The sequence below is a fragment of the Syngnathoides biaculeatus genome, chromosome 18, assembly GCF_019802595.1.
Source record: "Syngnathoides biaculeatus isolate LvHL_M chromosome 18, ASM1980259v1, whole genome shotgun sequence".
NCBI classification, from domain to species: Eukaryota; Metazoa; Chordata; class Actinopteri; order Syngnathiformes; family Syngnathidae; genus Syngnathoides; species Syngnathoides biaculeatus.
Window position 1 is genome coordinate 6,296,318 of NC_084657.1, and position 229,249 is coordinate 6,525,566.

Sequence of the window (229,249 nt, forward strand, 5' to 3'; positions counted from 1 at the left end):
CAGTTGCACGCAGTTTTGCGAAATCAGACCTCTCATTTTTCAGAAACTCTTATTTCCTCCTGCAATTCATAAACACGGGCCAGTAAGTTACCACGGGACGAAATCCGTATGAAACAATAAAGCTTTATGTTTAGCACCCATTTCCTCACATAAAGATACAAATGTGCAAGTTTTCACAGGGTGTGATTTTACAAAGTTCACCGTGCGCACAGCATCATCTAGTCGTGTGTTACGCCACAGTGGTTGAAAAACTCTGCTGTAGAGTGTACAATGCAGTTACAATGTTGTGGGTCCCTCGTCTGATATGGGAATTACTTTGAAAGTCACAAGTTTGTCTAATGTCTTTACCGTCAAGACTCAAATCAAGTCACAAGTCCTCTTTCAAAGTCTAGAACTGTCAACATCAATGTGACTTGAAGTCCAGAAAGGCAAATCCCGAGTCAAGTTGAAAGTTAATTTCAAAGTCTAGGACTTCTGACTTACTTTGATTTTCAAAGTCTAGGACTTGTAATATGACTCAGGACTTGATTGTCTCAACTTGGGACTTGACTCGAGCCTTGAAGGCAAAGAATGGAGATTGACTTGTGACTTTCAAAGCAATGACTTGTTCCCACCTCTGCCTGAGAGACTTCATGCATGCCTCATGGGTTAATTTCTTGGTAATAGTGTGAATGTGAGTGAGTCTGTTTCTCTAGATTGTGTGCACTGTGGTTAGTTGGCAGGGTGAAATCATGAACAAGACTTCAGAAACTGGTTCAAATAAGGTAACTTGTCTTATTTTGCTTGCCTCCAGGTCTGTGACCTTCATCTGTGGATGCGATGAGGTCAGTGTCAAAGAGAGGTCGACATTTTTAAAAACAACATTTGAGAACTTTCTTCGTTGTTTAGCTTTTAACTAACGGTGATTAATATCGCACCTTGTTTTTAGACTTAAAATGTAATTGTTTGTTTTGTGCGGTGGAGCAACTGGTGAGAGCATTGGCCTCACAGTTCTGAGGACCTTGATTCAAATCCCAGCCGTGCCTGTGTAGAGTTTTGATGTTCTTCCTGTGCCTGCACGAGTTTTCTCCTGGTTTCTTCACACATCCCAAAAGCATGCGTTAACTGGAGACTCTAAATTGGCCCCAGGTGTGATTGTGAGTGGGACCGTTGTCTGTCTCCATATGCCCTGCAATTGGCTGGCAACCAGTTCAGAGTGTAGCCCGCCTCCTATCTGTTGATAGCTGGGATAGGCTCCAGGACTCCCGCAACCCTTGTGAGGATAGGCGACTCAGAAAATGGATAGATGGAAGGAATGTTTTGTGCGGTCAAGAAAAATGCTAATTGTCATTACCTAGGAAGCATGCTAGCATTAATGCTATCTTTTTATTTTTGTGCCTTTCTTATGCAATGTATAGATGTTTAAATTAACTTTAAAAGCTAATAGCTTTAAAAATTAGATTTAAAAGCTAATTTCAACTGCTACTTCAGTGAGTTACTTCAGTGACTCGACCTCTCAAGCTATTATGCATAAACGAGCTGGGGTTGCACAAGGCCATGGCAGAAGTCATTGCGGGAGAATCGAGGCACATTGGGGGCATGTGGGCCAGCCACATAAAAAAGAGACGCAGGAATGGGAGAACATGGCCCTAAATCAATCACAGTGATGCATTTTCTTTCTCACTCTGGCAATTTAAAAAAGATGAGTGAACAAATGAATGTAAAAAAACATTACACATACCCTGACATATTCTCTTCATAAAACATTTAAGACGAGATGTTTACACAAGTTTAAGAACTGGGTTTCACTCACCATCCCGCCTAAAAAAAGAAAAAAGAACAACAATATTAATTAATGCATTTCCTTTTTTATGGGAATTTGAATCATTGTGAGAATTGATTGCACATTCTTTGTTTACTTTGTATTTTTCTTTTATCTGACTTACATTCCTATCACAATTCGGTGTGCTGACTGCTAATCGTCTTGTAGCTCGAATATCGATTTGAACCTAAAAACACATTTTCACAAGGATTAGCTAAGTAATGACATCTCAACTTTGAATGCCCTGTTTGAGACTTATGCATCACTGAGCTGTGTCTGGAACACCCTTTTCAGTTTCTACTTCAATTACAGCTTTTTAGCTTTCAACATTGGGCCACTAAAACCTTGAGAGTGAGTGGCAGGGAGGATGATTAACGCAGCTATGAGATCCTGGAGGAGACTTACACTGAATACACACAGGCACCCTGTGATGGATCAAGACTGTCTTTGCTCAAACATTCTTAAGGAATTACATCCTATAATTTAAAATTGCTGCAATGAGTTGCTTGGATACATGACAGAAGCATCTGTAGATTCTCAAAAAAAAATAAAAATATATAAAGCAGATGTGTTCATCACCTGTATGACTGATTCAGTTTTACAATAAAATAAGCCACCTGGTCTTCATTAGTGTGGGGTGTTGATATCGGCGGCCATGATACTAATATACCTACATCTTTGGCGCCCCTTTTCCCACATTTAGTCATATTTAAGCTTTTAGTTATTTAGGTTTATTTTGGCAGCTCTAAAAATTAAAACTTCAACTTGAAGATCATTTATTAAGACTGTCAGAGACAGCACATTCATGTGTTGTTTATTCACATAGACACTGTTTGAGCTTCTCAACAGTATATATTGCAAATTAAAAGTAATTTGTAAAGCATTTCAAACTAAGAATAATTTGACCTTAAAGAAAAATAAATGTAATATGTGTTACTTGCTGTCGTATTGAGGAAAATGGTCATTTCATCATCTTAGGTTTGAGAAGTGCGTGTACAAACTTGACTATAAATGAAAAATGCCAGTGTCCCTATCGTCTTGAAAGACAAGGGCACAAAAAATGGCTTGTAAATTTGACACACCACAGAGTTTGCTAACATGCCAAATTTAAATGAATAAAAAAAAAAAAAAATGGCCAAAATTTTTAGCATTCTGTGAAATAAGGATCCAGTAGCAGTGCAATTCGTAGTGGAGTTGTTTTTGCTATCAGTTGCGCTGCGTACCACACGTGGGAGACATGTTCAGGGAAGAAAGATTCATTGTTTTGGGTTGTTAGCATAGTAAATGGCTACATGTACACGTAGTCGTAGATATGGGCCAAGGTTTTATTACTAAATTCGTAATTGCCACGGATAACCTCAGATGAAATCTGAAATCCTGGGGGTCCAGTTGCATCGGCTGCGTGGTCCGTTTAGACCACTCTCCAAATCCCACCCGCCCTAGCGTCCGTCCCTATCTCGCCATCCGACCGCTTCCCTAGTCCCCTCCCACTGACCTGGCCCTGGTGCTTCTCCCTCCCCCTTGGTAGGTCCCCTCTACTCTTCCCCTTCACACCCACATCATATGACACGTTGTTATCACAATCTGTGCGTTGCCATCTTTTTGGAGCCCCACATCCATCCCCGCCTCTGGACCCTCCCGCAGTTCCTTTCTGCTGTGTGTTTCGACTCACTCCATAGCCCCTCGTTTAGCACACGTTTACCGTCCTGCGCTCCGCCTGTCCTACCCACGCTCGGGAACATTGTGTCCCCCCCCCTTTCCCACTTCGCTTTCTCCTGCCCGGTTCGCACCCACTCCCTCTCTACATCGCATGGGTTCTGTCTTACTTGCACACACGTTACCACCGTCCTGAAGTACCCAGTCCTCACCCCTGTCGCCTCCCCTGAGTGTGTCGTCTGGTGTGCTCATGAACTTCCCTGTCCTCTTTGGCCTGGGCCCGTTCGCCACGCCCCGGGTGCTACCCCGGTTGTCCTTCAGTGCAGCCCCGCAGGAGTGTGTCCTGGGCGTGAGCTTGCCCTAGGGCGACCAATCCCTGCACCACGGCTCCGTTGTCCCACCTACACCCACCCCCACCCACCCTCCCCCCCCGCATCCGTTGGGTGATAGCGTCCTGGGTTACACAATGCTGTCCTTTCCCTTCGCTCGCCTCCCTTGTCGCTCGTGACATCGGATTGCACACACACGGGACCATATCCCCCCCCGTCTTTGATCCCTTGCTTGTGTAGAGTATGGTCGTGACGATGAGTCGCCTCACCCGACGTGGGGGGGGGGGGGGGGGGCGCCTAGGAAAGGAGGAAGGGATGTGGATGAGCAGGTCCTTGTGGACCGGGCTGTGTCCCCGCCCCCTACGTGCTCCCACTCCGGCGCACCGGCTTGGAGCGCTGTCTACTGTGCCACCCGCGCTTGCACCCCCAGCCTAGCCGAGTTGTTGACGTCCCTCAGTAAGCCGGAGTCTCAGGCCACGAGAACGCCGCTTGCTCATTGTCTCTGATTTGTTGCCCTCACCTATCATACCTACGTTGGGTTATCCCCCCTATTAGGAGCATTCCGTTCCCTTTGGACACGTCCTCCCCCCTCCCCGAGCTACCGACACCAGATGGTTACTTTGCCACACCTTTTGCCATCCAAACCAACACCTATGCCCTTGACTACACCAGCCATGTGCGCTTTTTCCACTGTTCCGGCCGCCTTTCGACGACCGCCGTTGTGTCTCTTCTCGTATAAGTTCATCAGACGACTGTATTGCCACCTGTGTCCTGGCCCTGCCTGTTTCTCAATTCTGCTCCTATGGGTGGCGCAAGCCATGCATACGTTTTTTGTAGCCTTTGTCGATTTTCGAGCTGCACTGGGTTGCAAGGAGTTGTGGCGCCCTCCCCCGGGTCCCGCGTGGCCTGTCTGCCTGACCGCGTGCCATGGAGGACCGCACGAATTAGAGGTTGGTGGGCACCCAAATCTGGTTCCGTATTTCCGACATTAAGGATATCCCTACCTATGCATTTTGTGCCCCGACACTCCTCTCAGAGAGTTTTTATCTTTTCTATCCAAAGTCAGATTTGAAACATTCATAAGGGATCAGCCGAGTTGATTCGTGAGTTGATTTGAGGCAGTATGTGTATTCTGTTAATGCGTGCCGTCCAACATCAACAATCTGGAACGCGGCTGGTGTTTTTGGCTGATTTGTCTGTGTATACGTTATTTGTTAGTAATGCACGGTGGATCTGGAGTTTCCAGGACGTCGTCTCGAGGTGCATGGGACTGATCGCAAACTGACTTATGGGCACAAACCGACAATCGTCTTACCATACAGAGTATCATCGAGCATCCATGGAGTGCGCGAGTGAAACTCGCGGGGTCTTCCCCCCCCCAAACTGGCCCACCAATACTCTGTGATCTGTGAAAGCCAAAGTGCCTGCTAATGAATATTGTTATTAACCCCGTCATTTTGTATCTCATATTTTATTTGTAAATGAAATGTACCTGCAAATGTCATCTATACTGATGACTAAACACATGAATTACTGTTCAAAAAGCTATTCCGGCCTATGTATGTTGAAAATATATTTAGATTTCCGGTTTGATGAGTTCTGTAATCCTGTTAGGGGTTTGTTCCAATCCATAGAGATTCACACTTTCAATTCTCTAACATGCATAAACTGTGTTGTTGAAAGAGTCAAGTTTGAAGTCAGGTATGAGCCACCAGCATTCTAAGTGGAAATTTTCCTTCCCAGACCATGTAATTTATATGTAATGGACATGTGTGTGGCGGCACAATGACACATTGTTTGTAGCGAGTCTGCTTCAATGTTCTGGGACCAGAGTTCAAATCCTGGCCCCGCCTGTGTGGGTTTTCTGCAGGCACTCCGGTTTCCTCCCACATCCCAAAAACACACAATAATTGGAGACTCAAAAATTTCCTCAGGTGTGATTGTGAGTATGAATTGTTGTTTCTATGTGACCCGCAATTGGTCATGGAAATAACTGTTTAGGCAGTACAGTGGAGCAGCTATAGAGCATTGCCCTCACAGTTCAGAGGACTGGGATTCAAATCCCGGCTCCCCGTCAGTTTGTATGTTTTCCCCATACCTGCGTGGGTTTTCTCCGGGCATTTCAGTGTCCTCCTTCATCCCAAAAAGATGCAACATTTAATTGGACTCTCTAAATTGCTCCTAGGTCTGAATGTGATTGGGAATGTGGTCTTCTCAATGTGTCCGTGTGATTGAATGGCAACAGTTTAGGTACCCCAACCTCCTCCCCGATGGACAGTTGTAATTGCGTCCATCAATCCCGCAACTCTTGTGGGATAAGAGCCTAAGAAAATGGATGACCAGATAAATTGATTGACAATACAACACCATTTAACTTTGCAATTTTCACTCTTGGAACGGTGCAATGTGCATTGAACTGTGTGTGTCTAACATTCATATTTTTTTCCATGGGGTACACAAACATATTCAATTTTTTTTAATAATTGCAACATACTTGCTAAAATGCTACTTCACCATGTTTGCTTGGACTGTGCACTCTATTATTAGACCTGAGTCATTCAATCTCAGAGCCCTGCGGTTTGTATACCATTTGCATTTCTCTCATGTTTTCAGGACCTAAACCATTTCGTGATTTATGGACCAGGAGCACAACTTTAAAATATTTCTAAACTGACTGGAAGATAGAGTAAAGACCTCTCAAATTGAAGTTACAGTAAATAGCCTATTTTGAGTTCAAAATTGCACATTTTGGAGAACCACGACTGATTTGTGTACACGTATAGAGGTTGAGCCGAGGTCAGGGCGGGTCCTCGAGTGTGCGTCTTCGTTTTTGTGCCGATACACACAATAGCACTCCAAAAATTTACATGTCCCTTTAAACATTGCATCTGAAAAGTTAACAGTCATCACGTCGGTCTGCCAGAGAGAAATAGTGGGCGGGGCCAAGCAACGATCCAGTCATAAACACAACTCTATTAGAACACAGAAGAAACATCAACAAGACGAAAATGTAAAGTCCAACCGTGCAAGTGCTCCAATGTGACATGGGACCTGTGGCCCATCTTGCTCAGGAGACAGTGTCGTTGGGCCCCCACGGATACGTCGGGTTCCCACCCCCTCACAAGGGTCTTCGGGGGCAACACCGGTGAACCCGCTTGGCGTGGATGGCGCACAGTTTGGCGTCAGACAGCGCAAGAATGTAAAGAAGGCCTCGGCGCCTGGAAGGAGCACAAGATTACGTGAACACGCCGCCGCCTGAGGGCTGCCATTCAAACACAAGCTGCTCTGTCGCCGCCCGCCACCAATGTGAAATCACACAAGTTTCTCTCTTGCAGGCTTTGTTACGAGTCATACAGTACCAAAGCGATGCGGAAGCGCACACCGAGCGAGTAGCGAGTGCTGTGACCGGGGAGGCACCGCTCCCTGCTCATTTCACGAGTTGACCAAACCCAGCTGCGGGTTGGGAATATTACAGAATCTCCCTCAATAGCCGACGTGTGCCCCCCTCCCCCTTTCCTCAATTTGAATGGCTGGTCAACGTGGTCGTGACATCGTAGGTCGAGCAGCCAATGAAAAAGGCCATTTTGAGACCACATAATCTTAATCATAATTAGCTGACCTTGGGCCGCATCGTTCGGTGTGAGGCGGACTCTCATTTGCCCTTTTGAGCATTGTAGCTGTGAGCTTACCTCCTGAATCGCCATTAGAGCCAAGTCCTGCCACCTGTAGGAGCCTTTGCCGAACCCCTGGCACACTTGAAGGACCTGAGGGGAGGGAGGTTGGCGGAGGCGCTCATTTTATCGCGAGCGGATAACGGGCGAGTCGAGCACCGCCTCACCAAGTGAACGAATGGCGGCTTCCTGAGGAGAAGCTCGGTGCTCTTCTCGTCCTTGCGGATCTCCATCAGGGCCCTGGACCCTGGGCGGAACCTTTGCCTTGTGGACGAGGGCAACGGAGGTTGCGGCGGCTGCCCTGGGGGTCGCAACAATGTTTACAAAGCGTCAAGACTGTGTCGGTGCTCGCGTCGTGGGCAGCGCGGGACGGTGCCCTTCCTCCGGCTGGCTGAGCTGTTGTGGCGCATGACTTGCCACCTAAATGTGGACCACACAAAGGACGTCGCAGTCACACCTACTCTACTGCCCCCCCCCCCAAAACACATCTGTGACTGCACCACCAAAGCACCTTTAAAACGGCTTAAAAATCTACTCCGTGTTTTCCATGTTACTTTTACATTTGCTCATTTTTGTCGTTGTCGTGATTTAAGACTCAAACAGCTGTCTAAAAATACGCTTTATAAGTATGATTATTAAGTGACACTTGTCATTTACATCATACACACACACTAATTTGTATGAACGCATACAATATTTCTAAAGGTCCTTCCGCATCGCATGTGTGTCCATGTGATTTTGCGGCCTCGATTTGACTTTTTTTCCATAGTATTAGAGATGAAAGTGGAGTTTCGTGAAAATTCCTGAAAATACAAATGTGAGTGCGAGGGGGTCCGGGGGCATGCACCCCCAGGAAATTTTTGAAAAAATGGAAGGCTGTGGTGCATTCCGGCAATATCTGTGAACAAAATTCAGACAAAAATTGAGACAAATTTCTAAATCCTTTCCAAAAAAAAAAAAAAAAATTGGGCAGATGTTCCCCAAGGGCCAAGCCCAGATTTTTTTGCCTCCCATGCCTCTATCACTGGATGGCACAAAATCACATTTGTCATTAAAATATGCTTAAAATATGCCATCTTATCTCAAGACAAATGAATTAAGTGAACTATTCAGGAAAAAGACATCTAAACTTGTCGTTTTCCCCACATTATACACATTTTAGTATAGAGATAGAATATACACGAAAATGTCTGAGAATTTCTACACCATACAGCAAAACATGTTAAAGAAGTTGATCTTAATTACTATTAACGTTTAAGTCTCAAACTTCTTACGTTACACTCGACTACATTGCTCACTGTCTGAGATATAGATCTAGTAATACTAATAGTATAATCAGTTCCCTTTAATATATATGTATATATATGCTATAATATATAATTTATATATATATATATATATATAATATATATATATATATATATATATATATATATATATATATATATATATATATATATATATATATATATATATATATAAATAGGAGGCCGGCTTGCTAGAACGCGCCTTTATGTGCATGCGCTCGAGGTATTGGCCACACCGGAATCAAGCGACGAGGTGGATGATAGTCTAATGTGGTTGTTGTTATTTTTTTACGCTGTCACACTGCCTCACGATCGACACAATGAGCACCCCTGGTATAACTGAATTTCCTTTGACATGGCTCATGATATTGATGACTTTCGACATTACGTGAAGCAGTTCTGAACGTGCGCTTTCGTACACGCTCAATACGGTTAACTTGCATTACCTGTTTCCGGATGAATACCGGTTGGAGCAGGCTTGTTAGGTTAACAACTTTTATGAAATAAATACGTAAATGAATGTCAAGACCACACAAAATAAGCGACGTCTTGAGAGAATGCGAGGGGAGGGGCGTTACTCTTACTCGTGTTAGTGCCTCAACATGCGCTCGTGAAAGCAAAAAAACGAACTCAAACGCATGTTCGTCCAATGTTGTCAACTAATATTCGGATTCATTTTAGGCAATTTTCCGGAGCTATTTTCATGAAAATTAAAAGGACTTTAATCACTGAAATTGTATGTACAAAATGCGATATATAAAAAAAATAATAATAATAAACGAGCATGACTTGACAACAACAAGTTTGGCGTGACCAGTGTTGGAAATTGTGGAAATGCAATTGGCTGTTTCCCTGTTGAGAATGTAATCTTAGTGAAACTATTCCACTAACTTTCTCAAGGTTATGTCGGTGATGACGTTTGATTGCATTCGGATGACTTCTAATTTGAAATGAAACCATAAATGGCGGATTGTATGACACCCCCCCCCAAAAAAAAAAAAAAAAGTTCCACCAAAATGCCGGCACGGCTGTTCAACAGGCAACTTTTGCTTGTGAATTAGGCTCCCCCGTCAATTTACCAGGATGTGAGAAAAGGTTCCGAATTCGGCTCAATTTGCTTCAAGCAACGAAGAAGAGTTCATAATCCTCCAATCAGAAGGGAAGAGCAAAAGATCAAATTCAAATCGGGCCTCGCTTGGGACTTCGACGAATCGACGGGAAGAGAGGGGGCGGGGTTGAAAGTCTGGGCGTGGTCGTCATCCGCGCTCAAATGCACCCTGACGTCAACACACCACAAAAAAAAAAAAAGACGAGAAAACTATCGGATTAAGAATGATGTAGTATTTAAAATTCGACCTATTTATACTTTACGTACAGTATGTGCAAAAAAGTACAGTGAACAATAATGGCTAATATGTGAACTACAGAGTTTGTGGTACTTTGGATAACTCGTTGCTGCAAAAACGTGAAGTGTTGCTTTGAGAAACAAATATCAAATGTGAATTTGAATAACCCCCCGCACAAATATTTAGTTGAGCTCATGTCACAACTCCAGTACTACGGACCATCTCTGTGGCGCCAACAGGTGTCGCTCAAATATTAGATCAACAAGAAACAGAAAAAGACACCAGCGAGATTGTGACGTATTACACGGCCGACGTTGATGCTCTGCTCAGGCAAAACGTGAAAACTACTGACACTTTTTTTTCTTTCAAATTGCAATAATCACTGCGCAAAACCTTTCTTTCTTTTGACGCAAAACATAAAAAAATATTTACATGCCACCATATACAAACATATAAAAAAATATTTCCGTGAGTTCTGCCTCGTGACTGTCATTTTTTTTGTTGACGTCAGGAAGTTGGTATGGAGAAAATCCAGCCGTCGCTCCTCTTGTTCAGATGGCCGCCGATGAGAAAGTCGGGGCGGGCGTGCGAGGCCAACGACGCCTGGTGTTGGGGACGCCCGCGCACTGCCGTGAGGTTGGCGTGTTGGTGAGCAGCGCCGTGCGGCGGGGACGTCGGACGACTTCATGAGGAAAGTGCGCGTGTTCACCACCTCGCGGTCCACTTGCATCATCAACTCGTAACCGTGCAACGCGTTGGTCACGCTCTCTGAAAGGAAGGGGAGGGGGGCGGGGGGACAATACGGAGAAGACAAAGAAGAAAAAGCCATTATATGAGGAAATTAAAGGATATTTTGAACGAATACAAATATTTGTCAGAAACCAAAACGTTAAGTTGGATGGTTCCACATGAATACGTGCTCTTGCGATCTTGCAACAAGCTGCAGCCTCTTGTGCTGTCAATGCGCTCGTGTTTAAAACGAAATCTGAAAGAAAAAGAAATACATATATCCCTGCGCGCACACATTCAAATGATGATTTTGTGCATCATTATTGGCTTGAGCTTTTTTTTCACAACAGATCCATTTTGAACAAAATCTTTCAAATGTGTTCAACTCGAGTAAACTTACAAGCACCATTTTTGAAAGAAATATCAGAAGTTGGAGGGATGTAAACAATAAATGTACATGTAGTTCAGTATTAAAAGATGTATAGATTATCAAGCAGATTATTGATCTTCCAATACGTATTTAGGAAAAGTTGCATTTCATTTTAGATGTGAAAATAAATGAAATGATGAGAATGCCAAATTTTACGTTCTATAGATGTAATGTGGTGGCACGGTGGCTCAGCTGCCTCGCCTGCTGCTCGACAGCTGGGATCGGCTCCAACACTCCCTGCGACCCTCGTGAGGATAAGTGGCAAAAGAAAGAAAAAATTGTCATTACATTAATTGGACACTCGAAATTGCCCTGTGCCCTGCGATTAGCTGGCAAGCAGTTCCGGGTGTACCCCCCTCCTGCCCGTTGACAGCTGGGATATGCTCCAGCACTCCCCGTGACCCTCGTGAGGATAAGCGTAAAAAAATGGATGGATAAATTTACATAAAAATGAAAACTGTCTAGGCTTTAAGTGATAAGATGACATCAGTCAGGACCGTGATGCACTTCTGGGGTATGTCAGCGCACTCAACATGCCCCCGACCAGGTTGTGACGCCTCTGAGTCGGTGAGCCATCTCTTCTGGGACTGCAGTTCTGCCGTAGACCTGCGGGCGACAGCCGGCCACCTGCAATTCCTGGACACACCGGCAAGGGGTCGCCTAAACGAGCAATTTGTGCTCTCTGGGGTGAGCCAGTCGAGGTTTGTAAAGGAGGAGATGGAGATAAGAACAGATTTTCTTTCTTTTATACACTTTTATTGTCTTAACAAGACTTTACATGACAATCATCTAAAAATAGAAAACACTTTTTACATTTCATTCAAGATTTACATAAACATGAAAACTGTCTAGGCTTCAAAAGAACCAATAAGGCAATAAATATGGCACGAAAAAGGCTCAATTTTCTTCCACTGTGCAGACGGAATGATCCCAAACGGAGTGAAACTCACCCCACACTCCCAAACAGCACGCTCAGGGAACCTGTCACGTATCCCAGCGACGGTCGCCAACGTTTTTCTCCTCTTTTACTCCTTCCTCTCCCATATCTCCAAACCGCTGCGCCGAGACCGTCAACGTGAAGCTCCGGTTCCCTCCTCCGGGTGAGACATGGATGACCCTCCTCTGTGCCTGTGCTTTGGGCAGGGGATGTAGCTCAGTGGTAGAGCGCATGCTTCGCAGCATCTCCATTCAGTCCTCTGAGATATATATATATATTTTTAATGCATCACTATTTTTCTTCTTCTTTCCTTGCATTTCTGGACTGCCTTCTCATGCACCATTCCTGGAGATACTGCAATACCAGGTTAATTCTTGTAGTGGCTGGAGCAAGACCCACATCCATCTCCCAGTTCAAAAATCAATATAACATATGGTTCCCAGATAAGGAGCGCGTGAGATCTTAACTACACTTGATCTTAGCCAAAAGACCGAGAAGCAATATCAACTTGCCGCCGGCATATACGACCCGCTTGTCCAGCCGACAAGCCAAAGCTTTGGTGCCACACAAATCGGCTCATGACAATCACTTGTGACTCACATATGACACGTCTTGCAAACATCAATCGATCAACGGTTTACAATAACTGGCAGCTGTGTTGTTTTCAACATATGAAGTAATGGACGGATTGGTACTTTGTCAAGACGAAACAAAAGTCCTTATGGTTGCTTTCTCAGAGTTCTCATTGACATCATTAGTGGGGGTGCACTGTTCCTGGAGGTACTGCAATACCAGGCCGATGCGTAGAGTGGACGGAGCAAACGCCTATTCCATCTCCCTGTTCCAAAAATCCATTTAATATATGGTCCCCGGATAGGGGACGGATCAGATATTCAACTGATAAGAACATAGTTTTTTCTTTTCTCCACTTTTATTGTCTTAACAAGACTTTACATTACAAACATTTAAAAATAGAAAAAACCTTTTACATTTCATTCATAATTTACATAAACGTGAAAACTGTCCAGGCTTTATAAGAATAAACAAGACAGTAAATATGGTACGAAAAAGCCTACATTTTTTCCACTGTGCATGTCACGATGCGGGGCTCAAGGTTGGACCCAAATGCACGACTCCAGAGACAGCAGACAGTACAGAGGAAACCTTTATTTGGTCCGAGGTCTGAGATCAGGTAGACAGTCCAAACAATTCGTAGTACCAGTACGAATGGGCTTACGAGGGTGGTCAATGAACAGGCGTGGGTCGGTGCACGGAGGTCAGAAGTCAAGAAAGCAGGAGTGCGGGAACGAGGCATGAAGAGCAACGATCTAGCGGAGTATCTGTCGTCCCCCGGGTCCTATATGTACTGGGTCCAATCAAAGGTCATGAGGCGGAGGTGTGCACCTTCAGATTAGCTGGCCACGCCCAGCCCTGGCTGGAATCCAGGAGCATGACAGTACCCCCCCCCCCCAACGGCCGGCTCTGGACGGCCCAAGAGCATCAGGCTGAGCCGCGTGAAAGTCCCTGATGAGGGAGCGGTCCACGACGAAGCGGGAGGGGATCCAAGAGCGCTCCTCCGGGCCATATCCCTCCCAGTCCACCAGGTACTGGACCCCCCTTCCTCTGCGACGGGAAGACAGCAACCGGTGCACAGTGTACACCAACCCACCGTCGACCATGCAGGGGGGCGGGGGGGATTTGAGCGGAGGAGCCAGCGACGATGTGCGATTCGGGCGAAGTCTGCTGACGTGGAACGTAGGGTGCACCCTCATCGACCTGGGCAGTTTCAACGAGACGGCGACCGGGTTAATAACTTTGGAAACCGGGAACGGGCCAACGAACCTGGGAGCAAGTTTGCGGGATTCCGTCCGCAGCGGGAGATCTTTGGTGGAGAGCCACACTCGCTGTCCCACTCTGAGCTCTGGTGCGGCCCTTCTCTTGCGGTCTGCTGCGGCCTTGTAGGCGCTGCTCATGCGCAGCAGTGTCCTCCGAGCTGCTTCCCAGGTCCGTTTGCAGCGTCGCACCACGGCCAGGGCTGACGGAACTGCGGAGTCTGTGACCAGTGGAGGAAACAGGGACGGAGGGTAGCCATGCACGACATGGAGTGGAGCCATACCTGTTGAAGCGGAGGGTAGAGAATTGTGGGCATACTTCACCCACTTGATGTGCTGGCTCCACGTGCTCTGGTCCCTGGATGCCAGACATCGAAGACCGGTCTCTAATTCCTGGTTAATCCTCTCAGTCTGGCCATTAGACTCGGGGTGATGACCCGATGTCCGACTTGCAGAAGCGTCGATGAGGTTGCAGAACTCCTTCCAGAAAAGGGCGCTGAATTGCGGAAATGATGTCCTGGGGTAGGCCGTGGTAACGGACGACCTCGTCTAATACCAACTGGGCTGTCTGCTTGGCCGACGGGATCTTCGGAAGCGGCACGAAGTGGACCATCTTGGAAAAACGGTCCACTACGGACAGCACCACTGTGTTCCCTTGTGAAGGCGGCAGGCCGGTGACGAAGTCCAGCGCGATGTGTGACCACGGACGGAAGGGGATGGACAGGGGTTGCAACTCACCAACAGGCCGTAGGCGGGAAGTCTTATTGGCAGCACACACCGGGCAGGCGTTGACGAACTCCCTTACGTCCTTGCTGAGGTTAGGCCACCAGAACCTTTGTTCGACCACCGAACGTGTCTTCGCCATACCCGGGTGGCAGACCGTCTTGTTGGTATGGGCCCAGTTGATAACGTCTCCCCGCAGAGATGGGATGACGAAAAGGCGGCCCGACGGACAATCCGCGGGTGGCGGTGTCTCTCCCAGGGCCTCCTTTCCCCGCGACTCGATCGCCCAGGTGAAACCGGCCAGGAAGCAACCCGCCGGCAGGATAGTAGCAGCGTCTGAATCCGTGCGCCCTCCCTCGTGGATCCGTGAGAGTGCATCCGGCTTGCCGTTTTTGGAGCCTGGGCGGAAAAACACCTTAAAGTGGAAGCGGGTGAAAAATAGGGTCCACCTGGCCTGACGGGCGTTCAACCTCTTCGCAGACTTCAAGTATTCAAGGTTCTTATGGTCCGTGAAGACAACGAACGGTACTTGCGAGCCCTCCAGCCAGTGCCGCCACTCCTCCAACGCGCTCTTGACCGCCAGCAGTTCTCTATCTCCCACGTCGTAGTTCCTCTCTGCCGGGGTCAACTTTCTAGACAGGAACGTGCACGGGTGGATCCTTCCATCCCTGGGACTCCTCTGCGACAAGACTGCTCCGATTCCTGAATTCGATGCATCCACCTCCACCACAAACTGGTTATCTGGGTCCGGAATAATGACAACGGGAGCAGTAGTGAAACTTGCCTTGAGCCTGCTGAAGGCCTCCTGGCAGGTCCCGGACCAGTCGAAGGGGGTATGTGGCGAGGTGAGCGAATGCAGAGGAGCGGCCACGGAACTGAAGTTCCTTATGAATTTCCTATAGAAATTGGCAAATCCCAAAAACCTCTGCATGTCCCTCCTGTTGGTGGGGGTAGGCCACCGCAGCACCGCGTCGACCTTCCCGGGATCCATCCGTATCTCTCCCTCAGCCAGGACGAAGCCCAGGAAGGACACGGATGCCCGATGGAACTCACACTTATCCATATTCACGTATAATTGGTGCTGCTGCAGACGCCGGAGCACCTCTCTGACTTGTTGAATGTGCGAGGTTAGGTCTGCTGAAAAGATGAGAATGTCATCCAGATAAACAAAGACAGATCTGTTCAGGAACTCCCGAAGCACGTCGTTAATGAAGTTCTGAAAGACGGCCGGAGCGTTTGTCAGTCCAAAGGGCATCACAAGATACTCATAGTGCCCTGTGGGGGTGTTGAACGACGTCTTCCACTCACCCCCTTCCCGAATCCGCACCAGATGGTAAGCGCTGCGCAAGTCGAGCTTGGTGAAGATCCGGGCTCCCTGGAGGAGTTCGAATGCTGTAGAGATAAGCGGCAAAGGGTACCTGTTCTTGACTGTGATGTCGTTCAGTCCTCGGTAGTCGATGCAGGGTCGCAGCGTGGAGTCCTTCTTCTTGACAAAAAAAACCCCGCACCGGCTGGTGAGGATGAGGGGCGAATGAGTCCGGCTGCCAGCGAGTCCTCGATGTAGTCCCTCATGGCTTGATGCTCTGGTCCTGTTAAAGAGAACAGTTTCCCTCTGGGAGGAGAGGTGCCTGGCAGGAGTTCAATTGCCCACTCGTATGACCGATGTGGCGGCAGAGACTTTGCTTTAGATTCAGAGAAGACCTGCCGTAGGTCATGGTAGCAGGAAGGCACTGCGGTCAGGTCCAGGATGGTACTAGGTTCTGTTAGCCGAACCGGCGCAACTTGAATACCCCTGTCTCTCCGGACAGCGAAACAGCGACTGAGACAGTCCTCTCCCCAAGACTTGACCTGACCCGTGGTCCAATCTATGTGCGGATTATGTTCTTTGAGCCACGGGCTGCCCAAGATGATGTCGCTACTACGTGCGTCGAAGACATGAAAGCTAATACGCTCCGAGTGAGCGTCCGGGAAGCTCATACGTAGCGTCTGAGTGCGATGTGTAACCCGACAAAGGAACGTGCCGTTGGCGGCATAGGCGTGACGAAACCGTTGCGTGGGGAAGGTTGCCGCCCCCAGCTCCTCGACCATGCGGGGATTCATCAGGTTAGCTTCCGACCCAGAATCTATGAAGGCCGTCACAGTGCATGAACGGGAGTCCGTTCCCAAGGTGAGGTGAAGAAGGGACCTCCCTGACCCCGCCGCGGTGTTCCGCACACTCACCGGAGCAGAGATCCTGATGTCAGAGTGCCCTGGTCGAGTCGGGCAGCGGGCGATCAAGTGTCCCAAACGGCCGCAGTAAAAACAGCGTCCATCTCGTCGCCGACGTTAGCGCTCCTCCGCTGAGCCGTCAAGGACCTCCACTTGCATGGGTTCCGATGAAGCTGACAACACGGGTGGCCGGGAAGCGGAAGCAACCGGACTGCGACTCTCCCTCTCCTCCTCCCCCAGGTCCTCCATCTGCCTCTGCACGGTGAGGCGCTGGTCCACCTTGAGGGCCAATGCGATGAGGGAGTTAAGCGAAGGCGGAAGATCCATGGCAACAAGGTGGCCACGGATCTGTGGGGACAGTCCCTCGTAAAATACGTCATGGAGGGCTTCCTCATTCCAGCGGCTCTCGGCAGCCCGAATCCGGAACTCAATGGCGTAGTCGGACACGCGGCGACGTCCCTGGTGAATTGTCATGAGCGAGGACGTCGCCTGGCAATCCGGAGCCGCGTACTGGAACACCTGGGTGAGCGCGCAGACGAAGCTCGTCCATGAGCGGCATGAGCGTCCATGAGCGGCAGTTACGGCTCCACTCGGCGATGGCCCATGCCTCCGCCCTCCCTGTCATGTGGGAAATGACGAAGGCAATCCGGGAGCGGTCCGTGGGAAAAGCGGACGCTTGCAGCTCAAAGTGGAGATCGCACTGCGCCAGGAAGGGCTTGACGTTACCGGAGTCGCCTGAGAACCGCTCTGGTCGTGAGAGCGGAGTGATGGTGGCACGGAGAGGCACAGGAGCGGCCGCGCTAGCTTGGGAGGCTAGCCACGGTTCCAGCTGGGTGCAGAGCTCCTGGATCTGTTGAGTCATAACCTGGAGAGCAGCCTCTTGCTCACCCAGGCGTTTGCCCTGCACTTGCAGCGCACGGCGAATGGCTTCAGAGTCGGCTGGGTCCATGTTCTGGCTAGATCGTTCTGTCACGATGCGGGGCTCAAGGTTGGACCCAAATGCACGACTCCAGAGACAGCAGACAGTACAGAGGAAACGTTTATTCGGTCCGAGGTCTGAGATCAGGTAGACAGTCCAAACAATTCGTAGTACCAGTACGAATGGGCTTACGAGGGTGGTCAATGAACAGGCGTGGGTCGGTGCACGGAGGTCAGAAGTCGAGAAAGCAGGAGTGCGGGAACGAGGCATGAAGAGCAACGATCTAGCGGAGTATCTGTCGTCCCCCGGGTCCTATATGTACTAATCAAAGTTCATGAGGCGCAGGTGTGCACCTTCAGATTAGCTGGCCACGCCCAGCCCTGGCTGGAATCCAGGAGCATGACAGTGCAGACACGGAATGATCCCTTACTAAGTGAAACTCATCCCACACTCCCAAACAGCACGCTCAGGGAACCTGCCAAGTTGCCCAGTGACGGTCGTCGACGTTCTTGTCTTCTTTCACTCCATCATCTCCCATAACGTCAGGCTGCCGCGCCGACACCTTCACCGTGAAGCTCCGGAGGGAGGCTTTTGGCACCAATGTAGGATTGAGAGAGCATGGTGATGGAAACTAAAGCCGCTTTAATTTTTTTTTTTTTTTTAGGTTTCACAGGACTCATTGGATTACATTTTTTTTGTCTTCTTCTTCTTTTCCTTTCGGCTTGTCCCGTTGGGGGTCGCCACAGGGTGTCACCTTTTGCCATCTTAGCCTATCTCCTGCATCTTCCAATCTAACCCCAGCTGCCCTCAAGTCTTCCCTCACCACATCCATAAACCTTCTCTTTGGTCTTCCTCTCGCCCTTTTGCCTGGGAGCTCCATCCTCAGCATCCTTCTACCAATATACTCACTCTCTCGCCTCTGAACATGTCCAAACCATCGAAGTTTGCTCTCTCGAATCTTGTCTCCAAAACATCCAACCTTGCCGCTGACTCTAATTAGCTCATTCCTAATCCTATCCAATGTGCTCACTCTGAGCGAGAACCTCAACATCTTCATTTCTGCTTCCTCGAGTTCTGCTTCGTGTTGTTTCTTCAGTGCCACCGTCTTTAATCCGTACATTATGGCGGGCCTCACCACTATATTGTAAACTTTACCCTTCATCCTAGCAGAGATTCTTCTGTCACATAACACACCAGACACCTTCCGCCAGCTGTTCCAACCTGCTTGGAGCTGTTTCTTCACTTCCTTACCACACTCACCGTTGCTCTGGATTGTTGACCCTAAATATTTGAAGTCCTCCACCCTCGCTATCTCTTCTCCCTGTAGCCTCACTCTTCCCCCTCCTCTTTTCTCATTCACGCACATATATTCTGTTTTACTTCGGCTAATCTTCATTCCTCTCCTTTCCAGTGCATGCCTCCATCTTTCTAATCGTTCCTCTGCATGCTCCCTGCTTTCACTGCATATCACAATATCATCTGCGAACATCATGGTCCAAGGGGATTCCAGTCTAACCTCATCTGTCAGCCTATCCATTACCACTGCAAACAGGAAGGGGCTCAGAGCTGATCCCTGATGCAGTCCCACCTCCACCTTAAATTCCTCTGTCACACCTAAGGCACACCTCACCATTGTTCTGCTGCCATCATACATGTCCTGTACTATTTTAACATACTTCTCTGCCACACCAGACTTACGCATGCAGTACCACAGTTCCTCTCTTGGTACTCTGTCATAGGCTTTCTCTAGATCCACAAAGACACAATGTAGCTCCTTCTGACCTTCTCTGTACTTTTCCACGAGCATCCTCAAGGCAAATAATGCATCTGTGGTACTCTTTCTAGGCATGAAACCATACTGTTGCTCGCAGATACTTACTTCTGTCCTGAGTCTAGCCTCCACTACTCTTTCCCATAACTTCATTGTGTGGCTCATCAACTTTATTCCTCTATAGTTCCCACAGCTCTGAACATCCCCTTTGTTCTTAAAAATGGGAACTAGAACACTTTTCCTCCATTCTTCAGGCATCTTTTCGCCCGCTAGTATTCTGTTGAATAAGTTGGTCAAAAACTCCACAGCCATCTCTCCAAATTGCTTCCATACCTCTACCGGTATGTCATCAGGACCAACTGCCTTTCCATTTTTCATCCTTTGTAGTGCCTTTCTGACTTCCCCCTTAGTAATCATTTACACTTCCTGGTCCTTCACTCTTGCCTCTTCAACTCTTCCTTCTCTCTCATTTTCTTCATTCATCAACTTCTCAAAGTATTCTTTCCATCTATTTAGCACACTACCGGCACCAGTCAACACATTTCCATCTCTATCCTTAATCACCCTTACCTGCTGCACATCCTTCCCATCTCTATCCCTCTGTCTGGCCAACCTGTAGAGATCCTTTTGTCCTTCTTTCGTGTCCAACCTGGTGTACATGTCTTCATATGCCTCTTGTTTAGCCTTTACCACCTCTACCTTTGCCCTACGTCGCATCTCGATGTACTCCTCAGTCCTCTCAGTATCACACTTCTTCTTCGCTAATCTCTTTCCTTGTATGACTCCCTGTATTTTGGGGTTCCACCACCAAGTCTCCTTCTCCCCTTTCCTACCAGAAGACACACCAAGTACTCTCCTGCCTGTCTCTCTGATTGCCTTGGCTGTCATACTCCAGTCTTCCGGGAGCTTCTGGTGTCCATCGAGAGCCTGTCTCATCTCTTTCCGTAAGGCCCCACAACATTCTTCCTTTCTCAGCTTCCACCACATGGTTCGCTGCTCTACCTTTGTCTTCTTAATCTTCCTACGCACCACCAGAGTCATCCTACACACCCCCCATCCTATGCTGTCGAGCTCCACTCTCCCTACCACTACTTTACAGTCAGTAATCTCCTTCAGATTACATCGTCTGCACAAAATATAATCTACCTGCGTGCTTCTACCTCCGCTCTTGTAGGTCACTATATGTTCCTCCCGCTTCTGGAAATAAGTGTTCACTACAGCCATCTCCATCCTTTTTGCAAAGTCCACCACCATCTGTCCCTCTATGTTCCTTTCCTGGATGCCGTACTTACCCATCACTTCTTCATCGCCCCTGTTTCCTTTACCAATATGTCCATTACAATCTGTACCAATCACAACTCTCTCGCTCTCTGGGATGCTCAGAACTACTTCATCTAGTTCCTTCCAGAATTTCTCTTTCAACTCTAGGTCACATCCTACCTGTGGGGCATTGCCGCTAACCACATTATACATAACACCCTCAATTTCAAATTTTAGTCTCATCACTCATTCTGATACTCTTTCCACCTCCAAGACATTCTTAGCCAGGTCTTCCTTTAAAATAACCCCTACTCCATTTCTCTTCCCATCTACTCCGTGGTAGAATAATTTAAACCAGTAGGGATTCTTTAGATGAACGCTCTTATTTGTTTGGCACAGTTTTTCCGCCGGATGCCCTTCCTGACACAACCCTCTGCATTTATCCGGGCTTGGGACCGGCTTCCAGATTGCACTGGTTTCTGCCCCCATAGGGCTGATAACACAGCATTTATGGCATCAAGGAAGTGTTACACAAAATGTATGGAAATTAATGTTCAGCAAACATTTGTTTTATACAAATGAATTGATTCCTGTGAAGCATAAAAAAAAATAAAAGTGGCCTTAGTTTCCATCTTCATGTTCACTAAATCCGACATTGGTGAGAAAAACCTCCCTTGAATCTTATGAACAGGACATAAAGGAAGTTGGACACGCACATGTTGGCCAAAAAAATCCAGAGCACCATTTCACAAATTGTCTTGTACGCTGTGTACAGTTTCCATCTGAAAGCAAAAAGTAATGTGTAGTCGCATATAATGTCAATTTTGGACAAAATAAATGTGCGTTTCATTGAACCTTTGTTCAGCTGAAATAAACTTTGTACAGATGAGATAGATATATTTTCAACTTTTCCATTGAAATGGTGGCACAGTGGCTCAGCTGGTAAAGCGTTGGCCTCACAGTTCTGATTCAATAGAGCAGTCAAGAAAGAGGAGAGTTTCTGCAGAATATTGTCATTTGACAATGCCCAAGCAGGTCAATGATTCCCTTTTCCATTTTTTCTTATCTTTCATTCAAGTTTACATTATGTAAAACTCATAGAAATAATTTTTTACATTCATTAACTGTCATGATCCTGCCGCTTCAGCACGAGCTGTGCAGGTGCCCGCGCGGCTGCTCTAATTGGGAGGCACACACCTGCTCCTCATGCGGGCTGATCATCCCCTGTATATATAGGACCCGGTGACGACTGGTCCTCCGCCAGTTCGTTGAGCTTTATGTCCCGTTCCAGCACTCTCGTATCCCTGATTGAACCTGTGTGTACCGACCTTCGTTCGTTCTCCGACCAACCCCGTAAGCCTGACTCCTTGATACTTCTGCCTGCGTTGATTGTTTCCCGTGTACCGACTCCCGCCTGTCCGCTCATCTGTTCTCTTCGCCCGACGTCACAACTACCGCTGCTGCACCGGACTGCCTGCTCGATCCCCGATCTCTGCATACAATAAACGTGTCTCTTCTTGAACTACCTTGCGTCTTCCGAGTTCCTGCATTTGGGTCCTACTCTCGTTTCCGATGGGATGTGACAATTAACTATCTATTTGCAGGTGAAATGTTGGCTCTGCTCCCAATAGCTGTCATAAGCAAATACAAGTATTCCCTTGCTGCAACTATTACATTTTTGTTATTGTTGGTGTTGTGCATTTTTTTTTTTTTTTTTTTTTTTTTACAGTGAAGCAATGTATGAATGTGCATTGTTTTCTATTTGCCGATTCACTTAGGAAAAACCACGTATCTTGTGCTGTATCCCGATTGGTTTACCGACCGCAGAAAAAAAACAACAAAAAAAGAGAGGGTGCATTCAAGTGCTCAGTTTGTTGAGATTAAAAGAAAATTGCAACGGTGGACATCCACATGAAGCACATGATGATCTCCAAGCCAAGCAGAGTTTGTGAACGGGCAGGGTTCCTTTATCATTTTCTGATCGCCTCCGAATAAAAAGGGGGTCCCAGGAAGCCCCTCAGAAAAAATTACAAGATGTTTTTTTTTTTTTCCATTCACAGGATTTGTTTTCATTTCCAGTTGTTTTTGTCATTCACAGTATTTTTTTCTCATTTTTTTTTCATTTACATTTATTTTTTGTTGACAGTATTTTTTTCCCATTTTTTATAAATGTTTTAAGGCCCTGAAACATACGATCTGCTTTTCTCAGACAGGCATGAACATTTTCTCAGATTTCTCTCATTTAAACACTCCATCCATCCATTATCTTCACTGCTTATCCTCACGAGGGTCGTGCTAGAAACTATTCCAGCTGTCAACTGGGAGGAGGCGGTGTACACCCTGAACTGGTTGCCAGCCAATCGCAGGGCACATCAAGACAAACAGTCACACTCACACACCTCGGGGCAATTTTGAGTCTCCAATTAATGTTGCATGTTTAGGGGATGTGGGAGGAAACCGTAGAAAACCTATTCAGGCACAGGGAGAACATGCAAACTCCACACAGGCGGGTCCAGGACTGAACCAGGGACCTCAAAACTATTGAGGCCAACATTTTACCAGGTGGTCCACTGTGCTTTGTTTAAAAAAAAAAAAAAAAAAAAAAAAAGTCTACAACCTTTCTAGAAAGAAGCCAAAGCTCAAAATGTGTTTGAGGTAAAAATGTTTATTTGAGAAATAAAAATATAAACCTTGTTTCTTTTTTCTTTCTCTTTACAAGTGTTTTCCTATAAAAAGAGAAATATTTGTTTTTTTTCAATTACAAATCAAATTTTAATGATCAAATCTCTGAAATTATTCATAGTGAAGGGATGGATAATTTTACGGGAGCATCTTTACTGGAGGTGTCTTATGATGTAAAAGAGCGATGGGTTGTTGTTTGTGCTTTTTTTTTCCTTCTGGGTGAGAATATTCTTACAAACAGACCACCTTACGATTATGTTTGAGAAGTGAAGCCGCAACAAAACGCAACAGGTCCGCTGGCAGCCCCGGGTGATCGTGCCGCCCGGTCGTTTTCAAAAGTCTGCAGGCGTTGTCAACGTTCAATGGCTACATTGATTACAATAGTAAGTAAAGGTATACTTTATGTAATGTGATCACACTTGCATCATATACTGTAGGCTGTCACTTTTGTATCTGCATCGTTGCATTTGACTTATCGGCTGATTGGTGTGAGCAGGATGGCTGCGTTCATCAGGCTTCAATCTTAAATGTTCCATCATCGTGCTGGCATGAGGCTTTCAAACTTACTGAATAATTGCCACTTTTTAAAGTCTTTCTCATAGTGATAATAATTGTGCAATTAAGGCTTGTGTTTTCATTCCCTCAATTCACTTACGGTTGGGAAAAAAAATCCTCTTTTCAATGATCTGTCCATTTCAAATCACTGTGTAAGTACCCAGAAAGGTGCCACCACTGATCAGCACTTTTGATTTGACCGGATAAACACCAATGATCATAAAAGTTGACCAAATACCAAATGTGTCTTGGAGTTTGATGCAGGCGTGAAACAGCTGCCAAATTCTTTTCGGATGGGTACGAAAGTACACACAACGACATGGTCTGTACAGCAGAGTGGAGCAGCGGGAGTGTGCTGGGGCCATAACCCAGAGGTCGATGAATCGAAACCATCCTCTGCTAACAGAATGTGAGGTTCTGTTCTTCTTCAGTCAGAAACAAAAGCTTGTCTTCTCATTGACTGTGGGCTACTTCCTCAATGCACTTTTCACTGGAGATATGGACACATGTACTGTGGCTTTCTGCCAGAATTTTCAGTCTGCACAGGGTCACTGGTTTGCTCCGTCTGCATGTCATCATGTCGAGCATGCATATCTCTCAGCATATTCCACAACGGCAGTCTGTGTCTGCCGCGTAACCACCAAACCTACAAGCAGTTCTTCATGTTTGACCGATTTAAAGAAAAAGAAAAAATACAATTAAATATTGAACATGTTATACATCTGCTAAACACTCCGTGAAACAGTATTTGGTTGTAAAAAATAAAATTGATCCCAAAGTGAAGAACGTTGATGATTTTTGGTATTCATCATGAAACACGATCATTTTCACTTTCTAAATGTTGATCTCCTCACGATCCTATTTTGAACCACTGGGATGCAAATAATTTTCAGTCCTGTTCAAAATAATTGCAGACAAATGTCACTAACCAGATTAATTTTATTGCTACTATTCAAACAACATGGTGCAGCTGTCGAGAATTGGCCTCATAGTTCTGAGGAATGGGATTCAAATCCCCTCCCCTGCCTGTGTGGAAATCCCCAAAACATTCAAGTATTCATTGGAGACTCTAAATTGCTCTGAGGTGTGATTGTGAGTGCGACTGTTGTCTGTCTCCATGTGCCCTGCGATTGGCTGGCAACCAGTTCAGGGTGAACCCCGCCTCCTGCCTGAAGATAGCTCTGATAGGCTTCAACAGTCCTGCGACACTTGTGAGAATAAGCGGCTAAAAATGGATATATGGATGGATGGATGGATAGATACAACAATGTCCTCTTGGGGTCACCATGCTCACGTTCCACACCATAATTTCTTTGCCTTTCAATCTGTCTTTAAAATGTTGGGCATGGTCTGGTGATTGACGTGGGAGTGAGCAAATGAGAATGTCGAGCTGGCTGACTCTTAACTTTAGCCATTCTCAATTGAACTGGGATATTTATTGGTCTAAACATGAATCAAACACCTGTCAGGAATTTTTCTATTCATTTCCTTGTTCAAGAAAAAAGGAAATTAATTGTAACATGGAAGATTTGAATTGTTGTTAATTTGATGGTTTTGAGAGGGTGAATTTAATTTCCACTTGCACAGTTGTTTGGCTGTTTTAAAAAAACAACATATAATTCTGTTTTGTTTTGTTTAACAGAAAATTTGGAGTAGCATGAAAAGTGTTGAAGGCAGCATTTTTTTTTTTTTTGGGATGATTTTGACATTTTCCAAACTGCTGCTTATTGTGAATTGAGTTTGCACGCATCATATAAATATTGGATAAAGTTTACACCAGTCAGTCAAAGTAAAAACAAATCATCTAAATGATCGCTCGTACCTTAAAAAACTTGTGCAGGATCACTTTAGGAAGTGCCAATCGTCGAGGTGTGGACTATGGCCCGCAAGCACACGTTTCACGGAGCTCAACTACGTACAGGACACACGTTGCCCTTTTCCATGTTTTAGAGATGAATTTGTCTGCTCGATAGGGACGAGTTTTCTCAAGGTTTGGTTCTGCCGCAGTCGCCCAGATGCACAAATTCACTCATTCCTCATGAATGTCTTTACTTCCTTCGGCTTCTCGTCAACCCTCAGTCTCAGTCTCTTACCTTTTGGTTAAAATCTGACCACTTCATGTCTTGATTTTTCGCTAATGAGATGTGCATGGGTACTGTGGTTGGGTCATTGGGGCGTAGATTCATGATGGTGTCTGGTAAGATTACTGTCACAAACATCCAATCGTTTTCTTGTGACCAGTACACGTTTTTCACTCTGCCCTTACTTGGTTTCACTTTCCTCCACTCTTTTAGGAAATGTGTGTCTGCTGGGTGTTGGCAGAATTTAACTGTGGCATGGAGGTCGTATTCATTTTGAGGTTCCCATTCACTGGAGGCTAATAGTTCTTCTGGTAGGTTCTTTAAGGCTCTGACTATTCAACCTGGGCCATGGGAAGTGGGATCCAAGCTGTAGAATGTTCTCGATTCTCCTGTTCCTTGAAGAACCAACATTGGCTTTAGATATCTTTCTTTTGGACCACCATTTTGTGACCTTCTACCGTTAATGTGAAACCCATTTGTTTAATTAGGTCTCTTCCCAACAAATTTTCTGGGCAATTTGAGACGTAAACGAAGGTTACCTTTTTATGTTCTGTACCGTCTTCGTCATACACTGTGATCGGCTCAGTATATTTTCTGCATGAGGGGGTTCCACCTACTCCTACAACTAACAGAGTTCTTTTTGACAATTTGATCCCAGGTGGCAGCACCTTGAGGACTGACGACTGCGCACCTGAGTCTACAATGAACGTCAATTGGGTCTTGGCTGGGCCTACATCTAATTTTCTCTTTGGGGGTGTGACTGATGAGGTGTTGCTAAATAAAACTGGTAAGTCTAACACTTGTTGGGGAGGGGAGTCTGTGTCTTCTTCTTTTTGACTTTCAGGTTCCTCCTCAAACAATTGTTCTCTAGTCAGTCTTCATATTGTTCTTCTTCAATAGGTTTTGGTTTCTTTTGTTTTGGTTTGGATCTGCATTCCCTTTCTTTCCACAGTTGTAGCAGGCGTCGTCGTAGGAGGCAGACCTTCCTCTGCCTCTTCCTCGGCCTCTCCCCTTGACTGGTCTGTCTTGATAGTACACCGGAGCTGATGCAGTCTGTGCTTGTTTTTTCTTTTTCAGAGTTTCAGCATGGATGATCCAACCCATCAGATCGGTGACTGAGGCAGTTTTCCAGTTTGGGAAATGTTTTTTGGTGAAGTTTGCTGTCCCCTCCATTATGCCATCCATCAGGGTGGATCTCAGGAGGGTTTGGAAGGGGCTGTTAACATCCTGTGAGTCTTCAAATCCACTGGACAGTCTCATTGTATCAATCAGACGATCAAGGAATTGTTGGGCACTTTCAGTGGATTCTTGTTTGCACTGTCTCACTCTATCCAGGTCTGGTGGTTTCTTGTACATATTGACTGCTCTTTGTAACATTGTGTCTAACTCTTGGAGGAGTTCAGCATTAGGGTTTTTAGGAATGCCAGGGGCTTGGTCTGGGTTGAAGGTGCCCTGGTATCTTCCCAGTCTGTGTCCAGATGTTATTTTCAAAACACTCAGTAGTTCACGCCCATTAAGATGATATGATCTTTGCACATCCATAATAGCATCAGCCCACTTTTGAGCATTCTCTTCTATGAGGGGGACACCAGCACACACTGCTTTTTTCTCTTCTTCGGTCCATGGCCTATACACTAAGATAGTAGGTTGATGTGGTTGGCCTGTGGTATCATCAATGTTTCCAAATGCTGGGTTAGCTACGGCTACCATGGGATACGTTGGTATAGGCTCCAGCTCAGGCAATGGAGGATATAGAGCTCCTTGGTATGCAACTACATCAGACTGAGGGCCTCGTTTGTTTTTCTTTGGTTTGTTGCCAGGGGGCGCTTTACTTTTCCCTCTAGTGGTGACTCCTTCAGTGGGTGGGCCTGTGCTCTGTTGGCCCGCCTCTTCTAGTGGGGCTTCAAACACCTCCTCTTCGTCCTCAGACGTGCGTGGAGCTGCTCTCTGCTCATTTCCTGGTGCTCTCTGTCTGACCCTGACTCCTGTTTCCTCTGTCTCAACGATTCTCATACGCAAAACTTCCTTTCTAAGCTTTTTCTGGTCTACTTCTCCTTGTCTTTTCTTTCCCTGAGCAATCCATGCATCAATGGCGCGGAGTTGGGCTTCAACTCCCGCTGTTTCTTTCCCTTTACTGGCTTTTTCCTTTCTTTTCTTCACTAACTTTCTTTTCACTTCCTCCTTATTAGGGACATCGACCAAATCGGGAGAAAATTCTAATTTTCTCACCCAACCCATCACATACTTTACATATTCCTCGCTCACTGTTCCCATATACTTCACATCTTTATGTTCCAACAAAGCTTTTCTCTGGGTTTGCCCCATCTTTAATTCGGCAAACCAAACCAATTGGCCAACGCCCTAAACCATCAATCACAGCGCTGATCTGACACACACACACACACACACACACACACCACACACACACACACACACACACACACACACACACACACACACACACACAGACGTACAGACGCGCGCATGCGCACTCACGCACACGCACAGACAGACGTACAGACGGGCGCATGCGCACTCACGCACACGCACACACAGTGCACTTTATTTTATTTATGTATAACAAAACTCCGATTTTACTTGTAATCACTCACAATGTGTTTTGTTCCGGCCAGACAATTCACGATGTTAATAAAAAATGATAGTACAAATAATGATAACAAGAACTACCAAAGTCATGATTAAACACCCTTCCTTACAGCACTCAATCATTGTTTTATACTCTTTTAAAACTTTGTAGGTGGGGTTGGTCTTTCCTTTTGTGTCACTGTTACGTAGACACCGACGTTTAATTTCCACTACCCAGATACCCGATCCCGTTAAGTGCTATTACCACCAACTAATGTTAGTCGTTATTTTACACTTAATTATAAACCAACTCTAATTCCTTTTTATGGTTTCTTGGGTTATCCGGATTTTAAAATTGCCAGCTGGGCTTTTTCAACGAGGGCCACTGCCCTTTCGCGCGCTTGCCAACTCCCACCTCATTTTATAATTCAACCTAAAACTGTGCTTTTTTTTTTTTTTTTTTTTTTTTTTCCAATTTCAAAAACGTGTAGTAGATTGCACTACCTGATTATCTGATGCCGGCCTGGTTCGTGGGACCCAGTGTCTGGGCGCACTGCCATGAAAGCTGGAGGAGGAGACCCGCTTCAAACAAAGGGAAGCGCTGTCGACAGATTCTCGGTGTCCTTCAATCCAGCGTCGGCAGATCGTCCAGATGTGGGTCCCGGGTTTCGGCACCAATTAATGTGGGGTCCATTTAAAGGCAGACCCCGTGTGGTCGGTCATCAGATGTAAAAAGAAATTCAGGCAGAGACAATGTACAATTTCATACTGCTGCAGCGGGGAGAGGGGAGGGAGGAACACACTGGATGTGTGTTCTCGACTCCATTGTTTCTTCCTCTCTCTCCCCTACCCCCCAGCGCAGCCAACTTTTATTAGGTAGAAGAATGTGTCATAGGTGGGAGGGCATTAGACAGACAAAGAAAGATATATGTAGACAGTGAATAATGAAGAATGTTTCTGAGAAATACACAAACTATGTATAGAACATTCTAAAGTAACTTCACATTTCCTTCACCAACATGTCCATTGCAACCTGAACCAATCACGACTCTGTCTCTCTATCTGAGATGCTCAGAACTACTTTGAGTCACTCCTTCCAGGAGTTCTCTTTCACCTCGAGGTCACTTCCTTCATGTGGGGCATACTCAATGACGTCGGATAAAAACTGGACTCCGAACTCTGCATCCATCTTTGGTTCTGCCCATGGTCAACAAGCTCTGACTTCTGGTCAGGGCAAAAAGTATGGTAAACATACACACATTGTTATGGAAAACAATGCAATAAATATATAATAATTAATTATGAAGGTTAAGCTGAAACACACTTACCCGTGAAAAGTTACTTCTTTGCGACCGCCTTCACCGTTTTGACAGCCACCGGCATACAATTGTAAGGATGTCAAAGGATGTCATGTTTCACGTGAAATAGTACCGAAAGCAATGTTTTGCCCTGACTGGGGGTTGACCACGTGAAAGGGGCCTGTGCGCAATCCAGTTTTTATTCTACATCATTGGTCATAACCATTAAAGACATGAGACATAACAACCTAATTTCAAATTTCAGCCTCATCACTCGATTTGTGATTCTGTTCACCTCCAAGACATTCTTTGCCAGCTCTTCCTTTAAAATAACTGCCACTCCATTTCTCTTCCTATCTACACAAAGATAAAATAATCAAAACCCAGATTCTACACACAGTAGCTGAAGCTCCAACAGCGTCCTGCAGGTTAACAGTGCCAGGTGCGGACGGGATTAGGACGGGACACCCTGCGTTATGGAATTGATAAGATGAAAATGTATATTTCTTTGGCAAAGTTTTAAACTGGACACCCACCACTCCATTCTCCATTCTGACGATTAGACCACTTTCCACTGACACTGGGATTTAATATGTACACGATGTAAGGTGCCACCAACAAACCAATCAGAGAACATTGCGTAATGTGTACATTATGTACTCTTACCTCTGCCGCACCTCTGGTAGGTATGCTTCCAGTATGGTGCAAAACAACATTTATGACCCAATGTTGCAGAGGCGTTTCAACCAGGTCAGCCCAAAAACATCCAAAGTCTTGTTGAGCTTGAAGGGTTCAAGACAACAGTGAACAAAAGCAAGGTCATAACAGATGTTACCTTGGAATTCCTGAACAGGGAGCTGAGCCAAATCATCAACCAAAGTCAAGAATTTGAACACTGCACCCTCAAATTAAAAGTCTGACACTACTGACGCTACTGAGATATGCAGGGTCTACATTTTCATCTCAATGTTGCAGAGGTGGCGGTAAAGTGGTTCAGCTGGTAAAAGTGTCGGCCTTACAGTTATGAGCACCCGGGTTCGATCCCGGCCCTGCCTGTGTGGAGTTTGCATGTTCTCCCCGTGCCTGCCGTTTCCTCCCATATCCCAAAAACATTAATTGGACATTCTAAACTGCCCCTCGGTGTGATTGTGAGTGTGACTGTTGTCTGTCTTCATGTGCCCTGCAATTGGCTGGCAACCAGTTCAGGGTGTACTCCGCCTCCTGCCCGTTGAAAGCTGGAATAGGCTCCAGCACTCCTGCGACCCTCGTGAGGATAAGCGGCAGAGGAAATGGATGGATGAATATTGCAGAGGTGTGCGAACAAAATCTGGCAGATTTTTGAAAATGTCAAATTGTTCCAAAAACACAAAATTGGAACACCTGAACAAGGACTTGAAAACTAGACAATCAGGTCAAGAGTCTGATGTGTTCTCAACTGAGTTACTCAGATGTGTATTTTTACCATGACCCATAACCAGGTAATGTGTATGAAACTGGCAATGAGCCATTGTGAGAAAAGCAATGTGAAGTTCCAGTTGGGAATTTCACTTTTGCAACAAGAACCTGAGGTAAATGATTGATGTGAAGAAAGAACAGGACATGATAGTTCAGGACAAGGACAGGGGAAAAAGCATGCAAGACAAAGATCATGAACTCAACATGACAACAGGAATGTGATGGGACTGACTCTGTGAATTATCGAAGTGTATAAAACAAGAATATTAGTGGGTTGATATAAAAGCTCATCATGTATACATGAGTTGTTAGAATAAATGAGTAGCCCCACACCCAGTAAAAGAATCCCAAGTGTGTGCCTACAGACACAAGGAAGTAAATTCACACCATTGTGCACGCAGAAAGACTGAAGAGAATATTTAAAAACTGCTGTCTGCAACATGGAGGTGAAGGACCTGACACAATATATTGAGGATGGAAACCAGGAACAGGGGTAAACCTGAGAGCAACCCTGTGGACAGGAGACATCCCATGACGAGGGAGCCAGGGTGGTCCCCCCCCTTGCCACCACGAGTCACCCCACCAAATGGCCACTGACAGTGGATGGACCCCACCCCCAGAAGAACAGAAACCCGCCTACAACCTGCAGGGCCCGAAATTGAGTCAGTCTTGGCCCAGCCCGAGGACAGGATAAAATAACTCATTTGTTGGAAAGGTGGAGGAGGGGCAGACAGAGGCACCTGACAATAGAACGATGAGGGACCCAGGGAGCACGCATGGGCCATGAGAGGGGAGGCCTCAGGAGTACCGCCATGTAGCTAAGTATGAAACCTACCACCCCCTGTTACAATGACTGCCTGGTCCCCGGTTGGCAGTCATTGGTCCTACCCCATGAATCAGTGCCCCATCATCCCCACACACAGAACCTGGTCCGACTGCAGCAGCCTCCCAACCCACCAACCCATAGTGTAAAGTATACCTAGCTACCGACGCCTAGAAGAAATCTTTGTGTTGGCGATGTGGTGCTTGTTATAGTTGATACATCACCCAGAAATTCTTGGCCACTTGCAAGAATTGTGGCAACTTACCCTAACAAGAACGGGTTTGATTGTCAAGTGAAACTCAACACTGATGACTTTGTCAGCCAGTAACGAAGATGTCTTCTTCAAGAGACTGAAAATAATTGTATGTAGTTTAAAGCCTGTTTTTTGTCTTTTTCTTGTGCACAGGGCTCAGAGAATATTTGAACATCTGAACTCTGAAGTAAATCTACTGTATATAAAATTTGTCCAGGGATCCTTGACTCAAGCATAAACAGTACATAGTCAAATGCTTAATGAGTGGAATATTTATTTTGAAACTGGGAGAGGTGTTCTTCAAAAAGTGGAAGAAACTTCAACAGACAGTTGAAAGTCAAAAGGAGATTGCAGGAACAAATCCCACTCCATCTCATGTGCTCAGCAAGCAGATTTCCCTGTTTTGCCAAGAATACAACAGGAAAAGAACATTACCAAATTAATTCAAAATGAATTCAACAGAGGGAAATGGAGAATGTGGGCATTGACCTCACCACCTCATGCGAAGTGAGCGCTCCACTACCTGAGCGAATTCCCCCATTTCCCCCCAAAACAACAACAAAAGAACTGAACTGACTCAAAAAGGAAACTCCAGCACACAACTCGAAGTCAAATGGAGAATGTGGGTATCAAACCTACTCCCACTCACCTGCTAAGCGAGGGCTCTTCCTCTTGAGCTGGTTCCCTTGTTTTCCTGAAAACAACATCTATCCATCGATCCATTTCCTTAGCTGCTTATCCTCACGATGGTCACGGGAGGGCTGGTGCCTATCCCAGCTGTCAACGGGCAGGAGGCAGGGTACACCCTGAACTGGTTGCCAGCCAGTCGCAGGGTACATTGAGACAAACAGCCACACTCACAATAACACTTTGGAGCAATTTAGAGTGTCCAAATAATATTGCATGTTTAGGGGATGTGGGAGGAAACCGGAGAAAACCTATTCAGGCACAGGGAGAACATGCAAACTCCAAACAGGCAGAGTCAGGACCGAACCCAGGACCTCAGAACGTTTTACAGCTGCTATTCTGTATCACCCCTTAAAAGAACAACAACAATAAAAAAAAAGCATGGGAAAAAAAGAATTTTCAATTTGGACTTTGTACATTCACACATGAAGCTGGCATCACCTCTGTTAGCAACTTATTCCATTTGCGTGCAGCATCATAGCGAAAAGCTTCTTCATCATGTTTGCCTTGAGTTCTACACTCCACTATTTGACCCGAGTCTGACGATGCAGAGCTCTTCTGGGTTTTTATTTCATAAGCATTTCTTTCTTGTATTCAGGACCTAAACAGTGGATTGATTTTTAGACCAGCTCTGGTACCAGTCCTCTTGAGAGGGGTTGGACTCTCTTCCACTCTGGACTTGCCAACGGTGAGAGGCACCGAGCAGGTGTGGTTTCCCTGTTCTCTGCCTGTACGTTTGGGTTCACCCGGTGGTCGAAATGGTACCCTCCCACCGCCTTCGGGTTGTGGGGACAGGTCCTAACTGTTGTTTGCGCCTATGCACCAAACAGCACTTCAGACTACCCATCCGTTTTGGAGTCCTTCGAGGGAGTGGAAGAAAATGCTCCTGCTGGGGACTCCGTCATTCTGCAGGGGGACTTCAACGGTCACATGAGATCTGGAAAGGTGTGATTGAAAGGAACGAACCCCTTGATCAGAACGCGAGTGGTTTTCTGTTTTTGGACTTCTGTACTCATCATGGCTTTTCCATCACAAACACCATGTTCAAGTATAAGGCTGTCCATACGTGCAGTTGGTGCACCCGAGGTCGCTGTTCAATTTCTTTGACTTTGCGGTTGTTTCATCCGCCAGAAGATTTGGATGAGAAGAAAGAAGTCCTGGCGTCCCTGCTAAAGAACATGCCCCGACTTCAGGAGACAACCAAAAGTCAAATGTAGAGTGCAGGCATTGATCCCGCGACATCCCACATACAAAAGGAGTGCTCTAACACTTGGGCGAATTCCCATTTTCTCAAACAGCAACAAAAATAAGCAGCCAAATTATGTAAACCAGCAGAACAGAGAGCCAAATGGAGAATGAGGGAACATGCAGAGCGAGTAAACAAAACTGACATAGAGCACAAATAGAGTTGAATCAGGAAGGGATCACATATGTAACGAGTAGGCCACAGTGAGAATTGAACTCACGACCCATTGTTTACAAGACCAATGCTTTTGGCATTGTTTCATCACTTTAATCATCCAGCAAATGTAAACAGACCAATGTAACAGGTGAATTTAAAATGCTGTTTTTAAATGGTGATTTTATTTATTCTGCAAAAATGTATCTTTGCCCTGTGTGTAAAGTAAATGAAGGAACTGACATCGACAAGTTTGGAAAGAGTTTCAAAGGCCATTTCAAAATCTTTAGGATTCCAGCGAACCAAAGCAAGAGCAACTATCCTCAAATGGAAAAATCATGGAACAGTGGTAAACCTTCCCAAAAGTGGCCGGCCGACAAAGATTACAAAAAAACAACAACAATGGCGATCCAGGATGCCACAAAGTAACTCTAGACAACTTCAAAAGAACTGCAACCCTCCCTTTCCTCAGTTAATAGTCTTAGATAGTGCACGTGGATGAGGTGGTGTCCTCCAGCCTCACCTTGCCCGTGAGGAAGTTGTAGATCCACTGGGAAATGGCAGTCGAGACGCTGAGCTGGAGAAGTTTGGAGGAGATAAGCTCAGGGATTACTGTTAAACGCAGAACCATGAATTCTGCTCTTTACAAGAAAAGGCTGGTGGTGAATATTCACCCATCATTTTGTGATCTCCAACTGAAGCCCACTTGGGTTCTGCAGCAGGACAATGATCCAAAACACACAAGCAAATTACAGTAACTTCTCAACAACTTTAAAAAAAAATTGAGTGGTTTAGTCAGTCAGTCTTGATTTCAATTAAATGTTTTGACATGATCTGGCTGTTCATGTTGAATTAAGACAACTCTATAAGAAAGAAGAAAAATATCTCCAGAGACACGTAAGGACTAATTTCCAGTTATAGAAAATGAGTTCAGTTGTTACTCCCGAGGGTGGCCCAACTAGTTATTACATTTAGGGGGTATTACTTTGTCACACATCCAAGTAACTTTGAATATTCTTTTCTTCTAATAACTGAAATTATCATTAAAAATAGCTATTTCACTTCACTTTGAGGTGGCACGGTGATGCATCTGAAAAGCGATGGTCTCACAATTCTGAGGTTCAATCCCAGCCCCGTCTGTGTGCATCTTCTCCCCGTGCCTGCATGAGTTTCCTCCCACATACCAATAACATGCGACATTAATTGGAATAATAAGTTAACTCCATTGCTAAGAGGTGTGATTGTGAGTGTGACTGGCAGCTAGTCCAGAGTGTACTCTGCCTTCTGCAGGTTGACTGGTTAATTTTTTAACATTGGTTTTGACATGAGATCAGGGGAGAGGGCGAACGCAGTCCCCCACCACTAGAAATTATGCAATCGAGATTCCCACATGTGGGGAATTCACAGGGGTCAGCACAAACCAGGTGCAATGGTTGAGCCTCACCCTGGGAGAACCACCTTCTTGATCATGATATCTCCCCTGCCAGGTAAGTATGTGATAAACTGGCACGAGCACGCAAGTCACACCCGGTCACGCTCAATCAAGCGACGGTGTCATCACGATCACGAGAACAACCACACACACATCGGGCAAACCTAAACGCAAGACATGAAAAATGATGATGATTTTAATTTTGAGTTTTAATTGAGGTAGTAAATTGAAACCAAGAACGCAGTGGAACATCGGGAGACAACAAACATCTTCACCTTAAATCGAATCTCGATGTTCCACTGGAACTGACAAGACTTCCTTTTCCAACAGTTGGATGTGCTTTTCAATACAATACTGCCACCTAGTGAGGCTTATTGCGCATGACAGCTTTGGCGATGTTTGGCATGAAGTCAATGAAGCATTCTCCAGTTGTTCTCAAATGATCACCCGCAACGTGCAATGTCCCGACCCGGTTTCTCAAAACTTGAGAACAACCAATCCATCTATTTTTTTGAGCAGCGTATCCTCACAAGGGTGGCGGGGAGTGCTGGAGCCTATCCCAGCTGTCAATGAGCAGGAGGCAGGGTACAGCCTGTGCAAATGTCCCAAAATGTGTTCCTCAGCAAGCGACACATCTGCTTTTGTGCCGGAGGAGGAGAATTCAGTTGTTGTGTGCAATTTTTCGATCCATATTTTCACTTTGTGTCTGTTTGTAGATTCAATAGAGCAGTCAAGAGAGAGGAGAATTTCTGCAGAGTATTTTCATTTGACTCCTATTTTTCATTCAAACGCATGACATGATGTAAAAGTCATTGAAATCATTTTTACATGTATTAACTCTCTATTTGCAGGTGAGATGTCGGCTCCAATAGCTGTCATAAGAAAATAAAATTATTCCCTTGCTGCAACGCGATTCACGTTACACGGCCTCACTATTACACTTTTTTTGTTGTTTTTCATGTGCATTTTTTTTTTTTTTTTTTTTTTTTTTTACAGTGAAGCAATGTTTGAATGTGCATTGTTTTCTGTATGCTGATTCACTCCGCGCATCTTGTGCTGTATCTCGATCGGCTTCGGGACTGTAGATCATTGTCGACCTCATCCTAAAAACCACAGCAGCAGGGCTGTGGGTCCTGTGGCATTTAGGCATACCCCGCATTGTGCCTTGGTGTGGTCCCGGAACTGAGGGCGGGCTATCGCAGCAAAAAAAAAAAAAAAAAGAAAAGAGGGTGCATTCAAGTGCTCAGTTATTTGAGATAAAAAAGAAAAATTGCAACGGTGGACATCCACATGAAGCACATGATGATCTCGCAGAGTTAGTGAACGGGCAGGGAGCCTTTGTCTGATTTTCTGATTGGCTCCGAATTTAAAGGGGGTCCCAGGAGGTCCATGAGAAAAAAAATTACAAGATGTTTTTCTTTTCATTCACAGGATTTGTTTTCATTACCAGTTGATGTTTTTGTTTACAGGTTGTGTTTTTCTCATTCAAAGTATTTTTCTAATTTTTTCATTTACATTTATTTTTTTTGTTGACAGTATTTTTTTTTATGTTTTAAGGCCCTGAAACATACGATCCACTTTTCTCAGACAGGCATGAACATTTTCTCAGATTTCCTTCATTTAAACACTCTCAAAGTTCAAATCTTTGTAAATTAAAAAAAAAAAAATACACAACTGCATTCAACAATGAAACCAAAGATCAAAACCTGTTTGAGGCCAATACGTTGATTTGAGAAATAAAACTATAAACCTTAATGTATCTGTTTTCCTTCTCCCTACTACCCGTGTTTTGTAATAAAAAGGGAAATATTTGTGTTTTTTGAAATTACAAATCAAATTTTAATGATCAATCTATGAAATTATTCATAGCGACTCAGGCGTATTTTACGGGAGCATCTGACTGCAGGTGTCTTACGATGAAAAACAGCGATGTGTCGTTGTTGGTGCTTTTTTTTTTTCTTCTGTATGAGAATATTCTGATAAACAGACATGCCACCTTCAATTATGTTTGAGAACTGAACCCACGAAGAAACGCAGCAGGCCCGCTGGCAGCCCCCGGTGATCGTGCTGCCCGGTAGTTTTACAAGTCTGCAGGTGTTGTCAGCATGTTCAATGGCTACATCGATTACAATTCTAAGTAAAGATATTCTTTATATAATGTGAGCACACGTGCATCATATACTGTACGCTGTCACTTTTGTATCTGCATTGTTGCATTTGACTTATCGGATGATTGGCATGAGCAGGATGGCTTGCGTTCATCAGGCTTCAATCCAAAATGTCCCATCATCGTGGTGGCATTAGGCTTTCAAACGTATTCAATAATTGCCACTTTTTAAAGTCTTTCTCATCGTGATAATTATTGTGCAATTCAGACTTGTGTTTTCATTCCCTTAATTTAGTTCCAGTTGGGAAAAAAATCCTCTTTTTAATGATCTGTCAATTTAAAATCACTGTGTAAGTCTTCAGAAAGGCGCCAGTACAGATCAGCACTTTGATTTGACCAAGGAAAGACCAATGATCATAAAAGTTAACCAAATACCAAACGTGTCTTGGAATCTGATGAAGGCATAAAACAGCTCAGCCAAATTCTTTTAAGACTGGTATGAAAGTACATACGACAAGTTGATGTATACAGCAGAGTGGCGCAGTGGAAGTGGGTGAAACTGTTTTTGAGATGTGAATGTGAAAGTGAGCGAGAGAATATTACTTCACATTGGAGGGTTTATTGTACATATACATTTTGGGGAGAGTCTTCCTTTAAGGAGATGGATTTCTTGATCAAGTGGATTCTTCCAAATTGTAGATGCTAATTTCTTTTTTGGGGCTAATACTGGGTTGTTACCCCCAACGAGGTGTCACTCATTGCTTCTATGTTTCTAATGAAGTTTTTGGGAACTCATGAAAAGGGGTTATGTAGACATGACATTTACTTTGTTGGTTCAGAAACAAGAATTTAAATAAACGTTTCATTGGAGAGGGAAAATCTGATCAAGAGGTGTAACAAATTATAGGCTCTTCAGCTAAAATGATCTCTCATGCCTTAAAACAGAGAAAAACCAGTGACACATTCCAGAAAATGGAAGACAACCATCATAATTGGTCACAGAATAACCAGAATGACAAAGGCTCAGCCAATTATGATCAGTTCCTGGATGTAAAGTGAAGACGGTGAAGCATGGTGGTGCAAGCATCATGATATGGGCACGTTTCTCCGACTATGGTCTTGGGCCTAGTTATTGCCGAGCAGGGATCATGGATCAGTTTGCATATGTCAAAATACTTGAAGAGGTCTTACAAGTAAAGGTTTCCCACTTTGAGAAAATGTCCATCTTGTTCTAAGTGACACGTCATCTCAACTTTTTACTTTTTATCATCTTGGTCAGTGTGAGAAGTTTGACGTCGTGTTGGATCCCCTAAACATTTTGATTTTGTTTCTCTCGTTGTACTTTACCATGACAATATAAATGGCTTATGGATGATTTTATCTGGAGAGAATTGCAGCAGAAGTGTCAGGATGCTGATGAGTTTTACTTTTCTACTCGCCAACAAAACTACATCCACATGAGTCATCAAGAAATGGACCATTACTTGTATCAATGGCTGAACTGTTACAATGCTTAATGAAGCTTCATGACACCATCTTTACTAGTATTCGCAATGTCCGGACTAAGATTCAATTCCTGTGTGAATGAAGTTTTTTTCTCAATGTCAAATTTTGGTGATGTTTTTCATGGCAGATTTAAATACAACAAACAATATTCATTTTAAAAGTGCTTGCTCAGACTCAATTTTGAAACAAGGAACAGTCACATGTGTGGTACGCATCTCCATCGCTTAACTATGACGACTTCCACTGAACTCAAAATTTACGATGTGACCACCAAACCAAACAGCTCCCCGAGAAGCAAGCGACAAAACAAAGCCTGTTTCCACCCGGTCTCTAACCAGGGACCTTTCGCGTGTTAGGCAAACGTGATAACCACTACACTATGGAAACTGCTGTCATCCAAATTCTCTCACACTTTTTTTGCCAACTCTCTTGCTCTCACCTATACAGACAAACTCACATTCACACTATCTCTCGCTCACTTTCACATTCACATCTCAAAAACAGTTTCACCCACTTTCATGTTCACACACAAAGACAAACTACCTCCTCTCTCACACAGAGACACTCACAAACAAATATCTTCTAAATGAGAGCGTAAAATCGTTTGCGAGATTTCACGAGATGTTGGACTTCTGGTGGCCAACAAAACTGGATGAGAGCACCGACAAAAAAATAAAATGTTTTTAACATTGGTGAACGGATACATGTTTGGCATCAGTCCAGTTGCCTCAATTCAACTTTCGCATAATACCGAGAGGTGGATGGCTGAGAAGCTCAATCAAAGACATTCCCAGTGGCTCGATTTGGATATTCGGTGAATCATTTGATAAATGTCATCTAATCCAAAAGCCTGCCACCCCTCAAGGGGCTCGAACCCACAATCCTGAGATTAAGAGTGTCATGCTCTACCGACTGAGATAGCCGGGCATGGAATCTGTGACACACATACATCTTGTGGTACCTTCGCTGTTTGATGCTACTTCAACTTCATTTGACAGCATCCCTATTACCACGGAGATGGAATGTATAAATGCACACACACATCATCCTCTTTTAACTTACACACATACAGACACACAGACACACACCACACACACACACACACACTAAAGCAAAAAAGCATGCAAACACAGACAGACACAAATGCACACACACAGGCACACAACATGTGAAAATATTGACCCTACAATGAACATTTTTACCACACAATAAATAAATAAATGACAGAGAAAGTGCTGCCTTTCAAAATAAAAGTGCACTTCTACATCCTGTTCCAATTATAGCGCAACAACATCACACCATTACAAAAACTCAATAGTAGGGTATATAATTGGCAACCAAGACAAGTCTCTGACAGGCCCGACCAGTGAATCAGTGTCAAAAAGCTTGCACTGTATTTGTCATTGAAGTCAGGACTGGGCAATTTTCTCCCATCTTTTAGGGGAGGCTTTTTTTTGCTCATGAGATGACCGAAACACCAAACTCATGCAGTCTTTGAACAGAACAAGAGGAAGGGGGTATCGAGATTTGAACTCGAGACCACTTGATCTGCAGTCAAATGTTCCACCACTGAGCTACACTCCCATGTCTTCCTGCTACCTCTTCGTTCTTTAGACAATTCAATATTCATCATTCGTTCCAGTTGTGAAATGTGTATGCTTGAGAACTATTCGGATCAAAGGACTTGTGCCTACCCGCTGCACTCGATCATTTTAGTTTAATTCCTGATTGTGAGTAATGTTTTACTTCTGACACTCACGTCTCCTGTAGCACTGCTTGAGGAACCTTCCACTGTTCTTGGTCCCTGGACAAAGCTATTGAAAAGTTACCTCTGTGGTGCATGTCGGACCCTCATGTTTTTGGGGTCGTTTCCGTTACAGACGAACATTGGTGAAAGTCAAAATGATGTCAGTTGTGACCATAGTAAACACACTCAAAGTGGTGACGACTGAGCAATGGTAAAATTTCTCGGCTATTTTCAGCAGCTCCTTCACGAATACAAACATCAATTGCGAATTTTTTTTATGACGACAAACTTGGAACAAGTGGACATTTGGATTTTCACCCAATAAATTCAAGTTTACACGTCAGTGACAAATGAAACATTCCTGACAAAAGCAGAAGTCAGTCAATTATACGAGCAGTCAGCTCCTGCCACATAATATGTCTTTTCCATAGGAATGGCATGTGAATTTAAAGCAGATCCTTTTACATCCATCAGAATGCTAAAGAAATGACCCTGACGTTATTTGAACACACAACCTTCTGATCTGGAGTCAGATGCGCTGCCGTTGCGCCACAGAGTCAATGACAACAAGCTTCTTTAGAGGTGTAAGCTCAAAACGAGGGTATATCGGCAACCAACATAAGTCACTGACATGCCCGACTGGTGAATCCGTGTCAACAAAGCTTGAACAGTTATTTGTCTTACAAGTCAGGAGTGGGCAATTTTGTCCCATTTTTGAGGGTTTTTTTTTTTGCCCATGAGATGATCAAAACCCTGAATTCATGCAGTTTCTGAACAAAACTTTGGAGGTTCTGCAGCTCTGTGCTTCGTGGAGACTTAGCTTTGTGGATGAGTGTCTGACGCCGCCATGATGCTCCCTGTCTTCAACCTCCATTGCGCGGACTGTGTCGCTGAGCTAACACGGAAAACGAAAGGTGCTGGAATATGCTTTTATAGCAACGAGAAATGGTGCATGGATGTGATACAGCTCAGCACTCACTGCAGCCTGCTTTTAGAGTTGCTGGTTTTGAACTGTAAACCGTTTTATTCACCACATGAGTTCCCCATAAGTTTGTCATGCATGTTTGCAAATGTGCAGAAGTCAGAAAATGAAAAAAAGCAACCACAGAAGTGCTTGTTGTGGCCGAGTGGTTAAGGCGATGGGCTTGAAATCCATTGGCGTCTCCCTGTGTAGGTTTGAATTGTTCCAACAATGCAATCATAAGACTGGTTTGGGGTCAGGTCAGTCCTGCGGCCTGGGAGAAGATTTGCCTGTTATAATGCAGTATCAACAAATACATTTTAGCATTATTGTATATTTGCATGATAAAATCCAGGAAATATAAATAAAAATACACCAGCATCAAGGCGATACAACACAATTCAGCGACGGTACGACAATCAAACATGAGAAGAAAACGCACCAACAAGAATATGCAAGACACTAAAAACTTTACAAGACAATCTGACAAAACAATCCAATCTAGAACAATACACACCACTATCAAGACCACGATCGAGACAAGGTGATCAGGATCTGACAATCTAGCCTTATAAAAAACAAAACAAAACAATACACAACACAGGATGATGCATAAACAGATACTAGAAAACAATATGTGATACAAGTCTATACTGTATGTGAGTGTATGTGGGCTACACACCCCGTGTTGTGTTTATCAGAACTATACGGAGGAGAGAATCTGACCACAAACTGAGCAGGGAAAAGGTTTCTCTTCAGTGAGTCTTCTCATTTCATTTGCTTTTTCTTAAGTTTTCCCTCACAGAGAAAATTTCCATCGTTGACGTTAGTGTGACATTTTATATCACGTTTGGACTTTTTTCATGTCGTCATCAGTGAGGAGAGTGTGACATCATGTCATCACTATCTGACATTGGAGCTGCTCGTGATCCCTCAGCTTTGCAGTTTTTCACTTTGGTCATTTTGCTTGGGCCACATTTGCTTGAAGTTGAGAGCATTTTGTTCATAGAAGGTTCTCAATGGTTGAAAGACATTCATTTCTTTTTGATTGGGAAAATGGATTTGATATAATATACAAGCAAATTGAGTCATACTCACTCTTTTAACAAGTGTTATTTATCAAAGATTGGTGGAACGGTGGCTCAGTTGGTAAAGTATTGTTGGTAAAGCACAGTTCTGAGGTCCCGGGTTCATAACTACAAACTATAATTACAAACACCGCCCACCCACACGGTCTGGGCAGCGTAGAGCAAAGTTAGACATGCTGCTCGAGAATAATGGTAAAAAGTAAATTAAAAAAAAAGTGCTGTTGCTTTCATGAATGCCGGGTTATGTAAATAATAGAAGAAAAAATGCTGCAATTGGACAAGATTTTCTTTTTTTTTTTGAGTAAAAGAGGTCAGGTCTGAAGCCAAAGTAGAAAGTACAGGATGAGATGGTGTATAATGTTAAAATTCCCCCTTGGCACAGTCTGATCGAGCATGAAAGCACAGACAATACAGTGCATATATAGCTAATTCTGTATTTTAAATACAGGCAACATAACATTAACGTAAGATGAAAATATGTTCAACATGTAATTGTAGTTGATATTTTTAATAACCATAAATTTCACAGTCATTATGATGCGCCTACTCCATTTATAAGCTTTGGCACTTATTATTTAAGTGAAAACACACAATCATATTGCTGAAATATTGCTGTCTACCACAATCAGTCAATAAGATATGACTCATGGAATTTTGTATTTAATACTTGGAAAGTCATGGAAAATTAATGGAATTTTGATTCTCTGGTAAAATGAACAAGTGTGACATACTGCAAGACAAATGCATCGAACGATAAGCGGCTAAGAAAATGGATGGATGGATCAATGGATGAATATTGGCGTCATTGTAATTTTTATACACTGACCTCATTTGAGATTTGATATGTTGTGTTTACTTTGCATGTTTATACGCTGAAAAGAAAGAGCATCGAGGAGAAAATGGCAAGCCGAGCACGTGCGGGATCACGAGGCAGAGCGCGTGTCCAGGAGACTGCTTCACCTGGGGTAAGCAACTTGAAATGTGGTATTATCAAAGTTCAAAGGTCCAATCGCTAAAACTTCAAATGTGGATTAGCCAGAATCTAGATGCTGAATAGTCATTTTACATGTGGAGTTGTCTTGACTTCAAATGTGGCAGAACCAAATGGTGGAATTTGGAAGAGCGAGTGTAGGCCAACAAATCTGCTTGATACTTCTCAGTCTGCTGAATGTGCAGCCCCATAGAAAATATTTGAAAATAATTAAAATAATTAAAATGAGAAAACCATCACATGTATCAGGGTACGTGCAACTTGTAATCCTCATACTCTTGCAAGATTCAGGCTCGAGAGCCAGAACCAAAGGTTTCAGAAGAAGCAGAGGTCGGGCTGGTTGGCCGAGGGCGGCAGAAAACTGCCCTAGTAGCTTATTCTGAAGAAGGTATGTGGTCATATTTTTGTAATAGAAATATTGCTGGCTTCCAATTGTTCAAGCCATGTCTGCGTGTCAAATGCAAACAAATCCTCAAATATGCTCAGTGCTGTGGTGTACCTGTACTTTGAACTTCGTCAACTGCTGGTCCATGTATCTGACTGCTATTCTAGCGGTTCTTGAGATCTCTGCTGGATTTCAACAAGTGAGTATAGGAGAAAGAGGCGGACCCAGAAGAGACCTCAATGATGCCGGCGTTAACACCCGACAGACGATGGAGCATGTCAAAGCTTCAAAGTCTGGTATGCTTCTCTAAACGCTCACAAACATTCTGTTCCAGTCTTCATTTAAAAAAAAAAAAATAGATACAATGGCTGTAACTAGTGGTTGGGTAAATAATTAATCCTCTGCTGATATGTTTTCAGGAACAAGTGTCTCTCCTATTCAGTTGTCTGCCAACTTCTTTCGTATCCTGTCCCGCCCTCAACGGGTTCTATACCAATACCACGTGGACTTCAAGCCACCAATGGAGTCCCGTCATCTTCGATCGCCCCTCCTGTTCCAGCACGAGCGAACTCTGGGCAATGTTCACTCCTTCGATGGAGGCATACTCTTTATGCCGCAAAGACTTCCTAACAAGGTGCCGTCACACATTGACAACATTGACAATTTGGGCTCGGATAGAGCACATGAAAATGAACGGGCACAATGTGTGCCATGTGTTCAGGTGACTGTGCTGCAAAGTTTGACAGGTAATGGTGAGAAAGTGGAGATCATTGTGACCCTGACGAATGAACTGGCTCCAACGTCATCAGTTTGCCTGCAGTTGTACAACATTATATTCAGAAGGTCAGCATTGGCGTTCCCATGTGCTATGTGGTTCGCTATGATTGAACATTTTTTCACTCAACGCTTTTTCTCACATTTGTCACAAAATGTGCTGGTCCAGGAATGTCCAATTATGACATTGTTTTTGATGTTTTCTGAAGGAATTTGCGACTCCTCGGCATGCAACAGATTGGACGCAATTATTACGATGCCAAAGATCCACTCAGCATCCTGCATCACAGGTCAAATTTTTATTCATTTATTTATTGCTCTGAAACTAAGAATACAATTCGCAAAGGATCTTAAATGTAGATTTACATGTTTTGCAAGAACTGAGTTCTTGTATGAACTTTTTTTTCTGAGTTACAAGAACACAACAACCCAAGTTCAGTAGTGGATTATATTTGAGCTCTTCCCAAATGTTTAATATGTGCATGATTCAGAATTATTTCCCTCCCAGATTGACCATATGGCCAGGCTACACGACAGGCATCTTAGAGTACGAGTCAGCCATCATGCTGTGTATCGATGTGAGCCACAAAGTGCTGTGTAGTGAGACTGTTCTGGACATTATGTCACGTCCCATCGGAAACGAGAGTAGGACCCAAATGCAGGAACTCGGAAGACGGAAGGGAGTTCAAGAAGAACATCCATCCACTCTCCATCCAGATGTAGAAACCAAAATCCTGTGGTAGTAATCACCGGTAATACTTGATACTTACATATCGTTTTAACAGTAGACACATTGGACTGAGTCCAATACCCCGCACAATATGTACTGTTGCATTTTGTTCGCTCCGAGTGTAACTGTAACCAAAGTTTGCTACTAATATTCCAAATCCGTCTCTATTTGTGATAATTTCCCGTTGTCATTATTCTCTGGAATCGCGCTTTTTGAGCTTCCGCATGTATCATTTGCAATGCACAGGTTGTCCAATTACCTATATGTGATAGATTCTTTAACGCATCATACGTTTCATTCCATGATTTTAACTCCCATGTAAATGCCTTTTTCCAAACACCTGTGTTTTCCAATTGCCCTATCATAGCTTTTGGAAGCCATACCCCTACCTGATGTATAGCCTCTGATGCATGTTGCCCTGTGTTAGATAACATTGTTCTGGTTACTTCGTTATCTGCAGCATTAGCTACACCATACAGTGTTCCCATTCCTCCTAAGAGAGTATCATACCAAGCTCTACGTCTTCGTGTACAGTGTGGTATATCGGGGAATTTTATTTCCCAGTACACTCGGATTTTAACCCTGGCTTGTGCCATGTGTGTACAGGTATCTAATACTGGTGCTATGTGTGTTCTTGTAGCATTAGGTTTCCCAGGTAACACCCATATTATATACAAAAATGTGTTCCGTCACGAGATTTCAGTGCTGTTAAAAAAAAAAAAAAAACAGAGTTTATTTTACGGTAATTGTCCACCTCGTCCAGTTGTGCTCATTGCAGGTCTCGGTCGTCCTGTTGTAGTGGCACATGGGGATCACTGAAGTGACGGTTAAGTTGCATCCTTGTTCCATCACCGGGATGTCCTTTCCTCCAAGGCACCTTTTGCACTTCCACATCTGACAATTGCTGGTGATGTTTACCACGCCGCAAGCTCGGTAAGCTGGACAGGTGTAGTCTCCTTGAGTACGGTCCTGGGTACTGCTTTTCCATTTTATGTGGAGCCGCTGGACCTGCTTCAATTTGTCACCCTCCGTCATTGCGCAGCAGAGTTGGACCATGGCACCAAGGACAAGGATACACGTGACCCAGCAGACGACACTGCCACCTCTTGGGCCCTCGGTCTTCCCTGGTCCGGCCATGGCGCCTCTCCGATGATGGTCTTCCAATCAGCAAATACCACCACGGCATCTGTATTACGACAAATAGTGCATACTACAAACATGTGATTAGTTCTCTCTTGTATAACATTTTGACACCGGTACATTTACCCATTTTTCCTCTCCAGGATATAAGACGCTCACAGTAGCATCTTGCCCTTGAGCTATAATTTATGCTGCTCGGGGAGGACCGTCTGGCTGTTTTACTAAAAGTTTTGCCCCTGCCAAATCAGTGGAGCCAAATCCTCCCTCCCCTCTGGTAGTTATCACCACAGGTTTAGGTATTTCTTTTACCTTGGTTACAAGGCAAGGCTTCACTATCAATTGAGCAATTTTGTCCCCTCTTTCCAATGTAACGGGCTGTTCTGCTAATAATTTGCATACCGCTCCAATTTCTCCTTGATAGTCCGCATCAATTACTCCGGCTTGTTTTGTTTCGAGATAGCTTTTTCAATGTTTCCTTAAGAATTCCATTCATTCGCTCTATTAACCCAGCAGCCTGCGGATAATAGTGAATGTGATAGATCCATTCTACATGGTGAGTCTTTGCCCACTCTTTAGACTCCTTTTCCCCCTAATTTAATTCGCTCAGACACATACCATTTCCATTTGATAATACTAGCTTCCTGTGCGGTTCCTATTCTATGTGTTGTCGGGTTACCTTTAACCCATGTCAAAATCGGTATATGTGTTCTCATTAACACCTCGTGGCCCACCGTTTGAGCCTCAGTTTCAACCAATGCCTAATAGCATGCTAATAGCTGCTTTTCAAAAGGTGTGTACCTTAGGCCTGCTTCTGGGAGCTTTCTCGACCAGAATCCCAAGGGTTTACGAATCCTATCTTGCTTTTGCCACAAACTCCAGTTAGCGTATTCATTTGACGCCAACACCTGCAATTCTACCGGTCCCGATTTCATTTTTCCCAGTGACACTGCTTGCTGTATCGCTTCCTTCGCCATATCAAATGATCGCTGTTGTTCTTCTCCCCAACTAAAGTATCATTAGTTCCTTAGGAACTTTTAGCTTTTCCAGGTGCTCTGCTACCACCCGGTGGCAGATTGTGGGACTATGTAAATAACCCAGTGGTAGTCTGGTAAACGTGTAGTAGCGCCCTTTCCAGGTAAACGCAAATTGATTCATCCTATCCTCAGGAATAGTAATAGTGAAAAATGCGTTAGCCAAATCTATGACCCCATACCACGTTCCGGGATGATGTTGCACTCGTTCTATAATTGTCACTGCGTCGGGCACTGCGGAAGTCAATGCAGGTGTGTGTTTATTCAATCCTCTGTAGTCTACTGTCATCATCCAAGAGTTATCTGATTTCCTGACTGGCCACAGCGGATTGTTCCAGTTTGTCGTCACTGTTTTCAATACACCAGCTTCTAAATATTTAATGGTCGCCAAAATTTCTTCCTGTCCTCCAGGTATCCGGTATTGCTTTTGACTAACTACCTGTGTAGCTTGTGGTATCGGAAAAGGTGGCATTTTTACTTTACCCACCAATATTGCATGTATTTTCAGTGGATTTGCTCCGAATTCAAATCTCCCGGCTGTCAAATAAAGTGTCATTCCGGCTAATATCTCCATGCCCACTATCCACCCTGGGATAGGGGTTATAATCACCATATATGTTTTTATAGGCATATTTCCTATTTTCAAAGGTAAGTTTACATGTTTTCCATAAATCACTTTTCCTCCTAGTCCTGTTAATGGTGCTAGGGGTCCTTTCATTTTCTCTGGATTTCCATAAATTATTGAGGCCTCCGCCCCGGTATCTACTAACGCTATTACTGTTTGAACTGATTTATCCCAATAAATTTCCATATCATATACTTCAAAAGATACAGTCGTAGTTAACAAAAAGGAACCGGTGCATCCTTTGTAAAACTGTACATGCAAACATAGTGCACATTCTTCAGAAGATATGACAAGCATACAATATAGTATTTGAATAGCTTTTTCGGTAAACAAAGATCTTTGTAACGTTAAGTCTATTGAAACACTTGTAGAAAGGCAACACCCGCGCGCGCACACACGCGTACAAACGCGTACACGCACGATAGAAAGGCAACACCCGCGTGCACACACGCATACAAACACCTACACCCACGATAGAAAGGCAACACCCGCGCGCGCACACACGCGTACAAACACGTACACGCATGATAGAAAGGCAACACCCCCACGCGCACACATGCGTACAAACACATACACACAAACGATAAGAGTATGGTTGTAAGCAGTATTATGTGCAAAAGTGAACGTTCATTCATTTCCTATACTGCGTTATTCTCACTGTTTAATGCACTGATTTAAACAAAAACAAACAAACAAAAAAAAGACTGGATGGCTCATCGGCCACCAAAACTGCAGTCGCCATCCGCCATCTTGATACTCCCAAAACAACCATGCCGACCTGTGTATAATCTTCTCTAATCATGAACAATTCTGGCTCTGGCTGCGCTTGTGGGACCGGCCCTCGCACTCGCTCGCCATTTTCGTCCAGAATTGCTTGACTGTCCGCCCCCATCAGATCTTGGATTCGATCTGGTATCACGCGTCGCTGCTCTTTTCGTCGCTTGAAAGGGTGTATCTGCAACCCCTTTAACGAGGGATACAACCCAGTCTGTGGTGGCGGGTCCGGTCTTATCCCCCCACATATCCCCGTTTCACTCATCCGGATTCCACTGCACTGACAGCCCAGTGGTGAATGAACGGATTTGCGCTTGTTCTATTTTACGAGGTTTCTTCTTTCGCCCTCTTCGCGCCACTCGGGAGATATGCATTACACCTCTTTCCGTTATACTCTGCATTTTTGCCAAATGCTCCTTTAATTCTTTCACTATAACCTCTAGCTGGATAACCTCTTGCGCCTTTTGATTTTCTGTGCTTCTAACCCTATCCAACTCCAACACGCAATTTTTCCAAGCTTCCGCACACATCCACAACATCTGCTGCGTGCCTCCCAGCGGAGCAAGAGCATTCACATCCACCCACTTCAACAAATCACATAATGCCAGCGGCGTGGCAGCGGAATTCACTCCTGTCCACGGTCCGGGGCGTCCCCCACGCTCCCGTAGGACAGCTTCTATCTCTCGGAAAGTGATGCCTTCCCACCCGGGCACCACCTCCTCCTCTGGTGCCTCTTGCGCACCCTTAGTTTTCCTTCTAAAACAACGCATCCTGTTTTTATCTCCTGCGCGTAGCCTGCACAATCCTGCCGACAACGCCAAAAATGTTTTATTGAAATGATCGGTGCTGGTCGGCACTCAGGAGACAAAGACGACACTCAACAAAAGACCAACGTTCCCAAATGCTATTTAGCCTCAATAACTGGCATATTTATTTCGACCAAATGCAAGTTCTCAAAACACAGTTGACATTGCGTGAAATCAATCATATGAGCCCCTTACCTATGCGAGAAGGTTGAGAGCCGTCACCCAGGTAGAGTTCCGCTTTGTCAACCAGCTGGGCGTCCGTACGAAACCCGCAGCAGACTCTACCTGTTTGTACTCTGCATCTCTCTATTATACTTTTCAGTTGCGTGTGAGAGAAAGGACGGGTGGCCTACCCGTCCCACCTGGCGCCGCAACAATTGTAGCCGATTTACTATTGACACCTAAGTGTGTCCTTCAGGCTCTGAGAAACATCTTACGCAGCCATAACTGTCAAGACATCCCACAACAATGTTCGTCTTTGGTATGCATGTGAACAAGATAGTGAAAAACAACTTACATGCGAAAAACAAGTGACTGTATGCATGCGAACACGATAGTGAAACGGTCAAGATGTCTTGACCAGAAAAACAAGTGAGTGAAAAACAGGTGAGTGAAAAACAACTTATATAACCATGGTTGCACAATACATTCGGGTATTCCATGGTTATGGGAAGCATCACTAATTAACACTACTTTCAGTGGGTTTTCTCCGGGCACTCCGGTTTCCTCCCACATCCCAAAATCTTGCAACATTAATTGGACCCTTTAAATTGCCCCTAGGTGTGATTGTGAGTGCGGCTTTTTGTCTCTATGTGGCCTGTGATTGACTGGTAACCAGTTCAGGGTGTAGCCGCCTCCTGACCGATGACAGCCTGGAAAATCTCTAGCACCCTTGTGAGGATAAGCGGCTATGAAAATGGATGGATACTCATCGTCAGGTTTGTGGGGATTCTGACATCCATGATTGACATGTTATGAATTTAAAAAAGACTCCAGACACAATATTCCATAAAACGGGATGGAGAAAGGCCCCAAAGCTTCAGTGCTTCCTTTGGCAACCACTATGTCGTTTTCACCAACATGGATGCACCTAAAAGTTGCTCCCCAAATTCTAACATGAATGTAAACACAACTTTTATGATGAAAGAGCGACTCCAGTGTGACTGCCTTTGGGTCCTCCACCATGTTGCTTGCTCGTGACAAATAACTGTGAATTTGAAATGAGAAAGGTATACAACCATGTCGAATCTTTTTTTTCTCAATGCAAAAACAGGCGATGAACTGAAAAGTTGAATGAATCCTAATACACAACGATGACAACTGTCATGAGCATGCATAAGGAACGGGACCCAAATGCAGGGACATGATTTTCGAGGGTAGTTTAATTCTGTCAGAGGTCATACACGGGTCAGCGGTCCAAAAAGGAAGCACAAAAAACACGAGGCTAACAGGCAAAATCCCAAAACCGAGAAACGAAGTCCGATATCCATGAGGTAAAACGTGAAACAAGAACAAGACTTGACGGAAGTGGCACAGGAAAGTTGAAACAAGGAAGATTCACTCACAAAACGCAAAGCACAACAAACACAACTGACAATATGACACACAAGACTTCAATGCATTTCCTAATCAGTGTCAATGAGGTGCAGGTAAGGAGCTCCTGGCCATGCCCCTGACGGCCTACATGGAAAGTCAAAGTCACGTATAACCTGCACCATGAAAAAAGTTAGGAAAATATGCCCTGAAATAAAAATGTAATAAATAAATAAAGACATACAGAAAAAAATGAAGGAATAAAGAGTTCCATAAAGATTTGCATCTTCTTTGTACTTGAGCTTGTGTCCTTATGATGAGTACGACAGGGTGGGTTGGGATCAACAAGAGCCTTGAGCCAAAGGTCAAAGGTGAGTCAAATTCCTCGATTGTCGAATAACAACCCACCTCTACATGACAAATTCAAACAAGGGCCAGCAGCAGCTCCTCACCTGGCAGGCAAATAAATACAATATGTTTCATTGTCAGGTGACAGTTTGTTGTGATTGACACTGCATCATTTTGACAAATATGAATAAAAAAATAGTGTTTCCAGGATAGTAACCAGATAACACATATTTCATAAAATCAGTAATTGTTGTGATTGAGTCAACAGTGATTCTTCATTTGAGGCAAATGCCTTGAAGATGGAGCTGTCCAATCGTATTTCACCAATGAGGCAGTCTGCTTCCATTCTAAAGAAAAAGTCAGTGTAGTCAATAGTTTCCGATGGATTCATTCACGTTTGACGTTATTTCTTTGGTCGCCTACTGGTGTTTGAAGTGTTCAGTGTGGAAGCAGAGTAGTTCATTAACATCCGATTCATGTCCTTGCTTGGAGGCTGCAAACATCAAGGGAGAGCGCTGGAATACACTAATCTGGAAATACCTCTAGTTTTTGTCAAAAACTCTTATCCCAACAGACAGATCTCTTGGAAAGTGGTGGAAATTGACCCCAAAATCCAAATAATAACAGATGAGAAAAACAAAATAACATTTGACAGATTAAAACATACCTTGACAGATTTGGGTGTTTGTTGACTTTCAAGAAGTATTTCTGGTACAGACGGGAGCATTTCAGTCCACTTTAGCGGCTATTTCACACCACAAAAGGGTACCTGTACCTCTCCACCGTGACTATAAATATTATCATTTGTCGATAAAATTATTATAAGTAAAGCTCTGCATGACATTGTATCCTTATTAACATTAAAGAAAACAAAAAATGAATGGAAACATGGTTCAATTTACAACAGAGAACAACATTACGAACATCGGCACTCTGTAACAGAAAATATTTTCAGCACATCAATTTGCTGAAATAAACATTTTTGACCGACTTATTGCACCATTTGATTGTGAAAAATAAAATCAATAAATAATAATAACTTCAAGTTCTGTTCAGCAACATTAACTCAGGAGCACAAAATATAAAACACTTTAAAACAATAATATATCTGCTATGATGTGGAGTTTTTTTTTGCACTGAGCAATTTGGTACGCCACCTTATATGATGCTAACAGTCCTCCCTCATTTACTGAAGTAGCTTTCACAAGGCAGGATGATTGTTAGCAATATTCGAGACGTTTCGCTGAAAATAATCCATCGTTTTATCAGCATGACTGGGGTGGAACCTGTTTGAATTGCGCATGAATTTATTTGGCTTCATGCTGTCCGCTGCCAACATTTTTTTTCTCACTCCTCGTGTCCCACTGTCGTCACAGTGAAGCCAAACAAAAAAATGCATTGCGAACCAAACCAAGCCAACTATCCATCCATCCATCTTCTTCGCCACTTATCCTCACAAGGGTCGCGGGGAGTGCTGGAGCCTATCCAAGCTGTCAACGGGCAGTAGGCAGTTTACGCCTTGAACTGATTTCCAGCTAATCGCAGGGCACCCAAGCAAACTATGAACTACAAATTTGAAAGGTTGCTTCCATTTTTTTTCATTTTTTTAAACCCACAATGATATCCCTGTCTGTTTTTCTTGACATAAAACTGAATTTTTGATTGCAGAATATCTTTTAGTGAGACATGTTGAAAGCTGAATGATGCTCCCAAACAGTTTTAAGGTTAATGTTATGTTGCCTCTGATATTTAAAATGCAGGATTTGCTTTTTGTGCACTGTATTGTCTTTGCTTTCATCCCGGATTAGGCTGGTTGATTACACACCATCTCATCCTGCACTTTCTACTTTGGCTGGCTTCAGACCAGACCTTTCCCACTCGAAAAGAGAAAATCTCATCCAGTTTAACCACTTTTTCTTCGATTATTCACGTACTCTGACAGCCATTGCATCTTCAAATATCATTTTCTTTATTAAGTTTCTCCATTAATATCGAAAGTAAATACAAACAGCATGTCTAGCTCGTCTTTGCGTGACGTTGCCCAGACTGTGTTTTAAGTAAAGCGGCGGTGGTGGTGGACGCTCTCATTATAAAACACATTGATGGGCTGCGTAAGTACTGTAACATTTGTAATTATGTTAGTGTAGAGAACATTGGCTGTTTTTTTTTGGCACGCCATCCTGCGATCGACCAAAAATGCCTCACCATCGATCGACGGATTAAGCACGCCTGCTCGACCCTTTTGTCATATATATTCATTGTCAGGTTTGTGGTGACTCTGACATCCATGATTATTATTGTTGTTATGAACTTAAAAGACTCCAGACACAAGTATTCCAGAAACAGACAGATAAAGGCCAGCAAGTTTGAGTGCTTCCTTTGGCCAGCGAAAGAGAGAGTCTGGCTGGACTTGAACCCACAACCTTTGGATTAGTGCTTTAGTAATCCAATGCGCTGTCCATTGCGCCACAGAGCCACATATGTCAAGGGAAATAGAGATTGGAAATTCCCAATTAAGGGGAACAAATGTGAGCATTTCACTACATTTTAGGGTCTTTCACACCACAAAAAGGTACCTCTAATCCATATTATTTGCTTTAGCAGAAATAATGTAATATTAGGGAGTACCAGTACATTTGTAGTTTTATTTAAGGAGTATTTTGGCATTGATTTCACCCTTCAACAGCTGAGCCTCAAAATGTCAGCCTGGATTTGTGTTTGTCATTTTACTGCATGTACACTTACAGTACAATTGAATGAATAAAACATAAAAACAGAATGAGATTTGAGCGTTTTAGTTCAGAATTTTTTATTTTTTTTACCTGAATAACTGAATTTGGAATGTGAAAGAAATAAAACCATGGACAGTAACTTTCTAATGACAATGTAAAAACTATGAACTGAAAACTTGAATTAATCCTCATAAACAATGAAACCTCCTGTCACGAGCATGCAGCAAGGGGTAACGCAGGGACATGATTTTTGAGGGTAGTTTGATTCTTTCAGAGGTCGTACACAGGGAAGCAGTCCAAAAAGGCAGAAGCTCAAAAAACACGTGGCAAAAAGGCAAAGTCCCAAAATCCAGAAACGAGGTCCGATAACTGAGGCAAAACGTGGAACATGAACAAAACAAGAAATGACAAAAGTGGCACACGAACACTGTAACGAGGGAGATACACTAACCAAACGCTTGCATCATGACACACAATGGTGTGTGTGTGCTCCTCTGCAGAAGAAACAAAGTCATGAGAATTGAATTCACTGGCGATGTCTCTCTCTTTTGGACACAAAGTGCGCTGAGAAGAGGACACTGCGCACGTTCTGTCAAGGACCGACACAGCACCAATCGATTATCAAGCCATCAGTCACACCAGTCGACTTCCAATTTGCTGATTAAAGAGAAATGATTTTCTTTTCCACTTCTTTGGCATAACAGAAAATAATAAAGATGATCAAAAACAAAAATGTACTTTTCAATACTTTAGCTTCACAGAAAAGATGAAGAGAAAAAAAATGAACACAAACAAACATTGTAATTTGACTTCAGAAACAGTCTCAAGCACAACTGACAAGGCAAACCACAAAGCTTATATGTCTTTCCTAATACTTTTCACTGACGTCACGCTGACTGCTTCCTTACTGTAAGTAAGTAAGAAAGAAAGAAAGAAAGAAAGAAAGAAACGCAATATTTTCAGTCTCCTAAGATTCAACTGGCTGCAATTCGCCGTCTGAAATTCATCGTCTAACACTCAGCCAATCCAGTTACGCTTTCTTAGTCACTTGACGTCACATCCTAAGAAACCGTAACTGGATTGGTTGGTTTAAGAAGGCAGGGTTACTTCAGGTCAGAACCCAACACCCAGCCAAATATGTCAGAACAATAACCAGCACAACGGTTCTGTGCTTGGGTAGGTCCTCCTGTTTTGGTTAGCAGAAGAGTTCAAATGGATTCAGCAGTTGTCTTTCTAATGTCGATATTGCGATGACGATCACAGCATGACAATAGCGACCCGTTTCCTGAGTGAATGAAGTGTTCAGATTTCACTTGTTTCGTTTTGGGTTTTTTTTGGGGGGTGTGGGGCAAGTTGATACCAGGTTGCTGAGTTCTCATGAATTCATCCGCTCCACTTTGCTCGGTTGTCTTGCTGGCTGCACTGGGTCAACAACTTCCAGGTGTACGACACCAAATGTATCTTATTCGTTGAGTCCATGACTCCAGTCAATTTAGGGAAGTGCTTCAGTATTTTCAGTGAAACTGCAAGTGTTTGTTGGCTTTCAAGAAGTCCGTGTCAGGATGGCCAAGTGGTCTAAGGCACCAGACTCAAGAACTGAACTCCTTCTTGGTTAATGGGTAGTCTGGTCTCCGAATGGAGGCGTGGGTTTGAATCCCACTTCTCACACAGCAGTTATATAGGCTTCATAGCTCAGTGTGAGAGCATTGGTTTGGTAAACCAGGGGATGTGAGTTTGATTCTCACCAGGGCCCCCACTCCCCAAGTGGGGTTGTGTCAGAAAGGGCATCCGGTATAAAAACTGTGCCAAACAAGTGTGAGGGTTCATCTGAGATGACACACTGACAAAATTTTTTGACTTTCAAGAAGTATTTCTGGTACATATGCAAGCATTTCAGTACATTTTAGCGTCTTTCACACCACAAATCTTCAATTCATGTTATTTGCTTTAGCAGTAATAATGTAACATTAGGGCGTACCAGTAGATTTGTAGCTTTATTTAGGGAGTATCTTGGCATTGAATTAACCCTTTAACAGCTGAGACTCAAAATATCAATTTATTGCATGTTTAATTGAATGAATAAAGCACAAAAAGAGAATGAGATTTGAGCCTTTTATTCAGATTTTTTTTACCTGAATAACTGTGATAATAAAATATGAACGGAATAAAACTATGCACAATAACTTTCTAATAACAATGAAATAACTATGAACTGAAAACTTGAATTAATCCTCATACACAACAACGATGCCTCCTGTCACAAGGATGCAGCAAGGGGTAGGACCCAAATGCAGGGACATGATTTTCGAGGGTAGTTTAATTCTTTGAGAGGTTGTCTCCAGATAAGCAGTCTAAAAAGGGAGAAGCACAAAAAACACGTGGCAAAAAGGCAAAGTCCAAAAATCCTGAAAAGAGGTCTGATAACTACGAGGCAAAACATGGAATATGAACAAAACAAGACTTGACTAAAGTGGCACACGAACGCTGTAACGAGGGAGAAACACTAACCAAAACGCTTGCGTAAATTCACACAATGATGTGGTGCACTCCTCTGCAGAAGGAGCAAAGTAATGAGAATTGAATTTACTCCGTGATGTCTCTCTCTTCCAGACAAAGTGCGATGAGGAGAGGACACCCGCAAAAATTACAAAATTACAAAGCGCTGTAATGATCCAAACTAAAAATGACACAAGACTGCTCCTATTTTCTCCATCCAAAGGACACGCATATGTTGCCATTTTTCAGTTTTTTTTTTCTTTTTTAGCTCACTGTTGTGTGTAGTCTTCCTCAAGGCTTTTAGATGTACGTAACGTAGATGTGTCATAAGTGTAAACAATTGTTTTTATTTTGCACGACCCCATTAAAAATCTCTTGTTTAAAACAATGATCATTCTGTGCAAGTACTGTAAAGCACAGGGGTCGAGAACCTATGGCTCGCGAGCCGTACCTGGCTCTTTTGGTGGTTGCATATGGCTCGTGGAGCCCTCATAAAGACATACTGTACATGTGATTTCTGTCGTGCAGTGAACGTTTGGGTTAGGGTTAGGTGTGGGAGGCAACGCAAATGACGTAGAGACAATTTGGCCTAGCGGGTTGCCGTAGTTTTTGCGTGGTAGTATATGTCCAGAGGTGCATAAGGTTCTAATGCTGATCACGTCGGAACAACTAATTATGGAAACGCTTTGACAGAGGTCGCTTAAAGAAAAATGAAATATGAGGATTACCAAAGTTTTCAAGAAGAACGGACAGCCTTTGTGGAGAGGTTGGGTTCTGCTGTGTGTTTAAATTCACAGATGGGGAGTATGCCAAAGCATTCATACTCGACGTTGCCAATAAACATTTTGCCAACTTCGCATAAAGGCAAGATAATCAAACGAATAAAGTACATGCGTGGCAAGAACTGTTCACTATCATACCGGCGTGATGGCAAATCAAATTGAATTACGATCACGATGAACGGATGGAAATCTCAACGCCTGCGTGAAGCTTAATCTAACAATGGATGAACTCCGAACCCATCAGTGAAACCGTGCAGCACTAGCTGTCGCATTAACGGTAAGAAGTACTTTTGTCATCATTTGTGGGCAACAGTGTAACAATGTTATTTAAAATAATTCAGAGATTTATTGTACTCTTGTGGTGTTTACATAATTCATCCGCGGGACCTCGAGTTGGGGTGCGGGGATTCCACACGGACTGTTTTTGTTGTTGCGCTTCCGGAGTCAAGGTTAACAGAGTTCCCGCCGTTATGCGAGTCGTGTTTTGATGTCGAACAATAAAACAAGTTTTGTTCCTGTGTCCGACACTCCGCCTCCGACTCCTTTTCTCCGGCGGTACGCTCTAAAAGTGTTGGTCTTACGGAAATGCGCAAATACACCTGCACTTAGTTTTTAAAATACTCCATGGCTCTTTTGAAATTACATTTTTAAATATTTGGCCTTTATGGCCCTCTCAGTCGAAAAGGTTCCCGACCCCTGATCTAGATGCTGCTTGTCTCCAGTCTCCCATGCAGAGTGTATACCCCTGTAAAGTTTCCACAAAACTAGACAGCCATGAAAATCAACATCTTTAAGATCAAACGACTTGTATATTGGACCCGCCGGAGCCTCTATCATAGGCACCATTGTAAATCAAAGTAAAGCAGATTCATTTATATAGCGCATTTTATACATGGGCTAACTCAATGTGCTTTACATGATTAAAGGCATTTGAAAACATAGAGATAATACATTTAAAATGGGATAAAAACATTAAAAATGTCAAACACAATAAAAAAAGACAATTAAAACCGCATCCAGTCCAAGTAATACCGTCAAAAGTGGATATATTCTAAAAAGCAAGAGAAAAAAAGAAGAGTTTTCAACCTTGTCGCGTTTTGTTTGGTTGTTATATAATAAAATAATATCATATAATATTCATTCATTTTCTTTGACGCTTGTCCTAACGAGGGTCGCAGAGAGTGCTGGAGCCATTCCCAGCTGTCAACGCTATATTGGCTTACTTTGCAGTCGGCACAGTGGTTATGCTCTTTTCTGTTTCCTTCACTTTTGGCTTTCAAAGAAGCTCCAGCTGTTGTAAACACCTTCTTTGATTTGTTCATACCTGCACATTGTGATTTTAACTTCTGTTATAGTGATTCTTAGATTTTTTGCGAGGACAGAAATGCAGTGTTGTCAAATTATTTCACATTGGCATCTGTAAAGTGGGACACTTAATACATTTGTAGAAGAACAGAGTCAGTTCTATTGTTATATTAAAAAGACCACCAACCTCTTGTTTAACAGCCGAACGCGCAAACCAATAGCACCACAAAGACATAGTGACCCATTATCTCTGGGATTTTTGACCTTTTAACATTCTACAAAACCCAGGGTAATTCAACAGGCTTTTTAATGACCGATGTTCTGCAAAAGGTAGGAGGTTGCGTTGATTTTTTGGGGGGACAGAAATGCATTTTTGTAAAAACAATGCCACAAACTTAGCATACAGTCTAACCAGTAAAGTAGACCAATTAATAAATTTTTATCATCGCAAAGTAAGTCCTATTGTTATTTTGAGGACACAGCCATGTGTGGGCTCAAATCACTAACCTTTCAGTTCACAGCAGAACACACCAACCAATTGCACCACAGAGACGTACTTCACCATGTTCTTTGGGTTTTTTGATCAACCAACATCCTACAAAAGCCAGGTAAATGCTGACAGGCTTGTCAACGACTGATGTTCTGCAAAAGGTAGGAGGTTGTGTTGATTTTTTGGGAAGACAGAAATGCAGTTTTGTAAAAACAATGCCACAAACTCAGCATACAACGTAATCAATAAAGTAGACCAATTCCTGAATTACTATAAGTACAGAGTAATTTCTATTGTTATATTGAGGAGACTGCCCTGTGTGGGCTCAAATCACCAACCTTTCAGTTTACAGCTGAATGAGCTAACCAATTTCGCCACAGAGACATACAGAAACTTCATCTTCCGAGTTTTTGATCCACCAACATTCTTCAAAAGCCAATTTAATCCAACAGGCTTGTCAACGACTGACGTTCTGCAAAATGTAGGTGGTTGTGTTGATTTTTTTGGGAGGACAGAAATGCAGTATTGTCAAAATAAATTGACAACATTGGCATTAAGTGTAACGATAAAGTTGGCCAATTCATGAACTTGTAGAAGACAGAACAAGTTGCGTTGAGAACTTCTGGACATGCCCCGGATGGGTTCAAACCACAAGCCTCTCTGTTAACACCCAAACACGTTCACCACAGAAACATGTTCCATCCTCCCTTTTGGGGTTTTTGAGCTGCAAACATCCTACAAAAGTCATGAAAAGGCCGCCAGGTTTGTGAACAACCAATGGTCTGTAAAAGGTGGGAGGTTGTGTTGATTTTTTTTGGAAGGAAAGAAATGCAGTATTGTCAAAATGATATGACAAAATTTTCATACAGTATAAACTGTAAAGTCAGACAATGCATGAATGTGAAGAAGTACAGAGTAAGCCCTGATGTTCAACTATGGAGACACCCCTGGATGGGCGAGAACACCAGACTTACATTTTACAGCTGAACACGCCAAACATCTACACCACGTAGACATGTTTCATCCTCTCCTTTGTAGTTTTTGAGCTATTAACATTCTACAAAAGCCAGGTTAATCCGACAGGCTTGTCAATGACTGATGTTCTGCAACAGGGTTGAGTTGATTTTTTTGGGGGGGAGGACAGCAATGCAGTATTGTCAAAATGATACAACAACATTGGCAGAAAGTGTGAGTTGTGGGGCAATATATATATTACTAATACTAATACTGACCGGACCAGCACAATGTGAGTGAGTGTCCGAACATGGCACAATGCAGAAAAATAATAGTTTCAATTAAGAATTTAATGACTTAATTGCCAAAGAGAAAAAACTGTTTGAACAACTTTTACTTTTGACTTCACTTTACGCAGCTGCTTTACATTGGACATTAATTAGACCAGGCATTTAAGTTATCTACATTTGTTGCGTTTGCATTACTGAATTTTTGGATACTCCGCTACTTTGCGTAAGTTCACAAGTTTTGTGTAGAGCATTGCTTTGTCACAGCGAGCCTGTGCCTCATTAGTTTTATTATGTCCATGTTCTAAGTTTGCCTCGTAGTCATCGGACCCTGTGCACGTTTTTGGATCTCGCCTGTAGCCTAGCGCTTTTGTGCTTCCACTTGTTTTGGACTGCCTATTTGTATTCGGCCTTCTTCTGGAATAAAACCACTCTTAATATCGTGTCCTCACCTCGGAGTCCTGCATTTGGGTCCAGCCCCAAGCCACTTGCTTATGACACAACGAACTGGCCAGAAGAAGAACCAGCAGGGGAAACGCAGCTGGGCACGATTCCCGGCACTCCCAGCCTGAGGACCGAGCATCCCTTATCCTAGCGCAGTGGTTCCCAAAGTCAACATGGACCCGGACCCCAAGTGAGTCGTTCAAAAAGCTCACGGGCCCCCAACCTCAAATTTCGCCAATAATGTGGTGCTGGACACAGCAATTCCATTCTGGTACAAAGAAATACACAATTTTAGTGGCTCAGGTCCTCTTGCTTTTTATTTTTGCACAATAAATCTAAACGTGGTTCAACACTGGAAAGGGCAATTCTCACATCATGATTAGCTTCCAGACAATTTTGTTTTTTCGTCTTCACATCTAATAGAGTTGAAAACCCCGCCTCACACTTGCACGTAGTAACGAAGGGAACATAGTATTGTATGGCTGATTTGGCAAGTTTTGGGAACAGTTCCAACCCCTCGCACCTAAAGGTGCTGTTTGACTTGTTCTCAAATTGTTGACGGATGGCTTCTGAATGACGGAGTTCGATGAGTTCTTCCTTTCTGTCGTCGTCGTCGTGCATCGTGTCAAGATTGAAGCCAAAAGGATCTTGAACCCATGATTCTTCTTTTCCAGACAATTCATCAGGTGTAAAATAGTGGTCAAAACTTCCCCGCAGTGTTTTCAAATGCTGCTGGATTTCTTCTTTGAAATCAGCTTCTTTCAGATCGAGGCTGTCAAGTGCTGGGAAATTAGCAAAGTTATCATTTCCCACTCGCTTCTCCAATAAAGCCAACTTCTCCAGAAAAGCTGAAAGTTTCTACTTCCCCCGCATCATGTTGCCACGGTTGACAAGGTTGAGCTGATTCAATAATTCGAACATGTCAGCGAGATATGCGATCGTCTGGGGCGTTTGTGAGCTATCCAGTTCATCAGCCAGGGGGTTGTTTTGATGTCGAAGGAACTGAACAACCTCGTCATACACTTCAAAGACTCGCCTCAATACCCGCCCTCTGGAGCACCATCGAACTTGTGTGTGGTACAAAAGCACCGTGAACTCAGAGCCAACTTCAGTTCGCTTGGAACAAATCCGTGACTCGGCAGCTTGGCACCAGCATCGAACCTCATTCTCTTTGCTGCATAGTCTTTTGGAGTCGAGGTTTCCCCGTTTCCCCCATGAACTGTTCCGAAGTGCTCTCGCAATTTGGACGTTTTCAGGCTTGACTTGCATAGCACCTTGTTGCATTTGATGCATTGCACTTTCTCAATTCCATCTTGACCAGTTTGCACAGGAAAGGCAATCTGCTGATAGGCATTATTCCACTTGCACCTCTTCTCAGACATACTGGAAAAAAGCAAGGGCTTTGTATGCAGCAGTAGGCATGAACGACAGTGTAGTGTCGTATTATTAATTACACTTATTTTATTAACTTCAATGACCACTCTTCTCTTCTACTTCACCTCTTCATTCACGTTCAAGTTGACACTTCAAAACGATACGTTCAGTGCAAACCATAATCAAAGTCAAGTCCACGCCCGCCTCTTGTGCCACGCGTCTTCTCTCTCCATTCTCTCTCTCTCTCTCTCTCTCTACTAAGGCTACCGGCACTGTAGGGCTGGGGCGTGGCGCTGCCTGAATCACCCACCTGGGCTGGCCACAAAATAGGATGGATAGGATGTGAGACATAGCGAGACAGAAGAAAAAAACGTTTTTTGTTCTTTTCTTCAGAAAAATATTTTATTATTACTCTGTCTCAGACATCATGTCGCAGACCCCCTGGAGGTCCGTGGACCCCACTTTGGGAACCAATGTCCTATTGGGTTCCGCCTTGTTGTCATCTCCTACCTTGGCATCTGCACCACCCTGGTGTCATGATTATTTCCCGACAACGACCCTGGACTCAGAATCTTTAGATTATGAGGAAGACCTGAATTTATATGACCGGCTGCCTGATTCTGACTCGGAGATGGACTTTGTTTGTTTCTCCTGGTGATCAGTCCCAGTCAGTTTTTTGCTAAGTAGGTGTGAAATTCTAAAAGGTATCCAATACTTACCAAGAACAAAATGCTCTGAGTATACTGGGAAATAAGGGAATGACTTGGCTGCTAGATCGGCTCTGCTCATACGAGACAGCCACAGTTGTCGCCATTTGGTTGATAACTGCTCCGTCTTCTTGCATTGGTTTTTGATCACAACTGGCAGTTGAAAGAAAGACGCTTTACAACGCCCACTTTCGGTTGAGTAACTGATAACATAGCAGTGCGCCCCCATTCATACGCCTTTCTGAAATGACTCCTGCTTGGTTACGGTTTGTTTACTCAAATTCACCAAACCAAAATGGCGACTCCGTTCTAAATCCGAAGGTGTGTGACGTCAGTCGAAAACAGTCTATTGCAGGGCTCATTGAGACAAACAGCCGCACTCACAATCACACCTACGGGCAATTTAGAGTGTCCAATTAATGTTGCATGATTTTGGAATGTGGGAAGAAACCTGAGTGCCGGGAGAAAACCCACACAGGCACGGGGAGAACACGGAAACTCCACAGAGGCGGGTCCGGGATTGAAGCCAGGACCTCAGAACTGCGAGGCCAAAGCTGTACCAGCTGATGCACTGTGCCGCCGCGGTTTTCATGTTCCTGGAAATTTTATTAGGTCTTATGAGAATGTTTTTGTTGTAAAGGATAGAGCATGCTCCCTATTTTAAATGTTTTTAATTTAAAATAAACTTCAAACTTCAAAGGTCAAGTTTACTCTGTAAATCAGTATAGTGTTGAATTTGTGATGTTATGGCAAGCAATATGACTCACGCAACATTAATGTCAACCCTGTACATGGGCCCAGTATCAGGTCTAAAATCCTGGTGGCAGATTTTGGCATAAGAAGAAGATTATCCAAGGTGCTGGGTTTTGGCTCCAGTCACTCAGAAGGTGTGGGTTCAAATCCCACCATTACCATATACTTGTCAATCCAGATAATGTGCTGATATTTTGTCATTTGCTCCAACACGGCGCTGGGGACAAAGCATGACTTGGCCACAAAAAAAATTGAGCTCTTTCTTTCTCTTTCTCATTTAATTTGTTTGCATGTGCATGTAAATTATTAGCTCCCCAGAAAGTGTTTCCCAAAATGTCATTATCTTTGTTCTTAATGCTGAACTACTGTGGAAACTTTTTGTGTACTTTTACAGTGATTTTAATTTTACAGAACATTGAAAGCAGGATTTTTTTTCCAGTTGGAAGTAAATCTTGGCTTGAAGAAATGGTCACAGTGGTTGGCCAAGCGGAATGCAGCTTTGGTGGCGTCGAGGAAATTCCGATTCACCATATGGCATCTCAGGTGAGGGAAGCACTGCACTGTCAACCTTGTTTAGAGTGATGATGGGGCGCTGCAAACCTCGACTCGGGACATTGTGAATCATTGGGGAGAATACTTTGAAGACGTACTCAATTCCTCTGTCATGCTTTCCCATGAGGAAACAGTCGGGGTTCTCTGAGGCGGGGTCGCCTATCTCTGTGTTTGAGCTAACCGAGGCGGTCAAAAAGATTCCCGGTAGCAAGGCTCCATGAGATTTGCTCAGAATTGTTATTTGCTCTGGAAGTTGTGGGGGTGTCTTGGTTGACACCCCTCTGCAACATTGCACAGACATCAAGAAAAGTGCTTCTGGATTGTCAGACTGGGGTGGCGGTCCAACTTTTACAGAAAGGAAGCCATAGGCTGTGTTCCAGCTATAGGGAGATAACGCTCCTCAGCCTCCCTGATAAGTTCAATTCAGGTGTGCTAGAGACGAGTAACAGTGAACCACCTCTGAGTTTACATCCAATTAAATTGATCCTCACCAAGAAACCATGGCATCTGGGGCATACTTTTGGGTTGTTGCTGTAAATAAAAGTAGTAATGGACTGCAAAAAAAAATGTTATGTTACCTGAGTAGCTCAGTTGGTAGGACATCAGATTTTAAATCTTAGGATTTAGGGTTCAAATTAACATTACGTGGAAATCTCTGACAATGTCACGTCCCATCGGTACGGAGGAGGGCCCAAATGCAGGACTCCGGAAACGCAAAGGCAATTTGGGAAAAGTGTTTATTCGTTTCATAGTCGAGGATCAGCCAGACAGTCAAGTGGAGCAGCGGTAGTTAGGACGTCGGGCGTAGAGAGCAGGTCCGCGGGCAGGCAGTTCTGAACTTCTACAACTTCATTAATTGTTCCACTTTACAGATGCCATTGTGACATTTGATAAAACTGCATTTCTGTCCTCCCAAAAATTAACACAACCTCCTACCTTTTGCAGAACATCGGTCGTTGACAAGCCTGGCGGATTAAACTGGCTTCTGTAGAATGTTGATGGATCGAAAACCTTGAAACGTAAGTTGTCTCTGTGGCACAATTGGTTTGTGTGTTCGGCTGTTAATTGAATGGTTGGTGGTTTGAGTCCACCCAGGGATCCCTTTTTCAATATCACAATCAGACTTACTCTGTACTTCTACAAATGTATTAAGTGTCCCACTTTACAGATGCCGATGTTCTGACATAATTTGACAACACTGTGTTTCTGTCCTCCCAAAAAATCACTTCAACAGAAGTTAAAGTTCCAATGTGCAGATAGGAACAAATCAAAGAAGGTGTTTCCAACAGGTGCAGCTATTTTGAAAGCTAAAAGTGAAGGAAACGGAAAAGAGAGTCACCAGTGTGCCGACTGCAAAGTAAGCCAGCATGGTCTCCCAACTTGCAAAAAACTCAAAGACAAACCTCATTATGAAAAAAATGGAATTTTTGAGAATCAATGGTCCATGTTTAGTCTAAAACATGGTCATTTGAGTAAAGACTCTAAAGAAAAGGCACAGTGTCAAGAATGTTTTTGCCTACATCTTGTTCAAATGTCAGAAACTGTTGTTGCCATTGGAGCCAGTAAAAGAGAGACTGCGCTCTTTCAATAATTCCAGTATGTGTCAAATCTCAAAAGGGCACAAGGCTTGTGATTACATTCGTATTTTTGGACCCAGGTGGTACGGCTACTTTTGTTCCTGAGTCACTGATGCATCAGCTAGGCTTGAATGGACACAATGCGAGCATCTTAATACGAACGATGGGAATGGAATCAGTTGTGCACACTGGCATTGTGACAGAGCTGGAAATTAATAGCCTTGATGAGGATCAGTTTATCCAGTTACCTGAAGTATTTTCACAAAGAAACATTCCCGTTTCCAAAGACAATATTCCTTGTCAAAGGGATGTTGGTTGATGGCCTCACCTAAAGGATGTGAAGCTTCATTCATTTCAAGCAGACATTGGACTACTCGTTGGAGCAAATACTCCCAAAACAATGGAACCTCTACCGGTTATAAGTAGTGTGGATGATGGACCTGATGCAGTGAGGACGATACTCGGCTGGACAATAAATGGACCACTAAAACCTAAAAGGTGGGGTCAACCCAACAGGATAAAGTTGTGGCTGTCACAGTTGAGGCTCGTTTATCAGTCAGGGAAATTTGCATGCATTAGCCATTACTGGTTATTAGCTGCCTCGCTATCGCCTCTCGTGCCGGTATTGTATAAGCAACAACATACTTTATGAGATGGCACGGTGGTGAAGCTGATATGCGTGGGCCTCACAGTGTGCCAGTGTATCCAACATGATATTTTGTAAGGAATGCACGCTGGCACGTTGGCCTCACGGTTAGGAGGACCCGGGTTCAATCCCGGACCTACCAGTGTGGAGTTTGCATGTCTTCCTGTGTCTGTATGGGTGTACCCTACCTCCTGCCCATTGACAGCTGGGATATGTTCTTGCACTCCCGCGGCCCTTGTGTGGATAAGTGGCTAAGAAAACGGATGGATGGATCTATACGTGTCATCACTTTAGAGAATTCCCCATGTTTTTTTTTTGCATTTTATATTCCATATATAAGTAAACCATTAATTAGTCCTATGAAACAGAAAATAAGATCCCTTTTTTTTTTATTTGGACATAGCCCTTACCATTCATATAGGTCACATAGCATTCACATAACATTCCAAGACCATTAAAAATGTGTACTCACCGATTTTCCACTGGATGTACAAATGGTCCTTTCATTAAACTGTCATGGATCATAAGTACAGTGAAGAAAATAAGTATTTGATCACTCTGCCATATTGCAAGATCTCCCACTTAGAAATCATGGAGGGGTCTGAAATTTTCATCGTCGGTCCATGTCCACTGTGAGAAACATAATCTAAGATTCAGGATAATACATGGATTCGAAGTGGACTTTTAAAGGTGGACTAACAGGTCTTTGAAGGTCAGAATTGTAGCTGATAGACAGGTGTTCAAATACTTATTTGCAGCTGTATCACCAAATAAATCGTTAAAAAAAATTATGCATTGTAATTTCTGGATTTTTCTTTTTAGATTATCTCTCTCACAGTGGACATGCACCTACGATGAAAATTTATGACCCCTCCATGATTTCTAAGTGGGAGAACTCGCAATATAGCAGGGTGTTCAAATACTTATTTTCTTCACTGTCTATATATATACTGAGGTCCCAGTTCTCCGTGCCTGCGTGGGTTTTCTCTGGGCACTCTGGTTTCTTCCCATATTACAGAAGCATGCCATATTGATTGGACACTCTAAATTGCCACTAGATGTGATTAGGAGTGCGGCTGTTTGTCTCAATGTGCCCTGCGATGAGCTGGCTACCAGTTTAGGGTGTGCCCCGCCTCCTGCCCGTTGACAGCTAGGATAGGCTCCAGCACTCCCCACGACCCTCGTGAGGATAAGCGGCATATAAAATGGACACATATATATATATGTATACACACACACACACACACACACACACACATATATATATATATATATATATGAAGACTATTTTACTTTTATTGCACTTTGATTATTTGCTTAAATATGACCTTATACATTTAACAGATAACGTGTTGTCCATTTGCTAATCAGACAAGGATGTGTTGTGGAGGGCCGTGGCTGTCCTTGATCTTTGTACACAGAAAACCGGCTGGTGCCATCCTCCTCGCCCAGGCGTTGCCGTGGAGACAAACGACACCAGATAAGAAGCGGAAAGTTACCATCCGGCCCAGGACCAGACTGCGAGGGGCAGCCACTTTTACCATGGACCCGTACATATAAAAACCTTGTGTCACCGGGCAGCTCTTTTCTTCTCTGGCTATCCTGCCAGAAGACACGCGTCTCGTGTGCAGCAGATACCTAGATGAGACCCGGACGTCTGTATTGCACATTCCTTTGTAATAAATCCATTTGCTGTTAACTTTTTCTAATCATTGGTCATATCTTCCTCGATTATCAAACACAAGTAGGGTCCAAACTCGCAAATCCCTACAATATATATATTGTGTTGAGTTTGTTTGTTCTCCCCGTGCCTGCATAGGTTTTCGCTGGGCATTGTGGTTTAATCCCACCTCCCAAAAACATGCATTCATTGGAAATTGTGCGTGTGACTGTTGCCTGTCTTCATGTACACTGCGATTGGTGGCAACCAGTTCAGGGTGTACCTTACCTCCTGTCCCGTGACAGCTGGGATTGACTCCAACACTTGTGAGGATAAGTGGCTTCGAAAATGGATGGATGGATCCATATGTATATGTAAACCCGAGCCAATGAATTTAAACCCAAACCACTTGTTTTGGTCTTTGGCGCCACATAGTGGTCTAAAATTTAAGTGTTCATTGTAAAGTCAAGGATGGGCTTTTGTTGTCTTTTTAATGTTTCATCAGATTTTATCCAACCTGTCTCTGGGGGACGCCGGCCAAGTGCAGAGTTTCAATTCGCATAAATTAATTAAATAAGAGTTCACATTTCTTGTCTTGATTTAAATTGTTCAGATGGTTATTTGGTAAAGATTAGTTCTTGTTGTTTTGTTATCCTTTTCTGAATGACGAATTGGGGGGTGTAAAATAGACTTAATTTAGGTATAAGTTTTAAGCTGTGTGTAAAGAATCACTCCACAACAATACACCCCAAGAAACTACCATTTACTATATTCTGAATATAATTGTTGTCATTTTACCCTATTGCATGATCCCGCCTTATTATGTCACGTGACTCCACACAAGCTGGACTCCATACGTCACAGTTGTGTGAGGAAGAAATCGCGGGTTTCTTGTCGGCATTAATATTAACGATACAAAAAAAACCAACAACGACAACAGCAACATGGAACAACCACACGCAGTTAAATGTGACTTTTGTGGGAATGCCTACACGACTGCAGGTATTTTGTTTGATTTGTTAAAATATTTTTATCATAAAGTTTCTCCAAGTAGTGGCGTTAGCAAACTCCCACAGCAACCGAGGCTAGCTGCAAGCTAACACGGGCCAGGTGCCGAAATATTATTGAAAGTAACGTGTTGGTCGTAATCAATCGAAGCTTTAAGATGGCCAGACAACGGATTATTTATATATAATTTTATTACGTGTGTTTTGCATAAACTGCTCGAACTCAGAAAGAGGATGGAGGAGGAGGGGTTGGTTATTACAGAATCAGTTGCATTCCATTTTAACATATTTTTCTACTCAGAGGAAGAAGCTGAACCCAATCTGCCCCGCATGCTCGTATGTGGTCACATTTTCTGCACTTTCTGCCTGCAGTCCATTGAATGTGACAATGTGGTCATGTGTCCCGACTGTAAGGTGAAATTTCATTGAAGTGGCCATAAATTATGACGAACATGTACTGTCTTGTGTGTGGTGGGGTTTAATGACGGTCCCCTTGTGTAGGTGAAGTCGATCCGACCAGAAGAGGGAGTCTTTGGACTGCAGGAGGAAGACCGCATCATCGGCCTCATCTATACCGGCAAGATGAACAGAATGAGAAGGTCATACTATGCAGTTTTATCAATGAATTTGAGTGTATTGTTGAGAATTTTTTTGGGCGTGAAAGAAAGAAAGTGTGCATGCATCTGTGTATAAATCTAAATGTCACTCGATACTTTTTTTGTCCCACAATTATTGTGGATCAACTATTTTGACTTCCGCAATCAGGGTTTGTGAGTTCGTTTCTCACTGGGGCCTCCACTCCCCAAGAGGGGTTGCGTCAGGAAGGGCATCCGGCGTTAAAACTGCCAAACAAATATGAGCGTTCATCTGATATGACATGCTGTGGCAACCCCTAACGGGACAAGCCAAAAGAAAGTGTTGTGGATGTTTAGATTGTTTTTTGTAAAATATCTTTTCCCGAGTTATTTCTGTCACGCAGCTGCTGGTCATTTGGCTGTAATTAGACCAGGCATTTAAGTTTGAGTTTTGTCATCGGCATTTGCCAGTTCGTTCCTTTGTGTTAGTGCATATACTTCACCGCATCCTGGTTTACTCTGCTAATGTGCGTAAGTTGCAAGTTTAGTGGAGAGCAACCCTGTGTCACAGCGAGCCTGTGCTTGCTTAAGTCGCGTTTTTGTTCATGTTTCCAAGTTTTGGCTCGTAGCCATCGGACTTCGTTTCATGTTTTTGGACTTTGCCTCTAGCTTAGTGTTTTTGTGCCTCTGCCTTGACCTTAGTTGGGAATAAAACCATTCTGAACATTACCGTATTTTCCGGACTATACGCCGCTCTGGAGAACAAGTCGCACCAGCCATAAAATCCACAAAAATGAAGAAAAAAAACCCATTGAAGTCGCACTGGAGTTTAAGTGAAATCTCCCTGTGCCTGCGTGGGTTTTCTCCAGGCACTCTGGTGTCCTCCCAAATCCCCAAAACATGCAACATTCATTCGAGAATCTAAATTGCCCCGAGGTGTGATTGTGAGTGACTGTTGTCTGTCTCCACGTACCCTGCGATTGGCTGGCAACCGGTTCAGGGTGTACCCCACCTCTTGCCCGTTGACAGCTGGGATAGGCTCCAGCACTCCAGTGACCCTTGTGAGGTTAAGTGTCCAAGAAAATGGATGGATGAATGGTAAAGAACATTTGTCTCTGTCAGGTCCAAGTCAAGAAGTCACAGGAGGATCACAGCAAAATCCTTTGACACCAGTGGCAACCCCGAGGGTGTGGAGCAGGTAATTTTGTTTCTGTTAAATTACGCCATGGCTTGCGTCACATAAACTCTATAGTACGTCCACATAGAACCTCTTGAGACTTTTATACAGTTTCACCAGAAAAATTTCACAACACTTCACATTTTCCACATTTTGTTGCTGTATATTTCATCAAAAGGTGTTTCGAATATAGTTTTCTTTTAAAAAAAAAAAATCTTCATAAAATGTCTCAAAGGCACAGTCATGTTTTCAGATATTTGTGTCAATGTATAAATAATGTAAATGTCCAAACATAATGGTTTGAAGATTGAATGTTGGTTGAATGTTTTTTCTTCAGCAAGCGCCCCTTGAGAAGATTGAGAGGGCCATTGACGAGTCACTGGCCACTGCTGCGGAACATTTGCCAAAGCTGGAGCACTTAGAACAGGTGGAAAACAAGCATGTATTCGTACACAATGCTAACTTGTTGAAGGACTTGATGTGTGTTTTTGGCTCGCTGCAGGTTTTAACTACAGGCCTGGCAGAGAAAGTTAAAAAAGAGAGAGCCCGACTGGAGATGGAGATTTGCCACGGTGCGAACAAGGCGATGTACACCATCCAAAAGTGGTATGATCATCACAATGTTAACATGATATCTTGGTGTTAGATTTCGCAGTATAGACTGATTTTTATTTCGAACAAAAATCACATTTGAATTGATTTCAATGCATTTTAGTTCTTTTCAAAAACAAGAGCATTCATGACAAGTTTTGCTTTTTTTCTTCTTAGATACTTTGAAAATAAGTGCTTCCACTTGTTAAAACATACAGATCTCTCAAGGTCTTAATGTAGTGTTGTGCCAGTGAAGCAATGTGAAGTTGGAAACATAGTGGGTCAACACACTTGCTCAGGTGTTAAGTTTCATGAATAAATCACAGTTTTTACCAAATATAAATAGTCATCATGACTTTGGCAATGTTCAGCATGATTGACTCCGCAATTGCTTTGACTGGGCTCTTTTCTTATCAGACACAAAACAATTTCAGCTCTGAACATCCCCTTTGTTCTTAAAAATGGGAACTAGAACACTTTTCCTCCATTCTTCAGGCATCTTTTCGCCCACTAGTATTCTGTTGAATAAGTTGGTCAAAAACTCCACAGCCATCTCTCCAAATTGCTTCCATACCTCTACCGGTATGTCATCAGAACCAACTGCCTTTCCATTTTTCATCCTTTGTAGTGCCTTTCTGACTTCCCCCTTAGTAATCATTTCCACTTCCTGGTCCTTCACTCTTGCCTCTTCAACCCTTCCTTCTCTCTCATTTTCTTCATTCATCAACTTCTCAAAGTATTCTTTCCATCTATTTAGCACACTGCTGGCACCAGTCAACACATTTCCATCTCTATCCTTAATCACCCGAACCTGCTGCACATCCTTCCCATCTCTATCCCTCTGTCCAGCCAACCTGTAGAGATCCTTTTCTCCTTCTTTCGTGTCCAACCTGGTGTACATGTCTTCATATGCCTCTTGTTTAGCCTTTGCCACCTCTACCTTTGCCCTACGTCGCATCTCGATGTACTCCTTTCGCCTCTCCTCAGTCCTCTCAGTATCCCACTTCTTCTTCGCTAATCTCTTTCCTTGTATGACTCCCTGTATTTTGGGGTTCCACCACCAAGTCTCCTTCTCCCCTTTCCTACCAGATGACACACCAAGTACTCCCCTGCCTGTCTCTCTGATTACCTTGGCTGTTGTAGTCCAGTCTTCCGGAAGCTTCTGCTGTCCATTGAGAGCCTGTTTTACCTCTGTCCGAAAGGCCCCACAACATTCTTCCTTTCTCAGCTTCCACCACATAGTTCTCTCCTCTACCTTTGTCTTCTTAATCTTCCTACCCACCACCAGAGTCATCTTACAAACCCCCATCCTATGCTGTCGAGCTACACTCTCCCCTACCACTACCTTACAGTTAGTAATCTCATTCAGATTACATCGTCTGCACAAAATATAATCTACCTGCGTGGTTCTACCTCCGCTCTTGTAGGTCACTATATGTTCCTCCCTCTTCTGGAAATAAGTGTTCACTACAGCCATCTCCATCCTTTTTGCAAAGTTCACCACCATCTGTCCCTCAAAGTTCCTTTCCTGGATGTTTCCTTTACCAATATCTCCATTACAATCTGCACCAATCACAACTCTGTCGCTGTCTGGGATGCTCAGAACTACTTCATCTAGTTCCTTCCAGAATTTCTCTTTCAACTCTAGGTCACATCCTACCTGTGGGGCATAGCCGCTAACCACATTATACTTAAAACCCTCAATTTCAAATTTTAGTCTCATCACTCGATCTGATACTCTTTTCACCTCCAAGACATTCTTAGGCAGCTCTTCCTTTTAAATAACCCCTACTTAATTTCTCTTCCCATCTACTCCGTGGTAGAATAATTTAAACCCTGCTCCCAAACCTCTAGCCTTACTACCTTTCCACCTGCCCTCTTGGATGCACAGAATATCAACCTTTCTCCTAATCATCATGTCAACCAACTCCTGAGCTTTTCCTGTCATAGTCCCAACATTCAAAGTTCCTACACTCAGTTGTAGGCTCTGTGCATTCCTCTTTTTCTTCTGACGCTGGATGCAGTTTCCTCTTCTTCTTTGTCTTCGACCCATAGTAGCTGAATTTCCACCGACGCCCTGCAGGTTAGCAGTGCCGGGGGCGGGCGTTGTTAACCCTGGCCACGACCGATCCGGTATGGGATTCTTTAGATTAACGCTCATATTTGTTTAGCACACTTTTTACGCCGGATGCCCTTCCTGACGCAACCCTCTGCATTTATCCGGGCTTGGGACCGGCCTACAGATTGCACTGGTTTGTGCCCCCATAGGGCTGCATTAAGAGACAGGATGTTTACATTCGGTGGAATTTGGGGGCTGCAAATCCAGTACCCATTTAACCTTTGGTAATCTGAATTTCCTTTAAAACTAGAGAGAATATTTTCCCGAGGAGGCGTTTCACAAGCTGAATTTTTTACTAGAGACGTTCGTAAGTCGAGGTAACACTGTATTTGTGGTTGGTAAAAATATTTAAAGTGCCATTGACACCTAAAACATGAAATTTAGGATGCTGTTAACCAAAAAATAAATCAGCCGGAATGGATAGATTGCACAGGTGCAAAACAACAGCTTTGTATGTTCCAGGTTGGTCTGTATCGAGCTATCAAAAAAATCATAGTTGGGCGGGACAAATTTGTTTCACAGTTTACAGCATATGTTATGTGTGAATTTAGAATATATCTCATTGGTCAAACCAGCAAAATATAACCCAGCACTTGTATTGTGTTTTAGACAATTTAATCACACACAATACAACACGAAACAGAAACAAAACATAAGTACAAAGACAGTTTAGTAGCGTGTAACATGAGCTAACTAGACAAATGACGTATAGTCACCAAACTCGAATGAATGTTATTTCCAGGGAATGTTCTGGGAAGGCAGTGTTGTGTCCGTGTACTTGTGTACTTGTCCAAAAGCAGACATTAATAAAAAGCTCTGTCGACAGGCATCCTCGTCCTTTAAGGGGAATTCCAGTGGTTTACATTAACAATGTATCCAATGGGTCATGTAATATGTACTCTATCTTGACAATGTGATGTTAAATCCTCTCTCATTTAATAGTGTTTTGAGAAGATTTTTATCGACTATTTCGAATTTTCAGGGGTGCTGCCATTTTCGCGAGTCACATGACCTACATGGGCAGATGTGAAGTGTTACGTGCAATTCCAAATGCTCGATTACATGGGACACAATTATGTCCAGCGCTGATTTCTCGGATTTATCCTCATCTTATGAAGAAATAGCAGTGTCGGTTGATCGGGCCTTGTCGGCCGGGGTGGCTTGTCGCCGTGGTCGCTCATGTCCGCCGCGTTTATCACCGCTGCGCGTTGGTGGATAGGGCGGAGAGATGGTTTGGCTGTGATCCGCATGTTATCTAAATATGGCTCGAAACAATAGGGTATAATATTGCCCCAGACATTTGACTCGATTGTAAGACTTCTCTTCTTAGAAAAGAATTTCCATGGCTGAAGGAGCGTGTCATACAGTAGGGGCCACAGCGAGTTTTCAATGGCGAATGTCCGTGGTGACGTCACGGAAAGTAAATGCAACCAATATGGCGACCAGTTGGATGTCGAATGAGACTTCCGCAACTTTGCGCATGGATGACGCGCTCTCAGCTCATTTTTATTTTTTCGTGTAGACATTGAAGTGAATAATCTTATGTATTTTTCATTTCAATATCTATTTGAGAATGTTTATAGGGATGACACTAGAGCTTTAAGAATACTGTGGTATTTTGGCTGACAAGTTCGAAATTGTTGTGGAAAAAATACTTTTTGTAATAGAGAATACCTAAAGCTAATACTTGAAAACAAAGCTACTAAAAACAATTTATCATTTCTGCAAGGAGGTCAGACAATTTGACTTGGAGATGTGCAGCAGCTCAAAGGTCTGGCCAAGAAGGGACTTCAGGCAGATTTAATATTTTTTTTTTTTAATACCATCTTGCATGGAAGTTGTTCAGACCAATTACATGCAGGAAACCCAGACAATTGGTCAGATAGAAAACGACATGATAGGAGTGAAGGGAGAGTCATTGGAGATATCCATACTACGATTGTTTTGGATCAGTTGACCTGAAATCGCTCTTGGATAATGGAATTAGTCCCGAGTTAGTCCCGAGTTTTGCAATTTTAAATTCAATGTACAGGAACAAACTGAAATGAGTGATACTATAATGTTTGACATTGCACTCTATCCATTATCTGAGCCACTTATCCTCACAATGGTCGTTAGAGTGCTGGAGAATATCCCAGCTACCTTCGGGCAGGAGGCGGGTTCCACACTGAGCTGGTTGCCAGCAAGGCACACAGAAACAACCAGTCACACTCACAATCACACCTCAGGTCACAACCCACAGTGCGTAAGGGTAGGAATGTGGATCACCTGGTACATTGAGGAATCTTTCTTGACCACAACGGACCGGTACAAAGTCTGCATCACTGCAGACGCTGCGCCGATACCACGTGTTGATCTCTCGTTCCATTTTCCCCTCACTTGTTAAAAAGACCCCAAGTTATTTGAACACCTCCATTTTGGGCAGGATCTCATCTTTGACTTGGAGAGGGCATAAGGAATAGTTCCTATGAATAGAAATGTCTCCCGTTCTTTGTTGTTGTTGCTCTGTTGTTCTTGTTCTGTATGGCGGACTAGGGCAAATTTGCACAAGCAAAATTGCTTGTGTGTTTTTACACACTTGGCCAATAAAGCTGATTCTGATTCTGTGACCTTTTTCTGACTTACGGCCATGGTCTCAGATTTGGAAGTGCTTATTTTGATACCAGCCGCTTCACACTCAGCTGTAAACCACTCCAGTGAGAGTTGGATATCATGGCTTGATGAAGCTAACAGACCCACATCATCTGCAAAAGGAGGGATGCAATACTGAAGCCTTCAAACTGGAACCCTTTTACGACTTGGTTATCGGTAGAAATTCTGTCCATAAAAGTAATGGACAGAATTGGTGACAAAGGGCAACCTTGACGGAATCCAACGACTTACTACTAGCGACTAACTCTGACACTGGTCGTGCAGGCACCGAAGAGCCCGTTGTATTGTCGGTCTACATTGTATTGCATTAAAATAGAAGAAAAGAAAATGTACAAAAAATAATGACTTTTATCAAGTGGAATGACTGTATGTATCCAGACATCACAATACTAAAAAACAAACGAAAAAATAATTATTTTTTTAAAATAACTGGGACTTTGCTTTTTATATTGTGAAAAGTGCCGTGACCATGTTTATGACAATGCTAATTGCTAGGAAGTCACCTCTTATACTTGGGATTTGTGGGAGCCATAAATACAGGAAATAAAGAATTCTAGTTTGACATTCCATTGAAGCATTCATCTTTTGGTCCTCTCACTTGTCTTTCCTCTTCTAGTGTGTCAGAAATGTCAGTCCAGCAGCACTCCAACAACCTTTCCAGACAGCTTCCCAGCCATCGTCAAGTCAAATCTTTAGCCAGCAACTACAGCCAGACTAGCCAAGGCAAAGTCGAGGTTCAGATGTGGAAAGTGAGCCCTGGAAGAAAGAGCTGCCAATCTCTGAGCCTGATGCGTCATAGCAACCATGACCCCTGCAAGACCTCCTCAGATAACGTCACTCCTAACATTATGATTGAGGAGATTATAAAGCCAGAGGACCAAGATGGTAGGTAGATATCTCCTTTGAAAGACAAATTCTAACAGTTTTGGGTTGTACAAATACAGTAGTACCATTTTTTTGGGGGGGGTAAGTTCATGGTCAAATTTCCATTAAGATGGGAAATTTGGAACATAAACACAAATGTTTTGCTTTGTGTTGAAAATACCAATATTCCTCTATGGTGACAAGAAGACAGAGAAGATGAGCTTTAAATGTCCATCCATCCATTTTCTTAGCCGCTTATCTTCACGAGGGTTGCGGGAGTGCTGGAGCCTATCCTAGGTGTCAACGGGCAGGAGGCTGGGTACATCCCAAACTGGTTGCCAGCCAGTTGTAGGGCACATCGCGACAAACATCCGCACTCACAATCACAATTGGAATTGGGAAGATACCAGAGTGCCCGGAGAAAACCCATGCAGGCATGGGGAGAACATGCAAACTCCACACAGGTGGGTCTGGGCTATAACCCGGGACCTCAGAACTGTGAGGCGAATGCTTTTCAGCTCATCCATCATGCCCTCAGCTTTATATGTGACTTAATAATATTAATAATTAGCTCCATTGTGATGTCTGCACATGACTTCACAGACAAATATGGCTGCCACTGTGATGCGCATTGTATCGAGTCAGAGTGACGTGACTTCGCGCTTTTATGAACTGCTCACAGTTCACTTTTCCCGACTGGTATTGTCATCAAAGGGATTCATACTATTTGTAGTTTTGATTACAGTATGTATTTGAAGCTTTGATTTTTGTGTCACGAGTCCAATATATTCTAAAACTGACTAGAAGCGAGTGGAAAAAAAACATCTAGAATTGAAGTTGCATGCTCTGACCTCTTTGTTCTGGTCACAACCTTAACTGCAGCATTCTAAACTGTTGAATCCTCTTTTTTGAGAGTCCAGTCAGGAGACCCCTCCAATAGTCACGTCAACTTGAGATTAGATGATGATTAGGAGAAAGGTTTGTATATTGTGCATCTAAGAGAGCAGGTGGAATGGTACTGAAGCTAGATGTTTAGGAGCAGGGTTTAAATTATTTTACCATGGAGTAGAGGGGAAGAGAAATGAAGTAGGGGTTATTAAAAGGCAAATTGAGGTGGTTTAAATTAACAATGTATTCAATAGGTCATGTCATATGTACTGTATCTTTACAATGTGATGTTAATCCTCTCCCATTTAATGGTGTTTTGAGAAGATTTTAATCGGCAACTACGAATTTTCATGGGCGCTGCCATTTTGGCGAATCACATGACCTACATGGACGGATGTGACGTAATAGGTGCAGCAACAAAGGCTCGCTTATGTTGGGAAACAATTATGGCCAGTGCTGATTTCTCGGATTGATCCTCACCTGATGAAGAAATATTAGTATTAATTGATCGGGAAGACGGAGGAATACATCCATACAGATTTGAACCTCTGACTGTAAATAATGTTCAATATTCGGATGGTTCTTCAGACGGGAATGACGAAGAGTCTGACGAGTGGTGTCCGGAGAACGGCGGGGCCGCGAGCGCCGGCTGCGAATGATCTCCAACAAGCTCACGAGCGGCCTCGCCGCCTGAGCTTGCATTGTTACTCCAAACCACCGGAATTTCCCTTGCAAAGGAAGAGCTGGCTAAGAATATCTTGGAGGAGAAAAGAGTATCGGATCGAGTGATGAGGCTGAAATTTGAAATTGGCAGTTTTATGCATAATGTGATTAGCAGCAATGATGTGACCTAGAGATGAAAGAGAAATTCTGGAAGGAACTAGATGAAGTAGTTCTGAGCACCCCAGACAGAAAGAGGGTTGTGATTGGTGCAGATTGTAATGGATATGTTGGTGAAGCATGAATTGGATACTGGAATTGCCCCTAGGTGTGATTGTGAGTGCGGCTGTTTGTCTCAATGTGCCCTGCGATTGGCTGGCAACCAGTTCAGGGTGTACCCCACCTCCTGCCCGTTAACAGCTGGGATAGGCTCCAACACTCCCCGCGACCCTTGTGAGGGTAAGCGGTGAAGAAAATGGATGGATGGATGTTGGTGAAGGAAACAGGGGCGACGTGATGGGTAAGTACGCCCTCCAGGAAAGGAACTTTGAACGACAGATGCTGGTGAGCTTTGCAAAAAGGATGGAAATGACTGTAGTGAACTCTTTTTTTTCCAGAAGAGGCAGGAACATAGATTGACCTACAAGAGTGGAGGTAGAAGCACGCCGGTGGATTATATTTTGTGCCGACGATGTAATCTGAATGAGATTACTAACTGTAAGGTAGTGGTAGGGGAGAGTGTAGATCGACAGCATAGGATGGTGGTGTGTAGGATGACTCAGGTGGTATGGAGGAAGATTAAGAAGACAAAGGTAGAGCAGAGAACCATGTAGTGGAAGTTGAGAAAGGAAGAATGTTGTGCCACCTTTCAGAAAGAGGTGAGACAGGCTCTCGATGGGCAGGAGGAGCTCTCGAAAGACTGGCATACTACAGCCAAGGTGATCTGGTAGGAAATGCGAGAAGGAAACTTGGTGGTGGAACCCCAAAATACAGGGAGTCATACAAGGAAAGAGATTAGCGAAGAAGAAGTGGGACACAGAGGACTAAAGAGAGGCGAAAGGAGTACATCGAGATGCGACGTAGGGCAAAGGTAGAGGTGGCAAAGGCTAAACAAGAGGCATATGATGACATGAACACCAGGTTGGACACAAAAGAAGGACTGCAGCAGAACAATGCTAAAGTGTGCCGTAGGTGTGACAAAATATTTAAGGAGGAGGTGGGACTGGATCAGGGATCAGCTCTGAGCCCCTTCCTGTTTGCTGTGGTAATAGATAGGCTGACAGATGAGGTTAGGCTGGAATCCCCTTCGACCATGATGTTTGCAGATATCATCGTGATATGCAGTGAACGCAGGGAGCAGCTGGAGGAACAATTAGACTGAGGCATGCACTGGAAAGGAGAGGAATGAAGATTATTTGAAGTAAAACAGAATATATGTGCGTGAATGAGAGGGGTGGAGGAAGAAAAGTGAGGCTCCGGGGAAAAGAGATGGCAAGGGTGGACAACTTCAAATACTTTGGGCCAACAATCCAGAGCAATGGTGAGTGTGGTAAGGAAGTGAAGAAAAGGTCCAACCAGGTTGGAACAGCTGGTCTGTTCTATGACAGAAGAGTCTCTGCTTGGATGCAGGGCAAAGTTTATAAAACAGTAGTGAGGCCAGCCATGATGTACGGATTAGAGAGGGTGGCACTGAAAATACAACAGGAAGCAGAGCTGGAGGTGGCAGAAATGAAGATGTTGAGATTTTCGCTTGGAGTGAGCAGGTTGGGTAGGATTAGAAATGAGCTCATTCAAGGGATAGCCAAAGCTGGATGTTTAGGAGACAAGGTTCGAGAGAGCAGACTCCGATGGGTTGGACATGTCCAGAGGCGAGAGAGTGAGTATATTGGTAGAAGGGTGCTTAGGATGGAGCATCAAAGCAAAAGACCGAGAGGAAGACCAAAGAGAAGGTTGATGGATGTTGTTACCCTCCTGTGGAGTTGATCAGTCAAATAAATGTTTTATTTACTGTATATCTCCTGTACTTAATTGCCTCATTGGGATATCTAAATAAAAAATTCTTCATCTGAATTTTCTCCAGTTCCCCCTACTGGTCCAGAGTTGGCCAATGAATACTGGAGGTCATGCAGGAATAGAAGATGGTCTTTGTCTGGAAATAAGAGAAATGGTATGAAACTCATACATAGTCGCATTGCACCTTCGTCGATGTTTTGAAAAATGATAAATGGCAATTCATCCATCCATCTTCTTGCATGGGCAGCATCTTTAGCAGGAAGGGCCCAGACTTCTCTCTCTTCCGAAGTGACTCGTCGAGCTCTTCCTGAGGGACCCCAAGGGGTTCCCAGGCCAGCTGGGAGACATTGTCTCTCCAGCATGTCCTGGCTCATCACCGGGGCCTTCTCTTGATTAGATATTCATAGAACAACCTCTCTTGCGAAACATCCAAGAGGCATCATTACAAAATTCCCGAGTCAACTTATCCAAACTCTTAACTCTGAGACCCTCCCAGATGTCTGAACTTTTCACTTTACTTCAGGGAGACCCTGGACACCTTGTGGAGGAAACTCATACTTGTTCTATCCTTTACAACTCACAGGGCAACTATTAAATTGAGAGCATTTTTTTCAGCTCATATCCTTTATCACCAGAGACTGAAACCGAGTCCGTATCACTGCATATTCTCTATGTTTCCTATACTCGTGAAAAAAACCCCAAGATACTTATACTAGTACAGGATCTGAAAAGCCCTAATTAAGGGACCCAGTACTCCATTCTCCCGGAGCACCCTGAACAGAACTCTCTGTGGGACATGGTGATTGCATTCTCCTCGTCCACAAAGCACATGTAGACTGCTTGGGAATTCCCATGCATCCTCGAGCACCCTGATGACTGTGTCCACTCTTCTTCGGCCAAGACAAAAACCACAGTGTTCCTCCTGACTCTAAGATGACTTCCTTCCAGATTGTGCTCTGTATTCTGCTTGGACTGCTGGACAAAAAGACTATAGGAATCCTCCTCCATCTTGAAATCCCTCACCACTAATGTCCACCAATGGGTTTGGGGATTTCCGCAGCAACAGGCACTAAACACCTTAATGGCCCAGCCACGGTCTCTTGCCTGAACAATGGAAACGCAGAACAAGGTCCACTTGGTGTTTTATGTACTGTATATCTCCTGTACTTAATTACCTCATTGGGATACGATTTCTTAATCTGAATTTTCTCGCAATGTCCTCCACATCCCCAGGGACCTTCTCAAAGTTCTGCTGGAGCTGGAACTTGAAGGTCCTTCTGAGAGGGATTCTGCCAGGTGTTCCCAGCAGACTTTCAGTCTGCTTCTTCAATACATTTGAGTATGTCAGGTTGGATGAACATCTTCCCCCACCATCAGAGGGAACACATTTCCAGGTGGTGATAGGTTGATAGCGTTGCCTCACTTTTCATCCGAGTGTCCAAGACATGCAGACACAAGTCTGACACAACCACAAAGTCGATCCTTGAGCTGCACAATAGAGTATCCTGGTGTCAATTGCACATTGGATTACCCCCCTGTTTGAACATGGTGTTAGTGATAGTCGGACAGTCTAATATCAAAGGACCACTCGATTTCGATTTGAGGGCGGTGTTCGGCTGAATTATGCCCTTGGAGGTCTCACTATATTGCCTACATCAGCATTGAAATCTCCCTGAAAATGTGGGAGCCCCTAGCAGGGGTGCGCTACAGCACACTTCCCAAGGAGTACAAAACATGTGGGTATTCTGGCCTGCTGAGTGCATAGGACAGACAACAGCCAGGACCCATCCGTATACCCAAAGGCATCATCTACTGGGGTGGACCCCAACATAAAGGCCTTTCCAATGGGTAAATACGGAATGAAAAAGAGTCCAACCCTCTCAAGAAGACTGGTCCTGGAGCCGAAGCTAGATGGTGAGACGAGCCCGATTATGTCTTGTCGGAATTTCTCTACCTTGTAAACCAGCTCAGGATCTTTCCCTTTAAGATAAGTGACATTCCTCATCCATGGAGCTAGTTTCGGATAGTTGGGGATAGAACTACAAAGTTCTCCTCCTTCAGCTACTGGCCTGCTCAGACTGCAACCAACTCCTTGGGCCCCTCCCATAGGTGGTGGGCCCATGGGGAGGAGGACCCAGGTTTCCTCTTTGGGCCGTGCCTGGACAGGCCTACACCTGTGGGGCTCGCAATGAAGCCCCACCTCTGGGTCTGGCTCCAGAAGGGGGCCTGGTGAATTGCGTCAGGGCAATTAATGAAAGTTGATTTCATCAATTCATATTATACTTAGCAGCCAGGATATCCATATGCATGTCACATTTTTGGCTTTGTTAAAGTTAAGTTGCATTAAGTTCCATTTTGGATTTTATGGTTGTTACACTTTTCCATGTGCAACTCATATTTTGATGTACATTATATTATTATTTTTATCTTTCCAATTGTTGACAAATTTGCGCCATATTGTCTAGAGCATACACGACAGACACAAATGCATTGTAAGGGGAAAGCTTGAAAATAAATACTGATTACTGGAATCATGCTTCCTCTCATTCTCAGTTACCCAGTGGGTGGTGGTGACTCATGTGGTGAATCCCACTCACTTCTATGTGCGCTATGTGGCCAAGGAGAGGGAGAGTAACATCCTATCCAGGGAGATCAACAACTTTTGCCAACTAGACACTGACTGCTTCTCGTCGATCGACAAAGTGCAAGCTGGTTGTTCATTTTTCAGTGAATGATGGTGGAATGTAGTAGATTAGACTAAAGACTACTTCCTTTCAGACTCTGTGATCTTGGCAAAGGGATATGAGGGTCTGTGGTGCCGCACTAGTGTGCTGGAGGTCTTCCAAAATGGCCAAGACAACAGCTTGAAGGTCTGTCCAGTCAATGAACTTGTCGGTGTATACATTTTCTTCATTGACTATGGCTTCACGAAGAGGATCAACATAAAAAGGTAATCTTCTGTTGGCACGTTGGCTTTCATGCAAGGGTGATAAAAGTTACAACCCACTTGGGTTGGACATCAAGAACTGATTGATGTTTCAGTTCTCCAAGAATTGTTGAAATTTGAAAAATTTGCCTCCCAGTTTCCGTTCCGAGTCCGACCTCCTTGAGCAAGAAGTAGTAAAATCCAACAAAGAAGTGGTGAAAACTAAGACTGCGCACAAAGACATACCTTGAACAAAAGTGTCTTAACTTTGTTAAAAATAAATGACCAGTCGCCTCAGTGCAAAGCTTGGAATAAGATTATATTTTATATTATACTGTATTATATATTGTATTATGATGTATGACATCTCAAAGACATCAATTAATTGGAGACTCTAAATTTGCCTTTGGTGTGACTATGAGTGCGGCTGGTTGTTTGTCTCCGTGTGCCTTGTGATTGTCTGGCAACCAGTTCAGGGTGTACCCTGGCTTTTGCCCTAAGATTACTGGACAAGGCTCAAGCACTTCCACAACCTTTGTGGGGATAAAAAACTCAAATTATGGACAGATAGATGGTTCTGGAAGTCTTCAACCCTACCTACCATTCTGCAGGAATGTCTCAAGCACGGAGTCCTCTGCAGACAATGTTAACAAGCAACTACGGAAGATAAACCCAGAGCTGCTTCGTTTTGCTCCTCAAGCCATCCGATGTTCCCTCAAAGACCTGGTACCCTACGATCTGGTGAGGTCTCCCCATAAGTCACACTGACTGTCGCCCGTTTGTCATTTTTAACATCAACTTAAGGTTGTTTTCAGACAAAGGGTTGGAGTGAAGAGGCTCAGATGGTGTTCTGCCAAGTGGTGGGTTCCGCTGCCGTGGAAATGACTTCCTTTGGTCAAGACAAAGACGCCCTGCTGGTTGACCTCAACAAAGCTCCCATTCGAAGATCTACAAACATTCCCATTTCGATCCGGGAATATCTGGTTTTTACTGAAGTGGCTAGGTACAACTGTTGCATCAAGTACCATACCAGTCCTAAATTAGAGGTATTTTGTCAAACGCAGCACAGTCCCAATTTTTTGAGCTACAGGTACCGTAATTTCCGGCCTATAAGCCGCAACTTTTTTCACACGCTTTCCACCTTGCGGTTTATGCTGCGGCTAATGTGTGCATTTTTTTGTCACGGATGCAATGGGGAACTCGAGCGGAAAAGGTAAGAGTGAGACCGGTGAAATATATCTGCAGAGGAAGTGGCTTTTACCGGTCCGCCCCCGTTAGCGCTGCGCCAGTGTGTTTCTACTCTGTCTCAGTGATTTTTGCTGGTATGTTTTTTTTTTTTTTTTTTAACCGCCCCTGTTAGTGCAGCACTATCATTAGTGCAACGCTATTGTTAGTGCAGCGCTAGCATTAGCATTAGCACAGTGATGTTAATAGTAACCGGCAAGTATTGTGAGCTTACAGGGCTATAGCCATCCATCCATTTTCTTAGCCGCATGATGGTCGCACGAATGCTGGCGCCTATTCCAGCTGTCAATGGGAGAGGCAGGTTACACACACGCACACACGGGGAGAACGTGCAAACTCCTCACACAGAGGTCCGGGATTGAACAACTGTGCCACCATCTCGCCTCATAAAGTATGTTGTTGCTTATACAGTACCAGCACGAGAGGCTATAACTAAGTGGCTAATAACCAGTAATGATTAGATGTGTGCAAATTTCCCTGCTGATGAATGAGCCTCAACTGTGACATCCACAGCTCTATTCTGTCAGACCCCAAAGAAGGTTAAAGGAGGATAAATTTGGGTGCATTTTCTCATTTATGTTTCACAACATGTCGGCATCTTGGCTTAGCCTTAAACGAATGGTCTGTAATGCTAAGCACCGGCGACGTCAGGGGCGGGGGTCAAGGATCTTTCTTCCAGGATTGTTTTGGAAAGCTGGCACGTATCCAGATTTTGCTTGGATTTCAAAAATGTTCTTTATTTTCAATTAATGTCCAAAATATATGTGATAATAATATTACTATACATTGGAGGGTTTATTGTACATATGACTTTTGAACAAAGTCGTTCTTTAAAGGTGGCTGAAGAAGTGGATAGATGAATAAGTTTTGATTGTGAATTGCTCCAGGTTTCGAATGTAGCACAGTTGCTTGCTACTACGAGTACATTGTGTTTTTTCATGGGATTGATGGTTTCTACAATTTGGCTGTGATAGTGTTAGTGGTTTTTATAGTTGGCTGAAGTCACCACTGAAGGCCCAGGCTCCAAATGAATAGCTCGCAATGACGCCACCCTCTCTTCCATTTACATGTTCTCAATATTCTGTGTTGATATTGCAGTTGCGTGTTATCGTCACTTTCAGATTTTATTATCCGGTGAAGCTGAGCAGGAGGCCACTCAAGTACTACCCGGCCGTCTTACCGAAAATCCATGTAGAGTGCAGCGCGTTGGTGACCCACATCAATAGCCCTGATGACTTCTACATCCAACTGGTACTAAAGACAAAAATGAACTCTGCCATCAATACTGCACCTTAAAAAGTCCATTAAAAATCCTAATTGTTTTGTCCTAAACCACAAAAATATCACCTCACCGTTTTTTTCTGTATAGCATTAATTTAGCCATTTTTCCCTTCAATTTGATGGTTTTATCCATCCATCCATTTTCTTAGGCGCTTATCCTCACAAGGGCCGGGGAGTGCTGTAGCCTATACCAGCTGTCCACGGGCAGGAGGCAGGGTACGACCTGAACTGGTTGCCAGCCAATCGCAGGGCACATGGAGACAAACAGCCCCACTCACAATCTCACCTAGGAGCAATTTAGGGTGTTCAATTAATGTTGCATGTTTTTGGGATGTGGGAGGAAACCAGAGTGCCCGGAGAAACCCCACGTAGGCATGGGGAGAACATGCAAACTCCACACAGGGGTCTGGGATTGAACCCGGGTCATCAGAACTGTGAGGCCAACACTTTCCAGCTGCCCCACCGTGCCGCCATATTTTTTATTAACTTTTAATTTTTTACAAGTTCTTTAAAATTAAAATTCCATAGATGAGAGTGAGTTAAAATTTTGCTTTTAAAATTAACTATTTTTGTATGTATTCATTTTTCATTTTGATTATTAGATTATTGGCTTGTTAATTCAGTGTAAATGATTAAATTAAAAACACTACAACCAAAAAACATTTTAAGATGATTTAAAAATGAAATCTATTGTTCATTTAAATTGAAAAATTCTGATTTTAAAAGAAGGAATTATTTTAGTTTAAAACTAAATGATCTTACACCCATATTTTTACTTCTTTCACCTCATCTAACTCTGGCTTATTTCTCACAATATCTTATTAAAAATGTACAAATTTGCACACAAATGTTTGCGCACCTATGCTGTAAGTTGTCCTCTCCACTCTAAACAGCTCTTGTTAACGCTTTACGAAAAAATTGCATCATATCCTCGCACTCTCATTCCTGGTCTTTAGTCTTCATTATTATGTGTGTGACCAGCAGACTGACAATATGGAGTTATCGCTGCTCAAAGCAAAGCTTCAGGAGTGCTACAACGGCAAGAATGGAGAAGACCTGATGGTTTACTGTCCTGTCATTGGACAGGCCTGCGTGGCCTGCTTTGATGATAACACGTGGTACAGAGTTGAGGTCATGGGTAAGGACATGAGCATCATATCCTTATGTGTCTATTTTCTATTGCTTATTTTGTGAATTTAGTCAGAATTTCATGACAATATAATACCCATATAAAAAAGACCCCCGAGGACGATCCAGGACACGCTGGAGAGACTGTCTCTTGGCTGGCTTGGGTACGCCTCGGGATCCCTCCAGAAGAGCTGGAAGAAGTGGTTGGGGAAAGGGAAGTCTGGGTATCCCTGCTGAAGCTACTTCCCCCGCGACCCGACCCGGAAAAGCGGTAGATGATGGATGGATATAATAACCATAAAAAGAGACCATACAAATTGTACTTAAAAGCTTAAATGAAAATTTTCTGCATGACCCGAAAATGGAGAATCCAAGACTGAAAACCAAAAGCCAAAACACTAAAAGAAATTACGATGCCATTTATTACGAAAAATGCATTTATGGCTATGACAACAGAGCTGCCAACCGATGGCAGCTCCTTTCCAGAATCATCTATCCATCCATAATTTGAGCTGGTTATCCTCACAAGGGTTGCGCGATTAATTAATTAATGCATGTCTTTGGGAGGAAACGGGAGTGCCTGGAGAAAACCCATCCAGCCATGGGGAAAACATTCAAACTCCCCACAGGTGGGGAGGATATTTGAACCCAGGTCCTCAGAGATGTGAGGCAGATGCTCTAACAAGTCCACCACCGATGTAGATACTTAATTGAATACACTACAAAGATTCAACTCTAAACTTAACTTTATCTATAAAACTTTTTAAATAAAACCACATTTGAAAGCAAAGTACTGTACACAGAAGAATAATGATAAAACATTTTCATTCATTCATTTATTTTGCAAATATTCTCATTTGGAGTTTGATACCTGCAAACTGTTCTGAAAAAAAGCTGGGACAGAGTCAACAAAACACTGCAAAAGTTGAGGATTGCTTTAAAAAAAAACATCTGTTTGGAACATTCAACAGGTGAACAGATTAATTGGAAACAGGTGAGTGTACTGAAAGGTTCATTTGTTTAAAATCAAAGATGTTACAAGGTTCACCTCTTCTTGCATAACTGAACAAATAGGTTTGTCATTTAAGGGAACTTTAATCAATGTACAATTGCAAGGAATTTAGGGATTTCACTACTGAATCGACAATATCATCAAAAGGTTAAGAGAATCTGGAGAAATCTTGGGACATAAACATCAAGGCCTAACAGTATGACCCTGCTTATTTCAGAAAGACAAGTCCAAGCTAAACAGTGTGGCTTCATTGTGAAAGAGTGAGAGTACAAGACTCCCCTGCTCACAATCCATAAAAAATATATGGCGCATTTTGAAGCACAAAATATGACACAGAGACTCTGGTCTGTGTACTGAGTGAAGTGCTTGATCAAGCAAGAATGGGAACGAGTTCCACCTACAAAGGTTGAACTCTTCAGTAACTCAGTGGCAAACATCCCCCGTCCCATGTCATATGGAGCGTGTGTCAGCTAACAAATCCAAAGTTGGAGAATATTTTCATGAAAAACAAGTTTGGTTGCACATTTAAGATCTACTATTGTAGTCAATTGAATATAGGTTCAAAAAGGAATCGCAAATCATCAATGATTTATTGTTATTATGCTCTTAATAAAATAAAGGTTGGGATTTTATTCTGAATAGGGTGATAATTGTGTGTGTGGGTATGTGCGTGCGTGCGTGTGTCAGGCCATCCCAGGAGCCGAAATGTGGCGGTACGCTCAATTGACTACGGACATAAAACAGTGTTGTCAGCCAGCGACTTGCGGAAGATGAAGGATGAGTTCTTCTCCTTGCCGACATTGGTAATGATGCTTAATTTGTTTTAAACTTTGGCATCAGTACACTGATATTAGTGTTTATTTTTTTTGTATCTCACAGGCGATCCAGTGCTGCCTGTCAGACGTGATTCCTCTGGCTGGAAAGAAGTGGAGCAACGCCTGTATCGAACGCTTCACATGCCTGGCTCACAACAAGGTGTTCACCATAATAGCCACAGGTACAGTAAATAAAGTAAAGGGTCCCATTAATATTCCGACACACGGCCAGATGACTTTGAAAAATGTTTTCCTTAGTAAATAAAATTACCATTTCAAAAGAGTGTTTTAGGTTCCCTTGTTATATTTGTCATTATACATTTTTTTGATTGTCTTAAATTAAAGTGGGGAAATGCTAATCCTAATTTTAGAAGGGGGCCAGTACTTTTTCCACGGCACTGTTAATAGTTGAATCCACTAATACACCACAAACCTTTGATCCAAAGACATTTAAAAAGCATTCCAATCATCTTGAAAAATAAGTGACCAACAGATGATTTGGTTTTGAAAAAATGCATTGGAGTTGTGTGTGGATGTTACCTTCATAAACCATAAAAATAGTAATTTTCAGGTAATTTTTCCTGAGCTTTTTGACTGCCACACAACAGAACAAAATCATACACATGCAGCAAAGACTCCGCTTAACCACTAACAACCTGGGCTAAGCTATGCTCTGCTCCATTATACAGAGAGTTGGCCCTTTGCTTTGAGCCATGACTCTCTTTGGGTACTTGAGAGAGAGCAAAAGAAAACATGAATGGGAAAATGTTCAAGAAAATAGGTGAGGATAGGTTCCATGGTGGGGTGGGATAAACAAGTAAATTTGTGATTAGTGAACCGCGAATAAGTGTGGACTCGTTGTTTGCTGCTGTATAAACTCACGAACTGATTTACTCATTTCGTTCTTCTTCAAACAGAAAATTCCCCCAAGACAAAACCTCTACCAGTCAAGATGCTCAAGAGCAGGCCAACGGACACACTCACTGATATAGCTGAGGTGCTAATAACAGAGAAGTTGGTCTGCTCCAAAAATGGGTATGTCTATAGGGCTGCACGATATTTGGGAAAAAAAAAGACAATTTTTTTTTTTTTTTTAACCTGCGATATGTTTTGGGAAAGTTCATTTTCTCTGCAAACTAGTTCAGACGTCAGTTCACCGGTCCAAAAATGAGTTCATACTTTGTTTTTCCTGTATGTAGCTAAATAGCTTATACTGGCATTTCATTTCCCCATTGTAGTTTTTGACCAACTTATTCAATAGAATACTAGTGGGAGAGAAAATGCCAGAAAAATGGAGGAAAAGTGTGCTAGTCCCCATTTTTTAAGAACAAAGGCGATGTTCAGAACTCTGGACAGAGGAATAAAGATGATGAACCACACAATGAAGTTATGGCAAAGAGTTGTGGAGGCTAGACTCAGGACAGAAGTAAGTATCTGTGAGCAACAGTATGGTTTCATGCATAGAAAGAGTACCACAGACACACCATTTGCCTTGAGGATGCTGGTGGAAAAGTACAGAGAAGGTCAGAAGGAGCTACATTGTGTCCTTGTGGATCGAGAGAAAGCCTATGGCAGAGTACCAAGAGAGGAACTGTGGTACTGCATGCACAAGTCTGGTGTGTTAGAATAGTGCAGGACATGTATGAGTGAAGCAGAACAGCGGTGAGATGTGCCGTTGGTGTGTCAGAAGAATTTAAGGTGGAGGTGGGACTGCATCAGGGTTCCGCTCTGAGCCCCTTCCTGTTTGCAGTGGTAATGGATAGGCTGACAGATGAGGTTAGACTGGAATCCCCTTGGACCATGATGTTCGCAAATGATATTGTGATATGCAGTGAAAGCAGGGAGCATGCAGAGGAACAATTAGAAAGATGGAGACATGCACTGGAAAGGAGAGGAATTAGGATTAGCCAAAGTAAAACAGAATATATCTGTGTAAATGAGAGGGCTGAAGGAGGAAGAGTGAAACTCCACAGAAGAGATAGCGAGGGTGAACGACTTCAAATACTGGGGTCAACAATACAGTGCAATGGTGAGTGTGGTAAGGAAGTTAAGAAACCTGTCCAAGCGGGATGGAACATTTGGCGGAAGGTGTCTGGTGTTCTATGTGACACAAAAGTATCCGCTAGGATGAACGGCAAAGTTTATAAAACAGTGGTGAGGCCGGCCATGATCTACGGATTAGAGACGGTGGCTCTGAAGAAACATTGGGAACGGGGACAGGTCCTGACTGTTGTTTGTGCTTATGCACCAAACAGCAGTTAAGAGTACCAAACCTTTTTGGAGTCCTTAGAGGAAGTGCTTGAGAGCGCCCCCATCTGGGGACGCTATCATTCTGTTGGGGGACTTCAATGCCCACGTGGGCAATGACAGTGAGACCTGGAAGGGCGTGATTGGAAAGAACGGCCGCCCCGATCAGGACCCAAGTGGTGTTCTGTTACTGGACTTCTGTGCTCATCACGGATTGTCTATAACAAACACAATGTTCAGGCATAAGGGTGTTCACACGTCCACCTGGCACCAGGACACCTAATCTGATCATGCCAGATCCAGAGAGGCAGTTTGTGGTGGAGGTGGATGCATCGGACTCGGGAATGGGAGAAGTACTCTCCCAGATGTGTGCAAGGGATGGATTTCACCCATGCGGCTTCTTGTGTAAGTGACTGACTCCGGCAGAGCGATATTATGATGTGGGTGATCGAGAATTATTGGTTGTCAAAACGGCGCTGGAGGAATGGAGACACTGGCTGGAGGGATCACAAGTGCCATTTCTGGTCCTTACGGACCATAAGAACTTGGAGTACCTGAGGACCGCCAAGAGATTGAGTGCTCACCAAGCCAGGCGGGCACTCTTTTTCACTCGCTTCTGCTTCACTCTGTCCTTTCGTCCAGGCTCAAAGAATGGCAAACCGGACGCATTATCCCGGATCCATGAAGGGGAGCGAACAAAGCCCGTTAGTGTTCCGATACTTCCGAAGGCCTGCTTCATGTCCGGGTTCACCTGGGAGATCGAGACACAGGTAAAGGAGGCTCTAAGGGACTCTATTGGCCCAGCCGAATGTCCTTTCGGCCGTCTGTTCGTGGTACCCTCGCTACGAGGAGACGTCATCGATTGGGCCCACACGAACAAGACTGTCTGTCACCCGGCATGGTGAAGACCTGGTCAGTAGTTGAACAACGGTTTTGGTGGCCAATCCTAGGAAAGGACCTGAGGGAGTATGTCAACGCGTGACCAATCTGTATGGCCAATAAGACCTCTCGCCTGCGACCGATGGGTGAGCTACGGCCGCTACCAATTCCCTCTGGCCCCTGGTCAAACATTTCTCTCGACTTCATTACAGGTCTACCCTGCTCTCAGGGGAACACAGTGGTACTCTCAGTCATCGATCGGTTTTCTAAGATGGTCCACTTTGTACCCGCTCCTAAGATTCCGTCCGCCAAGCAGACTGCGCAGCTACTACAAGACAAAGTCGTCCGCTATCATGGCCTGCTAGTGGATGTAGTGTCGGATGGAGGACCGCAATTCGTGTCTCGATTCTGGAATGAATTCTGCACCCTCATCGGGGCAAAAGTAAGCCTCACTTCAGGTCATCACCTGGAGTCCAATGGCCAAACAGAAAGAATACATCAGGACCTGTCTACGCTGTCTGGCATCGCATGATCACAGCATTTAGAACCAGCACCTTGGATGGGTGGAATATGCCCACAACTCTCTGCCTTCCACTTCCACAGGTTTGGCTCCGTTCCACATCGTTACCCTCCCTCTCCGTTTCCATCTGTGGCCGCCGACTCCGCGGTGCCATCCACATTGGCAGTGGTGAGACGGTGCAAGCGTACCTGGGAAATAGCCCGAAAGACGCTACTACGCATGGGCAGCTCCTACAAATCCGCGGCAGACCTCAAGAGAAGAAGGGCACCAGCGTTCAAGGTGGAACTACGCGTATGGCTGTCCACAAAGGATCTTCCGCTGCGGACGGAGTCACGCAAGCTAGCTACCAGGTTCCTGGGTCCCTTTCCTATCACTGAGATCGATAACCCTGTCGCTGTTTCCTTAAAACTTCCCAGATCGCTGAGGGTTCATCCCACGTTCCATGTAAGCCAGCTTCGACCAACTCGTCCATCGCCATTAGTCCCCCCAGTCAAGCGAGTTTCCCCGCCGCATCATTGATGGAGGTCCGGTGTACTCGGTACACCGGCTTTTATCATCCCGTCGTAGAGGGAGGGGGGTTTAATACCTGGTGTATTGGGAAGGTATGGCCCAGAAGAACGTTCCTGGATCCCGTCCCGTTTTACTGTTGACCCTAGCCTTATCAGAGACTTCCTCGCATCCCATCCTGAGGCTCCTGGGCCATCTGAAGCTGGCCGTTAAGGGGGGCGGGGGTACTGTCATGGTCCTGCTGGCCCCAACCCTGGCTGTGCAGGTCCCCTGCAAACCTGCATCAGGAATAATTAACCCCAGTACATTTAGGACCCAGTGGATGGTCTGGCTTTGCGTGATCGTTGCCATCTATGCTTCGTTGCCGCACTTTCTCGTTCCTGATCCTGAACCCCTATGTACCGACCTCCGCCTGTCCTGCGACCAACCCCATAAGCTTGACGCTTTTGATACTGCTGCTCACTCTGACTGACTGTCTGGCTTATGACCATGGAATGAATAAAGATCTTCCTTTAACTGCCTCCCTGTCTACCGTGTCGTGCATTTGGGTCCGCCCTAGCATTCTGTTTATGACACATTCACTTGATGCTACCCAGAATCTTTGACACGCTTAATTGTGAGTTTAATTGTTGCTCAGTATTCAATATATTCCAGGTTGAGTGAGCTTCTGAATGAGTGTGAGCACCTGGAGCCTCAAAACGTGGAGTGGAAGCCTGACATGTTCTGTGCAGCTCATGTCAAGAAGGAAAGAGGACAGATCTGTGCCAAAGTCTCTTTCGGCAATATTGTAGAGGTGTTCCATCTTGGGACTTGGCCACTCATGCCAATTTGAGTGAACAGGTCAGTGAGTTTGTTTGTGTGTTGGCTGGCAACAGGAGATGAAATGTGACCACGGCAACAAGGTCAAGCTACACGTAAGCAACCTGCAGCCACTCTGTCCTTCATTAGTCGGTTCTTTTAGATTGGAGTGCTCGCTGACGGACATCAGGTAACACATGCGCGCACACACGCAAACACACACACACAGTTTTCATGATTCTCGCAACTACATCTTTTTTCTATCAGACCTGCAAGGGGGCAAAACATCTGCACACCCACAACCTGCGACTTCATGCGGTACAACCTGTCAGGAGCCTCAGTCCCAATCACCATCCAGGTCTGAAATTACATTCTTCCACTTTCATTTGCTGCCTTTGTGATCCCGGTTCTAATGTATTCTCATCGCCTGGAGGTGTCGGCTAAGCGACCGTTGGCTGTTACTCAGATGTGTACTAACAAGATGGGAGATTTGGTTAGTCTCTCTGACCATCTGGCCCATGAGGGCCTTGCCCTCAGTGAGAGGAAGCCAGTGTGGGTCTCCATTTAAACACATACACATTTATTGCCGTAAATTAAAAATGTGGATGCAGTTTATTGCAAAATACAATTAGTTTTTCACGAGTTTTAGGCTTGACTTTCAAGATTAAGGTTGTCTCTCAGGTTAATCACCTAATAAGTTCATAACCAATAACCTATATTGTCACCTTGTAGAGAGGTCAGCGTTGCTGTTGAAAAGCCCAATGCAACTAACTCTTCTCACACCAACATACAAACCAAGACTCATAAAGAAATACCTCCTCCTCTCTCAGCATACTCTTCAATACCTTTTATTTCCAGACCCGTACCTTGCACCACCAGACCCACTGAGGTGCTCAAACCCAAATTATCAACCTGAATTATTGCGACACATGCAAGTGTTTGTTGGTTTGTAGGTGAAAACTGATCTGTACAAAGCACCTGAGCTTCCACAACTGGGTCACAACCACTTGACAATCACTGCCATCAACAAAGACAGATATATCTACGCCAGAACAGACGCCGCAGGTAACGCAAACACTAAAACCCGTGATATGTCTAAGGATCATGGGTTGACAGTTTTTTTGTGTCATTATCTTCAGGGTACCATTTGGAGCAGCTGAGGGAGAAAATCCACCAGAGTATGAAACCGCTGCCCAGTCAGAAGATGTACAAATGGAAGACCATGCAGGGATGTGCCGTCATCGGACCCGACATGCTGTGGCACCGGGGCCATGTGCTGGAGGCCTTGGGGGGGACACGTCAAGGTGGGTTATTGTTCAATCATCCTGCTGGTCTTGAAACCCAAGCTAAACTTACTCACATTAATCTTCCGGTAGTGAGTGTGTCTGTTTAACCTGCTAGTTCGAAGTCAGTTTGACCAGCTCGTATTGTATCTTATTGGTAGTACCACTTATCTTCACTAGGGTCACGTGTGCAGTGGAGTCTGACCTAGACGACAATGGGTGGGAGGCAGGATACGCCCTGATTTGATCGCTTCCCAGTCGCAGGGCACATATAAACAACCAACCATTCGCCTGCACATTCACACTTGCAGGCAATGTAAAGTCTCCAATTAACCTACAATGCATATTTTTGGGATGAGGAAGGAAACCAGAGTACCTGAGGAAAACAGACGCAAGCACAGGGAGAACCTCCAAACTTTCCAAAGGCAAGACTGGATTTTAACCCAGGTCCTTAGAACTGTGAGGCAGATGTGGTAACCAGTCATCTAATTTCCGGCTGTTCTTTTAAGTTATATTTTTAAGTTTGTTTAGCTAGTTGAATAAAGTACATAAAGTTGAAAAGGTCCTGTATTTTGCTAACCTACTTTTTCTCTTATTTGGGATGTATGATCTGTTTGGTGCCTCAGTAACTGTGAAACATCATAACATCAAACAAGTAACATCGTCCACACATTCCTGAGTCCCAAACATTTTTATGCTGAGATACCTGAAACCGCGTCATTAGACTTTCTTGAGCTTATCCATAGCACTAGCAAAGATCTCCGCTACCTCTCTGCTCCTGAGCCAGCACTATAAACATAAACAGACATGGGTCTTCTCCACAGAGTCAACCAATTAGAAGAAAGGGTGAGGTCTGAGCCAAATATGGAGAAAGTGGATACAAAACTGTGTCAAACAAGTACCTGTCAAATGGGGCATTTCTGGACGCTTTACAGTAGACAAAACTGTTTTTGTTTGTTTTTTTTAATTAAATTGACACTTTTGTACTAAGTCCAGGTTAGAGAGTCACTCTATGGAGGTCTGAATATCCAAAATATGTGACTTTTAAATTAATCTTGTTTATTAATAATTACAGGATCAGCCGAAATAATCGTGATTGTTTTTTTTTTCCATCATCACCGAGATCTGCTGAAGTTCCCCCCTTTACACTTCAGACTTGCAGCAGCTCCAAACCCAAACATGTCTGATTAAATTGCCTATACCAGTGGTCCCCGGACCGGTACTGGTCCGTAACTCATTTTGTTTTGTACCGGGCCGCAAAGAATGAATAATAAATAATTGGTTTTTTCTTCTGTCTAATTTTGAAAGACAACAACTTCCATACTCGCGTCATTTGGCGTGGGTTTTTCTTGAATCAACAATGCAAGCAAGCCCTCATAAAATGAACCCGAAGCAGGTCACTGGAGCGTTTCTTTGGAAAGGGTAAACAAGACATCAAAGAGACAAAAGAGAGCTCACACACTGCCTACAAAAGGAAAGCTGCATTTAAAAGAAAATACCAAGATTCTGTCTTATGGGTTCATGGGAACAGGAAATTCAAGCCCCACACCCACTCTTTGTAATATGCAGTGACTGACTTGCTAATGAAGCCATGAAACCATCAAAACTGCCTCGCCACATGGAGACAAAACAATCAGCATTTAAAGAAAATCTCTTGGATTTTGAAAGAAGAAAAACAGGAACGTGTAGGACAGAAAGTCAAGGCAGTAACTGTGATTTGACGGGCGCCATCGCACTCACAAATCTGCACAATGGAGCACGAAAAATCACACGCGTAAAATTAGTTACCAGTAGATATTGAAAGATGTTGCTTATTTTGTGTAGTAGCAATTGCGCACTTGTCACACATTCTCAGCGCACATGAAAACAGATCCAGCGCAATGAACCGCAGCCTGACATCTTTTTTTTTTTTTTCCAAGCACGCGGTCTCCTGCTAGTTTACCTGACTCCGCCCCCTTCCGGCTCTTAAAGGGCGACACTCATAATTACAAACATTACCAGTGCTTTAGTTAGCAACGTAGTCTGGGCATCATAGAGCAAAAAGAGTTAGACATGCTGCTTGTGTGTACTCTCGATAATAGTGGTAAAAGTTAAAACACAATGTAGCTCCTTCTGACCTTCTCTGTACTTTTCCACTAGCATCCTCAAGGCAAATAATGCATCTGTGGTCCTCTTTCTAGGCATGAAACCATACTGTTGCTCGCAGATACTTACTTCTGTCCTGAGTCTAGCCTCCACTACTCTTTCCCATAACTTCATTGTGTGGCTCATCAACTTCATTCCTCTATAATTCCCACAGCTCTGAACATCGCCTTTGTTCTTAAAAATGGGAACTAGAACACTTTTCCTCCATTCTTAAGGCATCTTTTCGCCCGCGAGTATTCTGTTGAATAAGTTGGTCAATAACTCCACAGCCATCTCTCCAAATCGCTTCCATACCTCAACCGGAATGTCATCAGGACCAACTGCCTTTCCATTTTTCATCCTCTGTAGTGCCTTTCTGACTTCCCCTTAGTAATCATTGCCACTTCCTGGTCCTTCACACTTGCCTCTTCAACTCTTCCTTCTCTCTAATTTTCTTCATTCATCAACTTCTCAAAGTATTCTTTCCATCTATTTAGCACACTACTGGCACCAGTCAACACATTTCCATCTCTATCCCTCTGTCTGGCCAACCTGTAGAGATCCTTCTTTCGTGTCCAACCTGGTGTACATGTCTTCATATGCCTCTTGTTTAGCCTTTGCCACCTCTACCTTTGCCCTACGTCGCATCTCGATGTACTCCTTTCGCCTCTCCTCAGTCCTCTGTGTCCCACTTCTTCTTCGCTAATCTCTTTCCTTGTATGACTCCCTGTATTTTGGGGTTCCACCACCAAGTTTCCTTCTCCCATTTCCTACCAGATCACCTTGGCTGTAGTATGCCAGTCTTTCGGGAGCTCCTCCTGCCAATCGAGAGCATGTCTCACCTCTGTCCGAAATGTGGCACAACATTCTTCCTTTCTCAACTCCCACCACATGGTTCTCTGCTCTACCTTTGTCTTCTTAATCTTCCTCCATACCACCTGAGTCATCCTACACACCACCATCCTATGCTGTTGAGCTACACTCTCCCCTACCACTACTTTACAGTCAGTAATCTCCTTCAGATGACATCATCTGCACAAAATATAATCCACCTGTGTGCTTCTACCTCCGCTCTTGTAGGTCACTATATGTTCCTCCCTCTTCTGGAAATAAGTGTTCACTACAGCCATCTCCATCCTTTTTGCAAAGTCCACCACCATCTGTCCCTCAAAGTTCATTTGCTGGATGCCGTACTTACCCATCACTTCTTCATCGCCCCTGTTTCCTTTCCCAATATGTCCATTACAATCTGCACCAATCACAACTCTGTCGCTGTCTGGGATGCTCAGAACTACTTCATCTAGTTCCTTCCAGAATTTCTCTTTCAACTCTAGGTCACATCCTACCTGTGGGGCATCGCCGCTAACCAAATTATACATAACACCCTCAATTTCAAATTTTAGTCTCATCACTCGATCTGATACTCTTTTCACCTCCAAGACATTCTTAGCCAGCTCTTCCTTTAAAATAACCCCTACTCCATTTCTTTTCCCATCTACTCCATGGTAGAATAATTTAAACCCTGCTCCTAAACTTCTAGCCTGACTAGCTTTTCACCTGCTCTCTCGGATGCATAGAATATCAACCTTTCTCCTAATCATCATTTCAACCAACTCCTGAGCTTTTCCTGTCATAGTCCCAACATTCAAAGTCCCTACTCTCAGTTGTAGGCTCTGTGCATTCCTCTTTTTCTTCTGACGCTGGATCCGGTTTCCTCCTCTTCTTTGTCTTCGACCCACAGTAGCTGAATATTCACCGACGCCCTGCTGGTTAGCAGTGCCGGGGGCGGGCGTTGTTAACCCAGGCCACGACCGACACGGTATGGGATTCTTTCGATGAACGCTCATATTTGTTTGGCACAGTTTTTACGCCGGATGCCCTTCCTGACACAACCCTCTGCATTTATCCGGGCTTGGGACCGGCCTAGAGATTGCACTGGTTTGTGCCCCCATAGGGCTGCATTTTTAAATCATAAATGTTGGTTACAAAAGAAGCCTGATCCAAAACAATCAGTATTCAACCGGAAACAGGGAATGCAAGTTAACCTTACTGAGCATGTTCGGAAGTTATGCCAAAAGCACATGTTCGGAGCTTCTTCACATACTGCGAGGGCATTTACATCGAAAGTCATCAACATAATGAGCAATGTCTAAGGAAATTCAGTTACAAGAAAAACATTTCTGGGATTTAACACAGGTAAATTTTCAGTATCTAACGATAATAAGTATGACATTGTGATTTACTTTGACTTGATCTAAATTCTAACATTAGACTAGTCTTTTCATTTATCTAAAGGCCAACGGTCATTTTCCCCCATGATACCGCGTTATCTTGAAGTTGAAAACTTTTCCCCTCTAAATTGTTTAGGAACATATAGATCTACTGCTAGCTTTCATCAATGGATTGACAATAGATACCGCCATAAATTACGCTAGATGATAACAATATATCATGATTAAATAAAATGATTTCATTATATAAATACTTAGTTTTGAAATTGAATGTCTCTTGACCTTTTTAAAAAATGTCTCTCTCAGTCTGTGTAGTGTCAATAAATTATGATTATGGTATTCGGTAACAACTACGTACTCTGGTATAAGAACTCAGTAAGTTATTTTACGATCTTGAGATTCCATCCCTAATCATACCGGCAACTTTATATCTGCGTGCTTGGCTGGTGGACCACACCTATAACTTTATATCTTTATATATCTTGAAACATTACCTGTTATATCCCAGAAATGTTTTCATTGTAACTCAGGGGTGCCCAGATATCCTCACCCCAAGATCTACTTTTCAAGCAGCTCGCCTGTTGTGGCTGCACGCCCGCATCGCTCCGACTGCCATAAATAGGAGGTCGCCTTGCTAGAATGCTTTTTTATGTGGGTGCGCTCGACGTATTGGCCACACCTGAATCAAGCGACGAGGTGGATGATGGTCTGTCTTTTTTTTTTTTTTTTTTTTTTTTGGGCACACCGTCACACGATCAACCAAAACTGCCTCGCAATTGACACATTGAGCACCCCTGGTGTTACTGAATTTCCTTTGACATGGCTCATTATGTTGATGACTTTCAACGTAAATGCGGTGCGTGAAGCAGGTCGGAACATGTGCTTTTGGCATCACTTCCGAACATGCTCAATATGGTTAACTTGCATTTCCTGTTTCCGGGTGAATACTGATTGTTTAGGAGCGGGCTTGTTTTTTTAACATTTATGAAATAAACACGTAAATTAATGTCAAGATTACACAAAATAAGCGACGTCTTTCAAAATCTATTTTTACGACTCGTAACAAATTTCACGCGTGTAATATTTCGTGCTCAACTGTGCAGATTTGCGAGTGCGATGGCCCGCTGGCGCAAACGCGCTCGTCAAATGTGAGTGGATATGTGTGTGTGTGTGTGTGTGTGTGTGTGTGTGTGTGTGTGTGTATATATATATATATATATATATATATATACACACACACGCACAAACACACCATATTTTCACGGCTATAAGGTGCACTTAAATCTCTTGAATATCCTCCAAAACAGACAGGGTGCCTTATAATGCGGGAGCGCCTTATACATGATCCGTTGTCCAAAATTTGTAACCGATTGTAAGCATTTCTTACTGACATGCTAGTTATATAAAGGAAAAGCGGACACGTGAGAGGACAGCATGTGGAAGTTACAGGAGAAAGAGTGGGTGTGGAGAGGACGCTAAAGGCACACCCCCCAGAAGGTACATAACGCCAGTATGTTTTGAGCTGAACAACATAGCTTTGGCTAAGGTCCCCCAAAATGGCACCAACAAAGATATGTGCTTACAAAGAACAAACAGCCACCGTGAATAAACAAGCGCAGCTAATGAACTTAGAGTTTGGTGTTATACTGGGAGCCTACAAGTCTAGGTGGCCCAAGTTGGAAGAACACGAGCAATGGATTAATTAACAAAGAACAAGCTTCTTTTCCTTTCGGCTTGTCCCGTTAGGGGTCGCCACAGCGTGTCATCTTTTTCCATCTTAGCCTATCTTCTGCATCTTCCTCTCTAACCCCAACTGCCCTCATGTCTTCCTTCAACACATCCATAAACCTTCTTTTTGGTCTTCCTCTCGCTCTTTTGCCTAGAAGCTCCATCCTCAGCACCCTTCCACCAATATACTCACTCTCTCGCCTCTGAACATGTCCAAACCATCGAAGTCTGCTCTCTCAAATCTTCTCTCCAAAACATCCAACTTTGGCTGTCCCTCTAATGAGCTCATTTCTAATTCTTGGCGATTGCCATGAAAAAAAAAAACAACAATGAAGCAACTTCATTCGCTGGATATCGCCGTGAACAAAATAAAAGTGAAGTTGGGACCGATGGATGACAAATGGCGAACACAATGTTATTAAGAAGCAGCCCCGGGAAGTTACGCCACAATGAAAGGATTGTGGATGCTTGGGCTAACGTGTCTGCTTCCACTTGAGGTAGTAGGAAAACGAGCTTTGCAAAGTTGAGAAGACCAAGCTGAATTTCCGTGGAAACAAGATGAAGTGGCCAAGTTGGAAGAACAACACGAGCAATGGATTAATTAACAAAGAACAACAATCGCTGTGAAAGAAAAACAACAAAGCAACACTCGATGTTCACTCGACATGGCGTGAATAGGTTAAGCGAAGTGAAGTTACGAGCGGCGTGGGATATACCATATACACAGTGAGTTCGGTTGTACTTTATTAACATATTTAATAATGTAGCTATACTATATAGCGATACTAGCTTAAAGCATACGGTAGCAAGCATGCACGCCATTTAAAAAGGTACCCAGAGGAAAACTTGAGTTTGGTTGTACTTTAATAATGTATTTAACATTGTAAACAGTGAATTTGGTTGCACTTTATTGCAGTATTTAAAAGGCGTGCATACATGCTACTGTATGGTTTCAGCTAGTATCTCTATACAGCTATACTGTATAGCTACATAGTTAAATACTTAAATAAAGTAGAACTGAACTCATGATTTACACTATTATGTCAGTAAAGTACGTACCACTGAACTCTGTTTCCTATCCGGTACCTTTTTAAATAGTGTGCATGGATGCTCTCGTATGCTTTTAAGCTAATGTTGCTAATGTATCCTAAACATGTATGTAAATAAAGTTTGAAGTGCATGTTTTGTGCCAATTATTTCTTCGTTCATGGTTTTCTTATCTGCTGCTTGTGCTGTTCTGTTTGCTGTGGTGTAAAGATTTTGGTTCGGCGTGAAACCGTGGGTGAAGATGGTATATTGACTCATCACTCGCTTCCACCACTCATAGTGGTGGGGAAAAAAGTATAAGTCTGTTCTTCTGTTTCGAAAAATAAAGGTGCAATTGTGCCTCACTGTCTCGCAAGCGCCACCGGGCCTGCGGCTAATAATACAGTGAGCCTTATTGCCGTGAAAATATGGTGTGTGTGTGTGTGTGTGTGTGTATATATATATATATATATATATATATATATATAGATATATAGATAGATAGATAGATAGATAGATAGATAGATAGAGAGAGAGAGAGACGACTTGAAACCGGTCCCTGGTGCAAAAAATGTTGGGGACCACTGGTCAACACCACTCACTATAAATAAATTGATCAATTTACACCTAATACATATGAACGGTTTCAGCAGTGATCAGCATAATAGGCAGCATAAAACACTGATCGGAGCACCCCTAATTTCCATTTATTTCTGAAAATTTTGCACAGATTATGCAAAAAATGGAGCAGAGCCAGTCATTGTCACTGTATATTGACCAATTCATCCTAACTATTTGATGTGCTACTGCTAAGTCAATATGTTGTGATCATGTCCAGTATCAAGTTTTAAGATGTTGACCTATGCAGGTCCAGTACGTGGACTATGGCCTGGTAGAGAACATTCCAGTGGTCCACGTCTACCCTAGCCTACTGTGTGAGGACATCCCTCAACTCTGCGTGGCCTGTCAGCTAGACGCCATCAACTCTGTAAGATTTGGTATTACACAACTAATACACAACACAAATTTAAAAACGCAAACTTCAGATTGGTGACGTCCTTGTCCGCAGTTAGTCGGCAGCTGGCATCAGAATGCTGTGGTGCTCCTCAGTGAAATGCTCTTGTATCGCCGAGTAGATGTCAACGTAGTGGTACATGCACATACTTTCACCCACGCACACAAAGGTAAACGCTGAGTGTGTTTTTGTTTGTTTTAGAAACTGCCGACTAACCCCAGGCAACCACTCACAGTTGAGATCGTCTTGGATGGAATGAACCTCAGCTCCATCTTGTATCATTACAAACACACCCTGATGGACCCCGCAAAATTGGTGTGAAAAAATTTTGTTTCCTTGGAAACTGCCATGTGAATGAACAAGGAGAGAGTTTTAGTTTTATCGCCAAATGTAGCCTTTTGTGATCAAATAAGGGTTTTGTTGTATTTTTCATTTCCATATGAAAGTACCACTTTCCTGACAAAAACTTTTTGGGATCAAATATTTATTTTTTTTTATGGCAAAATATCATTTCTATTAATCAGCAAAAAATAAACCCTAATCAAGCCTTTTGTGATGTATTTTAGAATCAGAATCAGGTTTATTGGCCAAGTGTGCAACAACACACAAGGCATTTGTCTCCAGCAGTCAGTCGGTGGTTCCCTCGTACGACATTCAGAACAAAGAATAAACGAACGAACAAGAACAAAGAGCACTTTCATTTCTAATAAGACTCTGAAATGTGCAAGATGCAGTCTTCTTCATTTATAGCAGTTAAGGGAGTCCGTCAACACCTCACATTATGTTAAGCTTATACAGAGTGCCCTTACCCGTTTGCAGTTCCTGTTATAGAGGGAATGCGGCGACATCATAAAATCTTGTGACACCCCTGATTGTAAAGGGCCCTGTCCCCACTGTGATATGCAATCTCTTTAGCCTGGCGGAGTTGCATACGTTTGGCTGAAAACCACAGCTTATTGTCATTGAAAGTGTGAAAGGATTTTGTTGGAACACAGACCTCCTCACAGAAACTGACATACACAATATCAGTGTATTCATCTAGGATGCACAGTGAGTTTTCAAAGACACTACAGACTGTAGAGTCAAAGCAGTTTTGAAGTTTAATTTGGCCTCGCTGGTCCACTTTTTAACTGATTTTACGAAAGGCTTCACACATTAGGTGCTTGCCTGTATGCAGGTATTTAGTACAGCAAGCAGTGATCAGAGGGGCCCATGGGTGTGCGAAGAATTGCACGATATGCATTTTTGATGGATGTATAACAATGGATCTAGAGTGTTATGTTATTTAACGTGCTGCTTATATTTAGGGAGTTTGTGGTTAAGTTTAGCTGTTAAAATCTCCTAGGATAATGAGCGGCGAATCTAGGTGTTTTTTCTCAATCTCGTTTATCTGCTCAAAGAGCATTAGCAGTTCTGCGTTCATGCTAGCTTGAGGCAAAATGGAAACAGCGACTAAAATGAAACGTGAACTCGTGTGGTGAATAAAACGGCTTACGGTTAAAAAACAGCGACTCTAAAAGCAGGCTGCAGCGTGTGCGGAGCTCTGTAATGTCCGTTCACCATTTCTTGTTGATATAAAAGCATATTCCACCACCTTTTTGTTGTCCATGTTAGCTTAGCGACACGGTCCGCACAATGGAGGTTGAAGCTGGGGAGCGTGATGGCAGCGTTGGGCACTTGTCCACAAAGCAAAGTCTCCATGAAGCTCTTAATCAGAAGCTGAAGTTCAACCACTGGGGATCATAGGTCCGCAAGATGGATCGTCAGAAGCGTGAGATAATGTCCCACCTTTCACAGGCGGACTTGCGGAAGTTGCAAGACTGGAGGTTTGGTGTGGCCAACACAACCTGGTGTTGAACACTCTAAAAAGTGTAGAGATGATTGTGGACTTCAGGAGGCACATTCACCACAGCTGATCCTGACGCTATCCAACTGTCTTGTGTTAACCGTCGCGACCTTCAAGTTCTTGGGAATTACAGTCTCAGAGGACCTGACGTGGGGGACGAACCTCAACTCCATTCTCAAAAAAGCCCAGCAAAGGATGTACTACTACTTCCAGCTTCTGAGGAAGCACAGCCTGTCTGCTGAGACAGTTCTACACAGCAGTCATTCAGTCATTACTGTGTCCTCCATCACAGTCTGTTTTGGGGCAGTTTTTAGAGTGTTCAATACCAGGTTGTGTTGACCACACCAAAGCTCCAGTCTCGCCACTTTTTGTCGATGCGCAAAGTTGTTGCCATCTTTGATGAGGCTGATGACTGTGGTGTAATCTGCGAACTTCAGGAGTTTGACAATTGGCTGCCTCGAGGTCCAATCGATTGTGTAGAGCGAGAAGAGCAGAGGGGAGAGGACACAACTTTAGGGTGCCCCGATGCTGATAGTGCACTTGGATGAGGTGGTGGCCCCCAGCCTCACCTCCAGTGTCCTGCCTGTCAGGAAGTTGTAGATCCATTGGGAGCTGGCAGGTGAGATGCTGAGCTGGAGAAATTTGGAGGAGAGGAGTTCAGGGACGACGGTGTTAAATGATGGTGTTAGTGTCGATATATTGCCGTTTTAGGGGGGAAACTACCACTTTCCTCGGTAAGTGGATTATTTTGGGTACAATAGAGCTGCAAGGCAAAAAAGCGAGAAGAAGACCAAAGGAAAGGTGGTTGGATGTTGTGAGGAAAGACATGAGGACAGTGGGTGTGAGAGAGGAAGATGCACGAGATAGGCTTAGATGAAAAAAGATGGCATGTTGTGGCGACCCCTAACGGTACAAGCCGAAAGGAAAAGAAGTTTTTTACAGAACATTTTGGAATATTTTTTTAATTGCCAAAAGCCAACTTTGTTTTTTTTTTTTTTTTTAATGGCTAAACATCACATTTACGTGGGAAACTGACAGGTTTAAACAAAGCTGTCGTTTTATTGATAAAGTCTAGGCAAAATTTGTCTTGATCCTGAATACAGCCCTGTAGTATATATTTTTTTGGCATAATTTGGCAGGATAATATGTTATGGGTGTGTGTGACCCGGCGCGCACCTGCTCCGATGAGCAGAGGCGCTCACCTGCGTCTCATCCCGGTAATTACCTTCCCTATATACTGTCTTGGCACCCGTGCGGTCTGGTCTCTGCCAGATCGTTGTACTTCATGTCAGGTTCCCACAACTCTATGTCCTTGTCTTTGATGCTGTGCACCCTTCCTCGTTAACGACCCAGCCTTCACGTCTGTTGATTCTGATACTGCTGCTTCTTTGGACTGCCTGCCTGTGTTTCGACCTTTGACAGAAGACACATCCCGAACTGTACCTGGTTTCGTGTGAGTCGTGCATTTTGGGTTCAGCCTCGTGTTCTGGTCATAACAGAACAATCTGGCCAGCACATGGACCCAGCAGACTCAGATCGGGTGCACAACGCCCTCCAGGCCCAAGGACGGCGTTTCGCCAAACTCGACAAATATTTCCAGATGGTTGCTCGCCAGTTCAAGAAGCAGAGCAACCAGTTGCAGGAGGCCTTTGCCTGGCTAAGTTCCCTGTCTGCATCTTTCCCCAGTGGAGTCGACGCCAGCCTGGCGCCAGTAGCTGCCCCAGGATCTTCCCGTATCCACGAGCCAGTCCCCGACGCACATTCGGGTGTCTGCTCTCTCTATTCTCCCATCCGGAGCGTTTTTCAGGGGACTCTGGTAATGTTAAGCCATTTATCACACAATGCAAGCTCCACTTCGAGCTACAGCCAACCGCTTTTCCCTCTGACAAAGCCAAGATCGCATTCGTTATTTCCCACCTGACTGGAGGCGCGGAAGCATCTTACGGGCTCGCTCCCACTTTCGTTTGCAGCGTCTCACCACAGCAAACGCAGATGGCACCAATGAGTTGGAATCTACATATAGGAAGAGAGAGAATGGATAACCTTGCACTATGTGAAAGGGGGACATGCCAGTGGACGCTGAGGTAAGAGAGTTATGCGTGTTTTCAACCCAGATCAACTGTAGGCTCCAGGAGTGCGGTTCACGAGAGACACCGGAGGCCCACTTCCATGTCATGATTTATGCGCTCGGTCCAGCCATTGTTTTCCGGGTGATGGCCAGTGTAAAGATTAACTGTGACCCCTATAAGAAAACGAAACTCTTTCCAGAACCGGGAAATGACCTGGGTCGCCCTTTCGGAAAATAACGTCAGTGGGAAGGCGGTGCAAACTGAATATGTTATTTATCATGAGCTCGGCCGTTTGTTTTGTGGAGGGGACTTTAGGTAGCAGAATAAAATCAACCATTTGGAGAAGCGGTCCACTACTGAGAGAACAGTGGTGTGACCCTGCAAAGCCGCTAGCCAGGTCACGAAGTCCAGAGAGATGTGCAACCACGGTCGTCAAGGTATGGGCAGAGGCACATATAGGCATATATATAATGTGGTGAAAACGACAATTTTAGATGTCTTTTTACTGAATAGTCCACTTAATTAATTTGTCTTGAGATAAGTTGTCATATTTTAAGGATATTTTAATGACAAATGTGATTTTGTGTCATCCAGTCATAGGAGGATGGGGGGCAAAAAAAATTGGGCTTGGCCCTTGGAGAACTTCTGCCCAATTTTTTTTGGTCAGGACTTAAAAATTTTACTATAAATTTTTGTCTGAATTTTGTTCATAGATATCGCCAGAATGCACCACAGGCACCCATTTTTTTAAAAAAAAATTCTGGGAGGCATGCCCCCAGGCCCCCCTAGCAGGACTTTGCACCTTCGGTGCTCGCATTTGTATTTTCAGGAAAGTCCACTTTCATCTCTGCTATGAGACAAAACTTTAAAACGTAACAAGACTGTGAAGGCACAGATCCGCTGTGACAAATTGATGCTCCACACAACTTACGCACAAAAGTGGAGAATCCAACATGCAGTAATGCAACACATCGAACTGGCAAATTCCGATGACACATTCAAGGCTTAAATCCCTGGTGTAATTCGTGTCAAATTCAGAGCAACTGTGTGACAGCTGCCAGAAGGGGGTACTGGCTTGGCCATGCCCCTCGCAGGCAGCACTGCCCAGTGGCTTGGGCATGCCCCTGAGCACAATGCATTTCAATCGCAATGTACCGCTTTCCTGGCAAATTATTTTTGTTATGACAATAAGGTTTTTGGGAAAGGTTTTTTAATCTCTTTATGTATTTGGGGGGGCGTGTGGGGGAGCTGGCCTGTTTGATAAAAATCAAATGGCAAAAGCAAAACTCAGCATTTCTTCAGTATTTATCAATTTTCAATTCATGTTCTCCCCCCTGTCTCAGGCACCTCCTCTGCCCACCCCCCCAATTTCGGACATCTGGGACATTGATATCAAGGTACTGATTGATTATGTATACATTTTCAATGTTGTTACTTAAGTGCTATCACTCCCATTCATCTTCAGGGTCTGCTCGACCTTCAGGAGGGGATGTTGGGGCCTGTCACGCTACCGAGCCTGCCCGAGCTGGACCAGTCTCTGAATGTCCGTGTGAAGCACTTGGAGACTCCTAATAAGGTAGCCACAATGTAAATATGACCCTTACGTATTTATAAACTTACTTCAGACGTCTTGTCGCTGGTGCAGGTGTTTTTGTGGTGGGAGGACACTGCCAAGATACTAGTGAACGGGCAATGTCTAGATGAGCAAATGACAAGAATCAACGTCAACGTTCAGAATCTCCTGCCGCTCAATAACTTTCCTCAAGGTAACACACCACACCAAGTGGTCCGTATTTTAAGAGTCCTTGGACCCTTTTCCCAATGAAAATAAAAAACTGGAGCCACAAAACCCTTTTGACATCTTAACAGAAAATAAAGCACTTTTTTATAGGACTTGAACAGCAGCTGCATTACATCATTTCGAAAAAAAATATATATTTTTTTTTTTTTTCCCAACCCATGTTTTAAGTGGTAAAAAAAAGCGTATTACAAGATCACCATGGTCTTCAAATTTTAAATTAAGAATCCATAAATGTACTTACGGTAATCTCAGGTCAGGTTGTTGAGGCAAGGGCTTAGCAGGGAAGCCCAGACTTCCCTTTCACCTACCTCTTCTGTGGGAGACTGAGCTGTTCCCAGGCCGGCCAGGAGACATTCTCTGCAGCGTGTCATGGGTTGTCTCAGGGGGCTTATCCTAGTGGGATGTAGCCGGAACACCTCACCAGGGAGGCATCCTAACTGGATTCCCAAACCCATCTAGATCCTCTCAATGCCGAGGGACAGCAGCTCCACTCTGAGCCCCTCTCAGGTGACCGATTTTCTTCCCCTTATCTCTAAGCGAGACCCCGGATACCCTGCAGAGGACATTCATTTTGGCCGCTTTTATCAATCTTGTTCTTTTGGTCACAACGAGTAGATCATGACCGTAGGTGAGGGTAGGAACGTACATCAAATGGTAAATTTAGAGCTTTGCGTTTCAGATCAGCTCCGTCTTTACCATGACAAAGCAGAGCGGCGTCGACATAATTGCAGATTGTGCACTGATCCATCTGTTAATCTCTCACTACATTTTTCCCACACTTGTTAACAAGACCCCAAGATAATTAATTGAACACCTCCAAATGGGCCAGAATCTCTCTTCCTTGACCTGGAGAGGACACTCCACCCTTTTCTGAGTGAGGACCATGGCCTCAGATTTGGCAGTGCTGGTTCTCATCTCAACCACATCACTCTTGGACTGCAAATGCTCAATTGGAAGTTGAAGATTGTGGCTTGATGTAGTCTTCAGAGCTACATCAACTACAAAAAGAAGAGATAATACTGATATCACCAAACAGGACTCCCTAGACGTTTTCTCCATAAAAGATAGAAACAAAATCGATGTCCAAGGGAGTCTGGTACCCACACCCCCCACAGGACTCCTCGAGACACATGGTCGAATGCTTTGTCTAAGTCCACAAAACACAATGCAGACTGGTCGGATGAACACCCAACACCCCTGAGAACCCTGCTGAGGATGTAGCATGAGTCCACTGTTCCACATCCAGGGAGAAAAACACACAGCACCTCCTGAATCTTCCCCAGAACTACTGATTAGATATTACCGGGAGGGTGAGCAGTGTGACCCCACTGTAGTTGGAACACACTGAGGAACCCTCCGTAACACTGTCTATATGATATTACAGAGTCGTGTCAAACCGGACAGCCTCCAGAGCCTTCAGCATGTCCGGATGGATTTCATAAACCCCTGGACCACTGCCACCAAGGAGCTTTTTAACCATAGTGACCTGAAGACCAGAGAAAGGCGAGCCGGCCTCACAGTCACAATAATTGGGGGTTTTCAGGCGGCCCGTGTCTGGCAGAGTATGTCGACGTCAAGTTTTACAGAGCCGAGATGCTGAAAATCATCTGCGCCAATCCTGTCCAGATCCTGATCAAACACGTGGACTTCGGCTCCGACGACATCGTGCCCACCAGCAAGTATGAACGCATTGCAACATCCTTACCAACCAACGGGGGGCAGGATAATTGTTTGTTTCCCTTCAGGCTGCGTCAGATGCCGGCTGAGCTGCTGCGCTTCCCTGCGCAAGTGCTCAAGGTCCACGTGGGGGGCTTCAAGCCTCCCAGCATAAGCACGGAGGGCCCGATGCTTCCCTACAGCGCACAATGGAGCCTCAAGGCCACGTTGGCCATGATTGAACAGCTGCACGGAGACCTCACCGCCATAGTTCTGGTAGGACAATTGGCACATTGCAAATTCGGTGGAATACATATTTCCCATTTGACAGGACGAGATTAGCAATTTTATGTGAATTAAGGGGAAGTTTTCCAAAATAAATTACTTGCTATTATAAAATTAGACTACACATTCAATGTTAATTCAAGTCACACTTTTATGTACAGTAATTTCTTGAAAATAATGTCCAATTTTTTCCCAAAATATTTTCAAAAATTCAAGAGAGCACATTATATTTAGGTACAGATGATAGATAAAAACATACAATCACATTGTATAGTCGTGTACCTGTACATAGTGTGGTGGGGAAAAAAAAGGTATACAGATACATTTCGATATATATGATGTCTTATGTTAAACATTTATATAAATTACGGTAATGTCCGCCACCAACCTGAACCCTGACCTCCTCGGGGGGAGCGTTGCATTTTACGATCGCTAGCGTCACATATTTGTTGCTACTGCACAAAACATCAGTAACGAAAGCCCATGAGTTTGTTTTAACTTAAGCGAAGACAAAAAATGTCGACTACAAGGGCTAGTTGTGCAGCTGCTTTTAAAAGAAATATGACCTCACTCTGGCCGATGACACGGCCAAACCGGAAGCAAAACAACGTGAGCTAACTGCTAACAGCTAACTAACAACACTACGTAGTATGATCATAATGGGCACATTTGGGCACACTCCCGCTATCACTGCAGAGCAAGTAATATTGTAAAGTACTCTTTTGGTCATCACCTGTTTAACCTGTTACGCTCTGACAGGCGGTACAGATCCCACAAAACACGTACAACCAGATTCAAGGACAGCTTTTTCCCCAGAACCATCAACTCCTTCAACTCAAACCACTGAACATGACAACAATGTAATGTAATATTTTACAACTGCACTTTTGTCCATTTAATTTATTTATTTTAGCAACAACTGTGCCTTGATGTCTTATCTATTGTTTTTTTTTTTTTTTTTTTTTTTTTTTTTTTACCTAAGATGTTCTTGGATTTTTATTCTATTTTATTGCACCTTTTGGAGAAGCACTCATCATTTCATTGTATGCACAGCATATAATGACAAAGGCTTTTGATTTTGATTTGATTTAAAACAAAACGGGATAGTGCACATAATTGAAATGCTCGCTTTTTTTAAGTGCCCATTACGCTCATTTCTACGTAGTTTGACCTCTCGTTTTGATTGCGACCTGACGCTATGAAGAGCTGCGACAGATTCTAGCCAAACGGGGGAAAGAGGCTGCGCTGGTAGCACGGTGGACCTACCCCTCAAGGTGCTGACAATCATGAGGAATAAAGGGAACCTTGACTCTTAGGATTCAAAAAATGTTTCCACACAAACGCTATGGATGGCACAGAGGATGACATGCTGTGGGAGCAAGATGGGATCACTGTTCATAAATGTAGGAGGCACCAGAACTGAACCAAGTCATCAATGATGAGTTTGACAGTGATGCACCAAAGATAGCTATGATGGATATTTTTTAGTTTGGAGATGAGTCAGATGCTTCTTTTGAAGTCTTGGCCAAAGATGTGTATTGTCATGGATAAACTGCACTATACACAAACATATATATTAGCGCTGCATCAGTACATGCACAAAAATTATTATGAATGGTGACTTTTTGTAAAACAATACAAGTCCAACAAATACAAACCTAGCAAAATAGAAATGGATAATTCCCAGTATTTTGACCCTACGGATAGCAGCAAATTAATGGTGCGCGTTGTACATTAGTAGAAGGGTTTTCATGACTTTTTGTGTCAACTTTGGGGGTGCGCATTATACTTCAAGACGCATTATACCCGAGAAATTACGGTAAATTTGGCAATTCCCTGAGTAAATGCGCAATATTGCATAATTTTGATTTTATGTGAATAAACTTTACACATGAATGCATGCTCTTTCACACATGCAGTATTAATTCCTTTCCTCTGTTCATTTCCGCACTTTAAAAAAAATGGCAAAAAACCCGTTGGCTCACTCTCGTTCAGTCAGTGGCTCAACTTCGGGTCATATTTTTTCATTTATTTAATGGAGTAAAGTTATAATTTGGAAATAAGTTGTAAATTTAGGAGAATAAGGTAGTTGTAATTTTTGAGAACTAAAATTTGAATTTAAAGGGAATTAAGTGACAACGTGCAATTTCTACTCACCCTAATCTCGCAAGTATTGAAAAATGAGTGTTGTGTATAAATAACTATTGTGCTACAAGAAGCTGTTAAGCAACTCTCTATTCATGCATCCAGAGTGGAGTCAAGTCCAGCGAGCCGTCAGTGTTGCTGTACGACCGGGATGGACAATTGGTCTTCTTGCCACTGGTGGCCAGCGGCCTGGCACAACTTGAATGACGGTCCAACTGGCCACCATGTTTGCTTTTGCTTTGAGTTGCCACTGTTCACGTTCACTCAAGAACAAGTTATTTGACACCTTTTGTTGTTGTTGAAGGAGCCCATTTAAGTTTGCACTGATTAAAGTGTTGTTTTTGAGTGTGTCCCACTTTTCATTTATCTACACATCAAACGAGCGTGATTCATACATCTGAACTTTTTTTTTTTAAATGTTCACCTCCAAAATAAATATCTTCTTATTTTGAACAGGTACAAGCCAGACAAGAGAAGTCAATGCAGTACTAAGGAACATTCATCAAAAATTAAACAAAACAAAATTAAGGCTGTATGGCAATTGGTTACTTTTTATCTATCTAGCCATCCATCCATTTTCTTAACCGCTTATCCTCACAAGGGTCTTGGGAGTGCTGGAGCCTATCCCAGCTGTTAACGGGCAGGAGGCGGGGGACACTCTGAACTGGTTGCCAGCCAATTGCAGGGCACATGGACACAGACAACACTCATACAATCACACCAAGGGGCAATTAAGAGTGTCCAATTAATATTGCATGTTTTGGAGATGTGAGAGCAAACCGGAGTGCCCGGAGAAAACCCACGCAGCAATGGGGAGAACAAGCACACTTGACACAGGCGGGGCCATGATTTGAACCCCAGTCATCAGAACTGCAAGGCCAACGCTTTACAGCTGCTCAACCGTGCCACCATTTTGAAAATTACTCTCATATAAATATTATATGAATGTCTGTGTGAGTCTTGTGGTATTTTTTTTTTCCTGTTAAATGAAAAAAAAAACTGAAAAGTAATCCTTATGGTTCATTTGGTTCGTCAGTGACAAGTGAGTTGGCACCTAACTATTAATTTTTTCTATCCATGTATTAAAAGTCCAGATGAAATAGTATAGGCATATTTCGCTTTTGTATCATTTTATTCAAATACAAAATACATACAAATCAGTTATTGCTTTTTTTTTAATAACCATTCACTTTTGGGGACAACGTTTAATAACCAGCCACCATTTTATTCCAAATATGGTATGCATATTTACTTCCTATCTTTCACCTCAAAAGAAGATTTTCTTCAGTCTTCCACTACTCCATGAGTGTGAAAAGAGACAAAAGTTCATTTGGGTTGTGGGCGAACTCGAACCTATCATAGTTGACTTGATTCACAGTCACGCCTATGGACAATTTAAAGTCTTCAATGGACCAAATGTGCATGTTTTGGAAAGATGGAAAGAAAGAAGACCAGAGAAACTCACAAGGGGAAGATGCAAACTCCACACAGAAAGGCAAGAGCTGAAATTCAAACGTTTAACAGCAGAACTGTGATGTAGACATAATTACTACAAGTCCAGTGTGCTGATTTCTCAGTGGAGTCATATTTACTTAGATATTTGTCAGATTTACTGCTGTAAAATAGCTTCTTAAAGGTTTATTGCAATTGAAGAAATATCTTCAACAAGGTCAGGCCAATCCATCGACAGAACCACTGCGTCGTCTTGAGTTAGGAAGTGTGTCGAGGTTCCAGTAGGTCAACTTCTCAAACAAATAAGTCACCTTTAGGGTCTAAATATGCACAGATGTGATAGAAGCACCATAATTTGTTTTAACAATTCACTCTTCTCTATTATCTTTACATGAACCCAACAGTGAGCTTGACAATGTCTACCTTCTGATCCGAACTAGGCTTGTTGATCTCCTTGAGCACCAGTCCAGTATAGCCGTGTGGACAGGTGACCTCCTGCCCTTTGAGGTTACGACCGCGGAATGGAGAGGTCTTCTCTGTGATAGAAAACGTAAATGCATTGCACATATCTTGTGAAAAAGCACTGTTGTGCCATTAAAACAGTTTCTGATTGTTTCAATTTTTTGCCATGTTTATCTCCAGTAAGCTTGTCGTAGTTTATTTTTTTCTGGTAGTGGCCATGAACAACTCAAATTTCACTTGTTCTGGAATTGACGCCACTCACTATCAACTTTTTTTTTTTAAATCTATAGTCACCATGTTTGAAATATGCTGTGCTGAAATGACAAAAGGTCAGATGTCAAGTGCACCAAGAGTGTGGCCGAAGCGCAACTGCCATCATCTGGTAAAATGGAAAATATATATATTTTTTTACACAAGTATTTTATACAGCAGTCAACGGTGCAAGCAGGCCGAAATAGATTTGTTCACAGAGGCTGCGGGCCAGTGAATATTTGAACACGGGCCATAATTGGCCCTCGGGCTGGAATTTGGACATGCCTGTCTTAAACAAAGCAAAATGTGTTTTTCGTTTTTATTGCTGCAGCCTTCCAAAGAAGTCGCATGACACCCACAGAAGGTTCTGGGTGACACGTCGGTAAGAGACGTCCTTGCACACCTACGAAGCATGCTGAGCATTTTGTCTCAACATTACTCCATTCAAAAGGTGGTTACAAAGGCCCAGTCAAGACATCCACCAAAGTAGAAGAGAACAAAACTCAGTTCGGCACAGACAGACGTGAGTGACGACGCCGAAATGCTGTCGCCGATCGAAGAAGACATCATTCTCTGACAAGTAGGAAGTCACTGATAAGAGTTTGTTTTGCAATATTGTGAATGCTGCATGTTTGTAGACGTGATGACGTGGAGTCTCCACCGAGAAAGATTGTCATCAGAAGGCCCTTTTCCAGTCGCAAGAACGAGTTGCAGCCACCGCCGTACGTCCTAAAGTTTATTTATTTTTAAGCCAGCGTGCACAGAGCAAGATGTGTTAAATGATTTGACTTTCTGTTCCCTTTCCAGTCATGAGAAAAGTCCTTGGGCCAGTGAGATTGAAAAGAATCTCCAAAGCAATGAAGTTTATAATTTTCCTTATAGATCAAATTGAATGGTAAAATATTGAAAAACAAAAAAATGGCAGAAACTTTTCCTTGTTCAAAGCTTTGCTCTTTTCTTCATTTGTTTTAAATTTTCAACTACAGTGATGCCTTCGCTTGACATTGTGCCCAAGCTTGTACTTGGAGCCTGGATTTTTTGCTATACTAGTGCATTACAGTAAATCAATATAGTTTTTTTTTTCAACTTTTAAAAGAATACTCCACTGCACAATGAAAAGCCTTAATCCGATAGGTCATGTCATATGTACTGTACCTTGAAAATTTAAAGTTAATCTGATTGCCGATAAAAATCTTCTCAAAACACCATTAAATGATATCGGATTAACCTAAAATGTTCAAGGTACAGTACATATGACATGACCAAGGCCTGCGACATGACGTCACAATCAGGTGATTTTCGGCCTTGCACCATGTTGGAAAATAAGCAAGCATACCGGCGTCTGTGGCTCCACGTACAAGTGACCACATTATTTTTCAAACTTGCACAAACCAACCAGCCTCCAGGTATGGTTAACTTCTGTGCTGTGGTTAGCTGCTCCAACAGAGGAGAGCCCAACCTAAACAAGTCATTCTTCAGGATTCCAGCTGTTATTAAAAGGCAGGGAGAACAAACTGAAAAACTTTCTTCAACGTCAAAGGGATTGGCAAACTGCATTGTCCAAAGCGGATGTAAACGCTGCTGATCTGTACCAGTATGGTGTCTGCTCAGATCATTTTGACTTACATGAATTAAATTATGAAATATTTTAAGAGTGGACTCGTTTTAACATCATCCTTTCAACAACTTATTGAAATTTGAACATGATGTGTTAAGTTTTATTAAGTAAGTTGGCCAAACAAAAAATAAATATATTAACATTTTGTTAATTGTGATTATTGTTTCAGGCAAGGTCTATGCCAATGCAAGTGCATTGAATCAAGTGAAGTGACCACAGGTGGCCTCCATTCAAGTTGGAGAAGGACCTCAAGGACAATCAGTGGAAATCAGATGCACCTGAGCTAAAGTTTGAGCGGTACTGCAAATGGTGGAAATACTGATGTACGCATTATTTACATGATTTATAAATCGAGACAAATGTCTGAAAACACGACTGCCTTGATGAGATATTTTAAGATTTTTTTTTAAAAAGAAAACTATCATATCTATATTATATTCAAAACAGCTTTTGATGATATCTCGCAGCAAAATGTGGGAAATCTTTCTGGCGACACTGTATGAAAGTCTTAAGAGGTTGTACATGGATGTACTATACAATTTATGTGGAGAAAGCTATGGCATAATTTCCATCCATCCATTATCTTTGCTGCTTATCCTCACAAGGGTCGCAGAAGTGCTGGAGCCTATCCCAGCTGTAGGGAGGCAGGGTACACCCTGAACTGGTTCCCATCCAGTCCCAGGGCACATAGAGACAGACAACAGTTGCACTCACAATCACACTTACGCGCAATTTAGAGTCTCCATTTAATGTTGCATGTTTTTGGGATGTGGGAGGGAACCAGAATGCCTTGAAAAAAAAAACACGTAGGCAGAGGGAAAAATGCAAACTCCACACAGGTGGGGCCAAGATTTGAACAGCCATCCTCAGACCTGTGAGGCCATTGTTCTAACCAGATGATCCACCATGTCACCATCAAATGATTTTAATTTTCTTTTGTAAAAAGAGGGTTTTTTTCCCCTTTTTTTTTTTATTTCACTGTCACTGACAATGTCTTCTTGAAAGCCAACACCCAAATAAAAAAAAACAAACAAACATGCATCCAGAGAGCTTTGCAGTCAAGTTGTCATGGCGGAGTGGTTAAGGCGATGGACTAGAAATCCATTAGGGGCTCCCCGCGCAGGTTGGAATCCTGCTGATAACGAGCGTGCAGTCTTTTTGTTTGGGATTAGTTCCAATCATGAGGTCAATGGTGGGTTCTGGGAGAATTATGTGTTCCGATGCAGTATCACTTGATGGAAAACTGGAAATATTAGCATTACTCGTATCGTATAATTGCATGATATACTGATGAGAAAAATGTCCATTCTTACATATCACATTTAGATTTTCTTACGTTTTTGTGTGCACAAGAACATTGTTGAAAAAAATCTTCATGAAATATGTCTTAAAGGCAGTGGTCTTTTCAGATGTGTGTCAATTTATAAATCATGTAATTAATTCATAAATCAGTATTTCTACCATTTGCAATGCCACTCAAACTTGAGCTCAGGTGCATCTGATTTCTACTGATCCTGCTCCAACTTGAATGGAGGCCACCTGCGGTCACTTCACTTCATTGAACATCATTTGGAACACGGCACACAGTTGTCCAGATAAGATGCGGCTAAGGATAAGCGGGTCAGAAAATGGATGGATGGATCTTCAGATGGATTCATACACTGTTGACATTATTTCTTTGGATGACTGCTGGTGTTCGATGTGCTCTGTCCAGTAGCTCCTCACCTGCACTTCCTTCACGCTAATTAGCATATGAGCCTTGTGGTTTGCGTTGATGCTTGACACTGCATCATTGTGTGTGTGAGTACGCAACTGTTTTGTTAGTGTATCTCCCTCTTGACAGTGTTTCTGTCCCACTTCATTCATGTTCCAAGTTTTGCCTCATAATTATCGGACCTCGTGTCAGAATATTTGGCCTGTTTACCCATGTATGACCTCAGCCAGAATTAAACTCCCCTCGAAAATCATGCGCCTCCATTTGGGTCCTACCTTTTGCCGGACGCTCATGACAGTGGGATTTGTCACGACCCATCGGAACGGTGGGTGGAACCAAATGCAGGACTCGGGAGACAGAGATGTAATTCGGGAAAAACTTTTATTGTTCCAAGGTCGGGGATTGGGCAGGCCGTCGGGCGTAGAAAGCAGATCAGCGGGCAGGCAGGCAGAAATCGGTACACGTGAGATCGATCAAGGAAGGCAGATGTGTCAAGGGAGTCAGGCTTACGGGTTCGGTCGGAGAACAGGCGGAGGTCGGTACACACGGGAATACGATCACCGATACGGTAGTGCTGGAACGGGGCATGAACCTCAACGATCTGGCGGAGGACCAGTTGTCACCGGGTCCTATAGGTACCAGGTGTAATCAGCCAAAACAAGGTGCAGGTGTGTGCCAACTAATTGGCTGGCCACGCCCAGCCTGGGCAGGATTCCAGGAGCATGACAGTATTCGGATTAATTCAATAAAATAAATTACAATCTTTGAAAAAAAAATTGACTGAAAGAGGCGGTCACGCTTTAAAACTTCCTCCCCAAAACACACACAAAAAATGAAAAACATCCTCTTCTTTATTGAAGTAAAACAAATTGTATCACGAGACGCAAAGGACGTGAACATTTATGCACACTATTTAAGGCATAGTCCCCCCCCCCTCCCCCGCCATTCATTGAGATAGAATGCGCAACATAACAAACCCGCCACACAAATGCGCCACCCCACAAAAAGCAAACAACTATAAATGGGCATGAAAAATGGCATCATAAGACAAAGAAATCTGTTTTTTTTCCATGTATTTTTTGTCCTTCTGCCTTTTTGGACCGCTCACCTCTGACATCTGCCATGATTAAACTTTAAAATGCTTTTTCAGCAGTGGAACAGTGGATCATCTGGTAAAGCATTGGCCTCACAGTTCTGGTGTCCCGGGTTCGATACTGGGCCCGCCTGTGTGGAGTTTGCATGTTCTCCCCGTGTCTGTGTGACTTTTCTCCATATGTTTGAGAGGTGGCCGCCGTATGTGGAGTGCCCCTCAGCCAAGGTGTGGGTGTATGTTGCATCCATTCTGGTACTCTTCTGTTGAATTAGTGATATGTAATTAGGGAAAATCTCCCCCAACCACCCTGCCAAACCCACACACACACAAACAAACAAAAGGGCTCAGTCCTAAATGACTCTTGATCCACTGTACTGACATTTCATAGCAAAGGCATTTTGCCATTGGCTGTCTCATCCCGGCCTGAATTATTTTGCAAAAAATGAGATTCCAAAATCTGATTCCTGGCTCTCCGGTTCAGTGTTGAGAATGCACTGAATTTACAAAGTTGACGTCTGTAAACAACAGCAGAAATAGAAGTGGAAGGCTTCTTTCGAAACAAAACTAATTGGCTTCATCCTTTGAAATATTCATATTCTTGGATTGAAGGACACAACTGACTTGCTGCTTCGCATCAAAGTAGCAGTACTTTGTTTTCATGGACGACCATAATTTTTGGACTCAACCCAGCAAAGCAAACACACATTCCTTCTCATGAAAGATTGACTCTGGTGGGACTCAAACCCACAACCTTTTAATTACTACACTTTTAATCTAGAAGTCCAGTGTGCTGTCCATTGCACAACAGAGCCGTGTGTTCATATGTTAAGTGTTCTTTATTTATTTTATTTTTAAATTGGACTGTCATTCTTTTATTTGAAAGGCTTCCTCAAGCCTTCATGTATTAACGACAGCGTTGTTCTCCTCAGTATCTGTGCATGGTTTTGGACAATGTGCAATGGCATCCCATGCGAGAGAACCTGGTGCCCAGGTTCAAGTACAGCAGTCGCGACACCTCGGAGGAGGTCCGCTTGGCTTTCGTCGACATGCTCCTGCATCCGTATTCAGGAAAACTTAGTGTCGTGATGGCCAAATGATTTGGGGGTGTAAACCTGGAAGTTGTTTGGCCCAATTCAACCGGGAAGAAAACCGAGCCGAGTGGGACCAGATGAATTCATGGGAGAACTCCGCACTTTCCCCCCCACACAAAAAACAAACAATAAAAAACAGTTGAAATATGAACACTTCTTTCCATTCAGGAAATGGGTTGCAAGTGTAATACTGTGATCATCATCACAATATCGACAACGAAGAAGAACGACAACTGCTGAAACCGTTTGAGCTCATAAACATGAAACTTAAAACAATGCCGCCCGCGAGCGACAACGACGTTGCAGCCAAACCGCCTCTCCGTCCGATCTACCTCCACGGCAGAGATCAGCCACCACCAATAATTACGAGGCCAAAGATGGAGCATGAACAAAACAAGACTTGACTAAAGTGGCACACGAACGCTGTAACGAGGGAGATACACTTACCAAACGCTTACATAATTACACACAATGATGTGTTGCGCTCCTCTACAGAAGGAGCAAAGTAATGAGAATTGAATTAACTCTGCGATGTCTCACTCTTCCGGACACAAAGTGCGCTGAGGAGAGGACACTTTAAAAATTACGAAATTATAAAGCACTGAAATGATCCAAAGTAAAATTGACAGAAGATTGCTCCAATATTCTCCATCCAAAGGGCAGGCATATGTAGCCGTTTTTCTGTATTTTTTTTCATTTTTAGCTCACTGTGTGTAGTCTGGCTTGAGGCTTTTGGATGTCGATCACGTAGACATGTCATGTGTAAGCAATTATTTTTATTTTGCATTACCCCAGTAAAAATGTATTGTTTAGAACAATGTTCATACTGTGCATTTACCGGATAGCAGCGCCTCGTGTGGTCATGCCACTCACCTGCACCTCCTTTGTTAATTATGTCTGGTCTTGTATTTAAGCTTTGTGTGTTGAGTCTTTGGTGGCCAGTCTGTGTGGGTGATAGATAGATAGATAGATAGATAGATAGATAGATAGATAGATAGATAGATAGATAGATAGATAGATAGATAGATAGATAGATAGATAGATAGATAGATAGATAGATAGATAGATAGATGGATGGATGGATGGATGGATGGATGGATGGATGGATGGATAGATAGATAGATAGATAGATAGATAGATAGATAGATAGATAGATAGATAGATAGATAGATAGATAGATAGATACCCCGTGACCCTCATGAGGATAAGCGGCAAAAGAAAATGGATAGATAGATACTACATGACCCTTGTGAGGATAATCACCAAAAGAAAATGATAGATATATAGAAACGCTAACAAATCGCTTGCATATGTAGAAGATTTAGAAACCGCCTCGAGTCAAAACTTTATCACACACATTTTTTAAAACGCGCTAACTACTTTCTGACAGTGACTGACACTTTTCATTGTGATGTTATTTGGCCAAGTAGTCAGTAGATGGCGCTCCTGCGCCGCTCCCTCTGAATTGAAGCGTGAGGAAGGTCGAGCCTCTGCCCACACATGAGCAAGACAAAAACAGAGAAGGTCCAGAATTTGGGATCACTCAGCAGGCCTGGTCCTTCCTTCTTCAACAAACAAAATGGGTGTACCTCGATTGTACATATTGGGACAATCAGTTTGCTTAACTGTACTCATCCATCCATCCATTTTCTTAGCCGCTTACCCTCACGAGGGTCACAAGGAGTGCTGGAGCCTATCCTAGCTGTCAAAGGGCAGAAGGCAGAGGACACCCTGAACTGGTTGCCAGCCATCCATCTATCCATCCACCCAAATTCTTAGCCGCTTATCCTCACAAGGGTCGCAGAAGGGACTGATCCTATCACAACTGTCAACATGCAGGAAGCAGGGTACACAGTGAACTGGTTGCCAGCCAATCGCAGAAAATGGAGATCGCAAACATCCATCCATCTGTTTTCTTATCCGCTTATCCTCACAAGGGTCGCAGAAGGGCTGGAGCCTATCCCAGCTGTCAACGGGGAGGAGGCAGAGGACACCCTTAACTGTTTGCCAGCCAATGGCAGAAAATGCAGATCTTCTCAAACATCCATCCATCTATCCATTTTTTGAGCCGCTTATCCTCACAAGTGATGCGGAAGGGCTGGAGCCTATCCCAACGGTCAACGGGCAGGAGGCAGAGGACACTGAACTGGTTGCCAGCCAGCCAGCCATCCATCCGTCTGTCCGTCCGTCCATCCATCCAATTTCTTAGCCGCATATCCTCACAAAGGTCGCGGAAGGGCTGGAACCTATTCCAGCTGTCAGTGGGCAGGAGGCAGAGGACACCCTGAACTAGTTGGCAGCCAATCGCAGAAAATGCAGATCTTCTCAAACACTTTTTTTTTTTTAAACACAAAATAAGATAAGCAAGGACGCTGGTGTACACGAGCTGTGTGCAAATACTCTCCATGGCAACACTGCTGTAAATTTCAGGCTGAAAAATGGAACGGATTAGGCTATTTACATGTAAAATGCGCTTCTTTTTATGAAAACTTCACAAAATGGCTTCCGGAATGGATAATTTAAGTTTGAAGCCACGCAACGAGTTCACCAACCCGCTCTGCGTTGCACAGTTTGAGGCTGCAGATCGAACACAGCGTCCACCAGTTGGCGCTGTGGCTCCTCCTCCTCTTTTGCTCCACAAAGTTCCTCCTCGCAAGCCACCGTCCTCCTTTCGGCACATTTTCAAACACTGATCACGACACTTTCCAGTCTAATGTTGGAGGGATGAGAAAAGCAAGAGACTGCACAGCAGTGGAATAAAACCAGAGGGTCCAAAATCAAACCAGTGCGGATGAATGAAGTCGTTGTAGCTCGACCAACAGAAAGGAGGAAAATGAAATGAATAATAGTGAAAATAATGGGATGGTCTTTGTCAATTTGTAGGGGGAGGAGGAACAGCATCACCTTGTTTGCATGCGGTCGTAATATAGTGCGCAATGGTATGGATTTAAGTGGAGGCAGGAAGGGCTGTAATTCGGCGCCTTTGCGATGTTGGCGCGAGAGAACAATTGCCAGTTAAAAAGTAGGAAACAGGAAGTCATTGAGCGAGGCAGGGCCATTTATTTCTTTTAATCAAAATATTGAGCAAATAGCTTTTCAGTTTGTGGCCACAACATGATACTAACAACTGGATGTCATGACAAATCACAAATTCTTTTCTACGGTTGATTAAGATTCAATACACGGCGAAAGAAGATCCGTCAATCTATTGGATCGACATGGCCCATGTGACCAAAAATCACAAGCATCTGACAACATTTTGATGTAAATGTTGAAAATCAACACAATTTACATTCAATCTAAACCAGGGGTGTCCAAACTTTTTGCAAAGAGGGCCAGATTTGGTAAGGTGAAAATCTGTGGGGGCCGACTATTTAGCCTGACATTCTTTGAACCATTAACATTAAATACAAATTAACTTTTTGGGATTTTTTTTAATTTAATTACAAATGGCATACTTTTACTTTTACATTTTTTTTTACATTTAGGTTTTTACCGAAATCACAAACCACAAAAAATTAAGAAAACTATAAAGGATATCTAAGTTCATGTGAAACATTACATATTATTCACTATTATATGCTCACTGTAGGAAAAGTGCTGAAAACAAAACAATGATCACTGCATATTCAAACTGTGATTTTGACCATCACAAAAAAATTAATTAACTGAGATTTAAGAATTTATTCAACTCAGAGGACTTAACAAAGGTCTTGCCTGCACTAATGTGAAGGGTGATACTGGGATCTTGACTGCAGTATGTAGTCCATGTCTGGCTCAAGAGCAGTGGTTTTGATGCGCAAGACGTCACGCAGGTGAGAGTCACTCAGTCTCGTCCTCATGCGGCTCTTGTTAATGTTCATAACGGAGAATGTCTTCTCGCACATGTATGTGGAGCCAAACAAGCTCAGCATTTTCTTAGCAAATGTCCGAATTGCTTGGAACCTGCCTTCATCCAGCTGGCGGTAGAAGTTGACAAGAGGGAGCTGTTGGTGCCGACTGCGATGCTCGGCGTCACACTGCAGCTCAATGAGCTCCAGTTGCAGGTGGTCTGGAGCGTCATCAGGGTCCACGGAGAAAGGAGAGGAAAAAAGCGTGATCTCCTTTTCAATAGCTGCAAAGTCCCGAAAGCGCTGCTGAAACTCCTCAACCAGAGATGAGATGTCTGCTGCATACTTTGTCATTTGCGCACTGATATTGATCTGTGGGAAACTGGTCACAATTTCCTGCAGCGACGGGAAATGTGCGGTATTGGGCTGCGCATGTGACAGGTGTCTTTGGAAAAGTAGCAGCTTGGTCCGAAAGGCTTTGATGTGTGAATACAGTTGGCTTACCACTGCATTTTGCCCTTGAAGGCTTGTGTTCAGCGCATTCAGATGTCGCGTTATGTCAACTAAAAATCCCAAATCAGCCAGCCAAACAGGATCATTTAATTGTGGCATGGGTTGTCCCTTTTTAGTCAACAATTGTCCAATTTCCTCCCTGAGAGAGAAGAAGCGCTGCAGCGCAGACCCCCGACTGAGCCACCTTACGTCGGTGTGATACAAAACATCTCCGTATTCAGCCTGGATGTCGAGAGGAAACTGTTGAAACTGGCGGTGGCACAGCGCTTTGGAGCGAATATAATTAATAGTCTTTATCACCGGTTTCATAACATTATCATATTTCATATATTTGGCACAGAGAACTTCTTGATGAATAATACAGTGGAGTTTAATAGCGCTGCCTCCTTCTTCGCTGACTTTGTTACAGACAAGGCTTGATAATCCACTCCGCTCGCCAGCCATGGCAGGTGCGCCGTCCGTAATAATCCCGGTGACTTTATTCCACTGTAGTTTCATGTCATCTACGGTGGAACAAACAGAAACAAATAAATCCGTTCCTCTTGTTTGGCCCTTCAGACTCTGGAGGTCCAGAAGCTCTTCACTCACGTTCATGTCATTGTCCACTCCTCTTAAAAAGATCAGTAACTGAGCGGTGTCGGACGCATCCGTGCTTTCATCGCACGCTAACGAGAAAAAGTCAAACTCAGTTCCTTTTGCCTCTAACTGTCTCTTAATATCTAATGAAACGTCTTCAATTCTCCGTACCACAGTATTACGAGCCAGGCAAATATTGGCAAACTCTTGCTTCTTCGCGGGACAAATTTTCTCAACCATTTTCATTACACAGTCTTTAATAAATTCACCCTCAGTGAAAGGTTTGCAGTGCTTTGCAATCAGCGTTGCCACTTCGTAGCTTGCCTTTGTGGCATTTTCATTTGACTCACGGACTCATGTGAAAAAGCTTTGCTGTGTCGTTAAAACAGCTTCCAGTTGCTTCACTTTTTCACCGCGTTTGTTCCCAGTTAGCTTGTCGTAGCTAGCATGTTTCGTCTGGTAGTGCCTCTTGATGTTGAATTCCTTGAAAACAGCCACAGTCTCTTGGCAAATTAGGCAGACACAGTTGTTTCGTATTTCAGTGAAAAAATACTCAAATTTCCACTTGTCCTGGAAGCGGCGGCCCTCGCGGTCAACTTTCCTTTTTTTGTTTACAGAGGCCATGTTAGAAATGGGCTGGGCTGAAACGATCACGCAAGGTCAAGGGTCACGGCGGCCAGAGTGCGGCCACAGGGCTACTGCCATCTTCTGGTGAAATGAAAAATATGAAAAATAGCTTTTTGTACACATGTATTTTATACTGTGGTTAACAGTGCTGGCGGGCCGCATATTATTGATTTCATGATAGAGGCTGCGGGCCGGTAAAAATTTGTCCACGGGCCGCAATTGGCCCGGGGGCCAGACTTTGGACATGTCTGCTCTAACAGTTCTGAGGAGCGGGATTCAAAACCCGGCCCCTGCCTGTATGGAAATTCCAAAAACATTCAAGCATTCATTGAAGACTCAAAATTCCTCTGAGGTGTGATTGTGAGTGCGACTGTTGTCTGTCTCCATGTGCCCTGCCCTGATTGGCTGGCAACCAGTTCAGGGTGTACCCTGCCCGTCATGTTTAGCTTCTTCCATTTTCTCATGATTGCTCCAACAGTGGACCTTTTTTCACCAAGCTGCTTGGCAATTTCTCTCACACAGGTACATCTGATTCAGGATAATACATGGACTTTTAAAGGCGGACTAACAGGTCTTTGAGGGTCAGAATTCTCGCTGCTAGACAGGTGTTCAAATACTTATCTGCATCTGTATCACACAAATAAATGGTTAAAAAACATACATTGTGATTTCTAGATTTTTCTTTTGAGATTATCTCTCTCACAGTTGACATGCACCTACGATGAAAATTTCAGAGCCCTCCATGATTTCTAAGTCGGATAACTTGCAAAATGGCAGGGTGTACAAATGCTTATTTTCTTCACGGTAAATGTTGGACGTGTGCCTATTCAGGGGAATCCAATGACTTGCGTGTGTGCCTGCAGACTTCTATGTCGTCCGGCAAGACTGGTGCATCGATGCACGCATTGAACTCATTTCACCCAAAAAGTTGAATCCAGGCCTTTTGGTTGAAAAACACAAATTCCGACTTGTTGGCCATGTAGGACATCACTTTGGTTTTTATTTTCCACAATATAGGAGATGTACAGTTGCGGTAGAGTTCTGCATTCAGAAGATTCACATACTGGAAATTGAACCTGGCCGTCCAGGGTGAAACAAGAATCGCAAGACCATATGAGACACGATGTTTCTTAAACTTTTTTTTTTTAATTCTTTATTTTCTTTCAAGCGTCAGCCAATCATATTAACAGTATTGAGATTTCAGTCACATCGGGGTAAATAGGAGCAAATGAAAAACAGTAATACTGAAAGGGATATTAGATGGGGCACTTTTGCTGTACAAAACACTGATTTCTCTCAGTTTTTTTTAACCAACTGTGTTGGGAACTTTCAGCATGTAAATCAAAGACTAAACTACAGAGTCCTGTCAACATTCCCATACCAAGAGTTGAACCCGGGCCACCTGGGTGAAAACCAGGAATCCTGACAGCTAGACCACATGGGACACATGTTGCTACACCAAAAATTCTTCGCAGTTTTCATTACATACATTACATAAGACGGGCCAGAAGAATCCCAATGAAAACTAGAAATCCAAACTTCCAAACCAAATGGAAAATCTGTGGAGGTCCCTGCCACTTATTATTTCTGAAATAGATTTCTTTTTTCCCAGGCCCAATATGTTGGAAACATTCTGCATGATGAAAGCCGAAATGGTGGAATACAGGACTTATTCTCACACAGTGCTCCTGCGGGAAAAGCAGAAATCCGAGCCACTTGATCATGTGAGAAGTGTCTTTTTTTTTGTTTTTTTTTTCCCAACAAATATCGCCCCCATGCTTAGATGGCAATTTTCCACATGAATGTTCACGCCAAATAGGTGGATTGCAAGGGGGGCGAGATTGCTGTCATGTTAAAAGTCGGAGCTCGTTCGCTGGGTGAAGATCTCTTCCATGATATTGGAACTCAGTTCATGAAAGCTTTGCAGGTGGCAAAGTCTAAATGACGGAATTTAGTAATAAGAATAAGTAAAATTCCCATAACAGGAGTTCAACCGAGGCCACCAGGGTGAAAAGCGGAAATCATGACAACTTGAACAGATGGCATTTATTGAGGTGTGACTTCAATTTCATTTCAGAAATTTTCCTCACTTTATTTTAAGCACATCGCTGCATGCATTGAGCTCATCTAATCAAAACTGGTGCGGGGACCACTTTAACCAAATTTCTCACTTATGATTTGCTCTTCCTTTTATTTATCTTCTTGCCTGCCAGAAAATAGACCAAGTACTCTCCTGCCTGTCTCTCTGATCACCTTGGGTGTTGTGGTCCAGTCTTTTGAGAGCACCTCCTGTCGACCAACAGCCTGTCTCACCTCTTTGTGAGAAGCCACACAACACTCTTCCTGTCTCAGCTTCTACCACATGGTTCTTTGTTCTGCCTTTGTCTTATTATTCTCCCTCCGCTCCACCAAAGTCATTTTTCACACCACCATCCGATGCTGTTCCCTGCCACGACCTGACAGGTCACCTCCTTCAGATGACTTCTTCTGCGCAATATGTAATCCACCTGCGTGCACCCTATGTTCCTGCCTCTTCTGGAAGAAACTGTTCATGACAGCCATTTCCATCTTTTTTCACCAAGTCTAAAACCATCTGTCCATCATGTTTCTTAACCTCATGCTGGACTTTCCCTTTATTTCTTCATCACTCCTGCTTCTTTCACCAACATGTCCATTACAATCTCAACCAATCACAACTCTCTCTGTGTCTAAGATGCCCACAACAACTTCATCGAGTTCCTTCCAGGATTTCTCTTTCACCTCTTGGTCACATCCTACTTGTGGGGCACAGCGACTCATGACATTTATACACTCCATCTCCATGGCAATTGGGATGCGGTCAAATGAAAGGAGCAAGCTTGTACCGTGCAGGTTCCACAAGATCACAAGTGTGTATGTGTGAAACTCCATACAGGTCTCTCTGGCTCAGTTGATAAAGCATGAGACTATTAATCTCAGGGTCGTGGAATTTTACCCCATGTGGGGAGATAGATTTTCAGATCCAATGTTATCTATAATATGACTACATGACACTCAAATTCAAGTTTCAACCTCACCAATTCATTTGATAATCTCCAAGACATTCTCAAATATCTGCCCTTAAAAATAACCCTCCTCCATTTCTCTTCCCTTTGACGACAAGGTAAACTCATCGAAATCTGCATTCGACCCACAGCAACTGAATTTCCCCTGGCACCCTGCAGGTTTACGGTGCCAGGCGCGCACTGGGTTAAGGCGGTATAGCCAGCGGATATGGATTGATTTAGATGAAAATATAAATTCATCCATCCATTTTCTTCACCGCTTATCCTCACAAGGGTCGGGGGGAGTGCTTGAGCTAATCCCAGATGTCATCAGGCAGTAGGCGGGGTACACCCTGAACTGGTTGCAGGGAACGTCAAGACAAACAGCTGCACTCACGATGACACCTAGGGGCAATTTTAGAGTGTCCAATTAATTTTGCAATTTTTAGAAAGTGGGAGGAGTGCCTGGAAGAAACCAATGCAGGCACAGGGAGAACATGCAAACTCCAAACAGGTGGGTCTGGGATTGAACCCGGAACCTCGGAACTGTGAATCCAACGCTTTACCAGCTGATCCACCGTGCCGCCAAAAACTTAGACTTGTTATGCAAAGTTTTAAAATGGAAGCACGCCCCAACAATAGAGTGCATTTATCCTGCTGTGGGAGTAGCTGAGAATTTGCATTGTATTGGTTTAGTGAGACAAGGTCAAACATCAGTCCATCCCAAACATTGTTCATGTTTACATACTTGTTAAAACCCATTCAATAACTAATATTTCCTGACCTGGAATCAAACGCAGGCAGCAACAGTGAGAGAAATGAATTCTAACCACTAGTCCATCAGGGAATGACTTGTGTGCTCGCGAGTGTCCATTTGGTGCATATCTGGCACGAGAAATGCTATGATTATGAAGGTGCATCTCCCATGGTGAGTCGCAACCTTTGCAGTCTGATTGTGCTCATCCCTTTGAATTCATAAAATATGAGAATCTTGACTGTGCAGTCTCCTGATTTCATGTCAAAACCAAAGTTTGATGTCTTAATGTATTGTATTTGATGACTATGTACTTGTTAAAAATTTATCGATTGTGAAGTTTGCAAGAGTCTACTCATGTAAAATACTGCTTGAATGCATTATATTATACGTGGCTCTTTCAGTATGACATTGTTGAGCAGGACACTGCTTTTGTGTGTACTGAATCTTTCGATTCAGTTCATGAAAAAGGTTCCTCCACCAAACTGTAAATTTTCACAAAATCATTCAAGTCCCACCTCATTGTTAATGATCCATCCGCGAACTTCACATTCACGGAAAGGTTACATGCGTTGTTGCCATGTAAAAGATGGTTAGCATGGAGAGGCTGCACAATTGCGTTGACTGGCTCCGAGTGCATGCTCAAATGCCCACAATCCTTTGCGGCAAAGCACTTGACAAACCCGAGAAATAACGAAAAGGCTGAGCATCTGTACGTGATTCGATTGTCTTTATGCATTTAAAGCTGAGACTCTTGGAATATATTTACTGTAGTTGAGGGGTTATCAATTGAATTATTATGAAAAAGTGGCGCTTTTAATTTGATGTGCTAATCAGTCATCCACCGTGTTGCCTCAACTGAACTCATTCTTGTTCATTCAACATTTTAAATCTCTTTCTGGTGAGGAGACAGATTCAAAACAAGATTGCACAGATCAGAAATTCTCACTGTTTGCTAGTTTGATTGCCTGAACAGGGACTTGAAGCCTGGACCCTCAGATTAAAAGTCTGATGCTCTACCAACTGAGCCACTCAGGCCACATGTTGTACCTTTTTCAATTTCAATTATTAGGATGTAAACACATAGCGGATTCCTTGACCACAATGCTCCTCCAAAATCCGAGCGTCCACTTCCCAGTGGCAGATAGGCAGATATATTTTTGCCTTATGAATGGAATGGAATGGAAACAACAACAACAACAACTCAAAGCTATGATGCTGTGCAATGGGAGGCAATGCAACCCTAAGATGACATTGTTTCTTCATAATGGCAAATACACTTTTTCAAAAATTGATGGTAAAATCCATTCATCCATCCATTTTCTGAGGCACATATCCTCACGAGGGTGGAGAAAGTTCTGGAGTCAATCCCCGCAGTCCTTGAGGATGAGCATGCTCCACCCTGAACAGGTTGCTAGCCAATCGCAGGGCACATGGAGACAGACAACAGTCGCACTCACAATCACACCTTGGGGCAATTTAATGAATGTTTTTGGAATGTGGCAGGAATCCCGAGTGCCCAGAGAAAACCCACAGAAGCCAACGCTTTACAACTGCGCCACCATGCTGCCTCTTGTTGGTTTTCTGATACTGGACTAATATCCTGTATGCACAACATATCAACCTTTCCCCTCATCATCATGTCAACCAACTCCTCAGCTTTTCCTCTTCTAGTCCCAACATTCAAAGTCCCTACACTCAGTTGGAGGGTCTGTGCATTCCTCTTCTTCTTCTGCCGATGAATCCGCTTTCCTCCTCTTCTTTGTCTTCGACACACAGTCGCTGAATTTCCACCGACGCCCTGCAGGTTAACCGTGCCGGGATGGGCATTGTTTACCCGGGCCACGACTTATCGGGTATGATATTCTTTAGATGAATGCTCATATTTGTTTGCCACAGTTTTATGACGGATGTCCTTCCAGACGTAACCCTCTGCATTTATCCGGGCTTGGGACCGGCCGACAGATTGCACTTGCTTGTGGCCCCGTAGGGCTGCATTGACAACATGAGACAGAACAACCTGAATTTCAAATTAGGCCGTGATCGCATATCATTTGAATATGACTCGAAACAATAGTGGAATATTGCCCTGGTAACTTCATTCCGTGTCAGAAGGGGCGTGTTCGTCTCCCATAGTAGGGTGCACCGCGTGTTTTCATTGGCGAATGTCTGGGTGATGTCACGAACAGAGGATCCAGCCAATATGGCGACCACTTGGATGTCGTAGAATGACACTTCTGCAACTTTGCGCAGGAATGACACGCCCTCTGCTCACATTTATTTTTTCGTATAGACATTGAAGTTAATAATGTTATATGTATTTTTCATTACAATGTTTATTTTAGGATGTTTATTGGGATGACAAACCTTTAAAGACATCAGACATAACAACCTGAATTTCAAATTTCAGCCTTATCACGCGATTTTATAATCTGTTCACTTCCAAGACGTTCTCAAATATTCTTCCTTTAAAACAACCCCTACTCCCACTCCATTTCTCTTCCCATCTACATACACCATGTTCAATTAGTCGAAAGCCGTGTTCGAGCTACAGGACTTGAATTTTCAGCAGCGACCTGCAGGTTTACAGTGGATGGCGTGGATGTGGTAAACACAGGAGAACATGCGGTATGGATGAAAACGTATGTTTGTTTGGCTAAGCTTCAAACTCGTCACCTTCACCGACATTCATTTATCCTGCTGTGTGACCAGTCAACCATTTACACTGAGTTGGTCTAGAAACAAACAAGATTCCCTGACCGGGAATCGAACCCGGGCCACAGAAGTGAGAGTGCTGAATCCTAACCACAAGACTTCTGTACATTACATGCTCCAGCATAACTCTGAACCACGTGAGGACAAGTGGTACACTTGCAATGCAAGAATTGTTGATTCTTGTTGTCTCCGAGACCTGATTTTGTGAATTACACTTTCAAAAAGTCATGCATACTTGTGTATGGGACAAATTATTTGAGATGTGAAAATAAGCAGGTTTAGTTTGAAAAGAATGACCAAACCCTCAAATTGGGGGTGTGTAGGGTAGGACTTTATGGCATTTTCTTACATCAATTTTCTTTGTGTTTTAAGCACAGAACTCCAAAAATCCAACAACTCGATCGTATCAGCTTTGTTTGTCAGAGATCAAAGCTATTCAAAGTCTCAGCAGACCTTAACTCTCTGATTAAACCCCACTTTTTCATGGTGTGCTTAGGGTTCAAATGACTGTGTCAGTGTCACACACGGCCAAAGTCTGAAGCATCCAACCATTTTCTGTGCCGCTTATCCTCACCAGGGTTGCGGGAGTGCTGGAGCCTTTCTCAGCTGTTAACGGGCAGGAGGCGAGGTACTCCCTGGACTAGTTGCCAGCAAATTAGAGGGCACAGGGAGACAGACAACCAATCGCACTCACAATCACACCTCAGGACAATTCAGAGTGTCCAATTAATGCATGTTTTTGGAAGATGAAGTGCCCGGAGAAAAGCCACGCAGGCACAGGGAGAACATGCAACCTCCACACAGGGAGGGCCGGGATTTAACCTGGGTCCTCAGAACTGTGAGACCAACGCTTTCCAGATGCACCACCATGCCACCCAAATTCTGAACCACCCTGGCATCGCTTTTGGCCTTTTGGCTAAGATTGTGGTGGCCTCCTGCCTACCTGAGTCCCAAACCGGAAATGGGAGTGGATTCCATTTATTTTAGGAGGTTACAAGATGTGTTTTGTAGCGGAATTGCTTTTTGATTGTATTTATTTCTTGTTTTAGGTAGAGTCAGCAAAGGTAAGTTGTTTTATTGTCTGTATGCGGTTAATACATGAGACTATGCGGTATGGATGAAAACTTACATTTGTTTGGCAAATTTCGTTCCAAACATTTGTTCACACTTGGCTAGAACCAAACAACATTCCCTGACTGGGAAACAAACCCAGGCCACAGCAGTGAGAGTGCTGAATCCTCACCACTAGATCATCAGGGACTTCAGATGGTTTTATGCTCCAGCATGCCTGTGAACCATGTGAGGATAAGCGGTACAACTGCTGAATGGATAAAGCATTGCAAGAATTGTCGATTGTTGTTGTGTCTGTGACCTGATTTTGTGAATTACACTTTCAAAAAGTCATGCATAGTTACTGCACATATTATTTGATATGTGAACAGATGAGCGGGTTGAGTTTGAAAAGAATGACCAAACCCTCAAAGTGTGGGTATGTAGGGGTGTTATTTAGAGCATTTTCTTCCAGGGATTTTCTGGGGGTCTGTGCCTCCATACCAGTAAGTTTCTGGAGTTCCAGATGGCATCTGTGAAGGTGTCAACGGTGAGCCAGTGCCTCTCAAACTCCTCCTTTGTATGCCTTGACTGGCTCACCCCACAGAGCACGAATTGCTCATTTAGGACCTCCCTTGATGGTAAGTCTGGGAATTGAAGGTGGCTGGGTGTCGCCCACAGGTCTACGACAGAACTGCACTCCCAGAAGAGATGACTCACTGACTCAGGGGCGCCACAACCTTGTCGGGGTCATGTTGAGTGCGCTGACATACCTCGGCCTGACAAGGAGGACTTCATGGGCAGCCATCATGACAGGTCCCCCAATGTAACAGTTACCTGGCTTTTGTAGGATGTTAGTAGATCAAAAGCCCCAAAAAGCACAGTTGCGTGCGTCTCTGTGGCGCAATTGGTTAGCGCGTTCGGCTGTTAACTGAGAGGTTGGTGGTTCGAGCCCACCCAGGGACGTCTCCAAAATGTAACGTTCGCCTGCCTTTTGTTGGATGTTAATAGATCAAAAGCCCCAAAAAGCACAGTTAAGCGTGTCTCTGTGGCGCAATTGCTTATTGTGTTGGGCTGTTAACTGAGGGGTTGGGGGTTTGATCCCACTTCCGGACGATTCCCCAAGTGTAAAAGCTAAACTGTCAATTTACCTCTCCATTGTTACCCTCACCTCACAAAAGAGATAAAACAAATGAGAGATAAAAGAGATGAGAGAGGAAACAATTGTCATCACTCACTCAACTTTATATAGTGTTCCCTTGTTATTTGCGAGGGTTGCACTTCTTTTATGTCCCAAATACAATTATTTCTCTGCAGCCTGAGCTTTTTTTTTTTTTCATCGCATCATAGGCAGGTGGCAACAAAGCAAAAAATCGAATCATTTCAGAAACTGATTTGGTTCAGTTCCTTTACTAAAAAGATTCTTTCTTCAGAACATCCAACATAAAATGAATCCTCTACGAAATAGCATAGTCATCTGACGGATGGGGCGAAAGCTTTTCCCCCCATGCCAAAGCCGGAGGCTCCATAGCTCAGTGGTTAGAGCATTGGTCTAGTCAACGAGGGGTCGAGAGTTAGAGTCTCACTGGAACCTCTAAATAACATGAGCTACAAATTCTGCTTTTTTCAAGCACATAATGAAAACTTTGATTGGTTCCCCTGCATGGTGGCTCAAAAACCACCTTCTCCTTTTGGCTTTCTGTTCAGCTTGTATGTTTGTTGTTAAGAAAAATGTCAATTATCTCTGTATTGCCCTTAGATGTGATTGTGTGTGTGGCTGTTTGTCTTTATGTGCGCTGCGATTGGCTGGCAACCAGTTCACGGTGTACCGCGCCTCCTGCCTTTTGACAGCTGGGATAGGCTCCAGCATTTCCCGTGACCCTTGTGAGGACAAGCGCGAAAGAAATGGATGGATGGATGGATGGATGGATGGATGGATGGATGGATGGATGGATGAAAAAGCTCAGTGAGGAGGATTAAGGTCTGACCTTAGAAAGTAAGAGAGAAAGGTCGACTTCAAAGGAATTCCATGACTTATTTGGTGCTGGCTCAGTCAGCCATGTCATGGGTGACCACCAGGGTTTATCACCAGGCTACAAGGCTGGAGGAATAATTGTGAATATAATTATCATACATCTGCTTCCAATAAAAAAAATGCATTGCTCTGCTCTAGATAAAGTGGCACCAGCTTAACAGGAGATAGATAAGCCATCGATGGTGAGTACGAAACACACTCACTCATGAGGAATGAGTGCATTTGCGCAACTGAGTAACTGCGGCAGAACCAAACGTCAAGAATACTAGTCCCTATCGAGTAAACAAATTAGTCGATAAAACAGAGAAAAGGACAACGTATGTCCTGTCCATACTTGAGCTCCATGAAACGTGTACTCCCGGGCCATAGTTTGCCCACCCCTGGACGATTGGCACCTCCAAAAGTGATCTTGCACAAGTTTTTTAAGGTACGAGCAATCATTTAGATGATTTGCTTTTACTTTGACTTCCTGGTGTAAACTTCATCCAACCTTTATATGAGTCAATTCACTTCACAATAGGCAGCAGTTTGGAAAACAGTGAACAATTCATCCCAAGAAAAAAAAATGGTGCACAACAGTTCAACTCTTCAATGTTCCAATTAATTTAGTTTTTTCTTGAAGGAACTGAATAGAAAAAATTCTGACACGTGTTTGATTCATGTATAGACCAATAAATATCCTGGTTCAATTTAGAATGGCTAAAGTTAACTGTCAGCCCGCTCTACATTCTCATTTGCTGACTCTCACGTCAATCACCAGACCATCCTCAACCTTTAAAAGACAGATTGAAAGGCAAAGATACTATGGTGTGAAATGTGAGCATGTTGACCCTAAGAGGAGATGTTGTATCCATCCATTCATCCATCCATCCATTTTCTTTGCCACTTATCCTCACAAGTGTCACTGGACTGTTGAAGGCTGTCAGAGCTGTCTTCAGGCAGATGGCGGGGTTCACCCTGAACTGGTTACTCAAAATCACATCTTGGGGCAATTTAGAGGTTCCATGGAATGCATGTTTTTGGGATGTGGGAGGAAACTGGCCTGCCCAGAGAAAACCCACGCAGGTACAGGGAGAACATGCAAACTCCACACAGGTGGGGCTGGACTTTGATCCCAGGTCCGCAGAACTGTGAGGCCAACACTCAACAGCTGCGCCACCTTGCCGCCTCTCTCTTAAATAGTTGCAAAAAAACAAACAAACTGAAATCATGCATTAATTTGCTTGGTGACGTTGGACTGCTTTTATTTTGAACACTACTGCATATAAGTTGCATCACAATGGTTCAAAATGGGATTGTGTGGAGATCGAGATTTGGAAAGTGAGACTGAGAGTATTGTGGCAAGTTTGATGACTACCAACAATAAGCATCATTTTTAAGTTTGGGATCACTTTGATCTCATACAAACCAAATAATGTTTCATGCAGTGTTTGGCATATGTATAATGTGTTCTTAATTGAATTGTTGTTTTTAATCTTTAAATGGGTTGTAGATTAACAATTGCGAATAGGCATGGTGTTTGCTTCGCACACAGAAGTTGACTTATTCCACATATGCTGAGACATTTGCATGCTAGCGAATATGAAGTAGAGACCCAGCAAACCAGGTTTCCTGTGCAGACTGGAAATGCTTAAGTGGCAGTAAGATATGTGTGTGTATGTTGTGCATGTGCAGTAGAAGTGAGTTGAGGAAATGGGCCACTACCAAAGAAGAGACAAGTTTTTGGACATTTGGTGAATCATTTCATAAATGTCATCCACTCCTAAAGCCAGTCGCCCAACGTGGGGCTCGAACCCACAACCCTGAGATTAAGAGTCTCACGCTCTACCGACTGAGCTAGCCGGGCATGTTAATTCAACTTCATTTGACACCATCCCAATTACCATGGCGATGGAGTGTATAAATGCACACACACATCATCCTCTTTTGACTTACACGCATACAGAGGCACACTCACCACTCACACACATCCATAAACATACACGTCGAGTGAGTGAAAACATGAGAATCCACCAGGTCACATGCCAAAATGCTAACATGCTCAGAAGGTATAATGGAGGAGCTGGGCCAGACGATCCATGTCGACCCACCCAGGCATCCAGCAGACGTTGATCTGACGAGAACAATCATAACAGCTGGCTACCCAGTGAGTCATATGTTACAAAAACGAAACGAAACGAAGGGACTGGAGACCATTGTCAATCAACCGACGTAACAGAGCTCTGTCCCAGGAGTGGCAAGGAAGAAAAAAAAAAGCCTCCAGATCCAATGATCACCACAAGAGTTTCATCCACTCCATACAAGGTGAGATTGTAGTAAAGGAATGACTTGGCTGGGAATGAAACCCAGGTCACCTGTTTGTAAGGCAGCTATATTAACCACTACACCACCAATGCCCTAGTACTTTTCAGACTGCTATGAAGATGACGTCCAAGTTTCGGTTTCATGCCTTGGTATAAAACACATCCATCCATTTTCCAATTTGTTCTGCCAAGAGTTACTGGAGTGCTCTCGTCTTTCCCAGCAAACTTTGGGCTAAAGGCGGAAATTGTTGATCTTCTTGATCGACAGTTTAATTCCGACCCAGCCTCTTACATTGTTTCGGTGGAGTGTTGGTGCAAAGTCCTGCAGGTTCTCCTTTCACCCTCGCCAGTCAACAAATTTAGACAGACAGCTTTTGTGACAGGTTGTCGAGACAACGTGTGATTGTGTTGTGGTGAGTACTCTACGTTGTGGCTGCAGCAACCCCACTTCAGTTCTGGGTCCTGGCAGGAATGCATCCCTGCAGTTGCACTTTTTTAGTACTGCTGCTTTTGAACAGTGCGTGTGAGTAACAATAATAGACATGGGCTAGCAGACAGGTTCTGTCCACCACTGGGCTATTGGCGTAATGGAAAGCGCGTCTGACTTCGAATCAGAAGATTCTGTGTTCGACTCCTTGCTAGCTCGATTTCAGCTTATTTTTAAACCAATTTCATTACGGTTTGTTCGACATGTTGACTCTGGAGTTGAAATGAAGGCCATCACATTTGTACAGTCATTATTCATCTACAACTCTAGAGTTCATTTTTTTAAAAAAAGGCCCTCAAATTCCAAATAACTAAATTGTGGTGGGCTGCAGAGGAGCTACCTTGGGTCTCCCCTGTCGTCTACTCCATTTTCACTCATGAGTTGTTTGGATAAAGCAAAAGTGCAAATTTGTGCTGATCCTTCGACACCACATTTATGGAGGAAATAATATTTTAGAACTAGCCAAGGTTCGAATTTCTGAGTTGGATTTAGCCTTCGATTGGATGTGAAATAAATGTAGATCAAAAATCTCAAACATGAAAAATCGATTGTTCTGGGATCAAGTCGAAAATTGTTTTCTTTACTTAGAATTAAGATGAAGTTGTCGGATGAATGTACTGTATAGAACCAGTAGATAAGATAAAGTTTTTAGTTGTAAAAGGAAGTCAGTTTGAACTGGGCAGAGTATATCGACAGAATAATTAAGAAAATGGTTACTGACATTTTATGGTGGGAAGATGCCGAATTTATTTAAAAAAAAAAAGGCTCTCAAATTCCAAAGAGCTAAATTGTGGTGGGCTGCAGAGGAGCTACCTTTGTCATCTCTATTGTTTTCTTTAATCAACTGACATCCTTCAAAAGCCAGGTAAATATTACATTGGGGAGACGTCACTGGGTGGGATCGAACCATCAACCTCTCAGTTAACAGCCGAACACACTAACCGATTGCACCAAAGAGACATAATTTTCAGTGCTTTTGGTCTCCTAACATCCTTCAAAACCCAGTAAATATTGCATTGTGGAGATGTCAATTGGTGGGCTCAAACCACCAACCTCTCTCGGGACATTGCACGTTGCGGGTGATCATTTGAGAACAACTGGAGAATGCTTCATTGACTTCATGCCAAACATCGCCAAAGCTGTCATGCGCAATAAGCCTCACTAGGTGGCAGTATTGTATTGAAAAGGACATCCAACTGTTGGAAAAGGAAGTCTTGTCAGTTCCAGTGGAACATCGAGATTCGATTTAAGGTGAAGATGTTTGTTGTCTCCCGATGTTCCACTGCTTTCTTGGTTTCAATTTACTACCTCACTTAAAACTCAAAATTAAAATAGAAAGCATAATTTTTAATGCATTATGTTAAGGTTTGCCCGATGTGTGTGTGTGTGGTTGTTCTCGTGATCGTGATGACACCGTCCCTTGATTTAGCGTGACCGGGTGTGACTTGCGTGCTCGCACCATTTTGTCACATACTTACCTGGCAGGGGAGATACCATGATCAAGAAGGTTGTTCTCCCAGGGTGAGGCTCAACCAGTGCACTTGGGTTGTGCTGACCTCTGCAAATTCCCCAAATGTGGGAATCTCGACTGCACAATTTCTGGTAGTGGGTGACTGCGTCCGCGCTCTCCCCTGATCTCATGTCAATACCAATGTTAAAAAACTAGATGAATTTAGCCAGTCATCCGGCAGAAGGCAGAGTACACCCCGGACTGACTGCCAGCCATACTCACAATCATACCTCTTCGCAATCGAGTTGCTTTAGTATCCAATTAATGTCCCATATTTTTGTTATCTGGGAGGAAACTCACGCAGGCACGGGGAGAACATACACACAGACGGGGCTGGGAGTGAACCTCAGAATTTTGAGGCCATCGCTGGATCACCGTGCCACCCCAAAGTGAACTGAAATTGCTATTTTAATGATGATTTCAGTTATTAGAAGAAAAGAATATTCAAAGTTACTTGGATGTGTGACAAAGTAATGCCCGTGAAACGAAATAACTAGTTGGGCCACCCTCGGGAGCAACAACTGAACTCATTTTCCATAACTGGAAATTCGTCTTTACGTGTCTCTGGAGATATTTTTCTTCTTTCTTATAGAGTTGTCTTAATTCAACATGAACAGCTTTTTTAAGATCATGCCAATACATTTAATTGAAATCAAGACTGACTGACTAAACCACTCACAACATTATTTTTGTCTTTAAAGGTGTTCAGAAGTTACTGTAATTTTTTTGTCTGTTTTGGATCATTGTCCTGCTGCAGAACCCAAGTGGGCTTCAATTTGAGATCACAAGCTGATGGGTGAATATTCACCACCAGCCTTTTCTTGTAAAGAGCAGAATTCATGGTTCTGCGTTTAACAGTAATCCCTGAACTTCTCTCCTCCAAACTTCTCCAGCTCAGCGTCTCGCCAGCCATTTCTACAGATCTACAACTTCCTCAAGGGCAGGACACAGCAGGTGAGGCTGGAGGACACCACCTCATCCACATTCACTATCTATGACTATTAACTGAGGAAAGGGAGGCTTGCAGTTCTTTTAAAGTTGTCTTGAGTTCCTTTGTGGCATCCTGGATCGCCATTGCTGTTTTTTAGGTAATCTTTGTAGGCCGGCCACTTTTGGGAAGGTTTACCACTGTTCCATGATTTTTCCATTTGAGGATAGTTGCTCTTGCTTTGGTTCGCTGGACTCCTAAAGATTTAGAAAGGGCCTTTGAAACCCTTTCCAAACTTGTCGATATCAGTTCCTTTATTCACTTTACAGACAGGGCAAAGATACATTTTTGCAGAATAAATAAAATCACCATTAAAAACAACATTTTAAATTCACCTGTTAAATTGGTCAAATTACATTTGTTGGATGATTAAAGCGATGAAACAATGCAAAAAGAGCATTGGTCTTATAAACCAGGGGTCGTGAATTCAATTCTCACTGTGGCCTACTAGTTACATATGTGATCCCTTCCTGATTCTACTATGTGTTTGTACTCTATGTCAGTTTTGTTTACTCGCTCTGCATGTTTCCTCATTCTCCATTTGGCTCTCTGTTCTGCTGGTTGACATAATTTGGCTGCTTGTTTTTGTTGCTGTTTGAGAAAATGGGAATTTGCGCAAGTGTTAGAGCACTCGTTTTGCATGTGAGATGTCGCGGGATCAATGCCTGCACTCTCCATTTGACTTTTGGTTGTCTCCTGAAGTCGGGGCATGTTCTTTAGCAGGGACGCCAGGACTTCTTTCTTCTCATCCAAATCTTCTGGCGGATGAAACAACCGCAAAGTCAAAGAAATTGAACAGCGACCTCGGGTGCACCATCTGCACGTATGGACAGCCTTATACTTGAACATGGTGTTTGTGATGGAAAAAGTGTGATGAGTACAGAAGTCCAAAAACAGAAAACCATTCGCGTTCTGATGAAGGGGTTCGTTCCTTTCAATCACACCTTTCCAGATCTCATGTGACCGTTGAAGTCCCCCTGCAGAATGATGGAGTCCCCAGCAGGAGCGTTTTCTTGCACTCCCTCGAAGGACTCCAAAAAGGGTGGATACTCTGAAGTTCTGTTTGGTGCATAGGCGCAAACAACAGTTAGGACCCGTCCCCACTACCCGAAAGCGGTGGGAGGGTACCGTCTCGACCGCCGGGTGAACCCAAACGTACAGGCAGAGAACAGGGAAACCACACCTGCTTGGTGCCTCTCACCGTCGGCAACTCCAGAGTGGAAGAGAGTCCAAACCCTCTCAAGAGGACTGGTACCAGAGCTGGTCTAGAAATCACGACACCGTTTAGGTCCTGAATACATGAAAGAAATGCTTACGAAATAAAAACCCAGAAGAGCTCTGCAATCGACAGATTCTGGTCAAATAGTGGAGTGTAAAAATCAAGGCAAACATGATGAAGAAGCTTTTCGCTATGATGGTGCACGCAAATGGACACAGAGGTGATGCCAGCTTCATGTGTGAATGTACAAACTCCAAGCCTGAATAGGTTTTCTTCGGTTTCCTCCCACATCCCCTAAACATGCAACATGAATTGGACACTCTAAATTGCTCCGAGGTGTGATTGTGAGTGTGGCTGTTTGTCTCAATGTGCCCTGCAACAGGCTGGCAACCAGTTCAGGGTGTACCCCGCCTCCTGCCCGTTGACAGCTGGGATCGGCACCACCCCTCCCGCGACCCTCGTGAGGAGAAGCGGTTGAGGAAATGGATGGATGGATGTTGTTTTCAGGGAAACAAGGGAACCAGCTGAAGAGGAAGAGCCCTCGCTTAGCAGGTGAGGGGGAGTAGGTTTGATACCCACATTCTCCATTTGCCTTTCGGTTTTCTGTTGAATTCATTTTGAATTAATTTGGTAATTTTCTTTTCTTGTATTCTTGGCAAAACAGGGAAATTTGCTTGCTGAGCACATGAGATGGAGTGGGATTTGTTCCTGCAATCTCCTTTTGACTTTCAACTGTCTGTTGAAGTTTCTTCCACTTTTTGAAGAAGACCTCTCCCAGTTTCAAAATAAATATTCCACTCATTAAGCATTTTACTATGTAATGTTTGTGCTTGAGTCAAGGATCCCTGGACACATTTTACATACAGTAGATTTACATCAGAGTTCAGATGTTCAAATATTCTCTGAGCCCTGTGCACAAGAAAAAGACAAAAAACAGGCTTTACACTCCATACAATTATTTTTTGTCTCTTGAAGAAGACATCTTCGTTACTGGCTGACAAAGCCCATTTGTGTTCACTTTCACTTGACAAACAAACCCGTTCTTGTGAGGGTAAGTTGCCACAATTCTTGCAAGTGGCCAAGAATTTCTGGGTGATGTATCAACCATAACAAGCACCACATCATCAACACAAAGATTTCTTCCAGGCGTAGACCATCCTTGACATTCTTGAAGCTGTGTGAGGTATTCTTTCCACCAACGTTTCCAGAAGACATCAGCCAGATGCTGTACTTGCTTCCATCTGGGGTTCACATTTTGATCGTCCTTACAGAACAGTCCTGGCGGCAACTCTGGCTTGACCTTGAGCAACAGCAAATGATTAAGTGTCATCTCTCACCTTCATAGCTTGGCCTTTCACCGTGCAATATCGACCCAATCAATAAATAATGTCATTTGCACTCACTGTCTCATTAAACATTCTGACAATGACAGTTTTAGCTGCATTATCCGTCAGTTTTTCACATTGAATGTTGAAAACTGGGTTTTTGCAAGAGGCTGGCTGCTGGCCAGCCGTCCTCGAGGAGGAGACATGCTCCACCCTGAACATGTTGCTAGCCAATCGCAGGGCACATGGAGACGGACAAAAGGCGAACTCACAATCACACTTGGGGGCAATTTAGGGTATCCAATTAATACATGTTTTGGGGATGTGGGAGGAAACCAGAGTGCCCATTCAGGCATGGGGAGAACATGCAAACTCCACAAAGGTGGGGATGGGGTTTGAACCCTGGAGCTCAGAACTGGGATACCATTGCTCAAACCAGTTGCTCCACCGTGCCACTGGAATAATATTCAGTTGATCTCGTATAATATTGTGGCCACAAGTTGAAGAGTTATTTGCTCAACATTCTGATTAAAAAAAATCAATGGTCCTGCCTCGCTCAATGACGACCTGTTTCCTGCTTTTCAACTGACAGTGGTACTTTTGGGCCATTGTCACACAGAAGGAGAATTACAGCCCTTCCACAAATGTGGTAAGGTAGTTCAGAGTTTGCCATGTTGGTGCAGCTGGAAAGTGCTGTCCTTCCAATTCTGAGGACCTGGGTTCAATCCCTGTATGGAGTTTGCATGTTCTATGCTATGTGACTTTTCTCTGGGCACTCTGTTGTCCTCCCACATCCCAAAAATGCAACATTAATTGGACACTCTAAATTGCCCCAAGGTGTGATTGTGAGTTTGACTCTTGTCTGTCTTCATGTGCCCTGCGATTGCCTGGCAACCAGTTCAAAGTGTAACCTCGCCTCCGGCCCGTTTCCCGCTGGGAAATGCACCAGCACTCCCGCAACCCTTGTGAGGATAAGCGGCTATGAAAATAGATGAATGGTTCAGAATTTGGCCCTATCTGTGACACTATGACACAGTCATATAAACCCCAAGCAACACCATGAAAAGGTGTGGTTTAATCAGAGAGTTAAGGTCTGTTGAAACTTTGAATATCTTCGATCTCTGACAAACAAAGCTGATGCTAACAAGTTGTTACATTTTTAGAGATCTGTTCTTAAAACACAAAGAAAATTCATGTAAGAAAATGTCATAAAATCCACCCCTACACACCCCCACTTTGAGGGTTTGGTCATTCTCATCTGTTCACATATCAAATAATATGTGCAATAACTATGCATGACTTTTTTCAAGTGCAATTCACAAAATCAGGTCACAGAGACAACAAGAATCAACAATTCTTGCAATGCATTATCCATTCAGCAATTGTATCGCTTATCCTCACATGTTTCACAGGCATGCTGGAGCATAAAACCTACTGAAGTCCCTGATGGTCTAGTGGTTAGGATTCACCACTCTCACTTCTGTGGCCCGGGTTTGATTCCCGGTCAGGGAATGTTGTTTGGTTCGAGCCAAGTGTGTTCACATGAATGAATGATTGCTTTCAATCTTGTGTCCCCAGACCAAAAAAGTGTACACTTTCGGCTGGTCACACAGCAGGATAAATGCAGAGCATAGTGTCGGTGAGGTTGTCCAGTTCAAAACTTTGCCAAACAAATATACGTTTTCATCCATACCGCATGGTCTCGTGTGTTTACCACATCCACCCCTGGCACTGTAAACTTGCAGGGTGCTGCTGAAAATTCAAGTACTGCCGGTCGAACAGGGTGTTCGATAAATTCAACATGGTGTAGTTGGGAAGAGAAATGGAGTCGGGGTTGTTTTAAAAGAAGAATATTTGAGAATGTCTTGGAGGGGAAAAGAATACAAAATCGAGTGATAAGGCTGAAATTTGCAATTCAGGTTGTTATGTCTAATGTCTTCAATGCAGCCCTACAGGGGCACAAACAAGAGCAATCTGTAGGCCGGGCCCAAGCCCGGATAAATGCAGAGCGTTGAGTCTGGAGGGGCATCTTGCGTAAAACTGTGGCGAATAAAGATGAGCGTTCATCTGAAGAATATCATACCGGATCAGTCGTGGCCTGGATAAACAACGCCCGCCCGCGGCACTGCTAACCTGCAGGGCATCGGTGGAAATTCAGCAACTGTGGGTCGAAGACCAAGAAGAGGAGGAAAGCAGATTCATCGGCAGAAGAAGAGGAATGCACAGACCCTACAACTGAGTGTAGGGATTTTGAATGTTGGGACTGGAAGAGGAAAAGCTCAGGATTTGGTTGACATGATGATTAGGAGAAAGGTTGATATATTGTGCATACAAGAGAGCAGGGGGAATTATTATTAGTCGATTATCAGAAAAACAACCAGAGGCAGAACGGTGGCGCAGTTGTAAAGTGTTGGGCTCTGTGGATTTTCTCCAGGCACTCCGGTTTCCTCCCACATCCCAAAAACATGCATTAATTGGAGACTCTAAATTGCCGCCAAGTTTGATTGTGAGTGTGACTGATGTCTGTCTCCATGTGTCCTGTGATTGATTAGCAACCTGTTCAGGGTGGAGCATGCTCCTCCTCAAGGACTGCTGGGATTGGCTCCTGCACTTTCTCAACCCTCATCAGGATACTGTAAGTACCTCAGAAAATGGATGGATGACTGGACGTTTATTTTACCATCAACTAATGAAAAAGTGTATTTGGCATAATGAATAAACAATCTCATCTTTGGGTTGCCATCATCAAATTGCACAGCATCATATCTTTGAGTTGTTGTTGTTGTTCTGGATAGTAACAACCACTCCATTCATAAGGCAAAAATATATCTGCCTTATCCCCACAGACCCACCAAATAGCTTTGAAATTTCCCAAAGTAATGTTTCCTACGAATGTACGATGTGTTACCTGCAATGTCATCTGCTGGACCTTGTCCTGCAAATGGAATGTTCCTCAGTTTTATCTTGAGCTTTTTTCCAAATGGGTGTACCTTAAACTTTCTCAGGTAAAATACACACTCGGGACTTCCCATGAATCCTTTGCGTAACCATGTGACTCATTTGAAAAAAAAAAAAAAAAAAGTTAATTTCACTGGTCTCACCTCAATCGAATCAGGGTCAGGGGATTGGAGATGCTCATATTTTCCAAGTAGGTTCAGATTTTGTAAACTGAATCACATTCTCCTACCTTGCAGTCCGATATTATTGTCATACCATATCAGATAATGGGCTGTAGGATTGCCATGTATGAAATCTAACCTCCTTCACAAAGCATGCTGGCGATGACATTGCAATGGAACCGGTATGTATGCATTTCTTTCGGCCTGTCCTGTTCGGGGTCGCCACAGATGAATGCTCAGACTTGTTTGGCACCGTTTTTAGACCGGATGACCTTCCTGACAGAAACCCTTCGGCTTTATCCGGGGAGAGAACTGGAGCCTATACTCGCGAACTTCAGGAAAAGGCAGATTACACCCATTCAAGTTTGATGGAGCCCTATGTTGTTGGCTATCTTCGTTGCATGCCACCACAATTTGTAATCTAGATTTAACCATTCAATGAGATTTCCTCTATTTGTTGAACTTGAACATATATATTGCTCACATTCTGTATTTTTTAATTTGTTTTATAAAAAGTGCACAATCACCTTTAAACTTAGATCTCCTCAGGGTATTGAACATCAAGTAATTATCATTTAAAGTTAGATTTAGCAGATCTAGTATTTTCTCTTGACTATATTCCCTTCAACCCCGTGTTCACAATGAATATGAATATTATGTTGTGGACACAAACATGGCAGTAAAATTGAGTGTCTGAAAACACCTTTAACTGGAAGCATCGTCCAGATTCGGCTGCGGTTGCTGGACCACATTACTGCTCTCACCAAGACGGGTCGTAGGTCGAGGGCCATCCCTTTTAGGTCCAAGGTCTTGTGTGGCTTCTTGCACTTTGTCATGCTCTTGCTAAGTGTGACGAAGTGAGACACGTGATAATTCTACTTTCGGACCCATACAAAAGCACATGTGTTTTAGCGCTGAACACGACAAAGCTGGTAACCTTTTTTTTTAGTGACATACAACTGTGTTTCAGGCCAATACTGGGACACATACCAAGACATTTCCATGGATGAGTAAGTGTATATGGGGATATTTGAAGTAAGTACTGTTGTACATCCTTTAGCAGGCATATACCATGTGATTTAGTTACTGTACCTTATGAGCTGCAGCCACCTGTTTCTTTTCTTTTCTTTCGATGGGAATCTGAAGAAAGATCAATTGGGACAGGTTCACCTCTCATACTCAGGGGCGGGTTGGGGTTGGAAGTCCTGGGGGTGATGGGTTGGGAGTCTGCGGCAGTCGGACCAGGTTCTGTGTGTGGGGATGATGGGGCACTGATTCATGGGGTAGGACCAATGACTGCCAACTGGGGACCAGGCAGTCATTGTAACAGGGGGTGGTCGGTTTCATACTTAGCGACATGGCGGCGCTCCTGAGGCCTCGGGCTGGATGGCTACTTGTTGTGAGGGCTCCCCTCTCATGGCCCATGCGTGCTCCCTGGGTCCCTCATCGTTCTATTGTCAGGTGCCCCTGTCTGCCCCCCCTCCCCCTTTCCAACAAATAAGTTCTTTTATCCTGTCCTCGGGCTGGGCCAAGACTGACTCAATTTCGGGCCCTGCAGGTTGTAGGGGGGGGGTTTCTGTTCTTCTGGGGGTGTGGTCCATCCACTGTCAGTGGCCATTTTTTGGGGTGACTCGTGGGGAGAAGGGGTGGATCACCCTGGCTCCCTCGTCGTGGGATGTGTCCTGTCCACAGGGTTGCTCTCGGGTTTACCCCTGTTCCTGGTTTCCATCTTCAATATATCGTGTGTGGTCCTTCACCTCCACGCTGCAGACACAGCAGTTTTTAAATATTCTCGTCAGTCTTTGGTGTGAATTTACTTCCTTGTGTCTGTAGGCAAACACTCTTGGGATTCTTTTACTGGGTGTGGGGCTACTCATTTATTCTAACAACTCATGTATACAGGATGAGCCTTTTGTATCAACCCACTAATATTCTTGTTCTATACACTTCTATAATTCACAGAGTCAGTCCCATCACATTCCTGTTGTCATGTTGGGTTCATGATCTTTGTCTTGCATGCTTTTTCCCCTGTCCTTGTCCTGAACTATCATGTCCTGTTCTTTCTTCACAGGGTGTCGCGTTACATTCTCATGCAAGTGTATCCTTGTGATTTCAAAAATATCTTTTCCACATCTTCCATGTTGAGGTTTGATATAACCAGAAACACTGGAGCCGATTCCTCTACCAACACCTGGACCAGGTAGTGTGGCCGAGCGTTCTGAGGCGCTGGGTTTAGGCTCCAGTCTCTCAGGAGGCGTGGGTTCAAATCCCACTACTGGCATGTTCTTGTCAAGCCAGATTCAATACTGCTATATTCTCATTGGCTCTCACAAGACGCTGGGGACAAGGCATGATTTTGGCTACAAGAAAGTTAAGCTCTTCCTTATCCTCATTTTTCTCTTTCTCATTTAATTTGTTTGCATGTGCATGCAAAGTATTAGCTCCCCAGAAAGTGTTTCCACAAATCACATTATGTTGGTTGTTTATGCTGAAATACGGTGGCACATTTTTGGGTACTTGAACAATGATTTCAAGTTGACAGAACACTGAAAGGAGGATTTCTCTTCCAGTTGGAAGTAAATCTTGAATTGAAGAAATGGTCACAACTTGCGAATCTCAGACAATGAGAAGACAAGTCAATCCATCCATCCATTTTCTTTGCCACTTATCCTCATGGGGGTCACAGTGAGTGCTGGAGCCTATCGCAGCTGTTAATGGGCAGGAGGCGGGGTACACCTTGATGTTTTTGGGATGTGGCAGGAAATCGGAGTGCCCGGAGAAAACCCATGGAGGCACGAGGAGAACATGCAAACTCCACAAAGGCGGTTCCTGGATTGAACCCGCGACCTCAGAACTGTGAGGTCAACACTTCACCAGCTGAGCCACTGTGCCGGCAGACAAGTCAATATTGAATAATTTGAATTGCTAAACATACCAGGAGAAGACAAATGATAATGCAGAATCCAGAAACTCCGGCTCGCTCAGGATTGTTTCAATGTATCAATTGCTAGGTTTTGGTTCCAGCACGGTTCTGCTGCACCACTCTGCTGTAGAGTTGTCTGACTTTGAATGTACTCTCATATATTTCTGACAAAAAAGAACACCAGACACCCTCAGTCGCAGTTTGATGATCGACATTGTTGTCGTGTCATCGTACTTGCAGACACATGTCTTGGACATTCAGGTGAAGAGAGGGTGGAGCTGTCAACTTATTATCCCCTGGTGGTTAGTTGGCTCTGATGGTGGACGAAGATGCTGGTCAGATGTGGCAGGCCCAAACATATTGTGATGGTCTGCTGGGAACGGCTGGCAGAATCCTCTGTCAAAATGAGTTTCATCTCCCACCACAGACAGAACTTTGCTCATTTTCCAGGGGTGACGGGGACATTGACTCCGAGTGGTCTATATTCCATGCCTCCACTGCTGAGGTCGTAGTTGAGGCCGTAAGGTCGTTGGTGCCTCTCATGACGGCAATCCCGAGCACGTTGGTGGACATCAATCGTGAGGGATGCCGTGAAGCTGAAGAATGAGTCCTTTTGGGCCTTTTTGGCCTGTCGGACCCCTGCGGAGCCTGCTGGATCGCGGTTGGCCAAGCGGAATGGAGTTTTGGTGGTTGATGAGGAAAGAACCTGAGTGTGGGAGAAATTCAGTCATGGAGAACGACTTCAAGATTGCTTTGAGGAAATTCTGGTCCACCATATGGCATCTCAGGTGAGGGAAGCAGTGCAATGTCAACATTGTTTATTGTGAGGATGAGGCGCTGCAAACCTCGACTCGGGACATTGTGAGTCGGTGGAGAGAATACTTTGAAGACCTACTCAATTCCTCTGTCACGCTTTCCCATGGGGAAACAGAGTCTGGGTTCTCTGAGGCGGACTCTCCTATCTCTGTGTTTGAGCTCACCGAGGTGGTTAAAAAGATCCCCGGTGGCAAGGCTCTGCGAGATTTGCCCTGAATTCCTAAATGCTCTGGAATTTGTGGGGGTGTCATGGTTGACACCCTTCTGAAACATTGCGCAGACATCAGGAACAATGCCTCTGGATTGTCAGACTGGGGTGGTCGTCCCCCTTTGAAAGAAAGGTAGCCACAGGCTGTGTTCCAGCCACAGGGAGATCACACTCCTCAGCCTCCCTGATAAGTTTGATTCAGGTGTGCTCGAGACGAGCGTCCACAGGGAAGTTGACTCTCAGATTTAAGAGGAACATTGTGGTTTTTGTCCTGGCCGTGGAACAGTGAACCAGCTATGAGTTTACATCCTAATAAATTGATCCTCACCGAGAAACCATGGCACTTGGAGCATCCTGGTTTTGGGTAGTTGCTATAAATCAAAGTAGTAATGGACTACAAAAAGCAGCAAACATGTGGCCTGAGTAGCTCAGTTGGTAGAGCATCAGACTTTTAAAATGAGGGTCCAACATTCAAGTCCCTATTCAGGCTGTCAACCAGTCAGAGCTTCTGATTTGCACAATCTAGTTTTGAATCCTGTCTCCTCACCAGACCCCGTCGCTCAGTGGTTCGAGCAGCAGTATTCAAAAGTAGGTCTTGGGTTTTAAAAATCTGGGCACCCTGATTTAGAGTCGACAATTAATGCATGTTTTTGGGATGTGGAGTAAACCCGAGTGCACGGACGAAACCCATGGAGCAACGGGGAGAACATGCAAACTCCACACGGGGGGTGAACCCTGGACCTCAGAACTGTGATACCAACGTGCACACAAGTAAGTCCATCTTGACACTATCATAATAGTCAGTTGTTGGTATAATATTGTGGCTGCAAGCTGAAGAGCTGCACATTTTGATGACAAGAAATCAACGGCCCTGCCTTGCTTAATGACTTCCTGTTTCCTGCTTTTCAACTGACAGTGGTACTTAAGCGCCTTTATCACAGAGGATTGTATTTATTGTATGTAGTTGTTGTATTTTTAGAGTTATGCTCTTAAAACACAAAGAAAATCCATTTCAGAAAATGCCATAAATTACACCCCTACACACCCCCACTTTGAGGGTTTGGTCGTTCTTTTCAAAGTCAACCCGGTCATTTATTCACATGTCAAACAATATGTCCAGTACTTATGCCTTACTTTTTTAAAGTGTAATTCACAAAATTCGGTCACAAACAAAACAAGAATCGACAATTCTTGCAATGCATTCTCCATTGTACATCATCAAGCTTCCCCACTGTCTTCTGAGGCTTGGGTCTTTAGGAAAATATTGCACACTGTGTTCAGAATTGTTGGAATTGCTCCAAAACTGAACCACACACGTGATCAACATTGTTATGGATTGGTTTTCCCTTACAATCACGAAGGAATTCTCGAAACCAAAGAGTCTCCGTGCTCATGTAAAACGCACCACCAGTCCACCTTGACTGACGTCAGAGGCTCCGCCCCCAAAAGGAGTCGTTTTTCAGGTGGTGGAAACTAGATCAAAGTTCACTGCCTTTAATTCAAAAACACATCGAGCAGGATACATATTTTATGGAACAGTTTTACATATATTTTCATCCAGATACAATCATTTGCATCCGAAATTTTGCAGTACAATCTCTTTGAACTGACGCATGCACTGGGTTGGTAAAATGAGCGCAATCCATGCTCCAATGGACAGGTGTATATATATATATAATATATATATATATATATATATATATATATATATATATATATATGTGGCACGGTGGTTCAGCTGGTAAAGAGCTGGCCTCACAGTTCTGGGGTCCCGGGTTCAATCATTAACCTGCCTTTATGGAGTTTGCATGTTTTCCCCGTGCTTGCGTGGGTTTGCCCCGGGCACTCCGGTTTCCTCTTACATTCCAAAAACATGTAACATTAATTGGACACTCTAAATTGCCCCTTGATGTGATTGTGAGTGTGACTCGGTGTGACTGTGATTGGCTGGCAACCAGTTCAGGGTGTACCCCGCCTCCTGCCCGTTGACAGCTGGGATAGGCTCCAGCACTCCCCGTGACCCTCGTGAGGATAAGCGGTGAAGAAAATGGAGGAATGTATGTATATATATATACACACTATGTATGTATGCGTAGTGTATATATGAGTAAATATACAATGTATTCTCCATGTGTGGACTTTGTTTTGAATCAACAATGAAAGAAGCTGCTTTGTGTTTGAATGTTCTTGTCCACAGTCGCTCGAAAACTCACCTCAGCGCTTTCATTGATGGCCTAGCCAACGTGGACCTTGTTCTTGTTGCTTTATTGTTCTTTGTTCTGGATGTGGTACCAGGGCAGGACCGACTGCCGGAGAAAAATTCTTTGTGTTTTTACACACTTGGCCAATGAAGCTGATTCTTTCTCTCTTGCTTTTGTTCATGTTTCTCCTTCAATTTATCTTCTTCAGCTGTGCTTCATTCTTAAATTCTCTTCTCGCTTACGTTCATTCACATTATATGTTTCAGCGACTCTTTAGTCTTTACTGTATATAACTTATATTTGTAAATAGTGTTCAAGATAATGTTCTGCAGTTTTGTGATTCATTGAACAAACCATGCATGTTCTCAAATACAGTGTTCATTTGCTAAAACGCAGTTCACTTTCTGCGGCATCGCTATGACACTGATTTTTCTGTATTTGCAGCTTTTTACAGTGTATGAATGCGTATTGTGTCCTGTAGCCAAATTGGTGAAGAGAAACCCCACATCATGTGCTCTATCCCGATTAGATAAGGGACTGTAGACCATTGTCAATCACCCAAAGTTATGGAGCGCTGACGCAGGGGTGGCCAGATGCAATGATCACTGCAGGAAAATCATTCACACCATACAAGGTGAAATTGTGGTAAAGTAATGCATTGGCTGGGAATCGAACCCAGGTCAACTGCTTGGAAGGCAGCTATGCTAACCACTATACCACCAATGCTCTGATGTCTGTTACGACTGCTATGAAGATGACTTTCAAGTTTTGGTTTCACACATTGGTATAAAACACAGCAAATGGTAGAGACACCAATGAGTGTCCCATATGGTCTGCAAGTCAGGAAAAAGATGATACCTGTCAGCACTCTTTCACCACCATGCTCGCCTTCACCTCAACATGGGTGTTATTTGTTAAAATAGCAACAACATCATTTTCTTTTTTCATTTGAGCCACTCCAAAGTGACGGGATTTGCCACATATCCTCCCACTGTTTGTCGAATTTTAAAAAGGGTAAGCCACATTCTTGGATTAAAAACACATTGTACTTGAAAGTTTGAAGAAAGTATAAAACACTTTGGGCTTTCATTTTTGACTTTATGCTCCTAACCCTTATCGTTGAAACACTAAAAGGGAATGATTTTAAAAGTGAAAACATACAAAGAATCTCTGATTAAAAGCTATTAAAAGGGTGCCTGTTCTGGTATTCCCATCGATTTTTGTTCTTCCTTTACATCAGCAGTTAGGAGGTACGGTACTTTTTCAATGTTTTCTGTTTTAACTCTTGGTTTTGGTCTTTCCTGCAATCTTCTATTCATGGTGTTTCGGGGTTTTGGCGTTGATTGTAAAACAATATTTAAAAAGGAGAGTTCTTTTGGTGAACTTGAGGGAAATACTCGTGATTCATCATTTGATCTATCTGAATTTATGGGCTTTCCACTTTTATCTGAGCCTCAGGAGGACTCAAAGGAGAATTCTGATTCCGGTCGTTTTGTTTTTGGTGCACAAGGTATTGGAGTCTCATCAATTTCGGTTTGTTGTAGGCTCGTTCTCGCTCGGACTACTTGTAGGCATTTCCTGCAGCGGACTGTTTTCCCCATCACTCCCAATCGGTTGTCCTGGCCCCTCCCCACCTGTTTCCTCTTCCTCCTTTACAGGTTTTGGCGGGAAAACTGGGGTTTCTTCCACCTCACCCATTTCTGATCTTGAGGTAACGAGTTTCGCTCTTGGTTCTAAATCCTCTTCTCTTTTCGCTTCCCAGCTTTTAGTCGGTTTGCAAAAGATCCAGGGCATTTTTTCAAGAGATGGTCTGAGTCTCCACAGAGATTTCACTTTCTGCCATTGGGACATTGTTCAAATTAATGCCCAATATTTCTCCATTTACCACAAATGACTTGCTGACACGCCTCTGCCGGGTGTTTACCACACTTGTGGCATAGCTTGGGCCGCTCTTCCTCATAAATGTAATGGTGTTCGCTATTTTATCTTGTTTGTGTTGTGTTGATGTGTGTGAGATTAAATTGTCGCATTTTGCTGGTTTGAACAAAAGGGACTTTAGTCTAAATTCACACGTGACGCAACGTGGGGGAATATTTGTTAAAGTATGTGGAAAATGTATTTTCTTTTTGAGGGATTTGAGGGAAGATGCGGAGCGAGCAAACAAAATTGACATTGAATACAAGAACCAACAAAGGGTGACATATGCTTAAAGAAGGCCACAGTGAGAATTGAACTCACAACCCCTGGTTTACAAGACCAATGCTCTAACCACTGAGCTATGCGGCCCGTCTATTGAAAACCAACCAAAAACAACGATACAACTGCGCTAAAAAGCAGACCATCGTGGTAGAAACTTTCCTTTGTTTGGTGTGAAATGGACTCCAATATAGAAGATAGCCTTCACCTTCAAAAAATTAGTTTTCTGGGATTGGCTCCAATGGGGCTGGGAGGGTTGTGAGGGATTGAAAGTTTGGTCTTATCTCATTTTTCATGTGGTCCTCCGATAGTTTTGGATGACACTGATCATTCTGTATGCACATTGAGTGAGAAAGAGAGAGAGAGAGATATTTGTCTATTGCGGATCCATCCATCTATCCATCCATCCATTTTCCAACCCACTTGTCCTCACAAGTGTCACAGTAGTGCTGGAGCCTTTCCCAGCAAACTTTGGTCGGACTACACCCTGAACTGGTCGCCACTCAGTCACATTGCGAATGTACACACACACACACACACACACACACACACACACACACACACACACACACACAAGTACACTTTGTTACCAACTATGTTTTGCTCTCCCATCTCCTTTTTGTAACATCTATGTAAATGAGGGGTGTTTTGAAACCAAATGCTGAGGAGAGGATAATCAGAGAGTGTAGAGGTGAATTGGACCAGAGAGTTCTCCTCTCTCTTCGCGAGCTGTCAAACTTGAATTTGTGTCTTTGCTTCCTTTTTGTCCTGTTTAATGAATGTCCAATTGGTAAACCTGACATTTACTTGGCCCTTCGAGCCGGATCTCAAGATACCTGAGGTTTCAAGGGGCTGAGCCGACGTCCAGGCACAGACCGTGGCCACAGCACTTGAGACCCTTTCCGGGACTGGGCCTCGGCTTTGTGACTGGAGACTGAGGGTTGACGGGAAGCCGAAGGAAGTAAAGACATCTATGGTGAGTAGGAAACACACACTCATGAGGATGAGAATTTGCGCATCTGGGCGACTGCGGCAGAACCAAACCTTGAGAAAACTCGTCCCTATTGAGCAGACAAATTCGTCTATAAAACATGGAAAAGGGCAACGTGTGTCCTGTACGTAGTTGAGCTCCGTGAAACGTATGCTTGCGGGCCATAGTCCACATCTGGACGACTGGCACTTCCTGAAGTGATCTTGCACAAATTTTTTAAGGTACGAGCAATCATTTAGATGATTTGTTTTTACTTTGACTGACTGGTGTAAACTTCATCCAATGTTTATATGATGCGTGCAAACTCAATTCACTTCACAATAAGCAGCAGTTTGGAAAATGTCAAATTCATCCCAAGAAAAAATGCTGCCTTCAACACTTTTCATGCTACTCCAAATTTTCTGTTAAACAAAACAAAACAGAATTAGATGTTTTTTAAAACAGCCAAACAACTCTGCAAGTGGAAATTAAATTCACCCTCTCAAAACCGTCAAATAAACAACAATTCAAATCTTCCATGTTACATTTAATGTACTTTTTTCTTGAACAAGGAACTGCATAGAAAAATTCCTGACAGGTGTTTGATTCATGTTTATACCAATAAATATCCTGGTTCAATTCGCAATGGCTAAAGTTATCAGCCAGCTCTACATTCTCATTTGCTGACTCACACGTCAATCACGAGACCATGCTCTACCTTTAAAAGGCAGATTGAAAGGCAAAGAAATTATGATGTGGAATGTGAACATGCTGACTCCAAGAGGACATTGTTGTATCCATCCATCCATCCATCTGTCCATTCATCCATTTTCTTAGCCGCTTATCCTCACAAGTGTCACAGGACCGTTGAAGCCTGTCAGAGCTATCTTCAGGCACGAGGGAGGTGGAGTTCACCCTGAACTGCTTGCAAGCCAATCACAGGGCACATGGAGACAAACAACAGTCACAATCAAAATCACATCTTGGGGCAATTTAGAGGCTCCATGTAATGCATGTTTTTGGGATGTGGGAGGAAACTGGCCTGCCCAGAGAAAACCCACGCAGGTACAGGGAGAACATGCAAACTCCACACAGGCGGGGCTGGACTTTGATCCCAGGTCCTCAGAACTGTGAAGCCAACACTCAACAGCTGTGACACCGTGCTGCCTCTTGCTTAGATAGTAGCAATAAAAAATAAACTGAAAACATGCATTAATTTGGTTTGTGACATTGGACTGCTATTATTTTGAATGCTGCTGTATATAAGTTGCATCACAATGGTTCAAAAGGGGATTGGGTGGAGATCGAGATTTGGAAAGTGAGACAGAGTATTGAGTAAGTTTCACGATGAGTACCAACAATAAGCGTTATTCTTAAGTCTGGGATCACTTTGATCTCATACAAACCAAATAATGTTTCATGCAGTGTTTGGGAGATGTATAATGTGATAATAATTTAATCTTTAAATGGGTTGTAGAATAACAATTGCTTATAGGCATGGTATTTCCTCCACACACAGAAATTGACTTATTCCATATATCCCATGCTCGCCAAGATGAACGAGAGACCCAACAAACCAGGGTTACTGTCGAGATTGGAATTCCTGGACTGGTAGTAAGATGTGTGTGTGTGTGTGTGTTTATGTCATGCATGTTAAGTAGAAGTGAGTTGAGGAAGTGGCCCACTACCAAAGAGGAGACAAAGTTTTCTTGCCCAGTATTACACACTACAGAAGAAGAACTAATCAGGTTCTTTTAGCAGAGGATGGTTTCAATCCATTGACCTTTGGGTTATGGGCCCAGCACACTTCCACTGTGCCACTCTGCTACTCAGATGGCCTAGTAGTGCTCAAGAGAAAATGCGCATTGAAATTGAGAATTTTTTTTTAGACTTTTTTTAGTACGAACGATACGGCTTGGAAAATGGCAACAAAACTTTATGTGCCTTCATAAGCGCGAGCTCACGCAATTGTAAGTAACGATGCCAGCATCAAATTTGTGTTCTAAATCGTCGCTAACATTGGTTGATGCGTATGAACAAATTTTAACAACAGCACACAAGTATGTTGATTTACAGCAAGCAGGGAAGATGATGCGTCATAGTCTGCTGTCGGAAAAATTTCATGGATATGTCACACACGGTTCTCCCCGTCAAGTATTCGCTTCCTTGAAAGTGTTTCCCTCAATGTCATTATTTTGTCATGTGGGCTGAAGTGTAGTGGCACCTTTCTGGGTACTTACAGTCATTTGAAATTGACAGATGATTGAAAAGAGGAATTTTTTTCCCAGTTGTAAGTGAATTGAGGGAATGAGAACACGCCTTTATTGCACAATATTTCTCACGATTAGAAAGACTTTAAAAAGTCGGATTCAGAGAATAAGTTTGAAAGCCTTATGCCACCACGATGATGGAACATTTCGGATTTAAGGCTGATGAATGCAGCCGTCCAGATCACACCAATCAGCCGATAAATCAAATGGAATTATGAGTTTACCCCTTTAAGAGCGGAGGAGGCTGTTGTCAGGTAAACTCGGCAGGAGAGTATGTGGCCGAGCAGCAGGTCGTTGTAAGAGAAAGTTTTGTGTGCTGCGTCAGGCTGGCGATGAAGCAAAACTGCCTCGACTGATTGATACATTGACCACCCCTGATTTAGATTATGATTCAACGGAATGCCGGCATAGTTACCTACAACTGCGTGTGTTCACGCTCAATAAAAGGTACGTAAAGTTGAGTTGCCATTTTGCAGGCCGTATTTTTTTTTTTTTCCCCCCATAGAACGCTCTCTTGCGAGCAAAGAGAAATATCCCTGCACAGCAGAGTAGTGCAACAGAAGTGTGCCGGACCCATAACCCAGAGATCGATAGATCAAAACCATCCTCTGCTAACTGGTGTTGGTTCGCCATTGTTCTTGAGTAAGAAAAAAAAGCTGATCTTCTCATTGGTTGAGGGCCTCTACCTCAATAAGCTTTTAACTGGAGACACACAACACACACACGTACCTTACTGCCAGGATTTCCCGTCTAGACAGGCTCAGTATGCATGTCATCATGTCCAGCACACAAATGTCTCAGGATTTATGATGTGTTATTGCCCTGAGACAACTTTCGAGTGCAGAGCAAACACCACGCCTACAGGCAATTATTATTTTTTTACCTGTTTAAAAGATTAAAAATACAATTCAATTATGAACGGATTATACATCTGCCAAAAACTGCATTCAACATTACTTGGTTGTATGAGATCAAAGTTTAAGGATGGAATTGGGAGTGAACACTTATTTCCAGAAGAGACAGGAACATAGAGAGACGTACAAGAGCGGAGGTAGGAGCACACAGGTGGACTATATTTTGTGCAGACTATGTATTGTGAAGGAGGTTACTAATTGTAAGGTTGTGGTGGGAGAGAGTGTAGCTTGACAGCATAGGATGGTGGTGTGTAGGATAACTCTGGTAGCGGGTAGGAAGATTAAAAAGACAAAAAGGTACAGCAGAGAATCAGGTGGTGGAAGTTGAGGAAGGAATAATGTTGTGTGGCCTTTCGGAAAGAGGTGAGACAGGCTCGAGATGGACAGGAAGAGCTCCCGGAAGACTGGAATACTTCCAAGATACTCAGAGAGGCAGGCAGGAGTTTACTTGGGGTGCCTTCTGGTTGGCAAGGGGAGGAGGAGACTTGGTGGTGGATCCCCAAAAATCGAGGAAGTCATCCAAAGCCACACAGAGGGATAGAGATCGGTCACGAATATTGGATAAAGGGTCGGACCCAAATGCTGGACTCAGAGGCAATGATGTGATTTCGGTGTTTTTATTCCAGCCAGAGGTCATACAGAGGTGCACAATCCCAACAAAGGCAAGGCCCCAAAAACAAGAGGCAAAAAGCATGGTCCAAAAACATGAAAATGTCCGATAACTACTCGGCAAAACAAGACTTGGCGGTGGTGGCACAGGATCACTGGGCTGTGGTGACAAGACAAATACATTAGAAGTAGCTTTATAGTCGCGCAGACACATGCAATCTCATACAATGAACTGGCAACAAATACAAAACACAAGGCTTTAATACATGGTAATATTAGTGCCAATGAGGGCCAGGTGAGGAGCTGCTGTTGGAGGCAGCCGCATACACGGCACTGCCCTGGCCACACCCCTGACATTTTCAAAAGAATTGATTTTTTTTTTTCAATACACATTTATCAATACATATGCCACATAGATAAGCTTAGCCAGCAGTTTTGTTTTGTTTTTAATTTGTGGTTTTACCAGATTTATATAGAGTACCACCACATTATTTTTTGGATAATTTTAGTAAAGCACCAGCTTGACAGAAACACAATCAAAGGGTGAGAGCTTTAAAGTACAATATTGTGGCAATATTTAAATATCCCACTGTAGTAAAGAAGAAACTGGTGACAAAACAACTAGAAAAAGTACAGAAATACTTCCAATAATCATTCTATTACAACATAGTTTATCATGTAACAGTAATTTCAATATTGAGTTGGAAACGACTATAACATTCATATGTATACACTAGACAGACAAAACATGATAAACATCCTTCAAGTGAATTACTAAATATAAGTGTACCCAACTAATTAGATAACTAATATATACATACAACACCTATAAGAACGAAATATGAACGACTGAAACGTTGGGGGCGGGGGGCAGAACAACGACAGGCTAACCAAGAAAGACATTTCGTTCTTTATTCATTTCAGAAAACATTTCCCATGGAGTGACATAAAATTTGTGCTGAGAACACATTACAAAATGAGCACATACTGTATAGCCAAGGTTTTAATGGCTTTAAGTATCCTAACATTGATTGTGTTGCCATCCCTACAAACTTAACTAATGAAATATTGTCATAGTTAGAATATGAATGATAAAAAGTTGTTTCTATTTTGCAAGTAAAGTCTGCAAGTTAAAGACTTATAACTACAAGCCACAAAGCTTGACATTGTGTGATGAAATCAAGTGTGGAGCTGAATTTATTTGAAAGTGCAGCGCTTTCTTGTTCAAAGGGGGCACAGTTTCATCTCTTTGAACCCAGGACCTATTTCAAAGTTTAAGCAAAAGTGGCATAAAGGCAAAGTGCACTCAAAAAAAAAAAAAAAAAAAAAAAGTGGCCAACCGCTAAATGTTTCATGACTCCATTTTGACACACACACACACACACACACACAAAAAAAAAAAAAAAAAAAGATCTGCAGTGCCCTCAAAGGCACTAGATTCCTTCAAATGTCAAGTTGCATCAGTTGTCTTTTTCCATGAATTACAAGAGTCCTGCACATGCTTACTGTCTGTATGAAGCACTGAAGGGGTGGGGGAGAGACATTTGTATGCATTTGATACATTTACTGAATATTATTCAACCAGAAAACAATTATCAGATTTTAACCAAAACTGAAACTGATTCAAAATGAATGAAACAAAATGCTTTTCCATCCATTCACTCATACCTTTGATAAATGCAGTCACATTCGAAGTAGTTTTGCAATAATATCTGCAATAAGAAAAGCAAATTGATTATCACATCTTCACCCTGTCCAAGCTTTTTTGCAATGCCTTTGTTTTTGCCAGGCCGAATCTTTTACATACTGGAGTTTGATCACATTCACCTGGAAAGGACATGCTCCTCTCCAACTGCTTTAAAGATTCTTCAGACAACATGCAGATCTCAGCCTTCAGTCGGCGTCGGCCATCTTGAGTCAGGTGCCAAAAACAGGACTTCCTTTTTCCATCTCTGCGCATTTGGTTGCACGTCTTACGGAAGCTAGTGTTGAAGCACAGGTTATGTCGTATTGTGTTCTTCCAGCCATCAGGAGCAGTCTGAAAGAAAGGGAAGTGTTCTCTGGGGAAGAACAGGAAGGAGTATGATTAGGCTGCAGTGTAAAATCCAAGCCACTTTCTGAGCCACTTATCCTCACAAATTAGAGTCTCCAAATAATGCCTGATTTTGGGATGTGGGAGGAAACCTGGATTGCTTTGAGAAAACTCATGCAGGCATGGTGAGAACATGCAAACACTACACAGGCGGGAACCCCAGTCGTCAAAACTGAGGCTACAGCTGTGCCACGGTGCCGCACAGCGTAAAATCTCAACATAAAAACTTGGATCATGGCCATTTTCTGTAATTCCACCACAATGGTCTTGGGTCAGTCTCAAAACATACTGTTCAGCAGAAAGTTTACCAATAATTTTTTAGATTTGTTTCAAAAGATTGAGGTGAGACTACTCTTGTAGAAGAGAAAGATGAAAATGAAGGTACGCACTGGAAATGAGAGGAATGAAAAATACCCGAAGTAAAACAGAATATATGTGCGTGAATGAGAGTGGCGGAGGAGGAAGAGTGAAGCTCCAGGGGGAAGAGATGGCAAAGGTAGATGACTTCAAATACTTGGGGTCAACAATACAGAGCGAAGGAGAGTGTGGTAAGGAAGTGAAGAAACAGGTCCAAGCGGGGTGGAAAAGTTGGCGGTGGCTCCGAAGAACCAACAGAAAGCAGAACTTGAGGTATCAAAAATGAAGATGCTGAGGTTCACGCTTGGTGTGAACAGGTTGGATAGGATTAGAAATGAGCTCATTAGAGGGACAGCCAAAGTTGGATGTTTTGGAGACAAGGTTCGAGAGAGCAGACTGATTGTTTGGACATGTTCAGAGGAGAGAGAGAGTATTTTGGTAGAAGGGTGCTGTTGATGGAGCTGCCAGGCAAAAGGACGAGAGGAAGACCAAAGAGAAGGTTTATGGATGTGGTGAGGGCAGTTGGGGTTAGAGAGGAAGACGCAGGAGATAGGCTAAGATGGCAAAAGATGACACGCTGTGGCGACCCCTAACGGGACAAGCCGAAAGGAAAGGAAGAAGAAGCCTGGATTTAGTGATGGGCAAATGATACTCAGGCTTTGGGTCTTGTGTCGCTCTTCCTGAAGCCCAGTGATTTGAAACACTGTGTCGGAGCATGGTCGCTGTTTCGCTTCATGTTGCCATCCATCAATGTTCTGAGTCGCTTATACTCACAAGAGTTGCAGGCGTGTTGGAGCCTATCCCAGCAGTCAATGGGCTGGAGGCGGGGTAAACCCTGAACTTGTTGCCAGCCAATCACAGGAGACGTAGAAACAAAAACACAATCACACCTAAGGGCAATTTAGAGTGTCCAATGAATGCATATCTCTGGAATGTGGGAGGAAACTACAATCATCTTTTCCATGACATGAGGGGCAGTGGGTGTTAGAGAGCAGGATGCACGAGATGGGCTGAGATGCAAAAAAAAATTACACGCTGTGGCGACCCCTAATGGGACAAGCCGAAAGAAAAAGAAGGGTAGACTACTCTTGTGGTTTCGTGAATAAGAATGAAAACCAATCTACGATCATCCAGTGGTTAAATTTTTTTATCCCCCTATAGAAAAGCAGAGGTAATGAGAAAGGAAAAGCAATATTCTGGAATGGTCAAGAAAATTGCTTGTGTTTCCAAAAGCATGTTTTTAACTTACAAGACAAAACTGAATACCAAAAAAAAAAAAAAAAAAAAAAAAAAAAAAAAAAAAGCGTAAAACACATTGGAAATAGATTATCATGGCTCAATTCCAAGTGTTAAAAATGGTTGTGTTCGCAGTGTATGTCAATTTTGGCTGAATATCACAACAAAACCTTCAATCTTATATCAGCTTTGCATTTTTTTGACCTGGTGAAGCTGTAAATCTGCTGCACTCTGAGGCTCCCATTGTGACTGCTTTTAAGTGCTAGAGCAATGAGGATGCAATAATTAACAGGAGGACGAGGCCAACATCCAGGCATCAAGATTTCTTTGTTCTGGAAAAAATAAATAAGATGCTAAGCTCAAGATTTGTTGATACATTTCTCCATTCTGCTCCCCAGACCATCACATTACACAAACATCTGTCATTGATTAGGATAGTGTCTCCTCACCCATACTTCTGTATGCCTCCTATCACGTCTGCAGTGTGTAGTGTCGCAAGAGGTGCAGTCATCCTTTGTTAGAGACAAAATGTAATAGCAATTTGATTCCATTTGTGATCTGATCATTTCTTCTGCAAGAAAATGTTTCTGAAGTCACATTTTCCAGACTAAATAAGACGGACAATTTCGCTAACAAAAGTACGTAAAACATACATTATGTTACACCATGACCAGTATGTACAGTTATATACCATGTTGTCGGTGGATGAGGGGAGAACACGCATTTTTTCCCCCTGGGGAGAAAACCTGTGGCGGTTTGTGGCTTGTGAACACTGATTCACTGGCTTATGGACTTCCTCTGCATGTTCTTGCAGAATCTGCTGATCCATTGCAGCTTCTTCATAGATGAGCGGACACGCAATGTTAGGATTAACAAGAAGCCACAGGTTGGGCTTCACAAAGGTGTCTGAGAAGAAAACGGGCAGTATTTGAATTTCATAACAGGTTGAAAAATAGTTAATGTTACAGTACACTATTAGTCGAGAACACACTGACAACTGCACAATTTTAAGGGGGAAAATAAATAAATGCAAATACAGACCCAGTGCGGGGAGACATTTCTGTATACACAGTGAAGAAAATAGGTATTTGAACACCATGCTATATTGTAAGTTTTGCCACTTAGAAATCACAGAGGAGATTTTCATTGGATGTGCATGTCCACTGTGAGAGATAATCTAAAAAGAAAAATCCATAAATCACAATGTTTTATTTATTTATTTATTTTTTACAATTAATTTGTGCGATACAGCTCCAAATAAGTATTTGAACACCTGTTTATCAGCTAGAATTTTGACCCTCAAAGACATGTTAGTCCATCTTTAAAAGTCCACCTCCACTCCATGAATTGGCCTGAATCAGATGCACCTGTGTGAGGTTGTTAGCGTTTATAAAAGACACCTGTCCACCCCGTACAATCAGTAAGACTCAAACTTGTAACATGGCCAAGACCAAAGAGCTGTCCAAAGACAGAGACAAAATTGTATAACTCCACACGACTGGAAAGGGCTACAGAGAAATTGCCAAGCAACTTGGTGACAAAAAGTCAACTATTGGTGCAATCAGAAAACGGAAAAAGCTAAACATGACGGTCAACCTAAATTGGAGTGGAGCTCCATGCAAGATATCACCTCGTGGGTTCTCAATGATCCTTAGAAAGGTGCGGAAAGAGCCCGGGACTACACAACAGGACTTGGTCGATGATCTGAAAAAGAGCTGGGAGCACCTTTTCCAAGGTGACTTTTGGTAATACACTAAGACCTCAGGGTTTGAAATCATGCCTGGCACAGAAGGTTCCCCTGCTTAAACCACCACATCTCAAGGCCCGTTTTAAACTTGCCAATGACCATTTGGAGGATACAGAGGAGTGATGGGAGAATGTTTTGTGGTCAGATGAGACCAAAATTTAACTTTCTGGTCATAATTCCACTAACTGTCTTTGGAGGAAGCCAAATGATGAGTTCCATCCCAAGAACTCCACCCCTACTGTGAAGCGTGGGGGTGTTAGCATCATGCATTAGGGGTGTTTTTCTGTCCATGGGACAGGACGACTGCACTGTATTAAAGAGAGGATGACTGCGGCCATGTATTGTGAGATTTTGGGGAAACGACCTCTTTCCCTCAGGTCAGAGCATTGAAGATTGGTCGTGGCTGAGTCTTTTAACATGACAATGACCCGAAGGAGACAGCCAGGAAAACAAAAAGGAGTGGCTCCGTAAGAAGCATATCAAGGTTCTAGCGTGGCCTAGCCAGTCTCCAGACCTAAAACAAATAGAAAACCTTTGGAAGGAGCTGAAACTCCGTGTTTCTCAGTGACAGCCCAGAAACATGTTTGAGCTAGAGGAAATCTGTGTGGAGGAATGGGCCAAAATCCCTCTTGTGGTGTGTGCAAACCTGGTGAACAACGACAGAAAAAAATTTGAACTCTGTAATTGCAAACAAAGGTTCCTGTACTAAATATTCACACATTGGTTTTCTTAGGTGTTCAAATAGTTATATCACAAATAAATCATAAAAAACAATTGTGATTTCAAGATTTTTCTTTTTAGATTACCTGTCTTAAAAGCGGAAATGCACCTATGGTGAAAATTTCAGACCCCTCCATGATTTCCAAGTTGGAGAACTTGCAATATAGCAGTGTGTTCAAATACTTGTTTTCTTCACTGTGATGTTTTACTCAACTTGCATTTATGTGAAAAGCATAACATCACAGTTGACATTAAGGTAAGAGTAAAAATCATTGGTGATGACACACACGAGTCAGCAACCCAAAATGTTGACAGAGCCAAATTGGACCAAAAAAATAAAAGCTTTATAATGAATGCAACACATCCTGTATCTATATTAGCCTACCATCAAAATGACTAAGACGGCTACAAAGACATGAGTATTCATAATGTTAATTTACGCACCATGTGACTGCTCTGTTGTACGATACTGGCTCAAGTTTAACTTCATTACAATATGAATTTTGTTTTATTCCTTTGAAATTAAAGAAATGCAATCAAGCAAACATTTTTCCCCCCCATGTCATTTTTATTTTAAGGATTTAAAAAAAAAAAAAAAAAAAAAAAGGAACGTGGATAACTTGGCCCTTATCTGGGCACTAAACAGAGTGCAATAAAACACAGCCTGCGTTAATAAAAATAAAAACAGCCTTTTGAAAACGGGTTTTTACTGAATATATGCCTATGACAGGATTGTGTTCTTACCAGTTTAATGTAACTTCTGTTTTCCGACATCACTGGTCAGCTCCTACCATCTGTGAAAGGTTTTCCACACTTTATCTCCTGGGTTGCAATAAAACTTGCAGCAGTAGTGGAGTTGGGAGATGCAATCCGCTTCTTAAATTTAATTTTGAGCGCCTCTAATTTCTCCAGAAGTAATGCAATCACACTTTTTCCTCTCTTTCCCAACTTGGTATTCTGCTGTAATTGTAGCATGCCTTCCCGAGAAATGTCTTTCCACATTTCCACTCTTATTTGACAACTTCTCGCTACAAAGCAAACATTCAGGCAATCCTTCCACATTGGGAAATAGTTCCAAATGATTCGCTCCAAGAAATTTTGAATCTTCTGTTCTCAGTTATTTTTCTCTTTTTCCCCTTGGGATCCATGGTCCATCACGCAGCCGCCGGTTTGTTAACAACAGCCACCTGCCCTGCTGATAGAAACGTGTATCGCAGGTGATGGCCCAAATCTTCATTGACAGAAATGCTGAAATTTAATATTTATTCTACACATTCTTACAGCATTGAAAAATGTTAGAAATGTTTGTGTCATGTTTGTCCTCTGACAGAAACCATATTAAAACAAAAAATATATTTCTCAACCCCATCTTTTTCCATTTTCAAATATTTTTGAAAATACTCCAGGGAGCCACTAGGGCAGCACTAAAGAGCAGTGGGTTGCCGACCCCTGACCTAATCTATTAATTCTCACAAGGATCTGAAGCTAGACTACATTGTGACTGATCACTAGTCAACAACGGGGAAAATCAAAATCCATTTCCACTAACCTTCTGACTGTCATTGAGTAGCAACTGGAACAATACCTGCACTGAAGTCGTGTACGAACCACAACAGTGTATTTTTATAAATCAAATCAAGTACAATTCCAAAAGCATAAAATTTGAGACAGATTTGGGATTTTATTCATGCAATTAATCACATTTGATTCCTATATTTTTTTTGCAATGAACTATATTTGATTCCTGTATTTTTTCCACAAGGTTGTAGTGTCTTGTTTGGAGCATCAGTTTCAATACACAAATATTAAAAAAAAAAAAAAAAAAAAAAGGCCTGATTTCAACTCAGTGTGCAAAAAAGTGAAACACCAGAAATTTTGGTTACTTAGACAAAGGGAAAAGAAAAAAAATCCTCACCTGATGTTTTGTCATACCAAACAAACTCATCTTTTCTTTTCCAGGCGCTTGCCAAAGGGCTCTGTGCCACATCTGGATCACAAAGTTTATCATCTTGGAGGGAAAAAAAAAAAAAAAAAAAAAAAGACGCAGTGCTTTTACATTGCCCTTTAAGAATTTGGGTGAAGGTGTGGTATCAAAGTTTTCTCCTCCCTCACTTGAGAAAATGTAGTTTATTCTGAACTTCAAGCTATACCATCCACTTGTCTGAGAATTCACATACTGAAGACAAAAAATATATATTAACTACCATACACAAAATAAAAAAGCACATCTGAATCAAAAGGGAAATTAAAAAAGTCTCAAGTTAACCTAAAACATAAAGAAATGTAATGCTCAAAAGCCCATCAGTTGGTTGTTTAGTTGCATTTAAAATACAAGCATTCATTATGAGGGGGGGCAACAGGATCGCAACACTGGTCAGAACAAATCACACTCTTATTGATCAACCAATATTGCCAGTGAGGTAATGTTTGTACATAGTTTAAACCAGAGGAATATAACTATTTACCATGACAAAACTGGTCAGTAGTAGTAACCAGTTTCAGCTCCTTATCCATGTCCCAGTCTGTCAAACCTACAGAGCAGTGCAGGTCGAAAAGTTGGGCTGAGGTTTGAAGATGTAAAGTCATGCCTAGACCTTGAAAAAGAAGGTTCCCTTCTTCTTTTGGACACTTTAACTCAGATAAGGAAGCCAATGCACGCTACTGCAGCTGCAGCTCATTGCAGTTGATTAAACTAGGATTGAGTTGGGAAAGCGTTGGCCTTACAGTTCTCAGGTGCAGGGTTCAATCCCAGACTCGCCTGTGCAGAGTTTGTATGTTCTCCCTGTGCCTGCGTGGCATTTCTCTGGGCACTCTGGTTTCCTCCCACATTCCAAAAATATGCAGCATTAATTGGACACTTAAAATTGCCCTTAGGTGTGATTCTGACTGCAGCTGTTTGTCTCGAGGTGACCTGCGATTGGCTGGAAACCAGATCAGGGTGTACCCCGTCTCCTGCCCGTTGACAGCTGAGCACCCCCCGTGACCCTTGTGAGGATAAGTAGCAAAGAAAATGGAAGGATGGATGAATTTAGCTTTCTGAAGGACTCCAACACAATGTGTACAATAATTTAACTGGGAATTTTAACAGAATTTTTTACAATTACTTGCAACAACACCCTCTCTCCCTGAAAAAAAAAAATCAAAAGTAATACATATGCTTAATCATTAATCCTGAAAAACAGGTCAAAACAGGCTCTGGGAAGTGGTTTTTTTTTCAGCAATAAAAAGTGCAAATGTATGCAAAAGCCAAAGCAAAGTTTTGGTATTGAACCAATTCCTGTAGAGGGGAGAGTTTTAGGCAAGACACCCCGAGATTATGCTTGGAAAGCAGTCTGTCTGAAGTAAGTGCAGGCAGGAGAGTACATGGGGTGTCTTCTGGTAGGAAAGGGGAGAAGGAAACTTGGTGGTGGAACCCCAAAATACAGGAAGTTATTCAAGGAGGGAGATTAGCGAAGAGGAAGTGGGACACGTAGAGGACTGAGGAGAGGCGAAAGGAAAGCATTGAGATGCGTCATAGGGCAAAGGTAGAGGTGGCGAAGGCTAAACAAGAGCCATATGACGACATGTACACCAGGTTGGACACGAAAGAAGGAGAAAAGGATCTCTACAGGTTGGCCAGACAGAGGGATAGAGATGGGAAGGATGTGCAGCAGGTAAGGGTGATTAAGGATAGAGATGGAAATGTGTTGACTGGTGCCAGTAGTGTGCGCAGAAGATCGAAAGATGGAGGAATGCCCTGGAAATGAGAGGTACGAAGATTCAACCATCCATCGATTATCCAAGCCGCTTATCTTCACAAGGGTCACAGGAAAGCTGGAGCCTATCCCAGCTAGCTTCAGGTGAAAGGCAGACCACACCCTGAACTGGTCGCCAGTCAGTCGCAGGGCAGATCTCGACACCATCACTGAGCCGGAATTGAAACCACACTGCCTGCACCAAAGGGAGGCGTGTGTACCACTACACCATCAGTGACGTAGGAATGAAGATTAACTGAAGTTAAATAGAATATTGGTGCGTGAATGAGAGGGGTGGAAGGGGAAGAGTGAGGATCCAGGCAGAAGAGATAGCGAAGGTGGACGAGTTCAAATACTTGGGGTCAACAATCCAGAGCAATGGTGAGTGTGGCAAAGAAGTGAAGAAATGGATCCAAGCAGGATGGAACAACTGGTGGAAGGTGTTTGGTGTTTTATGTGGCAGAAGAGTCTCTGCTAGGATGAAGGGCAAAGTGTTAAAACAGTGGTGAGGCCGGCCATGATGTACGGATTAGAGACAGCGGCACTGACGAGACAACAAGAAGCAGAGCTGGAAGTGGTTGAAATGAAGATGTTGAGGTTCTCTCGAGGATGTTTTGGAGACAAGAGTCGAGAGAGCAGACTTCGATGGTTTGGACATGTTCAGAGGCGAGAGAGTGAGAATATTGGTGGAAGGATGCTTAGGATGGAGCTGCCAGGCAAAAGAGCGAGAGGAAGACCAAAGAGAAGGTTTATTGATGTGGTGAGGGAGGACATGAGGACAGTGGGTGTTGGAGAGGAGGATGCACGAGATAGGCTTAAATGGAAAAAGATGACACACTGTGGCGACCCCTCACGGGACAAGCCAAAAGAAAAAGAAGAAGAAAACATTAAGCATGTTTGTGTCATGTTTGTCCTTCTACAGAAATCACATTGGAAATTTTTTTTTTCCTCCCCATCTTTTTCCATTTTCATACATTTGTGAAAAAGCCCCAGGGAGCCGCGATTGGCCAACTCCTGTTCGAAGCTGCTCTCTGAACTTCAGTCTGTGCAGTTGAAACAGCTTTGAAGTTCTAATTTTACCTCATTGCTCCACTTTTTCACTGATTTTACGGACTAGCACACTTAAATTCTTGCCTCTCTGTTGGGTTACGGTTATTCAATCGATTAAGTAGTGATCAAAGCAACCTGGGGCAGCACAGGGAATGGTACGATATGCGTTTTTTGTTGTGGTATTGCAGTGATCCAAAGTGTTTGTCATGATCCTGCCGCTCCAGCCTGGGCTGGGCGGGTGTCCGCGGTTGCGCTGATTGGAAGGTGCACACCTGCGCCTCATGCAGCCTGATTATGCTATGGATTTATATGACCGAGATGACAACTGGCCGGCGCCAGTTTGTATGATCTTCATGTCCCATTCGTGTGCTCCGGTATCCCTGATTGAACCTGTGTGTACCGCCCTTCGTCCGTTCTCCGACCAACCTTGTAAGCCTGACTCCTTTGATACTTCTGCCTGCGTTGATTGCTCTCCCGTGTACCGACTCCTGCTGCACCGACTGCCTGCTCGATCCCCTACCTCTGCATATAATAAACATGTCTCTTCTTGAACTACCTTGCGTCTTCCGAGTTCCTGCATTTGGGTCCTACTCTCGTTTCCGATGGGACGTGACAGAACGAACTGGCCAATACAGGACCCAGCAGGAAAGACCCAGCGTCGCCGGGACCGACACAAGGTAGACCGTCTGCCGGAGGACCAAGCCTGTCCAATCCGGGGAGGCTCCCTGATGTCCTCCGCTCCCGTGTCTTACGCTCCGCCAGCGAGGTATGAATACGTCCCGAACACGATCCGTCCGGCTCCTCATAATCTTTTGGACTCTGACTTTTCGGAATATGAGGAGGACCATGATTTGTATGACCGGCTGCCTGAGTACGACTCTGACGACTTTGAGTTTGAATCTCTTTGCCCGGCTTTTCATCCCAGTCAGTTTGCTCCGCCTCCCCGCGTTTCCAGCACCCGAGCGACTTCGCCCTGTAGATCCAAGTACACCTATCGGTACAAGGGAACCCGCTTGGCCATCTACCCGGGACCTCTGCGTGGCGGCCAGAGGAGATGCCCCGGCCGGGCGCTCCCTTGTGCCTCCCGCTGCGCGGCAACTCAGACACAGTCCTCCCACTCCTCGCCGGCAACGGCGAAACCGGCTGACCCGCCGCTGGTGGCGAAGCTTCCAGCCCAGAGGGAGGAGGAGCCGCCAAATCACGAGGCGTTCTACCGTGAAATGCGGGCAGAGATAGAGCGGCAGAGCGTCGAATTGGCGAGTCTCACGGCCCCGGTCCGGCAAGGATTGGCGAACCAGCCGAGCTACTCTGACGTCGCAACGGCGACGGACTCGCTGCTGATGCAGGTTCACTTGGCAGTTGGAACTGACCCGCTTCCGAGACACGCCCACGTGTCAGTTTCGACTCACTCTCCGCCTGCTCAGGTTCACGTTGCCGTGGAAATCGACCCGCCACCTTGCCAAGTGCACGCCGGAGTGGGAACGGACTCGCCACCTCAAGTGCACGCCGCAGTGGGAACGGACTCGCCACCTCAAGTGCACGTCGCAGTTTTGGCTGTTCCGAGCAGAGTTCACGCAGCAGTTGGAACTGACCCGCTCCCGAGACACGCCCACGTGTCAGTTTTGACTGACTCTCTGCCGACTCTCGTTCACGTTGCCCTGGAAACGGATTTGCCACCGCGCCACGCCCACATTCCTGTCCAGGAGGGGGCGATGGTGTCGCCGCCTTCTCACGTTCCTGTCCAGGAGGGGGCGATGGTGTCGCCGCCTTCTAACATTCCTGTCCAGGAGGGGGCGATGGTGTCGCCGCCTTCTCACGTTCCTGTCCAGGAGGGGGCGATGGTGTAGCCGCCTTCTCACGTTCCTGTCCAGGAGGGGGCGATGGTGTCGCCGCCTTCTCACGTTCCTGTCCAGGAGGGGGCGATGGTGTCGCCGCCTTCTCACGTTGCTGTCCAGGAGGGGGCGATGGCGTCGCCGCGTTCTCACGTTGCTGTCCAGGAGGGGGCGATGGCTTCGCCGCCTTCTCACGTTGCTGTCCAGGAGGAGGCGATGGGGTCGCCGCCTTCTCACGTTGCTGTCCACGAGGGGGCGATGGGGTCGGCGCCTTCTCACGTTCCTGTCCAGGAGGGGGCAATGGTGTCGCCGCCTTCTAACGTTCCTGTCCAGGAGGGGGCGATGGTGTCGCCGCCTTCTCACGTTGCTGTCCAGGAGGAGGCGATGGGGTCGCCGCCTTCTCAAGTTGCTGTCCAGGAGGGGGCGATGGGGTCGCCGCCTTCTCACGTTGCTGTCCAGGAGGTGGCGATGGGGTCGCCGCCTTCTCACGTTGCTGTCCAGGAGGGGGCGGTACTGGCGCCGCCTTCTCACGTTGCTGTCCAGGAGGGGGCGGTACTGGCGCCACCTTCTCACGTTGCTGTCCAGGAGGGGGCGGTACTGGCGCCGCCTTCTCACATTGCTGTCCAGGAGGGGGCGGTACTGGCGCCGCCTTCTCACGTTGCTGTCCAGGAGGGGGCGGTACTGGCGCTGCCTTCTCACATTGCTGTCCAGGAGGGGGCGGTACTGGCGCCGCCTTCTCACGTTGCTGTCCAGGAGGGGGCGATGGCGTCGCCGCCTTCTCACGTTCCTGTCCAGGAGGGGGCGATGGCGTCGCCGCCTTCTCACGTTCCTGTCCAGGAGGGGGCGATGGCGTCACCGCCTTCTCACGTTCCTGTCCGACGAAAGCTGGGGAGTTCTGTTGAGCCACCCCAGAGCTGGAGAGACTTCGGGATGGTAATGGTGGCGGTCATGGCTCTGGTCCTTCTCTCAATCATCCTATTCGCTCCAGATGGCTCCCAGCTGCTTCATGACTTGGCCTCATTGGTGACCAATCCACGGCTGCCTACTGACCAAGCCTCGGTGGCGACCAATCCTTGGTTGTCTGGCAACTACGGCGTGGGAGGTTCTCGTCCGGAGCTGTGGCCTGCCTCGTTCTGGTTCCTGCTTCGCCGTTTGGTTCCTCACAGAGGTCGTCCACCCAAATCGCCCCGTGGGGACCCTGGTGCTTGGCGTCCGGGTCATCCTCGTGACCTGTCCACCCGGACGCCTCGTGTTTGGTGGCCTGGATGGCCACCAGTCTGAGGTTCAGGGGGTAGCGTGCCCTCCTCCCGACCCCCTTCCGCCCAACCCTGCCTGTATTAATAATTATTGTCTGTTTCTTTCGTTTAGGCACGTCTGGGAGCCGTGCCTTTGAGGGGGGGGGGTACTGTCATGATCCTGCCGCTCCAGCCTGGGCTGGGCGGGTGTCCGCGGTTGCGCTGATTGGAAGGTGCACACCTGCGCCTCATGCAGCCTGATTATGCTATGGATTTATATGACCGCGATGACAACTGGCCGGCGCCAGTTCGTATGATCATCATGTCGCATTCGTGTGCCTCCGGTATCCCTGATTGAACCTGTGTGTACCGACCTTCGTCCGTTCTCCGACAACCTTGTAAGCCTGACTCCTTTGATACTTCTGCCTGCGTTGATTGTTCTCCCGTGTACCGACTCCTGCAGCACCGACTGCCTGCTCGATCCCCTACCTCTGCATATAATAAACGTGTCTCTTCTTGAACTACCTTGCGTCTTCCGAGTTCCTGCATTTGGGTCCTACTCTCGTTTCCGATGGGACGTGACAGTGTTATTTTCTCTTGTCGGACATTCTATGCTCTGCTTCTATTTAGGGATTCATGGTTGAGTTTAGCTTTCTTAAAATCTCCTAGAATAATCAGAGGTTAGTCTCTTACAAATATTTTTTCTCCATCTCGTTTATTTGTTCGGTGGACATTAGCAGGGCTGCCTTCATGTCTCACCAATGTGCTTAAAATAAAGTGAGGAAAATTTCCTAAATGAACTGAAAGTCACATCTCAAAAATTCCCATCTGGTCAAGTTTCAGGATTCTCGCTTTTCACCCTGGTGGCCTTGGTTGAACTCCTGTTATGGGAATGTTGCTTGAATTTAATCGGAATTCTGTCGTTGAGACTTTGTCACCTGCAAAGCTTTCATCACCTGAGTTCCAATATTATGGAGGGGATCTTCACCCAGCGAACCAGCTCCGACTTTGAGCATGAGAGCAATCACCAACCCCCCCCCTCCCCTCCATGTGCAATCCACTCATTTTTCGTGACCGTGGAAAACTGCCAACTAAGCATGGGGATGAGATTTTGTAAAAAACAAAACAAAACAAACAAATGCAATTTCTCATATGGGCAAGGGGATAGGATTTCTGGTTTTCCCGCAGGAGTACTGTGTGAGAATAATTCCTGTATTCCACCATTTCGGCTTTCATCATGCATAACGTTTACACATAGTGGGCTTGGGAAATATAAATCTATTTCAGAATGAATAAGTGATAGGGCACCCAACAGATTTCCCATATGGTTTGGCAGTTCGGATTTCTAGTTTTCATTGGTATCCTCCTCTCAGAATAGGGATGGCTGTCTTATGTAGTGCCTAAAAAGGGGAAGAATTTCTGTTGCTGGAGCATGTGTCCATTATGGTCCAGTGGTTAGCATCCTGGTTTTCACCTCAGTGGACTGTGGTCAACTCCTGGTATTGTAATGTTAACAGGACTCTGTAATTTAGTCTTTGATTTATATGATGAAAGTTCCTAACACACTTGGGGAAAAAACTGAGAAGAATCACTTTTTTGTACGGCAAATTTGCCCCATCTATTTAAAAAAAAATGAGTTTAATAAACATCGTGTCTCATATGGTCTCGCGATTCTTGTTCTCTCGAGGGATTTGTTTTGGAGGAGGAGCAGGAAATGACGTTATCAGCAGAAGCCACCTCAGGTGGCCTCGTGTGTTTATACAAGTTTTACCTGCGGGAAGGTGGGTCTTTTTTCCTTCGTGTTTGCCAAAGCCGGCAGCTCATCGTATTGCTGGATATTGCTCGAACACTTGGGAGGATACTTTTCCAAAAGACCTGGTTTGTCGTGAAAAATGGATTGCAGAGGTGCAAAGGACGAGAGATTCGTGGGTTCTAAATGACAGGTCGGTGTGTATAGAGCTACTCAAAAAAATAAGAGTTGGGGTGGGGGACGTAAGACTCTCGGAATGTAACAAAAGTTCCGCATACGTAAGTCAGGGGTGCTAGATGTGTCGATGTGCACGTCAGCGACGCGTCCGCCGATCAGGGCTTCGGCCCTGGTGGGTCATCGCGGCACCGGCCCGGGCAGCTTTACAGCGTTGTCATTGCTCTTGGCTGAGTACACTACATACTGTCATACATACTGGGGGGAGTCCGTTGTCAGTTAGAAGTGATCCCCATATCATCTAAATATGACTCGAAACAATAGGGTAATATTTCCCCGGTCACTTCACTCGATTGTGAGATGTTCTCTTCTTTGAAAAGAGCTTCCGTCTCAGAAGGGGCGTCAGAAAAATCCCAAAATCTCCGTTGTTCCTTTCCCATAGCAGGTGCCACGACGTGTTTTCAATGGCAAATGTCCCAGTGTCACATCTGCTGATGACGTTGCAGGCAATATGGCTACCACTTGGATGTCAAGTGAGACTTCCACAACTTTGCACATGGATGACACACTCGACGCTCATATTTATTTTTTCGTACAGACATTGAAGTGAATCATGTCATATGTATTTTTCATTACAATATCTATTTAATCATGCTTATAGGCACATCACCGGGGGTTTCGAGACCCAATAGAGCCCCGTCGCCTCAACTTTTCGATAGTACCAGGAAGTGGATGACTGAGAAGCTCAAGCAGATGCATTCCCAGTGACTAACCTTGGACACCCGGTGAGTCGAATGATACCCATCATTCACACCAAACGCCAATCACCCAACGTTGTGGTCGAACCCACAACCCTGAGATTAAGACTCTCATGCTCTACTAACTGAGCTAGCTAGGTATGAAAGTGACCTAGCTAGGTATGTAAGTGGTCACACATATACACTCTTGTGATCTTGTGGTACTTGTGCTGTTAAAATGCTATTTTCACTTCAACTTCATTTGACCGCATCCCTATTGGCATGAAGTCGGAGTATATCAATGCACACACACATCTTCCTCTTTTCACTTACACACATAAAGACACACACTCACCACTCACACACATCCATAAACACACACATAGAGTTAGTGAAAACATGAAAATTCACAGAGTTACATACTAAAATGCTAACATGCTCAGAAGGTATAATGGAGGTGGGCCAGACAATCCACGTCGACCCAGCCGGGCATCCAGCAAGTGTTGATCTGATAAGAACAGCCAATAAGAGCTCCAAACGAAAGCCTGTATGATTGGTCACCACCGCTGCCAATCTCTCTTTAAATCGCTGCAACAGTTGAAAAAAGGAGAGACGGAGGAGTTGGTTGCAGCAACTCCAACATGGCAATGACTTTCCGAAACACATCTTTCAAATGCAACGCTGTTCATAATTTCCACCATTGTGCTAATTTATACAAAGAAGTATAATATGTACAGAAATAATTTCCATTTCAAACCTAGATTATTATGGAGCCCCTCTAAAGGAACATTAAAAAAAAAAGTTTCTCATTGTAATGAGTAACTTTCTTATTGTTATGAGTAAGTTTCTCACTCTAATTGGTAACTTTCTCATTGTAATGAGTAACTAGTTCATTGGATGTGTGCATGTCTAAAATATCCTTATTCATTTCAGTTTGCATTCATCTGGGACTTTATTATCAAGACTTTACTTGCAAGTCGTCACCATTAAGTTGTGTCTGAGAGACACTTAAAAAGAATTTTAAATGTTTTGGTCTGGTTCGGTGCAAAGAATACACCACTTTGGATCATGTGGTTCATTTTATCCAAGAACGTTTACAAACATCTGGCCAGCTCTGTGGGAACAGGTGGATGTACACAAAATGCAAGGAGGATGGACGACATGTTGAGAAAGAACAGGTTCACTTAAGTTCAAAAGAACTTGATCCAAGAAATGTTGAATGCAAAAGTAGGAGATACCTCCATCGCTGAAGCTATTTCGCAGAAGGTCCATTTGGGATTACATTTGGGATTTTGACTCATACGATAAAATTAAACCATTTGGGACATGCATTAACAGCTGCATTGATGGGTTTTCCCGGAAAATCATCTGGATGAATGCATTCACAACCAAGAGTGACGCAAAAATCATTGGAGGTTACTACATGGAGGCACTCCACAGATTAGGTGGTCGTCCAAAGATTGCGAGAGGCGACCGGGGCACAGAGAATGTGAAAGTCAGAGACTTTCAGCAATATCTCTGTCGCAACATTCTCGATGGCACCAGAATTGACAGTTCCATCGAAGGGGCAAGCACAGCTAATCAGCGCATAGAGAATTGGCGGGGCTTCCTCAGAAGGGAATCAATTGAATTCTACATCTCTCTCTTTGCTGACCTTAAAGATCGTGGTTTGTTCGATGGGACATATTTTGACAGAAATCTCATTCAGTTCTGCTTCCTGGGAATAGTTCAGGTAAGCTATTACCTTACTTAATGTTCATTTTTCAAATAATGAAAATGCTTTTGGTATAGGCCTATTTATCCCTGCTATTAGTTGTTTTGCTCAGTAGTTTTTTAAAGTAGAGTGTTAAATCAGATGCACTTGCAAGCGGTTCAATGATTATGACCTCCTGTGTTACCGAAATCAAGGCTGCAGTGACTCTTGGCCTCCACTGTATTTTTAGCACCACAAAACTGTCCATGTACTTGTTTTCATGTTAGGTCCAGAGCTGTCCATGTCCTGACACATCAAATTTGTCTGCTCTTGGACACTTTATTTCATGCTACCCCCCACCCATCCCCATTTGCTTAAAAAAAAAAGCAATTTGGTGCAAGATATACTATCACCAAAATGCCCGACATAACATTTATAATAAATTGTTCTCTTACTATCTATACTGCAGCATCATTACCCCCTTTTCCAGGATGCCGGCTTGATACAAGCTCTGACACAGCGTTTCAAATCACTGGGCTTCAGGAAGAGCAACACAAGATCCAAAGCCTGAGCATCATTTGCACATTGCTAAATCCAAGCTAACTTCACTTCATTGCTGAAAGGGAGCGCCATTGAGATTTCCTACTTGTACCATCCATCCTTTTTCTCAGCCGCTTATCCTCACAAAGGGCCAAGGATTTGAATCCCGTTCCTTAGAACTGTTGGGCCAATGCTCGACAGCTGCACCACCGTTGTTTGAATAGTACCAATAAAATATAAACTGAAAATGTGCATTAATCTGGTTAATGACATTGGTTTGGTATTATTTTGAACACGAGTGTATATTAGTTGCATCCCGATGGTTCAAAATAGGATTGTGAGGAGATCGACATTTGGAAAGTGAGAATGATCGTTTTTCATTATGAATACCAACAATAAGCGACGCTCTTCAGGTTGGAATCAATTTAATTTCTTACAACCAAATAATGTTTGGTGCAGTGTTGAGCAGATGTATAATGTGTTCAATATTTAATTGTATTTTTAATCTTTAAATGGGATGAACATTAACAATTGGTTGTAGGTGGTGTTTCCTCTCCACACAAAAATTGCCTTGGTGGAATATGTTGAGAGATTTGCATGTTAGACACGATGACATGCAGACCAGTGACCCTGTCCAGACTGGAAACTTTGGCAGTAAAATACACACCTGTATGTTGTGTGTCTCCAGTCAGACAATAATTGAGGAAGTGGCCCTCAGTCAATGAGGAGCGAAGTTCTTGTTTCTCACTGAAGGACAATTGCAAAATAGAACCTGTTACCAGAGGATGGTTTCGATCCATCGACCTCTGGGTTATGGGCCCAGCACACTTCCGCTACGCCACTCTGCTGTACACATTAAGTTGTCGTATGTACTTTCAAACCAGTCTGAAAAGAATTTGGCTGAGCTGTTTTATGCCTTCATCAGACTCCAAGACACGTTTGGTATTTGGTCAACTTTTATGATCATTGGTCTTTCCCTGGTCAAATCAAAGTATTGATCTGTACTGGCGCCTTTCTGAAGACTTACACATTGATTTTAAATTGACAGATCATTAAAAAGAGGATTTTTTTCCCAACTGGAAGTAAATTAAGGGAATGAAAACACAAGTCTGAATTGCACAATAATTATCACGATGAGAAAGACTTTAAAAAGTGGCAATTATTGAATACGTTTGAAAGCCTAATGCCACCACGATGATGGAACATTCTGGATTGAAGCCTGATGAACGCAGCCATCCTGCTCACAGCAATCAGCCGATCAGTCAAATGCAACAATGCAGATACAAAAGTGACAGCTTACAGTATGTGATGCATATACGCTCACATTATATAAAGAATATCTTTACTTAGAATTGTAATCGATGTAGCCATTGAACATGCTGACAACACCTGCAGACTTGTAAAACTACCGGGCAGCACGATCACCGGGGGCTGCCAGCGGGCCTGCTGCGTTTCGTCGTGGGTTCAGTTCTCAAACATAATTGAAGGTGGCATGTCTGTTTATCAGAATATTCTCATCCAGAAGAAAAAAAAAAGTACCAACAACGACACATCGCTGTTTTTCATCGTAAGACACCTGCAGTCAGATGCTCCCATAAAATACGCCTGAGTCGCTATGAATAATTTCATAGATTGATCATTAAAATTTGATTTGTAATTTCAAAAAACACAAATATTTCTCTTTTTATTGAAAAACACGGGTAGAAGGGAGAAGGAAAACAGATACATTAAGGTTTATAGTTTTATTTCTCAAATCAACGTATTGGCCTCAAACAGGTTTTGATCTTTGGTTTCATTGTTGAATGCAGTTGTGTATTTTTTTTTATCTACAAAGATTTGAACTTTGAGAGTGTTTAAATGAGGGAAATCTGAGAAAATGTTCATGCATGTCTGAGAAAAGTGGTATGTTTCAGGGCCTTAAAACATATAAGAAATGGGAAAAAAATACTGTCAACAAAAAAATAAATGTAAATGGAAAAATTTGAAAAAATACTGTGAATGAGAAAAACACAAAAGCACAAAAGCAGATGTGTCGCTTGCTGACGAACACACTTTGGCACATTTGCACAGGCTGTACCCTGCCTCCTGCCCGATGACAGCTGGGATAGGCTCCAGCACTCCCCGCGACCCTCATGAGGATAAGCGGCTCAAAAAATAGATGGATTGGTTGTTCTCAAGTTTTGAGAAACCGGGTCGGGACATTGCACGTTGCGGGTGATCATTTGAGAACAACTGGAGAATGCTTCATTGACTTCATGCCAAACATCGCCAAGGCTGTCATGCGCAATAGGCCTCACTAGGTGGCAGTATTGTATTGAAAAGGACATCCAACTGTTGGAAAAGGAAGTCTTGTCAGTTCCAGTCAAACATCTGGATTCGATTTAAGGTGAAGATGTTTGTTGTCTCCCGATGTTCCACTGCTTTCTTGGTTTCAATTTACTACCTCAATTAAAACTCAAAATTAAAATAGAAAGCATCATTTTTCATGTATTGCGGTAAGGTTTGCCCGATGTGTGTGTGGTTGTTCTCGTGATCGTGACGACACCGTCGCTTGATTTAGCGTGACCGGGTGTGACTTGCGTGCTCGTGCCAGTTTGTCTCATACTTACCTGGCAGGGGAGATACCATGATCAAGAAGGTGGTTCTCCCAGGGTGAGGCTCAACCATTGCACTTGGGTTGTGGTGACCCCTGCGAATTCCCCAAATGTGGGAATCTCGACTGCATAATTTCTAGTAGTAGGGGGCTGCGTTCGCGCTCTCCCCTCATCTCATGTCAATATCAATGTTAAGAAAGAGAAGATTCTATCATTTCCTACTCTGATGCACTATCACTCAATGGAAAACTGGAAATATTAGCAATACTCCTTTCGTATAGTTGCATATGATGTACAGATGATAGAAATGATCTCATCGCAGGTTGCGTAGTTCTCGCATGAATTCATCCCCTCCCACTCGGCTCGGTTGTCTTCCTGGCTGCACTGGGCCAACAGCTTCCAGGTTTACGGCACCAAATGTATCTTATTCGTTGAGTACATGACTCCAATTTCGTGAGTGATTCAGTATTTTCACATGTTTTGCAGATATTTACTTGTTGTCTTTCAAGATGGCTGAGTGGTCTAAGGTGCCAAATAAAAGGACCAACTTCTTTCGGTTAATGGGTGTTTTGGGCTCTGAATTAAGGCGTAGGTTCGAATCCTACTTGTGACACGGTATTTATCGTGGCTCCGTAGCTCAGTGGTGAGAGCATTGGTTAGGTAAACCTGGCTTTGTGAGTTTGTTTCTAAAAGGGGCCTCTGAAATGACACGTCCTCTGAAATGACATGTTGTGGCAACTCCTCACAGGAGAAGCTGAAAGAAAGTTTTTTTTTACTTTCAAGAAGTATTTCTGGGACATATGGGAGCATTTCAGAGCATTTTAGTGTCTTTCACACCACAAAAGGGAACCTTCAATTCATGTTATTTGCTTTAGCAGGAATAAAGTAACATTCGGGAGTACCAGTACATTTGTAGTTTTATTTAGGGGGTATTTTGGCATGGAATTAACCCCTTAACAGCTGAGCCTCAAAATGTCAGCTAGGATTTGTGTGCAGTTATTCGTCATTTTACTGCATGTACAATTACAGTTAAACTGAATGAATAAAACACATAAACAGAACTTGATTTGAGCTTTTTAGTTAATTTTTTTTTATCTGAATAACTGTGAATTTTTAAATGTGGATGGAATAAAGCCATGGACAATAAATTTCTCATAACAATTTGAATTTTTCCTTGACTATGAACTGTAAACTTGAATTAATCCTCACACACAACGATGCCAACGATTGTCACGAGTATGTGGCAAGAGATAGGACCCAAATGCAGGGACATCATTTTCGAGGGTAGTTTGATTCTTTCAGAGGTCGTAGACAGGGAAGCAGTCCAAAAAGGCAGAAGCACAAAAATCACGTGGCAAAAAGGAACAGTCCCGAAATTTTGAAATGAAGTCCAATAACTAGAAGGCCCAACATGGAACATGAACAAAACAAGACTTAACTAAAGTGGCACACGAACGCTTGTGTAATTGCACACAATGATGAGTAGCGCTCCTCTGCAGAAGCAGCAAAGTGAAGAGAATTGAATTAACGACGCGTTGTCTCACTCTACCGGACACAAAGTGCGCTGAGGAGAGGACACCTGCAAAAATTACAAAATTATAAAGCGCTGTAATGATTCAAAGTGAAAATGACACAAAACTGCTCCATTACTCTCCATCCAATGGACAGACATATGTTGCCGTTTTCTGTATTTTTTTTATTTTTAGCTCACTGATGTGTGGAGTTTGCCTGAAGGCTTTTGGATGGAGGTCACGCCGACGTATCATAAGTGGAAACAATTGTTATTATTTTGCATTACCCCATTAAAAATCTGTTGTTTAGAACTATGATCATTCTGTGCATGTACCTTACAGCAGCTCGGTTAGAATGAGGTAATAGTACCCTTCTTCATTTTCTCTCCAGAAATGTTACGTGTTATTACGATCATACCTGCCTCATGAAAACTGTGATCTTGCTTCGTCAACCATTTAAACCAATCGTGTTTGTCGGGGATTTGGTCATACCACTCACCTGCACCTCGTTTGTTAATTATGTCTTGTCCTCTTTTTTAGCTTCGTGTGTCACGTATTTGGTGGCCAGTCCGTGTGTGTGTGTCAGTTTTTAGAAGCTTCATAGACAGATAGATAGATAGATAGATAGATAGATAGATAGATAGATAGATAGATAGATAGATAGATAGATAGATAGATAGATAGATAGATAGATAGATAGATAGATAGATAGATAGATAGATAGATAGATAGAGATAGATAGATAGAGTAACAAAATGCTTGCAGAAGGTTTAGAAACTGCCTTGAGTCAAAAATTACAAATACACATTTTTTTAAGCTTTACTACTTTCTGACAGTGACTGACACTTTTCATTGTGATGTTATTTGGCGAAGTAGTCAGTCGACGGCACTCCTGCGTCGCTCCCTCTGAATTGACCCCTCCGTACAGAGCACTTAACCACGCCTCCTGAAGTGACGTCACGCTATGTGCGCTGATGTCAGACAAACAATTAGCAAAAATATCGGCGCAGCAAGAAAAGAATAGAGCGAAACTGTCCGATTTACCGGCTGATTTCTCACTCGCATTCTTAGCTAACAGTGAAATATCGTTGAAAAGCAGACAGCAGGGCTTCAAGTATTTCAGTGAGGGATATTTCAATGGTATTTACATGCATATCGACGGAGAAACCATTGATATGAGCGCGAGATCTTTCCGGAGTCAGAGGAAGACCGAGAAGCCACATAATATAATATATTATAACCCAAAGACGAATTCGTCATTGACAGTTTCCTATTTTCGTGTTACATATCACACTTGTGTGCAGAATCTGTATATGTATCTGTATAGCCGTTTGTGAACCGCCGTATGAAGGAAAAGAAGAAGGCGAGGCTTGATTTACGAGTTGTTTCTCTCGTTTTCTTTGTGTAACGTCACGCGCTCCCCTCAATAATTATTCTTGAATTAGTGCCAAACCAACGTAAGTCCCGACAGAGTACGACAATCACTACTTTAGTGTCCTCAAACATCCTTCCTTCAGACTTGCTGTCTCGGTGCAGGTCGAAGGCTTTTAGGACTGCTAGTCCGGTTTAGCTTAGCTCACCGCCGAACAGAGACACGTTTGTGCAGTCAGATCATCGCAAAATATCGCTCAACACAGATCAAGTGTGACAATCATTCACACGTAGCTATATTATGCAAGCGAAGAACCGCTAATTCATTTATATGAGACATGTATTGAAAATCAAATATAGGACTTACCTTCGTGGAAGCATATCTGTTCCGGTTGATGGATTCACTTGATCATGCGGTCTTCCACAAAGTTTGATCCATCAAAGACATTTTTCGTACTGGGTCTTCGGTTTTGGAAAGGGTACGAATTGAATTCCACCAACGAGCCTTTCAGGATACCTGTCGTCACTATTATAAAGTCCCTGACTACACCTCTTAACCATATCTATTGTTAAAGAACCCAAATACGCGATAAAACGCCAACAGAAGCTATACTGGACCATCCAGCGTAGTCTGAGATCTGAGTCCGAGATTATGCAGATCTCTGGCCTCTGATTGGTCAGTGACGCGGATTGCGCAATTTCTACGGAGGGGTCAATTCTTCACTTTTGGTATTTTGAAAAAAATCACCTGTATTTGACGCATTTGTCAAGACAACTGGTAAATGTTTGGGAAAAAAAACCTGAACGGGGTTCCTCAAACTCACTCACTCTGCCGTGTTTTTTTTTTTCTTGAATTTTAGGACGAAGCTGACACTGATGAAAGCTCGCCCAGCCCTTCCCGAGTTGGAGGACGAATTCCGGATTTTGGAAAACAATGTACCTATTCACGTTTCCATCCCCACCAAATCCAATAGGAAGCAAGAAACTAGCAAAAAGTCCAGCAGTTACGAAGGTAGCTCAATGGATGGAGGCTCCAAGGACAACAGGCAGGATCTGCCCAGCAGAAAGACAGTAAAAGAGCAGATGGACTGCAAAAAAAACAAAAGGAACGAGCCGATGCTCGATAGTGACACCTCCCTCCCAAAAAATCAACTGTATCCACGTCAGGCGGCCGCCGACCGACCAAAAGAGGGAGACGGAGGCCCAACGGACGGCCGGATTGTCCGACGTTCTTCTAGGATAAAAAAGGCTTTAAAAGCCGTCGGAGACCCTCCCAAGAGCGGGAAGCTGGATGCAAAAGTCAAAAGAATGAAGGCACGTCATTGGGATCGTGCCAATGGTGACCTGCCGTCCCCTTCAGGTAAGCTCTTGTCATGTACAGCTGGAGAAAAACAAAATGTCTACTTGGATACAAGCTCCATTATTAAAGGCGACATCTGATTGATAGAAGGACCTGTGCACCGAATAAAATTACACACAGGTAACCTTTAAGATTCGACCACAAATATGTTCTGGAGAAGGACAGCGTCTGTGGAGGATGCGATTGTTGTTGCCTGAAAGTGGCCCCGGATATACAACAAACCTCGCTTATTGTGGGTCCAGGTATACAGCCATCCTAGCTTATTATAGCCTCCCTGGAGATGAGTCGTGCTGGGGAAGTTTTTCTGTTAACTACTCTGCACCACTGTTATTTAATCCCCTTTATCATTCCTTTCACATGAGATGTTGATATTTCATTTGAGTATTGTGGATGAAAATTGTATATTTCTAAAATACACTTTGCAAACTAATTCATGTTTGAAAAAAAGATGACAAATGTATCTTTCATCCCACAGATTTTGACTTGAGGAATCTCAGCCCTACATCTGGTGGAACATTCCAACAAAACCGGCAGTCTTCTCATTGCGGACCACCCAATGAGCGGTGGAGAGCTACCAGCATTCTGAAGGACGCCAAGGCGGACCCCCTTCATCTTCTAAACCCAGCTCACAAAAGGTCCAACCTAGGCAAGGAAACAAAAGCCCCCCGAAGCAGAGGTCCGCCAGAATCAGAAGGAGGTGCCGTCGGGCAACTCCTCGGTCGAAGGGCAGCTCGGGTGCCGAAAACTCTTGAATCCTCCGGGGACCGTTTCTCTTGCCTAAACTTATCTAGCAACAAAGAATCTGCTCATAGTGATGACGTCCCGCTGAAGGTCTACATTCCCGACAACCTCAACAGAACCTTCATTGTGGACGGAGGTCGAGCCAGCCCGGAAAGCATTGGCCCCTCACGCAACATGTCAGGAAAAACGATGCTATGGAATTGCCCGCGGTGGGAGGCGCCAAGTAGGTGGGGGATACTTTTTGCCCAGCTGGCTTGGTCCCTGTCCGTCCACCCTGGTGGACGAGAGGGTAGTCTCCCTCCACTTTTGGGTGGGGAGACGTGTCCTGATTGTTGTTTTTGCCTCTGCACCAAACAGTGGTTCAGAGTGCCCATCCTTTTTGGAGTCCTTGGAGGGGGTCCTAAAGAGCGCTCCCGCTGGGGAATCCACGTGTGCAATGACAGTAAGACCTGGAAGAGCGTGATTTAGAAGAATGGCCCTCCCTATCAGAAGCCGAGCGGCGTTTTGTCAATGGAGTTCTGGTCTCGTAACGGATTGTCAATAATGAACACCATGTTCAAACATATGGGTGCCTACACGTCCACTTGGAACCAAGTCACCCAAGATTACAATTTGATGATCAACTTTGTGGTTGTGTCATCGGATTTGCGTCATCATATCTTAGACACTCAAGTGAAGAGAGGGGTGGAGCCTTCAACTGATCACAACCTGACCAGATGGTGAGTTGACTTGATGGTGGGGAAAGACGCTTGTCCGACATGGCAGTCCCAAATGTATTGTGACGAATCACTGTGAGAAAGTGTTTCAACTCTCACCTCCGAAAGAACTTTGCTCATGTTGTGGGGAACATTTAGTCCGAGTAGACAATGCTCCACGCCATCATTAATGAGGCGGCCGACCAGGGCCGTGGCTATAAAGTGGTCGGTGCCTCTGATAAGGGATGGGGAGACCTTCATGGCTTTTGGGACTCCCAAGGCAGGTCATGGGTACCAGATCACCAAGCGGAATGCAGCTTCAGTAGTCACTGAAGCAAAAACCTGGATGTGGAAGGAGTTTGGTGAGGCCACGGAGAAAGACTTCCTGATGGCTTCGAAGAAATTCACCATCTGGCGTCTCAGGAGGAGGAAGCAGTGCACCATCAACATTGTGTGTATTGAGGATGGGGCGCTGCTGACCTCGACTCGGGGAGTTGTGAGTTAGTGGGGAGAATACTTTGAAGACCTCCTCAATTCCACCGACCCGCCTTCTCATCAGGAAACATAGTCTGGGTTCTCTGAGGTGGGCTCTCTTATCTTGAGGTCACCAAGGTGGTTAAAAAGGTCCTCGGTGACAAGGCCCGGTAGTGGATGAGTGTCGTCTGGAGTTCCTAAAGGCTCTGGATGTTGTGGGGCTGTCCTGATTGACACAGCTGACTGGAGAGGTGGACCCCCTTTTTAAGAAGGGGGACCAGAGGGGCATCATACTCCTCAGCCTTCCCGGTAAGGTCTACAGTGCCGTGAAAAAGCATTTGCCCCCTGAATGAGTTCTGTGTTTTTTGGGGTTTTTTTTTTTTTTGCATAGCTATCACACAGATTTCAAATCATCAAACCAATTTTGATGTCACTTAGACAACCCAAGGAAATACAAAATGTAATTTTCAAATGACATTTCAATTTATTCAGGCCCCCAAACCTTTCTGGCACTCTCTGAAAAGGTAATTGCTCCCCTTGTTACATCAAAAGGTAACTGTGACTAACTACAAATTTGGTAAAAGCGAGTCTGAAAAAGGTTACAAACCCATTTCCAAGGCTTTGGGCTCCAGCGAACCACTGTCAGAGTCATTATCCACAAATGTAGAAAGCTGGGAACAGCTGCAAACATTCCCAGGAGTGGACGACCAACTAAAATTACTCAGAGTGTGCCAACGACTTATCCAGGAGGTCACAAAAGAGCCTCATGCAATATCTAAAGACCTGCAGGCCTCACTGACCTCAGTTAAGGTCAGGGTTCATGACTCTACCATAAGAAAGACACTGGCTAAAAATAGCATCCATGGCAGAGTTCCCAGGCGCAAACCCTTGCTGTCATCAAAGAACACAAAGGTTCGTCTCACTTTCGAGAAACAATATCTTGATGATCGCCAAGACTTTTTGAGAAACGTTACGTCGATTGATGAGTAAAAAGTTAAGTCTTTTGGGACAATGTTTAGCCCATTAGATCTGGCGTAAAAATGGCATAGCCTTTGATAAAAAGAACATTATGCTAACCGTGAAGCATGGTGGTGACAGTGTGATGGTCTAGGGCTGCATTGATGCCTCAGGACCAGGACAACTTCCCTTGATTGGTAGAACAATGAATTCTGCTGTGTACCAGAAAATCCCGAAGGAGAACATCCAGCCATCAGTTTATGCCGTCAAACTCAAACATTCTTTGATCATGCAGCAGGATAACAATCAGAAACACACCAAGTCCACTTCTGAATGGCTCAAAAGAAGACAAAATTAAGGTTTAGGCGTGGCCAGGGCAAAGTCCGGATTTGAATCCAATTGAGATGCTGTGGTGTGATCTTAAACAGGGAGTTCGTGCTAGAAAAATGCTTCAATATGGCGGAGTTGAAACAGGAGCGATATGAAAGCAGTCACTCACATTTAACGAGCGCGACCGCGCTCGCGCGCCTTTGCGGTTGCAAATCTGCATAGTCGAGCACGAAAAAATGTGATGTTGTGAGGGAGGACATGAGGACAATGGGTGTTAGAGAGCAGGATGCACGAGATAGGCTTAGATGGAAAAATATGACACGCTCTGGCGAGCCCTCAGAAAAAGATAATATAAAGAATACCACCATAACATGCTGATAATGTTTTGACACATCTGTTGTTGTTTTGACACTTGGAGTTACGCAGCAGCTTGATATACATCAATCATACTATGAGAAGAGGTTGTGTGTACACAATATCATGAAAATATTTTACTTATTGTGAGAACTAAAAGAGGTTAAGTTGTTTACTTTATTACTGTGACAATATTTCACTGATAATATACCACTATATTAGTTGAGCTAAACAAACTCATGATTGGATGTTAGTGAACAATCACTCTCGAAGCACATTTAGTCATTGTATTACAATATAATGTATTATGTAACTAATTCATGTTAAAATAAAGATTTCAGGCAAAAGGGATGGACTACGCACTTCATCGTTTTTGTTTTTGTTTTTCAATATTGTAAGATCATAGAGTAAAGTGATTTAAATGCAGAAAAAGTCATGTATACATTTTGGAAAATTTAAATCAACAAAACCGTCAACACTAGTGAATTGATGAACATGCAAAATGATTTAATATTGTAATATCTTGTCAAGTGAATGGATTGAATGCTGCAGCTGCAGCAAAGTAACTTACTTCATTCCTCTATTATGTTTAAATAATGTAGTGTAATATCGCACTGGAGTAGAGTGATCTGAATAATTCGGGCAGGAGCAGTGTATAAGAGATGGTCTACATTGAAAGTACCAAAAGCATCACACATAATTTGTTTCTGAATATGTGAATAATTATAATAAGTGTGACATTCTTGTGAGAGATTGAGACTGCGCTTACATGGACACGTCTTTGATGCCGGCCGAGATTGAATGCGCATGCATGGAGACGCCTTTGAGGGCGGTCCTCTATAAAACTTAGACTGATGTATTTGCGATAGATAATAAAATTTATTACAAGGCTGACGAGACAATAAATCATGCCCCCGCAGCCTGTTTACATATCGCCGCTCCGTTTGAGCCTGGGTGAGTTTCTGTCACGAATATTGGATAAAGGGTCGGACCCAAATGCTGGACTCTGAGCCAGTGATGTGATTTCGAGGGTGGTTTTATTGCAGGCAGAGGTCATACACAGGTGCACAATCCCAACAAAGGCAAGGCCACAAAAACAAGAGGCAAAGGTCCAAAAACACGACAAATTCAGGGTGTAGTCCGCCTTTCCCCCAAAGTTAGCTGGGATAGGTTCCAGCTTTCCTGCAACTCTTGTGAGGATAAGCGGCTTGAATAATGATATGTTATGACAAATTGTGTGCATGTGCGCTGAGGCTGCGTCCCAGCCTCAGCCAGAATGTGCCTTCAGCGGCCCTGATGTGAATGGACTTTTGAGACCACTGATATACATAATCAGGGGAAAACCTGTATTACCAAAAAAATAAAAATAAAAAAAATCTGTTTAAAACACTGACAATTTTGAGTCACAGGCCTTGCCATGTCTCAACAGGCGGGATGGTAATGGTAGATATTATACAGACATTTTCGCACCTTTGGATTAAATTCTTACTCAAAAAGATTTTGTAGATCATGTCTTAATTGCTACAAACACAATACTCAAGGGAACTGCAGACCTAAGAGAGGGCAGTTTCCCCAAGGTAGTCAGCCTTTCCAGTTTTTACACATTAATTTTATTGAGTTAAACAGCATTACAAATGTTTAGTTTTGATCTGGTCCTTATCTAAACGGGTGGAGATTTTGCCATGTAGAGTGCTGATGCTATTACTGTGGCAAAGTTCTTGTGTAAGTATATTATTCCTTCTCATGGCATCCCAGAAAAATTGTATGGCAACAATGTGACAAATTTTGTTAATGAAAAAAAAATGAGTCAAGTATCTGCAACTCTAGAAATATTTAAAAAAAAATCATTGTGCAGAATTAGTGGAACGAAGCAATGGGACAGTGAAGTCTTGATTAAGGAAAACTACATTTAGTAAAACTATATATGAAAATAACCCCAACAGATAAAGGATTGTTCCCATTTGAAATAGTATCTATTAGATTATATTATATTATATTATATCAGATTAGATTAGATTAGATTAGATTAGATTAGATTAGATTAGATTAGATTAGATTAGATTAGATTAGACTGCCCATGGTAGAGTGACCAGTGCAGCAGTCAGAAGAAAATACTTTAAGTGATTGGGTGAAAGAGATGCTGCTAAATAAAACTGTAAAAGAAGCAAAGGATCTGCCGCCTACTGTGCCTTCTTCACAGGTGCTGTTGGTGTCCATTGGTGATTGGGTCCTGAGAAAAGTCATCAAGAAGAAGCGTTGGTCCTCACCTCGCTGGGATGGTCCACTCCCACGGTGATAAAGATAGCAGAATGTCCCACATGGATACACTTGTCCCACTGCAAGCCTGTGGCTCCCTTTTCATTCAACGACGGGTAGCGGTGGGGTAGAAATAGGCTGCCCTGGTCTCAAACCGGTGAAGAATTCAGCTGATCCGCGCTTGAGCATGTTAGGTAAAGGAGAGCCACTATTGGGACTGCTGGCCTTCGTGCTGTTTGGACCATGGCTCCTCCGCACTGGCCAGTCTGGGACTGTACGTGTTTATCACTGGATCTATGGACATGAATCATCATGGAGCAAGGAGAATCCCACCTCTCCAATGGACACCAACCCCTGGTACGCTTATGTGAATATGGTGTCCCTCCGTGGACAACCAATGTCAGATCAACATGTGTGGTAAAGCTGGAACGACTGAAAAGAAGTGTGCAGCAGCGACGATTCCGACAATGCCAGCAATTCCACATCCTGGTCCCAGACTTCATACCAGGCCAGGAGAGGATGCAGAGAGAAACCATCTGAGGTCTTCAGGACGGACCTGATCACCACCATGAAGGTGCATGACTCGTACCAGCTCAACGCAGAGGATTACTACGTCCTGGCCGATCCATAGAAGCAGAAGTGAGAAAAATGGTATCTACGTGCCCGCTAGCCCACAGTCCATCCCGGAGCCCGTGGCCCGGGTGCTAACTAACAAAAGCAAGGATGTCATGTTCATCAGGCCCAAGAAGCTCATCCGCACATCTGCCACCCTGGTCCTCATGTAGACATCAGGACTTTGGCGGAGGGCATGTGTCACTACAATCTCAACGAGGAAGACGTCACCTGGCTGCAGGTCATCAACTAGGAGTTTGCAAAGTTGGCAATTCTGCCACAGGATGAATTCGCCATAGAGTGCTGAGCACCGTTGTCATAACAACATGACACATACTACCGAGACACAGTAGGGCCTTGGTATCGAGTACAGCGAGAATGTGGTGTGCGACGTGCCAGTTCCCCAACGGAGAGGATGACAACGAGATGGTGTTTTGCAACAAGTGCAATATCTGCGTCCACTAGGTATCCTGCCAATGTGCCAGTTGTGCCCGAAAACGGGCGATGCTATGAAGCCTACCCGCAGTAGAACCAAGTGGGTAAATGTCAGCTCTGCCTTGTGGATCCCAAAGATGAGCAATGGGAACCTGGAGAAGATGGAGCACGTCACCAACGTGTCGCACACTCCCAGCAACAGCCTCCACTCCGGCCTGGAGATGAACATTATCGCTCAGAACAACAAAGTCAAGTTCAAGTTCTACTGGCCTAAGCACTCGGGCCTTAAAGGTAGTGACTCTGTGGAGCGGGACTCCACCACTGAAGTTGAAAATGAGGAAAGCATCAGGAGCAAGAAGGGCAAATTGATAGGAAAGGTTGGAAGGGACAATAAAGAGGACACGGCTGCCCTCGGCTTCATCCCTTTCGCCTCGTCGTCCTTGTGTCTTGTTTGTAAATGTGACCCGCAGGAAAAGCGTGTCAATGTCCGGACGATGAAATTGCAAGAGATGGAGGAGGTCTTCTACCAGTTTGTGGACACCGAGAAAGTGGGCCGTCACCTCAAGATGACACCCAAGACAGTGGACTTCCTGTACCAGTACTAGAAGCTGAAGCACAAAGCTAACTTCAACCACCTGCTGCTCATGCCTAAGAAGGACGAGGAGGACACCTTGGCCAGACGTGAACATGAGGTGTTGCTGAGATGACTGCAGCTATTCAAGCAACTCAGCCAAGATCTGGAGATGGTGTGCAACCTGACTTGGATGGTGATGAAGATGTAAAGACAGTTGTTTGGAAAAATATGAGCGATGGAGTGCAGGACAATGGCCTGACTTTAAATGGACAAGGACTCTGCACTGTCACCAGCAGAGCTGAAGAATCTCTTCTGTGTTTGCCCTTATATGCCATGGGGCGCAAAAGTCTACATGACTGTCCCAATCACCAGCGAGGGTTACATCTCTAATCACGGCTTCCACTGTCAGTGGAGGCTGTGTGCTTATCTCGACATCAACCGTTGCCTTTTTCCTTACATGTCTCACGACTCCAGTACCAAGAATATCTACACTCAACTTGCTTAGGCTGCTGTGTACCCGCACTTGATGAGTTCAGAAATGAGCAACGACGTTCACCCACTGTTTATTTATTATTATTATTATTATTATTAGTAGTAGTAGTAGTAGTAGTAGTAGTAGTACTATTCGTCCTGGTTCACCTCTGGGCCTTGGTATGTTATGATGAAGTTCCTAATATCTGTAGTTACTGTTCTGGGTTTGTTCTGCCTTTTCATAATGTGTATAATCGCACGTTTGAAATCTATGATGGTTCGAGCACGGTCAAATGTTTTTGTGAACTATGCCCTTCTACAACAAGTAGACCCTGATTATATGCAGCTCCAGCCAAAAGGAAACTTTTGATGCGTTTTATATGCTCAAGTGTAAATGATGAACTTTCTGAAAATGCAACAGCATTCTGATGTCCCCACTCGTATTTCCAAAATGAAAAACAGGAGGGAAATGTTAAAGAAATCATTCATATGTTCTCATTGTGTACATACTGTAGTTGGTTACACATCACCACCAAAGTACCTTTGAACTCACTGTCTTGGAAACAGATGTCATCAATCTAACTTGATGTAATCAATCTAACAGATGTAAACAATCAAACAGTCACAGACACTCACACACACAATCATCATGTGATTCACTGAATAAAAAGAAGCTGCAAGGGGACACAAGTTGGAGTTGGTTGGAAGCAGGGAGAAGTCCTGTCGCACCCCTTGCAGCAAGTAAAACTTGAAGCCTTGTCTGTTCGCCTTCTTTTAATAGAGAGTCAAGCTTTTTAAACCTGACGTGTTATTATTGTAGTTATTCATTCTGTATTGTTCTCTTTATTTTTCTTTCTTATGTACTTTATTACTTACGTCAGGGGTGCCCAGACACCGGTGGCCGGTGGGGGAAGCTCCTTTTGTCCTCCCCAACCCCGGTGTGAGTGCATGCTCCCACCTGCCTCCCCACCCAACCCATCTCCGCCTCGGGGGAAACGGCGGCCTGCGCACATCAACACAGTGAGCCCATTTGGAACATTCGTTCGACTGTGGTGACAATATGTCGTTTGGCCAATTAGCACGCTACTAATCTATCTTTGTACTTCTATTTTGTTTTTGTTTTGTGTTGTATTGTATTGTGTGTGATTAAATTTGTCTTAAACGCAATACAATTGCTTTGTTATATTTTCCTGGTTTGACCAAGGCTATTTAATCTCAATTCACAACTAACATATGCTATAAACTGTGAGACAAATTAGTCCCCCCACCCTATTATTATTATTTTTTTTACTAGCTCGATACAAACCTCATTTGGAACCCACAAAGCTCTTGCTCTTTGCACCTGTGCAATCCATTTTTCACCACGAATTGGGTCATTTGGAAATGTGTGAAAAGTGAATCCATCCACCCGAGTATTTGAGCAAAATCCAGTAACCCAATGAGCTGGCATTTGAGCAAAAACGCAGGACAAAACAGTTAATTTCTCACCTGTACAAGATGTAAATACACTTGATCCTGCATCTGAAGTTGTCTGCAAATTACATAATTTCTGGGTTCTTCTTCAACCCCACACAGTCCACAGATTTTTCATGGTGCGAGAGTAAAAAATCAATACACGGCAACATTCTGACGTGCTGTGAACAAACAGATGATTCCATTTCGTCTGATTTTTTTTGGTTAACAACATACTAAATTAGGGTTAGGTTAGGCTAACCCTAACCCTAAATTTCATGTTTTTGGTGTAAGTGGCACTTTAAATACTACTCTTCCCTGGTTGCTCTCAAACTTTCACTCTACTCACTCGCACCTGCACGCACTCCTTTTCTCCATGTCGCTTATTTGCTGCACACACCTCACCGCTTTTTTGCACATACTCCGACAGTCATTGCATCTTAAAATAACGTTTAAGCATTTTTAAAATATGTTGCCATTATTTTCAAGTTAACATAAGTGTGTCGTGTGCTCGTCTTCGCTCTATGTTGCCCAGTCTAATTTGCTCACGAAGCACCAGTGGTGTGCGGCGCATGAGGCGACAATGATGGTCAACAATGTTGACTTGCTGCGTAAGATGCCTAATTTGAATTGGATTTTTACTTTTTTTGTGCGCAACAGTGAATGTCTGCGCACAGAGACCACATCACACTTGCACAATTGTGCATGCACGGATCTTAGAGAGAACATTGGTTGAGACCGGCCCAGAGTTTGCACTGGCTTGTGACCCCCATACAACTGCATTAGGTCGTTGCAGTCTTCATTTGAAATGCTCCTCCAGGCCTATACTTCAGCGTCTTTCAGTTATCGTTTGTTTATGGGGGGGTTCTTTCTTCAGTCTCCTCTTCAGGAGATAAACTGCATACTCAATTGGTTTGAGCTCTGATGATTGTCTTGGCCAGTCCAAGACCTTCCACATTTTGTCTTGATTAAGTCCTGTGTTATTTTGTCAGTCAGTTTTGTGCCTTGTTGCAGTATGAAGATTAGCAAGATTCGTTTGAATGCATTTGCAGGCAAAATGGTTTTGAGGGCAGCACGGTGGCTCAGCTGGTAAAGCATTGGCCTCACAGTTCTGAGGTCCCGCGTTCAATCCGCGATCTGTCTGTGTGGAGTTTGAATATTCTTCCCGTGCCTGCGTGAGTTTCCTCCGGGCACTCCGGTTTCCTCCCACATTCCCCCCAAAAAATGCAACATTAGTTGGACACTCTAAATTGCCCCCAGGTGCGGTTGTGAGTGCGACTGTTTGTTTCAATGTTCCCTGCGATTGGCTGGCAACCAGTTCAGGGTGTACCCCGCTTCCTGCCCGTTGACAGCTTGGATAGGTTCCAGCACTCCCTGCGACCCTCGTGAGGATAAGCGGTGAAGAAAATGGATGGATGGAAAATGGTTTTGTGGACGTCAGAATTTATTCTGCTGTCATCATCATAAGGTAAAGACTAGTGAGCCTGTTCCAGAAGCAGCCGTGCTTGCCCAAGCCGTGGCATTACCTCCACCATGCTTCACAGATGAACCTGTTTATTTTGAATTCCAAGCAGATATTTTCTTTGTCCATACTAATGCTTTTCCATCACTCGTTACTTTGGCCTTTCCAACACACGAGTCTCTTGGTCTTGTCAATCTATAAAATTTTGGTCCCAAATTTTTGTGGCTCATCTCTGTTCTGCTTTGCAAAAGCCAATCTGGACTTCTGATTCTCTTTGCTGGTGTGCATCTTGTTTTATGGCCTGCATATTTCTTCTTTCAAAGTCTTCAAATAATGGATTATGATGCCTCTACCCCTGGCGTGTGGAAGTTGGCAGCGATGTCACTGAGTTAACCAAGGTGGTTATAAAGCTCCTCTGTGGTTAGATCCAGGAGGTATATGAGATTCGCCCAGAGTTCCTTAAAGCACCGGAAGTTGTGGGACTGTCCTGGGTTGACACGCCTCTGCAACACCGCATGGACATCAGGGACAGTGCCTCTGGGTTGGGAGACTAGGGTTGTGGTCTCCCTTTTTAGAAGCGGGACCAAAGGGTGTGTTCCAGTGACACGGGGCTCAGATTCCTTAGTGGTAGGCGCTGGAGAGGAGCGTCTCTCAGGAAGTCGAATCTCAGATTGAGGAGGAGCAGTCTGTTTTTTGTCCTGGCTGTAGAACAGTTGTTCATCGAGTCATCGAAGGGGCATGAGAGTTTGCCCAAATGGTCTACATGTGTTTTGTTAGCTTGGAGAAGGTGTTTGATAGTGTTTGGAGAGTTTCAGCTTTAGAATTTGGTCCTTATTGCTGGCAGTAAGTTGGACCTATTTCCGATCAGGGTTGGACTTCTATGGACAGAATTTCTTGGGGCAGCTGAGCTGGAGAGGGGCTCTGGTTTGGTGGCCTCAGTATTGCATCACTGCTTTCTGCAGATGATGTAATTCTGCTGGCTTCATTAACCCGTCATCTCCAACACTCGCTGGAGCAGTTCACAGCCAAGTGTGAAGGAATGAGAATCAGGACCTCCAAATCTGAGACCATGCTCCTGAGTCAGAAAAAGTTGGCGTGCCCTCTCCAGGTCTGGGATGAGACCTTGCCCCAAGTGGAGGAGTTCAAGTATCTTGGGGTTTTATTCATGAGTGATAGAAGACTGTAACAAGAGATCAACAGGCAGATTGGTGCAATTTCTGCAGTGTTAATCTATGTCCCTACCCTCCCCGATAGTCACAAGCTGTGGGTTGTGACCAAAAGAACAATATCCTTGATAAAAATGACCGAAACAAACTTTCCTTTGCAGAGGGTCATGATGCCATAGCAGCTGTGTTGTGTTAGTCAAAAGCGTGCAAGGTTTAGAAAAAGATGGCATTGTGTGTGAGATCACAAGACAACAACACAAAGACATTGCACAGCTGCACACCCCTGTTCATGAGTCTGATGTGGGCAGAACTGTTAGACCAATATCTTTGGTTTTCAAACTGCCTGTATCTTAAAACATATTAATTTTATTAACTGAGGCCCTAATGTGGAGTAAATAAATGGCAGACTTACTCCCAAGATAAACACTTAATATTAGGGTAAGGGTTAGGGTTAACTTAGCTAACCCTAACCCTTAATATTTAGTGTACAGTTATTACACTGGATTAAACTAAGATCTGGATTAGTGAAGTGTACACAGAATGAAGCTATTTAATTAGCTTTGTCTTGTAAAGCTTTTTGATAGGAAGCAGGAAGACTACAACACTCCCTGTTGACACTAAATTAGGGCAGGTGGAAAGTTCTTTGAACTTGTTAGGGTTAAACTGGACATTCCCATCATCAATTAGTCCAGTGGAATGAAAACCCCAATTTCAAACCTCTGCTGCCTTCTGACCACATACAGCTATGGCAGTGCTTCTCAATGATTCTGTCCTGGAAGCTCCTATGATGACACTGGTCCCAAATTGTGGTGACCTCGTCGTTTCTCTGGTCACATCAGTGTCATGGAGAAGGTGGACTTACTGCATGGGAAAAAACTTGTTTTTCATATTTGTCAGGTTTATCAATTAGACATTCATTAAACTGGACAAAAATGAAGGAAAGACACCAGTTCAAGTCTCGCGAGGAGAGAGGAGAGGAACTGTCTCGTAAAATTCGTCACTACACTCACTGATTATCCTCCAGACACAAAGTCGAGGCTCAGTCCCGGAAAGGGTCTCAAGTGCCGTGTCCACGGTCTTTGCTTGAACGTCGACTCAGCCCCTGGAAACCTCAGGTATCTTGAGATCTGGCTCGAAGGACCAAGTAGATGTCAGGTTTACCAGTCAGACAGTTTTTAAACTGGACAAAAAGGAAGCAAAGACAGCAGTTCAAGTCTCTCGGGGAGAGAGGAGAGGAACTGTCTCGTACAATTCAACACTGCACTCTCTGATTATCCTCTTCTAAGCACCTCTATTTATTTAGTTTTAAGACGCCCCTTATTTACATGGATGTTACAAAAAGGAGAGGAGCAAGCAAAAATGTTGGAAACAAAGGTGTACCTGTTTGTTCGTGTGTGTGTGCATGTGTGTGGAAGATTGCTGAGTACATGTGTGGTCATCATTTCTTTAACACGCAGCAGGTGCTCCTGGTTCTGACAGTTCTGATGATTAGAATTTTTTGTTCTTGCTATCTCCTGTTAGGTGGCTTCCATGTTATCTGGGGCAGAGCAAAGCATTTCTTTATTGGAATCAGATGTATGATAATTATATTCACAATTAAGGCAATATCCGACAACACCATTCAACACACCGAATCACCCGGGGAGGACCTCCAACTTCTTCGTGTTGAAACTATTCATTGCTCAATTGGCATAGAGCATGGCACCAGAGGTCGTGTTTGTTGGTGGGAGGGATTTTCTAATCCCACTGGACAACTACTGCCCGGCTCAAGATGGGGAGCCCCCAGTCAATATGGTGCTGTCCTGCCACAGTCTGCTTTCCACATTGGGTGGATGGGTATGACATGGTGTGGGAGCAAGATGGGATGTTCATGATGCAATGCAGGAGGCACCAGAACTGGACCAAGTCATCGATGAGTTCGGCAGTGATCCACCAAAGTTACCTATGATGGATATTTTTCAGATTGGAGAGGTCAGGTGCTTCTTATGAAGTCTTGGCCGAGGATGTGTAATGTAGTGGAAAAACTGCACTATGCACAAACTTTTTATGCACCAATATTTCATGAAAAAAATGTTTAAGTTAAACAGTGTTATAGAGTTTATTTATTTAAGACCGTGATTTGTGTTATCAACAGTATTAATAAAATGTTATGCCTTCACTGAGCATTTACTAAAGTTGATTGAGGGATTCTGTCCTGGCAATTACAGGGACCAGGACAGGTGCATGCTGTGGCCTGTCCCGAGATATATACTACCGCTACATCGGCACATTCGCAAAGACATTTTTTTTGAAAAACAAGACAACAATCAAAATATCTTATCATCCAAGTAATTAAAGCATTATTCTAAAATACTGCAGAGCAGCAGCCATGGATTATGCAAGAGCGCACACACAGAAACACACACAATAAATTGATTCATTTAAAAGGAAGCCAAATGAGCACATGAGACCCTGACAAGGTGATAATTCCACTGGCACGCAAGCAAGAATATTAAATAGAGTCTGATTATTCAGATAGACTATCACCTTCCTCTGAGATTATCATTTCCTCCATGAGATGGATGAGAAAAACAAATCTTAAATGCAGCATAAATTTCCATTTACATTATTAATGTGAGAAAGTAAAATATAAAATGCAAAAAAAAACCGAACCTGATAATCACTTTAAGTCAGACTTGAAGAGCTAGGCTATGTTCAGTTTCATTCATAAATATACATTCCAATAAAAGATGTAATGTCACAAAGTGTGATGGCATACTGGTTAAGCTGTAGAACGTTGGCCTCACAGTTCTGAGGACTGCGGTTCAAGTACTGCCCTCCTGCTGTCTGGAGTTTGCATATTCTCCCTGTGTGGGTGTTTGTTTTTTTCAGATAACAATTGTATTTTTTAGTAATTTTCCCCACAAAACAACTTTTACATTACATAAAACGTGATTGTTGATTCCTTAATGGAACCCACTCCCCACAAGCAACCAATAAGAGACTGGTGTATTGTGGCTCACTCACTCACAATGTGGGACTGGGTTGGTTTCAGCCAACCCAGCCGGTCACACAAGCTGATCTTGACAATAGATGCCATTGAGTTGCTCTCTGCTTCAGGGAAATTCCTCTGACAGAGGGGCTGAAACAGGTTTTGGGCCGCGAGGCACGGACTGGGACTTCCCCGATGCGGGACCTGAATGCCTGGTCAGACGACAACCTGAGCCAGTTGAGCCTGTGCAACCATGCCATTGTCTGACTTGGGACTTTCTTAGGCCCCTTTATTTCGATCACTATGTGACTGATTGTTGAAACTTCAGTCAGTGCATTGCCTATAAGTCAGTAAATTATTGATCAGCGAACCCATTCATTTTCTGCCTTGTGCCATGTTATGAGACTCACTCACACCCTGCTGGTCCAATATGTATTAGTATGAGTATATATAAATAATATACCTATATTTTATATGTATTTACTTTATTTATTTTGCAGACCGCACGATTCATCACTTAAACTGCTGCTCCCTTTGCACAAATGACATGGTTAGCACACTTATCTGTATAGATTTCACATCTTGCACGTTTTATAAGGAATAATTCCTATTAACAGAAATGTCTTTAATTCTTTGTTGTTGTTACTATGTTGTTCGTTCTTCTCTGTTTTTTGTTCTGTATGTCATACCAGGGCAGCACTGATTGCTGGAGAAATATTTATCCTGTGTTCTACACACTTGGCTATTAAAGCTGATTCTGATTCTGATAATCTGGCAGAATAACCCAAAGGCCAAGGCTATGTGGCCACACTGGCAGTCTACCTGATTTACTCAGCAAGGGAATCCCTAGTTCTTGCCTTTATTTTTACGTTTTTTGTTGTTGTTGATCGTTCCAGAAACACGGAGGATGTGGGGAGTAACATACGGCTGTATGTATTGTGTGTATGTGTCTGTGCTGTTTTTAGAATCAGTAGGACCTCTCAATTGCACACAGCACAATTGTCGGAGAGGTTGTCTGAGCCACCACAACTGGCTCCTCTCAATGCAGAGGAGCACGGACTCAAATCTGAGTCTTTCCTGGATAACCAAGCTTCTCACCCTATATCTAAGGGAGAGGTAATGTGAAAGAAAATCATTTTGGTCACCTTTGTTAAGGATCTTGTTATTTTGGCTATGACCCAGATGTCATGCCCATAGATGAGGATATAAATGCAGATTGACCAGTAAATTAAAAGCTTTGCCTTTCAATTTAGCTCCTGCTTCACCACAACAGACCAAAATGAAGTCTGCATTACTGTAGATGCAGCACCAATCCGTCCATCAAGCTCCCATTCCAATCTTAACTCAGAAGTGTACAAAACCCCAAGATCCATGAGCTCCTCCACTTGGGGCAGGATATCATGCCCAACCCTTTTCCGACTTAGAACCATTGGTCTCAGATTTGAAGGTGTTGGTTCTCATCCCAGTCGCTTCAGACTCGACCGTGAAGTGCTCCAGTGAGAGTTGGTGATCACAACTTGTTGAAGCCAACAGAACCACATCATCTGCAAAAAGCAGAGATGCAACACTGAAGCTTCTAAACCGGAATATCCTTGTATGCCTCAGCTCGCCTAGAAATTCTGTCCAGAAAAGTTAGGAACCGAATCAGTGACAAAGGGCAGCCTTTGTGAAATCCATCCCGCACTGGAAACAAATCTGACTTACTGCTGGTAATGCAGACCAAACTCCTGACACCAGTCAGTCAAGGACCAGAAAAGCCTGTATCTGGAGGTTTGGTTCCCCATACTCCTGAAGTATCCCCCCATTGGACTCCCCGAGTTAAACCATTGAATGCCTAACCCAATCCAAAAACACCTGACAGGATCCCTTCTTCAGGTCGGTGGCATCCCTCATCGTTGATGTCCACCAAGGGGTTCATGACTTGGCTCCACAACAGGCTCTGACCAGCTTATAGCCATAGTTCTGGTCGATCACCTCAATAATGGAGCCGCAGAACATGGTCCACTCAGACTCAATGTCCCCCACCTCCTCTGCGATGAGGGTGAAGTCACAAACCCCTCTACTACAATCAGGTGATGGCCCAGGGTGAGATCAAATGACTGTATTTCCTCAAATATCCAACATTGTGTTGCTTCAATATTATATTTGTCCATAATGAATTATTGATGAATGAAATAAAAACAATAGTTAATTTGATCGATGACTTCAATTTCAAAGATAGTTGTCATTTCCTTTCCATATAGTGTACTGTTAAAAAATGAAATGAAAACACGTTTCATTTAGTCATTGTTTTAGTAAAGATTTCATGATCGAACTGGCCTTCAAAACATGTGCTTCTACTTTAGACCAAAAAAAATCTTCATACTGTTTGTATTTGAGAGAAAAGCAAAACAACACCCTCTGTATGTCCGATCACTCTGGCATCTCTCCTTGCATGCCAAGACGGGTGTGGTCAGATTCTCAGCGGTGTGCAGCAAAAATATGCAGTAGGGCAGTGGTACTGTTGCCCCAGGATGACAACAGTTGACAAAGATTGCTCTACTTTCAAGTTTTTGTCAACTTTTATTTTTGGAAGACTTAAAAAAGACCCCAATAAAACTATATTGTTAAATATAGACATTTAAATATTATTTGTAACCATACCATAATTATATGCTAAAAGTGCCTTTCAGAGAATCTTAAAGTGAACTGAGGATGAACATGATACCTCCATGAACAAAATGAAAGTCACATTAAACATTTGACAAAATACAGCTGCAAAATCACACTTATCTTGATCTCATTTTAGAAAAGTAGCATCAGTAGTTCATATTTTTAAGGAAAAACGCGGGCAAGTAGGCAAGTATAAAAATGCCATAAAAAATCACTAATATCAGAGTGATAATTACAGAAAATTCAAAATACAAATACATGTGTAGACGTATTTACAAAACCGGAAAAAACAAGAACAAAACAAAAAAACATTATGTCCGAGAATAACTGAGCAGACGTTGCGCCACCCAGTAAACTTTTTTTTGTGACATTCTTCACAACTAACTAACCCCTAACCTATGATCGATAGATAGATGAATAGTCTGGTACAGAGACCATTGTGCAAATGATGAACAGACTTCAAGAAATGTAAGCAGTTTTAAGTGACACGCAGTGTGATAACCTGCAACGATTTAAATTTTACAAATGGTGCAGATACCGTACTTCTCAAGCACATGAGTGGCCAGGATTGATCAACAACAGATACGCAAATAGTGCAAAGTGACGAGACTACTACATTGAGCCGTAATACTAATAATATAATCGTAATATCAAATAAAAAAACTGTAAATTTTAATGTATAAAAGGCCCGCCAGAGATGTGACAACAATCTGAAGACAAAATTGGGAGAATGTTACAATGCAATTTTAAGTTAATCTTAAAAGAACTTGATGGTGGACGGAAAAAGTTGTTGGTTTTATTTTGCATTACTGTCTTTGATCACGTCAGTTAATAGATGTTTTTGTCCTTACCCATTTCCCCATGAGTGATTATAAGTGTAGTTGAATAAATTAGAAATTATCCTGTATATATCATATAAAGAGTATGTTTTAATAATCATTCAAAGTTACATCCTCTTTTTTTGTGCCTATGTGTTTCCCAAATATAGTGGTGAGGCAATATGTATAAGTGGATGAAGAAGAGGCATGTAATTTACAGTACATTATATTAACATTGTTTATTAAAATCAGTTTATTTATTTTGCATGAGTTTGACTGGTAAAATGCAACATCTAACATGGCACGTGCAGCCATATAGCGGTCACAAGTCAACCCGCTCAGTATGGACTCGACATTTTTGTGTCTATGCTGGCTCCACCTGTATCTTTACTATGGCTTTGCTGTTATATTTTGCTTAGTATTGTCAGATTAATGTGTGTTGGACATTTTGGAGAGGACATTAATGAAAATACAGAACAAATCATGTCACGTGACATTTTGTGACATTCAATGAAGAAACACACAGGGAGATTACATTTTGTGCAGACACTGTAATCTGAAGGGGGTTACTGACTGTAAGGTCGGGGTAGTGGAGAGTGTAGCTCGGCAGCGTAGGTTGGTGGTGCATAGAATGACTCTGGTAGTGGGTAGGAAGATTAAGAAGACAAAGGTAGAGCAGAGAACCATGTGGTGGAAGCTAAGAATGGAAGAATGTTATGCGGCCTTTCAGAAAGAGGTGAAAGGCTCTCGATGAACAGGAGGAGCTCCTGGAAGACTGGACTAATACAGCCAAGGTGATCAAAGAGACAGGCAGGAGAGTACTTGGTGTGTCTTCTGGTAGGAAAGGGGAGAAGGAGACTTGGTGGTAGAACCCCAAATCACAGGAAGTCAGAAAAGGAAAGAGTTGAGCAAAGAAGTGGGACACTGAGAGGACTGAGGAGAGGCGAAAGGAATACATTGAGATGCGACTTAGGGCAAAGGTAGCGGTGGCAAAGGCTAAACAAGAGGCATATGACGACATGTAGATCAGGTTGGACACGAAAGAAGGAGAAAAAAGATCTCAACAGATTGGCCAGACAGAGGTATAGAGATGGGAAGGATGTGCAGCAGGTAAGGGTGATTAAGGATAGAGATGGAAATGTGTTGACTGGTGCCGGTAGTGTGCTAAATAGATGGAAAGAATACTTTGAGAAGTTGATGAATGAAGAAAATGAGAGAGAAGGAAGTTTTGAAGAGGCAAGTGTGAAGGACCAGGAAGTGGCAATGATTACTAAGGGGGAAGTCAGAAAGGCACTACAAAGGATGAAAAATGGAAAGGCAGTTGGTCCTGATGACATACCTGTGGAGGTATGGAAGCAATTTGGAGAGATTGTCATGACCATAACATGAGACTGAACCCAAAATGCATGACTCACAAGACAGGTAGACTTCGGGAAGCGTCTTTATTCAGTCAAAGTACGAAACACAGGCAGGCAGTCCAAAGAAGCAGCAGTACCAAAATCAGCAGGCATGAAGGCAGGGTCGAGAATAAGGCAGGGTTCAGTACCCAGAGTAGTAAGGCCATAGGCAACAGGTTGTGGGAACGTGACATAGTAATACAACAATCTGGCAAGGACCAGATCGGACGCGTGGCGATATATACATGGATCGTAATCACCATAACGAGATGCGGGTGAACGTATGTGCTCATCGGAGCAGGTGCATGCCGCATCGGGAACAGGCAGACCCATGACAGAGATGGCCGTGGAGTTTTTGACCAACTATTTCAACAGAATACTATCGGGCGAGAAGATGCCTGAAGAATGGAGGAAAACTGTGCTAGTTCCCATTTTTTCAGAACAAGTGCAATTTGCAGAGCTGTAGGTATGATAAAATACTAAAATTGATGAGCTATGGTAAAGAGTAGTGGAGTATACTCAGGCCAGAAGTTTTTGAGAGCAACAATATGGTTTCATGCCGAGAAAAAGTACCATAGATGCATTATTTGCCTTGAGGATCCGAGTGGAAAAGGACTGAGAAGGTCAGAAGGAGCTACATTGTGTCTTTCTGGATCTAGAGAAAGCCCATGACAGAGTACCAAGAGAGGAACTGTGGTACTACATGGGTAAGTCTGGTGTGGTGGAGAAACATGTAAGAATAGTACAGGACATGTATGAGGGCAGCAGAACAGTGGTGAGGTGTGCTGTCGGTGTGACACATGAATTTAAGGTGGAGGTGGGACTGCATCAGGGATCAGCTCTGAGCCCCTTCCTGTTTGCAGTGGTAATGGATAGGCTGACAGATGAGGTTAGACTGGAATCCCCTTGGACCATGATGTTCGCAGATGATATTGTGATATGCAGTGAAAGCAGGGAGCATGCAGAGGAAGAATTAGAAAGATGGAGGTATGCACTGGAAAGGAGAGAAATGCAGATTAGCCAAAGTAAAACAGAATATATGTGCATAAATGAGAGGAGTGGAGGGGGAGGGAGTGAGGCTCCAGGGAGAAGAGATTGTGAGGGTGGATGTCTTCAAATACTTGGGGTCAACAATACAGCACAATGGTGGGTGTGGAAAGGAAGGGATGTTACAGATCCAAGTAGGTTGGAAGGTTTCTGGTGTTTTATGGGACAAAAGAACTCTCTGCTAGGATCAAGGGCAAAGTTTGTAAAACAGTGGTGAGGCCGGCCATGATGTACGGATTAGAGACGGTGGCAGTGAAGAGACAACAGGAACCAGATGGCTGAAATGAAGATTTTGAGGTTCTCTCTTAGAGCAAGCAGGTTGGATAGGATTAGAAATTTGCTCATTAGAGGCACAGCCAAAGTTAGATGTTTTGAAGATAAGATTTGAGGGAGCAGACTTCGTTGGTTTGGACATGACGAGAGGCAAGAGAGTGAGTATATTGGTAAAAGGGTACTCAGGATAGAGCTGCCGGGCAAAGTACAAAAGGATGACTAAAAAGAAGGTTGATGGATGTTGTGAGTGAAGACATGAGGGTCTGTTGGTGTTAGAGAGGAAGATGCAGGAGATATGGAGGGAGCAGTTTTCAGTTTTGAAAACTGATCGATGTTTTGATTAGAATCTTTGTTCGGGGGATGCACCACAGAATATGGCCCTCCAAAACTGCCACTGTTTAAAGAGGATGAATGAGTTACTCAGCATCACTTTAGATTTATTGACAAGAACACTGTGAGCAGAGTCAGTGGTGAATTTGTAATACTAATAGGCTTAGGAATTACAATAACATATGTGATCAATAATTTGGAACTCCTTGGAGGTGATGCTGCGGGCTTGAAAATTGTGACAGGAGCAAAACAAGAGTTACCATTGGCGATCCTCCCACCCACCTCTCTGAAATTCCTCATCAATTGCTTGTTGAAGTGGACAACTAGCATCAGGCCAGTCCGGTTTTGAACTTTTGGGAAGTGAAACTTGTTTGGCAGGAGAATGGAGAGTTCAAAAAATGTGGGGGGAGTGTTTGTGGAGGAGGCGGGGGGTTGTGGTGGGTAGCTGGACTATTTAAAAAACCAAGTCCACAACGTTTTCCAGACAGTTCACCAGCGTCCAAGTACTCTGGTGCTGAAGTCTCTCTGAACCCTGTCGGAAAACGGCGCTGTGCGTGCTGCGCAAACATGGCACCTGTCCTCCAAACACTGGTGGTCATCCTTGCATCTGTGTTGCTGCAAAGTGCCTCCTCGGCTCATCTCAATGACACGTAAGTAGAGCCAATCAAAACGCTACTGCTCGATGTCATCATCACAAGTTGGGTGACCTCACGGTGGGTGTATTCAAATTACAAATCCAAGTTTTGGAATAATGTGCCTTTCTCGTGGATTGATCCCTATTTTGGCGTTTTTGTCATTGTCATTTTTTGTCATTTTCATTTTGGCCCCACAGCTCAGTGGTTAGAGCATTGGTTTGGAAAACCAGGGGTTGTTAGTTCATATCTCACTGAGGCCTTTACTCCCCAAGAGGGGTTGCGTCAGGACGGGCATCCAGTACAAAAACTGTGCCAAACAAATATGAGTGTTCATCTGAGATGTCACGCTGTGGCGACTCCTAATGGGACAAGCTGAAAGAAACTTACTATTTTTGTATCTGCAGTTTACATTATAGTACTAATCAACCAAGTTCATAATGCAATGTGAGCTGCCAACATAATCAAATATCTTCTGTGTCGTTTGTTCTTTGTTTATTTGTTTTTTTATTTTTAAGACCTGGCCACAAAACCTGATACCATTGTTCTTACAAATGAATTAAGATCATGAACGTTAACTAATAACACATTGTTAGTTTCAACTGTACGCAATCAACAAATGTCTGACATTTCCCACTTCAGTATTTCATAACATTTTGTTGTTTGGAAAATATTCCAGTTATGTGACACTGAAGTTGTTTCCCAGCGTAATCTTTGTCTTTTCTCCATCTCGACAGCATCTTTGCGGTGACTGTGAGCTCCCGGGTGAGAGGAGGCGAGCAGGAAACCTTGTGCGCCCTCATCCACGGCCCCACGGAGCTCGTCACGCTCACAATCACCCTGGATGTGAAGTCTGGCAGCGCTGTCATCCTGGAGAAGAAGATCAGACAAGACTTTTACCAATGCATGAATTTTAAGGTCTGTCATCACCTCAATGATATTTATTCACTTCTACAACATTATATACCAAATTCTGGAGTCGGTACCATGAACGAAAAGTTAGCAGTATAGCTGGCTCCACCACAGCAAGTTGTTATGCAACCAAACAGGCCTTGCTCTTGCTTTTTTTTTTTTCCTCTTTTTTTTTTTTAAATGGGAAATGACTGTCCGAGTGACCCCATTCTGTCTCTGATAATGACTTGTGGTTTCACATGGTTCCTCAGAATTTAACCCTGTGTCATACCTTATCTGGCATTTTTTGAACGGGACCTCAACAAAGGCATCTTTCTGTTGGCTCCATTTGCATTGTGAAATCCTAAAAACAAATGCTCAAGAGTAGAGAGTGATTTCATAGGTGACCCCGCCAAATGGTTTGCTTTTGCAACACAGGGCCTATTGCAATTACAATGGGATTCATCATATTTGTGCAAAGAACCCTGACATCTGTTTGTCTCTCCTCGCTTTTCTCAATTTACAATCTGTTTGTTTTCTGCTCTGTCTGACGTGTGTGATTCCTGGGCCCCATAGGTTCCAGCAGTGCGCAAAAATACTGTGGCAACCATAAATGTCACTATCAAAGGAGAGAGTGGCTCCATGAACAAGAAGACCAAAATCCTCATTGTGCCCCCCGCTTTTATCCACATTATCCAGAGTGATAAACCTGTCTACAAACCTGGACAGACCGGTAAGTATCACCACAATCAAAATATTGAGAGTTGAGAGCTGTTTTGGGTTAGAATACCTTGTCTATCTCTACACAGTATGACAATATATTTACAATCCTAAGTAATTCATTCAGAAGTGCCATTAAAGTCTCACTTTATTGGTTAATTACTATATGAATTAATAACTATAATTATCATTTAATTAATTAATTAAAATTAATTTTATGTATATCTTATGTATTAATTTTTTTATTATTTTAATTTTTTTCTATATTTATATGATTTATATACTGGTAGTTCACAACCTTTCTTTAATCTCCTTGTATGAGAACACACAGTAAGAGCTACAAGAATAAACAAACACAATCAGTAACTATTAACAATCTTCTTCCTCTTGTTCTTTTCCTTTCGGCTTGTCCCGTTAGGGGTCGCCACAGCGTGTCATCTATTGCCATCTTAGCCTATCTCCTGCACAACATCCTTCAACCTACTTCTTGGTCTTCCTCTTGCTCTTTTGCGTGGCAGCTTCATCCTCAGCATCCTTCTGCCAATATACACACTCACTCGCCTCTGGACATGTCCAAACCACCGAAGTCTGCTCTCTCGAACCTTGTCTCCAAAACATCAAACATTGGCTATCCCTCTAACAAGCTAATTTTTAATCCTGTCAAACGTGCTCACTCCTAGAGGGAACCTCAACATCTTCATTTCTGGCACCTTCAGTTCCGCTTCCTGTTGTCTCTTCAGTGCCACCGTCTCTAATCCATTCATTATGTCCGGCCTCACCACTGTTTTATAAACTTTGCCGTTGATCCTACCAGAGACTCCTCTGTCACACCAACGATTACCAGTATGTTTTGCATTTCAGTATATTAATCCATGTGTGAATTAGTATTACCGTAGAATTTTACCCCTGAAACATAACAATATTTACATTGTGCTCGGACGATGCATTTATCAAGTATATTTAGTACTCCTTTTCACGTTACCTTTTATCTTTAAGAATCATGAAATGAAATTAACCTTTAACCTTATATTCACGAGCCGTCGAAACTTCGTTGCTGAGTATGACACTCAAGTGTGTGAAAAACTGCTCAACTGCAAGTATTAGCAGCATGTCTAAATCCTGTAAAACCCAACAAAAGCAACATTTACATGCCAAAAATATAATATCAACCTTGTTCCCTCATGAACTACTGCTAACTGCAAAATGAATAACTTAATCTGTTTTTGAACAAGGAGCACACTTTTTTTGTGCACACTGGAGGTCATGCCCTTGTATACTTTGAGACAGCAGCATCTGATTCACGTATTCAAGAATCAAGTATTATTGCTAGTACTGTTAAAATATATGAAGCAATTTCAACAAGTCCGTGATTTACAATATTTGATATTGTGAACAGGCATAACACATATTTGTCCTCAGCAAGGCTGGACCATGGGCAAGAGGGGTGTGGCCTGGCCACCACTCTGAGCGGTTTCATCTCTGACACCTGTCGCCAGTCAAAGCTGTGTCACATGAGACATTGTGATTAGATGATGTATTTAAGGTGGAGTTTTGTCACTGGTCTTTGCCAGTTCGTTGAGTATGCTTTGCCGCATCCAGGGTTACTCCACCACCTGGACCATTATAGTTCAGTCACGCTTTTGGTGATGGTCTTTAGTTGAGTCATAGTTATCGGACATTGTTTCTTGTGTTTTGGATCCTGCCTCTTTGGACTGTGTTGTCATGCACAAATTTCGTTTATAATAAAACCCACTGAACATCATGTCCTCGTCTTGGAGTCCTGCATTTGGGTCGGCCCATGCACCGTTGGTTTGTGACACATATTACTTTCACATCTGCATAACAGCTCTCTTGGACAAACAAATATTTATTTGTCACTTTTCTTACTCATCCTGTTTCAAGTTTGTTTTTGCTACTTACAGTGTACAATGGAGAACAGCAAATTTAAGTATGTACCAGATTGAAAATCATCAAATGCATGAGATTTTCCTTAGACAGCACTGACCAATTTAAATGCAATAACATAAACTACCGTCTACTGTACATGTATTTATTACAGTCTCATCGTTCAGATCTAAGTACGTTGTAAAATATGTTTCGTAACACACTTGTCCGTGTAGTTATTGTTGTGTGTATTACTTGTCTGTAGTGAAAGAAAGGTTGGGCCCCATTGCTGGTCAGAATGTCTTTTCACAAGGCACATGACAGAATTCTTGTTCCTTTGGCTCCTTTTTAATCACATTTTTTATTCTGCTCTTTGTTCCACAAATTTATTTTGCGCGCTCATTTTCTACTTGAAAACCATGTTTTGAGGCATAACATGGACAGAAATGTCCCCTTTCCTTTTTAGTTTAATATTTTACCCTTATGTAATGCATTTAAAGCAATACTTGAAGACTTTTTTAATTAACTGCTTACATTCTTCCACAGTGCAATTCCGAATTGTTTCCATGGATTCCGGTTTCATCCCTGTGGACCGGATGGTAAGTTTTCAGTTCGTTTTTCTCTTTCAAGGGGTTCTTGAACTGAATGTAATGGGAAACTTTGTCCATTGTGATTTCTGATAAATGTTCAGTACAAGCCTCTATTTTTGTGTAAGAGAGTGGATTATGAAAAGAGGGCTGTTTGTTGGTTTTTGATCACAGTGTGGGTGTGATGGAGTGTGTGGATTAGTGTGACGAACCTGCTGTCAGAGTTCATTTGCCTCACACTGCATCTGACTCATCCATCCATCTTCTACTGCTTTTCCGGGTCGGGTTGCAGGGCCAATAGCTTTACCAGGGATACCCAGATTTCCCTTTCCCCAGTCAATTCCTCCAGCTCTTCCAGAGGAATCTCCGAGGCGTTCCCAGGTCACCAGAGAGACATAGTCCCTCCAGTGTGTCCTGGGTCGTCCCCGGAGTCTCTTTCTGGTGGGATGTGCCCGGAACACCTCAACAGGGAGGTCTCTGGGAGCCATCTGGATCAGTTTACCCAGCCACCTCATCTGCCTCCTTTCAATGCAGCAGTTTGACACTGAGCCCCTCCCAGATCCAAGCTTCTCTCAGGGTGAGCCCGGAGTCTCTACGGAGGAAACTTATTTTGCCCTCTTGTATCTGGGATCTTGTTCTTTCTCTCATTATCCACAGCTCATGACCATAGGTAAGGGTAGGAATGTAGATCGACTGATAAATTGAGAGCTTCGCCTTTTGACTTAGCTCCCTCTTTACCACAACGGACCGATACAAAGACCGCATCACTACAGACGCTGCACCAATCGCCCTGTCGGTCTCCTGCTCCATCCCCCCCTTCGTAACCAAGAACACAAGATACTTCAACTCCTCCACTTGGAGAACAGTCTCATCCCCAACCTGGAGAGGGCACGCCACCCTTTTCCGACTGAGGACCATTGTCTCAGATCTGGAGGTGGTGATTCTCATCCCAGATCCACAGCTCATGACCACAGGTAAGGGTAGGAATGTAGATCGACTGATAAATTGAGAGCTTCATCTTTTGATTTAGCTCGCTCTTTACCACAACGGACCGTAGTTGGAACACACCCTCCACTCACCCTTCTTAAAAAGGAGGACAACCACCCCAGTCTGGCCAACCAGCGGAACTGTTCCCGATCTCCACACGATGTTGCGAAGGTGTGTCAACTCGGATTGCCCCACAACATCCAGAGCCTTTCGGAACTGCAAGCAAATCACAACCACCCCTGGGGCCCTGCCACCGAGAAGCTTTTTAACCAACAGGGTGACCTCAACCCCAAAGATAGAAGAGCCTGGCTCAAAGAACCCAGACCCTGCTTCCTCATGGGTAGGCACGTCTGTGGAATTGAGGTCTTCAAAGTACTCTCCCCACTGACTCACAATGCCTCAGCAGGATCACATCCTCACTAAACACAGTCTTGATGGTTCACTGCTTCACCTTGTAAGACACGGACGGTGGACCAGAATTTTGTCAAAGCCCTCTTGAAGTCATTTTCCGTGGCCTCACCGAACTCCTCCCACACCTGTTTTCTTTTTTGTCTTAGCGACCACTAAAGCTGCATTCCACTTGGTCAGTTGGGACCCATCAGCTGCCTCAAGAGTCTCACAGGCAATAAATGCTCAATAGGAATCCTTCGTCAACTTGACGGCATCCCTCACTGTTGGTATCCACCAATGTGTTCAGGGATTGCTGTGTTTCCCATCAGGGAGGAGACAATCTGGTATGCCTGATGAACTTCTGACAATAGGAATTAAGAGAGAACTGCCCCAGGTTTTTCTTTCCCGTTTGCCCCATGGTGTCTCTCATCTGGTGGTTTCCCTACCTGATAAGTTTTCCATTTATATGAAATGAAAGACAGCCAGCTTTAAACCAGGGTGATGTTTTTTAATTAATCCCTTCTCTATTTCTCCAAGGCCAAAAGTAAAAATCGGACATACTTGATGGGGAAATAAATTCAAAAAAAAAAAAAATCCTCAGTACCATTGCTCATTAAATGAAAATGCATAGAGAGAAGAAATGTGCAGAACAATATGCAATTTAACTTTTCTCGGCCTTGACATTCATCTGAACAATAATTGTTGTACACTTTGGTCAGATGATGAAATGAAAGGGCATCGTGGCCAATGAAGTAAATAACGCAACATTGAAGTATATGCCAGAAACTTTTTCAGACGTCACCCCTACACTCTCGAGGGAGGATATATAAACATTAGGTAAAAATGATATTTCAATGATATTTTGTCATATCACGTCTTCAGTTCCTTCTTTGGCATATTTGCTCATTGACAGCAGCAAATTTCTACATAATTTCTGAAGCAAAAGAACAACAAATGAACACACATTTCAATCTTTGTTTACGTACCGATAAACACAGTGTTCCAATATATAAGGCATCTAGTATTGTGTTCATTTCCATAAATCGTCTAGAATTTTTTTCAGTTCAAATTCTAGTCTGTAAAAAACAAACAAACAGCAACTTCAAATACTGTATTTGTTTGCTGCCTCATCTGTGGTTTTTGAACATTTGCTTTCCTGATACAATGCATTGGCCTAAAAGAACTGAATATGGTCGCTGAATCACTCACTAATACAACAGTCAGTACTTTGCTGATTTTTTTACTGCATTATGATTTTCATCAGCAAAAAAAAAGCCTTTAAATAAAAATGTACCAATGTACGCAGAAACCTCACCAGAAACACTCAATCTCTATTGTTTAAGTGTTTATTTAATACATAATTATTTATAATGATTTGTAAAATCCTGTAATTTGAGGCCGTGGGAGTGAAACAAAGCTTCCACGTCACCACTTCAATCGTCCCTTTGAGTCATTAAGTTTCCCAACTCAACTTGACATCCATTCCAATCACTGGCTAGTTATAGTATACGTACAGCAGTTTCTACCAAATTGACATGTTAATCTAGTCCAGAGAATTTGAAATGTTTATGTCTGCGGGCTAAGTCAAATAAATTGGCTTAAGACGCAAACATCTACTGGCCCTTTTGTAGCCGCAAGGTAGAAAGATGACTTTGGAAATGTAGATGGTTACAATTACAAGTTACCGTGTTTTTTTTTTTTTTATTATAGTGTAGACATTTCAATCACTCTGTCAAAAAATATATAACTAATAACATTTGATTGCACACACAGTTTGGCAGTGCGCAAATAAATGTGACAAATGTAGCTTTTTTTTCAACTTTTTATGTTGTACTGTAAACAACTTAGCGGCACGGTGGATCAGCTTGAAAGAGTTGGCCTCACAGTCCTGAGGTTCCGGGTTCAATTCCGGACCTGCCTGTCTGTAGTTTGCATGTTCTCCCCCTGGCCGTGTGGGATTTCTGTGGGCATTCTGGTTTCATTACAATCATCTGGGCAGATCCAAAAATCTCCATCCATTTTCCGAACTGCTCATCCTCGTTATGGACGTAGGCGAGCTGGAGCTAAATTGTCTTTGGTAAAGAGGTGGGGTACACCCGCAATTGGTCGCCACCCGGTCGCAGGGCACACGCGAACAGACAAACACTCGTTCTTATATCCACACCTACAGGCAATGGAGAGTCTTCATTTGGCATGTGGAAGGAAACCAGAGTATCTGGAAAATTTTGAATTTGTTTTTACTTCAGTACATTGACAAGTGTGTACTTTTTCCTTCCAGTGTGGAAGGGAGAGACTTCAGTACTTTAACCACAGTTTGTTTTTTGGACAAGTATCAAAACTTTTTCCCGTACTTTGGCCATCTAGCTGGCAAACATGTCATGATTCTGATGGTGACTTTGCGTAGATGCTCCACTTGAGCACTGTGTAAGAACATTTCTACGCATTTATTACTACATGATGCCCACTGTTCTTTTACCTGTTCTAAATTTGATCCCTTTCCAAAACCTCAACTCATGGATTTTACCTCGAGGTGCATCTATTCGCTTTCTTAACTGCTTATTCTCACTTGGATCATATTTGAGCTGATAACATGCTACAGTGTTGCCATTAAGTTGCAAAAACCTGTTTATGTCAAGGTTTTGCTCCATTGTGTTGCTGATAAGCTACACAGGGTCAAAAGGAACTCCTTTTGGATTGCACAAGTACAGTAAGTAAAACTCATTTTACCATCCAGCAGAACTGACCAGGTTCATCTTAACCATTCAGGAGGATTTCGGGTAAAGATTTTTCTTACGGTAAAAGTTCAACATTTTCGGGCGCACATGGCTTCACACTTCAGTTGCATGCTAAATATAGTATCTCTCTGTGTGAGAAGAAAGGTTTCTCAGTGGAATGGCGACAACCGGTAGTTAAAATCATGTCAAAGTATTTTAATGTAAGTTACATTAACAGCAAATAACTTCAACATGTTTTTGTTCTTTTTCAGTACACAGTGGTGGAGCTTCAGGTAAGAAACACATTTTGAGCCTTACCGCCACATTTTGTTCGCCCGAGTGGTCATTGAGAGCCACACTGAAAGGGGGATTTTGTTGCCTTTGAAACCTGGTATCATGGGTGTGTTTCTTGAAGGGAGATTTCACTGAATCACTGCTAGGAATCTTGGGAGAACCATGCGTGTCCTAATGGTCTCTACTTACTCACTCACTCGATACACACCATACAGTGGGGACACTTGTTTTTTTATCCAGTCAGATATTTGACAAAGCTGGACATTGTCAACAATCATGTGCTCCAGGAAGTAAATGGTAATATTGTACCTCTTCAGGTGTTTTGGTGATTGTGACTATTCAACCCCAAACGAGGCCACTACAACGTCAATAAGCTTCTTTCTTCTGTCTGTTTTAATGTAGGATCCCAATTCCAATCGAATTGCTCAGTGGTTGGATAAATTTGTTGGTGCTGGAATCCTTGATCTTTCCCATCACATAATTCCAGAGGCACCACAAGGAACCTACGTCATCACTGCCACCACAGAAAAAGGAGAGACGATCTCTCACACGTTTGACATCAAGGAATATGGTCTGCTATAGTTACTAGGCAGTTGTGATGGACGGTTCTAATTTAAGTTTCTCTTTTTGTTCACGTTTATTTATTTTGATCTTTCCTTCAGTTTTGCCCAAATTTGAGGTGAGTGTTCACCTCCCAAGTGTGATTTCAATTTTGGACCAGCAGATCACGTTGAAGATTTGTGGGAAGTGAGTGTTTTAGTTTTACTCTGCCTCTTCGCCGTCACTTTTTAAAGGGAAAGAAAGCTTCAGGGAGGTGTTGAAACTTTTAGCTTGTAGAAAAAAAACATGTTTCCATTAAATGTTTTGCAAATGGTATGAAAATCATTGCTTTGTACTAATAATTTAATGTTATTCCATGCTCTTCATCTTCATCAGTAATACGTCTTGTAGGTTGTGAGTAAGCAATTTATTGCCCACATTTTGTAGTAGTCAGTCTGATAGTTCTTGTTTTGCCTTATCACCAGTTTTGTGTGGGTGCGTGTGTGTATGCGTGTGTGCGTGCGTGTGTGTGTGGGAAATTGTCAGCAGACGGAAATTATCACTGATGTGAGTTTCAATAGTAAAGATAAAAAAGTCTGTATGAAATTAACGTGTGCTTCTTCCTGCAGATACACTTATGGAAAACCAGTTGTGGGCTCAGTCAAGGCAGAATTTTGTAGGAATGCTTTTCCCTTTTACTGGCGTCCCTCATTAGTAAAGGACCTCTGCAAGACATATAAAATGAGAGTGAGTATTTGACATCATACTATTGATTTGTGCTTCAATCAAGTGTTTGAGTCTAAATGTGACACTCTTCTAGACCGACCGGAGTGGTTGTGCTACACAAATGGTGAACATGGCATACTTTGCCCTCAACAACAATATGTATGACGATAATTTTGAGGTGGATGCCGAAATTGAGGAGGAAGGCACAGGTAAACCAGTGGAATATTCAACTTCCCGTAATGTTCATTCTGTGACTTTAATGCCTGCCTTATCATATTTCCCATGTAGGGGTGATCCTGGTAGGTACAGGGCGGGCAACTTTCAGTGCCCAGATCAGAACAGTCACTTTTGAAGATATACCTCAAGCATACAAGCCCGGCATCCCATTTGAGGGAAAGGTAGTTAATTTTTTAAGCATTATGAAAGTTAGTCTAAAACCATGTCAATCCAAGAATCAAAAGATAAAGTACAGTCAAGTCCAGATGTATTTGGACAGCATTTTAGATGAATACATATCCGGAATGGCGATGAATGACAGTCCTGTTGATGTTATTGAAGTGTAGCCTTTAAGCTTTAATTGAAAAGGTTTTCCTCACTTGTGACGCTAGCTTGTACGCATTACTTTTGTCTTCAGTGCACAAAAGTTTGAACTTGACTTTCCCTTCTGGGATCCAAGCAAGGATGAAAAACTTCTGAAAAATTTGAATTTTTTTAACCTTCCAAATGACTTGAGTTGCACACGAGTTGAAAAAAAAAAACGACCTCAACCCAACAGTGCGCCCTTGTTACTTGTTTCACAAAAAAGTGAAATTAACTTAAATGTTCTAGCAAAGTATCTCCAGGTAGAAAAGTTAGAATGTGTCCATTGTCTCTAGTGCTTTGTCATTAACCCAAGAGATAATGGGTCACATATGACCCAGTGGTCCTTAACTTCTAAAAAACAATGGATTTAATGGAGACACATAAGAGACGTTGGGGTTTAAGGGTAAAAAGAGTAACTGTGGTGTGTTGTGTTTATACAATGGGCCATTAATTACTTTGGGTCATATGTCACCCCATGGGTTCTCTTGGGTTAAAAATTTACAATTCCATCCAAATCCTTTTGGATCCCTAATCCTTAATAAAATTGCTGCAATTCCGAAATGCTAAATATCATTTTTTTTTTCTAAATCTCTGAAAGGTGGAAATCTAAACATCTTATTTGTTTAAAATCCATTGTGGTCATGTATTTTTGTGATTATTATGGTCTTATTGGGTCAATTATTGGGAATTAGCATGACGGAAATATTGGGCTGTTTTAGTTTTACAGAGAGTATTTACATTGAGGTGGCTCTTGAGGAGCAAGTACATCAAACAAAAGGGTCAAGATGGTGGCACTCTAGTTATGGCTTTTGTTGCAACTTACCAGGGTCTCCTGCCTTTCAGGAGCCAGGATGCCTCTCAAGCAACCAAAGTATTAAACCCAAGCCCAACCATATTTTGCAACATCACCAATATAAGCTTACTGACATGCACAATGTATACATATTTAATTTTGTAGGGTATTTCAGTGACATTTTTAAGGTTAAAGAATGTTCTTTTTAACAACAAACCATTTTGTCCTGATTCTTCTTGCTTTCAGGTCAAAATGACTGGTCCAGACAGCGAACCTGTGGCCAATGAGCCTGTGTACTTATTCGGCCCAAACTCAGTAAACTTGACACTCACCACAAACACAAATGGTGTGGCCTGGTTTTCACTGGACACCAGCAACTGGAGGGACCATGTAAATCTGGAGGTTTGTGACTAGTACTCTCTTTTCCGCAACTGTGGTACATTCTGAACAGGTTGATTCATGACAAAACCTTTGCAACTGAAATATATTTGTAACTATACGGAAGACCCTGATTCTGTTTCCTGGTCTTGTCATATGGCCTCTTGACCACTTGTTAGGGAGAATTTATGGGACACAATAATATTAACACAAAGCCCGAGGCAGGAACAGAAAGTCAGACAGACGCACTCGGAAAATTATTCCACACACAACATGAGGAACATGAGTTTACATATTGTATTAATCACTGTTCTGTGTTAAAATTTATTTGAAAAAAGAAGGATAGAAAACTCTACCTAAGTCAGTAGTTTCCAAACCTTTTTTGCAGTCCGCCTTTGTGGAGATGAAAGTTTGATTCCCCCATTTGCAAACATTATTCCTTGGGAATCCTTGTGTGCCTCTCCCCAACTGCCCTCCAGTTTGAAAACCACTGATTAAAGTCAACTTGATCCAAACTAAATTCAAAGTCGCTCTTTGCTTCTTGTCAAGTTAATGCTTCCTTTCATGAATTTCACAATTGTTTTGTTTTGATGTTAACAGGCCAAGCCCAAACCGGATGAAGACGATGAACCGTATGTTCCAGATATCCGCAAACCGGAGTACTGGGCAGCTTACCACAGTGTTTCTCCATTCTACTCTAAAAGCAGTAGTTTTTTGAAGTTCACACAGGTCAATGAGATGATTTCCTGTGACAAAGATGCCGCAGTAAGAGCTAAGTACATCATCCAGGGAGAGGAGCTCAAGAAGGGACAGAAGACCCTTGACTTTTTCTATTTGGTGAGTCCTGTTACTGTCAATATCTCCAAAGTCAGTCTGACGAGAAATGCCATCACTGTGTCCAATGAATATACAAGTTCCAAATGTCTGTGTGGGACAACTCGCACTTGACCTCTTGTTGTGTGTGTACTTCGAAGGTGATGTCCAAAGGTGCAGTCATGCAGCACGGTCATATCCAAATGGCTGTTCGTGTGGGTACAGGTGATTCAATATGACATTTATTCTTTTTGATACGCATGTAGATTGTTACTGGGTAGGCTGGATTCATATTCTTAAGATGTGGTAGTTGAATCAAAGACTCTCATACATTTTTTTTTAGCAAGGGCCACCTTGAAACAATTTAATTTCCCAAAACGATCCATCAAGTCATTATCTCTTGTGTTGGTCTATATGAGGGGTCAGAGCCTTCATAACGACATACTGTACTGTAATTTCTGTCGTGCAGGCAAGACAAATGATGTAGACAGTTTGTCTGAGTGGGTTTGCCGTAGTTTTCTGTGGCAGTCGATGTGCGCAGGTGTAGAAGGGTCAAACGCAGATCGGGTGGGAACAACGAATCATGGAAACGCTTTTCACAAAGGTTGCTCAAAGAAAAAAGATGACAGTACTGAAGTTTTCATCAAGAATGAACAGCCTTTGTGGAGAGAGAAGGTTCTGCTGCGTGTCTAAATTATAATGATAAAATTGCAACAAAGTCGGCACGGTGGGGCAGCTGGAAACCGTTGGCCTCACAGTTCTGAAGTCCCGGGTTCAATCCCAGACCCGCCTGTGTGGAGTTTTCATGTTCTTCCCGTGCCTGGGTGGGTTTTCTCCGGGCACTCCGGTTTTCTCCCACATTTCAAAAACATGCAACATTAATTGGACACTCTAAATTGCCCTTAGGTGTGATTGTGTGTGCTGCTGTTTGTTTCGATGTGCCCTGCGATTGGCTGGCAACCAGTTCAGGGTGTTCCCTGCCTCCTGCCCCTTGACAGCTGGGATAGGCTCCAGCACTCCCTGCCACCCTTGAGAAGATAAGCGGCTAGGAAAATAGATGGATGGATGCTTTCATTGAATTGATTTGTCCAATGATTCACCAGGTTTGACGTCTGCTGTTCAAATATTTTTGTCCAACATCCACTACACGTCCAAAGACTTCAAAATCTGTCTGGCTCGACCAAATCCAACAAAATCGCATTACCTGAGCAGATGTAAGATTAGCCCGGCTTTCTACCACAAAATTATCACATGGGCCTGGCGCATGTCAAAGTACACACCCTCATTTGATGAAGATGGTCATCATTTCGCAGACATGTCTGCCAAATTAGTAAAAGTGCGCAGCGAGCCTTGTGCTTGCCCCAAAATAAAGATGCGGTAGGTTTTGTTTTTCATTGCAGATGCATCCAACATGAAAATAGAGACAATTAAGTAAAAACATTTTGGATTGCTTGCAATACTTTTATTTGGACTCTACAACATTCCATGTTTTGTTCTTACCTCTGTCAGTGAACAAAGGAGAGTTGTCCATCTCCCTCCATGAAGTGATCAACCTGGCGCCTTTTGCACAGGTTGTAGTTTACACTGTGTTGCCTGGTGGCGAGGTTGTGGCAGACAGTCAGGATTTCCCCATCCAGCTCTGTCTCAAGAACAAGGTAATAGCTGTTGTTATTTTGAAATATACAATAAAAAATTCAAAATACTCATTTCAATGGAATTCAGATATTTTGAAAAGTGGATTTATCGCCACTGACCAACTGTTGTCTTCTGTACAGGTTTCTGTTCAGTTTTCATCGCTGCAAGAGCTTCCAGCAGAGAAGACCACATTGAAACTCCAGGCTGAGCCAGGCTCTTTGTGCTCTGTTCGGGCCATTGACCAAAGCATCCTGTTGCTGCAAACAGAGAGGGAACTCACTGTTGAATATGTAAGATCCCTTTCACCTTAAGATCCCTTCCCTGTATGAATTTTGACAAGATTGGATGTGCAATCAAGGCGTCTCACATCAGGAAGGTTCAGGGATCAAATCCATTCTCCTAGGCTTTCCTAAATGGAATTTAAATGAGTCCCTCTGCCTGTGGGGATTCATATTAGGCACTCTGGCTCTTTTCCATTGTCCAAAACATGGAAAATTATACAATGTATCAGTGCGAAGCAAAATAGGAATATAGTGTAATATATACATACACATCATGTATTCCTAGCACAAGAAGGCACACTTATTTACTATTTTTTTACCATTTTAATTTGATTGTTATATACTTTTAGTATGACATGGAATTTTTTGTGCAGAGGGGTTGCGTCAGCAAGGGCATCCGGGGTTAAAACTGCCAAACAAATATGAGCGTTCATCTGAGATGTGGCTGTGGCGACCTCTAATGGGACAAGCCGAAGGATATACATACATATTTAAGTTTTTGTCATACAAATAACTGTGTAATTACTGTATTTTTAAGGTAATTTACCACTACTGTGTGGATGATGGACAATGACAGATTCTGACTTGCTTACAAATTAGCATCACATCGTCATAATGGAGCTCTGTCGTTAACCAAGGCTCCCCCTGCATCTTATTATCACTGAAAACGTTTTTAAAGGATGAAAATTCCCGCAGTGTGGTGAAGAGAAGAAAAAAATCACTGGCCACATTACTGTATAACCCTTTAGGATTATAGATGAAATGCCAAATCCAGTTGTCAGCAGTACACCTTTTATATATTTTATTTATATATTTTTATATTTATATATTTTTTCAAACAAATTCATCTAGAGACAAGACAGCTTTCACACAGACTGTAACATGCTGCATAATCTTGAAATGTAAAAATCATTGTGATGAATATAAAGTTTGTTTATTTCTAACCTTGCATGACTTTTGACAGAGTGCTGTAAATGTCGGACCACCAATAGAAGTGGTTTGAAAAAACATGGTGGCAGTGTGGACACACAGCAAGTCATGCATGAATCAAACTTCAAGACAAATTTGGTCTTTCACGTTTGCACTATGTCAAACTTCTCCATAAAAATCTCGTATTCGATACCATCGCATCCTGTCTTTCAGGAAAACGGCTTTATCTTCTCAACTCAAACGCAACTAGTTACACTCTTAACCAATGTGACGACAATCACAATGGATTACAAATTGTGTGATGGATTGTGAATTATATGTGTTTGCAGGTGTACGATCAACTCCCTCTCCAGAAGCTGTCAGGATACTCATATGAGATTGAGGACTTTGAAGACTGCTTTCCTGGGCCATTCCCAAGGCCTGAACCCAAGATGCTGGTGGCTCTAGAACGGCGGAGCAAGCGCTCACCTTACTTTGGACCATCCTCTCAGAAGAACGATGTTTACAGCATCTTTAAAGTAAGACTTGGAAATCAAGTAGGCTACATTAAGTACTGACATTATCTGCTTTTAATGCCTTTCTGAGGTGGAATTACAGTATAGGACAGGGCCGTGGGCCACATGCAGCCTGGCTTGCATTCCATCCAGTCCATTGACTTGCAATAGTTTCCACGCAGATCTACTGTTCTGCATCCGAGCAATGACCAGGCCGCTCATGGCGTTGTCGATGTAGTGAATATTTTCAGGAAAAGATTGAAGGAATTTTAGTGTCATACCAACACACATTTAAACAATCTGGCACAAATATGTGGGTGGCACAGTTGTGAAGCTGAAGAGTGTTGGCCTCACTGGTCTAAGGACCCGGGTTCAATCCCGGTCCAGCATGTGCGATGTTTACATGTTCTCCCCGTGCCTGTGTGGGTTTACTCCAGGCCTCCGGTTTCCTCCTACATTCCAAAAACATGCATTCATTGGTGACCCGAAATTGCTCCTGGGTCTGTCAGTGTGACTGTTGTCTCTCTCCGTGTGCCCTGTGATTGGCTGGCAACCAGTTCTGGTACCCTGTACCCTGCCCCTGCCCGATGACAGCTGGGATTGGCTTCAGCACTCCTGCCACGCTTGTTGGGATAGGCGGCTAAAAAATTGAATGGATGGAACAAAAATGTGATTGTGTGATGACCACTTTACCACCTGAGCCATATTAAGATTATTATAGCACATGAGATGTGGTTGTCGTGAATTTCTACATCATGCAGTTTTTCCAATGGGCCCCTGTGAATATGAAATGCCGACCGTGCAAACTTTGACACCCCAGATTTCTTGCTTCATCAATAAGATGTTACATTTGGAAAAGTTGATCATTTTTAACTTTGGAAAATGTGTATTTCTGTTCGCACGTGACAGTCCCCCTAAACACAAAATAAGGTCCATAAATGCATGCTCCAATGACAGGAATGTTTTGTGATTTGACAAATGTATCTTTCTTCCATGAAATTGGAGTCAAGCTTGGAACAAATTCTGATGTGAAGAAACCCAATGAGTGCCTATATTATCCATTTGCGTATTTCCTTCGAGGTATGTTTGCTTTTTACAGTAGTCATGTTGCTCACGGATTTCACATTGGAACAAACTTATCTTTGTTCATCAATTCTACTGCTGATAGAAAGTCATCTGAAGCCAACCTTGTAATGTTTACATTGAACTAAATTCTTCTGAAGACATGAAAATATTCTGCTTTGCTGGGAAAGGGTACAGAGTGATTCATTTTACCGAGGAAATACAGGACACCGAACAGTCACTGGCGGTGCATGTAACATCGTATCTCAGTATGCCAAAGAACATAGTTCCCCCTTGGAGAAAACATGGATTGCTGTATTTCAATTTTCCACTGATTTTGTCCTCTATTCAGCCAACTGTAGTGACAACGACTGCAATCTGACAACTAATTAGAGTGGTTTCCTATGAAAGGAACATTTTTTTTCTCTCTTCTTTGGAAATGTCGTTGAAGCTCCAGTCGCCTTGGCTTTCAATGAGGCGGGATTAGCTGGTAACTTTAAGAAAAACAATGAGGAGAAGAAGGAGACCATTAGAACATTCTTCCTGGAGATGTGGCTCTGGGACCTAGTTTCTGTTGGGTAAAGATGATGAAATCAAAAGAAAATCAAAAGTTTTGAGATTTTTCAATTTCTCTTTGTCACAATGTAGTTTTTTAAAAAAAATCTTTCTATATTCTTTGAGCTCAAAGCAATCTGTTGATTCGTCTCTTGTTTGTGTGTGTGAACAGAGACAAGGGTTTAGTCAATGTGGAGAAGACAGTCCCAGACACCATCACCAAGTGGGCTGCCGAAGCTTTCTGTGTCTCCTCTGTGGGCTTCGGTGTGCCACCCACCACTGCACTGACTGGTTTCCAGCCCTTCTTTGTCAGTCTAACTCTGCCCTACTCTGTCATCCGTGGGGAAGCTTTTACTCTAAAAGCCACCGTCTTCAACTAGCTCTCCAAATGCATCATGGTAAACATCAATTAGCAAGCTGTGGAATAAAAACAAGATTAATTAACCTTTTGAATAGGATGCAAAATAATTTAAATTGGACTGTTTTATGAAATCTGACATCCCACCTACTTTTTTTAGCATATAGAGTGCATAGTAACTGCTGGAATTTTAGGTTGCTTTTTCCACCCATATGCAAGGAGCAACCAGCTCTTCCTCAAGGCATTTATTTTTTCGACTATACTGGTTTTCTTAGAGATTCTGTCTGTGTTTGTTTGTCTGCAGGTGAAAGTTACGCTCGCTCAGTCTGACATGTATAACTTCAAGAACTGTGACGACTGCCTATACGCTGTGTGTCTTTGCGGAGATGAGAGCAGAACCTTCGAGTGGATTGTCACTCCAAGTGCCCTTGGTAATACCGACTACATCACTTGAAATGATTTTGGATGATGATCTTTATTCATCTATTTATGCCAGTGAGGCACAATGACAGGCAGAACAAAAAAAAATCCTCTTCTATTAGATGGCAGAAAATACATAAAGTAATTAATCTATCCATTTTTGGTGACATTTACATTTGTTGGTTTGCCGTGGGATTTTTCAATTGTAAAATATGTGCCTTGTCTCGATAAAGGTTGGAGATCACTGATGTCATGGTCGTCAAACTCACCGGTTGTTTTATATATTTTGGGTTTTTTTGCGCACCACAGAACTACATTTGCAAGAACTCATCATAGTTTAAATACATCCAATATTTGACAACTTTAAGACAATAACAAAATGAAAACAAGCAAGGATATGGAAATATGAAGTGGAAGCGATATGTGAGACAAACTATGAAGACGTTTTAGATACCTGTAGTTTTCAAATAATAAAAGCGGAAAAGTACATTAGGGCACATAGAGATGAACACCCACACTCACAATCACACCTCGGGGCAATTTAGAGGGTCCAATTAATGTTGCATGTTTTTGGAATGTGGGAGGAAACTGGAGTGCCCGGAGGAAATCCACCCAGGCACGAGGGGAACATGCAAACTCCACACAGGTGGGGCCGGGTTTGAACCTGGTTCCTCAGAACTGTGAGGCCAATGCTTTCCAGCTGCCCAACCGTGCTGCCCATATTGGTGGTGTTCATGTTCCTCATAGTCATCACAGTCATTTTGCAGTTTAGCAGCATTTTCCACCAAGTACCACCTCAAAGAATGTTGAGCTCTCCAAGTTCCAACATAGACTTAAAAGATGTATAGGAGAAAATCAGAGTACTTAAGTCCACCTCCGTTTTAAATTATTTAAAAACAACATGAAATATCACATATTATAATGCAAATATTTCTCCATGGGTTGAGACAAAAAAAAACCTGCAAATGAATGAATGTGATTTATACACTATAAATAGTACATATCTTCCCGCGTGGACTGAGTATAAACTACAACAACAGAGTATTCCGGAACCATGACAAAAATGTGTTTCAAATTTAGTAAATTAAAAGGGAGCGAGGGAATGACAATGTGAAACAAAATTGGGTAGATTATGGTGCAAATGCTGTATTTGGCACGCAAGCTGGCCGGAAAGCTGCGGAGTTTTAATTGCTTCCATGAAGCGGCGATGAAGACGAGGCTCTGCTGAATGTCAAATGGTGCTGCTCCATTTCCTTTTGGAGACATGCTGACAATCACTTGTACTAATACGTCAGGTAGCATCTCTGATGAAACACTCGGAAACGTCTTCCTCAGGGGCTGATCTGTACTTGGCCTCAGTGAGAACAATTTTGGGCTGTGAAAGACAGGGAGGGGGTGGGAGATAAAGACCTTTGGGAAGAGTGTGCATTATGAGGAAACAAATGGGGATTAATGACAGTGAATAAGAGAGAATTCTTGGGGAGAAAGCAAAAACCCTAAAAATAAATTGGACTGGAAAGATGTTCATGGTAAATTTGTTGAAGGCTGTGGACTAACCCTAACGCCTTAGCGTGTCCTCTCAATTTATTTGCACAAAGGCATGGTCGACCTGAAGGTGAGCGCCGAGGCCCTGAAGACCAACTTTCTGTGTGGCAAAGAGGTGGCGTCTGTCCCTGACGCCGGCCGTATTGACACTGTGGTCCGCAGCCTGGTGGTGGAGGTTAGTACGTGTCAGGTGCAACGCACTCTAGGTTGTCACTTCAAACCACAACAAATCAAACTCAATCTTAATGTCACGGCATTGTCAAGCAGTACACGGCAGTACAAAGTTCTTACCCAGTAAAAAAGGGTTTCAACAGACATGGAACAAACAGACACAGTTGACATTAGATGCGTAAGTGATGAAAAATGTCAGGAAACACCAGTGAAATA

At 43.4% G+C, this 229,249-nt stretch overlaps 4 protein-coding genes, 2 long non-coding RNA genes, 12 other non-coding genes and 4 pseudogenes across 20 annotated transcripts; 11 read left to right on the forward strand and 11 right to left on the reverse strand.

Moving 5' to 3' along the window:
- Positions 1 to 12,535: 12,535 nt before the first annotated feature.
- Positions 12,536 to 12,708, reverse strand: LOC133492344 (U2 spliceosomal RNA; annotated as a pseudogene).
- A 256-nt stretch (positions 12,709 to 12,964) lies between these two features.
- LOC133492345 (U2 spliceosomal RNA) lies at positions 12,965 to 13,183 on the reverse strand (annotated as a pseudogene).
- A 22,886-nt stretch (positions 13,184 to 36,069) lies between these two features.
- LOC133492340 (U1 spliceosomal RNA) lies at positions 36,070 to 36,233 on the reverse strand. The gene has a single exon (XR_009792623.1). It is a non-coding gene; the product is annotated as a U1 spliceosomal RNA (small nuclear RNA).
- Positions 36,234 to 40,097: 3,864 nt separating this feature from the next.
- trnav-aac (transfer RNA valine (anticodon AAC)) lies at positions 40,098 to 40,170 on the reverse strand. The gene has a single exon. It is a non-coding gene; the product is annotated as a tRNA-Val (tRNA).
- A 1,847-nt stretch (positions 40,171 to 42,017) lies between these two features.
- trnaw-cca (transfer RNA tryptophan (anticodon CCA)) lies at positions 42,018 to 42,089 on the reverse strand. The gene has a single exon. It is a non-coding gene; the product is annotated as a tRNA-Trp (tRNA).
- Positions 42,090 to 44,841: 2,752 nt separating this feature from the next.
- Positions 44,842 to 46,614, forward strand: LOC133492296 (piwi-like protein 1). The gene is made up of 5 exons (XM_061804414.1): positions 44,842 to 44,958; positions 45,123 to 45,251; positions 45,375 to 45,798; positions 45,939 to 46,019; positions 46,238 to 46,614. The coding sequence occupies exons 2-5, from the start codon at positions 45,224 to 45,226 to the stop codon at positions 46,470 to 46,472; spliced, it is 768 nt and encodes a 255-aa protein (XP_061660398.1). The 5' UTR covers positions 44,842 to 44,958; positions 45,123 to 45,223; the 3' UTR covers positions 46,473 to 46,614.
- A 23,725-nt stretch (positions 46,615 to 70,339) lies between these two features.
- rnf17 (ring finger protein 17) lies at positions 70,340 to 114,933 on the forward strand. The gene is given in 33 exon segments (XM_061804313.1): positions 70,340 to 70,477; positions 70,784 to 70,896; positions 70,984 to 71,081; positions 72,180 to 72,255; positions 72,572 to 72,661; positions 72,737 to 72,840; positions 78,213 to 78,481; positions 82,089 to 82,175; positions 84,575 to 84,733; positions 84,800 to 84,971; positions 85,559 to 85,688; positions 85,763 to 85,950; positions 87,314 to 87,443; positions 88,455 to 88,611; positions 90,301 to 90,416; positions 90,493 to 90,610; positions 91,346 to 91,463; positions 95,236 to 95,374; positions 95,457 to 95,569; positions 95,647 to 95,737; positions 96,333 to 96,444; positions 96,519 to 96,667; positions 96,669 to 96,683; positions 104,640 to 104,759; positions 104,841 to 104,921; positions 104,988 to 105,101; positions 110,045 to 110,098; positions 110,167 to 110,277; positions 110,347 to 110,467; positions 111,887 to 111,925; positions 111,995 to 112,181; positions 112,248 to 112,434; positions 114,694 to 114,933. Coding segments are annotated over 33 exon segments (3,918 nt in total). The 5' UTR covers positions 70,340 to 70,419; the 3' UTR covers positions 114,796 to 114,933.
- Positions 114,934 to 117,192: 2,259 nt separating this feature from the next.
- Positions 117,193 to 117,664, forward strand: LOC133491863 (uncharacterized). Its single transcript, XR_009792497.1, has 3 exons — positions 117,193 to 117,277; positions 117,393 to 117,476; positions 117,562 to 117,664. It is a non-coding gene; the product is annotated as an uncharacterized LOC133491863 (long non-coding RNA).
- A 1,770-nt stretch (positions 117,665 to 119,434) lies between these two features.
- On the forward strand, positions 119,435 to 119,516 carry trnas-aga (transfer RNA serine (anticodon AGA)). Its single transcript has one exon. It is a non-coding gene; the product is annotated as a tRNA-Ser (tRNA).
- Positions 119,517 to 132,558: 13,042 nt separating this feature from the next.
- Positions 132,559 to 132,631, reverse strand: trnak-uuu (transfer RNA lysine (anticodon UUU)). Its single transcript has one exon. It is a non-coding gene; the product is annotated as a tRNA-Lys (tRNA).
- A 2,865-nt stretch (positions 132,632 to 135,496) lies between these two features.
- trnae-cuc (transfer RNA glutamic acid (anticodon CUC)) lies at positions 135,497 to 135,568 on the reverse strand. Its single transcript has one exon. It is a non-coding gene; the product is annotated as a tRNA-Glu (tRNA).
- Positions 135,569 to 136,250: 682 nt separating this feature from the next.
- Positions 136,251 to 136,324, forward strand: trnan-guu (transfer RNA asparagine (anticodon GUU)). Its single transcript has one exon. It is a non-coding gene; the product is annotated as a tRNA-Asn (tRNA).
- A 2,842-nt stretch (positions 136,325 to 139,166) lies between these two features.
- On the reverse strand, positions 139,167 to 139,239 carry trnak-cuu (transfer RNA lysine (anticodon CUU)). Its single transcript has one exon. It is a non-coding gene; the product is annotated as a tRNA-Lys (tRNA).
- A 360-nt stretch (positions 139,240 to 139,599) lies between these two features.
- Positions 139,600 to 144,699, forward strand: LOC133491337 (uncharacterized). Its single transcript, XR_009792388.1, has 4 exons — positions 139,600 to 139,697; positions 142,587 to 142,647; positions 144,283 to 144,452; positions 144,565 to 144,699. It is a non-coding gene; the product is annotated as an uncharacterized LOC133491337 (long non-coding RNA).
- On the forward strand, positions 141,654 to 141,817 carry LOC133492341 (U1 spliceosomal RNA). Its single transcript, XR_009792624.1, has one exon. It is a non-coding gene; the product is annotated as a U1 spliceosomal RNA (small nuclear RNA).
- A 10,447-nt stretch (positions 144,700 to 155,146) lies between the features above and the next one.
- On the reverse strand, positions 155,147 to 155,218 carry trnag-ucc (transfer RNA glycine (anticodon UCC)). The gene has a single exon. It is a non-coding gene; the product is annotated as a tRNA-Gly (tRNA).
- Positions 155,219 to 156,705: 1,487 nt separating this feature from the next.
- On the reverse strand, positions 156,706 to 156,778 carry trnat-ugu (transfer RNA threonine (anticodon UGU)). The gene has a single exon. It is a non-coding gene; the product is annotated as a tRNA-Thr (tRNA).
- A 4,665-nt stretch (positions 156,779 to 161,443) lies between these two features.
- On the reverse strand, positions 161,444 to 170,292 carry foxr1 (forkhead box R1). 3 transcript variants are annotated; one of them, XM_061804145.1, is made up of 8 exons: positions 170,069 to 170,289; positions 169,519 to 169,611; positions 165,828 to 165,973; positions 165,586 to 165,648; positions 165,341 to 165,468; positions 163,279 to 163,511; positions 163,120 to 163,163; positions 161,444 to 161,611 (listed from the first exon to the last, which is right to left on the reverse strand). In XM_061804145.1, the coding sequence occupies exons 1-7, from the start codon at positions 170,187 to 170,189 to the stop codon at positions 163,135 to 163,137; spliced, it is 813 nt and encodes a 270-aa protein (XP_061660129.1). In that variant the 5' UTR covers positions 170,190 to 170,289; the 3' UTR covers positions 161,444 to 161,611; positions 163,120 to 163,134. The 3 variants fall into 3 exon arrangements, with proteins under 3 accessions (XP_061660129.1, XP_061660128.1, XP_061660130.1); XM_061804144.1 differs by having other exon boundaries at positions 165,828 to 166,042; positions 170,069 to 170,283; XM_061804146.1 differs by lacking the exon at positions 169,519 to 169,611 and having other exon boundaries at positions 165,828 to 166,042; positions 170,069 to 170,292.
- Positions 170,293 to 182,949: 12,657 nt separating this feature from the next.
- Positions 182,950 to 183,113, forward strand: LOC133492339 (U1 spliceosomal RNA). The gene has a single exon (XR_009792622.1). It is a non-coding gene; the product is annotated as a U1 spliceosomal RNA (small nuclear RNA).
- A 173-nt stretch (positions 183,114 to 183,286) lies between these two features.
- LOC133491470 (uncharacterized) lies at positions 183,287 to 192,696 on the forward strand. Its single transcript, XM_061802618.1, has 3 exons — positions 183,287 to 183,395; positions 186,685 to 187,184; positions 187,660 to 192,696. The coding sequence occupies exons 1-3, from the start codon at positions 183,382 to 183,384 to the stop codon at positions 188,391 to 188,393; spliced, it is 1,248 nt and encodes a 415-aa protein (XP_061658602.1). The 5' UTR covers positions 183,287 to 183,381; the 3' UTR covers positions 188,394 to 192,696.
- Positions 188,880 to 196,157, forward strand: LOC133492237 (protein Jade-1-like; annotated as a pseudogene).
- Positions 196,158 to 209,218: 13,061 nt separating this feature from the next.
- LOC133492238 (alpha-2-macroglobulin-like protein 1) lies at positions 209,219 to 229,160 on the forward strand (annotated as a pseudogene).
- The last annotated feature ends 89 nt before the right edge of the window (positions 229,161 to 229,249 follow it).

Bases quoted from the DNA above. Each gene is read 5' to 3' on its own strand.
- LOC133492296 (XM_061804414.1), top strand. From the start codon at position 45,224: ATGGAGCATGTCAAAGCTTCAAAGTCTG. The intron at 45,252-45,374 runs GTATGCTTCTCT...ATATGTTTTCAG, and splicing joins TGTCAAAGCTTCAAAGTCTG to GAACAAGTGTCTCTCCTATT. The intron at 45,799-45,938 runs GTCAGCATTGGC...TGTTTTCTGAAG, and splicing joins TACAACATTATATTCAGAAG to GAATTTGCGACTCCTCGGCA.
- foxr1 (XM_061804144.1), bottom strand. From the start codon at position 170,189: ATGACTTTACATCTTCAAACCTCAGCCCAACTTTTCGACCTGCACTGC. The intron at 165,649-165,827 runs GTATATAACTGT...TCTCTAACAAAG, and splicing joins CCTCATCCACCGACAACATG to GATGACTGCACCTCTTGCGA. The intron at 163,164-163,278 runs GTGAATGTGATC...TTCTTATTGCAG, and splicing joins GAGGAGCATGTCCTTTCCAG to ATATTATTGCAAAACTACTT.
- LOC133491470 (XM_061802618.1), top strand. The intron at 187,185-187,659 runs GTAAGCTCTTGT...TTCATCCCACAG, and splicing joins TGACCTGCCGTCCCCTTCAG to ATTTTGACTTGAGGAATCTC.